General features: G+C 33.5%; 11 protein-coding genes across 24 annotated transcripts; 5 read left to right on the forward strand and 6 right to left on the reverse strand.

Moving 5' to 3' along the window:
* The first annotated feature begins 22,363 nt into the window (after positions 1 to 22,363).
* LOC135146468 (uncharacterized) lies at positions 22,364 to 26,231 on the forward strand. The gene is made up of 4 exons (XM_064078618.1): positions 22,364 to 22,720; positions 22,808 to 22,888; positions 22,949 to 23,092; positions 24,015 to 26,231. The coding sequence occupies exons 1-4, from the start codon at positions 22,653 to 22,655 to the stop codon at positions 26,062 to 26,064; spliced, it is 2,343 nt and encodes a 780-aa protein (XP_063934688.1). The 5' UTR covers positions 22,364 to 22,652; the 3' UTR covers positions 26,065 to 26,231.
* Positions 26,232 to 28,904: 2,673 nt separating this feature from the next.
* Positions 28,905 to 118,102, forward strand: LOC135122547 (protein eyes shut). 2 transcript variants are annotated; one of them, XM_064046792.1, is made up of 19 exons: positions 28,905 to 29,437; positions 44,223 to 44,774; positions 44,830 to 46,805; positions 46,920 to 47,137; positions 89,413 to 89,722; positions 99,924 to 100,154; positions 100,212 to 100,325; positions 100,380 to 100,548; positions 100,599 to 101,469; positions 101,527 to 101,837; positions 101,891 to 102,092; positions 102,149 to 102,300; positions 102,354 to 102,490; positions 102,540 to 102,959; positions 103,018 to 103,410; positions 116,138 to 116,344; positions 116,402 to 116,593; positions 116,648 to 117,174; positions 117,227 to 118,102. In XM_064046792.1, exons 5-19 carry the CDS (start codon positions 89,434 to 89,436, stop codon positions 117,638 to 117,640), a joined length of 4,629 nt encoding a protein of 1,542 aa, XP_063902862.1. In that variant the 5' UTR covers positions 28,905 to 29,437; positions 44,223 to 44,774; positions 44,830 to 46,805; positions 46,920 to 47,137; positions 89,413 to 89,433; the 3' UTR covers positions 117,641 to 118,102. The 2 variants fall into 2 exon arrangements, with proteins under 2 accessions (XP_063902862.1, XP_063902863.1); XM_064046793.1 differs by lacking the exons at positions 28,905 to 29,437; positions 44,223 to 44,774; positions 44,830 to 46,805; positions 46,920 to 47,137 and adding an exon at positions 85,006 to 85,109.
* LOC135122548 (protein ECT2) lies at positions 37,723 to 61,850 on the reverse strand. Of its 6 annotated transcripts, none has more exons than XM_064046795.1 (12): positions 61,722 to 61,849; positions 61,558 to 61,659; positions 61,024 to 61,370; positions 54,610 to 54,822; positions 54,411 to 54,554; positions 49,687 to 50,412; positions 49,144 to 49,278; positions 48,742 to 49,086; positions 42,542 to 42,935; positions 41,793 to 42,379; positions 41,485 to 41,742; positions 37,723 to 38,131 (listed from the first exon to the last, which is right to left on the reverse strand). In XM_064046795.1, the coding sequence occupies exons 2-12, from the start codon at positions 61,628 to 61,630 to the stop codon at positions 38,015 to 38,017; spliced, it is 3,339 nt and encodes a 1,112-aa protein (XP_063902865.1). In that variant the 5' UTR covers positions 61,631 to 61,659; positions 61,722 to 61,849; the 3' UTR covers positions 37,723 to 38,014. The 6 variants fall into 6 exon arrangements, 5 of the variants coding, with proteins under 5 accessions (XP_063902865.1, XP_063902864.1, XP_063902867.1 ...); XM_064046794.1 differs by having other exon boundaries at positions 61,558 to 61,671; XM_064046797.1 differs by having other exon boundaries at positions 48,742 to 48,893; positions 48,960 to 49,086; positions 61,558 to 61,849.
* On the reverse strand, positions 72,639 to 74,823 carry LOC135146482 (U2 small nuclear ribonucleoprotein auxiliary factor 35 kDa subunit-related protein 2-like). Its single transcript, XM_064078626.1, has 5 exons — positions 74,556 to 74,823; positions 74,359 to 74,450; positions 73,456 to 74,274; positions 73,286 to 73,403; positions 72,639 to 72,930 (listed from the first exon to the last, which is right to left on the reverse strand). Exons 1-5 carry the CDS (start codon positions 74,561 to 74,563, stop codon positions 72,699 to 72,701), a joined length of 1,269 nt encoding a protein of 422 aa, XP_063934696.1. The 5' UTR covers positions 74,564 to 74,823; the 3' UTR covers positions 72,639 to 72,698.
* On the reverse strand, positions 76,492 to 85,563 carry LOC135122553 (MKRN2 opposite strand protein). Of its 3 annotated transcripts, none has more exons than XM_064046808.1 (4): positions 85,478 to 85,563; positions 78,701 to 78,857; positions 78,544 to 78,621; positions 76,492 to 78,489 (listed from the first exon to the last, which is right to left on the reverse strand). In XM_064046808.1, the coding sequence occupies exons 2-4, from the start codon at positions 78,823 to 78,825 to the stop codon at positions 78,063 to 78,065; spliced, it is 630 nt and encodes a 209-aa protein (XP_063902878.1). In that variant the 5' UTR covers positions 78,826 to 78,857; positions 85,478 to 85,563; the 3' UTR covers positions 76,492 to 78,062. The 3 variants fall into 3 exon arrangements, with proteins under 3 accessions (XP_063902878.1, XP_063902876.1, XP_063902877.1); XM_064046806.1 differs by lacking the exon at positions 85,478 to 85,563 and adding an exon at positions 84,708 to 84,856; XM_064046807.1 differs by lacking the exon at positions 85,478 to 85,563 and adding an exon at positions 84,802 to 84,846.
* Positions 118,103 to 118,249: 147 nt separating the features above from the next.
* On the reverse strand, positions 118,250 to 120,287 carry LOC135122552 (ubiquitin-like modifier-activating enzyme 5). The gene is made up of 5 exons (XM_064046805.1): positions 120,198 to 120,287; positions 120,000 to 120,142; positions 119,614 to 119,946; positions 119,378 to 119,564; positions 118,250 to 119,328 (listed from the first exon to the last, which is right to left on the reverse strand). Exons 2-5 carry the CDS (start codon positions 120,128 to 120,130, stop codon positions 118,822 to 118,824), a joined length of 1,158 nt encoding a protein of 385 aa, XP_063902875.1. The 5' UTR covers positions 120,131 to 120,142; positions 120,198 to 120,287; the 3' UTR covers positions 118,250 to 118,821.
* A 152-nt stretch (positions 120,288 to 120,439) lies between these two features.
* Positions 120,440 to 121,324, forward strand: LOC135122554 (COP9 signalosome complex subunit 9). Its single transcript, XM_064046809.1, has 4 exons — positions 120,440 to 120,528; positions 120,590 to 120,682; positions 120,745 to 120,817; positions 121,182 to 121,324. The coding sequence occupies exons 2-4, from the start codon at positions 120,614 to 120,616 to the stop codon at positions 121,217 to 121,219; spliced, it is 180 nt and encodes a 59-aa protein (XP_063902879.1). The 5' UTR covers positions 120,440 to 120,528; positions 120,590 to 120,613; the 3' UTR covers positions 121,220 to 121,324.
* Positions 121,325 to 121,442: 118 nt separating this feature from the next.
* Positions 121,443 to 128,319, reverse strand: LOC135122551 (transcription factor Dp-1). 3 transcript variants are annotated; one of them, XM_064046803.1, is made up of 10 exons: positions 127,884 to 128,319; positions 127,545 to 127,666; positions 123,455 to 123,524; positions 123,326 to 123,393; positions 123,096 to 123,271; positions 122,873 to 123,038; positions 122,457 to 122,818; positions 122,322 to 122,404; positions 122,167 to 122,250; positions 121,443 to 122,114 (listed from the first exon to the last, which is right to left on the reverse strand). In XM_064046803.1, exons 1-10 carry the CDS (start codon positions 127,930 to 127,932, stop codon positions 121,900 to 121,902), a joined length of 1,395 nt encoding a protein of 464 aa, XP_063902873.1. In that variant the 5' UTR covers positions 127,933 to 128,319; the 3' UTR covers positions 121,443 to 121,899. The 3 variants fall into 3 exon arrangements, with proteins under 3 accessions (XP_063902873.1, XP_063902871.1, XP_063902872.1); XM_064046801.1 differs by having other exon boundaries at positions 123,326 to 123,396; positions 127,884 to 128,317; XM_064046802.1 differs by having other exon boundaries at positions 121,444 to 122,114; positions 122,457 to 122,815; positions 123,326 to 123,396; positions 127,884 to 128,311.
* LOC135122549 (uncharacterized) lies at positions 128,297 to 134,845 on the forward strand. 2 transcript variants are annotated; one of them, XM_064046799.1, is made up of 5 exons: positions 128,297 to 128,554; positions 130,966 to 131,050; positions 131,115 to 131,180; positions 131,843 to 131,908; positions 131,971 to 134,845. In XM_064046799.1, exons 1-5 carry the CDS (start codon positions 128,498 to 128,500, stop codon positions 133,698 to 133,700), a joined length of 2,004 nt encoding a protein of 667 aa, XP_063902869.1. In that variant the 5' UTR covers positions 128,297 to 128,497; the 3' UTR covers positions 133,701 to 134,845. The 2 variants fall into 2 exon arrangements, with proteins under 2 accessions (XP_063902869.1, XP_063902870.1); XM_064046800.1 differs by lacking the exon at positions 128,297 to 128,554 and adding an exon at positions 129,983 to 130,161.
* Positions 134,846 to 136,962: 2,117 nt separating this feature from the next.
* Positions 136,963 to 141,985, forward strand: LOC135122545 (F-box/SPRY domain-containing protein 1). 3 transcript variants are annotated; one of them, XR_010279408.1, is made up of 4 exons: positions 136,963 to 137,630; positions 137,688 to 137,778; positions 137,834 to 138,015; positions 139,185 to 141,985. XR_010279408.1 is itself a non-coding variant. In XM_064046789.1 (4 exons), coding segments are annotated over exons 1-4 (675 nt in total). In that variant the 5' UTR covers positions 137,046 to 137,092; the 3' UTR covers positions 137,929 to 141,985. The 3 variants fall into 3 exon arrangements, 2 of the variants coding, with proteins under 2 accessions (XP_063902858.1, XP_063902859.1); XM_064046789.1 differs by having other exon boundaries at positions 137,046 to 137,093; positions 137,143 to 137,630; positions 137,834 to 141,985; XM_064046788.1 differs by having other exon boundaries at positions 137,834 to 141,985.
* Positions 141,986 to 148,369: 6,384 nt separating this feature from the next.
* On the reverse strand, positions 148,370 to 168,479 carry LOC135122546 (transmembrane protein 164). The gene is made up of 6 exons (XM_064046790.1): positions 168,259 to 168,479; positions 167,691 to 168,010; positions 167,519 to 167,635; positions 157,516 to 157,594; positions 157,365 to 157,465; positions 148,370 to 151,717 (listed from the first exon to the last, which is right to left on the reverse strand). Exons 2-6 carry the CDS (start codon positions 168,003 to 168,005, stop codon positions 151,466 to 151,468), a joined length of 864 nt encoding a protein of 287 aa, XP_063902860.1. The 5' UTR covers positions 168,006 to 168,010; positions 168,259 to 168,479; the 3' UTR covers positions 148,370 to 151,465.
* Between the last annotated feature and the right edge of the window lie 41,432 nt (positions 168,480 to 209,911).

A 209,911-nucleotide genomic window follows, 5' to 3' on the forward strand; every position in this document is an offset into this window, starting at 1 on the left:
TTTTATTATGACACCTACAAGTTAATAAAAACATCAGGAATCATATTTTTTCAAAATTCACACATAAAAACTTAGGCGTCCCTCAGTAGAATATTCCAAAACTAAAACACCAGGGGTTCACCCAAATTTTTTCAAATTCTGTCAAAAATAAAAACAGCAGCGGTTCCCAAGACGTACTCAATCTTTAAAAAAATATATGTATTTTATTATTTAATGATAATTTCTGTAAGTTAAAATAAAGTAGGAGTGCTGCTCAACTTTTTAACAAGGACCAATATATTAGTTTGAATAGGTACACTGCAATACTAATAAAATTAATAATAGCACTACGTTTCCATAATTTCAGGAAACTGAGGTACGCTTTTCTTGATTTAATCAATAAAATAAATTTCTTCATTTATATATATATATTTTTTGAAATGACCTAACAATATAAATGTACCTACTGATAAATTACAAATATCGATCCATGATATTTTTCACATTTCACATAAGATTTACTCATCAAAATTTCGAGGAGACCTCAACAAGTTTTTGGAGGGGATAAACAAAAAAATTTGTTTTCGCGATTGACCATGTTTAGAACCTTATAACGTTTGCAAAATTCCGAGGCAATCGTTTTTATAGTTAAATAATAAACTCTTGCTTTATTATTATTATTTTTTTAATCTAGACGTTTACGGAAAAAATAAGAACATATTAATATACCACTTATATAGCAGCATGTTATTTTACAAAATTAAAGTACGATTTACTTTGCAAAATTTTGAAATAACGTGAAAAAAATGCTGGTGGATCAAACAAATTTGTCTAATCATCACCACCAATAATGTGATGACGTCACTGCAAAATTGTAGAAAGTAAATGGGTTTTAAATTGTATAAAATAACATAGTCCTACACATGCAGTTTTTACCCGATATGTCCAGATTTTTGGAAAAGAATCGAAATTATAAAACAACATTTTGTAATTTCATTTTGAATCTACCAAACTGAATGCTTTGAAATCTTGCAGATGTTTTAAATTTATGGTAAGCATAATAATTTTTTAATCAAAATATATTCGCTTATCCCCTCCAAAAAATTGATGAAGTCATCTCAAAATTTTTCCGGACAAATACTATCTAAAATATGCAAATTATGATCAGTCTATACCTACTTGTGATTCATATTTTTTATATTTGCTTAAACAGGGTGACTCAAAAAAATTAATGAATTATAAGTTGTTAAAAAATAAACATCCAATCAGATTTAGGAATTTAACTCGTTACTATGGAAATTTGCAACTTGACACCTTTTAAATTTAACAAGTTTAATTTACAACTTTAATAGGAGCAAAATCATAAAAGTAGTTGACCGCAAATGAATACCCCCTTTGTGTGGTTCGCACTAAGCTTACCGGTTTTCAACAAATCGTCTCCTAAACATTTCTTGCTCACATTTAACAGGGCCGGCTTTCAAAGCGATTGGTTATTTGGGAACCCTTTGTGGTTGCAGGTAGTAGTAGTAGGGAGTTAGATATTTAGTGAAAGCCACCCCTGAAGGAACCGACAGTAGTCGGTCGAGCTGCAGTAGACACGTTATTTACGACCTTAAAACCTTTTCTATTGTAAACAACTTAACTTCGACACAATGGGATAATTTTATGATGGCCATATAACCTTATGGCTTTTGGAGTACTTTACTAGCTACGCCCGTCACCCCTCTCTTTTCTCAGAGGATATATCATTTGCCAAAATAAGTTCCACCTTAGCAAGTACTTCACGGAGGGTGAGCCTACTTAGACCAAAAGGGTCGGTACTCCCGCCTACGGTAAAGTTTGTCTAGAATTATAAGAATTTTATGGACTCCTAAAGTTAATTCGTTTTACAGCCCTGTTGTCAATTTTATTGTACAGCTGAAGAGCGTGGCGAACTCGGGTACAGAAAACATTGGCTTTCTCGTGACAGGTTGTTACCTGAACAATAGAATTGACGATAAGGCTGTAAAACGAATTAACGTTGGGAGTCCATAAAATTCTTATAATTCTGGACAAACTTTACCTCCAGTTTCTATACCTACATTTACAATGTAGGTATATATTTATTTTAATATCCAGGACAGGAAAGTTAAAGTAAAGGAAGCGAGAATTGTAGTTCCTTCTTCTACAACTGTGAAGCGGGTGTTTAGCAGCGGAAGCCAACTTCTTACACCCTGAAATAGTAATTTACACAACTAGTTCGGGATAGCCTGCTTCCCGCATGAACGCTTGTTTGCGGCACGACCAAAGGGAGTGACGCATTTGCGTGAATGCGGGAAGCAGGCTCACGAACGTGTTGTGTACAATATTTTTTGCAACGAATAAACCTTTAAACTGAAGAGATTAACTGTGAGTTATTTACAACAGCGGCATTGACAGCGCCGTCAACACGTCACAATGTTGACACTACCCGAGTATTTTAAGGTTACCATGGCAACGGAAAGTTAAAATGCACGTGTGCGGGAAGTTCGAACTCCCGCACCCTGGTGAATGCGCGAAAGCCATCAAAAAAGGTCATGAGTGCAAAAAAATTATTTAGGCGACAACATATTTGAAATACTTATTATTAATTTTAAAAGATTTATTAAAAAATATAAAAAAAAACTTGTTATCAGTTGTTTTACTGGCCAAAGTTTCAAAAAGTATCTGGTTTTTGTATCTATTATCTAGATACATTTCGAAAAACATGAAAACAATCTGGATCAAGATGATTTTATTTTCCATATATCTATATTTCTATATCTAGATAATTTTAAAAGTATCTGTCTCCAAGACGCTTCCTTACATTATTTTTGTGAAGGTCAAAATGACCAATTGTCATTACAAATCTCAGACGGGTAAGTTTATGGTTGCACTTTTTAATTTATTTATATGATGCTTGTACTATTTATTTTCAGAATCGCTCTTTTCGAAAAGTTATTTCTTTTTTAAATTCTCAATTCCTTTATTTTAAGGCAGAACCAAAAGTTCGGATGTGGTGGTTTCCACAACCACCCTGGTGTTAATCCGCGAAGCATTATAATCAGGCGGTCGCTTTGTACTATTTTACTGCATTGCCCCGACGCTATTATGTAAACCACATGAAAAATTTCTACAGTGGAAAACAAAATTGAGCTGCTAAAGCGTTTTATTCAAATAGGTATCACTTCTGATTTTTTTCATCATTTGCTTCTAATCATTTTTAAAAATACGATTAATAAAGTTCGCTTCCTTATTAAACAAAAAGTGATCGACGTTATAACTACGGCATTATGAGCTCAAAAATATTTAAACTATATACTGTACCCAAATTTCGCCGATTACCTATCTTATTCATAGTTATTTCCAAAAAATTTCGATCAGACATTTTCTGACATTTTAAAAACCCCAATATAGTCTATGCTTTATTGTCAATATCTGGTTGACCGAGCTTCACTCGGCTCGTTTGGTAGTATTAGATCAGATTAGGACAGATAAATATGCGTATAATATGCATTTTGAAGTACACGCGCTACTTACAAATACACATTAAAAAAGAAATTCCATAAGCAGTCTTTGTTTTAAATACTGATGAGTGACATGTAGAGATTAAAGAATAGAAAACTGGAATTATTGTTTGACATTTATTAAAATCTCATTTGTTACCCAAGTTCTCTCTCTGTCGTTCTTTTCTTTTTCCTAGTTCTCTCTCTCGACTCTAGAAAAAGGTCACAACGACATTCTTACTACCAGAAGAGTTTCGCCTCTGGTGTGGTTAACATACTGAGTTACCGTGCTCTTTTGCGCTATTCCTAATTTCTCAATCTCAACCCTGCTCCCGAAAATGCCATTTACGAAAGTGTGCGAAACGTTGAGCCCAAAAACTCAAATAACACGGTCCCATCCCGGAAAACAATCACATTTTGACTCCGACCGTGGAACCTCTGAAATGAATGCTTGACAATAACCTCAATTCAACGCTCTTTCGTGTGCCTTTTATCCGCTTACTGTTTAGTTTTCCGTAAATTTTCTCATCTCAGAAGGTGAATTTTAACGTCCTCTATACAGTGGAGCATGTTTCGGTACGTACAATTGAAGATAAAAAGGTACGTCAAACGTACTGTCAGACTGTCACCCAAACTTCTCTTATAAAACAGTCTCGTGTTCGTGTAGTGTCATCTGATGTTGCCTAGCAACAAATATAATTCACTGCCTGAAAATTGCTGAAAATGTATGAAGCTGTAATTTTCAGAAGTTAAAACTACGGTCAATCGATTTCTTGACCCAAAAAACCCCCAACCTGTAAATTTCATCGAAATCGTTAGAGCCGTTTTCGAGAAACCCATTATATATATAGATATATATTTATATATATATATACAAACTTTGCTCGTTTAATAGTATAAGATTATAATGACAAATATGCCTGGTTATTTATGAATAAATAAAACCTATTTTAGAGAATATCACAGGACCATCCGAAATTTTTTAGAAACAACTGTATCTGTAACAAACGAATCAATTCTCGATTGTTTTACTTTAACTTTCCTGTCCTGGATATTAAAATATATACATTGTGAATGTAGGTAGAAACTGGAGGTATAGTTTGGCTACTGATATTTGGAGGTGACTTCACTGCGGGTAATGCGCTTAGGAGGATTTATTGTTTAGCCCTACTGTAAATGTGCCCATCAAGACTTTGTTTAAAGAAGTTTACAAATTTTTCGAGTACGGCGCCGATTCCCTCGCAGGTAAAGGAACGTTCATATATCCGACCGTTTATTGCAGTGGGCGGTTATACGGACTGGTAAACGCCCTTAAGACGGTTAGAGAATAGTGAAGTCACCTCCAAACATCGGTAGCCAAACTTTACCGTAGGCAGAAAGTACCGACCCTTTTGGTCTAAGTAGGCTCACCCGCTGTGAAGTACTTGCTAAGGTAAAACTTATTTTGGCAAATGATATATCCTCTGAGAAAAGAGAGGGCTGGTGGGCGTAGCTAGTACTTGCTAGGATAAGACTGATTTTGCCCCTATTAAACTTGTAAATTAAACTTGTTAAATTTAAAAGGTGTCAAATTGCAAATTTTCATAGTAACGAGTTAAATTCCTAAATCTGATTGGATGTTTATTTTTTAACAACTTATAAGTCATTAATTTTTTTGAGTCACCCTGTTTAAGCAAATCTAAAAAATATGAATGCAGTAATAAATCACAAGTAGGTACTTAGGTATAGACTGATCATAATTTACATATTTTAGATAGTTTTTGGCCGGAAAAATTTTGAAATGACTTCATCAATTTTTTGGAGGGGATAAGCGAATATATTTTGATTAAAAAATTATTATGCTTGCCATAAATTTAAAACATCTGCAAGATTTCAAAGCATTCAGTTTGGCAGATTCAAAATTAAATTACAAAATGTTGTTTTATAATTTAATAACAAGTGTTAATCTTGTAAAAACTTGTGAAATTTAAAGGTGTTAAATTGCAAATTTCCGTCGTAACGAGTTAAATTCCTAAATCTACCAGAAATGTGCAAAATATCATGAGTTTTTAGTGAGTTAACATTGCGTTCATATTTTTTAGAATTGCTTATACAAGTGACTGAAAAAAGTTAATGAATGTATCAATTTATTTTATTGATTAAATCAGGAACGGTTCGCTCCATTTTCCGAGAAAATTTTGGGAATACAATACTGTTATGTTTGGTATTACAGTGCACCAATCCAAGTTGATATACGTGTCCTTGCAAAAATGTTGATGACGCCATCACAAAATTCTGTAAAGTAAAAACTCAACTCAAAAATGCTGGATATGTTTCACTGTAAAGTTTGTCCAGAATTATAAGAATTTTATGGACTCCCAACGTTAATCTGTTTCACAGCCCAGGCGTCAATTGTATTGTACAGCTGAAGAGCGGGGCGAACTCAGGTACAGAAAACATCGGCTTTCCCCTGACAGGCTCTTTACCTATACAATAGAATTGACGCCTGAGCTGTAAAACGGATTAACGTTGGGAGTCCATAAAATTCTTATAATTCTGGACAAACTTTACAATACTTTAGGTGCGAGGGAATTTCTGTCGAAACAGCTTTCAATCATTTTTTTTAATGGTGAACACACTGTTCCCGTAAAATAACTTATTCCTAAAGACAAAGAGGATTAATATGTACAATCGTTTACATATAGCTAATAATAATAATCTACATATAGAAATGTTTCTTGCATTTACTGGAAGTAATACAGAACTCCATTTTCCCCGTAGGTTCCATTTATGATTAGTGTACTTTTAGTTGCCATGAATATATTTTTTCTCAAAATGTACTTTGCCAACAAATAAATTAAACCTAGTTGCAAAAGTTAGGTTACATGGTTTATAAACAAGATATATACAAGAAAAGATTGCAATAAAGGAAAAAAAAAAGTGAATTTCCACTGGTACCATGTTAATTAATTATTAATAATTAATCTAACGAATTGTATTAGGCAATAAGTAGTTAAATTTTAAATTTTCACAAATGACGGACTATTAGTCAAGTTGATAGAAGTGGTACTCGTAGCAACAATACATATTTCCACTACTGACCATGAGTTGTGTATATGTAGGTCACGTTTATCATCCGTCCCACCTTTACGATAAAATTTGTAAAGGAAGTCACTCTAATTAAAATTTAACATGAACGATATTACACCACAGCGATAATAGTAACGCCAGTTTGCGCAGGTAATAAGGCAAACGTTTTACGACACTGAGTTGTTATTTAAATAGGTCAATATTTTTTGTGTTCCTTTACGTCAGTGTTTTAAGGTAGGTAATATAGACATTTACGGGTTTGCTTACAAGAAAGATGTAAAAATTTAACTCTACAAAATAGGAAATTTCAAACATTTTTTAATAGTAGTTTTTGCACTTAAAAGTGCAAAACTAGACACAATAAACTTCTTGTTTCCACATTTACCATTGCACGGTTTTAGTGTGCAAACTTCTAACATACCGTAAATTTAAAGATATGCTAATTCCCACATTCATTATTTAATTCATGGTAGGTGTTAACTATAACTCATGTTAACTTTAAAACTCGTTACACTGCAGTATTACTAGTCAAAATTTTAAAATGGCGGTCAGTCACCATTTACTTTTCTTTAATTTTAAGACATTTTACACTTTTGTAACGCTCTTTTTGTTAACATTATAGGGTATCTGAAAGAAAAAGACGACTGATCTGTCGCCAACTGGATTATACTATGAAGGCAAAAATGTTTGTAATGGTTTTTAAGATTAATATATAATCTTGTACACGAATACAAAAGAAAGTGCACACACCATGGCATAACGAACTATAACAGTTAAAAAAATTGGTCTAAAGAGTTTAGACAGTATTTCCCTCGCTGTCGGAAACATGACGACTGCGTGCCTATTATGTTTTTTTTTCTTATTACATTTTATTTTATTACATGGAGTATAATACTAATAATAACAGTGTTGTATCTCCAAATTTTCAGGAAAATGGAGTGAACGATTCCTGATTTAATCAATTAAATAAATTGATTCATTCCTTAATTTTTTTGAGTCACTCTATATATGCAAATCTAAAAAATATGAATGGAATGATAAATCACAAGTACAGACTCATCATATTATGTACATTTTAGATTGGACATAAGCAAAATTTTGGGGTGACGTCATCAATTTTTTAGGGGGGGGGGAATGAGGAAATGTATTTTGACTAAAAATTTGCGATGCCTATGATAACTGTGAAACATCTCCAAGATTTCAAAGCATTCGGTTTTGCAGTTCCTGAGTAAATCAATAAAATAAATTTTGCGCATTCATTAAATTTTTTGAGTCACCCTGTGTATGGAAATCCCAAAAATATGAATGAAATGATAAATCACAAGTACAGACTCATCGTACATTTTAGTTAGGATTTATTCGGCAAAGTTTTGAGGTGACGTCATCAATTTTTTGGAGGGGACAAGTAGGTAAATATATTTTGAATAAAAATTTATCATGCTTATCATAACTGTAAATCACCTGCAAGATTTCAAAACATTTAGTTTTACAGATTCCAAATTAAATTGCAAAATGTTGTTTCATAATTTTGATTTTTTTTTCAAAAAATCTGGACGTTTCGGGTAAAAACTGAATTCGGAGTAATAAACTACATGTGTAGGACTATGTTATTTTATACAATTTAAGACCTCTTTACTATGTACAATTTTGAAGTGACGTCATCACATTATTGGTGGGGATAATTAGGCAAATTTTGGTTAGCGTTTTACCATCTACATGATATTCCTAATATAAATGCAAAATTTCATAACAATCGGTCCAGTACTTTCGGAGATTATCTGACAGACAGACGGAAACGGGAAACCTATTTTTTCGTCTTCTAGGGGTCATGAAAGATCGAGAAAATGTAAAAGTAGAGAGTCTGCCGACGGACTCGATTACAATAAGTGGGCGCACATTAACTCCCGTCAGGTCCGACCATAAACTTAATCTCTAACCCGAATTCCCGTCAACGCTATATGTTACCTGCGTATAGGGTCGCATGAATTCCCGTCAGCATTCAGATCTTACGTACATAGATTTGTATATAATGAACACACAGAAAGAAGCAGTACCTTTTACCTTAGTGACAAATTCGAAAGTTTTACCAAAATTGTAACGTTAATTTAATATTGTTATTAATTAAATTTTTTAAATACTTATGTGTAATTATATCTTTATTATATAGTAGCTGTCACAATAAGCTGAACGGCTCAAGCGCTCAATAAACCCCTAACCACAGCTTATAGATGCCATAAACCTGAAGTTAGTACTTAAATAAGGGATATGCTGTGGCCAAACAGTGGAGTGTAATAAAAATTACAACCATCCTAATCACTTCAATGAGTAGCAGCACGACCGCGCCCCAGGCAGCATTCGATCTAATTTGACAGCGACTTTACATATGTATATTATACATACATTTAATGAATTCTAAAGATAAATGCTAAAATTAATAAATTTACAAATATTAGTAAGATTGCAGAACGTCAATATTTTGAAAATTATTATTATCACACAAGCATTGACTTTTGTTTTACCTACATAGGTACCTGTAAGAAAAAAAGTGACTTCATATAGAGGGTGATTCATGGGGGTTTTGCCCCATTCGATTTTTTATTTGTTTTTTTGATTTTTGGACACTACCAGGGTGGGGGATGCCGTGGTTAAAATTATTGCATGTATTTCGCAGTCACCCTGTATAATACAGCCGCTAACCGGATGGGAATTCCGGTGACGGATTAGGACCAATTTTATGGCTAGAAAGCTTCACTTGACCGCGACGGGAGTTTAGGTGCTCCGCTTCCTTTGGTTACGCTCGGGAAGTAAAAATCTGGCTGCATTAATAGCAATTAACTTTTAATTGAGGTCCGTTGCTATGCAACGTGCATGTTTTAACCAATCACGGGCTCATATTCTACATTTTAATCCTCTGTTAAATTTTATTAGTGTTGTAAATGTGCATATTATCTGAATTCTTTAAATTATTACTAGGGATGTACCGACTGGTGGCCGACCGGTCGGATAAGCCGACTATTCGGCCGTTTTTCATCGTCGGCTGCAGTCAGCGACTAGTCGGCTAAAGAGCCGATCGGTCGGCTTTTTTTATTAAAATTAAAATAGTATATAAAACAATTAAACCCCGTTTACAGAACCTCAATTAAATATTTAATTGCGATTTAATTTTTAACCCCGCGTTAAAGTATCATGTGACCGACTCTACGCCAATCAGACGTCGCTAATGGCCTTGTTAAATGCGCGATCAACTTAAACTCAGTTAAAATATTGTATAAACTGGCCCTAAATTGTGTTATTCTTTATTTTTGTACTGAGTTACTAAAAAAAATTAAATGTTAAAATTATCCAAACAAATTTAACACATTTTTTGGAAAACAAAGGAACTTTAGTTATTCCTTTTATTAAAATAGAACAAACCTTTAAGGTAGCCGGAGAAATAGAAAAAAAAACACACTGTTTGTCGCATTTATAAACCGGTTTTAGCAAAGCCGAACAGTCGGCCGACTAGTCGGTTTTACTGGCCGAACAATCGGCTAGTCGGTTAGTCGGCCAGACCTACAGTCGGTACATCTCTAATTATCAAGGATTTTAAATAAGTAGACAGGATTGCTCGATCCGTCGAATTATTCTGCCTCAGCGGCGTGACTGGATGACGTCACATGCCGACCTAATGCCGACCGGCTCGCTAGCGGAGCATTAATTTTATTCGTCTACCATTTAATGTAGAGGTGAGAATAAGACTAAAAAATGTGATTTTTTTTAACTATTGAACGGGTAACAATATCTACTTCAATATTACCATACGAGGATACAAAAAATGATTTAATTACTAGCTTCTAAATATGGTAATCTTTTACGACAATTCAGAGAATTATTATTGACGAACAATATCGAACTGAAGCAGCATGTAAACAGTAGATATAACAGTATTACGTAGTGGGGTAAAAAAAAAGTACTAAATAAGTGCCTATGAAAAGTATAACTTTAAACAATTCAGTTTCATAATCTGATTCTCCACTAGTCGTGAATAACCGAGTGAATAACGCTATAAAAAGTCCATTTTTTTTATCCAAGGTATGTAGTTTATAGATTTGTAAAATGCGTTTATTTGGGGGCTAAAACTAATAGTGTAATAGTAAAGTAAAGCAACATTACCTAGGTAAAATGGAACAGAGTTGTAAATCTCACTCTAAAATACGTATATTTATATTAGTTTTGTTTTGTATGAGTAACTGTGATTAATCTTTGAAACCTGAATACCTTGGCAAATAAAGTACTCATATTATTTTGTAAGTTTATTTAGTTTCCTGCGTTTTTTTCGTTCTGTATCCGTATTTTGAGCAGATTGACTTGATTGACTTGCTCTTTTGCGACTCCTTTTCTCAATAAGTTTAATGTTCATATAGTTCATTCGTATTATCGTTCTTAATTTGCAAAATGCCCTAATGATATCCCTGGTAATCGTCGTTTCCCTTCGGTTTATTTTTGTGGTTAATTTTTCAATTATTCCTGAACACTTTTTTAATGCATCACCATGGTGCTGCTCAAAATAAATGTTCCACTTTTTAATCTTAGTATGCCATTCTCTTGTAGGCTGTATAAGACCACCATATGATAACTGTTGGACCCAAGACGGTAACTGATAACTCTCTTGCTTTTTCTTATAAGTGAAATCACCGAGTGTAGGATTCGTGTTTCTAAATTTTTTTGCAAGATAGCCCGCGATATATTCCAAAGCATCGTTAGTTACTTCAGGACAACTTCTACTAACGTCAGTTGTATTCAGTTCCGATGAAGACGATGCATTTGAAGAAAATGAACTGGGGGTCGATTCTCGAACTCGTTCGAATAAGTTCCGCATACGCAAGTGACCAATTTCCGAACGGTTTTGAAGATTCGGTATTCTCGAAGCGCGCGCACACGTTGGTATACGCAAATGTTCGAGCGTATACGAACGTCAAGTTACGAGTGGGTAGATGCGATCGCATTTTGGTTTGCGAGTGGTGAAAGCTAACCTAAAACTCTGTTTGGTTTTGGTCGTTCTGTGTTAATGTCAATATAATATCTTTAATCTGCTGTATCTGTTAATATACATTAATAGAAAGGGTTACCATTCCAAAAATACACAAATTGTAATGTATCATTTTGATTGTGGGAATTTTATAATTTCATTTACAATTTTGACATTTGTGACGCAAATTTAAAAATTTTAAATTGAAACGGCCGATTTCTGTGTAGTACACATAATAGCTACATATGTATGAAGAAACAACGCACTATTACGATATTTTGGGTAATTTCTACTAATACATTAACACGTTCTTATTATGGTTGTAACAATAATTTTTAGGTGACTCTGGCTAGCCACTGCCAACATTTCAAATACGTATACGTGCAGTTGTTTCAAAAATAAAAACTAAAATGAATTCTCAAAGATCATTTACTGTACAAAACGGTTGTAATGGTATGCATAAGTATACCTGAATAAATATCGGGTAACCAAACCCTAAGAATTTTCTATAAATTAGGAGAGTACACGCAGTAATAAAGGTATTAATATGCAAATACCTGCTGGCTGTGGTGGTCCCACTCAAAAATAAACATTAAGTTTGTATCTGCATCATTGTAAAAAAATCACAATAATTTGTATTAAATACGTAGGGTTGCATAAAATCGTAAAATCAACAATTTTTTTTAATTACGATTTTTTTTTATGTTTTTTTAGTCTGTCAATTATTTGGAATTAAAATCCTAATTAAAATAGTAAGTATCCGACTTAATGTTATCCTTGAGTCGTACTTCTTAGTTTTGAACAATAAAGAGAATTTATTGTAATTTATATTGCAAAAAAGGAATTGATAGTGTTATTAATATAATATTCACTCCTATAATCTTTAAAATACAATTTAAAAAAATTATCGTTCCATTTTGTTGGAAATATTGTGTTCTAGTTAAAGTTCAACTTATTTTGATATAAATTTGCATTAAAAGGGCCGTAATATGCATTTCATATTCCAAACTGTAAGGAAAACTTAAAAAAAAAACAATAATACTTTAAAGCAATAATTTAAATCGAGCCAATCCTGCTAATACGTGTTTTGCTGCTTAATAAATTTGAAGGTAACAAATTAAAATAGTCCTTCTTAGATTCAAACCGACACCGCGTGAGTTCTGCCAACCATTGCATTTAAATTTCCTCTGCATTTTACCGCTGTTGCCATATCGCCACTCGAACAGAGGCGTTCGTATGCGCATCGGGTTGCTATTCGCATTGAATCTCGTTCAAGAAGACGGATTTTCGTTTCGAATAGCATCTTGGCATGCGCATCTATTCGTACTCGCATCTTTGCGAACGAGTTCGAGAATCGACCCCCTGCTGCTATTCTGGGTCGATTCGTTTTGTAATTCTTCGACTAATGCATCGGATATATCGATATTGGCATTTTTTAGAACACTAGCCGATATATATTCCTCTGGAACTACATCGTGTGTGTTTACTTGACTGTCCAAAATGCCTGGATTTTTGCCCAAAATTATTAACCGCATCCTTTGAATGGCAGCGTTGGGTGTTGGATGTTCGTCTGGTCCTCGACTTCTTATTTGAAAAAAAAAGTTTTCTAGACAATCTTGGTTTAGTTTGTGTGTGCAAATATATTTTAAACTGCCATAGGTAGATTTCAGTTCCAAAAAAAGTTGCTTAAGTGACTTTATAGACATCAAAATTCCTTTTTGAAAAGTTTGCAGGGTGTTCTTTCCAAGTGCACGCATATTTTTTGTTGTGTTGTACATTTTATCAAGACTTTCATCTTGTTCTTGTAAATGGGTTCCATATGCCGATTTTGTGGGAATATTAGCCGTTGACGTATAACTGTTAAATATGTCAAACCATAGGTTGACAATTTTTATAAATTCCGCTGTATTTTCGGCCAATTCTGGATCTTCTCCTGGCCTGTATCTTTTTAAAGCTTCTGCCACGGTATTAGATAATAACTGTGCTGCTAGACGAACTTTTTGTCTCTCGGTTTTTTCAGCTCTTACATGTTTCGCAGTAAGTTTATAACAAACATTAACTTCTTTGTCTGTATACTCCACTAAGCTCTCTAACGGTTTCTTATTGATGATAATATTTTCATCTAACTTGAAACCTGTGTCTAATAACCAGTTGCGGATCAATTTTAACAAATGCGGTGCATCTGCAAACATATAAATATTTTTATTTGTTTGAGGATGCTTAAATGACGTATTATTAATATCGACGCCCAACTGCTTCCAAAGCCCCACACTACTGCTGCCACAGTCGCTAACACATCCCACAACGTTGTAGTGTATTTTATAAAGTTCTGTAACTATATTTAAAAGTATCTCTTTAGTAATTCGTTGATCAAAACCAATAAACACAGGCTGCTTCCATTTGGAAAATAATCCGCGAGCCATAACGACTTGTAATTGGCTATGTGGACCAATTATTTTATCTGAAGCGACGTTGTATTCATATAAAGATTTAATTTTGACTTCATCAAATGCCAGCACAACCGTTTTCTCAAAATCAGACATCTTTTCACCAGCTAAAGATAAAAACCGTAAAATTTCTTTTAATATTCCTTCATCCAAACTTATTTTTAAAGCCCATCTTCTTAATGTTGATAAACCAGGTAGGGGATAGTTTAATGTATTTTTTACGTATACGTATGCTTTCTTGCTATAATACCTTAGGGTAAAAGCAGCTGAAATTTCATTGGATGTCCAATTAACTCGTTTTTTCTTGTTTGACAATAGAGCAACTTGATTCTGCGTTAATATTTTCTTCAAAACATCTTCTGCTTCGGATTTTTTGGCCTTTATATGATGGTTACCGCAACTGCTTAAGGAGATTTTTAAACTTTTTTTCTTATAGTACTGCACTTGCGAGTTCAATAGTTTTATTTTTTGTTTATATTTTTCTTCCATGCGTTCATATTTAACTTTTAGGTTGTTATATTGATGCAATAACTTATCGTCTTCTTTGTTGTGTGATGTGGAAGGCTGAGAAAAAAATTCCGTGGGAAAAGTTCGGTCCGGGATTGCAGTTTCTTCAATGTCAGTTTTTGATTCTTGTATTTTGTGTTCCGCTAAAATATTTTCAACCTCTTCCTTTTTTTCTCTCTTTTTATATCTGTTTGCACGGTCAGAGGAAAAACTAGGGTCTCCATGTTCTTGTGTACCTTTATGCAGACTTGGTAAATTTAAAACTGGAACAGCAGTTTGTTTCAAGATTTTCTTCTGTGGCAAACCTTAAAAAGAGCATTATGTTTACGATTATTTTCTGCAGATAAACTTGGTTTAAAACCTAGTAATTCATTTTGCAGATCTCGTTCATAGTCTTGCTGCGTAAAATGAGTAGAACAAATTACGCTAGTGTTAGGATTCATCTTGTCGGCCCTTTTACATCGTCGAATCCACTCATTTCTAATTGTAGAAGAAGTCAAATTGTTTCCCTGAGGAAATCTGTGATATATAACTTTTAGGCCTTTTTTTTTCGTCTCAATCAAACTATTATTGCAACCGAATACGGCGCATCGCATTCCCGGCATTTTGAAATTATCCTTAAGTTGAGTAGGGACCCTATTAAAACAAACTACGTATTTTTTAATCATATCATAAAATATAAACTGAATTTTGTAGATTCATTTTCAAACAGATTTCAAATCAATAATATTGTGTCTGTTGTTTCAAACAAATAAAAATTGGTCTAAAGAGTTTAGACAGTACTTCCCTCGCTGTCGGGAACTTGACGACTGCATGCCTATTGTGTTTTTTTTCTCATTACATTTTTGTAGTGGGAATTTAAAAAAAAATTGCGATGACGTCATCAACATTTTTGCAAGGACACGTATATCAGTTGGGATAGATGTAGTGTAATACTAAGAATAAAATTATTATATTCTCAAATTTTCGGGAAAATGAATTGGGTCGTTTGAATATTGATTTGTAATAATCAATAAAATAACGAAACAATTTACTCACGTATACCTACGTATCAGAGGCAACTGAAAATCGTGTATGTATAAACATTGTTAATTTAAGATGACAGGCGTAACAGCATACGTGAGAGCCAAACACAGAAACTGTAAACAAAACGACCGTCGGTTTTATTGCTTCGACTTCCGCTTATTATATAAAACATTGGGTTTTATTTTAATTCTTGACGGTGAAATTCACAATTGGTTGATTATAAACATGTCTATTTCACATTCGCGGAATCAAGTGAACGCATAAAACAAATGCAGGTCTGTAACGTTAAAGTCGATGTAAATAAGCGTGCTACCCTTATGTTTCAACCGAGTTTTTCCTTTAACAAATTTTGTGTCTACCAAATTGGGTTGGTTGGGGTGTAATACTAATAATAAGTGTTGCCTTTAATTTAATCAATAAAATAAATTGACTTCATTAACTTTTTTGAACCACCTCTTAAGAAAATCTAAAAAATATGAATGGAATGATAAATCACAAGTACAAACTCATCATATTTTTTGCATTTTAGATAGGATTTATTCAGCAAAATTTAAGGGTGACGTCATCAATTTTTTTAGGAGGGATGAACAAATACATTTTGAACAAAAGTTTACCATGCTTATAATAACTTTAAAATATTCCCAAGATTTCAAAGCATTCGGTTTTGTAATTCCTGATTAAATCGATAAAATAAATTCACGCCTTCATTAATTTTTTTGAGTCACCCTGCATATGCAAATCCAAAAATATAAATGGAATGATAAATCACAAGTACAGACTCATCATATTTTGTACATTTTAGATACGATTTATTCGGCAAACTTTTGAGCTGACGTCATCAGTTTTTTGTAGAAGATAACCAAATATATTTTGACTAAAAATTTATTATGCTCTTTATAACCTTAAAACATCTGCAAGATTTCAAAGCATTCGGTTTTGTATGATTAAATCAATAAAATAAATTTACGCATTCATTATTTTTTTTGAGTCACTCTGTATATGCAAATCCAAAAAATATGAATGGAGTGATAAATGACAAGTACAGGCTCATCATATTTTGTACATTTTAGATATGATTTATTCGGCAAACTTTCGAGCTGACGTCATCAAGTTTTTGGAGGGGATAAGCAAATATATTTTGACTAAACATTTATTATGCTCTTTATGACCTTAAAACATCTGCAAGATTTCAGAGCATTCGGTTTTGTAGTTCCTGATTAAATCAATAAAATATATTTACGCATTCATTAATTTTTTTGAGTCACCCTGTATATGCAAATCCAAAAAATATTAATGGAGTGATAGTTCACAAGTACAGACTCATCATATTTTGTACATTTTAGATATGATTTATTCCACAAACTTTTGAGCTGACGTCATCAAGTTTTTGGAGGGGATAAGCAAATATTTTTTGACTAAAGATTTATGATGCTCTTTATAGCCTTAAAACATCTGCAACATTTCAAAGCATTCTGGTTAGCAGATTAAAAATTAAATTTCAAAATGTTGTTTTATAATTTTGATTTTTTTTCCAAAAATCTGGACGTTTCGGGTGAAAAGTCGATTCAGAGTTGTAAACTACATGTGTAGGACTATGTTATTTTATACAATTGAAAACCCATTTACTATGTACAATTTTGAAGTGACGTCATCGCTTTAGTGGTGGGGATGATTCGACAAATTTTGGTTAGCGTTTTACCATCTACATGATATTCTTAATATAAGTACAAAATTTCACAACAATCGGTCGAGTACTTTCGGAGATTATCTGTCTAATAAAAATCCGTGACAACAGACGGACAGACGGACAGACGGACAGACGGACAGACGGACAGACGGACAGACGGACGGACAGACGAACAGACGGACAGACGGACAGACGGACAGACGGACAGACGGACAGACAGACGGAAATGGGAGACCTATTTCTTCGTCTTCTAGGGGTCATGAAAGATCGAGAAAACGTAAAAGTAGAGAGTCGGCCGACGGACTCGATTACAATACTTCCTTTGCTTACGCTCGGGAAGTAAAAATGAATAAAAATCACGATTTACCTAATAAAGAATTTTTTCTAACCAGCAAAATGTACAACCAAATGATTGCACAAAGAAAATACGAATTAAAACAATTGTAGTTAAGTATTAATTAAAGTAATGCAGTGAAATATCATAGCAGTACTCGTTTAAACGCGTTTAAACACTGTTGTCGAGCGACAAACTTCCGACTCAGAGGTCTGCCTGCTACGTCACTACGGACGATTAGGTAGGAGTGGGGCGACATATACACAAGGTATAGCGATCGAGCAATCCTGTCTACTTATTTAAAATCCTTGTCTAATTATTACATAAATAAAACACTGTACAGAGGTGTATGCAAACCTCTCGGCTCTCAATCTGGTAAGGACCTATCTATACTTTGACGCAGTAAGTACACATTATAACCACAAACACCGAACAACACAAAAATTGTCGACGCTCTCCTTAAACTAATCAGTTCAATTTTGTCTAGATAATTCCAGCTGGGCGGCGAAATGCGTCAACAATTTTTTTTGATGTTCGGTGTTTGTGGAGTATAGTGTGATCATCTATCTTGCACTGAGTGATCAAAGATTATTTATTGCAGCAGGTATTGCCATTGGTATTGTTACGTTTGGCGGGCGAATAAAGTCCGGCTTAGGTAAAACTCAACAATTTATTTTTTAATAACTCGAATATACACGAATAACTACTACAGCGATTATGTACAAAATAACTTCGGCGTATACTTGCTTCCAAAATAAGAGAGTAAAACTACCTGCAAAACTGATTTAACATTTAGGGTATCATAATAAGGCCATAAGCTTAATCCATTGTACTTGGTACAAGCTGTCAATCATTCCTATTGGCCCACCTACCGCTTAGGGTTGGAAAACCCTAAAAGTCCAGTCAGTTTCTCAAGTAGTTTTACTCTCTTATTTTGAAAGCAAGTATAACTTGTCTGGTCACTCGCTAGACTCGACGTGATCACTTCATAAATAATCCCTGTTCCCGACGGCGGCCATAGGCGTCGTACCGGGGCGGCGTAAGGGTGTATTTCGTAACAGTATTATTTTAGCTGTTATAGCTTGGCTACTGATATTTGGAAGTGACTTCACTGCGGGTAATACGCTTAGGAGGGTTTATTGTTTAGCCCCGCTGTGAATGTGTTCATCAAGACTGTGTTTAAAGAAGTTTACAAAATTTTCGTGTACGGCACCGATTCTCTCGCAGGTAAAGAAACATTCATGTATCCGACCGTTTATTACAGTGAGCGGTTATCCGGGCTGGTAAACGCCCTTAAGACGATTAGAGATTAGTGAAGTCAGCTCCAAACATCGGTAGCCAAACTTTACCTGATGGACATCCATCTACAAATAAATCATACTGAGTCCAGGCTATTAGTAAACAGTTTATACCTACTGTACAATCCCATTTTAAACGTTTCTCGAAGTGAGACAGTGTGTTTGGTGTTGTTCTCGGTATGAGGTTCTTGTTTTTGTGGTTCCTGGGTAAAATGTTTGGAGTTTTTGAACATCTTGTTTTCAGTTTAGAAGGTTTGACGACTACGAGGGGTCGGTAAGTTGTTTTATGACAATGTAGTGGTTAGAAAATGGCATCGTTCTTTAGAATTTCATTGATGGAAACAGTTATACGTGGCTTATTCATGACTGATATCATTGTGTTCCACCTTAATAATAATTAACAATTGCTTATATATATTTTAATATATATGTAATAATAATATTGGTTAAATATAGCAAATGTGCTTGTTTTTCGGGCATACTGATATACATCGTGTAAGTCAATGGTGTAAGTAATGTAAACATAATTACTATTTAATATATGCTGGTTTAACTAATTAAATATTTGAGAGTATGAATGATAATGTTGTACTTTCTGTAAATTTAAAACTGAATCTAATATTAATATCGACAATCTTGAAAGTGCTCTCAAAATTCTTAATTCTGAAGATGATCAAAACTCTGTTTCAATCTAGTGCCTCTGAACTTATCACAATCACTTTTCATATAAATGTGAAAGCAATCTACCACTCACAGCAAACTCTCATCTTAAAACCAAAGGAAAAAAATTGGTAGAAAGTTGTTTCCACAGAACTTCCCTCGCAGCTAAAGTACAATGAAACATATCCAGCATTTTCGAGTTGAGTTTTTACTTTACACGATTTTGTAATAACGTCATCAACATTTTTGCAAGGACACGTATATCAACTTGGATTGGTGCAGTGATATCCTAAAAACAACAGTATTGTATTCTCAAAATTTTCTGGAAAACAGGAGTGAACCGTTCTTGATTTAATCATTACAATAAATTGACTCATTCATTAATGTTTTTGAGCCACCTGTTTAAGCAAATCTAAAAAATATTAATGCAATGATAAATCACGGTAAAATCTCATCATATTTTATTTTGAGATGACGTCATCAATTTTTTAGGGGGGATAAACAGATATATTTTGATTACCAATTTACCATACAATAATTTTAAAATGTTTGCAAGATTTCAAAGTATTCAGTTCTGCAATTCTTACTTTATTCAATGAACTAAATTGACTGATCGACTGATTTTTTTTGAGTCACCATGAATGCCCTGTATAAGCAAATCTAAAAAATATGAATGCAATGATAAATTACAAATTACCGATCATATGTTGTACATTTTAGAAAGGATTTATTTGGAAAAATTTTGAGATGATTTCATCAATTTTTTTGGGGTTGATAAACAGACATTTTGATTAACAAGTTACCATGCTTAATAATAACTTCAAAACGTCTGCAAGATTTCAAAGTATTCCGTTTTGTAATTCTTGATTTAATCAATAAAATAAATTGACTCAGTCATTGATTTTATTTGAAACACCCTGCATAAGCAAATCTAAAAAATATTAGATAATGCAGTGATAAATCACAAATATGGACTCATCATTTTTGCACATTTAAGATAGGATTTATTTAGCAAAATTTTGAGGTGACGTCATCAATTTTTTAGGGGGAATGAGCAAATACATTTTGCTCAAAAATTTATCGTCGTTATGATAACTTCAAAATATATCTAAGATTTCAAGGCATTCGGTTTTGTGGTTTCTGATTAAATCAATAAAATAAATTCACGCATTCATTAATTTTTTTTAGTCACCCTGTATAAACATATTCAAATAATATGAATGAAATGATAAATCACAAGTATAGACTCATCATATTTTGTGCATTTTAGATAGTTATTTATTCGGCAAATTTTTGAGCCGACGTCATCAATTTTTAGTAGAAGTAATTTCAGCACGAAAGGGTACAGGGGCGGGGCTTAAGTTGCCTGACTTGTAGTCGGGCTAGCAGTGGCGTAACTCGATGCATTGAGAAGGGAGGCTTGGCTGAGTTATATTTCTTTCAAAAACAATTAAAAAAGAGCAATTTCTACAAAAGAATACAAACAACCATTTAATAAAAATAAACTAATTTGTTTCATAAAAAAATAGACTTACGTAACAATAAATTATTATAATCCATCACACAAAATTTGGTATTTTTAATTACACAGTAGAACAGTGTTTTTGTTACATATATTTTCTAAACATGGTCGGAAAGGTAATTTTGTGCTGAACAACTCTTCATAGAGATAATATACACATGTCGTCAAAAAAAAATTATTCAAATTTTTATTATCGTCCGGTGAACAATTAGAAAAAAATGAAGTGAATTCTAATGTTACATAGAAAAACGCACAAGAAGCACTAAAAAAATATTCCACAGATTTCTTTCTGTCGACAGATATTTAATTACGTCTACGAATATTTAACCTGCATAGAATATGTAGAAGGATCTAACTCTTTATAAAAGCCTCATGTATTTGGAAAGAATGGATACTTGGGTCTTTCTCCTAAATCTTTTTTCGACTTTCTTGATTTCTTGATGAAAAGATTATCAGCAAATAAATTTAAATGAGACATAATTTGTTGAACGTTTGTTTCCTAAAAATTCACTGATCACTAAGCTAGTTGATTCTCAAGTAAATTTTTCCGTATCGTTCATATAGACGTAGAACATTTGATCCTTCATTCGAATTTCAGGCCCAGTGAAAATTCCTAAATATAGAAAACGTACATAATATGAAAACTGAAATTCACTGAAATATTTTAGTTTTTACCATGGTTTATTTTTGCAGCAGAAAGTTTAGGAAGTATTGTTTTCAGATGTTGAAATGCTTTCTCTGTTGTATTTCAATTGCATAAGAAGCACATATGCTTGGTATATCCAGATTGGAAGCCAGTTACTATAAAGCTACAATTTTTAAATCGCCTATCAAATTGCACTCAAACTTTTACAGTTTAACAAGTGTTGAATATGCTCATATGTTTCTGCAATTCCGATGAAGTATGCAATCGATACTAGATATTTATTCCCATTATGCAATAGTACACCCTTAACTATGAACAACCTCCAAAAAAAATTTTTTTTTGACGACGTAGGCATAATGTCTTATTAGATAGTTATTCAGCACAAAATAACATTTCAGAATGCTTGTAACAATGTAAGATTTACAGACGAAAATGGACAATTTTTCGCACAGAATTACGAAGACGTGGATTAAAATATTTACTTAAAAAATATTTATTATAATACCTTAGTGTATAAGTTAAACTTCTTGCTAATTATTATTTTTGAAAAAAACAAGTTGGTTATCTGATAAAAAATAGTTCAAGTACAAGTAAATTTTGCGTTTTCAATCTTAAAATATACCTAGTTATTAACACAAAACCAAAAAAATAAATAGCAAAGGGTGTTCATCGAACATTTAACAATAAATCTTAGCAAAAATAAATTACACATATTGCCTATTAATCCCGTATTTTTATCTGGAAAAATGCGTTACGCATTCATTTTCAACCTCCGGACCATGCAACGGTGATATTCTGTTTCTCTCTTCGTTTTCGGTTGCACCGTTCGGATTGTTTTACTTTGACTACATGATCACATCTGGCAATGTTTTTCAAAGAAGGTGCCGAGGATGGCTGGAAACACCCTGATAACGTAAGGGGACAGTGGACAGTGTACATTTTTCTCTCTTGAAGAGTGTTTGTATCATGGGTAACAAAAGCAGATTACGTTTATCACGTGCAAGAAAAAGTAAAAGAGTAATTGGTAGGCGAAAGTAAGTACAATTTACTGTTACGATTATACATTCATTGTAAATCAAAAATAGAGATGTAACCAAATTTCGTAAATTTTAAATTTTTAGCTTCCTCGCCAAATATAAAACTCAACCTGAAAAAATATCATCAGAAATCAAAATTAAAAATTTTGACGAATCTTTTGAAATGTAAGTTATATTTAAAAAAATAGGAAAATATAAATAAATAAAATTCTAATTTGGATGCAGTAGTGATCAATGTATTCCTTCAACGTCTGGAGAAGCCAAAGATAATGTTGGTGTTTTGGATTTTGCAATTGATGATGATTCTAATAAAGATACGGCAAATGTCATTAGTCAAAAAGAGGTAGAAGAAAACATTCTGAGTACCAGGTAAACACACTTTTATCACTTATTATATTCCTGTTGCATTGTTGTATTATATCCCTAGTGCATTGATTATTTCCGGAAATTTTTTCGAATGCATTCCAAAAACGTATTAATTAGCCCGAGTGGAACACGAGTGCTAATTACGTTTTTGAAATGCATGAGAATAAAATGTCAGGATATTAATCAATGCACGAGGGCGTATTCAGTAAGAAAATCGTACAAGACACAAACAGTCCTAATTTGAGTCATTTTATTCAAATCCATATGCCTAACCGAACTAGACACAATATATAATAATCTTAATAACTACAATAGTTGTGTATTTTATCAACAATAAATTTTATCCCAATTGGGATTATGTCAAAAAATTTCCACTTATTAATTTCTGTTACGTTAGTAAGGCGACAAAAATTTCCAGGAAATTTTTTGGTTGCTGCCGTAACAGCAGTCCTAAATTCTATTCTCTTATTGGTCTGTATTCGTGTCGTACGATTTTTATAAGTAATACCACAAGTGGTCCTGCAATTGCTGACAATTTTTTCGAACTGTCAAAACGAATGGTTTTTGTAACAACAATCACGAGGGGTGCGCTTGCTCGAGTCGTTATTGGAATTCTAAAAACCATGAGTGAAGAGCAGTGAGAAAAAATTATCAGGGAGTCACAGAGCTGCGAGCGGTACTTGGCATGAAAATTCAAACGAACGTGCAATGAAATCTAGTGCAAAATCAAAGTAGTTACTTTCATATTGCCACAGTAATCACGCATTTTTTGTAAACACCTACTGAAAAAAATTTTCCGCTGTAATTTTCACCAAAATAATGATTTCATTGGTTGTTGTGAGGAAAATGATTTTTGATTGGATAAAAAATAGTGAGTGGAATTTTCAGCATAAGTACATTTTTCATCGGTTTAATTTATTTTTAGATTTGCACTCAAGAATCAACATGAAGCAAAAATTCTGGAAGGTAACAGAATTGTGGATTTACAATATGTATTAGACCAAATTTCGGCTTTCCCTCATTGTGAACTCTTTTCTTGTTCAATGAAAGAAGTGAAGGTGGTTAAAGAAATCCGAAAAGGATTTATTTCCGAAATTATATTGGAATGTAGATTATGTCAAATTCAACACAAAGTGAAAACATCCGGGAATGATGGAAATTTGAATGTGAACGGGGCAAGCGTTCTAGGAACCCTAAGTATTGGATGTGGTTACTCCCAGTTATGTGAATTCGCGAGTACACTCAACATACCCACCATGTCGTATACTTTATTTAGGTCTATCGAAGATGATCTAACTGAAGTAATAAAAGAAAGTTGTTGGGAAAGTATGCTTAAAGCTGGAAAAATGGAAGCAAAATTGACTCGCGAAAGTGGTGATATAGATGAAAATAATATCCCTTTTATTACCGTTATTGCCGATGGAGCTTGGTGCAAACGGTCATACCGTACTGCGTACAATGCGCGTTCTGGTGCGGCTTGTATCGTAGGCCAAAAAACAGGAAAACTTCTGTTTTTAGGCATTAGAAATAAATATTGTACCATGTGTAATTTAGAAAAAGGCGATCACCTATGTTTTAAAAACTGGACTGGCTCCTCTACATCGATGGAGACAGATATTATCGTTGAAGGGTTTACGCGCAGCATAGAAATCCATGGCATTAGGTACACTTCGCTTGTTGAAGATGGAGACAGCAGTGTCACTAAAAAACTGCAAACAGTGAAACCATATGGCAATGTTCCCATCCAAAAGATTGAGTGCTCCAATCACCTTTTGAGGAACTACTCCAATAACTTAAAACAATTGCCTTCAAAAAGATATAGTTCAAAAGGTCTTGAAGTTCCGATTTTCCTAAGACAACTTTTGAAGAATAATTTGCAAAGACTAAGAGTGGCTGTCGAATGTGCAGTAAAGCATAGAAGACAAGAAAATGTTCCATTTCAAAACCAGTCTGAAAGCCTCAAAAAAGATATTGAAAATAGCATTTGTCATGTTTTTGGAGAGCATTCGAGATGCGACACTTACTTTTGCCACGGTACGAAAGACAATGAAAAAAACTTTATTCCAGAAATGAAGACCTGCGGTTTATATAATGATATACTGTCTTTTGCCAATCGATTAATATATAACAGCAGAAGTTTATTGAAAAACATGACAAATAATATGGCAGAATGCTATAACAGCGTAGTGGCAAAATTTATAGGTGGCAAGAGGGTAGATTATTCTAAAAGAGGAAGCTATTTTACAAGGTGTCATGCCGCTGGAATATCTTTCAATGAAGGACCGAAATATCATTCTATTTTACAGAAGGCAATTACTGGTAAGAGTCCTGGTAAATATACAAAATCATTTGTCCAAAAAAAAGAAAGAAAGCTCATCTCATGCAGAAAAAGGCTCACTTATTTAAAAATTAATCGACGCAAGAAGAATGCTGAAAAATCCCAAGAAGCTGACGAGGATTATGGAGACGTCCAACCCTTGATAGACGAGGAGGAAATAACCAGACGAAAAGCTATATTTTTACATGATATAAAAAAGAGTAAAAAAGATATATTAGAATTGACAGAAAAAACCAAAAATCAAGCGGATTCTGCATTATGGTTTGAAGAGCGAAAGAAAAGGATAACTGCTTCAAATTTTGGAAAAATATGCCATTTAAAAGAAACAACTGATCGTGTTAAGGTAGTACACCAAATTTTTCAAACTTTCACTTCAGCAGCCACGAATTACGGGATTCAACATGAACCAATCGCTCTAAAAGAATTCAGCGAACATATAGGAAAACCCATTGACGCTTGTGGTTTGTATGTTGATGAAGAGGAATATTATTTGGGAGCATCACCGGATGGACTCATAGATCGAGATGGGATTGTGGAAATCAAATGTCCTTATAACAGCAGACAGTTGACGGTAAATGAAGCAGTAAAGACAGGAAAAATTAAATTTCTTGAATGTATTTCGGGCGAATTACATTAAAAAAAAAAGCCATAACTGTTATTTTCAAATACAAGGACAGCTTCGTATTACCGGCAAAATGTATTGTTATTTTGTAGTTTGGACGCCGAAAGGATTCATATATAATAAAATTAAACAGGACCATGATTTTTTTGAAACACGTATGAAAGATAGGCTTAAAACTTTCTACTTTTCGTTTTATCTTCCCGAGATTTTAAAAACATTGTAACTGTTCTATTGTTTATCTTTATGCTATTTATTTCTTATTTTTATGAATTACTGAAATTAATATTGTTTTTATTAAATTTAGTTTATATTTTATTATTATTTTCTTATTGTTCGTAATTGTTTTAATAAATTGTTTCTTTATAAAATATACAATTAAAATACTTATCAGTGATTTTCAGATTTTTTTTTAAATTTAGCTTTAAAAATTAATTATTTTTATTTTACAAAGAAATTCAGATATTTACTTATAATATCCAAAATAGTCAAACCCCATCGTTAAATACAACACGAGTGCAAGCCATAACTGTCATCTCCGAACATAATTTATGTATTTCCTCTGCTCCACTTTAAGCCTACCGCACGACAGCGTTTGCTACTGACGTTGCGAAAACACTACATCTGAGGGGCTCTAGATTTAAAAAAGTGGAGTAGCCTTATTAGTAGTTATTAGATAGTTATTCAACACAAAATGACCTTTCAGAATACATTTTCAGAATGCTTGTAAATAGAAATTTTTCTAAAATTGTTCGACTGTGTAATCAATAACAAGTTTTTTTTCCAGTTGGGTACATTTGAAAGCAATTCGTACCTCAAGCAACGCATAAATACCGCATCTCATTTAATGTGCCGCAACAGAGACATCGCCCGAATTAAAAAATTGTTAGTTCAAAGACAAAGATCGTTGTCAAAATACAACTTTTGTTGAAATAACAAAGAAATTAAGAACAGTTATTTATTCGGTTATACAGGGTTTTCATAAATGATTCTAAGGGCGTAGTTGGCCATGAATTTCAATTATTTCAAATATCCCGCTTCGTTGCAAATATTCATCATTTAAAGTAATCGCTTTTATTGTTTTAACGTTTTTCAAGTGGAAATTACAGTAATTCTCATTGAACCAAGCTCACAGCAATAAAAGCAGTCGTTTTCAGAACTCTTAGTGGTGGCGTATGAAAATTTTGTGTTTGTGTTAGGAAGCAAAGACCGTGAAAATGGTTTACTTTGTTGAACAAGACACTTTCATTGTTGTCTTTATTATCGCAATGGGACATTCGTAAACGTTGAGTGGGTGTATTTTGTAACCGCTTGTGAGCAAGAATATCTGGTCAAATACCGTGATTTAATGCTTCAAGAAACATCGTTGGAGGCTCACATGAGAGATGTAATTAACAGATTTGTTCGAACTGGCAGTCTCAACAAAGAGAAGTCCCGTGGAAGACTTTCAGTGTCTGAGCAAGTTGTTGATGAGTTGAGACGACTTGACCAGAATCCGCAAACATATATGATAAGATTATCTCAGCTGTCAGGAGTTCCTGTTGCAACATCAAATTGAACAATGGGTCCAAAGCATTGACGAAAGGATGTTGCAGAACATTTTTGAAATTACAAAGAGAATGAACATGTGCCTTGAACAAAACGGTGAAAATTTTCAGCATTTATTGTGATGTTTAACCACAATAAATTTGTTTCTTTTTATCTTTTTATTCTAATGAATTATTTTTTAATAAGATATGAAGCATTTAGGCAACTAGTTATACAGATGCGTGTGGTATTTTTCGTGAGTCCTTGGACATTTAGTAAAGTTCATATAAAGTGATAGGCGGCACCTTTGCTTGACCTACTTTGATCCTGTAATCACTTATAGAAACCCTATATTACAGATGAAAAACTAAGACTAAATATTGTATAGTTTCTGTGATACAAAATCAAAAAACACATTTTTAATAAATATTATGAAAATTCAAGCAATAATTCGATTTACTATGAAATTTTCATTTATAAAAATCAAATTTTAACACGACTAAAAGCGGAATAACAAAAACTTTATAACGATTTGTGTAAGATTCATGTACGTAACTAATAACTTGGTAAAGTGGTGTTTCTGGTTTAGCAAGAGCAACATTGCTATTGAGTTTACAGACAAATAAAAATTACATTGCTAAATTACTGTAGGTAACCTCCAGGAACTTTGATACTGCTTTTATACACTCCTTATCACCTTATTTCCAAGTTATTAGATCAGATAGTAACTTCGAAAAAATCGGTCTGAAGTTATTTACTTCCCTCGCACCAGAAGTCAAACATTCAAACAAGCTCAGTGCGTCAGAAAACAGTAGATGCGGATATGAGTCGAACTCATGCACGCTACTACAAGCTCAATGCGAAGATGCAGATAAAACCACGTGGCCACCAAGAGTTCATTTTCCGCCCAACCCTAGGTCTAGGTGACATTTGTGATAAATGTTGCACAAAAATGTTTGTAAAATAATTGTAGTAAAAACCAAGACGGATTCATAAACGACAAGTACAGCAGTACAGTTCTATTCATTGAAAAAGCGTACAGCGTATTTAGAGTATTGTAAACGTTCTTGTCAATGAGAATTTAGTCACACGATTTGTCAAAAAAATCCGTCTAATATTAATTAGTCGATGATAGGGGCCATTTTGTAAAAACTTGTTAAATTTAAAGGGTGTTAAATTGCAAATTTCCATAGTAACGAGTTAAATTTTAACAGGTTTGATTCAGATTTACCCATGATATCATCACAATCAACTACAGTTTGCATATATGTCTCAGCATTTGATTCTCCTTATTCGCATTACAACGCGAATTAATACGCGTTATTATCAATTTTTTCGTGGCTGAAAATGTTTTACCACCTCAAATTTATGTGCTGCTAATTAATTTTGGGATAGAGAGCAGTCTCATAAATGCAACGAAAGTGATGAAGGATAATATTCAAAGAACGTCGAAAACAAATCGAGAATGAGTAGCATCAACATCCACAAACTCGTATTACTGAGGACAGTACCTACTGAACACGTCAAAAATATGATTTTAGGAGACAGGCAAGTTATTATTCAAGAAATAATTAAGAAAATAGGTACATGGACCTATTAGGTGTGGAAGTCAGATCTGCGTAGGTCACAATGAAATGATGTTCAGGACCGAAGCGGAATGCTCCTCAAAAACAACGCTAGACCAGGTATTGTGCAGTTGACGAGGGACGAACTTCACAATGTGGGCTGGGAAATCCCTGAAAATTCACCTTATAGACCACAGTTACCGCCATAGACCAAACACCCATCCGACCGAGCAAAGGGGCAAACCGTCAGTGCAATGGTGCACGTGAATCCATCCCCTATCGGAATAGTTAGTCTTCAGGTAGCTAACTGTACGTAGGTAATATACAAAAAGGGTTTTTGCTTCAAATTCACGCATAATCCGTAGCGTCTGTATTGTACATAGATATAATCCGTTTAATGAAGGAATATTTTTTGAGAACTAACAATATTTGTTAAGGTATAGCACTTAAGTCAGGCTTAGTTACTTACACTGTAATCTAACCCTCACTAGGGCGCGAGCCTATGGACAACTTGAAAGTTACTCGCACTAGTTTGGTCTCTGTACCGCTATGAGAGTTTCGTTTTTTATTCTCTTCATGGAAGCTCTGTCAGTAGTTTTACCATAATTATATAGCAGAAACATTTGTGCACAACTTCCTTACAGGGTAACGACAATTTTTTTTACAGAATGGGAACCCCAAGGCTTATATTTAGTGAGTTGACCAATGCATATAAGCATACGTAACACGAGAATATCTGCAAAGAAGATAGATGGCTGGTGTTTTGTTTTTTGTTTTAATACAATTGAATATCAAACTTAAGTGGAGTTTACTTCAGAATTTTAGTTCCATATGAAATTAACAAGGAAATAAAAGTAGCTAGTATTAACTACATATTATCTACTACGAAGGGAGCAGTACGGCTCAGATAGCCCCTAGCGCAGCGCAGCGATAATGCTCATGAAGCAACGCTGTCCGCAGTCACTTTGTGGATGGGTGGCCAAGATCGCCATACCTATCTGAGCGGCTCGGTGCGTCTCCCCCCTCGACACCCAATGGGTAAAAGAGGGTAACAGATTATATATATATATATATATCTACTACGAAATCTAAAATCAAGTCTCAATCTCGCGTTATTAATCTAAAAAGTTCCAGTGGCATTCCTTCGCCGATGACTTACTATGATAATAGTAATAAGGATTTATTTCTAACAGACTACATGTCTATGGTGGAAACTTAATACACTAACGTTATTAAAATTGTTTCTAAAATAACCTAACAAAATAGAAAAATATAAATGAAATGGGAAAGCAAATTAGATCACAGCAAACCTTAAAAGTTATAACAAATATCAGCTAGTTTTGCTTTATATTTTACGTTACTAAAATTATCATAAAATATGTCTACGTTATGATTTATTAAGCAATTACACAGTCTCAAACATCTCATAAGCGGACCATTGAAATGATATGTACTAGGCACCTGATAATAAAATGTTGTAGGCGTACGACAGTTTACACGGGGGCAGATAAACTGAATATTTTATAATATTGATGGACAGAAAATTTTGCCACTTATTAGTTTTTGCATAAAGGTTACACACGCTACATTTCTCCACGCATAGAGGAAACATTCGTCAACTATATTATATAACGCTTCTGATGCAGTGTTGAGGCGGATATATCTTAAAATAAATAAATTTACAAAATTTTCGCAACACATTTTCAATAAGATTAATATCAGTTTTATAATGTGGTGCCCAAACTACAAAACAATACTCAAGCTTACTTTGAACTAACGTATAAAACAAAAGTTTAAAACTAAATATAAGGTATCTTTAAAATCCGCTCCATTTCTAAATATAAAACCTAAATTTTTAAAAGAACTGTTCACGATATGTTCGATGTGCGGTACAAAAGACAACGTGGAATCAAATATTACACCTAGATCCTTAAATTCATTACACACTTGTAGCGGCAAGCCATTTGTGTTATTATAAAAATTCAGTTTTAACATCAAATTTATTATTAAGACACCAAGTAATGAAACTATCTAAACTCGATTGCAACTTCAGACAATCATGAACAGACTTTATTATATTTACTATCTTTAGATCATCTGCATAGATAAAACTTTTTGTTTGATCGACATCACTAAAAAATATGGTAAAAAGCAGAGGACCTAAATTGGAGCCTTGAGCCACCCCACTACTTACATCTATTTCAAAAGACTTACATCCACCATACTCAACATATTGTTTTCTCCCTATAATCATTGACCTCAATAATAACAACAAATCATTACAAAATCCAAACATTTCAAGTTTTTTTAAAAGCACGCAATGATTCACCCTATCAAACGCTTTTGTAAAATCGGTATATATCACATCTACTTGGAAGTAATTACCTAAAGCTGAAGACACAAATTGCGTAAATTCATATAAATTAGTGGTGGTTGACTTTCCTTTGACAAAACCATGTTGTTGTGGGACAATGTAATTTATAACATGTGAATATGTTACATTGGATAATATAGTTTCAAATAATTTGGAAAAGTTTGACAAAAGCGCTATGGGTTTATAATTTTTAACACTTGATTTATCGCCGGACTTAAAAATTCGACACACTTTTGACAATTTCTACTTGTACGGATATGTGAATGATTTTAACACTAAATTAAAGGTATATTTAAGGGGTATTAACAAACATCTAACACAATCAACTACAAAAAACGCAGGTGTACCATCAGGGCCAGATACTAAATTAGGTTTAAGTTTTTTTGCTGCTTTCAGAATGTCATCGTCATTAACAGAAAATAAATGCAAAACAGAGCTAATATTACAAACTTTTTGAAGCGAGATAGAGACACAGTTGTTATCATCACAAACATCACAGATGTTAGTATTCGTATCACAAATATTATCATATCCAGGAACGTTATTATCACAGAAAACGGTGGAAAATTGTAAGCGAAAGCGTTGACAATCTCTTGTGGAGAGGACACAACATTGTCACCGAATGCCATTTCGTTTAAAATCACGTGAGATTTTGTTTTAGTTTTCACAAACGACCAAAATTTTTTTGAATCATATTTGATGGAATTTTCACTATTGTTTAAAAATCGCAAATATTCATTGCGACTTTCACTACGGATGTCACGTCTAAGATTTTTTACTTTATTAATATAATACAAGCCTCTGTTTTTCCTATACAAACTCCAGTGTTTCTTCTTTTCATTTATTTTATTAATGATGGATTTAGTGAACCACGCAAGGTATTTGGCACATTTGGTATTATTATTAACACTACATTTGGGTACATGTTGATCGAATAAATCAAAGATTATTTTGTAAAGATAATCACAGGCAACATCCACATCCTCGATGTTTTCAATAAATGACCATTCAACTGACGATACAGCCGCATATAGATCTTGCAAGTTGGCTTTATAGAAGTTAAATTTGATGAGTTCTGATTTTTACTTGACAGAAATATTTTCTTGATTACTAAGTGAAACAGACGAATTTAATGCAGGAATGATGTGGATCCTCTGGTACTAAAGGAAACTGATTTTGCTGGCAAACAACATTGAAATGATCAGTTGACAAAAAATGGTCTAATATCCTTGTATGTGTAGGTATTAGTAATTCTATTGTGTTGTCTAATACTACTTAAGAAATAAAATTACTATAAAGGTTGAATAAATTAGATGTCTTCATTTCTCTCACACATTCAGCGTATCAGAGATATTGAAATCGCCCAAAATAATTAACGGGTTCGAGAAATCCAAGTGATTCTCAAGGTGTTCAAAAATTTGTATGTAGTTTCCAGTTTGCTGTGATGGCGGAATATAAATTGCGACCACCGTTACATTTCATTTTTGGATTGAAATTTTGGCTGCCACTATTTCAATTTGTGGAATAGGTGATATAACATCTAGGTTCTTAATAGCAAATTTGTCGTTTACTGCAATCAAAACCCCGCCACCTCTTCCACCTAATCTGTCATCGCGAACTACATTAAAATAACTTGGAAATAGTTCACTAAACAACACGCTACTGGTTAACCATGAAACCATGTCTTTGTTAAGACTACAATTTCTTCATCAATGGTACATAGATTAGTATAGAAGTTACTTATTTTAGTATTTAGACCCCTAACATTTTGATAAAAAATATTGAATATATGCATAACTTGATTTTTGCAGAGGTGTCATAAAAGTCTGTTGGGATGATAAAAATAACTAAACCTACTGATATTGCCCCTGCCTTTACAAAACATTTTTATAGCAACTAAGGAATGTTCATTTTATAAAGCGGACACTGAAAAATTGCTACTAATTCGAGTACTTTGGGCTAATTTAATTTTTTTTGTTATCAAAATATTTAACAATGTTAAATGAAATAATTATTCTTATTCTCTAATCAATTATATTCAGAAACTATAAAATTTTCTAACTATTGCGCGAATACCGCGAATCACTGTTTGCACAGGTTTGTTTGTGAATTTCTTCATAGCAGGAGGCCACATTTTTTTAAATTCTCCAACTCATGATGTTGTTCGGCCATCTTTTCTTAACACTGATTTCATATTTGCCCATTATCGCTCAAGTGGACGAAGCTCAGGACAGTTGGGTGGTTTATCTTCCTTTTTTAAAAACTGTACATTATTGGCATTAAGAAGCTCCTGAGTGGCACCAGCGTAGTGAACCCAAGCCAAATCTGGCCAAAACAATGGAGGGTTATGATGTTTGCAATAAACAAGCGATAATCGCGTTTTTATACATTCTTTCCTGTAATCATCGCCCCGAATTGTTCCAATCGTAAAAAAAAAAACTAAAATTTTTTAGTCCACAAGAACAAATGGCTTGTCACACTAAGACTTTTTTCCCAAACTTTTCAATTTTTTTTGTTTTCATGTCATCGAGGACATCTTCCCCTACGACTGCATTATAGGTATTTCCCACACAGACATACATTTCGTTAATTTTAGCAGTTTAATGATGTTTTCCTCAATATTTTCGTTAAGCGGGCCTTTTCTCGGTCTGGATTTGAGCAAATCTTCTAAAGTATGAAACTCCCCAAACTTTTTGATTATTTGGAACACTGCTGATTTTGAACATTTAGTTATTTTAGGCAGTCCCCCCAACGGAAATTTTTCGTAGCTTCACTTTTGCAAAGATAATTTTCTTGCCCCAATGGCGATTCGCTTCATTTTAAAAAGAAATAACATTATTTTGAAAACAAAAATGGCATTTAATAGATACAACTTAAAGCTTTCATATATAAAAACTAGAAAAATTTAGATTAAAAATTAGAAAAGTGGCGTTACTTTAAAGGTGTCCGTTTAATAAAATGAACACTCCTTAAGTACAACTTAATTTTGGTAATGTCGCTAAATTTTTTGATCAATTTTCAAACAAAATTTACAACTACTCGACATTGATTTCTGAATCCGAGGTCTTATGTGGTCTTGAGAAAATTAAAGCTAATTATAGATCGGGTTACGACAACGTCTCTGTTTTCTTGCTGTCAGATTGTGCATCTGTCTGTACCTAATCTGTATTAGCATATCCTTTTATCCTTATCCCATAGTACGAATTATGAAGCAAGACAATTGTCCAAATTTCCTCTGGTTTTTACATGTGGAAAAAGAAATATTATTGAAAATTATAGGTCTCTCACATCAAATTTTGCCGAGGTTTTTGAAATGGTGTGATATAAATCTTTCCGGTTTAACATTTTCAATGTAACTAGTGAATCTCAGCATCGATTTGTCAACTGTTGTTCCAATACTACAAATCTATGTACATTTTTTCAGGGGTGACTGGTGCCGGGGGGCACAAGGGCACATGCCCCCCCAAAATTACAACGTCTACAAACACACTGGACATTGTAAAATAGTAATTTTCAGTATTTAAAAAATTATCCAGAAATTTGTGTCATAATTACCAAAACTATTTCTTTCTCTCTCCACTTCTATAAAATGTATCAAAACTTACATCCACATACATCTAAAGACGTGTCTTGGATATATGATATGTTATTTCTGATGAAATGCTGATAAAAGACGGGCGTAGAGACCGAGAATCATGGCTGATTTAGATGTTTTGTTTCCACCGCTGCCATGGAAAACACACTTCCTCACAACTGGACTGCAGACCCATTCCAACCGTGCTCTGCAGGATTGAGTTACTATCGCGGGTTTTAATTTTCATTCTGCGCGGACAGACATTCGGAAACAATTACACACCACCTATATTAATAATATTCGGGCACATAACGCAAGGGTCGACAAAAATCGCCATATATTACGCCGATTGATAATGTGTATAAAATTTTGTGAGTTTTTATGATTTTTTGAACTTGCTTTACGTGGACATGACGAAAGTACACAAAATCCAGGTATATTTCGAGGTCTGATTGATTTTACCGCTGAATTGGACTCTGCTTTATCAGTCATTTGAAAGAAGCAACGGTTTTTAAAGAAACGTCTAAACCAGTTCAAAATGAACTTTTAAATGTCATGAACGTAAAATTTTAACCGAAGGCAAAAAGGTATGTGGAGAAATCCTTTTTTACTTTTATTGAATGTATTTTTGTATTTATTTCTGTCACACGATGTCGTCTACTAATTGGTAATAACAACCTGTTTTATATCTTCATATTAACTCATCAATCAAATTGTGTCCCCCCCCATTTCAAAAGGTCACGAGCCGCCACTGCATTTTTTCAGTTCGCAAGTGATAAACTTGAAGTTGATGTGTACACTGAGTACTCCAAAGTCTTTGACAAATCGAGTCATAATATTCTACTAGCGAATTTGTGTAACTCTGGTTTTTCTAATCCTCTGATAAATTGATAAATCATGAGTTAATAACTGCTGTACCCTCTGGTATGAATGGCATCCTTCAAGGTTCAGTTCTAAGATCTCTGTTATTTGTTATGTTCGTTAATGGTATTATGAAGAACGTCAAATCCAATGTATGTCTTAATATGAAGACGAAGTAAAAATCTACAGAGATATTTCATCCATGGAAGACTGTGTGATTCTTCAGAGTGACCCTAAAACGTTTTTGAGATATATACCGACCTACCGAGTACTTCCCTCCTGCTTTTTGTAATTTACAGTAATTGCAAAATCATATCTACCACCAACTAAAGAGTCACATTTGACTCTATGCTAACTTTTGCGAATCATATTAATGTTTCATGACTCTAAAGTCACTGGGCTTTATTCTGAGATGCATGATAGTGCTCCTAAGAGTTCACCGCTTCCACCTTTCAGTCTAGATTATCATTCTTAACTATGGGGGTAGTGCACAGCTTCAATGTGGGCACGCCAGAGGACGTAGACGACTACCTCATGTAGGTATATCAAAAAAGCAACTCGATGGGATGCCAATCCCATTACTGCTGAGTTACTCAATTTAGAAAACATCATACTACCCGATTCGTTCCGCGCATAGCAGGTGTTCCAGTTTTGAGTGAAAATGGCCTGGAAAAACGGTACAATCCGTTGTGGACCTGGCCAGTGCTTCATTTAGAGATTTAGCATACCCTGCGGTCTATGGCCTGTTGAATCAGATAAATTTGTTGATCTATAAGCTATGAGAGGCTGTGTTTTCGCATCAACCATCCCGTAAAGTGCCGCCGCCTGGTCGGACGTCTTCGAGTCTGTTAGCGGTGGTTCGATATGAAGACATAAGAGACTGCAGTATGATTCTATCCAGTACAGCCATGAGTAACCCATAGCGTACAAGGGTAAGAGGCAATGGGAAAGATTTACCAATATTTACTTCTTCGAGGTGTCGCTTCGGACAAGTGCCGTCCTCCGCTGTTAATCAACTCGTTAGATTCGAGTGGGTAGTGAAAACTTTCTTGATGGTGGTATCTCCCTTAGTGTGCCGAAAGAGCTTCCAAAAGGGTCACCATGTCCTCTCGCCTCTCTTTAGGGTAAGGCTAACTCAGAATCTTCCAAGGCGAAGCTTTTCCAGTTTGAAAGTCCAGACGTTTAACACGTCTCGGTCCGACGCCCACTTCATGGGAGTCCGTGTCAACTCACACTTGGCATTGAGCCTATTAATTCCACAGTAGACGGAATACAGATATCTCCTTGCTGGTGTTTACCACCTCGGTGTGTTCCTCGTACCCGTTCTCGTCCTCGCGCCTATCACTTACAACAGAAATATGTGGTACTGGATTGTTTACGAATTGAAGGCGTCAGTCTGTTTCCGCCAGAGTCTCATTTGTCGCTGCGGCCTCCTCTGCTAGAATCTGAGGTAGACATAGAGCAATAGAGGCTATATTATCGCAGTCATTGTTCCTAGAGATGTATCTATATCGGGTAGGTTCATAGAATAAAAAACCTGTCTAATATTAAAATGCAGGTTTATTTGAAAAGTTTGTAAAATTCCAAGTGTGTCAGAGACTCCTATAGTATCATTAAATGTTTTAGGCATTTGTTTATTTGTTAAGTTACGTCACATACATTTGAAATCATCAATACAACAGCTACGCCAGTACTGCTACTCGTACTTTCCGCGTACGTTGCCATCTTTGTGGTTTTTAATCTTGGATTAAGGTTCACACAAAGGTAAACGCAAATACAGTAAAATATTTTTATTTTTTAACAGTATCACTTACAAAGTGGATTACCACTTCTTACAATCATACATTACAAACTTGTTTCAATAAATATAATACAAATACTCCTGAATGAGATGTACATAATGCAAATTTATAAAATTTAGAATTGATAAAACTACGTAAATAAAAGTGTAATCACATATCTTGGGATACTGAAATAAAACATTTCGACATGTTGATCATTATATTAAACTTATGTACAAATATATCTGACTGAATAAAATATATTAAAAAAGTAAAACGTTTAACATTACATTCGCTTCATAGCATTTACAGTTAAAGAGGCTGTCTTCATTTTTCGAGTTGGCTGTACTGACATTGGAGCGGTAGGAGGAGATTCGGAAGCATTTTCGGCATTTCCTAATTCCTGGAAAGCAAAAGTAGCGTTAACGATTCATTAACTTCTCTATTTTCAAAACATACGTACACCAAATATACAAAATATTAAGTACTACGTTTCTTAGATTTTTTTTTATCTACAATTACGAACTTATTTACATTCATAAATTGATGATACGATTTTCACTCATCTTTCTAACGCTTTTGCTCAAGTAGTGTAACACCCCAATCATTTAAAAATTGCAGATCTATTAGTTCATTATTTTAATCGTACTCGTATCTAGGCAATAGACAATTTTGTTGCATGTCAAAGTTTTAAATCATTACATTTGTCTTCTGTAAGTGGGGTACCCCTGGTTCGACTTTGGGCCTTTTTCTTTTGTCAAAATTTATTAATGATGTTGTTAATAGAGTATCTTCTCAATATTGTACCCTATGTAGACGATCTCAAAATATTTAGAAAAATAGCTATGCTTGAGAACTGTTCAATTCTTGAAGAAGATACAGTTTGGGACACGGAATTTCAAACGACCTGTCAATCATAATGACAATAAGGTATAAGACTACAATGTTTTGAAATGTCAGAAAGTTGGTTGTCGTTTGAAATTCCGTGTCCCTAATCGTATATTAATTAATATCTTCTGATATTATAGATAGGTACATTAGAGAAGATATTAATATACTCTCTATAGTTGGAGTAATTCGTATCACACGCATCCCAATACAAATATGTAAATGCAAATCCACGTTTTCTGAATAGATAGAATTAGTGTCCCTAGATAGAACCAATTCATTTTATACACTAAATACCGAATGAACCCCTAGAAATATATATGTACCGTCAAAATTTTTTTTTTCTCTAAACATAGGATAATTAATGTTAAGTTGGTTGCATACCTGCTTGTAATGGATTGACTTGAATTTTTAAAAACTGAACATAAAATCTGATCGAAATTTAGGTTATGTCAAATATATCGCCATTGATATTTGGCACTGTTTTCATGTTAAGGTATTACAATAAGTGGTAACAAGTTTAAAGAACAGAAAATTTACGTTGACCTTTTTAAAATAATTTCGTCAAAAATTTTAACGCAAATGTCATCGTTGATATGGCCTACTCCTACAATTATTACGAATCTTATGTTCAGTCAATCCATTGGAGGATGAATATGCAGCCCAACATCCACGAATTATCCTATGTTCAGAGAAAAAAAAACCTCACGGTATATATCTACCTATGATCTACGGGTCCATCTAAATTCTAATCTCACGTTTAACATTCATGTAAGTGAAATCTGTGCAGTTTTTAAGCTGCTTGTTTTTTAATAAAAAATACTAAACAATTCCATGGAAATTTACCACTCATACTTTTTTTAACGCTTTTATTCGCTTTTGACTTGAATATTGTTTTGTGGTTTGGTATCCAACTTATTATTAATACATATATGTAGTGATATACTCGAACACATCCCAACTTAATTTCTTAAAAGTTTTCTATTTTCGTAAACATGCACTCTTTCTACGCAACAGTTGTATAAAGACATGTTTATAGAATTTGACTTTTCAGGATAATTGTCGAAAAATTATTCATTTAAAATAAATAAAATAAATAAATCCTCACATATTGGAGGGCTCCCCCACTCAATTTTCATATTTCATGATTTAAGTTTAGGTGTTACTTACAGAGTTAACTGGGTAAGTCTCTGTATAGTACAAGTTGTTTATTCTGCCTATAAGTAAAAACGTAAATTGTTATGGTAATAATTTTGATCTTTTTTTTCTACCACCGTGATTTTGTATTAGTTTCGGTGCAGTAAAAGAAGTTTGTGGTCCATTTTTACATGGACAAGCTTTTGTTTACTTCTTTTATTAAAAAAAAGCATTTTTGTATGGTATTTTAAGTAGGCATTACTAAACAAGACTGTGATAGAAACTATAAAGACATTTAAGTTTGTACAATCTCCGAAAGCATACAAAAAATTTCTAGGATTTCCAAAGTTGTTTTGTTAATCTAACCAATGCATATAATTGCTTTGTCTTAGTACCCACAATTATCGAAGTCTTGCCTGGAAATTTCCGCTTCTAAAATAATACATATGGGTTATTCCGCTTAAATTTGCGCTCGTTTAAAAAGTACATAAATAAAATACCAAAATATACAATTGTAAGTTCTTAAAACACCAAGTAATTGTAAGATTACTCTGTCGTGTATACCGTATGTTTGAACCGTACCGTTTTATTTTTTGTAGTGTAGCATTGTATGACACGTCCAGTTAAATCGTTTTAAATAGACCATGATTTGAAAAATTAATGTTTAACACTCATTTGTTTTCGAACACCCGTCCTGGTATACCGCTAAAATGTTAACAGATTTCTGTTAAAAATTATCCAGTACCTAGTTATAAGAATACTTGCTGCTGGATAATAGTAATTATTATCATTATTACTTGATACGAGGACGACGAAATCTCGCATGTAGTAATTTGACCAAAAACGGCACTCTTTAATTACCTCGAAAATATTAATTTGCTTTACTTTGCATTGTTTTTTTTTTTGTGAGGTTTGCTTAATTTAAACATGAAATTAATCGATGACGAATTCATCCAGTCAAATTTCCAGATTGTGGTAAACACATCTTAATGTTTACTTCGAATAATACAAAATGCAAGTGGCTAGAATTACAAATTATATAAAAATAATTGATACCACATTGGTGAAACAAATAAAAAAATATTTACAATTCATTTCAAAGCGAAACTTCAACATAGGAAGTTTCACAACTTTTGGGTTTTTGAATTTTTTTATTACTTTAGAAACAACAGATATCTAAATAAACATTTTTGTGCAAAAATCGTCATTTAAAATTCGGTCAAAACGAGTCGTATTTTTTAATGCCGCTGGCAAATATATGGGAAGTCGGGTTTTTTATAGTGAGCAGTATATCTTACATTTTTAAGATACACCACCTTTTGCTTATTTTCTACATAATTTTGCAATGTTAATTATCACCATCATTTACTAATATGGGTAAGAAAATAACAACATACCTTTAAAAAATGCCGAGTAAATTATTATCCTCTCTTAAATTTTCTTAACTGAACAAAATTAGAACTTTAAACCTAGAAACTAAAAAATACACAAATATTACCGTAAATATAATTCTATAATCACGTGCAGCAAAGAAAAAGTGCACCACGTGCTGTTCCGAAATACTAAGCGCACAAAGCATCCTTTAAGTTATTTGCTAAAACGGTTAATTTTGAAACTTACAACAATGCAAAATTACACGAAAATGCCATTAAATACTACAGAATAGGACAAAAGAACTACAGACAAGACCATAACCTGTGTTGCATTAGCAATTTGACATTTTATACTTACACTTATATTATTATAACTAGCTAGCCTCATTTGAGCTAGCTCTGACGACGGGGTAAGATTATTTGAGCTACCAAATGGGGACATCATGGAGGAAACTGCACGTTTCAACTTGGAAGGTGTTTTATTAAAAGAGAAAGCACGACCCACTTTTAACTTTGTGCGAGTAGCAAACTTAAATGCTTTTGTTAAAGTGCCTTTGTTCATATCTGACAAATCGATGTCCAACTGGTGAGATTCTAGAGAAGCTAAGAACTTATCCTACAAACAATATGTTAATTTGATAAAAAAAAATAACTAAAACGACTTACAGCATCCGGTGTACATGCATTATTCGCCATCTGTTTAGTTAAGGTTCGTAAGAACCCTGTTTTGTCAGATTCTTCATCAGGCATCGCAAACGAATAAACCCGTTCTTTTAGTTCGTCGTTATTTCGACAAACTAAACAAAATACCTTTTGGCACTGTTCCGTTTCTTTGATGTCTATTACTTTTTTAATAGTATTTAACGGTAGTAATTTGACGTGTTTGTAAAATTTTGGCCTCTGCAGCGTGTTCACGCCACTGGGGCTTTTTGGATTATTAAAAGCCTTCGACTTCTTTTTACACACTTCCACCAGATCAGAGAAGAGGAAGAGAATCAAAGAGTTTCCTTTGCTTGACAGTCCTTCCGTTGTTGATACCTGAATTACTTCCGCCTTCGCTATAAACTTGCGATGTGAACAAACAATATCAGGCGGACAATTATCAATGTCATTAAACATGTTAAACAGTGCAACTTGTGCTTCTGCCTTCCTCTTGTCTTCATTAATCGAATCCATGCCCTCCTTTAAAGCATCTAGGGCTCGTGACAGTTCTATATGATCTGGATTCGACTTTGGTGTGTTTTTCAAAAGATCTGAAAAGCATAAATAACAGTAAACATTGTGTCAATTTGATATTAATTTGTAACACGACACAACACTCACAACTTACATTCTATCCATCTGTTCGTTAATTAAAAAAGAAAGAAAGAAACTAGCAAGGATTAAGTAATACATTTAAATCACTAAAAACTTACTTGCTAACAGCAGACAAATACTTCCTAACCGTTGCACAGGACGTATCATTAATTCCTGCAAACTTTGTCGGCCGCATTCTGGTTTTGTTTGACATGCCTTCAAGAATGCGTGAAATCTTGGTTTGTTGTTGTCACATTTGGTCAATACTTCCTTTACCTCTTCAAAGTAATTGATATAGGGTGGATATGCTTTCAGTAAATCTTTCGAGTATTTTTGAATTATACTGCCTATGGTGTAATCTTCTGACCAAGACGAAGCCAAACACCGAAACTCATCGCGCATTCGCACATGTGTTTCATATATGGCGGGAACTTTGCCAAATATTAAATTAAGTTCCGTGTTGTTAATCAACGCTTCCTCTTCTGGCATTTCTTCTAAATGCTTTTTAAACATCTGTGGATAATGTGGGCGTTAGTAGTGTTAGTACAACACAATATCAAAGCATCATGAATTATCAAAATATAATTATTGTGATTATTCGTGATATTTTAAACTGAATTGAGATGAAATAAATTAATTAGTGCACTCATGAATTGCTAAGAAAGCTGCTAAAACCGAAGCCCGCCCAAATTTTATTACAAAAACGCCAGGTAAGTCAGTTTTTTTAATAGTTTTGATGTATGACACCGTGAGTTTTTTTTTTAATGGTGGTACAGGTTTTTATAAACAATGCAATCAAAATTTTTCAAAAATAAAAAATACAATGCGTACAACTCCAAAGCTACGAATTACATTATACAAAAGTTGGAAAGTTAAAAATGTTTTTTGTCAAAATAAGAAATCGAAGAGTATTAATGTTACAAAAAGTCGCCTAGTACTTTTAGAATGTGTTATTTTTGTAACTAGAGTTGGGTAAAAACAGATGAAAATATTAACAATATTAGGTAATCTTAATGATAATGAAACACATTTACGAACATAAAGATCTGTGAATATTAATATGAACTGAATTAAAACAAAAAGCTGTTTTTAGAGATAGCATCGAATTGTACAAAGTGGTTATAAAAGTGAACATGCAAATTTTGTTCGTTTACCGTATGCAAATTTTCCAGTGTTAAAGTGGTTTTAAAATGTCATACACCGTAACTTTGAGCTGCGCACAAACTCAAATTCGTTCAAACCCTTTCCAGAACAAGTAGAGCCTGTACTTTAGACAGTCTTGAAAACGCTCGCATACCGTATTTTGCTTTTCGACATTTAGCGTTGCTTCCGTGTATTTGCAAAAGCGTCTGTCTTGCTTTATTCTCAACTCAATATGTAAACAAATAGTAAAATAATTAGTAACCACTGTCGGTTTCTCTCTAAAACAATGTTTGCGGGATAGAATTATATCAGAAACATGTTTTAAAAAATATACCCGAACTCTACGCCTACGTGCCGATCGCGGTTCATGAAGTTTTGTAACCACTCTATTGAAACTTCAGAATAAGACTTCTACCTTTCAATCATAACAATACTAATAAGTTTAAAAAGATGTCTGAAAACTCTATCTTAATGCTGATCTAAATACCATTTTGTGATTGAGAGAAAAAGCTACTCTAGTATGCCATAAAATTTATAAAACAATGTTCTTGGCATTTCATGGCTTACGACAGAATTTTTTTTTCGATCATATGCTTGCACAGTGGTAAAGTATTTGGTAATTATTTCATTTGACAGTTTAGATTTTTTAAATTTCAGAATGATGCCCTGAAATTTCAATAAAGTGCTCTTTCACAACTACTACAAACAGCTACTTGTCTCAACAATGTGCCAAAAAAAGAAATAATAGTTAATTTTCGAGACCCCATTACTGACTACACAGGAGGATCACTGCGAATGTATGGAAGGAAAGTGGTCGAAGTGGTGGCGGGAGAAGAAAGGCCTCAATCAAGGTCCCTAAGTTTAGTAAGGTCTGCGCATAGTAGTAAACTGGTGATACCATCTCTGATAGCGTCAGAGTCGGACTCGACGTGACGTATGACGGAGTTTTTTGTGTTTGTGTATTATTTTTTGACTGCTTTTTTACCTGCCAAGGGTTTTATATTAATAAAATTCCGGGTGAAGTGTAGTGTGAAACGTGCCATAACAATTCGACAAAAAATTACAAACAGCCAGTTTGATGGCGTCACGATAGGGCTAACGTCCTAAAAAATGGCGGCCGGCCGGAGAGGACATATGCGGACCTTACTAATCTATGGACCTTAGGCATTATTTGGCTATCGTGAATGCGAATTTCTGTAACATTGAAAGGTATGTAGTTCGGGTGTCACTTAAGTTGTCGCCATTATTGGGAATATTTTGCTAGAGATCATTCAACTCAGAATGAAGGTTCTCAAATTTAAATTGACAACGCTGCGAAGCAGAGAATTTATGACAGAAAACGTTTGGGTCGGATAGTGGTAAGTATCAACATGAAGATAATTTATATGTGTCGCTTTTCGATAAACAGAATTAAACAGATGACCTTTGGGTAAACTACTAACTATTAACACATCAGACCCATTGTTTTTGATTTCCATGACGAATTTGGTTTTAGGGTTTTAACTGTTAAAGATGATTCAAGCAAATCCAACTTTATTCTTGCCATGAGGTCATTTGAAAAAATAATGCAAATTGTTCAAGCGATTCCATGACATGATTTGCAACGACTGAGAAAAGAGGGGAGCCTTAACTGTATCTGATACTTGTTAATAGAAACTGACTGATCAGTGGTCACTATGTGGGCATTTTTCTACTACTTAAATCAGCCATAATGTTAGGTTTACAACCGAGATACAATTTGATGAATATGGGTACAAATCAGTAACAGGAATTTTGACAAATAAAGAGGTGACATCGAAGCCGACCAGGGTAAATTTGGGATCCATTGACAAATTCTATGCACAAACATTGGACAAAGCGATTGAAGTCGATAGCACTGAAGAAGTTTTGTCGGTATATCAGGTATTTAGTAGTAGCATAGGTGGGGGCATCAGTGACCCCGATGAGGGGTTTTAGAAGAACATTCTGTTTGTGGCTTTTTAGAAAACTATGTAGACGAAAAAGTTTGGAGTTTTTCTAAACTAGTTATTTATAAACATTTTCAGGAGCGAGCTGTGGATTTCAAACTTTCGATTTTATTGGGACCATTCTCTTCATGATTACTGACTTTGTTTTGGACAGAAAGTTAGTCATAGTGAGGTGTAATGAGAAATCGACCAATGTTTTAAAAATTTTTAGAGGTGGTGTGCTAATTTTAGCGGAAGTAGTAATTGAAAACACATCTAAAAATTCCAATCAATGAACATTGCCTAGGGAGATTTTTGCTGCTGTCAAAAAAATTGGGGTTGGGATGATCATGGTTTTTATTTATATATTTTATTTTGACATTTTTGTCATGAAATTTCAAATTTGATGTTTTCTGTACTAGCTAAGGAGTTTTATTTGGTACCAACTAATTCAACAGGTGGTGGTTTTTGAATAAACAGTAGGACATGTGAAGGAGGCCAGGTGCATTTTAGTGTTTATTTATTTACATAATACTTGTATGTACTAAAAATGGAACAAGGATCAACATGTATATTTTCTACACACCATTTGAAACATAGTATTTTTGAAATTATTTTATCTAATATTAGAACAATAAACACCTTTCTAGTGAACGAAATTAGTTTCATTGAGAACTAATGTGGTAAGTTACTTTGACGAACGTCTAATTATGAAAACGAATAAGCAGGTTTCCTCATCCCGTTTGTCTGTCGTCTCCCGTTTTCTATCGTACGATTTTAATATACATATTTTCAAAATTAGCATAAATTTTGCCGTCATTTTTTCTGAAACAAGATATGGGAATCTAATTTTTTTAACTCATGTTTTTACGTCACCATTGAACTCAACTCAAATTTTCAAGTTCAGCTAAACATTATTTACAAAATTGCTGTAAAACACAGCTGTAGAATGTAAAGCTGGCACACTAGGGGAAAACAGCAATGCCAAACCCAAAAACGACCCACCAGTTAGAAACCACTGATAGATGTCTCTCAATTCACAGAGTTCCACGGATTCGTCGAAGCGCCCCCGGCCCCAGTAACTTCCGTACGACGCCGAAGCCGACCGCGGAAAACTTAAGTATAGGTCCCATAGCGAGATGCTTCAATGGTTCTAAGGGGGAGGTTGTAGCGTACGCGCTCTATTAACTGGAGCGCTCGCTAGTACCCTTTAGTCACCTCTAAAAGAACCACCCTCAAGCACCTATTGGCTGTCGCCCCTACCACGGTTCAGAGAAGAAGAGATCCCCGCTAGGTAAGGGCCATCTCCCGCAGAAAAACGGCAGTGTTGCGCTTAGCTGGTTTGACACAACCTTTTGACTTGGGAGTTCCGCTAGGCTAGAGCTGACAACTCCAAATCGCTCTCTAGATTGTGCCTGACAGGGCCAACGTATTCCACGCCGCTTCACCCGATTAAGTTCAATAGGGCTACCCCGAATTGGTCACTAACGCATTTGCGCCGAATCACGCAATTCCAACCCACGCCACGAGACGACTGCATTAGGTGACGCAGCCCCATTTGCTTTGAACGAATCACGCAGAGAACCGCGATTCCCGACCGACCCCTCATCGAGAAGTTTGCCACAGGTAACACAGCCCCAACCCCGGAATGACAGACAAATTTTGATTAGCGTTTTACCGCCCACATGACATTTTAAACTCACCTAAACTGTCTAATATAATCGCGAACAGACGACAGAAAAACGGAAATAGGAAACCTACTTTTTCATACCGTAATGCCCGTTTGTATTTTTAATCTTGATTAGCTAACCGTGATTAACTGGTAACCATGATTAAATTTCGTCTAGTTTGCGTCGTACTTCAGTTAAACAGTCTTTATGTAATAATTTGTGATAAATTAGGTTGGTAGCATTAGTGAATCAGTGTACACTTAGTAATATCTTGTCCTTGTCTTATTTACTCAACTCAAATATCGCCTGCAAATACCACAAAAGATCACCATGAAATAAATAAATCAGTTGATGGAGCTGATCCACAGTTCGTTTTGCGTACTGTGTACTGCGCATCTAATTGTTAACCCTCACCACACAGACCGTAGCCGGCCTGATTAACTTCACCTTTATTAGAGCGCCAGTGCAAGACAATTACAAGCTTAATCACGGTTATAGTATTTTATTTGTTCCTCACTTGTAAACATCAATTTACCAAGTCACTGTGAAACCCAAAAACGACCCACCAGTTAGAAACCACTGTTAGATGTCTCCCAATTCACCGAGTTCCACGAATTCGTCGAAGCGTCACCGGCCCCAGTAACTCCCGTACGACGCCGAAGCCGACTACGACACATGAATATGAATATGTCATTTATTGTATTGAACAATACACGCAAGGTAAGTATTTAACATTGCTAGCATGGTAAAAGGGTTTTTACTGGCGGACAGAAGGATACGATTGGTGAGCCGAAGGCACCTTCTGGAGCCAGTAAAAACCCCTTACCTTGCGTGTATTGTTCAATATTTTATTTGTTTCTTACTTGAATATAACTATTATAAACCATTAAAAACTCTAGAAGGTCCAATGTTTGAAGAAACATCGTATGAGCTTTACACGTATTGCCTTGGAAATGCACATCAGCATGGCATTTATCATAGCACTTATTGTGTTGTCTAGTTCTGTCATTTAGATTTTTCGATTTATCGTTTTAGATGTATTGAAATGAGTGTGGCGCAAGCTATATTACTGAGGAAGCAACAATTGTGAGTGAAAATTTGCCTGCATCAACTTTGGATGTCATTTCAACTTATAACAGTTTAAAATACATGGCTGTTTGATCACGAGCAGGGCTGTAAAAATTTTACTGGCTAGCCAGTTAAGTGACATTTTCATGTTGAATACATTATTGACTTGGTAAATTGATATTTACAAGTGAGGAACAAATAAAAAATTTAACCGTGTTTGGTGCAAACGGGCGTAATAGTTAAGAAACCGCTTGCAGGCAGAAATTAAGCTGCAGAAACTTTGAAAGTTAATAAAAAAATGTGACCTCGTTGGTTGCCTATAAAACCAAACGATTAATTCTAGACAAACACCACAACACAATCAAGTTGTGACATGTTTACTACTATACTACACAGAAGCGTATTGGCATCAACCTCTATCGTGAATAACCCTCATATTTGTTAAAATTGCAAAAAGATTAGTTAAAAACAAAACTACAAAAAAAAACTTACGGTCATGATAGTATGCAAAATGTGCACATAGTTGCACTCAGTCTGAAGCAACTCCAGGAAGACCTGCTGCCTGGCAGTCGACCCTTTCCTCGGCGTATCGATAGCAGGCTCGGTGCCATCTACTAACGCCTTGTCAGGACTTGCGGTGCAGTCTAGGAAAGAACCAGACACTGACAACAATCCTGCATCACTCACCGAAGATCTTCTTTTATGCAAACCTGGTGACTGCTGATGTGTCAACGACAAAACAGCCTCGTGCAGACGTTTTCGTTTCCGCCTACTAGCACTAGTGGGTGTAGCTGCATGCGATTCTCTTCGTGTAGGAGAAAACGTTTGTTCGACGTACTAAACAGAATATTCTCTTTAATGAAGCAAACCGGGCTAATTTCGAAAGTAGCTTACGTCGTCGTAGAGATACTCTTTTTCCTCCAGACATGTTTCTTTTTGAACTGAGGTCCAAAACCACTCAGCTTTGACGACGAAAATTTTTGCAGAACTCGTTTCTGGTCGTTCTGAGACGGACGATTCATCAACAACCTAAATTGTATACATAGATTAACTACAGAAGTAATATTTGGGCTGCATGCTGGGTTGTAGATGATGGATTCAGGCCAAGTTGAACTTGAAACTGTGATTGAAAGAGCGGATGAAAGTTACTTTTGACGGCAAATCGTGCACTTCCATGTTCTCTTCCAAGTGAAGGAAATGATAATATAGAAAATGTAAATTTTTAATGGTGTGCAGTGTAGTTAGTCAAATCATTTAACAATTTGGAAAGAAAATTAGAATATGACTAGTGAGACCAACTACACTATAGAATTTTGCTACACAATAGTTAAATAAAATCTACAATTCCTATAGTTTGCATTTAAAATTTTCGTATCATGCGTGAACTGAAAATTTTAAATACAAACAAATTAATACAGAGTGTGATGAAGTTAGTACCGATAGAGTAGGCACAGAAGGTCCACGAGCATCCTTGGTGCAATCACTGCGAAGCTCACTATGAGATACAGGATTCAGGGAAATATTAGGAAAACAACTGGCATTCAACGGTTCATTTCCATCCTGGTCAGAATGTTCGTCAAACGATAAACGCGTAGCATTCAAATTAGATTTCTTCAATTTTGTTCGTGTAAATTTTGATGAGCTGAACGTTCTCACAAACAGATTTTTCTTCTGCTTTTTAGTCGACTTTGGGGTATTAAACGTACTGTCACTTAAAATGCTCAAATTTTCAATAGCCTCTACATTAAACACACCCGAACTGGAAATGACACTCTGGTTTAGAGTTTCACTGAAACTAGAAGCATCGATTGTGCGGCGACGATTTGAAAAATAGTTCAAAGGCGTTTTAAAAATGCCCGACACTTTACTTTTTTTCTCACTCGCACATTTATCTTTCCTGCGTTTGCTTTTAACGGAAGATTGATCAGCTGACGAATTTTTCCTCTTACGAGTACTTGAAGAATATTCGGACGGGCTTAAATTAAGCGATTTTTCCACATCATCGATGCAATTGTCACGAGACTTTTCGTGTAAGGTTTCCAGAAAACCGTTGTAATTTAAATTATCGTCAGGGGGATCAGGTAAAGAAGGAGCTTGAGGTTCGGTGGGAGAAAGCTGTGCACTAGCGGCTTCTAGTGTGTAGACTTCTGCATGTTCCATTACCTAGAACCCATGACCATGCTTTATGCACTTTTTTGTTTTTATTAAACACAAGTCAAAGCGTGGAACAAATTTGTGATGCGTTTCTTAAATTTTAAGTTGTTTTGAAGTACAAAAAGATACGATGAGAATCGACACAATGCGGTTTCAATTTATAAGCGAAAACTTGACTTAATCTTTAAAATTCCATTTTTTCGCAAACAAGGTATTCTTTCGACTAATTTACACAAACTGTCGGAACACATTTTGATTTAAACTCTAGTTCTTGAATTTATGTACCATATCAGAAAAATCCGGGGAGTCTTTATACATGTTGAATCAAAACCGAAATTACGAGTATATTACGTATTTACTTTTTAACATTTTTGTTGGTTTAAGAAAATCGACACTATCTTGCGTACAAACAAGCATGCTATATAAATAGCTATTATTAATAGGAAACCGGAACTACAAATAAATAAATAAATAGATAAATAGATAGATGAGTCACTCGACAAATGGTAGTTATGTACATGTAATATTAGAATTATAATAATCTTAGCAATACAGGTTGAATTGTTTGAAAAAAAATAAAAAATGGCACTGCCTTTAAAACTTGACTGACAATTGAATACATAAATAAATTCGTTTAAAAATGAGTTACGATTATTGCCATTGCTGCAGGAAATAAAAAAATAGATAGGTATTGGATGTGCAATGTGTTAAAATGTGAAGTGTTTTTACAAATGAAAAAACCCTAAAGTGGATGGTATACAGGTGCCTTAAATTTAAGTTACTTACTTAGTATTCTCAAACTCAACCATGTTTCAATGGAACAGAATTTAAATTATCGGTGTTAATTTTGAAGAAAATACTCGGTTAATTACCACAAAGAAATCTATAAAGTGAATATAAGTGTAGTATTCGCATTGTTTTTTTCGGAAATAGCACCAAATTTTCTTTTCAAATAAAATAGAGCATATTGTTAAATGATCTAATATAGCTCATCCAAGAAAATCGTAGTTTTACTATTTTCACATGCACGTTCCACTTGACAATGAACAATGAACATCTTAAACTAATACCCCTAAACCGATAAACTGGACCGTCCTAAGTACTGTTCAAAAATATAGTTCAGTTGCAAGAACGAATTTTATTTATTTTTTTTTTTATTTTATTAATTACGTCCCCCAACAGGCACTGAGGCCCAATTACAGGGGAACGGGACATACACGTTACACCCAGAGCCATGGCGGGAATCGAACCCACGACCCAAGGTGTAGCGGGCAAGCATGATGCTAACTAGCCCACCCCGGGTCCTCAAATTGGACAAGTACGTCAGTCCATTGGTCCCGAAACGAACGCGTGAGATGTTTTTTATGAACAGAATTGAAGCTTTGAACAGCTTGTGTGTTTTTGGAAAATAATAACCAATGATTTAAAATCTCTTGTGTTTATGTGACAGTGAGTGACGTTTCAAAAAAGAAAAGCAAACCAGTATTGAAGGCATTTTGTAAATTTTTAATGAAGAAGTATGCAGATAATGTATGTCGGGGTGCCTATAAGAAAGAGGTAAGTAAGTTATTTAAGCTGAATTACCCTGTATAAGTGATTAGCCAAACATAACATAGAATAAGAGTAGTTGATAAATCTTAAACAGTCGTTAAGAATTAATTAATACTCAGTCGATCATTAGCCATGTTTAAGATGAACATAGATATACATATAAATACACAATTTTATTTCACATTTAGAACTCTTGTTACTTTATATCTACAGTGCTTAACATAGTAAGTGATAGTGATATTTTGAAATTTTGAAGACGAACCTGAAAATATTTTATTATCATAAGATCCAGTCGACGTACAAAAGGTAAACAAATGGTCACGTTTTAAACGTCTGCGCAATTTCTCACTTATTTTACCATCAAAATTTATTTTTCTTAGTAGTAATTTTCGCAGTAATTCTGTGAAATGTAAAAACAGCTCTTAGGGTACTCCGGTCCTGTTGAAGAGAAGCGTGCCAGGACAATACAACAAAGAGCTTCTATCGAAGTTTGAGATTTTGTGTCTACTAAATCTGTGTTATTCGTTGACATGAAGGACATTGATGTAGAAGTCGTAAAATCACTATTTTCGCAGATGAGCTATACCTCATAGTAGTAACCTCGTTTGAATTAATGCGCAAAATAATTTTACATGGGGTGGTCGCAATTGACTTATTGTTCTCATATATCTGAAATTTGAAGTGGTACACTCAGTATGTGGTATGAAATTAGTTTAATTTTAGTATTATGTATTTCTGGCTTTTTCGGAAATGATAAAAACTTTTTTAAATAAAATGTGATATGTTTTAGGTCGGTTCAACAGAGAACATTTTTATTTTTCCAGTAAACAAAATTTTGAAATTCGATAGCTTACAATTACGTAAAGAAAAACTATAAAGTGACCACATTGCAAATCTAGATGGAGTATGTTTTTTAAACGTTTCAAACAATATATTTTCCTTTTTATTTAGTGACATAATACTTAAGTAATATTTTATTTGATGGAGAACAATACACGATTTTTTAAATTTCATGTATTTTACATTTACTATTTCTAAAACTGCTAGCGTAAAATAATGGAAAATCAAATCATTTTCAATAAATGGAAGAAGACCGCCGCAAATTAGAAACAAAGTGTTGCTCATTTGTATTACATAATTATTTTTGATATGCCGATTGAGAAGGTTTAACGTAAAAATATACGTCAAAATTAATAACTTGGTGTAAATTTGCCAGCTGAGTTTGCGTGAATTTGGAAAATAATTTAAAGCATTTTTGTTAAACAAACTACATATCACAAGTTGTTAATTCACTGATAAAAAAAATTGCAATACTGGAAAAACATACCGCGTTTCATTTGAAATAAAAAAATTGTCATTTGCGGTAAAACCGGCACCCATGGTACAGTCACTTTGTTTTTTTTTTTTATATATACCCTCTTTTTATCTAAGAAATTACGTCACTGAAACACATTTAAGCGGTTTAAAACCCATCATTATAAACGCAAACGGATTCAACTGAATCGGCTTAAACACGCTAGTCCAAGTGGCTTAAACTCTTGGATACACATGCGCAAATAATATTTAAACTTTCGTCTAACTTCATGTTATATACTTGTTTATTTATACGATTTGCCAGACAAAAAATACACTTGCGGCTTCCGACTTTTCAAATTTTTGTAAGTTGATACGATTACATCTTATGGCATGTTGTCTTTTACTGATTTACATTCCATTAATCAGCAGTATGACAGATAATAACATGGAGGAAGTTAGAGCAGTAGAACTGACAAAGAAAGCATAACTTTCTATTCTTCTTTTATTTATCTGTGACTTTCAGTCCAACTAAATTAGACAGATTTATTCTGTCAATCCCCTTACATGTAAACCACTTGAACTAGTACCATATAAACGTATTCATATGTATACATTAATCTCTCCAAATTTTAAATAACTGTGTATTGTAGTAGAGAAACAGGGAGGCCGTTCTTTAGAATTTTTGTACAGCATTAAACCAAATGAGTTACAAAAAGTAGATTCATTTTGGGAATCACCAAAGGCCAAATAAGTAGTAGTATAACTAGTATAATTATGTATATATTTTTTGTGTTAATTAACCGTCCTAAGGTTCTTGCTAGTATTTTTAAATAATATTAACGAAGACTGATTCGGCTGACGAAAATAAAATGAATACAAATTAAACAATGGTGTGATGCACATATTGACTACCGAAAAACGATACAAAACATGGTACCATGAAGGAACTTCAACAAAGCAAAACTAGTCATTTTTGTTTTATTCATCCACTTGATTAGACTTTTATTAACATGTATCCATACCTTTCCAAAAAAAATTAAACCAGAATATGAACAACAGCAAAAATTGCAAGATGCAGTAATGCGTCTTAAAATTAACCAACGTGCATTTTGGAATTTTAAAGATTTGTCAAAATATAAAAGAATAAAAAACTAACTTACCACGTGAGTACATTGTGGATCATCTAATGAGGAAACGGTACCACCATTAGATAATAAAATATCAGTCATGTGTTTCTTCTCATCCTCTGCGAATCCTATAAAACAAACTTTTGCTCCATGGAACGGTTTCAGCTTGAACTCCGCCTAAGAATCAATCCTTTTTTATACACTATAATAAAAAAAAAATCGTAAAATTTACCACAAATACATCTAAAGTAGCACTGAAATTCATTTCGTTTCTTTTCTGCCAACTGGCGTAAACCCATTGCGGGTCCATAACAGGCACCCTAAAAATGGCTGCATAACGATATTTTTCACCACCGCACACATTCGCAATAAGATGTGTGACTTTCTGTGAAATATTTTTTCTAATGGATCCACCCATGTTGTGGATTAATGGCACTAATGAAGCCTGTACAGAATTAAAATAAGATTAAAAATTGTACAAAATACGAAAAACCTAGTTAAATTGATTGTATGATTATTCATATTCTAAACCAAAACGTGACACCAGCAGTTATTAGTGAATGTGACGTCATTTTAAATTGTATCAATAGTATAATCGCCTCTTGAAGATTTCCAACACTATTACCTTGAAGTATGACGTGTTTTGTCGAGATTTATCTAATTTTATTAAGAGTTGTGTCACATTAACATTACAGAATGTATAAACAGCTGTTAAAAAGTAAAGCAAACAGTTAATTTTGTAAATGGGAATTTATAGTATTTATGTTTAAAGTGAAACGCAACTGTAGCGGTACATTACAAAATTCAATTCGGTTAAAAATGTATTGCAGAGGAGAGCCAAAATAACTCATCAAACAAAAGCTTTATACAACAACACTTTTACGTATCAAATTAAAAGATTTATATACTACGGGCAGGCTGAATATACCTGTCGACGATACGACAGTATCATACATTTTTTATAGAAATTATTATGCATTTTCAATTAACTTTAGAATTTGTAATTTAACAACAAATTTGTTAGTTAGTTTAAGTCTCAACTACTAAACACCAAATATAACTGCATTAGTTTTATTTTTCATAACTCTGCAAAATGTGTATCCAAAAACTAACAAAGTTTAATAAATATTCAACATCACCAGTGTTATGGTCAGAATATCCACCATTAACACAAACAAACATATTGTGCCAATAACAGTAATTCTGAAGCCCTAACAATGAAATGTGTCCCTTTTAAATAAAGAAAAATCGTGCTTATAACTTTTCGTTTAAAGCAAATTAGTGCTTGTAAATACATATAAACAGAGTAAATACAATCGAAGAGAAGAAAAACAGAAATGTCATAACAGCGCACACGTTTACAATTTTTTTAGGGTGTTGGACCACACTTAAAAGTCTAACTAACCGCGACTACAATAATAACAATACATGATATGTAATAATAATATTTACTAAAGATTTTAGACAACTCCTTGAAAATTGTAGACTGTAGTTTCGACCTCCTTAGGTCTCATCAGTACAGCTTATTCCAATGCTTGTCTAGTATTCGAATATTTAACCTTATAAAGTTATAAGCTGAAAGCAAACAGAAGTAACATTCTTTGACCAATAAATATTATAACAATAGTGGATGTAACGGTGTTAATGGAAATAGATTTAAAGAAAAATTCCAGGTACTACACATATACTGTGTATTAAACTAAAAAGGTAACAGTGTAGAAGATATTATTGCCCACCGGGGAGTAATCTTTATTTTTTGTTAAACTATCAACTTTTTAGTAACAGCCTATTTCGTCATTTATGCTTTTGATTTATTAGAGGGAGGTCCACTATTGACAGATTAGACGGATTTTAAAGCCGTTGCCGAGAAAGTATGCAAATGATCTGGCACTTGTTATCGACAAAAAGTGTTTACCTGCAGATTGTGGAATCGTAAAATTATGTATATTAATCCGATTAATCCGCATACTGTGCTCAGTGGGAAGAAATTTATCGTAAAGAAATTCCTGGGGAGTAATTTATCGGTAAAGATAAATAAGAATATGTTCGTAAAGACGAAAAAATAAAGAAAATTCAACCTCAGAAATAAAATACCATATGGGAATCATATCGTCAGAATATCGTCCCGACGACAAATAATTTGCTTCAAAAACTCCGTGAAAAAGGTTTTGGCATAAATTATTCAGATGAACATTTTAGAAGATATTTAAGAATTTTCGTCATGAATTTGTCTCACAAACCAAGAAACTTGCACCATAAAATCGTAACATAATACACTTTAGATGAAACTTGGAACGACAGCCATGACGTAATTAGAAGAGAATTCATGGACGGGTCTTCAAAATGTTCTTTAAATGTGTCATGTCTCGTGGAAAAATTATTATTTTGCTTTCAGCGAAAAATATGTGCAAATCTTCGACAGGCTACCATAATATTATGTGAAAGTTGGTTTCCAAATTTGGATCCAAATTCTGTTATAGCTACCGACAAAGCTAGGTAGAATTCTTGAAATACGGAAGGATATGTTAATTTTTATGAGTAAAAATAACATAAAAAATCTAAGACAAACGCTACGAAAAGAGAATTAATAAAGGTTATTAATGACCTGGACTTGCTAAATTCGAATGTGGTCGATGAAATTGTCAAGGAAAAGCCTAAAAAAGACAATATATGCTTTTCTAAAAATGAGTTCACGGGTTGTATTTAATTACAGAGAAAGTAAATAAGTTTGGTACAGAACTTTGGCAAAACTGCTTTCAATTATATCCAGCCATACCTGAGCGTATTAACCACGAGTCACTTGATGATGAATATCATTTAAGAGGAATCCTCATTTTTGGTGCTCATGGATTGTCAATATATATTGTCAGAATATATTAACAAACTTATTGTTATGAAATTTTAAATATAACATGTCCACATCTTTCATAATATAATTTTAAAAACAGTTTACTATCATCTTTTTTTATTGTGGTGAAATTTTTACATCACGTATAATTTAAAATCAAAATCTCAATTATTAATGGAAATGTTGGAACTCAGTTTTCACCACTCTTTTCAGCTTACAAACCTCTACAATTTTATGAAAAACATTGTCGACTTTTTTTGTCGGGAATGAGATGATAGTTGAGAGGGAATCTAGACGGTTCTTCCGCAGAAACTCTTTTCATTATATCTTATTTCCGACAAAAAAATATATCAACAATGTTTATAAAATTTATTGGTCCATATTCTTTTCCTTTAATTAACATTTAGAGACGTTTGTTAATTTTTGTCTGTTTGTCTAACAAAGAAAGGATACGTCCCATTGAGTTTTGTAGGCTGAAAACAGTGGTGAAAACCCCGTTCCAAAATTTCAATTAATAATTGAGATTTTTATTTTTAAAATACAAATTTCGCCAAATAAAAAAAAAAGTAAACTGTTTTTTAACCGCCCCTGCGTTATATAGTAAAAGGTGTGGAGATGTGATATTTAAAATTTCAGGACAATAAGTCTGTTACTAACAGAGATATTACATTCTGAAAATGTATTAACAATCCACAAGCCTCAAACGTGAGGTTGAAAATGTGTCAAAATACGGCAAAACGCTACTGTACTTGAAGACTTTCGCAACATATGTACATACTTGTTTTATTAAAGGTTTTCGTTTAAATAATAATAATAAAAATAATAAAAAAAAGAAAAACCAATTTTTCTTCCCGAAAATATTCTTTTCTTTTTGTTAAACTATCTACTTTTGAATTATTGAAAAGCCAAACTTAAATAGGGCATTTTTGTATATAAATGTAGGCAAAGTAACTTCGTCAATAATCCTTTTGATTTATGGGGGGAGGTAAATTAGTAAAAGAACAGACCCATTTTAAGTCACTGCTATAAAGTAAGCAGATGGAGGGGGGTGTGATCTACACATAGTGTATACCTGGAGTTTTTTTACGATACTACCCAACTTCTTTCAACAGCTATAGCTACTGCTGATCCCAAATATGTATTACGTTAGACACTTTCCATAGAAATTTTATAATGATAAAGCAAACTCGTATTTTTTATTTTTAAATCTTTTTTTCATATAATACGAAGCTGCTCATTTCGACTCCACCGACAAGCAATAACTCCTGGGAGTGTTCAGTCCAACCACGGAAAACCCAGATCCAACAGTCCAATTCAGATAATAGTATCAAAACTTCTGCATAGGGAGCATAACTTTTAAATAGGAGTACAATTTTTCCAAATATATTTCCATATCTTTCTTGCAAAGATCATCATTCCTTTAATTAATTAAGCGAAAAGCAAAAAAATAACACCATTTTCTTTGTGTTAAGTGAAGTTCGCACTGACTTAATACATAAAATCGCGCCTATATTTTAATATGATCGTGTCATCTGCTTTATTGAAGACACACAATTTAATGGTACCAGCTTCACATGATTAACACTTAGATAACAAATAAAATCTTCCAATATTTCTAATATATTTTTGAAGAATCACAAAGTAGAGATATTAAACTGCAAGACTTCAATAAAGATTTTATTTTTATATGGCTATGCATAAAGACTTTTGCATTGCCAACAAATAAATGTGTCGCGTAAGTCTACAAGTGCTACCGTAAGGATGAAGTTTCATCATTAGGTCTGGAAATTTATAGTAATACATAAATTACTAATATCGTGTGCTAAAAGGAAATACCACTGACACTGACGTTTCTATACACTTATAAGCAAACTTTGATACAATTCAGTTTTGAAACATTTTTTGTAATCCAGGCTCAAGTGGAATCGGTATTATGGGTTGCCTATTTTAAAAACACAAATGGGTCATCTTAGCTGAATAATCCTGTATATACCGCGTGTCTGGAAAATGGCGGATTAACTCTTCACTACGTTATATACGGGGGTTTCGAAAGTCTCAAAAAAATTCTTTATGATGTAGATTACGAAAAAAACGTAATTTTATAAAAGTAAAATTGGCAACATTGCACACACCTAATGCGTGAATAGCTCCGACTTACTTTCTGGTTTCCTAGAAACGATGGTGACTGAAATCCACCTTCGCTTTATATCAGGTAAACATTGTTGTCCAATGGAATTTTATCAAATTATTACAAAAACAACACAGCCATATCTTTGTGTATTCTAACTGAAATGGGAATTAAACATGGTCATGGGCGAGAGAAATACTAACTAAAAGTGTTATTACTAGTTATTGTGATAATGAATGTGTTGTTTATTTATTAACCATAGCAAAAGAACCAATTTTCAAGTCATTATAACTCCACCAAAAAGGTGAGGAGGAATTTTTTTACTATTTTTCCCAGACTCACCAGTTGATTGTTAAGAGCGTAGCGGAGAGTTAATCCGCCATTTTTCAGACAGCCGGTATATGAATTTCAACATCTATATATTAATCAAAATACGTCTGTTACTTGTCTATTGTATACATGGGCATAGACCAGGTGCGTGCCACGGTGGGTCAGAAAAATCTGCAGGAGGTTCTAATCCCACCGGACAGTTGCGCGCAAACTACCTGAAGGTGGGTCCTGAACTGAACATTTTAGTCCGAACGAGCCAAACGCGCAATCAAAAATTAGTGAATTAACTGAATAGAATAGAAAGAAATGTTTAGAATTAATCGATCAGTATGAGAAATATCCCATATTATGGAATCCTAAACATGGTTTATATTACATTTCAAAATCTTCTGCTGCCATGCGAGAGGTACGGGTCAGTTGCGCGCAACGGTCAGAAAAAAATAAATAGGTTCTCAGAGAAATAATTTAACTTTCACACAATTACGCATGTACTTATTTATTTATTAATCAGCGAGTATGCAATAAGAGCTGAAAATATTTTTATTGCTCTTAAATTTTCTACCATCTCACAAAAAATAAAACAGTAGAGAAACTTTTAAAATGCAGATCTGCTGATCTTTTTATCCCTGTACTGCTAGACTTATGGAACGAAGTAAGAGACTTCTTATCGGTGTGATTAATCACTTTGCAAAAATTTAGAGAAATGCGGCCGTTATCCCCGAAAGTGGCGACACCAGTGCAGACAGGTGTAATTCCGCGTCCGGCGGGGCTTTTGTTCGGAAAGTAGCTGTTTCTATCCACTGGTTGGTTCCCCCAAATAGCACGAAAGTACGATCTTTCGGCAACACATAGGTCGCCACACTACTAACATCTTACTAAGACTTCTTATCCGCGATACCTGTAGGTAATGACAACCCTCATAATCCCCTATTTGCGTGCAAGTATTATATGACCTTTTTGAAGACTAAATCTGGCACATGGGTTAAACTAACCGCGGCGCGCAAGTGACTAACATACGAATAGTAACTCACATTAAATGTGAAAAAAAAAAATGAAAAAAGTAATATTGCATTTAGGAGAAAATAAAAATATAAATTACCACAACTTGAAAATGGAAAAAATGTACCTGTATTTTTTAATTGGGAATTTAGACGAAAATTCAGGTGAATGTTATTAGTTCAATTATTAATATGCCACGAAATTTTATTTTCCTCGTTGTTCACTGTTTTGGTGAAAGTTGTAATCTCCAGAGTCACAAGTCATAACAAATGCATTATAAATGGGACAGAAACAACAATTAAAAGATCATCACAGACACTAAATAAAAACCTACTGCTTACCAGATCATTTTTGTCCCGGAATCCGGTAAAACACACCACAACACCCGTCATGGATAGATTAAAAAGTGGTCTAGTATTGTCAGGAAGTGATTCATTTTTATTGGCCAACTGCTGAAGAGCCACGGGACCCAAAAGGGACTGTTTTTGTTTACATAAACAACTATATACATCTCCGTCAAATTGTTCTAACACAAAAATTGTGCCATAACAATCTTCTTGGATACAGTCTTTTCCATCTCCTGAACTCACAACCGGCACACGAAATGATTCTGCTACAGTTCGAAGTGCAACATTTTCTGCCAGATTTCCCACCAAACATATTCTTCGATTGCTTGTTACTGAGGCAGCTATATACAAATAGAATAATGTTACTTACTGGTAAACTGATGTCTTACATCAGCACTCGTGTTTATTTGAAAGAAAGGTTGTGTTATTTAACCTTGCTTAAAGTCAACATAACCTAACAAATTCCAAAGAGAAATTTTGTTTTTGAATGTACAGGTAGCACGGCTAAATGGTCTTCGGAAGCCTTACCATCATTTCCCGAATTTTCCTCCCCATTCGAATCACTACAAATTGAGCTTTGGGGCTGAATGCGTGCGTCCATTTTGAAGCGACTTTTTGGTTACAACATCACTACAAAAGACACTAAAATATTCACAATAAAACAATAATTTAGCACTAAATCACGTTCGCACTTTTTAAAATAGCCACACTTTTAAACTTTGAACTACCTCATGCACATTTTTGGGCGGTTTTACTTTGTTTGGAACGAAAAATCCACCATCCATTCCGTAGCAAAACTTCAAAGTCAAATGAAGCTTTCTGATTGGTTGCTGCCGTTCGTCAGAATTCGTCAGGTACAAAATTACTATCAAATTCTACCACAAGTTTAACAGTCTTCACGATCGTTTTACGTCATTTTTATATCTTTTCAATGTGTGATAATTAAACAAAACGGGTTCATGTGAAGAATAATACAGACATATCGGCGGTCATTCAAATTTACGTACAACCGTTCACAGAAGTGAGTCATCGTACGCGGCAAAAAACCGTCATCCAAATAAATTTACCCAGTTGTTGGAAGTTCAGAGGAAAATAGCCACAGAGTTTATTTTTATGGCTACGGTTCCTATTATTAGAGACGTAGTTCCATTTTTTGATAGGTCAGGTTCAGAGAAAATGTGAATATATTGTGTATTTCGTTTTTTCGCAGAGATAAGTGGCATTTAGAGCAAATTTTTACGGGATGATTTGCAACAGTGTGTTCCTGATTGTTAAAAGCGTATGTTATTTTCTGCCTTCCTTTCACTATCGAAGTACAGAATGCTAACAAATTTTAGCAAAATGAAATGTGCAATAAAAGTGAAAAAAAATACTCCATGAAATTCATTCGAATTCGAATAGCCAGATTTTCACCTATTGTTGCCTTTTTTGGTGTGTTTCTTAAAAGTATTTACTACGCAACCTGATCACACCGGTGCTTTGCTTATTGCCGCTATTACAACCGGCCTATTAAAATTGTTGGTTGCCGAACTCTAAAGGCAACGGACATTGAGTCTTCTAAAAAATTAAAGGCTAAAAAATCCGCTTCATTCATTTGCTAAATATGTACTAATCAAACCATCACATGCATTCGTTGTTTTAAACTGAAAAAATCCCTTGTGTTGTAACGCTGTGCATTATGTGTAGGTAATTGATTATTATTATCGTTTCTTGGCCTTATAATTTTTATAACATGTTTTAAAAATGTGTATGCGTTTTTTTTTTCAAATGGTCATTTTATTGACCTATCACAAATTGTCCAATATTTATTGTGTATCCCTGATTTTTTTATTTTGTTTCGTTTTATTCAAAAAATTGAAGCAACATTTGAAGATGTTATAGTTTGTACGGTAGAATATCTTACTCTACGCACGGTCTGCTATTATAGCAATCATCGCTCTTCCATTTTCACTGATATCACCACATTCTATTGCTAATTGAGCCTCTTCCCTCCCAGCTTCTACCCTGCTTCCCAAGAGTTTTCCCCTAGGAGATATTGTTTGATGATGCTTCTAGAAAGTGTCAGGAACCATGAATCGTACGTCCATAGAAAAGAAAAGCTCATTTATTCGTGCATAACCATTGCCAATAAAAACGCAAACGGAAACTGCAAGCAGATTGAAATGTTTTTTTTCCAAGTCACTAGAAATTGTCTCAATTATTCCGCAAACTTCACATTAAAGACATACCCCTTGGCTTTCTAGTGCGACGTGATTCTTTTTAGTAGGCGTATCACACAAATGATGATCTACTTCATTTCACCATTGAGGCGGAATTTCTTGGGACTTCACAAGAAATGCAGTCTTCATTCTAAGCAAAACAGAACAATATTAGAATTAAATATGGATATTAGAAATAACCAAAATTTGGCTACTCTTCCCCACCAACAATTTGATGACGTCATTTCAATGAATGCTATTTTAAAATGATTTGAATGTTACGCCAAAAAATATACTCATATACTTGTAGTTGTACGAATCCACTTTCAGTTTTTTCGCTAAACGTTCAAATTTTCCCAAAAACATTTGCAAGGTATAATAACGTTTCATTCCCAACACGGTTTGTACGTCTCCGTGGTGCAGTGGGTGCAGTGGTTGGAAGTAATTCAATTACAATTCCATAAGTAATGTATTATTTTTCAATTTGAATAATGAGTAATTGCAACGAATTATTTTTTGAGTAATTTAGTCACTTTTACAATTACTTTTAACCCAAATACTCAAAAATATTGTTTTATTTTTCTCTACGAATCGTTTACCTGACCTGCTGGAATTATTATACCTGGTTCGTCCCCACAAAGAAAAAGATTAATCAAGTAGGGAGTTAAAATCTAAAACGAGTTTACCACAGAATTTGTTAAGAAACCAGGTAAATACTATGTGGAGTGATCAGGTGATTGAAACAGTACTTGCGTTTTGGCGTGTTTATTTTGATGTTGTCGGTACGGCAGTTTAGGGAAGAGTCTTAGAGTTTGTGAAATTGAAATGAAAAGAAAGGTCGGTAGAAAGCGGTGGAAACAGTTGTGTCTAAAGGGTTCTCGGAAGGTATTTGAAATCTTGGAAAGGATAAGGATTATTGAGAAGGGTGAACAAAAAATGGGTTTTACGACATGCAGGTGGACGAAGAGAAAGTTTCGGGGTGATACTGCCCATTCACAATGGACATAAGACATAAGAACGAGCGCATAACATATTTTACGTTTTTGGTTTGTGTCTGGCTTATGCTTATCTACGTTCACAGTGGACAAAGTGAACTCTGTAAGAATTGTTAAACTGCGCAAACGCAGAACGGAATAACTCCCGGATAAACATAGAAACGGCTAACCTCAAACTGCATCAATCAAAATATCTAACATACAATTTCGTAGGATATTCGAACTTGAGAACTCGCAGTACAGAACAGACTCGCAATGTGAAGATTTGATTATAATATATATAATATAATCGAAGGTGTGAAATGCCAAGTGCCAACTGTCAAAGGGAATTCAATAGCAGCATTCAAAAGTCCCTAGATTTTAACATAATTTTGACATAATTCGTGCACAAAGTTGAACTTATTTCAACTTTGTGTACGCACAGAAGGATTACATAAAACGTTCATAAGCATAAGAATTACGTTCGTCCACTGTGAACAGGGGTACACGTTTTCCATTGTTTCAACTTTATGTATTTATGTAAGCTTTATGTACTTGTTATGCCTTATGTCCATTGTGAATGGGCAGATACTGGTTGGAAGCAATTAAATGCAGATTATATACAAATATTATACAATTTTGTGGGACTTGCCAACCCCCACACCTATAAGCTCTTCATCATTTTAAGGGTAAGCTAAAGCAAATTCCAGCATAGGAAAATACATATTGTGGTGACCGAATTTGAATCAAAATTTCGCGCTGAAATTAATTAACAGCAGAGGAAGCCTTTGTTTAACGACAATTAAATCGTAATAACGACGACGCCACAGTTTCCCCAACACGCGCAACTAATTCTTGCGGTTTTTTTTTTATCGGAAAAATGCGAATTTCCGACCGACGCTAAAACGTTCTGTAAATTTGATTGATTGTTTGTGAATTCACAGTTCGCCTTAGGATTTTAATCGTTAACTGGTGCTAACACAATTTAACAGACATTAGATTTATTTAGATTAACACTCACACTCACTATGAGATTTCATGAAATTCACTTAGTCAGGATTCAGTCTTTTGTTTAACAAAAATTACGAATAACGTTTCTGGATGCTAATACTTAAGTGTTACATTATAATACTTCTTAGTTCCTCACACAAGATTGGTAATCGTTCATTTACGGCAGTTAAATTAACAAAATTCATAATATCATGGACTGACGGGGGATTAAAGATTTCTCACCTTAGACAGTTATCGAACGTAATATCTCGAGTGCAAGATATTTTTCCAAAAATTTGCAACAAAATGTCAAGTTGACAAGTGCTTTTTGAATCGAAAACTGACAGAGTGCGGGTCGCGCATGATCCAAAAAGAATGCGTTCTTGACATTGAGGGCAAATTTTCGAAAAAATACCGATCAGGAAGGTTATTCGGCTAGAAAATCGCCTGAACATTATTCATTTTAGTGCAATTTCCGGAAATCGCCCGTTACCCTTGACGATATGCAATTTTCAGTGAAATCAAATTCTAATTGGTTGTTAAGGCAAAATCCTAATAATGTCATTGGTCGATTTTAGGTGAAGGCGATTTTTATCGTTATTATCATCGTTATCACCGAGACGCATTTTCTTCGCAACGTGGATAATTACATCACCGAGGAGTTTGAGGAATTGAACATTTAAATGGAATTGAGGTTAAATAACACAGAAACACTTGGCAGAAGTGGAGGGCGCGGTTCCTAGTCGAACTGGCGGGATTTATCACGCCATCTGCACAAAAGGTGCAGGTTAGAATAGAATTCAGCGGCGGTCGAGATGACATAACGCTGTCGAGTTGGCCCAATAGTCGAGACCCAACTGCGAGTTTGCGACCGTTACGGCCTGTTCGTCTAGGCACTCTTGGGGTGCTGGGCGACAGTGCTTGCGATAGATAGAATCACCGTCGTGGGTAGGAGAACAGGCCCGACCGGGAGCCCCAAACTCCGCTCGTGCTACAACGTCCCCTATGGGTATTTTTATTGTGCTCTAGCTAGAATGAAATCGACTTAGTCGATCGCCACACTCTTACAGCGCTCTGATGCCGCTGCCGCTGCATAGTTTGTTTATTAAAATTTTGTGCTCTTGTTGACTGCTATAATTTAAATTTGTGGTCACACGCCTGTAATAACTTGTGTATTTGCATCCAGTTATTTTCCTTCAGATTTTGCTTGTTTTTATTAAATTTGTGATTTTCCAATATTTGCATTGATTCCGAACGTTTAATTCGATTTCATTTAAATTTCATCCAAAGTTCAATAAGTTTTTTTTTGGAGCTGAGAAGCGATTACGATTCGGCCCCCACTGGGCAGCCTGAGGGCAAGTCACGACTCACCCTCGCACGCACCTTTTTTTTTTCTTCTTTTGTCAGTGGAGGAATAAATAATTTTGTGTCCTCCACATATTTGGTGTTTTATTTAGCGGTACTTTTCCAACCTTGGGGTACACCATTTACATCTGAACGCATCCCCTACTTTTTTCAAAAACACAACGTAGAGTTCCATTTTGTTAGACGATCACAGCCAAGCCCAAATTTTGAATTTTTTCGCGGGCCTTTTCAAACTAAGACATGTTAATTTTTAGTTTTTGACGATCTATAGTAATTTCAAGTTGTATCCACCCAAAATTCAAATTGTTTATTGGCCAAATTAAGAATGAGTCACCCCATTTTCTTGAAAACGTGAAGAATACGCTTTATATTTATAATAATGATAAAATAAGAATTATAATATTCAAAACATTTTGTGCGATTGTGGTTTAATTAATAATTTTAGTCCTGTTTTGAGAAGACAAACTCATTCAAATCAAACTAACTTCTGCGTGACATTTTTTCGATGTATAAACATAAATAAACGCTTGAGCTTCAGATTGCGCCCATTCTTATGATTCTTGTGTCCATTTCTTTGTTCCTTGCGTCCATTTTTCCGTCCATTTCTTCTTTCCTTACGTCCATTTTCTTGTCCATTTCTTTGTTTCTTGCGTCCATTTTTGCGTTCATTTCCTTGTTTGTTGCGTCCGTCTGTGCGAGCATAGCCACAATCTGTTTTATTTGTTCTTCCATCGTCACTGAAGTTTAAGTTCTCGTTTCGGCAGGCATAAATTCTTCCGAATTCTTGTCCACTCTGCCCGTAGATTTTCGTAAAACCAATTATGAATCTTGAATCCCACTTCTGACACCAGTGTTACGATGATCGGTGATTAAAATCGGCGTGGATTAAACTCAACAATTTATTTCTTAGGAACTCGAATTGACACGACTTATTACACAGCGATTATGTTCAAAATAATTCCGACTGGAATGGATTTAGTAGACTCTACTTTTCTCATTGTCATGATCACCGTACATACTAGAACCCATAGGCGTCCTACCGGGGCGGCGTATGGGTTTATTTCGTAACAATACATTTCATATTGTGTGTATACCTATCTACGGACGGCACCTCCTTGGAATTTACACCCTTGCGGTGCAGTGAGTTCGAGGTTGAAAACTTCGACCAATTTTTACGTGTGCAGCGTTTGCTTTGTAATAACTTTGTATCAATTGTACAACATTTATTGAAAAATAGTTTTGTCTAATTTGTTAAGAAAGGTCTACTGTATGTCCCTGTTTTGATAACTTTGTCCATAACACAGTGTGAAAGTTGTAAGCGCAATCTAAATGTGGTAAATTTTTGCATGTTTCCAATTTTTTTTCACAAAAAATGGCACTTAAAATTAAATTTTAATAAAACAGGGACAAAATATGTCTAATAAGCATTGCGCGGAAACTTATCGTACGGCTGCAATCCCCCAGTTGAAGTAAGGTGTGTTTTACGGCGAGTGGCGGGGACGCTTTGATCTGGTCCACAAGGTCGTAGCCAGTGCGTCTCTAGGAGTGTTTACAGCTAGTAAAAAAACTATTGCTATATTACTATATTACTTCAAATAATAATACTCGGTGCCCTTATTAATTTTTCAACTACAAGACCACAGATCTGTGATCTTGAAATGTTCTATTATGTTAATATAGTCCAAAAGAAAAATATATTTGTAATTAAAGTACTGACGTGGCAGCACTGGCTGGAGCGTCTGAGATATTATTCCGCCCGTTGCTAATAAGGATTCTTAAGAAAAAAAAACTATCACTCTCAGTCAATTTCCCTCACTTTTAAGCCAGAACAAAATTGGGAAGAAAATTGTCCCAAGCCAACCGGAGTGATACCGCCTTAACATTACCACGAAGTGCTCTACGAACAGCTTATTTTGCGCTCTCAAAATAAATTTTTAATTTTTACAGATACTGTTCTGTGATAACCCAAACTTCCCGCCTTAAAAATTTGACCTTGAAACAGTTTGAAGGGCCCGCGAAAAATTTAAAAATTCAAAGTTTGGCCTTGGCTGTGATCGTCTAACAAATGAGAACCTACGTTGTGTGTTTTTTTTTTGTTTTTGAAAAATGGCGGGAAGACGTTCTTTCATACAAGTGCATACACTGTCGAGAGCGCAAGAAATAATAGACAAAAATTGGTTTGGAGGGGGAGTACGGCACCCCTCACAGGGGGAAAGACGCTTCGAAGATTTACTCCTCAGCGCAAAAACCCCCTTTGGTTTTTATTCCCGGACGACATATTACATTTCAAACACCTTAAGATATATGAAAGAAAAACACTCGCGAATTGACAGACATACACATATGAAAAACGAACAAACGGAAATTCTGTACATCTGTTTGGAATCAATGCAATTATTTGAATATCACAAATTTAATAAAACAAAGCAAAAGCTGAATCAAGTAACTGGATGCAAAAACACAAGTTATTACGGGCGTGTGGCGGCCGATCTCTTTTTCCTTTTTTTTTTTAAGTTACGGCAGTTAACAGGAGCACAACAAAATACCCAGAGGGGGCGTCGTAGCGTGAGCGAAGTTTGGGGCTCTCGGTCTGGGCTGGTTTCCCCCGCGACGGTGATTCTATCTACACCAAAGCCTGCCGCACAGCACCCCTCCATGACGAACATGCCGTCCAAGTAAAACTAGAGGTGAAGTCTGGTCAACTACTACCCCGTCGTCAAGACCGTTCCCACTGAAATCTGATTCAAAGCCTGCACATCTTGTACAGACAGCGCGATACATTCCGCTACCTCAACTAGGAACCGCGCCCATCGCAGACACTACGTGATATTGTGTTATTTACCTTCAATTCTATTTAAATGTTCAAACTCTATGACTCTAATATTAAATGACAACCGAACAAGTGTTAAAGTTTCAAAAACAAGAGCAATACACAACATTTAAATTCGCCATACAATCTTGTGAAATTTTAAACAAGAAATAATTCTTATGTGAGATTAAAGTCGGACATCAAATAATTTATATGATAGAAACATTCATCAACAAAGTATTTACAAAACAAAACTTAGCAAGGATTTATGCAACAAAAGATCTGGTGTGAAATAAACTTGTACAAATAGAAACATTATGAGAGGTTAAAACTGTAGAACATGAAATTTACGTTCAATTAAAATTATACAATAAATAAAATTACTGAGGTTAAAATTGTGAGATTAAGAAATATAGTACGAGGTGAAAATTTCAGAGTTAACAAAATTTACATGAGATTAATATTTGCCACACTTTATCAACGGTTCAAACAAAGAGTTTACATTATACCAAATTATATCATGATCTAAATGATTGGTTACTTCAAAAAAATAATTTACTTTGAGAGTTTAAAATACTACGAACTGGTTACCCCAACAAAACACATAATAAACAAATACAAAAATATCCAATCATCGCTCCGAGGAAAAAGCGTCTCGGTGATGTAAATTCCAAAATCGTTGCGAGGAAAAAGCGTCTCGGTAACGTAAATTTTCTGTAGCGTTGGGGGCATGCATTGATTAATTAATCAATCTGGCGTCGTGAAGCATGCCCCGATGAATTAATCGTGATAACCATGATAACCACCTAAGGGGAGAAAATATCATAACCCCCCGCCAGTTCGCAGTATAATGAACTTGTTTAACTGCCGTAAATGAACTATTAGCAATCTTGTGTGAAGAATTTAGAAGTGTTATAATGTAACACTTACGTATAAGGAATTCACGTTCGGTAGATGTAACTAGATTTGGTAACTTTTTTTTTAAGCTGTGTAACTGCTGACATAATTGTTCTAGTGTATTACTGGAATGTCAGAAAGTAGGTATCAAAAATGTGATATGTAAGTAAGTAAAGGTCAAATATCGAAAATGTGATGGTTTTGTGGTAATCTGGTGAGTCTATTTTTGAACCAAGGAGAAAATCGCATCCCTCTAAAAGCCCAAAGAGCAACCCGCATGTAAAATTTTGAATCTTTTCCCTTCACTAGTTTTTTTAGGAGGACAAGCTTTGTTGTCATCATCATGGGTCCACAATTTCACCATGGATCCGTTCTGGTATATCCATGTCTCATCCAAGAAAATGAAAAGTAAATCTTCACCACAATCACGCAATTGGAGATAGGTACCGCCTTAGAAATTTGATTCTGGCAGCTATAACGTGTTTAAAATGTGAAAAACTTCGCCTTCGGAAACCTAAATTTATACGTGTATTACGTACAATTATTTACAAAGCCGAGTGTTTTACCTCTTACAAAACAATAACGATTATATAAAACTTAAAAACCAATTGTAGAACGGAACCAACAAAGCATGTAGGTATATAAATCTGCGCAGTCGTCTTTCTGATCCTGATTATAATATTAACGGCACAAGCGACGCTGTATCTGTATTATTTTAAAATTCGAAAAACACTCGACAACACTAGCGAACTTTACGGAGAATATTTCTGCCACCAGTTTAACTGTTTCCGTTTTACCCAATTTTTTGAAAACCACGAAATATTTCTTGTTTCTTTTCCTTTAAAATGAGCTTTCTCGTGATGACTTTTATGGAAATTGTTTCCATGCTGTATTTAAGGATTTTCTTGAAACGAAGCGTGTTGAAATTAGAAAAACTTCGTTTTTTTTCCACACAATTCAGATTTGACATTTGAATTAGAAAATTAGACAGTTGATGCCAATCTTAAATTTTTAGTGATCTTAAGATTGCAACTTAACCACAGAAAAGTTTCTGTCAGTTACTTCTACCGAACGTGAATGCTTATTATATGCATCCAGAGACCTATTCGTAATTAAACATAAGGTGTTTTTCCTGACTAAGTGAATTTCATGAAATCTTCTAGCAAATGGTTAATTTAAATAATCCTGATTGTTAAATTGTGTTTGCACTAGCTGACTATTAAGAAAAACTAGCTTGATTGGTGAATTTACAAACAAAGAAACAGATTCACAACACGTGTTCGCGTCCGACCGGAAGTCTGCAATTTTCGATTAAAAGGGCGCAAGAATTTACCGCGCGGGTTGGGAACAACTGTATCATTATGAAAAATACGTTTGATCGTCGTTAAACAAAGGCTTCCTCCCGTTTTAATAACTACCAAACCAACTAATTTAAACCTAGCCATCCCGTTTTTTTTTTTTTTTAAATTCAAATTATTCAAATGTGATTTCGCGCCGCTGTCAATTAATTTCAGCGCGAAAACTTTGATTTAAATTCGGTCACCACAGTTCTTTGAGCCTTATTTACTTTCGATATGATTAATATGGGAGGACCAATGAAGGCCCACATACTTGTATGTATCATTTCGTTGTTAGCCTTCGATTATTTCGTTATTCTATTTGTAAAGATTTTAAATTCTCAGCTAAAATATTTGGTACTACACCTATATTATTATTATTATTATTATTAATTAATGTAACATAATAACTAGCTACCATACAAACATTTTCCCTTCAGGACAAAACCAGTTTGAATAAACGCATACGGTTTTTATGTTGGAAAGTGAAATGCAGTAATCTAATTTACCTTAGTTATTTGAATGAGATAAAATAAAATGGGTGTGGTAATATTACCTACGTAAGTCAAATGAGTAGTCTAAGTTAAATGTGTATCTATAGACACAACTGCAGAGAAAATTATATTGTGCAGACATTAACGCATTCTCTAACGTGCACTGTAATTTATACTTTCCACACTATTTTTTGTAGAAAAATAAAAGGAAATTAAAGAGGAAGTAAAAAAATAAGCATAATAAAATATCATGCAGCCAAATGCTAGTTCCCATAAACTCACGAAACTTAGATTTGTTTTGGGCTTAAACCAGTTGTAGAACTTTATAAAAACTTAAATATTATACATACATGGGTATGTTGGATATATTAAATGCAGCATTCGGTAGGAAATTTAAGAAATTTGGTTTGTATTTTGTATGTTATGTGAATCATTTGACGTTCGTTGTTTTTTTAATCAAATTGTTCGTGTCATTACTTATTTCCTATATATACTACTACAAACAACTGAAAAACGTAAAACTTTTGAAAATTAAAAATCTGAAATCTATTTCACAATCTATCTTATTAACAGGAGTTTAAAACAGTACATTATAATCTCATTTATTAACTTTTCTTACAACTTCTACTTTTTCTACTTTCTCTTCTACTACTGCTACTTCTGCTTTTAGAATATCTTCGGCCTGGTGATCGAGTCCTTGACCGTCTTCTGGGCCTTGTACCATTTCGAGCATACTTTTCATACTTCGATTTCTCCTTTTTATCATCTGTAGTTGTAAATCGTTCAGGCGATTCGGACCACCTCCAGTTACGTTCTTCTGATTCTAACCTGTTTGTACTGAAATTTTTTAAATATTTTTTAGTATGAGAGATTTGTATCTGTTGTAGTATTTTAGGTAAAACTGAGATTTTACGGATTTAGGGAAGCTCAGTTAAATATTTGATTGCGATTAATTTTTTTATACATTAAAGTACCACGTGACCGATTTTACGCCAATCAGGTATCGCTAAACGTCTGATTATATGCGTGATTAACATAATATCAATTAAAACATTCTATAAACTGTCTGAAATAATAAAATTTTGTAGATAAAAAGTAAAAATTTGTTTTTTAATTAAGGAGAAACAACTGTAAACTATATCTGTTTTTAATAAACTTATTAGATGGACAGTGAAATAAAAAAATTCGTTACCTTCTAGGACTCCGATGCTCATCATGGTCAGCTTGATGAAACAAATTATGTGGATTGGGAAACACATGCAAAAAATTGCAAGAACTCCCCTTGGGACATCTCTTTCTACTGTGCAACCCTAAAAAGATCTAATATATTTGCAGGAATTGATTATTTGTATTTCTAGTAACCACAAATTGCTGATTTCCATGAATCAATATTACAAAATTCAACATTCAATTGTTTACCGCCGTACCAACGTCCATTAAATGTTCGAAAACCTTTTACTGCCTCTCTCGTTGAACTATACTCAACATAAACATTACCACGTAAGTGAGACTCACGATTACAACATACTTTGAACTGTCTAATTTTTCCACATTTCTCCAGTTCTGGTAAAACATCAAAAAAGAATTCCTTAAAATGCGTATATGTCTCATAATTTTCAAATTCCAAGGAAGAATCGCCGTGTTCTGTTTCTACTTGTTCAAGACTATAGTGTGAATAAAAATTCGGTATAAGAAGTATTCGACTGACACATGGTTTAATGTGATTACGAGAACATGAATCTCGAAAACGACAAGCAGCCGTTTTCTGAAAGAATGGACACGTTGGTTTATTTGGATTCATTTGAATTATCTGCTTTAAATGTTCTGGGGTTGATCCTCCATGAGCGATGAAGTTTTCAATTTCTTGTTCAAGCAATTGCTGCTTTCTTTCATTTTCTTCCCTTTCCCTTTCTTTGGCCTCTTTTATCTTTTTTAATCTTTGCTGCTCTCTTTCCCACTCCAATTTAATAAGCAGATTTTGTCGTATTCGCTCTTCACGCGCCTCTTCAAGCTTCTTTTGCAATTCACGCCACTGCTTTTGAGCTTCTTCTTCAATTTTCAACCAACGCTGTTCAGCTTTAAGTCTCAACCTGGCTTCCTCTTCTTTTTGAAACGCTTCTTCCTGTTCGTGTTTCTGAAGGAGCTGTATGTACGTTGGAGACTGTTCACGTTGTTGTCGTTCTAATATCAAAACAATTCGTTTGTTATAATCTTTACAATTTTTTTCGTAATATTAAAATTTCAGGAAATTAATTTATGACAAACCTTTTTCTTCCAGATCATGTTTATTTTTAGCTATGGACTGTCGAATTCGTTTCCTTCTAGCTTTTTTTGCATCTTTTCTCCACTCTGCATGTCTATACAAAATGATTAAGAAAACATAACGATTTTTTAGAAAAGTGCCAGTATTTCAAACAGCATTCATTATAATGGGTTTTTGCTACTTTAAAAAGGATACCTACTTCCCCATTATTTCGTTGATAGATATTACAAAAATGCAGGAAACGCTGCTAGAATGAATGTGAATTCAATTCGGTAAAGTCGTAAAATCATAAACACAGAAATAAACGCTGCACATACACAAAAAACTGCATAAACATCAAATTTATACCACAATCACAAAAATTCAACTGTAATTTATATAAATTTACTGAATTTTGAGTTATAAATAAAAACAAAATTTTTCAACCATAACCTCAAATAAGTAATTTTGACATCCGTTTGACATTTGTCGCAATGCTTAATACCAACGAGGTTTAAAAGTATAGAGAGTACAGAACAGATAGAGAGGGAGAGAGTATTGGGCTCATTGTTTTGTATCACAAACCCTCTCTTCTGTTCGTATCGTGTTCGTACACATTCGTGAATTGACGAATAAGCGCGAGTCAGTGGCGGAACTACATTTTACTGTTGTCTATTAGTTTTAATACATTTGTCATTATTCTAGATTTTAGTGGATGTTTACAAAAACCAGATACGCAAACGTGTGAGAAGTGTATTAACCACACATTTTGTTTAAAAACCAATATTTTTTGTTTTTCGTCAGCCACTGTACTGCGGTGCAATAAACCTCTCGCGCCTCACTCCTCTCACCCGGGAGATGTTGGTCACACTTTGATATATGGAAGCTATAAGGCATACTCTATGTATACTTCTCTTCAATATTTTTGCTTAATACCAACATGCAGTGTTGCCTGAGTTAAATGATAAAATTCCGGTACAGGCAAAAATCACGTCGTCACGGGGGGGAGCATGTTGATGGGTTGGATGGTTAACAAACACCCGCCATTCAAAATAACATTTTGTATAAATACACCGCCTTTTAAAAAAAATGCAACACTTAGAAAACGTTTCTTTTTTAATGACTTATATGCACCCATCGAAGCACCATGTTCTCCGGAAAAGATGGTGGTAAACAACGCACGGTTTGGAATATTTTTCTTGTTTTTCTTGGTGAAGAAGTTAAAAATTTTATAATTTTTTTTGCAGTTAGGCTTCTCCCCACGAGATTAAGCCCCACCCATACCTGCCTCGACCTCAATAGTGAGGCAGTTTTTATTTGTTGTCAGACCAAGGGGCGGAGCGTAATTGCAAAATCCATATTTCTCTACAAAAATTTAGCACTTCAAACATGTTTTAAGTTTCTTGTTGTGAAAAGCTGACTACGTATATTAAGAGAAAAGGGCAAAATATTAGCCCCGTCCACCCGCCCTATCTCAATCTTGCTGATTTTTTTTATTCGTCGTAAGCCGGGGGGCGGAGCCTAATTGCAAAATGCTTATTTTTCTACTAGAAATTCCTACTTGAAACATATTCTTGCGTAATCGTGGTATTGTGAAGTCGACAATGGAGTGGTTAGTGAGGCAAACCACAATTGTAAATCTTTTCGACTGTACCTGCTCTCGTCCGTAATCCATTACAGAGGCGGATTCAGGAGAATTCGATACTCGTCCAAAATACTCGATTATAGATAATAAAACCTTAACTGTGATTGCAAAATGGTTGCTTTTTTTTTAATTACATGAAGGCCCGCTGTATAATATAGTTTAGATAAATGAGTGAGCTATTTTCTATTATAGATTTACAAAAAAATATAGGTAGTAGTATAGCAATTTTAATAATAAAATTTGAAAAGAAAATGTAGATAGGTACAAATACAGAATATAGCTGAAGCCGGATCTACACTGGGTGAGAAGAGATTGAGACACATTCTTGATTTATGATGCTAGGCTTGACCCGATAACCAGCCGCACTAAAGGAATTATAAGATCCCATTCTTAAGTTTAGTGGGGCCATGTAACCTTGTAGTATGTGACTGACCATACTTTTGGCGACTTTACTACATTACGTCCTTTGAGAACAACGTAAGCTTTTTAAAAGAAACAGTTATAAAATAAATAGCAATATTTCTGGCTTTTATTCAGACAAACTGTACATTTGCATTACATTTTGCAAAACTACATGACTACACCCCCAATAAGAGGTTTAGCACACCAACGAGAATAGTGTTGTACGAGTTTGAGTCCTCCACCACCTTTGTCAATGCATCTTATTAGGCGTACATTTAGGACACCATCCCAAACTTAAATATTGGCTCTTTGTTGTATTGGCTAGGATGCTTTTGCTAAATAGGACTGATTGACCCTTGCGGTAATAGCTTAAAATGCCCTTGGTTCGCAAACGAGAAAAGTCAAAATCATAAAATGACTATTTTCGTGATTTTTCTACTGTGGTCACTAATTTCATGTCCATGGTTATGATATTGGTGCATTTCTATTGTTGTTCTTTCATATTCTTCTGCTGCTGAAAAGCTATTTAAAATTAAACGTCGTGCGGTTCTAATTCTTTCTAATCTTCAATACCAAAAAGATTGCAAAGAATACTTTTCCAAATCAACATTGGTTCTTACTTTACCTTCTTGCTTTATTTTAGGCACTCTGATTTATGTAAAAATTCACTTGCATAATTATAAAACACGTGGAGAGATGCACTTTTGTTACTACCTAAGTACCTAACGTCTTTTTACCATCGAATTTCATAATAGACTAGCGTAGCCAGACGTAATGCTACATACTGGGGTCAAAAATTTTACAATAAACTGCCAATTCTCATGTAAAAACGCTTAATTTAAATTTATTTAAAAACATTATCGAAAAGATTCTGCTCACAAAAAGTGATTATTTAAGCATCTGTACTGTATATGTCTGTAAGAAATGACGTGTGCAAGAATCGAGAAAAGGTTCTAAACATTAAATTTATTCTAAGTTGATGTCATCAGTTTTTTAAAAGAGTGCATAGATATAAGACAAACAGACAGACAGACCAACGGAAAAGGAAACGCGTATTTTTTTTTATGTTTAGCAATCGAAAAACAAAAACTGAAATTTGGCACTGTCAAGATCGACATAACACGAAAGAAATTTTAGAAATTTAGCGAATGAAAGTCATAATATAGTAGAATAGAAGTTTTTAAAAGTACCTCAGTCACGATAGTATTTTTTACAACTGAAACAGAAAAATGTCGAAACTGTTATCTAAGAAATTCCGTTCGAGAAATTATAATAAGTGGTCACCCATCTTAACACGGAATGCAATCCAGAATGATAGTTCTTGTTTTTGCACAAATCCAAAAGTTTTTATAAATATGAAAAAAATATACACTGTTGCATGCGATCTTCGATGTAGAAAACTAGCTGTAAAACTTTCTGGGCATAAAATTAATTATTACTACAAAAGGTGAGGCAAGTTAGTCCAACGTTAGTAACACTTCTGTACAAGATCTTTTATACACAAACATAAGTTTTCATATACAACACATTATATATATAAAAAAAAATAAATAAATATATTGCTGCACATTATAAATTTAAGTACCTACTTAGTCGGAATGTACACTGTTGAAGATGTTACATTAGAACAAGTATTAATTTAATAATTGTTAATTGTCTTTAATATAACCATTTAAATTATCACGTGTTAGTTTTCTGAGATGTTCTGTGCACATAAAACCCACTTTCTTTGAGTTTTCGATAAAGAGAAATATACTTTCCAGCTGAAGTCGTTCGCGGCACTATAAACTTTTCACAAAAAACTGTTCTGTTGCTGGCGGCTTTGCTTAAATTTCCATAATTTAAAGTCATTAAAAATGTTAACACAAAAGTATAACAGTTATGTTTGTTTTCGCTGTATGATCTTGCGGACCAGCAATTTTGCCGACACACTTGAAGGAGAGTGTTATCCCAATGCTCCGTCCACGATCCTGGGGCTTGGTCTAAAAGTAAACACTGATCCCACTGATCATTACAATGTCTTCTTAAACCATGTTTGTCAAATTCTACGATAATTCCCGTCGACGTTGTAACACCTATGTGTAAATCCATTGAATTGTAATAATCACTAAAGCAAATGCATATAGGTAATTAGACCATGAAAATTTCAATGCCGACTCACTTTAAAAAGTCACCAGATGTTGGTTTTATAATCACGGCACAAGGATATTGGGATGCGCGAATAAATGGGTATGGAACTCTGAAAATGATTCAGAATTCATTAATAAAATATCTGCAAAGAGGGTTGAGAAAAATATTACGAAAACAAAATTACCTACCTAAAAGGCAATAGTGAAAAGTTAGTTTGGGCAAGGTCGGCATCACAAACAGGACATACTTCTGGCAAGAAAAAGCAAAATATTTTGGGGCCACAATGTTGAAAACATACAATGCCCGGATCCATTACTTTTGTTGTCTCATTTGCTATCACTGGTTCTGCAACAATAAATTCATATAATGGGACTGAAGATAAACGGAGTGTTTGTTTTATTATTTCGTAAGCGGAATACATAATAGCAATGCATAATTTGAACATTATGTTTGGTATTTTGTGCTTTCTTAATCTCTAAAACACGGCATCAATCGAATATGCAATAAAAATTTAATTAACTTTTTTTTGTTAGGACAAAAATATTAGTTTTAATATTCACACAGATAGTAATGGTATTTTTTAAAATTTATTAAGTCATAAAATATTGACATAAGCCATAAAATAAACCAGTTCAGACAATAAGCTTCATTTAAGAGCGTAATTTACGACTATAAGAATTATTACTACTCTTTTTGATGACGTCAAGCGAAAACGGAAACTATAAGTATATTAATATTTTGTGAGCTGTGAAACGTTGAGAAAACATGAAATTAAATATTGGTCAAGATTATTCATTTACTATATTTTCTTTCCACTGTAGCAAAGAATTCAAAGAATGAAAAATAGAGCTTCTAATTTATCCCACACCACAGCTTTTTTGTCTTTTTTTTTAATTTCTATGGCAAGTGTAAATGCATCCGCATTAGCTTAACAATACTGAAAGTGTCTCTATTAAAATTAACTTATCTTTCTTATATTACCGATTAAAATCGTAACTCGAGAGGGGTTTCATTTTGATGAAAATAGCCTTTATTTAATACCAGAAAATTTAGGATAAAGTGGCTAGACATAAGTGAAAAAGTCTGGAATATTCGGCAGTTAATGTTTAGGGTTATTTATTTAAGTTGTAAGTTGTCTAGGTATAATTACAAAAAGATAAACAATACAGAGCTCTTTTAAGTGTGCTTAAACAATTTTTCAAATTTTGATCTTTCCGTAGAGAAAAGGATATCGCAGTCACATTCACTGACTTCTAGCCGACGATAATGTAAACAATATTGTCACAATATTGTTGTAAATTTTTAGGTTTTTATGCTTATATAAAAAATAACGATCATCTTGTAGTTTGATTATCAAAAAGTCATGACCATATAAATAAATAGTATTTAAAATTTGTTTCTGTCTACATTTTTGCCACGAAAATTGGCTATCGAGGTGAACTTTTAAATCAAATTTCTTACATTTGTTAAATTCGTTATTCTTGCTAAATTAATTTTGCAAGTTTCAAAATAAAATAAGGAAAATAGAACAATTCTTATGAACAAAAAATGTTTATGACGTGATATCGTCGTCGTAGGGACGGATTAGACTCAAGCGCAAGTCTTTAAAAACTGTTAATCATAATACTTACTAGTAATTTTAACGTTTCGTTGTCAAAATTAAAAGTTGGTTGCAGACAGTAATTAAAACAACTACAGAAGAAAACTGAACTGTGTGATAATGGTGGGACAAAAGAGAAATTACTGTTCCTAAAATTTAAAAAATAACAGTATAATGAACTGAATAAGAACGAGAATGTTAAATTGTTTTATCATCTGTGAATGTAGCTCACTCTTTAATAAATTACCTCAATATAAATTAAATTTTGTGTAAAAGAATTCAAACCATACCGGAGATGGAGAAAGCTGAGCGAGAGCAACAGCACTTCGATGCACCATTTTGCATTGTAAATAAGCTGAGATAAGATTCGGTCCTGTTACAGATGTAGGAATGAAATGTTCTTTTCGAATTAAATTAAAAAAAAAAACGATTAAACCTTCTTCTGTACAACGAAATAATAAACAGATACCTATGCTTTGCATTCAAACAATGTGCTTTATAAACACTTTGTCTAATAAGACCGTCACTGGCTCGCAGCGCCAAGGAGTAATAATAACTAATGACAGTGAGTAATAAATAATGACAGAGCATTAACAAACTCCGGTATTATATGCACTTTTATCGTATTTAATGACCTCAATTGGTTGTAACTATTAATAATAATCCATTAGCATGCTTCGCATATGTTGCGGATTCTACACAATGAATATTGATTACATTGAGACCACTATTTTTGTATACTAATAAAATTTAAAAAAAAAAACCTAAAACTTGAAAAATTCGAACGTCTAGTTCGCAAAACCATAAATTACAGACTGCAAGCAGTGTTTTATCCCATAATAAATGTAACTGAGATGTCTATAAAGATCGCATGTATGCAATATACTCAGAACGTTATTATTGTATTCACTATAGTTTTATTCCAGTATGAATGAGTAGACAGTATAGTTTTGGAAATTTAATTGTACCCTATAAAATTTTATTGGCAATAACGAGATGGGCAGTAGTATAATAGCAAGACATATTTCGCGTGCCGGTAATCTCCAGGTGTTAGAGAACAGAATAATCCAGGTCCGGACAGGGACTCATGAACGGAAATGACCATTATTTTATGAGTACAACTACCTGCTAAATGTTCTCAGACAAATTCGAGTGAACTGGTGTGAGCCATAAATATTTCTTACCATTGGCACTACTGTCCGTCTCGTTATCGTCAATAAAATTGTATAGGATAGAATGAAATTTCCAAAACTATAATAACTGTATAAACAGACCTTAAACAACCCCGATTCAGAGACATTTCATGAGTATATTGCGTTTTCTTAGAAGCTTTCAATACAAACCCTACTATAAAAATAGTAATAATAAAATTGTACTTGATACAAAGTAACGCTCTAAATAGAATATTAACATATTGTTTGTAAATATTTGTAGGTCGCGATGTACTCGGCTTTCAACATCATGTAATTAATTTGTCTGAGTATTGTTTTAGCCGAGTGAATTATTTTTCTACACTAATAACACGGCTATGCAATCTTAAAATTGTACTAATATAAGCTTTGTGTTTAAACTACCAACACATATGATCGTGAAAAATTTTTAAATGCAATAGAATTCTAGAAGAAAAAACATGGAAAAGTAACTTTGCTTAAAATGATGTCTATATTTAGTAAAGTTCGGCGAAATATATAGGCGGCGGCTATCACTTATTTAACTACTCCTAAACTTGGTCTAATTTTTACAAGTTCGTCACAGTGGGGATTTTATGGGGATCCGCTGTTCAGTGCTTATGAAGTCGTAAACGCACAATATCTTTCCTTCAAAACTTTAATATCGAATTTATTTTGTTGTTAAGGGTCAGTCGAATTAAAGAACTACAGTTGCACAGTTTTTTGAGAAGCATACACTAAAATTATTTTCAACTATACAGTGTTCTATTTTTTTTTTATAGGACAGCCTATGTATTTTTACTTTCTTCAATTGTCCTCTTCTTAAGGTTTTCTAACGACAGCTTATTTTTGGAACTGCGATGCGACGTTGCTACATTATTCCGATTGCGTTGAATTTTTCAATTCAAGGGTTCAAGAACAAATTCGCATTAGGGTTTTTTTAACCCCTGTGTTACTGTAACCTCATTTGACAATGACATACACCTGTTAAAACTTTTATGACTTAAGCGGCTTAAGCCAAAGCACCCTTATAAGTCAAACTGGCTATTGTAAGCTTTGTGGATCCGAACCGCAAGATTATTACTGTCCATTGTTGGCATAATGTAGCTGTGAACTGAGTTAAGTAATACAATAGCCAGTTTGACTTATAAGGGTGGTTTGCCTTAAGCCGCTTAAGTAATAAAAGTTTTAACAGGTGTATGTCAAATGAGGTTACTTTACAATATTTTATAGAGACACAAACAAAGGTACGCGTTTTCTCATGATATTCATAAAATTGAGTTTTACCTTATAGTGTTTGAAAAAATATATATCATTTTCAAACCTTATTATTATTTCATCATATTCCGTTTTTTTCTCTTTCTTTCAATATATTGAGTGTGTCCATTAAAAACTGAAAAATTCTAAAATATACATATAACTATAGACTTTAGATTTAAACAATTCTTAACAAAGAAGAAAGAAAAAAATAAAAAATGCATATGAATATGGTGCAGTATTAAAATACAGGTTGTTCTATTTGAAAAAAATTTAAATATCGGTATTTAAAAATTGTTATATATTTTACACGTTTTATAAACATCTTGTATACTAAATTTTAATTTAATTGATACCACAACAAAGTGCGTAATCCTTGCAAAAAATGCAAGAAAAACGAAATAATGTGGTATACTGGACGCAAGCATTTAGTGCGTTTATGACTTCGCATCAATTTAACTCCCATTATAATTCAGTAGGTCCTCACAGCCGGATGTCGTAAGCCCGCTTACTGATAGTGATAACCTACCTGAAAAGACCTTTTCTGGTAAAAACACAGGGCAGTACTGTCTCAGCCGGCCCTGATACGTGACATGGTTTGCATTTGCTAAGTTTTATGAAGGGTCGGTACTTTAAACGTCAAAGCCATAAACGTACTAAATGTTTGCGTCTAGTATAACATCGCATCGAAATTTCAAAAATAAACCGCGGTTATAAAGAAGAATATGTACAAATTTATAAAATATCCTATAAAAAACTAGGTTTTTAGTGTATGCTACACAAAGAATCATACAACTTTTTTTTTTAACTTTTTTTGTGTATTTTAAAATTAATGAGAAATCGAGGACTGCACACGCTTGTATATAGGGTGAGTCATAAAGCGCCCCTTCGTCGATATTTCATTAATTATTGAAAACAAAAAAGTCGCGGCCTAAATTGTAGGGACCTTTAAAAATATTTTCGACTAGTATTTTGTTTTTGGGGCATAATACACAATTTAATTTTTGTTAAATAGATCATCCTCTATATGTTTACATATTCTCATTAGCCTCATTCTAGGCTTTACAACCAGTTTAATTTAAAAATTCTCAAGCGACTTTATGTTATTCCAATTTTCTTGAATTTTTTTAGCAATGCAAAGGTTAGTAAATAAAGTTGCTATAGACTTATTTTTTAAATTTATGTTACAATATTTTATGGGGAGATAAACAAAAGTACGCGCTTTTTTGTGGTGTAAATTAATTGAGTCTTAATGTACAGAGTGTTTTAAAACGTTACAATTTTTTTAAGAGACACCCTGACATATCGAAAGAAAGTGAACAAAAAATTGAGTAACATGTGTTAAAAAATACAGAGTGTCCTATTTGAAAAAACTGCAATATCGACATTTGAAAATGATAATGTTTTATATTTTTTAGAACACTCTGTATAGTACCATTTAATTTAATTGTGCGTATCTCTATCTACCTCTGCGTAAAATATTGTAACAAAGATTTTATCAGAATAACCTTCTTGTGTTTTTTTTGTATAAAGGAAAAAAATCTTCAAAAGCTTTTGCATAGAGCTTCCCTTGTCTCGGAAACCCAACAACCACTAATGCAAACTAAGACACATTTGTAGCAAAGATTTGTTCAATAATTTTTTGAAAAAATGTAATGAATCTTTGGTTTAAAAAAACGACATGACATTGCCCATCTTGCCCCATTTTTTTTTGTTTTTCACACAAATAATTGTAAGTAATAATAGTCACAATATGTCTATATTCCCAAATAATCAGTTTTGTTTTCTTCGGAATAAATTAAATAATAAAATTGCCAACAGATTACAAATGGAATGGGAGACTTGAAACATTTTTAGAAAAGCATTTATTAAGGTTCAGGAAAGATTTATAAAAATGTACTCACTCCTGTTATTTATGGATATGTTAGCCGGTATCTGCATAATTTAAAATAAATATTTTGGACAAACAGGACTGGACTATTGAATTGTCACTTAAAACAACCACAATTAAAATACGATGTTATTTAACTGTTTCAGAACCAGCGAAATCAATCCATGTTATTATAACCCCAAGGTAACGTAACATTGTTAAAATACTGGTTATCTAACAACAATAACTATTCAATAATAGCATTAGTCAAATAGTAGACGCTACACATTAGACATTACCTTGACAATATAAACAACAAGGTTTTTCCAACAATTTTGTTGTTCGGCATATTGTTAATCAACAATGGTTAACTTTACTTGATATAAAACACACTTTTGTGGAAGTACGAAGAAATCTAGTAGAGAACATCCTACCCACACTAGCAACGGTAAACAACTGACTCGAGAATACTGAATCATCGACACCGTTCCCCAAGACCGCAGTAGGCCGTGCGGTCATAAAACTTTTACCTTTGCGTACCTGTCGTTTCTTGACTCACCTGTGTTGTTTATACGTTACCACGGTAACCGTATGCGGTGTGGAAGTATATCGCCTTTCCGGCGCGCATACAAAATTTTTATATCCGGAAAAGTGTATCAGGTGGTGGTCAATTGTAACGGAATTGTTCGATTACTCCCTATGTAAGTAAAACGAGTTAATGCTTTTTCAAAAATGCGAGAAAATTTGTATTATTGAATTCTTCAAAATTCTGCGGTTTCTGTGTCAATCTGGCTAAAATAATCGATAGTTAGAGAACACCGTGTTAGTGTTGCTCCTGTGATAATAGCACAAGATTGATGTTTCTTTTAAGTATCTAGTTTTCATTTCGTTGGCTCGTTCATTGTTGAAATTTTAATGTGCTACATTTTTTAAAATTCTACATATGTATATTTTAAGTATGCATATATATTTATTTACATAAAATCACATCTGAAACACATAAGTTACAACATAAATATCGTCATATTAATAAATAATAACGATGTAATGAATAGTAGGTTCTACTTACATGTACAAAGAAGAAAACGCCCCAGTTAGAGCAACCACCGTATTTTTTTTACTTTCTAGCTATAATTTCTTCTTCCCCAACGATAGCTGACGAAAGTACTTTAATAAGGTCATCTTGACAATTCTTTTCTTGGCGTTTTTATCTTATAAAATATGAAAACGTCGTTTTCCTGTTGCTGTTTCAGTGTCGTTTACTTACACAAGAATATTCTTGCCTCTGAAATATAATAATGAAATAAATTAATTAAATAAGCATGCTATGCGTATATTCCCAGTGAGCTTTTTCATGACAAAATTTTATAGCAAAGATATGTACAGGGTGACTGCATAGAGTGTTTGGTTTTTGAGACATAACACACAACTTAGTTTTTTTTTTACATAGAACACCTAATATATATTTTCATATTTACATTCTCATTAGTCTCTTCATAAGCTTTATAACCATTGTTTATTTTTGAAATTCCTATGCGACGTTGCTAGCTTATTCCAACTTCTTGAAAAAAATAGCAAAATGTTAATTTTAAGATCTGTGTCACAATATTTTAAGAAAAGATAAACATAAAAAATATAGAAAATACTTACCAAAAAAGAAAGAGAATAACCAAAATTGAAGAAGTTTCAGTAATAAAATACAGGGTGTTTTATTTGAAAAAATTGAAATACCGATGTTTGAAAATGGTAATAATCTAATAATTTATTTTATTTATACCCCCACAGAGTGCGTATCTTTATTTATCTCTCCACAAAATATTGTCATATAAATTCTAAAAATAACAATAGACTAAAGTATATGTAAGTATAATTTGTAGGTAGTAGGTATAATTATAAGTGAATGTAAACGAAGGGTTAGACAGGATTTAGCCATGAAAATATTGAGATAACGTCATAGTTTTTAGAGGGGATGAACAGATATATTTTAATTAACGATTTACAATGTATACGATAAAACGTGCAAGATTTTGGAGCATTCGATTTTACAATTTCTAAGCTGCGTTGTAAAATGTTATACAATTTTGATTGTTTTTCAAAAATCTGGATGTCTAAGGTAAAAAATTAGGGCGGATTCATAAACTACAAGTATAAAACAGTGAGTTATTTTGTAAAATTATCAAATAGCATTTACTATGTAAAATTTTAAAATGACGTCATTAAATTGCTGATGGGGATGATCAGTTAAATTTTGATTAGCGTTTGATTATATAGGAGTCATGAAACGTCAAGACAAAATTAATTTAGGCGTTCGCCGGATGGAATAGATTACAATACTTCGCTACCTTACGCTTGGGAAGTAAAAAAAATACGACGGAAAATATAGTGCGGTTATGGCTTAATTGCTATTCAACTTGGGGTAAATTTTACGAATTTTTCAAAATTTGTAATGTAAATCTGATTGAAAATGTTTATCCCGATATTTTAGCTATAGTTATAAAATATACCCTTATTTTTCACTTAATACATAAGGTTATCTTATCAAATAAAAGGTTATACTGTCAAATTTTATAGTGTATATAGATAATCAATTAAAAATGTTTTAAAATTTTGGCCATTTTTGTGAACATGCAATATTATTTAAATTTTATTTATTCATCCTCTCCATAAACTTGATGCCGTTATCAAAAAAGATACTCCTATCAAATAAACTTTTATTAAAAATATGACTCGCAAGAAAATATTACTTTTGCTTTATAAATAAGTATAGTCTTATTTTTCACACGATGTACACAAAATGAATGTATAAATCGATTGATTTTATTGATGACTTCAAGGATGTTTCGTATTTTCATTTCCTTGAAATTCTGGCAACATAGAAACAATATAATTGGGTTACGGTAAACATTGCAACATTTAATTTTTATACCTACGAAAAAGTCGATATATTTGATAAGTTGTTGAAACTTACCTAGTTAACCTTATTTGAAATCTATAGTCTCAAGCGCCGCTGCAATTGAAATTCCAGTCAGTCTATCTTTTTCTTTAATGGTCCCAGTTAAATATGTGTCAAAATACGATATATCGGACACATTTTTTTATAATAAAGAGTTTTATTAATAAAAAAAATACATAGTGATGACGTAATTTTATTTATAAACAACAACTTAGTATTGGGTATATGATACCGAATGGACTTCCATTATTCAAAATTATTTTTGAATATCATGTCTTTGTTCTGTCGAAACAACTTTCGACCAATTTTTTGATGTAAATATGATATGATTTTGACATATGTACTTATATCTCAAAAAATAATTAAAATGTCGGGAAACCACTCATATGTTAAATATTGATTTACCAACATGTTTCAACATATGGTTAAAAATAAATATAATGTTAATTTTAATTTAAATTGATGATTCAGTCACTTCTGAATCCATAACGTTAACAAAAAGCAAATTTTGGTTAAAATTCGCACAAGTGTAGGTACAATTTTTTAACAAGAAGCTAAGTTTTCCTGGAGGGAATTGTTGTGATAAATTAGATATATATTTCTATAAATGTTAAAAAATAACTTAAAATCATGTCAACAAATCTAAACAATATAAACTAACTTAATACATACATACATTATACACAAAATCTTTTTTTTATTGTCCGTTATTAGTTATTAATGTGACTTAAAAACTTTATAGAGTATTCTGTGCAAAGAAGGAGAGAAAGTAGGGATATAGGCGCGTATACGGAAGACATATTATTTGTAACGGAAGTGAATGGAATGAAAATTGAGCTAAGATGTATGAAGAAATATTTATTATTGATTTGCGAAAAAGGAATTGGTAGCAAATGTAAAACATCGAAATAGGTGTTCAGCTAATTAATAAAAACAGCGAAAACTCTCAGAAATGGGGTATTTTTAACAAATAACAAAAATTTCTTGTAATTTCGTTTCTTTATATTTTTTTATTTGCTACACTTTATAAACAAGCATTTTGTTAATTTTCTGCAATTTCTTTATGTGTAACATTCTTTCGTCAAATGTGGACTTTGTGAGTGTTCGCTGGGTTATGTGATTTTAATTTTCAATGCCTTTTTCAAAAAATATTAAAAAATAAACGGAGGAACATTTACATTTGGCCCATTCAAAATGTCTTCGATTTTGCAATAAAAATGTACACGGACTTTAGTTTAAAGCAGACTTATAAGTAAAATACATAATATAAAATAATAACTTTAGATTAACAAATCTCATTCGAATTAGAAGCGATTACGTACTCGTCTTCGTATTTAATTAAGTTTGAAATATTTTAGGAAAATGTATTATCGCACAAACTCCAAGATGATATCGGTATAACTGCGAAAAATTGAGACTTGTCGATTTGGACACAAATTTTTAATTACTTGGGAGAGAACAATAAACTGTATCAAAGCCTCATAACTTTCCCGAAGAGAAACTTCCTTCCATTGTCTTTAGGTGATGTTAAATTAAGATCTAAGTACTTTTATGGGTCGTACCTGCGGATGTCCGACCTAAAACCTCCATACCAAATTGAAACATGCGAAGTGTTTGTAGACCATTGTTATATGAAAAAATAATATAAACTCGTAACTCGCAATGGTGTCATCGCAGGCAAACATGTTTATTTAAGTTTACTAATTAATAAATACTGTCTTGAAACATGGAACTAAATTTGTAAATATTACAAAACTAAAATTTATTCGGTTACTCTTCCGAAAATGTTGATGACATTATTATAAAAACTAGATATTATTAAATATTTTTTTATTGAAAAGTACACCTGTAATGTAATATTTATTGTGCTTTAGATGTGAGGTAAACATTTTTTTTTTTTTTTTAAATCAGTATGTGTCAACATTGGTCCGCAAATTATATTTGAGTTTTAGTTTTTTTTTTAAATATTAATACTCCTGTTAGTCTTACATAGTCTCTAGTAACCTAGTTAGTTTTAAAATAACATTTTGAGGTAACAGATATGTATTTAGTATTTCAGCTAATAATGCGTTATGCTGTCGTTCGGTAGCGACGGGAGAAGCCTGTTCCTGTTCTTATCCCTGATATTTATGTTGACGGCAGAAGTCTGGAGTGGTATTGCTTGCCTCAGTAACCCCTGTATACATGGAGTTTGCTTAGACGATTTAAATTCAACTTATTTTTGTTACTGCGTCGATGGATATACTGGCATTCAGTGTCAGACTAACTGGAATGAATGTTGGTCTTCACCTTGTCAAAATGGAGGAATTTGCATTGACGGGGTTGCTTCCTTTAACTGTTCCTGTCCTCCTGGATTTGTAGGTAAGTATAAGAAAGGTGATGTTTACATTCGTTTTTTTTCTTAAATGAACGTGCCTCATGTAATGATGCATTACTAGTATTGGGTACTTCATTTTTTGTGATTGTGTAACAGAAAGGATCTCAACTAAGTACTATAAGAACAATATCAACCACTAGGTGAAGCAAAAAGATCCAATAAAGCTATTTAATTTTTCCTTTCCCAATGTTGTGCTTACTTATACCACAAAATAACAAACTAGCTCTCCTGAATATTAACAGAACTGAGAAAATAAAATACGGAAGTTAGGGAGTGAAACCAAATTCCGTTAGTGAAATTTCGAGATAGGTACAATGTACGAACACCATACGTTGTTTCTTTTCACAAATATCGCTACATTTTTTTAAAGAGGGAAAGTTCAGTGCAGATTAACCTATTGAAATTAACTTCACTTTGAAACCATCTATTTGCATTAGCATTTACATTCATATAGTTTTTCGTTTATTGATAATAATTTTAAGGTTTCTTAAATGGATAAAAACTTTTTGATGTTGAAATCTAAAGTAAAGTCTGTAAATGAAATTACTAAAATAAATACTCTTGCGATGAATATTTATCGTTTTAGATTATTATCTTACAGGTTTTTGAACGTATCTAAGTGTAATATTTTGACGCTATTTTACTAGGTACCTACTTTCCGCAAATTAAAATATTGTGAACTATTATGCATTAGCCTTAATTTAAATGCGTATCCTAATTTTGATAAATTGCCTTAATTATGTATATTATGTTCTGATTACTTACTTTACGTATTATTTAGATCTAAAAATGAATATTAATAACTTTATAATGAACACTTTTAAAAATAATAGATCTTACTCTTCATTATCTTTATCGTCCTGGATATAAATTTCAGTAATTTGCGCAGAATTGGATTTTTTGGAGTATTCTAATAACTGGTAATGTGTGTCTGTATGTGCTACGGCAGGATTGGGTATACCTAATATGTATAATACCGAGAGAGCAATAAAAAATACGATCAGACAGTCATGGATTTTTGAAAATTTGTTTTGATAGTTAGTTGCATTTTCAACCCAAACTTTTAAACTGACGGTAATAATGTAACGAAAATTCTATCAAAGACATTTGAAAACTTGTATGCAAATGACGTTTCTTTGTCTGCAACATTATGATACTTTTTTAAATATCACGTAATACATCTAAAATACATGCACAGGTGCCTCAAAAAATTGTTGAACGAAACGACCAATGTTATTGATTAATTTAGAAACTCTTTATCTTATTTTATTTAGTGTTATTTTTAATGTTGTATTATATTATTGGATATTTAAAAATTAGTAGAAGTATATTTGTTCTTACAAAAAAAAAACATGATGCCACCTCATAACTTTGTTGTCTAATTATCACTTGAAACTTAAACACATATTACTTCTTTGTATATGCAGTAATTTCAATCACAAAGTGCTTATGTTAAATTCATAAATGGTAGTATACATTTGGAGATAATGAAGTCTAATTTCTTGAAAAAGTGAAATACCGTACTGAAATTTTAACTAAATTCTTGTGCAACTTTGGGAGTCATTCGAAAAATTTTGTCAGCCTTTGAACCTGGTATCGGGAGTTCTTTGGAGATTTATCGAGCATTTTTGGACGACTTTCAAAGAGGTACAAGGAAGTTTTATTTTTCCCAGGATGTTTAATAGTAGGTTATTCATTGTTAAGAAGTTTAAGTTTTCCAAAAATTTTAATGCGGTTGCTCACTGTCTCTGATTAGAACTCTTCACGTATCTAAAGATTTATTTATTAAATTATTCGTTCTGCTTGACTTTATTCAGACGAAAATTTAGTTCGATGTTAATAAATAAAAAAAAATCTCAAAAAGCAAAGATAAAAAGTGGAAAACGAAAGAATATTAGAGGTTTTATTCTTTTGAGGGGGGAGGGAACTGATGTTATACTACACACAGAGGTCTTTTAGTCGATTGTGTGCTACACCTTATGTTGTGTCCAGTCCTCTGCTAGAAGCCCAAGGTACAATTTATAGGCGCATCTCGAATATAATATGATTCCAGAATTGAAAATCCATGTGTCAGCAAGTGCCGTTCAGGAATATAGAATTTGCTCATTCAGCATGTGCTATGGGAAGCCCCACTACAATTCTGAATTTGGAGATATATTTTATAGAGCCTCAGAAGCTCTTGGCTAGGTTTCTTATCAGGCTCTTCTACGACTGACGCAGGTTTGAGGTCCGCCATTCTTGATGATGAGTAGAGTCCGGATTTTATGTAGAACTTTTTTGGTTTTGTCGTTGATTAAAGATAATCCAGAACTAATTTATAGTGACGAAACAATTTTGTACAAAGCATGCGGTAAGATAATAAATTCCAAAGTTAATTAACAATCTATAAATTAAAACTTTTTTGCATCAAATTTATTAAAAAAAATATGTTTTTGCATTTTAATAAAAGAAGACACTTTTTTCATAACTTATAATACTTTTTTTCCACTAAAAATCGCAATGAGTGCATATTTTGTAAAAGTGTATGGATATTTCAGCTCTTTTGGGTCGATATATACGTATGAGCATATTTCAGAAAAATTGTGTGCATATAAATCCGGACTCTAATGATGACCTAATTTCGTGCATTCTTTGAGTGTTTCCTTTTGGGTGTTTTTAGAAATTGGTAGAGCCGACTTCGTACCTTAGAGTCGTGTCTTGCCAGAGGCTTGGCCTTTTCATTTCCTTTATGGCCCATGTGTCCACAATTTTTTCGTTATGCTTCGTGAACTTCTGTATTCGATTGTGATATTCCTAGACATGCTTCTGTAATGTACTAGCTTAAAAAAAGAGATAGAGAATGAGAGTTGACAGAATATATAAGTTAGAAAAATGAGCTCGTGTAATTTGAGAAACTAACAATATTACCTACCCCAAACAAGACATCACATTTTGGCGACGAGTATTAAAAGAACTCAGAAGAAGACCAACGAAGCGAAAAACAACGAACACTCAGAACATCAAAACAGACAACAGGAGAAAAACATAACCTCAACACAACACGTGGTTCGCAACAAACGAATCGAGAAAAAGATAACAGAACATGGACACACACTCAACACCAGTACCTCCATTTCATATAGCAGAAGACCCCAATAACGTTGGCTCAAGGTGGGAAAAGTGGATCAACCGTTTTGACAACTATCTCATAGCAGCAGGCATCGATAATGAAGACCGAAAGAAAGCCATGCTTCTCCACTACGCAGGCGAAGAAGTTCATGATTTATATTTGTCACTTCCTGAACTACCAGCAAACACAGCACAGCCCAATGAATCACCTTATTTAACAGCTAAACGAAAGCTCAAACAATATTTCACCCCTAGAGTCAACAAAGAATTTGAAATGTTTAATTTTAGGCAAGCCAGACAGAGCGAGAATGAAACAATTGATCAGTTTTACGCAAAGTTACTGAAACTATCCAAGACTTGCACGTTTGAGAACCCAAATGAAGAAATCAAACTTCAAATCATCATGAACACGAAGTACACAGAACTACGTAGATATGGACTCACTGAACAACCCAATCTCGATGATCTATTGAGCAGAGCACGTACAATTGAGTGCACAGCTAATCAACTGAAGGTCATTGAAGACAAGATTGTCATGAACACAAGCACAGAAGAATGTAGCTACCTAAACAAACAAACGCAACACAGAACCGCACCAGCCAACAGTGGTACGAGCAAGAACAATTGCAAAAATTGTGGAGGCAAATGGCATCCAAATGGGAGGAGAGCTTGTCCTGCTCTAAATGTAATTTGTCGAAGTTGTGGCAAGAAGGGACACTACGCCCGAGTCTGCATGTCCACTACATCAACACAACAGCAACAAGCACAATCACGAGCAAACCCCCAACACAACAACCATGGCACAAATACTAGCATAAACAAGAAACATAATGGAGAGAGGAAGAACAGAGCACAAATTCGCTTTAATGAGCTTAATATGGAGCCAGAGTCAACTAATTCTGAGACATCTTTCAAAACAACAATTCGTCCAAACGACAGAACAGCCATGAAATGCCCTCAGGTACATGTTAAGTTGAATGGGAAAGTAATCAATTTCATTGTAGATACTGGTTCATCTGTTAATCTGATAAGCTCAAACACATTTAAAGAATTTCATCAGCAGTCGCTACAACCAGATTCCTCATCGATTCTCCCGTACAACTGTCAACAACAGTTAGAAGTAGTTGGAAAATTCAAAGGTTTGTTCCATTATAACAACCACCAAACGCGAGCAGATGTATTTGTGATAAAAGGCAACAGTGAATCATTATTGAGCTATGATACAGCAAACAAATTGCAGCTGATACAACTATCTATGATGATATATCAACCTATGGACATGAACTATATCAAAAACAAGCATCCTAATTTATGTAATGGCATAGGTTGTCTCAAGAACAAAACTGTCAAGCTACATATTGATGAGTCAATTCCTCCAGTAGCAAATAAACACAGGAGAATTCCAATAAATCTTCGTGGAGCAGTTGAACAAGAGATAACAAGACTGATGAAACAAAACATCATTGAAAAAGCAACAGGACCAACTCCCTGGGTTTCACCAATAGTTGTAGTTCCCAAACATCACGATCCTAACTCTATCAGAATTTGTGTAGACATGAGAGAGGCTAACAAAGCCATACTTAGAGAAAGGCATCCAACACCAACTATTGAAGAAATATTTGCCCAGTTAAATGGCGCAACAGTCTTCTCAAAGGTTGATTTGAAAGATGGCTACCACCAACTAACATTAGAAGAATCTTCACGGTATATAACAGTTTTCTCAACACATATTGGTTTGTATCAATATAAACGACTGAGTTTTGGGATAAATTCCGCTGCAGAGATTTTTCAAAACACAATAAGACAACTGTTAAACCAAATAGATGGTGTGTTAAACATCAGCGATGATATACTAATCTTTGGAACAACTCAACAAGACCATGATAAGACTCTCAAGCAAGTAATAGAACGTTTGGATAACCATAATTTGACAATCAACACAAAGAAATGCATTTTTAACACAAACAAAATCGATTTCTTTGGATATGTATTCTCTAGCAAAGGCATTTACCCTGATCCAGACAAAGTCAAGTCTGTCTCTAACCTAGAACCGCCCAGAAACGTACATGAACTAAGAAGCTTCCTAGGAACGTTAAATTATGTTGGAAAGTTCCTACCTCACTTAGCAACAAATACTGCAATATTACGTGAGCTGATTACAAAAGATGCTCAATGGGACTGGACTGAAAAGCATCACAGCGCTTTTAATGATCTTAAGAAACAACTAGAATCAGCACGAAACCTCGCCTATTTTGACCAACAGAAAAAGACGCACCTCTATGTAGACGCTGGTCCCATAGGACTTGGAGCGATCCTTTCGCAAGAACTTAACAACAAAACAGAAGTTATTTCATACGCTAGCAGAACATTAACTTTGACCGAACAGAAATACAGTCAAATAGAGAAAGAAACCTTAGCAGCAACATGGGCCATACATCACTTCAGAATATACCTGTTAGGAGGTCACTTTGTGTTACACACAGACCACAAACCCTTGGTCTCAATCCTACAGAACCCTCGATCAGCTCCAAACGCACGCATTGAACGACTTTGTTTGAAACTTCAGCCTTATAAATTTACAGTTCAATACCAAAGAGGCATAACAAATCCGTCTGATTATTTATCTCGTCATCCAACACACAGCCCACCAGAAGCATATGATAAAAGTGAAGAATACGTAGCTTTTGTAACCAATCATTCACTACCAAACACAATTTCACTTGAAGAAATCGAAAATGCAATGAAAGATGATTTTCAGTTGCAGCTACTGAAAAAGGCCTTGTTAGAAGATGATTCCTTGTTTTGGAAGAAACGAGAACTGCAAACATTCAAGCAAATCAAACAAGAGCTCACTGTATATGGTAATATTATTCTCAAAGGCAGTCAAATCGTAATTCCCAGCAAACTGCAGAAAAACATTATCAGATTGGCACATAAAGGTCATCAAGGTCTCGTTAAAACCAAACAACTGGTAAGAACTAAGGTATGGTTTCCCAACATCAACAAAATGGTAGAAGAAGTAGTGAAGTCATGCACAGCATGTCAAGCAGTGACACCCTACAACCAGCGAAATCCGATTCAAACATACCCGACATCCACTTACCCGCTTGAATGTCTAGATGTAGATTACGCCGGACCATTTCCAGATGGAAAATATTATTTCATAATGGTAGATGATTTCTCAAAGTTCCCATTCGTCAAAAAAGTACCATCGACCAATTTCAAACAGCTGAAGCCCGTACTTGACGAGACATTTGCACTATTTGGCCTACCAAAAGAACTTAAATCCGATAATGGACCACCCTTTAATGGATACGAGTTGAAAGAATATCTTTCAAGCCTTAACATCAAGCATCATTTGATAACACCACGTTGGCCAGAAGCAAATGGCAGAACTGAGAGATTCGTGAAAACGTTCAAGAAAGCCCTCTTGTGCGCAACAATCAACAGCAATAATCCAGACGCAGAAATTCAAGAATTTTTAATCAATTACCGAAGCACCCCTCATTCAACAACAAACTGCCCACCATATCAAATTATGTTCAACAGAGAAATCAACAACTTCTTACCCACTCTCAAAAACAAGACGTTTCATGAATACAATCCCCAAACGGACATCGACAACAGAAGAAAACAAAACGAACGCGCCAATCGTAAAAGAAGGACATTTGAACATCGCTTACAACTTGGACAAAAAGTTCTTTGCAAACAACAAAAGAAGAATTCGCTGACTCCACTCTTTGATCCAGATCCATACACGATCACTAGAATCACCGGTTCTCAAATTGAAGCTCGACGAAGAGAAAAGGTGATTGTCAGAAATTCATCATTCTTCAAGCCACACCACTCAGCACAGAGTCCAACGCCAGAGTATCACCCCTCAACAAGTCTGGCACCCAGTCGATCTTCCCAATCTGAACAAACGCGAGCACCGTTCCCCACAACACCTCCAAGGTCGACAGCTCCAGCCACGACACCCCTTAGACAAGACAACACGGAGGACAAAGTAAACAGTCCCCCAAATCAACGAGTCGAGACGCCCACTGGACGACGCCCCCAGCGAAACAGAAAACCACCGTCGAAGCTCCGGGACTATCTTGTAGAACTCTAATGGCATGTGCGTCATATGAGTTATTGAGTTTAACTTTATTTTGTATTTGGTATGTGTTCTTTAATTTTCAGTAAGGGAGGAAATGTAATGTACTAGCTTAAAAAAAGAGATAGAGAATGAGAGTTGACAGAATATATAAGTTAGAAAAATGAGCTCGTGTAATTTGAGAAACTAACAATATTACCTACCCCAAACAAGACATCACAGCTTCAATATGTGTCTGCTCCATTGCAGTGAAGCTTGGCAGTCTGTGAAATGGGGATTCGCCTTCCAGAGAGAATCCTCTGCACACATTCTGTTACACATTCAATCAAAGTAAAAATTGCTACATAAAAGTCACTGGTATGCTTACCCATTGGTACAATTGAGACATTAGGATTTGCTTCATTTGAGCCTGATCGCTTACTGGAGACCGAACCGTCCGCCTAGCAGGTGATTCAGCCCCCTTCACTCATATTTCTTCTACTCTTCTCGTGGAGATATCAGTACTTCGTATGACAAATTTCTTACTGCAAAGGGAATTTTGCTAACATTCTTCATCATGAAGATGGAGTCAGTTTCCGGCAATGGTCTCATGGTCTGTTCTTGTTGTCATGTTGTTCCATTGACCAGAGCCAGCGCATTCTCAGGAATCCCGACTTAGCCGAAGGTGAAGAGGAGGTAGCCCGACCAGAATTTCCATGGCAGGTGTTTGTGTGGTTCTCATTGCTCCCGTTATCATCAAGCAGGAAAGACATTGTTTTCGGGTCAAAAGGGTGTTAGCTCAGACCTTCATCGCCGAGCCGCATCAAATAACAGCACCATAAAGGATCATCAAAGTGTAGTCTTAATTTTCTTCATCTGATTTGTTACGTGGGTCCTTCAGGAAAGCTTATGGTCCAGACAAATGCCTACGCATTTGACTTCCTTGTGTTCACGCAGTATTTTTCTAAAAAATGTAGGGTTCACATAGTGGTCCCAATGCCTCCTTGTAAACATGGCATGGCTAGTTTTCTCAATGAGTGCGAGTTCCCTCACACAAGCGGGGATACAACTCCTGCAGATAACCGTATATAGCCAGTATCCGTTGTAAATCTAGACTCACATTGATCGCGGATCCGCCTGACAAGTATCGGATCCCTGCCGCGCTTGATCAAAGATATATTCAAATGTTGCATTGTCAAGCGCCCCCGCTATATTCAGAAATGTTCCACATTAGACGACGTTAGAATGATGGGTCTAAAACTCTTAGACTTAGCATACGTACTAAGCCCAGTTTTAGGATAAAAACAGCTATTAAATACTTCCCTCCACCTACTAGGTATGTAGCCTAGAATGATCCAAGCCTTGAAAAGTTGCAACAGTGGTTTAGTAAAAGATTCTAGTCAATTTTGTAACTGGTCTGGAAAAATCTCATTCATGCCCGCTGATTTAAATGGGACAAAAGAGTTAATTGCTCATTTCAACTTCTCTGCTGACGACTTGAGACGTAAATTGCTATGTTTTCCGAGAAGCGGTATGAGTTGGTGCTTCCTACACCTCCTGTTACACTTTAGTGAGTTCAGGATAGAGGATATGCCTCAAAGTATCTTTTTAGGACACTGAAATTTCCCGAAGACATACGCAGCGATCCTAGCGTACGGGTCTTTAGTGCGGACCTTCTGAAGTCTTGCTGCTTGTGGAAGCTGTCTATTTTTCTACGTTGAATTGTAGATTTCAATACCTTTTGAGCCCTCTTTAGAGAGAGCTCTTAAGAATTGTGTCAGTTGTTAAGTTGGGCTCTATTCCAGAGTTTCCTTGCAGTCTGCCTCAACCTACTGAAGTTCCGCCATGGGACACAGTCGATCCTTTTACATATCGGACTCTATTTGGCAACTTCAACATCTTTTTCGCGAGAGCGTCTTTAAAGGAGTCTCGGTTTGTCACTCTTGGATCTCCATGCTCTTGTTCCGACTCTCCGTTCTTTTGAATTTTAAATCGGATGTATCGATGAACCGATAAACTCAGCTCTATCGATACATGCTAATCTTTGATTTCATGAGTCAATCCTATTGAGCACAGGATGATGTCAATAACCTTTACGTTAGTAACGAAAATAGGTTCGTTTCCACGGTTCAGAATTACCAAACGAGTTGTAACAAGGTAATTCAGAAAGCCTCCCCTGTGGAATTGACATCTGAACTCTCCCACACGGTGTGGTGTGAATACGCATCGCACACTACGACCCAAGGCTATCCCTTTGTCTTACCAAAATCTATTACCGCCATCAACTCAGTTGAGGGTGACAGCAAAGATGAGTTATAAAGCATATAGCCCAACTATATCAGTGTTCTCGGTGTTCCATCGCATAACATCCCTAGGCAAAAGTTTTCAAAAGAAGGAATCCTTATTCACTAGGCTAGTGACTATCATTTTTTGCATTTCCGTCTTCCTATCTACCCAGCGGCCTTAGAGTCGCAGGGTTGAAGATGTAGAGAACCCTGCTTCTTGCGCTCAGGGCTGCTATCGATGTTTCCCATTTTCCAACGAGCCGAGTTGCGTTAAGTCCGACACATTCTGTTCCACTGATGACTCAAATAGGGATCCCTAGGCCAGGATGCTGGTCTTCTATAAGAGCCTCAGAGTTATTGTGGTTCCTGGACAAGTATCAAGGCTTTTCTTGGTAGTGGAAGTTCCGCGTTTGGTGCATATCGTAGGGTAAGACTGTCCAAGTGTCATAGGGTCCTCGTTGGCGTTTTTTTTTCGTAATTACAAGTTGTTGAACATCTAGGCCTCAGGTAGCTGTGTATTTTGTGTGTCTGTAAACCCGATTTTAGACTTTAGAAAAAATATTTTTGTCAGAAAACTTTTTTTGAAAAAAAAAAGAAAGAGAAAACCATCCATAAAATATGAAACCAATGCAATTGCTAGAATATTCGTACAGTCTGGAAAAAAATTAAATTAACTCTAGTTCGTTTAACAACAAAGTACTTTATGAAATTATTTAGGTGAACTGTGTGAAGAAGATTTTAATGAATGTGAAAGCAATCCGTGCCTCAATAATGGGACTTGCTTGGATGCAGCAAATGGATATGTTTGTAACTGCTTGCCTGGATATTCAGGAGTTCATTGTGAACTCGATGTTGCGGTTTGTAACGCTACCAACGAAACAAGATGCGCTAATGGAGGAATTTGTGTTGAAGGTCCCGGAGATACATTTTCTTGCAATTGCCAACCAGGTACTGTATTTATTTATTGTTTTTAAACTTCTTGGATTAGAACATGAACACTTTTAGGCTGGGAAAGCATATTGTGTGAGACTGAAGTCGACGAATGTATGTCTGCACCTTGTAAAAATGGAGGAATTTGTCTTGACCTGATGGCCGACTACTCATGCGCTTGTTTGTTTGGTAAGGGTTTTTTTAAATTTTTACTAGTTACTTTAGAATAGTGTTCTTTTTTAGGTTTTGCAGGAAGAAACTGCGAAGAAAATGTTGAAATATGTGATGTGAATCCTTGTGTGAATGGTGCCTTGTGCCTTATGGAAGACCAACATCCTATATGTTATTGTGTTCCCGATTTTCATGGAGATTTGTGCCAGTTTCAATATGATGAGTGTCAGTTGGGTCCCAAGTAAGAATGTATTGTTTTTTTTTCGGTTAAAACTCAAATTAATACTTTAGATGTATGAATGGTGGAACCTGTGTGGATGGAATTGATAACTCAACGTGTTCTTGTCCGCCAAATCTTACAGGTGTTCGATGTGAGTGCCTTATCCTAGATGAAAATGAATTAGATTGTACTTACACGAGCCCAGAAACAACACCACACGTTGTCACTTTACCATTTTCTCAAAGTACGATAAGCACTGTTACTGTGCCTTCTGTAACAATCACAAGTACGGAAACCGAAGTGCCAAATACCACTGCAGTAGAACCATATTCTACCACTGTAAGTTGGACAACGACAACATTTACACCGACAACGACAGATATTTCTACGAAAAGTACCACTGAGCGAACCGAGACAATCTTGACGTATTCAACTACGCCGAAAATGACGGAAATTACTACTCTGGAGATCACAACTGAAGCGACGGCTACTCCTACCACCGAATCCACGCAAAAAACAGAAGAAACTACGTTAAAGACGTTTTCTCCGTTTACTACGGAAGAACCTATCCCAACGTCTACCACTACAGAAACTTGGACAGAAGTTCCTTACTATAATACTACTGGTAAAACCATAAGCACGGCTACATCAACTGATACTTCTGTTTATTTAACTGGTAGTACTTTATTTTCCACAATATCGACTACTCCGTTGGAAGAACTTACGACCTCTTCATTCTCCGAAGAAAGCACGATTTTTTCGTCAACAATTACTACTTTTTTTACCAAAGAACCAGAAGTAACTACTGGTCAAGTCACCTTGTACACTGCGTCTTCTACTGAACAAACGACTGATAGTACCGTGATACCTTCTTTTGATTGTACTAAAACTTTTTGTCAAAATGGAGGAACGTGTATGTATACGTTGGAAGCAGGTTATCAAGTAAGCATTCAGAAATATATACCTATACTATATCTATTTTGATGCAACCTATTTCAGTGTGTTTGTTCTTTTGATACTGAAGGTACTTTATGTGAAACCAAGTTAGGAGTAAACAATGCCGCATTCACTGGAGATTCGTATCTTAAACATCGACTATCTGATAGCACAAATATAACAATTGAACTGGAAGCAAAAACGTTATCAACAAAAGGCTTACTGTTCTATGTGAATACTGATTCGACATACATGGTACTTTACATTGAAAATGGTCACTTAAAATTTAAATTTTCTTGTGGATATCAAACCATGCTCTTAAGTGAACTTAAGGTACCTGTTAGTAACGGTGATTTAATGAAAATCAAAGCGAAGTATGTTATAGAATCTTCCATCTTAAATTTTATTTTTACTAACACTTTTTTAGATTAGATTTTAGCGCAAATTTGAAACGATGTGACGCTTCCATTAAAGTCAATGATACTCTTTCAATGACAGGGGACCAAATAGCATTTAAAAGAACATTTTCTAAACCGACAGGTTGGCTCTATTTAGGTGGAGTACCACTAGAGGTGTTCAATATCAATCTTCCCGATAGGGGGTTTGTTGGATGCATGTTCAAACTTAAAGTACTGTCAATAAGCAAAATGCTATTCTGTTTGTTTAAACGAAATATATCTTTTAGATATCGGGAAAATATGTAGACATTTTTAAAGAGGCTGAAGATGGTTACGGTGTTACAGAATGTTCATCTTTAGCATGCTTATCCAGTCCTTGTAAAAATGGAGCCACCTGCTTTTCTCACGGCGAAGAATGGAATTGCAATTGCAAAAATGGGTAATAAGATTGATCAACAATCAAGTTCACTATTATTAACGAAACTGTACCAGATTTCTAGGGCGAATGTGTGAAATATCAGTTTGCGATGACAATCCATGCCTCTTTGGAGGAACATGTATTCCATTTTCAGGAAGTGGTTACATTTGCTTGTGTCCTTTCGGAAAACATGGTCATTTCTGCGAGAATGGTATGACTAACATTTTTCTCCAACTGTAATCAAGCACGTTCTTTTCTAGATCTAAAGATAACCGAACCTAATTTTTCGTCAACTATACGTGGTTTGTCATCATATGTCGCGTATCCGATTCCAAATGGTATTTCAGAGAACATGGAGCTCCGCTTTAGGTTTACTCCATCTATGATGGATCAAATATCACTGTTAATGTTCATGGGTCAAAAAGGCCACCACGACTATTATTCTGATCACATGGCTGTAAGTTTTGTTAAGGGTTACATAATGTTAACATGGAATTTGGGATCAGGTCCTAGAAGAATATTTACATCTCAACCAATAGAAGAAGGTTCTGGAGCCTATTTGGTTCAAGTTGGACGTTCTGCAAGACGCGCCTGGTTGAACGTGGATAACATAGGGAATGTTACCGGACGATCACCTGGAAATTTGGTGCAACTAGATGTTTCTCCGACTTTGTATCTTGGTACGTGTGATCAATCATTTTTGAAAAAAAAAAACGTTCAATCGTTATGCAATTACAGGTGGTCACGATTCACTGAATTTTTCTACGCTTCCACATGATCTACCTCTTCATAGCGGGTTTTCTGGATGTATATTTGATGTTGAGTTAGTATCTGGTAGTATAGTGATTCCGCTTCAAGGATCTAGACAAACTGTTGGAAGAGGTGTTGGACAATGCGGAACAACAGAATGTTATGAGCAAAGCTGTCAAAATGGCGGAATTTGTCTTCATCATGCTAGTACGTTTATGTGTCTGTGTCAAGATGGATGGTTTGGTCCTTTGTGCACATTTAAACAAAATCCTTGCGATTCGACTAACCATAAATGCTCAGCTGGAGCTACCTGTGTACCAGTGATGTCTGATTATGAATGCGATTGTCCTATTGGAAAATCTGGAAAGTACTGTGAAAATGGTGAGTACTTATTTAAACTGAATGTATTATAGGTGCGGTAATGTGACATTAAATTTGAAATAATCAGGAGAAATTCAGCTCTATGTTTGCAATTTTCATGCAGTCATAATTACTTAAATGTAAGAATAAGTTACGAAAAGTAGCTTTTTTCACTAGATTTTGTTAATTACTTTTTAAACAATCGATTAACATTTTCTTTTCCATAAAAACGATTCTTTTTCCCTTTTGTGGTAACCCAAAGATCCCGCCTTAAATTGACATGTGACAATCCAACTCGAAAATTCTTAACCAATAAAATGGCAGAATTGTTTGAAATTTGTCCAATGGCATTCACCGAAAAATTTTTTCAGTGAAAAAACATTCTTCTGTCAGGCAACAACACTGTTTTTCAGCGAAAAAAATTATGTCAAATTAATTTGTCAAACTTGTCAAATGAACTTTAATAAAAAAAATGATAATGTAACATACAAATTACTTTTCTGTTGGCGTTAAAGGCATAATCTTCCAAAATACTGGCCACCTCGTTCATTTCGACTGCTTTATTTAGAGGAAACTTGCGTATTTCACAAAATTCTGTAAACTGCTTCCAAATTGAATTTTGCGTTCTTGCGGTCTTTCGGCACTGATTTTCTTTCACTGGGTTTCGAATTTCATACACAGTCTTGTTACCAAATCTTGCTCCCATAATTAAGAAAATCAACCAGCAGCACACACAAAATTTGATGTTTAGAAATTTATTTACGTTTTGCCTTGTTTTGTTACTATTTAGTCTAGGTAGGTATGGTTACTCAACGACTACGCTAACTATAAATTATGTGAATTATTGTCCGTAAAAAGTAAATAAAAATTTTCTCTTTGGATTGTCAAGCCGAATACAACTCGTGATCTGGTTTTTTCTGCAAAATTTGTGTGAAAATTAACTCGTAGCTGTTGCTTTTGGAAAATCACACTCGTCTCCTTCGTCGACTCGTGTGATTTTCGTCGCAACAGCTACTCGGTAATTTGTGTCACAAATTTTGTCGGAAAAAATCAGACCACTTGTTATATTATATTTGAAAAAAAATTGAAAACCCGCGAAAAAATTCAAAAATTTGGTCTTGGTTGTGATCGTCTAATAAAATGGAACCTATGTTGTGCGTGTGTTTTTTTTTGTGACGGAATGCGTTCAAATGCAAGTGGTGGACCCCAAGATTAGAAAAGTACCGCTAAATAAAACACAAAATATATGGAGGACACAAAATGTTTTTTCCAAACTTTGAATGAAATCAAATTAAACGTTCTGAGTCAATGCAAATATTTGAATATCACAAATTTAATAAAAACAAAGCAAAATTTGAAATAAAGTAATTGGATGCAAATACACAAGTTATTACGGACGTGTGCCCAAGCAGCAGACTGTCGTCTAATTCACGTCAATTTTTGGTCATAACTCGTCGGTGACGTCATTCGCCCAAAAAATCACGTGATAATGACGAGATTTTTATGACTTACTTCTGACGTCAATTAATGACGTCAAAAGGCCGTCCTTTCTTGGTCATTTTTTTATAGATTATATGATCAATTAGATGTGGATCGTCGTATTCTTTAAAAAGTGGCCTTCATAATGCTTAATTATCTTTAGAGCAAAAAAAAAAAACAACGGCTTTATTAGAAATACACCAAAGACAAGTTTTTTCATCTAATAATTTCTAATCAAATAATTATTTCTGAAAACTTGTTTATACTCTGGAAGTGTTATTTTGTAAGTACCTGCTTGGCAAATTATAAATAGAACATCCGGGGTTGAGCGTATAATAGTGAAAAGACCCCAGGATACAAACAAAGTCATAAAAATTCTTTGTCCATTGTCCTTAAAACGGGACAAGGTTTTGAAGAATTGCTTCGTCGAATTTTGATTTTATAAAGACGTTTATAAAGTGATGATGGTTACCAAAAAAATTAGAGAGTGATTTAATATTTAGTTTTATTAAATTTATTTCATCTAATGAAAAAATAATGCTCAACTTCCGTATTTACCATACAATACATCAGATGTTTGAGGCGTGCATTCGGACTTTCCCTTTTTTCGGTATTTATGTTTATTGCACTTCACAGTGAAGCATCCCAATATTTCCAGTTGGTTCTCAACTGCCGAAACTTTCTCGTGTATCCGTTACTCACTTCATTTTTAACGCAGTTTTGTGAAAATTTCTGTACAGTGTGGGTTATACTTATTTACACTAGGTAAGTTAATATCTAATAAAGTAATAATTTTAATTTTTACATGTTTCTGTAATTCTGTTATTTTTGATAACAGTACGTAGATAACAAAAGCAGTTTTTTTAAGAAAGACCACCATTAATCACTGAAGATACTCCCACTGATTATGAAGAACTTACGGTGATTGTTTTTGAAAATGAGGCGCCATAAAAAAAAGGTATATTACTGCAATTATTTATGTACTAATGCTAATGAACATAGTTTTATTCTAGATTTGAAACAAATACAAAACACATGTGCGAAACGAAAGAAATGCTAAGGGAAACGAGTGAAAAAATCTCCAACATGGAAACATCATCAAGTCTGACAACTGAAAAAGAAAACAAAAATAGAAGTTATGCCGCCAAGACCACACCTAAACAAATTTTGACGAATTAGGACCGGTTTATCAATGCGCAGTTAAGTTAAAGTAACTGGCAGTTAAAGCTTGTCTGTCAGTTAACCTGTTTATCATTACCCGCTAGCTCAAAACTGGTGGTCAAAGTGCCTGATAAATTAACTGACAGTTCAAACTGTCAGTTAAAACGTTATCCGCCAGTTAGTGACAACATAACCTAACAAATCCAAATAAATCTGTTATGAATTTAACAATATTTTGATGAGGACTTATGTTGTGCAACAAATTGACAGAGAAAAGATGAGAAAAACACTTATTATTAGCTGATTATTTTCCAGGTCTAATGTGGGTACCAAAAATTAAAAACCTATCTAATAATACCGCGAGATCGAAAAATAAATTAATCGAAGTAGGCCATGCACGACAAGCCGTTTGTCGTAATCACGGTGGTAGGGTAATTTAATTTTTTTTTATTAAATGTCAAATTGACAGTTTAGAGATTAGAATTATGACGCCTACTTTTAAAACACATAAGAATGAATTAAAATCACCGTTTTCCAATTTTGTCTAAAATTTATCCGATTTCTGAAGATTCTAATAACAAAAAAGCTTTAATTTCGTTTGATAACAGTGCAAATTACTTTTGTCAACGTGACGATTAATCAAAAATTATTTTAAACTAAGACAAACGCCTTTTCGTGCATGGCCAACTTTGACTAATTTCTTTTTCGATCTCTCTGTATTTATTTATAGGTGTACCTACTTGTTTCATTTTTAATTTCCAATACTTTTTTTCTAATGCTAAATTTTGCTTTTTCGTGATTGATCACGTGAAACGCGATATACAATCGTTGAATACCGAATGCGGATCAAATCTGACGGAACTTTCAAGGTCGGGGTAGTTTTGAACTGACCAATCACAACTCATTTCCAGTGGGGTGAGCGTTACCAACTTAAGAGAGTAACAGCTAAACTTCGAGCTACGAAACTGGAAGAAACATCGTGCATTGATAAACACTTTACCTCCGTTAACTGCTAGTTACCCTTATCTGACAGTTACTTAACAGACACTTTTAACTGAGCATTGATAAACCGGCCCTTACAAGATTATCTTTGCCTATTAGAATAAGCAGATTTCTTTGTAAGTTAAAAAAATACAATGAATTCATATATACATATAACATAATTGTTCCGGCTTGAAGTGCCAATGTTTCGTACAATCCGAATCGTAGTACCAACGTTTTTTGTAATCCGGTTGATACGACCATGTATGGTGTTCCGAATTGTACCTTGATATTGCTCGAAGGACCTTTGTTTGTTATAATTGAAATAATGGACAGCGTTCGGTTTTGATGTTTAGTGTAGGACGGTTACAGAAGTATAGTGAACCAAGAGTTATAAGGTTATATGGCCATCATAAAATCATCCCATTGTGTCGAAGTTAAGTTGTTTACAATAGAAAAGGTTTTAGGGTCATAAATAACGTGTCCACTGCAGCTCGACCGGCTCTTGTGGTTTCGTTCAGGGGCGGCTTTCACTAAATATGAAAATCCACCACTCCACTATTTCTTTACTACCTGCAGCCGCTGAGGGTTCCGAAATAACCACTCGCTTTGAAAGCCGGCCCTGTTAAATATGAGCAAGAAATGTTTAGAAGATGATTTATTGCCAACCGGTAAGCTTAGTGCGAACCACACAAAGGGGGTATTTATTTGCGGTCAACTACTTTTATGATGGCCATATAACCTTATAGGTCTTGGTTCACTATACTAAAATTACAGTGCTATTTACCAAATCAGGTAATGATACCCAAAAGGGTCAGTGGCCGCTTCCGGAAATGCAACACATAATAGGTATTGGATATTACATACAGGTAGATGCCTGTAATACTACGATATTTTTGATAACTTACTATACATGGCACATTTCGCTTCATTGTAAAAAGTATTGACAACGAGATTTTCCTGATAGGCTATACGTTTTTGTCAATGCAACCATTTTACGATTATCCGTTAGATTCAAGTAAATTTAGCATTTTTAAAATGCAGAATTTGTCTTCTGCTTTAAGCTGTAATCCCTTAAATTTAATAATTTGGCTATTATTGCCCATAGACGAAAAAATGATTGCATTTCCATTAATCCATGCACTCTAATGGGTTTTTCTTTTCAGTGCAATAAATTAAGGCAAACTTAAAAAAGTTAGGTTATTAATATGATTGTTAAAACAGACAGTGGCGGCTGGTGCAGGAAGGGCAAACGGGCAATGCCCCACCAAAATGAAAGCACATTTTTAAATCTGAGAATTTCGCGCTATTAATTATCAAAATGCATTTAATTACGAAACCTACAAGTTGCCTATGTTCAGAACCACGGTTGTAGAATAGATAGGTTGATACACTAGCATACATTTGCATATCCCTGGTCAGCGACGCCAATTGCCGATCGCGTCGCCTGGTTTTTGACGTTTTAGGGACACAGAACTCTATAGGCATCTGTCTATAACCGATGTAATTAATAAAAGAAATCGTACTTATCGACTCCGATCAAATGTCATTTACAAATTTTGTATTGTTCATAAAGCAATGTAAACGAAAATCCCCAAAATAACTAGAACGATTTCCGCTCGACAAGATAGAGGCGCTAGCTGTCTGTGTCCTTTCCATGGATATAGGGATCGAAAAGAAGCGTCGCCATCCCAAGCCATTAGTGTACAAACCTATCTATTCTACAACCGTGTTCAGAACACAATCTGACATCATCTCGGCAGGGTATCATACACCTTTGCCCGTCCTGCATGTTGCCAAATTGTGAATATTTTCATTGACCCGTACTTGGCACTCTTCGCGATTATATGCACAAATGCACGATATTGCAACATCTTGGCAGGGCATAGTAATCGCTTCGTCTTAATTATGTACTGCAACTTAAGTACTTAAATGCATATACGATTGCATACACTTTTATCGATTTATTAGTCATCGATTTTGAAACAAAACGGTCGAGTGAAATTTGCTAACTTTGTTAGTTTTCTGTGCGTTTGCAGTGATTTTAAGAAACTTAAAAAACTGTGTTGCAGAGTTGTCAATAATATCAATATGAATTCAATTGCGAGAATTTTGCGGCTACAATCTGAAAATAAATTAAGTCATGATGAAAAACTATTAATAAAAAACGTTGGACCGCCAAGACCCGATTTGGACATTGCTATGTCGTCTAAAGTTAAAGACAAACTCGTGCATCGAAAATCTAATAAGACTATGTATCAAAGTGAGTGGTGGTTATGTGGTTGCAACGCGAAAAACGCCCTTTTCTGTTTTGTATGTACCCTTATGAATAACGGAGAAGTTGATAAAGCTTGGACTGAAACCGGAATCACGGATTTAAAACATTTTGGGGAAAACGTAAAAAAGCATCGCTCGAGTAAAAAACACTTAAATCTCAACGTATCGTTCGCAGTCTTAGGTAAAGTAGACATAAGAAATCAGTTAAATAGTGCTTATAGAGAGAACGTCGAGAAACATAATGATCAGGTAAAACAGAATAGATACATTTCAAGTAAACTGATTGACGGTATAAAATTTTTGTGGAATCTTTGAGTTGGCTTTAAGGGGGCATGATGAAACGCATGATTCTACAAATCCGGGAATTTTCAGAGGTTTAATTAATTTAATGGCAGAGCTTGACACTACATTAAACTCTCATGTAGAAAAAACGAACAATCGCGTTTTTATGGGTCTTTCAAAAACCATACAAAACGAACTACTTGATTCAATTTATGCTGTTTGTATTAATTTAATCAAAGACGAAATTTTGGAAGCGGACTATATATCTATTTTAGCTGATGAAACTACAGATGTAGCTTCACAGTCGCAGCTGGTTTTTGTCGTTAGATATGAATTGAAAGGTAAAATATTTGAAAGATTTTTAGGATTCATTAATCCAACAGATCACACAGCTGATTGTATTTCTAGTATTATTTTAAATGAGCTCGAAAAACTTGAAATCAATCAAAATTCAAAAAAACTTATATCTCAGTCTTATGATGGTGCTTCGGTTATGAGTGGAAGACAAAATGGGGTACAAGCAAAAATCAAGGAACATTACTCTAAAGCTCAGTTTATTCACTGCTATGCTCACCAGTTGAATTTAATTATAGAAAAGGCGGCATCAGCACACGGCCAAGTAAGACTTTTTTTTTCAAATTTAGAATCATTTTCCTCGTTTTTTTCAAGATCTCCTAAACGTATAAAAATACTTGATGATATCGTTTCTAAAAGATTACCAAGAAATTGTCCGACTAGATGGAACTTTAAGTCACGAATAGTCAATACTGTACATAGTTTTAAAAATGATTTGATTAACTGCTTTCAAATTATAATGGAAGATAAAAATAGTGACAAATTAACAATTGCCAAGGCAAGTAGTTTACGGAAAACATTAGAAGATTACGATTTTAATTTTTGGTAATAGTTCTTTCACAGAATCATGCCTAGTACCGAGATACTTTTCAACCAACTTCAAATTCCCGAAATGGACCTAATTAAACTTCAAAAAAACATTACTTCTTTTAAACTTGCCATACAACATGTAACAGATTCTATCGACTACGACTATTACCGAGAAGAAAACGAAGAGGGTGAATCTTCAAAAAAGCGGTCTCATTTTAATGATAATAAAATTGCAATTGCTAAAGAAATTTGTGATAATATTAAATTTAGTATAAATGATCGATTTTTAGAAGCAGATTATATTACAGCAGCAAATTTGTTTCAGACTAGCTTATTTTCATATTTTCAACTAAATTTTCCATCAAAAGAAGCTGAATTATGTACTACAAAATATGATTTAAATCTTAATGTGTTAAAAAATGAGTTAAACGTTATTTATAATCATCCCGATTTTTCAACAGCAAATGGTGCCTTAACATTCTTGAAGTTTATGTATGAAAACAATTTATTAGACGTATTTTCAGAAACATAAAAATTATTGAAAATTATTTGCACATTACCGATGGTGACAAGTGAATGCGAACGATGTTTTTCGACGTTAAAACGTATAAAGACATTTTTACGAAATACAATGTGTCAAGAAAGATTGTGTGCCTTGGCAATGTGTTCAATAGAAAAAAAACTAGCGCAAGAAAGCACGAATTTCAATGAACTAGTTATAGAACATTTTGTTCGTAACAAAGAAAGACGTATGGATTTTATATATAGAAATATTAATTAAAAAAATTGAAAAGAATTTAAAGTGGGGGATAACTATTGCATCTACTGGACACGCGATTAACAAAATTTTATTTATATTTCTTATGTCAACAAATTTAAAAGGAACTTTGAGTTAGCCCCATCACTGTTGGGGAAGTATGGAATTAGGTCCACCTCCTCGTGGTTCCAGATGGTAAACAGAAATTATCGATTTTCAATTATCAATTTTCAATCGATAATTTCTGGCTAACGGACCTCTAACTTGACATTTTTCTAAATGAAGAAACACTAATTTTTACCTAGCATAAATTTTAAATTTAGCATAATACTGTGTATTAATTTTGCCCCCCCAACAGAAAAAGTCACGAGCCGCCACTGAAAACAGAATTAATTCTTAACGGCACTTTTTTGTGTGTTGGGGACAGTCAAGTCGTCGTGAATTAGAAAGTTTTACAGTGTATTTTCAAAGCAAGTAACTTCAACAATGCGATTCAACTGTCTTTTCCCTTTATTCTAGTTTTTTTTTATATATATTTTTTGTAAATAGATTTGTTTGTGTTTTTAAGACTGATTTATAGTTTATTATAGTTTTCTTTTAATATTTTTTGTAACTAAATAGATTTCTTTGTGTTTTTAAAACTGATTTTTCTTTAAATAGCATATTTTATTGCAACGTTTATTTTTGATTATATATTGTATATTATCCTTTTTTTTTTGTTTATAGTAATTTGACTCGTAATTACCTGTATGTAGATTTGTTTGTGTTCGTAAAAGTAGTTTATCATTAATTTGTTTAATTGACATATATTTTTTTATTTGTTTATTGAAGTTCATTGTTGGTTGTACAGAATTGTAGTAAATTTAATTTTTTTACATTAATTTGTTTTAACTTTAATAAATATATATTTTGTTTTGGGGTTTACCTGGTGATTATAACGAATTATAATATTTTATTTAAGGTAAATAACATAAAAATATAAAAGTATTTCAGCGTTTTATTTATTGCATATTTTTTTCTAAAAATCAAAATATAAGAAACGTCTTAAAATGGACAATAAATGCCGTCTATAAGACGTCAGTACATCACGTCAATATTTCGTTACAAAATGACGACTCTAAGACGTCAGTACATCACGTCAATAGTTCGTCAGAAAATGACGTCATCTGGACGAGACATTTGACCGTCATTGGTACGTCAATATCACGTAAAATCTTTGGTCACTATGACGTAATTGATGACCATTTATTCACGTGAAAAAGACGATATCATGTTGCTTGGGTGGTGGCAAATTTAAAATTATGGCAGTCAACAAAAGAACAACATTTTAATAAAAAACTATACAGCGACAACGGCACTAAGCACTATAAGAGTGTGACGATCGAACTATCTCAATGTCATTCTAGAGTATAGCAGAATTACTCATTGGGGGCGTGGAAACACGAGCGGAGTTTGGGGCTCCCGGTCGTGGCTGTTCTTCCACCGCGACAGTGATTCTATTCTATCGCAAGCACTGCCGCCCAGCACCCCTCTATCACGAAGAGACGCGCCTAGACGAGCAGGCCGTTACGGTCGCAAACTCGTGGTTATCACGAAGCCGACAGCGTCAGGCCATCCCGACCTCCCCTGACTTATATACAAAGCCTACATCCTTTGTACAGATGGTGCGATCGCCAGCTCGACAAGGAACGGCGCACTCCGCTTCCCCCACGTGTTATTGTGCTATTTACCTCAATTCCATTTTGAATGTTTAATTTCTATAACTTTGATATTAAACGACGACTGAACAAGTGTTAAAGTTTCAAAAAAAAGTAATAAACAACATGTGACTTCGCCATACACTCTCGTGAAATTTGAAACAACAAAGAATTCTTATCGGAGATTAAGATTGGACAGCAGACAATTTATATGATGGAAACATTAATCAACAAAATATTTACGTAGTAAAAAAACTAAATAGCAAAGATTTATAAAAATAAAAAAAGATCTAGTGTGAAGTAAAACTTGTGCAGGCAAAAAAATAACATAAGGTGAGAAACTGCAGAGCATGAAAGTTGACGTTCAATTTAAATTAAACAAAGAAAATTGCTGAAGTTAAAAACCGTGAGATAGAGAAAAATTGTATCAGGTGAAAAATTGCAAAGTTATTGATTAATTTTTAAATGTGAAGTTATTTAGCTGCATTGTGGGCCATCGTTTTACATTCCCCCCAAACAAATTAAAAAAAAAAAACATAACAGGCAATCTGGACGTTCAAAATGCCATCGGACGAATGCGTTGTTCCAAAAAAATATGCGTCAAAAATATGTCTTGTTCAACGAGATTTTGCAGTTCAAACATGTGCTCGTTCTGAAAATACCCTTTCAGCCTTAGATCATATAATAATTTTATTATATGATCTAAGCTTTCAACATGGCCGCTGCCAGAACAAAGAATTTACCTGATGTTAAATTATGCCACACTTTATCAACGATTCAAACAAAGAATTTACATGTTACATTATGCCATTATCCAAGTGATTAGTTACTTAAAACAATTAGCTTTGAGTGCTTATACTGTGGAGTGTCCCCAGCGTATCCCAAACAAAACACATGATAAATAAACAACACAAAATGTAATTTTCCACGTTGCGAGATAATATGTCTCGCGTGATGTAGCTTTCCACGTTGCGAGAAAAATATCTCGGTGATGTAATGACATATGATTATCATAACTGCCTAAGGGGAGAATTTCACGGTCTTTTCCCAGAGTGGGATAACGCTGGATTGATTTAACTGCCGTAAATGAACTATTAGCAATCTTGTGTGAGGAATTAAGAACTCTAATAATGTAACACTTAAGTATAATAAGCATCCAGAAACCTTATTCATAATTTGGTAAACAAAGAATAATGTCTCCTCACCAAGTGAATTTCATGAAATCTCCTAACAAGCGCCATATCTAAACAAACTCCTGACTGTTAAATTGTGTTAGAACCGGTTAACGATTAAAATCCTAACAGGAACTGTGAATTTACAAACAATGAATCAACATTACACCATAGTTTTTCTTGATTGAATTTTTTTTAAATTCAAATTATTCAAATGCAATTTCGCGCCGCTGTTAATTTTTTTTCAGCGCGAAATTTTAATTCAAATTCGGTCACCACACTTCATTTAGTTTCAGCAGTTCATGATTACATATATCTTATTCTGTAGCCATCTTATTTTGACGGGGCTGTTAATTCTTTTGTCATTGAGTGGTTGGTAGGGATAATCAGACAAATTCTGGTTAGCGTTTTAGCGTCCACACGATGTTGCTAACATACTTATAGACTTACGTATAAAATTTCACGAGAATTAGTCCGGTAGTTTCGGAGATTATCTATCCAATAAAATACCCACACAGAGGCCAGACAGATGGAAACGGGAGATGTATTTTTCCATACTCTAGGAGTATGGAACGTTTAGAAACCACGAAAGTGGTCATTCGCCCGACGAATCTTATTAACTACGATACTTTCTTAACTTACGCTTGAAGACTACAGATGATGTACTCTTCACTTTTTTACTTCAATCTTTTTTTTTTTTTTGTTTTTAAGTCCAGATTATCTTTTACGAACTTCTTTAAGGGCAATTTTGTCTAAATATATCTAATTATTTTGCTGTCATTAATTTTTTAATTTTTTCCATTCTCGTTACGCTTAGAATCTTGTAAGTGAACGAAAAATAATGTTGAGGTTTAAATATTTTAATACATACAAGCTATAATATAAAATATGCCATTTTAAGACACGTTCTCAAAATGTACCATGTACCATTGGGGACACGGAAAATTCGGCAGAGGTGTCACACAATTGTCAAAATTTCTAAACCAGGCCTTAGCTATTCATAACCACGCCTTTTAATGTTTGGCGTATTTCTCATTTTGACACTGACAAAGTCGAAGTTTTATTAAATTTGTTTCAATTATATTAACATGCAGCTACTGCTCGAGATTTGGTAAAAATTGATACAGCTGGCATGTCGAACAATTGATACATTTCAAAGTTAATTTGACAGTTTTTTCGAAAATATCAATCATATTGACGCTAAAGGTGCATTTACATTGACATTTTTTGAAATGACAAGAACAGACTGCCCAGAATTCCATGTCCCTCATAGTACCTTACGTTTTGTTTTTTAAGAATGCGTTCAAATGCAAAGTGCAGGATATGGAAGGCAAATTGTTTATTCCTTCGTTCAGATTCGAGAATAAATGTTCAGATTCAAGTTGTAAGAACATTACAACCCTTCCGTCTTATAGATCACGAAACTGTTAATTTAACATGTAATCTTTCTCCCAAAGTGGATCCACGTTTAAGAATAGTTTAAATGATCACAAATGAACTGTTTGAATTTCTGAGCGAGAACTTATTATGAAGTGTGGATAATATAAGAATTTAAATAAAAACATTGAGAACTTTAGATATATAGTTATTAAAAGTAAGTTGAGCCCTGAATAAGTGTTTTTTTTTATTATGTATTTTATGAGAACATTTTCATTATTGTAGCTAAATTCTATTAGAACCATGAACAGTTAAAAATCTTAACATGGAATTTACAAACAATGAAACAAAAGTAACATGTGTTCACGAATTCGCTACATTTCACAACTCTCCGATTAGAAAATCGTTAGTTAGCTAGTTTAGACTAATTACCTTCAGTCAATTTCTGTAACGCCGTAACCATGCGTTAGTGACTGACTACGTTATTGAATGATGTCTTATTTTTCAAAGGCGGTTTTGCGACGTTTTTTATATTCAGCGCGAAATTTAACTTTTCAAATTGGGGCACCACAGCATATATGTATATTGTACCGAATAAATCATCTTTTCTTCACTTGTCACACAAAAAAATATTGCACTTCATTTCTCAAACGGTTTTAAAATTATTTAAACACTTTTAGAAGAGGATATCACTGACGTCAGCTTTACTGGACTTAGATCATATCTTTCCCTACCACCTTCAGAACTAACAGAAAATCGTTTCAATGTTGAAATGGAAATTCGTCCTTTAGACGACAATGGTCTTATATTTTTTGTGGAACGGGTTGGTACAAGTTTCGTTTCCCTAACGTTATACAGTGGAAGTCTGGAACTAAAAATATTGTCCAGTAAGAAATATAAAAATCAAAATACTAGATTTTTATTTAAAAATTCCATTTTTTTAGATAAACATAAAATATCCGTAAACGAACCCACCACCATCACAAGCACAAAAATATTAGTTAAAGGCATCTGGTACAAAGTACAATTTGGAATTTACGGCAAAAAAGCGTATCTCTCGGTTGACAATGTAATAAATTCGGGTATTTTGAATACCGAAAGTGGAATAAATATCTCCAAAGAAAACATCTTCTTGGGTAAGTAAATGTACAAACAACCAATCGGGTAAAATTTTAATCTGTAACTTTTAGGTGGTCTTCCCGATATTTCATCATTGCCTCTTTTATCAATATCAAAGCTTCCTGTACCATATAAAGGCTGCGTGCGACACTTTTCAGTTAATTCTGTGCAAATCCCTTTAAATGAAGCAACAATTTCACATGGACGAAATATTGGAGACTGCGATGGTACCCCATGTGGGAAAGACGCTTGTTTAAACGGTGGTACTTGTTGGTTAGATTCCTTCATGAAACCACACTGTTCCTGTCCTCCTGCTTTCTATGGAATTCACTGCGAAAATGTTTCGGATTGTAACGACACTAAGTGCAAAGACACAGGTCAATGTGTTGGAGGAAAATGTTCGTGTCACGTTGGTTGGGAAGGAGTTTACTGTGAAACTCAAATTCAGGTCACCAAACCTGAATTTACAGGTCGCAGCTACCTTATCGTGAAGAAAAATAATGAAAAGAAACGTGACATTTCAGCAGTTGAAGTGAAAAATTTGTATCTGAACTTCACAACAATTAAAAAAGACGGGCTCGTCCTTTGGAGCAAAAAGGTAGTATTTGCTTTCCTTTTTTCGATATTAAAAATTGTTTTTTTTTTTTCAGGAAAATACTTTCGTTGGAGTTGGGCTCGAAAAAGGTTTTTTGAAAATCGCGTATTCGCTCGACAACAAAACCGGTAATACAATAGTGAGTTTACCATTTTACTACAAGATCTCGGATGGTTTGTGGCATAGTATTGAAATAACGTTTGCTCCCTTTATGATAAAGTTGGATCAAAATAAAATCATTTATAAAGGAAAACATCGAAAAATGCTGGAGAATACTACAGTGTCAACTGATGGTTTATTTTACATTGGTGGAATTCCAACTAAATCGACTATTAGAAAAGAAACGAATGGCACATTTATGGATACGTTTGAAGGATGCATTGAAGGTTTTGCCACGAACGGAGAAAACGTGATTCGAGATTTTACAAATTTCGAAGGAAGAGAAATTAATGTTTGCAAAATTTTATGAACAACAGAGTGATCAATGAAGGAAGACGAAGAGGTCAAAAGGTTCAGAAGATAAAGATTAGAGAACCCAGATTTATTATTTATTAGAACATTCTAATAAATTAGATATTATAGATATTCTCGTGTTCTGTGAGTAGAGAAAGATCAAAACAGGAAGCGCCCATGGTAATGCAGTACATATATATGTGTTTATCTTTTTTAATCACCTTTGTAAGTCACTGCCAGATTTCAACAAATGCAATAGATAAACACTGATTTTTTTTCATCTTAGTTTGCACATGTGTATTAAAAACGTCTTTTTATAATAAATAGAAGTGTGCATTTGGAAATAAAGATCCGTTGTTACTGTACACGTTCATATCATTTATTGTAATAGTATACGTAATGTCAAGATTAAACATTTTCTTAAGACCATTAACGTTACCAATCCACCCGTTACGCAAGATGGACAAATTTCCGAAAAGGAAAAACTAGTTATCGGCATAAAAGGTATTTATTGTTAATAAGTAACTATGGATTCCATTGCCTCTCAATATTTTCTGCGGATCACCATTTTACATGAGAAGCTATATACCAAAATATATTAACAATTGAATTAAGTAGCTAAATAAACAATTTGATATTTTATTTTAGAAAATTTTAAAATAAGTTAACAATAAACAAATAAAAATGGAATGAAAACAAATTTCAAACTTAATTAAGATAATACCATTCGATCGAAAATAAAATGAGTTAGAGTTGGCGGTGCCGGTCTAGTTTTGGGTGGTAGTTTTATTCTAAATATGGTCATTACCAATTAACCACAATATTAACACAGTATAGATATATAACTAACCTATATACGTTATATCTATACTGTGATATGTCATCGGGCGTAGACATGAATAGATTTCTGTTGCGCGTGGTTAATTTTTAAAACTAACAGGTGGCAAAACTGACAGCTGTCAGAACTTGTGTGACGTAACAACACTACCTATACAACTTGTCTCATAGCCAACTCTAATTTCCTTTATTTTTTCGATGACAGAGTAGAACAAATTCATCGCAATAGACGTTTTTACCACAGACGTAATTTGTAAGTATGTAAAAAATATATTTTTCAATTGATGAATACTGTACTAAGTAATTATCAAAAATGTATATTAAATCAATTTGCTGCATAAAAAACACTGATCTTAAAATCTAAATGGATTTCATTTGAGCCATAAGTTCTTCTAAACTAGTATCATCAGATTTTGAATTTTCACCATCACCTACTCCCCTTCCAGGAAGTGTATATGCCAAGTTTATACCTGACCCAACATTCTGGTTTTCTTTATCATTTTCAACACTTTCATCAACTAATGAAATACCCCATTCATTGTCTTCATGAATGGGTTTATCATCTTCCACAACATTTTTCACAATTTCAACTTTAGGTTTAGCAGCAAATTCTTTTTGTCTCAGAACACAATTTCTATCATCACAATTTGGATTAGGTTTTAAATTCATGGTAGGGAAAAAGTCAGTTAATGCACTGTAGCCTAAATAATTCGAAACATTACCAAATTTAAGAAGATATTTTAATGTATTCTGAACCAAAAAACCAGCTATCACTCCCATTGTAGTTGGAAGACTGGCCGCACATACACCATCTCTTTTTAAAGTTTTTTCATCAATATTTGAAGCAACAACTAGAGGTGGAGCACACTGTAAAAAACATTATACCTTGCGTACATGAAGTAAAATAATCTCTTACTGCAAAACATGCTGTTTCTCCAGGAACAATAAACTGGATGTGTCCAGAGACAGCATTCTCTGATACTCCAGATTCGAACCAGGTCAAGTTGAATTCGTTGCATACGGCATTTATAGTAAATCGCGCTTCAAAATTGTCCACACAACTTAGAACTAGATCAACGGGACCATTATTTAAGCTGTTATGTCTACAATAATACTCATGAAAAAAAAAATCCCAAAAATAATGATTCTTACGTCAGAATTCTTGAAAAATCATCAAAATATTCCACAGAAGTAATATTATAATTGTAAGTTAAAATGTCAACGTCTGGGTTGATGTTTCTTAAAGTTTCAGCAGCAGCTTCAACTTTACTTAGTCCTGATTGATGAGGTTGAAAGAATAATCTGTTCATATTGGCTAATTCTACTTTATCGTAATCAAATAATATAAGGCGTCCGATTCCACACCTTGTTAACATTTCTGCTGTTACACTTCCCACTCCACCAATACCCACAATTGCTACCGTAAAATTTCTAATATCTTCATAATTGTTTACAATTCCCATTCTTTTTAAGGCCATCAAACGACTACAAAGTAAAAAAATGATACAATTTTATTTTAATTACTTTAACAGACGTACCTGTAAGGGTTTGAATCGACGACTTCAGAAGACATGACTTCGATTTTTTCTCTAACATTTTTTGATGCGAGTGATTTTAACTTATGTTCTAGTTCGGCAATTTTTAACTTGAGAGCTTCAACGTTGTCCATTTTAAAACACTTCTGAAATTAATTATTGTTACGAATGTCGAGCATATGGAAAACATTCACTACTTACTTCCCCGTGGTTGTCAGGTTGTCAGAGTAGGACAGTACAACTACTGTCAATGTCATTCGTTTCAGCTACATTTGTTATTTTGGTACGTATAAGCGACGTGTTACATAACCTACTAACAATAATTTTTAATATAAACAATATTATTATTTATTAGTATATTTTTCATTATTTTGGTTGATAAAATTGAAGAGTTTCAATTTATAATTTGATATGTATAACTAATTCAATTCAACCTATTAAAAATGTATTTATTTTAAAGTTTGTCGGTACAGTTGGCAATGATGCTTGAGATTTGACACATTTGATACTTGACAGACGAAAAACAAATACGGTAAGTTTGCAGGTTATTTTTCATAATTTTTTTTATTTTATTATAACGTATTTTTTATTAGATACAAATCTAAGAGAGTACTAATATGAAACCTGCTATTGTTGCTGATGAAATGTTTCCTGAAGGTGCTGGTCCGTACATGGATTTAGAAGAGGTATGTCAAAATTGAAATTAAATAAAAATATTAGTGACTGATTGTTAAAATTTATTCTATAGGCAGGGGGTTCTAGTGGCCTGCTGATGGATCTAGCTGCTAACGAAAAAGCAGTTCATGCGGATTTTTTTAATGGTAAGTGTTGAAGAAACATTTGTGAGGTCATCATGATTTGCCTTAAAACATATAATTACATTTGTTAATGTAATGTAGATTTTACTTTTCTTCCCGAGGTTTCAAATGAAATCCATGAAACCAAAAATAAATTACAGTAACGTTTTCACCTCCTATTAATATCCGTGCATGTTTTTTAAAATTGTGTTCTGGGAAACTTCTGTAGACACAAGAAGTTGTAGAAAAATGTTCTAATAAACTACAAATAAACACATGATTTCTGAAGGTAATCTTTGTTATTGATTAGAAGTTTAAATATTGTTGACCAAAGAATTTTTTTTACATAATAATGCTCATTCTTTTAATTTTGCTGTTTTTCTTTCAGATTTTGAAGACCTCTATGATGATGAAGATTTGAATTGAATTTGTATTTTTCATAAAACTAGTTGTGAGTGATTTCCCACTCGTTTTACAGAATTTTATTATTAAAAAATGTAAAATGAATTAAAATCTTTTTATTTTTACAAACTTGATTCTATCATAAAATGAAGAAAAACTTACATTTTAATAAACATTAACAACTAAACTTAATTTTTATAAATAACAATAAAAAAGAGTACATAATTCTTATTATATACAAAAGAAAAAAATTTAATTGGCCTTCAGTACTTCAACATTTACAAAACCTTAAAAAAAAATTAAATATTAAAACATAACTTCAAAGAATAGTAAACTTCTTAATCTTTTTTGGAATACTCTAATCAAAAAATATTGGTCCACTACAAAAATTTGACCATTCCTTTTAAACACATTTAAATTACAAGCACTTGTTATCACAGGTGCAAATTTATTTGCAAACAAAAAGCAAAAATTTATACAAAGTTGATACTTATATACAGATATTTTTAAAATGTGTGAAAATCTTTGAACCAATATACAAAACGTCTTGTAAAATTGACTCACCTATTTAATAGAAGAAATAAGCTTTCAAGTAAATTTTAGTACTTAAAATGTAAATGTACATCACTAAAAATAAAGAAATCCAACCGTCTTTTACTGCAATCACATGGACAGACATTGATACACAGTAGAAAAAAAAAACACTAGTTCAACTCAATATCACTTGACATATCAGAATCTCCTTCTTCGTCACTAAAATCTGGAGCGCCGGGCGACAGAGGATCACTCGAAGATTGATGTGAATTTTCTTCATCCAAAGTGGTTTCTACAAAATCTTCAGTTGTCAACATGCTACTTGTACAAGGAGTATCAGTTTCCAATAATTTGTCTGTTTCATCTGATGCACCAAATGCCAGTTCTGAAATGAACACCTATGGTTTCAAGCTCCTTTATATTTCATTGTTACTTACGATCTACGTAATTCTCTAGCGATTTGGGCACCATTTTTTTTATTTTTTCCAAATTTTCTGGCGTACACTTTCCGTTATCTAGACCTAAAATTTATCCATATGAAGCAACTTAATAATGATAATAATATTTAAAAAAACAGGATATTATAACATACCCATCAACATTCCAATTGATTTCAATATTTCAACGTCATCTTTGATTTCAAATTTGTCATTGAATTTAAAAATATATTCTTTTCTGTAAAGTAAAATACAGGTTTTCACGAACTGAAACAATTAATACAACTCACTTATCATTTGAGATACTACAGTCGATCTCAGTCTTTTTATTTGTGCTTATAATAAGAAAAGGCAACTGAATATACGAACTGGGAGCTGGTGGTCCGTTTATTTCTTCCAACTCTCTGTTTCTCTGAGCCAAATTTTTAAATGAGATCTGATTTAAAATTAATTCTTGCAATTGCTTCTTCTTTTCTTTTATGGTGGCAATTTTTTTGAGTTTTTCTCTCTCCAACTGCATGCACTCTTGGAGCGAATTTGTTGGCAAACCAATCCACCGAATTTCTTTTTTTTCTTTCGAAATTATATTCATAGCCATTAATACATTTAAGGCATCATAAACCCGTCTTCTGATATTTTTTTGGTCATACTGCTATCAAATGAGTATTAGGTTTCTAATGATAATTTTAGAAACAGTGGGAAATACCTGATCTGCTAAAGAGTTATTGCTGGACGCACTCGTGAACTCGCCCACTAGTTCATCAGCTACTTCATTGTAAGTGGTTTTACCTTTTTTCCGCACTTTCTCACACACTTTCATTGAAAAGTGGCGAAGCCCTTTACCAACTTTCTCGGATTTTCTGCTACGTTTCCTGCATAATAAAATTTCGTAAGTCCTTCATAAAGCAATTTCTACAAATTCCACTTACGAATCTTGTACAAAATCCACCTCTATTGGATCGGCTCTCTTTCTCTGAAGAATTGGAGGTGAATTATTTTTATTTTGGTTCTGTACTGTATGAGTTTGTTGTACGATAGGTATTGCCGTTGTATTTTGGTTAATTTGCACTTTCTGATTATTTTGCGTTACAAATTTTATATTTTGCTGAAAACATCACTTTGTAAAAACGAGAACCACTACGGATCAGTAACTTCATACCACTTGGGTCGGAGTCAAACGAATAGTCTTTGCACCTTTTGGTATTCCGCTGACCTGAAGTGCACTACCTTCTGAAATTATTAAAAAACGAACAAAAGAATTGTCAAATTTTAATTATAGTATACTTACTTGTCGTTACGAATTTTGGAGTCGTTGCTATTGTCCTTATTATTTGTGATGAGCCTGTTGTACCATACACCTGAGAAAAACACATCTTGTTATCATGCTCCATAACCAATAATATTTACATAACCACAAACAGAAATAAATCAAATTCTACTTAAAGTAGAAACAGTAAATTTGGACTGTTCACTTAATAGGTGAAACTCGTTACAAATAGGTAAGTAACAAAACTTAATACTTTTTTTTTACCACAGAAACTACAAAAGTTTAAGAAGACGTCATCAGATTTTTGGTGGAGATGATCAGACAAATTCTGACAAGCGTTTTACCGTCTACACATTATTTGTAAAATTTCACAATTCGTTCAATAGACCTACTTTTTCGTACTCTACAGGTTATGAACTACGGAGAAAACATGAAAATCGCCATTCGTCAAATAGATTTTATTACAATCCTTTCCTAACTTATGATTGAGAACTAAAAAAATAGGCAAATGCTTCTAGTTCAGATGGATTTAACGTAATACAACTACAAAACACAATTTGTTTTTTAAACAAGGAAGTTTTCCGTCAATATTGTTATAAAATAGGAGTATATATTTTTTATTAATCTGTAAACACAACAAAATTGTTTTATTTATTTAAACAAACAATTTTTCAAAATCATTTTTATCTAAATATGTTACCCAAGATGACAATTTTGATACTTGGTAATTGAAACCTAGTGCTAGAACACAATTCGTATTTCAGAGAGTTAATAAATTTTTAAAGTTCAGGATATATTAAAAAAATAAACGTTGAACTGAAGCCTCCAGAAATCGAAGAACCTATACTATATGGATCAAAAGTATAAAAACTGATACAATTCTTCAGTTTTGATTTCTGGATATAGTCTGCAACCCTTTCTGTACGATTTTAAAACAACCAAGATGACAATATTTAAATATACATAAATTTATGTTTCTTAATCATTGCTAAATAAGGGTGGCAAAAAATGAACATTCACATTTATTATTTTTTAATTAAATTTTAATATACAACTAAAATTTAAAAGTAATCAGAGAATAAACAGACGAAAAGGGAAACATTTCATTTTATTATTCTCTGAACTATGAAATGCCAACGCGAGACGAAGTTAAACATTCGGCAAAATGATCTAATATAAAACTTCTCCTGGTTATAGCCTAGGAAATAATCTGTAAATATTTTTAATCAAACAGCTCAATAAAACAGACCGGAATAACGTCTTGAGAAAAACTTTTCACAGTTGCATTACCAGTTATTTTTTAAACTTAAGAAGATTGTTTGATTTAATGTGTTTCTTGACGTTCCACAGCTTGTAAAATACGACAATTTCGGTCTCCCCTTTCCATCTGTTTGTGGCCGATTTAATTAGACATATAACTTCGAAACCACTGGTCTGGTCATTGTGAAATTTTAGATTTACTTCAAGCATATTATGTAAATTCCCACAAAAAAATATGATCTCCAAAATTTTGTCAAGTAAACCTCGTTCTTTATATCGTAACACGCTAATAAATCTGTGGTTTAATAGTTTACCGGATCTTCTAAACCTTACGGATACATGACGAAATTTTACAATGTCTTAGAATAGACGAACATTGATTTAATAAGTATTTTATTGCACATTTGACAGCAATGTGAGTCGGGCGTGCATCCCATAGATCAGTAACAGAACGTGTCGCCTTGATATGAGAAAAGGTCCTTGGTTCAATCCTCAACTTTATCATTCTTTTTTTCAATTGTTCCAAAAAACGGCAATTATAAATTACAAAAATTACCAAATAAATTTTTATTTAAAAATACACTCAAACATACATAGATTGGCTGTGCTTAAGACGCAAGGGAAGTTCTTTAAACAACTTTAAATCACTTTTTGTTGTTTGATTAACTGTGGTATGCCCAACTGTTCTAATTAGTAACAACATTTGTTATTTCATTATAATCAAAGTGGTCATGCTTCACAGGAATTTGTAAGTATTAATATTAACTACTACTATATTAACTACTCTTGTGTTATAGTTGTAGTACCGAACGAAAGTTGATTCGGTTGTTTAGTATACGTATTTTTTTTTTCATAGTAAGAAACTGAAAACAAGTTCAAAATGGTAAATTTTCGTAGACGAATATATATATTAAAAAAAAAAATTGTTCATTCCTTGTCAGACCGAGGGGCGAAGCGTAATTGCAAAACCCAGATTTGATAAAGTTTTAAGTTTTTGGTTGTGAAGAGAAGACTACATACAGTAAGAACAAAGCAACATGCAAGCCCCGCCCACCCGCCCTATCTCAACTGTGATGATTTTTTTTGTATTCATTGTGAGCCGGGGGCGGAGCTTAACTGCAAATTCCTTATTTTTTTTTACAAGAAATTACCATACGAAACAAGTTCTTAAGTATATAATTGTGGTGTCCAAAGAAAACTATAACGTATTATGTAAAAAACAAAGCCAAAGATTAAGCTCCACCTACACCTGCCCTAATCTAAATTGTGATGAATTTTTCATTCGTTGCCAGACCGACGGGCGGGGCATAATTGCAAAATCCGTATTTTCCTGCAAAAATTTACCATTTTAAACATATTTTAGGTTTCATGTTGTGAAAATAAAGTACTATTAATAGTAGTTTACTAGTTGAAATCAACAACAAAATTTAAGACGTCAAAATATACAAGTTTATTCGTTTTTTTTTGTTAAACGCAATTTTTGGTGCGAAATATATTTCATAAAAATTAATTACAATGACATATCTATTTTATCGTCTTTGGGAAAGTTTCGCTGCACCAATTTAGAAAGCTTTGTGAAAAAAGCGCCATGAATGCCTCAAAAAACGTACACAAAAATTAAAATTCCCAAATTCAATAGAAATAAGAAATCTGAAATCTTTTAAATACCCTAAAAACAGTCAAACAAATTGTTACAAATCTAAAAAACTGAATAATGTAATGCGTTTTCTGGGTGTCAGTACAGCGTATTGATGTCTTACTACCAATATAAAATGCATTTTCAATAGCTTATTAAATTAACGCTTAATATTGTTATAGTATCTGTCAAATTCCAAGTCTTAAGTATAAATTTCAGAATACCAAATTAAAAATACTGTCACCTGCTTGTTTTAACGACGCTAATAAAAATGATAAAACTGATCACAGCAACATATACTGCGACAAATATGTAGTAACTACCACTTTACATTATTTGTGAAGTTGAGAAATTCAAAAATTGTGTAATCATTAGCTTGTGGATGAAAAAAAGGAACATGAAAATAAATAACTTCCATTCTCTTTTTCCTAAAAAGAAAATTATTTTTTGTTAACTGATTATACTGGAAACAATGAATAATGAAAAAAAAAAATTATGAAACAATTCACACTATAAAAAACCTGTTATCACACTGTAAAAAACCTGTTATCACACTGGCAGCACCCAGCTTCAACTTTTTTTATTGAATTGAATTTCCAAGGATGAAGGGAATGAAGAGTTAAATTTTTATGAAAATTAAGTTTTCTTAGTGAGTGAAGGTCTTATTGATGTAATGTTCTTTCATGTAGCAATCTGTTTCACCTTGTTCTGTTACAGAGACAAGAAACAACAGAGATTTAAAAAGGATGTTACTAGAAAAAGTGAGTGACCATCTCTTGGATTTATGTGTTTGGAATAACAGCTGATTTTGTACCTAATAACCGAGTTTTTTTACATTCACATAATTTTTTTAAGCAGGAAAAGTAGTAATCTATGGAAGACACTTTTTCAAGACGTGTGGTAAATTAGAGGGAAGTGCACTTAAAAAATAACTCCAATATATTAAAATAAGAAAAGAAAAACTGTAATAAGAATAACTTTGTTTACTGCGATTTTAATAAATTTACAATTTTTGTATTTCTAATGTACATCTTCACCTTTTGAAACATCCAATTGTTGATATTATTCTTGTAAACAACATGAGTGTTATTTTTAATTTTGATATCACAACCAAATAAGTTAAAGATTGCACAATTTATCATAACCAAACTATAACAATATTTACCTATGTCATCATCAATTCATTAATTTACTGGTGTAACTATGAATAACTACCTGAACAGAATCCTGGCTGTTCGGTGACTTGAAAATCTTTACCGGCTGTCCAGCTACTGATGTGACGATGCCACTTATGGGTTTTCCACTTGGTTGGACAACCTTTATCATCTGTGGTTGTCCTGTTACATAAAAAAAGAGGAGGCATTAAAAACAACCCAGGCAAAGTAAAACATGTTTGTAAAACCGTCATTCAACGTGGTCGCCAAAAATGGGCGTAAAAATCCATCATGTGTTTATTAAAGTTGGCAACAATAAAAATGACGGTTCCTGGCAACTACAGCTTTGTTAACATCCAAAATCTATAGCAAACAGTAGATCAGAATCCAGTAAAATTACCATTTGATCCTTGAATCACCCAGTTGGTTGTACTGTTTTGTTGGGTCATTTTCACACCTAAGAATCACAAAACGAAAGTAAAACAATCGCGGATGTTTCTTTTAAAGCATTATTTCGAAAATCGTTGAACACTGAAAATTACCCGGGCTAAAATTAATTTACTGTGGTATACTACTTCATCGAAGTCCAACAAAAATGGCGACTGTAACTAGGCGATATTTCAGATTCAAAATACGAGAACCCGGTGCACAATAAATTTGGTTAAAATAACGCTCGAAGTTCCCTCGAATATCGCGTTTTGTTTTTTACTATTTGTGAATTGTTTATAACTACCACAACACTTGGGGGTGTTTTTGAAGATGAGCTATTTCGTGCAGGTAAAGCCACTACGAGCTTGGCGGCGGGCACAAAAGCATAGTTCTCATTGGTTGAAATTCTTCACGTGGGACACGCTGCCAGTAGTTCCAAGAAACGCCACGCGTTGTTCAAAATATTTTGGCGCCTTTTTGGATGGAATTCTTAACAATATTTAGGGTGGACGTGATTGCTGAATAACCATAAAAAAGCACATTTATTTTCTGTTTTCGTTCATGATAACTTAACGAGCTGCAAAAATGTGTAGTTGGTATGTTTCAACTGGGATTAGGCTTATCGTCGAGAATTTATATTACGTAAGTTACAATAATTTATTAGAGTTTTATATTTATAACTATAAAATTATCACATATATTGTCGTTGAATTATTTAGTTATGTTATGTGAGATATCTACACCTCTGGAATCAAACAAAGTAATTAATAAAATTAATAGAAATCGACATTCGGCAATTCTATCGGGTCAGGTACCTCTACTAAACATTGAGCACGTTCAAAATGGTGACATTTAGTTATTAAAAAAAAATCCCTAGGTTTGGTTTTTGAGTCGTCAAACAACTGTCAGAATGATTTATTCAAATTCGTTTATTCAAAAACTTTTAAAATAAAGTTTAAACAGTCAGCATCCCATTTTATGTGATGGTGATTTTTAGCTCAAATCTCATGTGTGGTAAATTTGTATGAAATAGTTTATTGTCAAATTTAAATATTGCCAACCATAAAATGCACATGTGTGTATAAAACGAAAGAGCGCCTGCTCAAGCTACATATTTTTAACATTTAACTACGAACGAATGAAAGGGCGAACTGTGATGGACGATAAATAAGCACAAAAACTATAATCTTATATTTTTAAAACGAAAACAGCAGAACCTGAAATTCGGCGAATTCATGATGGAGGTATATAAAATAGAATGAAGACGACGAATGATTTGAAAAAGTGACTGGTACCACATTTTAGATTAGGTCATAAATGGTTTTTCCTAGCGAGGTTAATAATAAAGAACACTTCTTAGTTTTTCCGAGAAACTGATTGTTTCAGTGGTACCAATCAAGCGAAAAGAAATATTTGATCTCTGGTCCATACTCAAATTTAAGATCGCAACAATGAATCTTTTACATTCTATTGGTAGATTTCGTGGCACTAAATTTAAAATTTGGGAAAATTAGTTCAAATAACTCATTGTCGCCAACCTAAATTTGGGTACGGACAAATGTTACCATGTTTTATATTCATTAATGAATTTAGTTAAAAGTCAAATAAAGCGGTACAGTATGAATTTCATAGCCCAGTACATATGTAAATCATCTACTAACAGCCTTTATGTTCCCTTCTCCATGTTGATGATGTACAAAATTTTTAGATGACATTTGATCAAAGTCGATAAGTTCAATTACTACACATTCTTATATTAATTATATCGGTTAGGAAGAGATGTCGATAGGACCGGTGTTCAAAAAATGCGATCGGTAAATAATGTCTCTGATCAGGGATATACGGATGTTTGGTAGTGTATTGACCTCATATTACGTAATCGAGTACTCTGTTAGGTATATGATTGATCTATCTATTCTACGTTCCTTTCATTGCTTAGTTCTCCGAGGTGTCGTACATCTGTAAATGCTGATTCGCGGGGATTTTTAAAATTTAAAAATTTGTTTATGTCTCCTCCCCCTTTACCCTTCCCTCTATGCTCCGTCGCCATGACTCCGTCCACAGAACGGACGCACCGGCACAACGGCACAATCTGTTTTCACATTTCACTGCCTTGAGCGTTGTTCTGTGTTCACTGTGTACCATTTTACCTCTTCTTGTGTTGTTTTTGTGTTCACGTGGTTTAGAAATCGAAACTAATTAGAATTTTTCATTTTATTCCCTTCTTTAGCAGAGTGTAATTGACGAATGTAAGTATATATTTTATTAAATAAATAGGTTTTTTTTTGTTATAAACATTTAACAGTTTAATTAAATGACCAGTTAAAAGATACTTTTTCCGTAAACTTACAATAATAATATAATTCAAAAGTGTCGTCACGCTGTAGGCATGATTGACCGACACACGTGTTTCTGACAAAACAAGTGAAATGTCAACAAAGAATTTTATAATTTCAAAATTACTATACTTGATGTACTGCCAACTTTATTTCGAATTTTCACAGCCATCTGCGTCCACAACCATTTTGAATTTTTGAAATAAATAATGTTTGTTAGTACACGCCTTTCGATCATTATTAAAACAAAAAAATGGTGTATTTTAAACAAAAAAACCTGTTTTAGAACAATTGAAACAAACCGTCTTTTATTCACTAGAATCTCGATATACAGGGTGTTAATAAATTATTACCTACAGTGGGCTCTTCATTTGAATTTTTGCTAAATTAATTAATACATCAATCTGTTGTCAAACTTTCATTCAAATTTTAACGTTTATTATTTCTTTAAGTCTTAAAGGATACGAAAAAATGTGGACTTCACAAGATAAATATTTATTGTCGAAGCTATTTTCGGTTTGACCAAGAGATTGTTGGAAAATAGCAATATTCAACTTTTATCGGCAAAAAAAGTGTATTTTTCGAAAACGGCAGTTTTTTTTGTCGTGTGCAATGGTCCTTTGGATGTAAGTAATCAATTAACACCCTGTATAAGTTTGTCTTTAGTTTGCTATATGTATTCATTGCTTATAACATTATTATATTAAATTGTTGCAGATAAAAATGCAGAGCTACAAAACATATGCTGCAAGAATTAAGCCCAGTAGCAGCATTCAAGGGCGACAGATAAATGTTGGAGCAGGTACATGATAAAAAAATAAAATAGAAAGAGAAGAAACAGCTAATATTATTTGCATAATTTACAGAGCAGGATGGGATCACTAAATTCCTTTGCGCTGGGCCTTCAGCGCTAGAAAGTGTTCCAAAAATAGGTAAGAGACTGTAATGTTTGACACTATATTTTCGGAATTCTAAAAAACAATATTTACAAACGATAAATACATATAAAAATATCGTGGATTGTTCACTCTTTATCACACGTTTATAAAACAATGATCTGTACAGTATAGCGTCGTTGCATGTTTATTATTTATTATGTACTACATGTCAAATGCAGAGAGCGGATTCTGGTGGGTATGGTGGCAAATCGCCAGTACAATGACACACCTGATCCTCCTTCAGGAGGCCAACTGTATGATACAAAAAAAGGGTAGTTTTTTTTCTAATTCACGCATATCTAGCGACGTTCATCTCGTACATATAGATACGAGTATTAGAAATAAAAAGCTAAGTTCATTGGATTACAAACTCACCATTATGGAGGGAAATATTGAGAAAACATTAATTATCAACGTACATAGTGTTCATTTAGGCTTAGTTATTTAAACTCCAAATTAACCCTCACTAATAAATGCATGAGGACGCGAGTCTATGGGCCACTTGAAGGTTACCTGCACGTGTCCGGCTCCATATGTTACAAAGCACGTACCGCAATTCTCTTATTTCGGCCTGTTACTTGCGTGATTTTGTCACAACGTACATTAATAAAAATAAAATATTTTAGGTCTTTATAACAAATATTGCCTATTTTTAGATTCCGTCGGAAGCAATGCAAGTGTTAGACAGCCCTTCGATATTTCCGTCACAAACACAACCTCACGTATGTATTTAAATGTATAAGGTAAAAATGATGAAATTAATTCATACTCGTGGATATTACAGGAAAAATATTGAATCGACGCGGAGTGAAGCAACGAACAACCCTAAACTTCACGCCGAAGGAGAAAAAACTGTACAATGAGGCGAAACGTCTGCAAAAAGAAGTGGGTCGTTTACAGAACCAGGCACGAAAACGCAGGGACGCCTTGTACTCCATAAAGAAGATTTTGCGGAATCAAGGGTTTGTTGATTTCGTGGAAGGGCTGTCTCCCCGTCAACGACGTTTTTTTGAAAATCACATTAGAAACGTAAATCGTAAGCCGAAAGGCAGAAGTTTTACGTTGAAGCAGAAGGCAGATGCCACTGCCATTTGGAAGCGTGTTCCAAACACGTACAAACTTCTGTCAACAATGTTTACGCTGCCGACTATTGACACTCTGAGGGCAACCCTAAATAGAATTCCAATTGAACCGGGCATCAACAAACCCATATTCGAAGTTCTCAGAAAGCAAGTAGTTAGGAAAATGGGGCGGAGGTACCGTTTATGTACTCTCATCTTCGGTGAATTGCCCATTGAGCCTCACCTCGACTGCTTGCCTTCTGAGGACAGAGTTGTGGGTTTGGAAGATGACGGTGCAGCAATAAGGACGGAAAAAATTGCTGACCATGTTTGCGTATTTATGCTCAGAGGAATTTTCGGAAGGTGGAAGCAACCAGTTGCTTTTGCGTTTTGTAAGAACTCTATGCTAGCTGCAAACATTGTCCGTTTTTATACAGATATTGTGAAAGAAGCAACAGCGATAGGTTTAAACATCATTGCTTCCGTTTGTGATCAAGACGCTACAAATTACAGTGATGCAATTGATATGCTTTTACAAGACACCAAACGACTTGCTATTTTGGAAAATGGAAAGGAAATTAAAGAGAATGTGATAAGAATTGGTGATCACGAAGTTATCCCTCTCTTTGATCCTCCTCATCTTCTAAAAAGCTTGCGGAACAATCTTCTCACCAAAGATCTGCTCTATCTAGATAAAGCAGGTGTTGAGAGAAGAGTTTCTTGGAGTTTTTTTGAAAAGGTATATGAATTAGATCAGACGCATCCTGACAAATTTAAAGGGATGCCACAGATCACCGTAGACCATGTGAAGCCTAACTTAAGAGGCCACAAAATGAAAGTTCGTTACGCTTCACAGGTCCTTAGCCGTCATGTTGCTGCTTTCATAAATGCTTATTCCGTCGGGGGACCCTTACCACGTGATGCTCGTTACACTTCCGATTTTTTTCTCTTCATGAATTTTGTCTTTGACAGCGTTAATGGAGGATTTGGATATGATGGTGGTAAGGTTTCACGTAAATTGTTACGACTTAAACATTCCCATCACACTTGGTGGGTGAAAGGGAAACATATGTTTGGCAATATGAGATTTGAACCACGTAATGCTGGAGATCAAGCAAACCCCCCAGTTTTACAGGGGTGGTGTCGTACTTTAAATGGTTTTATGATTATCGATGAAACTCTAAAGAAACTTGGTTATAGGTTTTTCCCAGAAAAAGCTTTTCACCAAGATCCTTTGGAAAATTTTTTTGATCAATTAAAACGATATCGAGTACGATATATAAATCCCAGTTGTCGAGCATTTGTGTCTTTTTACAAAGCCCTGATGATGAAGAATTTTTGGTCTTATCGATGTCGTGGCTCTAATTGTGAACAAGATGAGGACTCATTTGTGGTCACAATTAGAGACTTTCTTGGTCCTAAAATTAATCGGAAGTGCATCGAAGATCCGTGAAAGCCGCCACAGTTCCTGGTATCTAAGAATAATCTTCAAGGCCATAATGTTATAGGCTTTATTGACGGATTTTCAGTCGATCACACCATAAAACCGCCATTAGACTGTGAAATCTGTCAATTTAACTTAAATCATGATGGCGTTCCATATGTTTAATACCATGACCTGGTGGAAAAGAAAGAGTAGGTGAAAAAGAATGGTTAAAATACTTGAATGTCGATTTAGAGTCATCTTCGCATTCTTGTTCCATCTGAAATTCATTCTTCCCTTTTTAAAACGATAATAAGCCGCCTGAGAAATATAATTGATTTTGATTTTCGGGATTTTGTATGCTGAAGAACTAAAAATTAAACTTTTTCATTTATTTGTAAGTATGTATCTTTGTATATGTACCTGCAAGAAAAAGTTAGCAATATAGTATTTGGTAGGCAAAAACCTGACAGATCAATTTCATTGGAAACGGAAATACAACAATTATATTTACGTTTTAAGGGAAATAGAACGTTTGTATAATTTTGCATTTCGCAGGTTATTCATCACCTTTGTTTTGTGCATACCAGAAGAAAGTAGAGCGATGTTTTTCATTAAGTTTATGCTTCTATAACGAAGTGCACTTTCTGTTACCCTTTTTGTATATTTCATGATGTTTAAAAACCTGTTGATACATTATGAAAGTGATTTTATTGTCGCATTTCTTTTGGTATGAATGAAAAGTGCAAAGGCAGTTTGCGTTTCTACTGGTGATTAACGAAAATTTAAATTAGTTTTATAAAGTCGCAGACAATTATTGTCACTTATATGAGTATCTTCAGGAGGTTTGTGTATTATCAATTTTTTAATCTATAACTCACACTCAAGGTGGTGTAGCCACAACTCACTGTGGAAACAAATTAGGTTAACAGCATCAATATTTTCAAAAAATTAAGTGTAGACTATTGTTAAGAATCCGATATGTCTGCGGCTTTAAATGTTTAATCTGTCATCGAAAGTGGAATTTATTTTGTGACAGTTTTTACTTCCGCGTAATGATCACGAAATTCTGTTAAGAAAACTTCACTTGAAACAAACGCAATTTTATAAAATTCTGTACGGACTTTATTTGGAAGTTAGGGAAAATCAGTTTAATCTGATTTCCATTCTAGAACAATTGTAATCGGTTTTAAACATTTAAAATATTTCAAATGTTAATTTATTTTGGACTGTTTTCTTTGATTTTTGCTTACTTTTCTAATTTTCTTGTAAGATAGTTTTAGGGTATTACTGTACAGTCTAAAAAAATATTAAATATACCATGTGTAACATTTTATAAATTTTTTTAAATATTTTTTTGAGTGTTACTAAAATTTAAAAAGTAATATAAATATGTACTTACTCGTTTGTACATTTTAAAAGATATATCGGTTACTTTACGGTCTGTGGCGCTGCCCCCCGCATTGCGGCGGCTGCGGTGGTGCTATTTACGCCACTGGTTACTATATGTTTCAAAACATATTTAGGCGTTTTGAAACTGGCATATTATAAAAATACAAAATTCATTTTCAAATTTGGCGCTGGTTCTAGTTCCAGATCACAATGTCCAAACTGCCACTAGACGCGGGCATGATGCCTAAATATTGTCATGCCTATTATAATATAAAATATAAGTCATACATACATTTTTAATAGATATTTATTTTATTAGGAGTTTAAGTGATACTTTATGTGACGGAGTATGAACGATTAAACGCCGAGCAATAGCGAGGCGAATTAAGTCCATACGAGTCACATAAGTCACTTAAACTCCGAATGAAATACAATATTTTATTTTCAAACGATTAATCTTCTTTTGAAATGATTATTTCCCATCTTCTTGCTTCATTAAGGAATTGCCTTGATTTCACTTACTAGGTATACTATGGTTGACAACCACTATGATTTTCACATATTTATACTCCGGCGGAGTATAAAAATGTTTTATTTATACGCCGGCGGAGTATAAGTAGTACTTATGCGCCGCTCAAACACGGTGTCATAGAAATGACACTTAAACCCCGGTAAGACCGTCATATAAGTGTCAGTTATATGACGTTTGAAAATAAAAGAGTATTTTATGGCATTATTGGTGGTGGTCTACTCCTGTCGTTCATATAGAACGTTAACAAGTTATAACATTTTATTAGTACAATACATGGTACAATATATGTATAAAAAAATAGGGCTGTACGAATACCAGAATTGGCTTAAAATATTTGTCATGATGAAACAGGGACCCATTTGTATGATTGTATATAATTTTATTATGCCAAAACAAGTAGCGACGTCTAGTTGGCGTACAATCGGTCACATGGTACGTACCTATGTGATATGAAATAGGTACGCCCAAGTATATAGAATACATACATGGAGCAATGCATAGTAAAGAACACAGGTAGATTAACATAAGTTTTGTTTAAAATTTTCTGAGCTGTATTGCGTATATGTGGTGATCGGGTATATACCTATACTTGATTGACTTTCTCAAGTTGATATATGTGAATATATTGTATCTCTTCTCGCCTGAACATCTCATTCTTCTTGTCCTTCATTTCCTGAAGATGACTTACGAAAGTGGGAGAAACGTTGAAACCCTCTTTAAAGTTGACAGGGTTCAAATCGGAAAACGTATTCACTTTTAGAACCGGAAAGGTTTAGCGAAAAAAGTTTTTGGTATCCTTGAATCATTTGCGGCCTATACCTACTGTGCCTATACTGCTGATTTGGTTGAGTACTTCTGTTTTTATTTATGCAATACTAGTTATTATTTAGTTACTTTTTTATGTTACAGATTACAGGGGAGGGCAATATCACGCAATATACTCTCCCCTCCCTGGTGATCAAAAAATAAAGATGTCATGTTTAGCATAGGTAGTATTTCCCGCACATCTGACGTTCTAGGTATTTTTAATTATTGTGTATATATATTGGCAGCACTGATTGTCAAATACAAAATCTGTTATCAGTTGCGGCATTGCAAGATTTATAGTAATTCTTGGAATCTAGGAATATTTCAAAACGAATAGGTAAATTATGAATATTTGTAGTTTACATTATATCCGAAGTTTTGCAATATTATCCAAATTTTAAAAGTTTAGCGATAACTTTATGAAAATGCTATAGTTCAAAAAATAACCTTATTAAAACTTAACTGACTTTGAAGAATTTATATATAACTACATGCTCAAATTAAGTCTTTGTTATCCATGTTCAGAACTGCTTAAGAATCACTTTGATTGTTTATTGTTTTACCTAACTTTTTTGTTCAACGGCAAAGTTAGTAATGTTTCTGTTCTTTGTGTACACGATTTGGCAACGTTGTTCTGTCACTCAAAAATGGATGCCGCTGTAGCATCAACAGTGCCCGATAATGTGTTGGAAGTAATATTTTCATATTTATCTCTTCATGATTTGAGAAACTGTTCTTTAGTGTGTAAAAGATGGTATAGTTTTTTAAATGATGAAAATAATGACGTGTGGAGGTTACACTGTATTCGCAAACTTGCTGAGGAAGCATTAAAATCAGACTTATTGTCTTCAGTTCCTACTTATAAGGCGAAGTTAAGGGCCTTTTATCATGCATGGAATCCGAATGATTGTTCTAGAAATATATATATTAAGCCTAATGGGTTTACACTACACAGAAATCCCGTAGCTCAAAGTACTGACGCATCAAGGGGTAAAATAGGTTTTCGACATGGGAGACATGCATGGGAAGTTATTTGGGAAGGTCCGCTGGGGACGGTGGCAGTAATAGGCATAGCAACAAAGGACGCACCGCTACAGTGCCACGGTTATGTTGCTCTGTTAGGTTCGGACGATCAAAGTTGGGGCTGGAACCTGGTAGATAATCATTTGTTGCACAATGGAGATGCTCAAGGGAATTATCCCTTACTTAATAATGCTCCAAAATATCAGGTATGAAGATTTTATCAATTTTTTTTAATATGAAAGGTAATTATTTATTTATGGTAGGTTGGTGAGAGAATTAGAGTAATTTTAGACTGTGACGACAACACGCTGTCATTTGAAAAAAACTACGAGTTTTTAGGAGTCGCGTTTAGAGGTAAGTTGCTTCAAATTCAGGTAAAATGTAATAAAAATTTATTAATGTATTACAGGATTGCCAGATAAGAAGTTGTATCCTACAGTCTCAGCAGTGTATGGAAATACGGAGGTCTCTATGGTTTATCTCGGACCACCATTAGATGGCTAACACAGCTAGAAACGCAAGTTAGCTTACCATTAAAAATAACTGAAAAAGGGGAATGAATGTTTCAAGTTGGTCATTCAGGATAGTAAGGTTTGCCCATGTGATACTTACATTTTACTTCAGTCATACTTCCATTAAAGAACATGTAGGACAAATTTAACAATGGTAGAATTAGACTTTTTATAAAAGTAAAGTAGAGTAAGAGTGGTGCATTTGAAGTATGTGTTATCACAACCTAAGAATAAGAGTCCATCAAAAGGAATTGAATTACTTTCTCACTTTTAATGCAGTGAATGTATATTTACTCATTTTTAGTACTGATTTGTTTTGAACTGTACTTACATCAAATGCACTATATCATTTTGCCATATTTCGTGACCTGATTCTTAAAGTTAGTTTTTTTTTTCAAACAATGCTTGATGACTTAAATAACAAAAGAGAGCGTTTTTTGTTTGAAACTACTCAAAAATGAATATTAATGCGGGTTTTTTAAATCCATTGTGTTCAGAGTTTGAAATAGGTGCTTTTGTTGTGACATTATTACCATACCAATATCCCTTATAATGTTAGAGGACTTGTTTTTGCAACATTTGTTATTATAATTGATGTAGAACTGTCTTCATTTGAATTAGCATTTTTATCACAACAAACATTGTTGAATTTCTTTTTAATAAACAAACTACGTATTTCATGTAAAAGTGAAATTAATAATTCAAGGAAGTATGGACACACGTTATTCGTGGTTTAAGAGAGACACTAAAATTTGCTTAATAAATTTGTCAGAATTGTTAAAACAGTTCTAAATATATTGTGCCTTAATAAGATTTTACTTTTTCTCATGTTACACAAAGTAGTATTTTTTATTGTGTAAATTCTAATTGATGCCGTAAGCTAACAGTATCATATTTAGCTACTCATATTAAAAATATCAACTGTAACATGACTAAATATGAAGAATATTGTTCACTACACTACTCCTGTTAGTACTACTACTATTTTTGTTTCAGAATTTTTGAAAGTATTTTTGGTACAGTATTTTGCTAGAAAATGCATTTTTTTATAAGCATTGAGTTTCAGTAATTGAAGTAGTACTTTAAGGGTACATTTTTCTTGCAAATGTTGTTAAACATCATATTTTCGATTTCGCGTTGACATTCATATTCAGACAATTGTGAAAAAGACGGTTATTTTCACATATAGTGGGGAATAATAATGCCACGCTTATTATAAAGGTTGACATTACTTACTGATTTTTGCAGAGTCTTCAGGGTCAAGAAAACAGACTTTGGAATCACGTATGGTGTATGTACTTGAACAAACGGATGTAATCGACGTAATTAAAGATAATTAACCTGAACTGCACTATCTGGTACATTTTTTGTCATAAAATATTAAGGGATGATCGTTTTTTCTGAGACACATGAAGTCGCATTAATTCAACAATTTCTGTAACTTTGATTCATTAACAAAGAAAAAAAAATGTTACAGGTCAGGTAACTTGCTTCCACCTAAACGTTGCTCTGATCAAATTTATTCATATTTTTTAAAATTTCGACACTTGCTTCATTTTTGACAATTCTCTGTATGTGAAAGGCAGTTCTATGACTTTTGTAATAACTTCGAATGCATTTACTATAGCAGTGATGAACAAAATTCATTAATTGATTAAAGTGACATGTGATTAAATTTATTGCAGTAAGACTACACATGGTTTCCATATGCTTGAGTCCACAGTCAGTGTAGTCTCCTAAAGTTAATTTAAAAAAATAAGCCACTGTTGCCTTGTAGTTTTGGCAAAGAATCAAGTATCCTTTACGTTAAATTATTAATATTCTTTTCTGTGATATTTTGAAAATATTATTTACAATTCGTTTTGTAAGCATAAGACTTAACCAGCTCTCATTTGGTTTTAGTTTTGATATTGAAGTTGATTATTGTTTATTATTGTTATTTACTCATTTTTAGTGATCTGAAGCATTTTATTAATATATTCTACTTTAATGTAGTTTTGTTAATGACAGCTAATGCAATTTTATAATTTTGAAAGTCAGTGACACTTGTCCTCACCTTTTTTTTATTTATTATTGGCGTAAGACAATGCGGTTTTCAAAGAAATTCTTAAAAACCAAATTGAGTTTTGTGAATAGAAACTTGAGAGTTTTTAAAATTTTGGGTTTTAGTAGATTTCAGTAATAAGTTAATTAGTAAAAATGTACAAGTTTTTTTACAAGGTCAGTAAGAAAATGCATACTTGAAAATACTAACTAATGTATTCATTGTACTGAAACGTTATGTTAAGAATTAATTTAATTTGTTAACTGTATTTTTAGGTTGTACTCCTGTAAATATGTATGTATGTACGTTTACATTTTTTTAAAAGTAATTAATACTTCTAGTATTAAAATTAACTCTAGTCATTTTATTACGAATGCAGTTATTCAATAATAGAATCAGTAAATGCGTATCTCGACTAGGTATGTTATAAATACTAACTACATCAGGAATTTATTGTCTTCTTACTTTTTGTTTCTTATGTTTATTTTTATAGTGCTAATTGGTTTAACAACATTCCACGAAAACATTTTTTGGTAAACATACCAGTTTAAACACTAACTCCACAGGTTTAATTTTTGCTATTGAAGTAGAGATTACAATTTCCGTTAAGATGGTATCACCTAGTGAATCTTGTATCAAAGTTAAAACTGCGTGATTGCAAAAATGAATCTTCGATTTAATTTTTTTTAACAGACCTTGTTATTTTTATTTGTTTAGCGTTTCTGTGATTTTCATGTTAGCAAGCTCAGTTAATCTTCCATAGAGCTAACAGAATGCAGTGTGAAATATTTCCAAAAACTTAATTCTCAGGGAATAAATATCTACATTAACGGAACACTAGTATTGTCAAACTTTGGCAATGCGTTATTTTACAGTGTATCTATAGAACACCGTAATATCAAATTATAGTCTTTGCCATTTCTATTGAAACACTATCTGTTTATCGTAAATTTGGCAACGTTCATATTCAGACAATTTTCGAATTAAAAGCCGTTGTCAATCAACCAAAAGCTGTTACCATTTGCTAAATTTTAAGCAACATCAACAAGTGGTGTTTCAATAGAAATGGCAAAGACAATACCAATGTAGAATTTAAGTTTCAAATTCAAGTTCGACAATTAGACTAAATTACTGTTTGAACTGTGTGAAATTTACACAATAGTATTACATTTAGTTTGTGCCAAAAATTAGTTTTCACACCCTGTAGGACATGGGATCGACATATTCAATCTTTTTTGATAGGGTGCAATCACAAATTTAATACTATCACAATAATATAATATTAATAATGATAATGAAAGATTTATTATCCAAGGGAAGACATGGTTCATGCTGAATATGTAAATAGTAATGTAATAATGTAATTCATGTGACACGCCAAAAATTGAAAAATCGAAAAATTTAAATACACAAATCCCAAAACAGAAACTTTGAAAAACTAGAAAATCGAAAAATCGATTATCGAAAAACTGATTAAATCGAGAAATCGAAATCGAAAAATTGAAAAATCGCGAAATCGAAACATTAAAAGATCGAGACGTCGAAATATCGAAAAATTGAGAAGTGGAAGTGGCAAAAAATCGAAAAATGGGAACATTCAAAATTGAAAAATTTGAACTTAAAAAACCGATAAACCGAAAAAGTGAGAAGTCGAAACATCGAAGAACTGAAAAATTAATTCCGAAAAATTGAAAAACCGGAAAATCTAAAACGTAAAAGCGGAAAATCGAAAGAAAACCGTTAAATCGAAAATTGAAAAAATTGGCATACCGAAAAACTGAAAAGTTAATTCCGAAAAATTGAAAAATCGAAAAATCTAACCACGAGAAGGCAAAAAATCGAAAGATTAGAAATCGAAACAACAAAAAAGTGAAAAACCTAAAGTTTAAAAATTCGAAAAATCAAAAAACTGAAAAATCGAAAAATCTAAGATTTAAAAAATCGCGTTATTTTAAAAAATCGAATAAGTAAAAAACCAAAAAAAAAAAAACAGAAAGGCGAAAAATCTAATAATCGAAATACATATTGAAAAATCCCAAAATTGAAAAATTCCAGAACTTAAATATTGCAAATTGAGAAATCGAAAAGTCGAAAAATAAAAAAAATCGATTAATCTGGAAATTGAGAAATCGACAAATCCAAAAATTTAGAAACGCCAAAAATCGATTATCGAAAAAATATTTTGACATTGTTGCTTACATTTTTTACTATTCTTTACAATGTATTGTATGTAGGATTAAACATACTGTATTTAGTATTAAAGATTTGTTATTGCACTCTATTTTGTGACTAAATTAAATTTCTATTGTACAAAGCGATTTTTCCAGAATTAATTCGAATCAGAAACCACTTTTTCATTTATATCTTTTTTATTAAGATTTTCAGGTGATACCACCCTATATACCCAAAAAAGAAAATTGTAATCGGTTAACAATTAACACTACAAATAGTATTTCTTTCTATGAACCCTCTTGCTTTTTAATTACCTCGTCATTACTTTAGAATAGACTTAACACGTGGTACAGTAATGTTTTAAATTTGTGTGACTTAATATTCATTTCATTTCATTACAAAATGAGGCAAACCGCACATTGTGTTCGTTCCTGTCATTTTGTCTTATAAACTTACTGCTTGGTGTGGCATTAGTCGGGTTTAGGTATTGATTTTTTTATTGTAAGATTTGAAATATTGGGCGAAATGGTACTTAAGTCAATATTTCAGATTTACTCGAATGGGATTTGATGTGGTTGTATCTTTTTTTAGAGGCGGGATACGCTTTAATGCAATAAAGTCGAATACATGAACAAAATATTGTAGTTTTTGTAAAAACGGTTCCTCGTAGTGTAGGTGATAAATGATTGTGGTGTAGAAATACGTGTGGTTAGAGCAGTATAGGTAATAGGGCAGTCCAGTGATTATAAAATCGAAATAATCGTAATTAAGTTGTGATTTTGTTTTGTTCATGTACTTCGAATTTATCAAGCGGCATTATTTTTTTGTTTAAATATATTTATTTTTACAATAGTTACCATTTTATTACAAGACATGTGCAAGTATAGTAGGTATTCATGGTTTGTACAATACGAAAATTGTTTTTAAATATAAAGATAAAATGTTGGTGGTTAGTTAATTTTGTGTATTGTTATTGTGTTTTCTAGGAAGAAGAATAGTGGTGAAAAATTGACTGACCGTGAGAAAAAAAAATTCAGCCGTGTTATATTGTTAACGATAATTTCGATCCATGTTTATTTTAGATTATGATTGCATTGCTTTAGGGAAAAAAAAATTACGTCAACCCACAATCGAGGGACATACTGCAATGAGCTACGTTTGATCAATGTGTAATTTCTGTTTTTTTACTTCCCGGGTGTAAACCAAGGAAGTATTGTAATCGAGTCCGTCGGCCGACTCTCTACTTTTACGTTTTCTCGACCTTTCATAACCCCTAGAGTGCGAAGAAATAAGTCTCCCGTCTCCGCTTGTCTGTTTGTCTATCTGAATTTTTATTATACAGATAATTTCTGAAAGTACTGGGCCAGTTGTTGTCAGATTTTGTATTTATATTAGGAATATGTAGATGGTAAAACGCTAACCAAATTTGTCTAATCATCCGTATCATGTGATGTCGTCAGTTCAAAATTGTACATAGTAAATGGGTTTTAAATTGTATAAAATAACATAGTCCTACACATGTAGTTTATGACTCCGTGTTGAGTCTTTACCCGAAACGTCCAGGTTTTTGGAAAAAAAAATAAAAAATTATAAAACATTTTGCAATTTAATGACGTCATCACAAAATTATGTAATGAAAAAACTCAGCTCGAAAATGTTGGGTATGTTTCATTGCACTTTAGGTGCGGGGGAAGTTCTGTCGAAAGAACTTTCCACCAATTTTTACTTCCCGAGCGTAAGCAAAGGAAGTATTGTAATCGAGTCCGTCGGCCGACTCTCTACTTTTACGTTTTCTCGATCTTTCATGACCCCTAGAAGACGAAGAAATAGGTCTCCCATTTCCGTCTGTCTGTCCGTCTGTCCGTCTGTCCGTCCGTCTGTCCGTCTGTCCGTCCGTCTGTCCGTCTGTCCGTCTGTCCGTCTGTCCGTCTGTTGTCCCGGATTTTTATTAGACAGATAATCTCCGAAAGTACTCGACCGATTGTTGTGAAATTTTGTACTTATATTAAGAATATCATGTAGATGGTAAAACGCTAACCAAAATTTGTCTAATCATCCCCACCACTAAAGCGATGACGTCACTTCAAAATTGTACATAGTAAATGGGTTTTCAATTGTATAAAATAACATAGTCCTACACATGTAGTTTACAACTCTGAATCGACTTTTCACCCGAAACGTCCAGATTTTTGGAAAAAAAATCAAAATTATAAAACAACATTTTGAAATTTAATTTTTAATCTGCTAACCAGAATGCTTTGAAATGTTGCAGATGTTTTAAGGCTATAAAGAGCATCATAAATCTTTAGTCAAAAAATATTTGCTTATCCCCTCCAAAAACTTGATGACGTCAGCTCAAAAGTTTGTGGAATAAATCATATCTAAAATGTACAAAATATGATGAGTCTGTACTTGTGATCTATCACTCCATTCATATTTTTTGGATTTGCATATACAGGGTGACTCAAAAAAATTAATGAATGCGTAAATATATTTTATTGATTTAATCAGGAACTACAAAACCGAATGCTCTGAAATCTTGCAGATGTTTTAAGGTCATAAAGAGCATAATAAATGTTTAGTCAAAATATATTTGCTTATCCCCTCCAAAAACTTGATGACGTCAGCTCGAAAGTTTGCCGAATAAATCATATCTAAAATGTACAAAATATGATGAGCCTGTACTTGTCATTTATCACTCCATTCATATTTTTTGGATTTGCATATACAGAGTGACTCAAAAAAATTAATGAATGCGCAAATATATTTTATTGATTTAATCAGGAACTACAAAACGGAATGCTCTGACATCTTGCAGATGTTTTAAGGTTATAAAGAGCATAATAAATGTTTAGTCAAAATATATTTGCTTATCCCCTCCAAAAACTTGATGACGTCAGCTCGAAAGTTTGCCGAATAAATCATATCTAAAATGTACAAAATATGATGAGCCTGTACTTGTCATTTATCACTCCATTCATATTTTTTGGATTTGCATATACAGAGTGACTCAAAAAAATTAATGAATGCGTAAATATATTTTATTGATTTAATCAGGAACTACACAACCGAATTCTTTGAAATCCACTGCGAAAAAAAACATAATAGGCATGCAGTCGTCACATTTCCGACAGCGAGGGAAGTACTGTGTAAACTCTTTAGACCAATTTTTTTTTGACGTTTCACAGCTTTTAGAGTAGGAAAATGCCGAGTTACTACGTATGTTGGTATTGTCAAAATGAAATTTAGGGCACCAAGTCATCTCATCACGCTTGTTAGGCACGATCCTGTCAAAGTTGACAAATATGAACTGACATGTTAACATTGCTGTCAATAATTCAGAATTGCCAACACAAAAATTTCTTTCAATCATCAAGTCGCGCGATATTTTCTTCACATTTTGGGATATGTATTTGGCAGTTAAGCTGTGAAACTGACTTTTACTTATATTATAAGCGTCAGAACTGACGTGACGATTTACATACACCTGTGTGCACCCAGGAGACTCAGTTTGCACAGAAGGCGAGACTACAAGGCTCAACTACCGAAATCAACGAAAAGAAAAAAAACAGTTTCGAGCTTAAAGTCGGACATTTTCTTGGTGTTACAGAATCTACCGGGAATTTCTGAAATTCTTACCAGTCTACGTTCAAATTTTAGATATCAAAATGTTGACCCAAATTGTTTTCTTTCTGGAGAGACGATTTAAGTACACCAGAGTGTGAATTTGAGCGTTTTCCGAAAAAAGTTGCCACGAAACTGAAATCAACAGACTTTGTTAACAAAAAGTGCTGCAATCACGCTTTTTCTTCGGTAGGAGGTTAAGCAAAGCCTGATATGTATACATACGCACGAAAATATCAGCTATACTTTGAGAATATGCCGATTCTGAATATAATTGCCTTAAAATTAAAACTTACCGATCCTTTAAGGGATCAAAAGGCAGCGTTGAAAGAGAAACCAATCCAGATGAGATTCTTAATAAAAATAAGTCTTTAAAAAACCATGAAAACGTAAACTGTTATTATGACAAGAGTTCTTTGTTAACTAAAATTCAAAGTCGGTAGGCAAAACTACTGTGATAACACTAATAACTGACACTAGTAGATCGAAGAAATACATCCAAAAAACATTAATAAATCGCCAGCTCCCAGAATATGTGCACACATCACGAACGTGAGGAACAGTTCTATTATTGTAAGCAGAACTTATCTGTTTATCCCCCCAAAAAACTGGTGACGTCATTTGAAAATTTTGCAGGATTCTATCTGCAAAATGTTCGTCTACATTTTGTAACTGATGAAGTGATGAGTCAATATTTGTAATCTTGCATATGCAGATTTTTGGAAAAAAATTCAAAACAGGACCATAAAATTTTACATTTTATTGTGGAAACTACTAAAAGTTAAGCTGTTGATGGTGTCATCAGTCTGATAGATTGTTAAGCACAATGGTGGTGCGTCGGAGTAGGCAAGACGTACCAATTTCTTGCCGTCTGCTTCAAATTCTTGCAGAGATTTCCCCGTTTTTAGTATTCTTGTTTTGACTTGGGCGGCAAAATCTTTTTTCAGATGTTCATCCCCAAATCGAAGTTCTAGGGCAGCACTGTATTTGTTTCTATCTTCTTCAGATAGAGTTCGTGGTATCTCCAGCGCTCTGCCTCGCAAAGCTATTACCAAAGCTGTCGCTTTTTGCTCTTCTTCCCAGAGATTCGCTGTGTCTGCTGCTTCGAACTGCTTCTTGTATGATGAAGGCGTCTGACCATCATAGGTGGTGGTTGAATTGTTCTGTGGGGCGTCATCACATTACATGGACTAGTTGTTGCATTTCTCATTATCTTTTCGAATTTTTTCATTTTATTCTCCATCCTACCTTCTATAGTTTTCACTCTATCTTCCATACATTTCTGTACTGATTTCTCGAACTCTTTAGTTGATGTTCCACTTCATCTTTTGTTTTCGATCCATTAAGACCACATTTTCTCCGACGAGATTTTGCATAACCTTCAAATTTATTTCTATGTCGCATCCATTGTTGAGGTCTTTCTGGATTGCCAATCGCGACTTCCGCTTCCAGGCTTTTCTTTACAGAACGCTGCCGTCATGGACGATGAGTCATCATCGCCGCACATACTAGAACCCATAGGCGTCGTACCGGGGCGGTGTATGGATTTCTTTCCTAACAATATATTATATTATCGAATATACATTATGTAATAATATTACGCCGACATACGAGTACAAACTGAAAAAAGGTACCTAACTAAGGTACCTGCGGCAAATAAGGACCGCCCAATTTGGGATCGCTGTAAATCTGATATTAGTTCTGCAGTAATAAAACAAACATTTATAATGAGTACTTTTAATAAACTTTAGAAATAAACACAAAATTAAAACTTTTTGAAGTCTTAGGGCCAGTTTATAGAATATTTTAACTGAGATTAAGTTGATCACGTATTTAACAAGCCCATTAGCGACGTCTGATTGGCGTAAAGTCGGTCACATGGTACTTTAACGCCGTGTTTAAAATTAAATCGCAATTAAATATTTAATTGAGGTTCTGTAAACCGGGTTTTAAAATTGCAAAAACTGATGTTTTTTAAACACTTACTCTAGGATGTCTAGGCTTTGTTTATTAGCCCTTATCGTGTAATTAAGCATGAATAATCGTCATGCGCCCGTAGTTAAGAATTACGTATTCGACGAGTTGTCTTATCGTGTCTTGTACAACGTGTATTAATGACGTATTAATAGACCACATGGAGTGAAATCCCCTGTGTTCAAATTTAATCCTTCAGCTTCCCGAAACGGTCGTCCACAGGTTGGGGATCTAAGGAGCCATTTTTGCTGCGGCCACCAACAAAAACTCGGGCACTACGTACTTAAGCAAAATTTAGAAGAGGTGGCATCACACCGTCTTGAATTGTTTGGATCAAAACTTGATGATTTTATGGGATGGCGAAAAATTGGCGTAAACATCTAGAGAAACTCGAGTAACTTTAACCAGTCGATCAGCGTTTCATGTGTTGAGTGTATGACGTATAATTAATTACTTACCTAAAGTCATATCTTTTGTACAAAATTCGTGTGAAGAAGAAAATTTGAAGTGGAGTCATTTTTGAACGTAAAATATTGACTTGACAGTTCAGTTCAAATTTTCTTAATCCGTACGATAGAAAGAAAGGAGTTGAAAAAAAAAGTTCGTTTTGTAACGATATTTGCATTTATTGTGAGTCATTGACTAGATTCAATAGTTTAAAATTACACTTTTTTTGATAAAAAATGTTTTCATTTACAAAATTTAAAAAGTAGCAAATAAATTTAAATGTACACTCTGTGTGACATATCTACTAAATTTCAACATTTTGTTAATGAGTATGTTTTTTTTTAATAATCTGCTTGTCGAGTGGTACTTTAGTTTTGGGTTAAATATTAGGTATATTAACTGTAGTAGATATGTCTACGTAAAAAATTACATACACAACATAACATGTAGATGGTTAATCACATATCATAATATATAATATAGCCGTTATGTAAGTTATATACCACATAATTATTAATAAACATACATATCGTTATTAAGCAGAAACAAAGATAAAGAAACTAACATCGGATGATATTTTTTTAGCATGATAACAACTTGGTAATGCACTATTGAACATTAATTTAATAAATTATATTAATCGCAAACCAGAGATTAACCTATTTGTAATGGCTATGAATAATATGTTTACGTAGGTATGTGAGCGTAGTGCATAGAATTTTGCAAGCGATATTTCAGTAACTGGAACTATTTGTCTACGTTTACAATTTACAGTTGGTAGTAACATCTTCGATTTGCTTACTTTAAACTATGTCCATTGGTTAGACAATACACAAAAGTTACATTAATAATTTTTGTTAATTAGGTATAGTAATATAATTATATTATAGAGTATGTTTGCAGTTCTTTCTAAATTGTTCAGTACCTACTTCTTTTTATATTATCAGTCTGAACTGAGATCTCCAGGAAAGCTCATTCCGTAAACATGAGGATTGATCTTACAAAAGTATAATAGTTTTATAATGTTTCTTCTTCATGTTGTCAGTGGATCATTTGAAATAACTCAGAATTCCAGGATATAGATGATTTTTATAAATAAAAAATATATAAATGGTGAGAGACCAATAAATTCAGAAGGAGTGGCATATGAAATTGATTTCTATTTAATTAAGTATGGGTATTATGTTAGAGCTAAAGCTTAAACTCCAATGACAGTGATTATTATTTCTTCATTATGTATTTACTACTAAAAATTACCTAAACAAAATGAAAATATCTGACATTTTGAGCTTCTTTATTTTCGTTTTTATACATAGAAGGCATTTAATGCCGTAAAGTAATTTACTTTAAAATCAGTGAAGTGTTGAGTAGAACAAAATTTTGATGTCACGTTTTTCGACAGGTTTCATTTTTTGAGTAGATATCGAAGATAAATTTATATTTATACCCAACTGTCTGATAAAAGCTCAGCGATATATTTCAAAGTATTTTGGACGGAAGTGGCAGATATTCCAACTATAATTAGATTGGAAATAAAAAGCTACCTACCTAATTAACAGAAGACAAAATTTTGGAATTTTTGCGAAATTCTTCATTTATTTTTGTATTCTGCATAATTAACTGTTATCTGAAATTTCGCTTGCAAACATTATTTTGATGCATCTGCGAGTATATGACGACCAATATATTTTTTTTGGTCGGAAACAGTTTTATACAGGTACAAAACTGATATAATTTTAAGGTGTAGATCACCTTAAGAACGTATGTACCCACCGCCGTTAGAAATGATTGCATATATCATTCGTTTTCTTTGAAAACATAACTGAATGTGTGTGTGTTTTTGTTATTATACCACACTTTCACGTTTGCTTTGTTACGGCTTAGGTACTTCTGCTTGACTTTGAAAATAAATTTTGTGTTGTTAAACGTATACTCACAAGTTTTACTTCTAACAACATCATAAATTTTCTTTCCAAGTTTTATGTTACAAGTTTTTAGAAGTTTTTTAAAAATCTTAGGTGGTACCGTTGCGATCAAATTTGCTTGTCACATAATAAACACTACAAATGTTTGTACAAGCTTTTAAAGCATGTGTCTAAAAATCGACAACTGAAAACATTTACGACTTGGATGCAGATAGGCTGACAAACTTGGAAGAAAACTTATACGTGTACAGTAGGCTTTAGAAGCAATCACTAAATTACGATCATCAGATTTCAAAATACAAATGCTAGTTAACTAAGTAACAGCCGCAACTTATATGTTTGTTGAAAATATAAATTCTGTTCATGTTTAAATGAAGAAATTAAAAATGAGATTTTTTCTTAAGTTTTGGGTATTAGAAACGACTGGTGTTTTTCCATGGAATTTGCTTCTAATTTTACAAACATTTTAACATTATAGAGACTTATAGGTGTTTATAAAAGAAAACTAAGGCGGGCCAGATAGTGTTACATCTTGATATACAGATTCCTAAAGTAACATACGCGGGTAGTTTAAAAAAGAATATTTGGCCTGTCGTTGTCTAGTTTAGGATAAATAGTATCACCAGGTTTGTGACTTTCCTGTTGTATGGCCAAATTAATTGAAAAATATCTACAATGTAGGAACAATGTCAACTTTTACTTAAATTTCAAATATCTACACTTTGTTTTTGCCATAAAACTGACTTTCGTAAATATTTCCATAATTCCTAATTAAAAACAGTAATTAAAAAGTATACTTAGACCGCGAAGAAAACCAAGTAGTACGAGAAGTTATAGGCGATTTATGGCACTTAATAATTTTTATTTCACAGCTTGAAGGCAAGTAATAATTCTAATAATGATACTCACTCATAAAGGTTTTATTACTTATCTCATTCAACAATACATACGTCTTAGAGCAAAGTGTGTATTTAGGTATTCTTATTAATAAGTTGCTATAATAAAATTTTAAAACATGGTTTACTTTTTAACTTTTGTAATTTAATTAGATATAATTATGTAACTTTTATTACTGTCGACTAGTTGTATATGGGACGATTGATCCTAGATCAAAAGCTGCTATTTCAGTGTCTATTATTAAAATTTATTAGAAGTTGATAAAAAAAAAATGTTTCTACACACGATTGAGGTCTAGTTTTCAGTGTGTCCTACATTCTAATAAAAAATCCTTCTTATAAAGTTTAAAAAGTTGTTGATACTGATATACTCTTACACTATTTTATGTATGGTTTCCAACTGCAGGTAGTACGTTGTATTCTCTACTTATTTATTTCTACCTAAATTTAGTGACGATGTTGATGATTTCCAGTGTCTGTTGCACCACCGTTTGCATCCATGACTTCATAATACAACGTTGTTTTTACTTTAGTCATCCAAAATTTAGTTAAAAAGAAATTAGCTATTAGGCAAAACAATTTGTTCAGTACTGGACAGAGTATTGCTTGATGCACTACTGCACATATTCTATACAGTTGACCTTCGAAAGGATCCAATATGGCCGGACATAACATGTGGTTCAAATTCACTTCAGTTGGCTAAAAAATTACAGATTGTTAGTATATTCGATATCACAGTGAAATTATATTGAAATGTTAACGAGCAAATGTTTTTCTACTAACATATTTTTTTTCTACTTTCTGATCTTTTGGTATCAGTTTCTCCACTGTATCTAGCGATTTGTTCATATGAAATCGCATTATATCTGTATAAAAGATTGTAGAAAAACTAATACTCTTCTAGATATGGAAAAAACATGCTTTCAGCAAGGGCGATAATTTTTATGTAGGGGTTCTATAATAGAACTACACTTATCTAAAAACGAAAGCTACAGTTACTATATTTCTATGAAAATTCTAAAGTTTTGGTAAAAAAAACCTTAAAACCTGTTAGAATGGTTTTGTAAAAGACATCCAACATGAAGATTGCTTTGTTAAAAAAAGCTTTGTTAAATATTTCAGACTCGTATAGTGTAACATGTGATGGAATTATATGGGTCCAGATAGTCAATAATTGCTGTTTTGATGTTAATTAAATTAATTCACTATTGGTTAATGAAACAGAATAATGTTATACCTATTAATCACAGTATGTAAGTATGAATAGAGATAAATCTCACAGCAGTAATAATGTTTCACCATTCAGTAAATTTAATTATTTGCCATTCAACCAAAAAAATACTTTTATTATGTAAATTAATGTAAAATCTATTTACCTCATTACCTTTCGAGTTATTAACATGGAATATAATTGAATATTGATGATGGATTATTGATCAAACCCTTTATGAACTAAATATTTATATTTTGTTTTTAAGAACTCTTCAAATTCGAATTTAGGTTTCCATTCATCTCTTCTCTGTGATGTTAGAGCTTAAAATATGAAGAACAAGGAAATATAAAGTCTGGTAAAAAGCGTAGTATTTAGCAGTCAGAAAACTTATCTAGAACCGTTTTGCTAACCGATTGAACAAAATATGTCAGTGATAACCCGACCCTAAAAAAGAGAGAAATACAGGTACGGATAAAGAAGCACAAAGGAACCATGCAAGATCTCAACAGAGGTTTTTGTATGTTAGAAACAAGTACACGGGGAATTTGGAAATAGAATTTCCATTTGCAGAAATTGGCAAAAATCAAGTCGGGTAAAAAATATGACTCCGGCAGGTGACAAAAGGAAAACGGAAACACCAAAGGGAGAGGAAAATGAAGCCACTAACGAAGAACATGGAATGTAGAAAGTAAACGTTTGTTTCTTCTTTTATTTCTTCTTCGTTGATACTACAATCTTAGTGGGTCCTGACCTCCTCAGTTGTCTCGTTCCTTTAGCCATTTTCTTCCTAGTTTCGAGTCCAGGCTTTTAATATCCATTCTAATACAGTTCATCCATCTCGTCTGCGAGACATAAAGATTAACGTTTTTTTATATAGATTTGATTTTTTGTCTCTTGAGTAAAAATATTTCTTGGTCTTAAGCTTTATTTGCAAGCAGTATTCTTCTCTTAATTTCGTCGTTTGGCGTACTTTCGCTGATTATTATTAATGAATCTAAAAATATAATTGTAAATATACAAAGTCCTCAATTTTCGGCCGCTTTTTAACCCCCGATTGCAAAAGACGGGTGTTATAACTTTGTTTGTCAGTGTGTCTGTCTGTGGCACCGTAGTTTCCAAGCGGATGAACCGATTTCAATGCGGTTTTTTTTTGTTTGAAAGCTGTAGGAACAGAACACGGTATATCGGCCAAAGCCATTTTAATAAGCTGCATCAACCTTTTTGGGGTCTTCATTTCTCTCGTAGCTTCATAAAGTTGGTTTCTTTTGGAAACCGAATTAAAGTGAACAAATGTGTTAAATGCATCTATCCCAAATTTCGTTATTTTTTATTTGGTCTATAATGGATTTGTCAGTCCGGACTCCAATAAATTTAATACGTTTCTGTTAGTGTCTCAACAGGCGTGTTTTAGTCGCTTCAATACCCTCTTTATGAATTGGACATGAATTGGACATATTAGGCCAATCTTCCAGTTCTCGGGTATAGTACAAGTTGTCCATATTCTTACAATCAATGTATGTAGGAATTTTACTAGTGCCGTACCTCCAAATTTGATTAGCTCTGCTGGTATATTATCATTTCCTGCAGTCTTGCAGCTTCTTGATTGCTTTCCCTCGTGTTCTTCTTCCTAGTTGCAATCGTTTTGTCCTTCTTTTTCTTATTTTACTTTACTTAGTTTTAGCTGATAAGTTGCATTTTTTTCTCCTAATAGCTTCATGATATTCTTGGTCGAACTAGTCACATCTTTTCACCTTTGACTGACCTAGAACCTTTCCAGCCACCGACTTAATTACCTTTTTACCAAGATTACATAACCCATTAACCGACTGACTGTTCGTCAGTTCTAGTTAATTTACGGTATTCCTCTTTTTAAATTGCTCTGTGATGGTTTCATTATTTAGCAATTCTGTATAGGACGTTGTACGAGGGCTACAACCTTCCTTCCTCACATTTCCAATCCGGACACTTAACTTTGCGTCCAAAAGGTACTGGTTGTAGCCCATCTTTGCACCTCGAAATGCCAGCAGGTGTAGTAGATCAGATCCGTGTCTTAGGTCTATGATGAAATGATCTATTTGGATAGTTGTTTTATCGTTCGGGGACCTTCTGACGAGATGATTTATTTGGGTAGTCGTTTTATCGTTCGGGGACCTCAACGTAACCTTATGAATTTTTTTGCGGTTAAATCTGTCAATATATTCCTTTCAAACAGCAAATTTTATTATGTATATGGTCCTCTTTGCGCATTGCCACTAGTTATATCATGAACTTCTTGTTTTCCTACGTATAAGTTTTCTTTTTTCTCGATTTTCGCGTTGAGGTACATGAAATAACGAGAAGAACACCAAAAACATGTGACAAAACGAAAGAAGTTATTAGAAAATGAAGAAAGGTATGGGAAAAACGGATTAAAAATTTTTTGTCAAGACACCAAGCGAAATAAACTATCGCTTTAGTTTTGGAAAACTAAGGCGAAATGTATGGTAAGGACTATAAAAAGCGAAGATGAACAAATTGAAAAGCATCTGGATGAAAGCGAAAATGAAACAGATGACAATGTACGAAACATCAAGTATGTAAAAACTAATACTGAAGATTTGGGAAGGCGAGAGAATGCCAAAGAGTGGAGCAGTGTTTAGACTATTCCATACTTCCACAACCAAAAGGGCGACTAAACGGTTCCAGTTTTATCTACGAAGTGTTGGTGAGAATTCTTAAGAACCGTTTAAATAAACAAAGGAGATCGACATTAGGTCAAATTTTTATCATTACAAGCTCCACCATTATGCACCGAGGAAGAACGAATACCTAGCTGAAAAAGGTATTTAGTTTATTAGAAGACAGAAAGACCAGTGGACAACTACGGCATAAAGGCTACAATTAGAGAGTGTGTGCCGGGGAAATAAGAAAAAGGTACACCAAGAACGAGTTGGAATTTTTTGACCAAACTTCGTATATAAGTTAGATATTAGTATTTGTATAAGAAATAATAATAATATGGGTCGCATTGAGAGGACAGTTTTTCTGTACTCTAATCTTTTTTGTTCAAAGCATGGAAGAAAAGATCAGGTCGTATGTGGCTATTATTGTCACTGTCATCGAATTTGGTGTATGCAGGTTCTGTATTACTCTTACAAAATGCCTCCTGTACGTAGACGTCGTAATTTCAGTCAACTTAGCGAGTTTAATAGATGAAGAATTGTGGGCTTGAGAGAAGCTGGAAAATCGTTCCGGGAAATGGGGGCAATAATACTGAGGAGCGCAAGCACCGTTTCAGAATGTTGGATAGAGGAAGGTCGATAATGAAGATCGAGAAACACAAGTGTTCGACAGTAAACAACACATCGTCAAGACCATTATCTTCGACTTTTAGCTTTAGGAGACCGTTTTGCAACTCGCCGATCAATTCGAGATCAATAGTTGACTGAGACAGGGCGCCTAGTCACAATACGAACGATTCCCAGGTGAATACGGTCCTTTGGACTTCTCGTATTGTCCTCATTATGTGCTTCCGCTCACGGCTGCACACCGCTGTGACCGGCTACTCTGGTGCACAGAACGACAACTTTGGGATGCTGAATCTAACAACATCATCTAAGTGATGAATCCCGGTTTTGTTTGGCAATGCATGACTGTCGGGTAAGGCTGAGAAAACGAAGAGTAGGACGGGGCAATTTGCAGTTTGCAATGGAAAAACATGTGCATCGCACTGTGGAGATAATGGTATGGGGTGCTATAGTGCATGGAAGCAGGTCGCCTCTAGTCTTTCTTAGAGGCAACATTGCCATATCTTCAGACGCTTCCCGACCCCCTTTTTCAACAGGATAACGCCCGTCCTCATGTTGCACGTTTTAGTTTAAATCAATTTGAAGCTGTTGGAGTCAATCTTTTGCCATGGTCACCCCGTTCACCTGACTTTTCACCCATTGAACATGTATGAGATGTAATGGGTAGAAGGCTCACAACGAATGGATCCTCCACAGACCCTAGAAGCTTTACGACATGAGGCGCAGCTCGCATGGGATGCGGTACCTCAGCCGGATATTGATCATTTTATCAGATCTATGCCAAGACGAGTCAGTGAGTGCATACATCTTAGAGGTGGTCAAACCCATTATTAATAAAAACTTCTTTCATGTTTTAACTTGAAATTTTTATCGATTGGTCACCGACCCTCTGTAAATATGTGGTGTTAAAATCATTATAAAATTCTAACTCGTTCTTGGCGTTCGGTTTTCCATGCCGGTTAGTTAGACAAGGCATTTAGAATAAGTTGAACATAAGTAGCTACTTATGTTTATTCTAACGGTTTTTTGCTGCTTCCTGTAATTCCCTTTTTTTTTCAATTGTGCACTGTATAAAATTTCAAGAATACAGACTGGTAATTGATGATATTTAAAAGTTTTTTTTATACAACATATGTTCAATCAATGGTCGTTATGGACTCGATTATAAACTGATTCAACACATGTGACATTTATAATAATCTAAACGATTTTGTCTTGTGTTTGTATAACACACTGTGAATTCTGTTTCTTATTTTGGGTATACTAAAACTTATATATTATGTCTTATTTCGTTTAGAAGAATAGCGTCCTATGATTTACGAGTCTCGGTTTTATTAAAAGTCAAAAATTTATTTTTATGAAACGTTAATTTCCATCACTGTTCCATTTTTTCAATATTTATTAATTTTTACGTTTCTAAAAGTTCATGAAGGTGAGATCTTAATATACTTTTCCGTGATTGTGTGCAGCTTACTGATAAAGAGTGCATGAGCAAAACTTATTGTTATTTTGTGTATAGTTGTTCAGAGAGTTGTTAGCTATTTTACAAGAAATTAAACAATAGAACCATAAATGTATCAACATTGTTACATTTTCAAAATGTACACCTGTTAAATTTTCAAAATGTGTACAGATCATGAATATGACTAAATATGTTAGAGAATAGACGAAAATGCGATGCATTTTAATAATAATTTTCTTAACAAATCACAGATGATGCAGATCAATTAAAACTTGTGAGGTATATGGGGGCGTGGAGGCGCCTTAGTTGAATTTAATAGTAAGTGGTTTTTCATTTTCCTTAAAATGCTATAAACTTTCTGAACAACAGTTCTAATATACGTACAATTGCGATCGTTTGTAAAAATGCAAAATGATAGATAACGTTAATGCTGTAGCTGAAAGCATTCCAACTGACGTCGGAAAACTTCTCAACATTGTAAACCCCTGAGAAAATTGATTGTCAGTTAAAGTGAAACCTTATAAGATACTTTTACCTCCTAATCTAAGCAGGTAATAAGGCACGACAAACATCATTCCATGTTGTATCCAATATATCGCAGATTCTAATGGCAACTGTAAATCAGAACAACAAACAAGTTACAAAAAGAATGAGGAAGGCGGAAAGATTTGTGTTTGAGTGACATTAATGTTGATAACAAGAAATGATTTTCAGTAAAATACTTAGTTCATGTGTTTCAAAGCTGTAAAAATATTTTCTCTTTTGTGATGAATGTGAAAATGTGTAGATCGTAAATTAACGCTGTTTGACTTGCACTGTCATCGATTTTCTAGACTCATTTTACTTACTAAGGACTCCGTTTCAATTACACGACCATTTAAACCAGTCCGGTCAGGAACATTATCCACCTACTAATTTTACGAAGTTCCTGGTTACATAGCTTACTGTTAATACTAATTAATCACGTTTAGTTAGGATTTGCATAAAATTGTTTTAATTTAAACTTTTAAATTTTGATATGTACTTAGGTATTGAAACTGTACATGTGGACGCTTTCAGGAACACGCTTTCTCTGTTCTGGACAAAACGTAACTTGTGAATGGTCGCTCATTTTCGTTTTTTTTTTTGTTGATTAGATTAATGATAAAAAGTAGAAAATCAATTTCAAAGTAGGTTAACTATAATAGCTATATTCTGAATAATTTCTATACCTGAATAGATGTGAAATCAATAAGAGCTATAATGGACAAGTTTTCCCATTCTTTACCGGTACATATGTAATAAGTAGCTACCAATATGTTTGAAGGAAAAACAGAGTAATAGTAATGATAATGTAAACACCGTTCTAATATGAGTCATTGTATTTTGTGTAGTAATAAAGTTAGCACATACTAAAAAAGAAATTATTCATTCATATGACTAACATTTACGGGCAGTAATCAAAATTATCACGCAAATCATTATTGATTAGGTTCCTGAATGAATAAAAACTTTTTCTTTGTAGCTACAATATGCCTCGTGCGTCATTGTAATAAAACATTGACGAGCTCCTGATTTTTTTATTGAATTTTCTGTACAAGCATGTAAGCCGTACAAACTTAACATTTATTTATGGCATGTTTTTGGAGGTTTAAATTCCACAGTTTTCAAAAACGTAATACTTTAAGGTGTTTATTGTTTAATTCAATAAATACCTAATGTATATAAAAATCGTCGGTGAAGTTTAGAACATACTTTTACTTTTGAAGTTTCGTAATTGTTATTTTTTTTTTACTTTTTAACTTACTTATATTATTTTGCTGTGCTAGCAGGGCAAGATATTTTGTCGCAAATTTCTACTAACTCTTTGTGTGATTATTTATGTTGTAATATATCACTTGAATATCTTGAATTAACAACATTAATGTAAACAAGTAGACACGGAAGTTATTGTGCATAATAATGCAGCAGTAAAGATAACAAGAATAATAATATTAAAATTGTTGTAGTTGTTATCAAAAGATTATAAAAAAATAAAACGTCTCTGTGTATCCTTTGACCGATAAGGTGAATATTATATGAATACAGTATTCAATTTCTGGATTTATAATTTGCAAGAGAAAAAAGTTTCGAAGGAGTAAAGTATTATTACGCTTATAATTCTGCAATTAAAACTGCAGAAAAAGAAACGTGTTTAAACAAACAATAGAATTGAAGACTTTTTAAATTAAATGATGTGGAGATAAAAATTGAAATATTTTAAAAATCTGCATCATTTAAAAGTTATTGTAGGTGAAATAATTGTTTTAAGTCATGGCAAAATTTGTATTTTTTTTTATAAAATAACAAATAAAAAAGAAACCTGCTGTCAGTGCTGATAAATTCAGTGGTACATTAGTAAGTTCGCAAGTAGTCCAGTAAATTCGGCGTTAAAAAAAGGGCATTTTGGGTACGCAGCGACTTTTTTGTGGATGTCGTAGGGTAGTAGGTCGTGAGTATGAAACTGAGTTTTCTGAGCCTCTCAAATAGAAAGAGATAAAACTTTATGATTGGAATTACAAAAAGTTTTCATCCCTTAGTTTTTTATATTTTTTGTTAGCAGCTTTTTAAATATTAACGTTACGCCGAAAATGTATTAATAAAAAATTGTTATTTGGGACCCAGGACCGGAAAAAGTCGAGCGGAGCAACACGAGTACTCGAAAAACTTTAAGAACATGTCTGCCTAAGATTTTGTGGGCCGACATTTATTTAAATTTATTTAGAACATGAAAAATTAAGAAATTATTTTAATAGAAATGAATGAAACACCGGGATAGAAGAAAAATGTTGACATTAAAATTCACGTAAATAACGTTAAATAATTAGATAGTTCCTCTTACTAAAAAAAAGCAGTACAATGACCACATTCGTAGTTCCTTCACATATTGAAAGTGTTCTTGAGAAAATAATAAATGTCTTAATGCCCCAAAAATCAAGTACTTATTGGAGAAAATATAAGAATAAAATTTATGCAGTCGTACCGTCCGCCAATAATAAAAAATTGGTCGAAGATTATTTCGACAGAACTTCCCTCGTCCCTGAAGTACAATAAAACATATCCAGCTTTTTCGATATAATGATAAAATTTGACATTACGAATTTTTTATGAGAACCCTTATAGGCTAAAATAAAGATATGTGCCTAATGTTAAAGCAAATGTAAAGAAGCGTGTTGCGCATACGTTTCAAATGAGTTTTCCCTTAGACTCATCACATTTTTCACATTTTGGATAGGATTTATTTATGAAGATTATAATAAGTTTAAAACGCCTACAAAATTTGAAAGCATTCGGTTTTACAGTTCCTGATTTAATCAATAAAATAATTTAACTCTTTCGTTAATTTTTTGAGCCACCCTGCGTAAGTAATTCTAAAAACTATGAGTACATTGATAAACTAACTACAAGTGTATAATCATAATATTTTGCATATTTCTGAGAGGATTTATTCAGCATAATTTTGAGATGACATCAATTTTTTTGGGAGGCGGTAAAGGAATAAATTTTGTTTAACGTTTTACCATGATTACGATAATCTTAAAATATTTACAAGGTTTCAGAGCATTCGATTTTACAATTTCAAAGTTAAATTACAAAATATTGTTATATAGCTTTGAATTTTTTCCCAAAAGTCTGTATGTCTAGGGTGAAAATTTGAAACGGATTTATACACCACAAGTGCAGGAGTATCTTATTTTCTAAAATTTAACAAATTTAATGTTATACATTTTGGAGATAACGTCAACCCATTGATGGTGGGGATGATTAGCCAAATTTTAGTTCGCGTTTTACCATCTACATGATATTTCTAATTTATTTTTTATCTTACTTTTATTAAAACTTAATTCTCAGCAAAAAAATGTGCCTATTTTCTAATCGTTCAGTACGTGGTACTACCCAATAGCATATGATAACATTCATATTTTCGTTTTGGGAATTTTAAAGGTCTGACTATTTGCATTTACCGAATTTTGTAATTTACTTTTCTTTGAAAATAATGGAGCATCATAATGCTAAAAAGTTTGCCATTTGACATATAACAAAATATGCAGTTCATTGTATTTATCTACATCTACATACTAAAGACTGTATTAATGTTATCAGTACTCAAATAATAAGTCTAGAGTTTTTCGAATTGATTTTCTTCATTTTATTATGTGAATAATTAAATAAAATTGAAAATGTTCATGATAAGATTTATAAGAATAAAAAGTTGCTACAACGTATTTCACTTTTATGTAGATAATTATATTATCCAAAAAAATTTTCTTCAAAAAATTTTGTCAGAATCACCGTTACGGAGATTTATAAAAAAACTAGTTGCACCCTTCTTTTCAAGATGGCGGCCGAACGAGAACTCAGTTTTAGACTCATAGTCAACCCCCTTACGAAACCCCCCGAAAGAACTCGCTGCCTACCCAAAATGCACAGTCTCATGCCGAATTGTCAGTATTAAATCTAAGTTCGAGAAAAGTATTAAGAAATTCTTGACGTCAATTGAACACTTACAAAAGCAAAATATCGATTTAAATAGATACGTCAAAATAGGTGGAAAATTAGCCACTGTTGTCAAGTACATTACGAACAACTTGTAAGTTTTTTGTGATATTATAAAGTGGAGTTCAATCGATTTCACGTATCCTGCACTAAGTAGTGAATTAAAATATGGTGAAATATCTAAAAGAAAAAATTAAACTTTGAAGGACTATGTCTTCAATATTTGGGTCCAAGGTGGCAGAGAGTTAGTGTGCTATTTTTGAGTACTTTTTATTTATTATGTACTTAATATTAATCATAAAATAAAGTGACTCATTCCTATATAATTTATTAAGTGAAATGTTGTTTAAGACTTATTGTGTAAGTAGTGCTTAAAATTAAAAACATGCTAGTAAAGCACAAATAATAGTAGGGCATGTGAGGGTTGATTAAAAAAAAAATGTTTTCGGATTAATGTGTTATAGTTAAAATTTTGTACAAAGTTTATGTCCCTATGATTTTTACACTTGTTGGTGGTGATTTGATCAGATATGATACAAACGTTACTAGTCTATGGCAAATATTTACAAAATAAAAATATTCGTTCTTTGTCAGTTTAGTTCAATAAAAATAGCATCAAAACACGAAGAGTTATGTCTCCGTATTGTAAAGATTTACCGACAATATGAATTTCATGGCAAAATATTTGCAGTGAAGTATTTTGCACTAAAAGGTGTACTAAAGCGAACATTTGACAATATACTGATAAAGACCAGAAAATATCACATTATCGAAAGGTCAATTTGAAAAAAAAGTCAAAATGATGCTATGAGAAAATTAGGTACACTCAACCGTACATTTGCAAAGTACTTAAGAAGGTACGTATCATAGCTAGAAGAAACTTGAAGTTATCTGCATATACAGCAGGGCAATAAAAACATTCAATTTAATCGCCGCTGGATTTTGATAAATGATCTAAAAAAAAGTTTTTTGTTAGAAAATGTTAGTCATTAAATCCCAATTTATCACAATGTCCAATAGAAGATTCTTTCTGCAAATTAAGTTCCTTAGTGCATCAAAATGGATGTACAGCAAAAAACGTCTAAATTAAAGCAACCCACGAGGTACAACGAGCTTGTGAACAGATTACTACAAAGTTGTGCGACAGTTTTGAAAAAATCAGTAATGTACCTACTAAGATCATTGAAAAAAGATGCCGGAAACTTATTTTTATATAGGAGAACATATTTACAATTTAAAAGTAATTGGCTGGGTAGAAAATTATCTTACAATAAATAGACGACTCACAGATGAAACGACAGACTAGAATTTCTGGTATTTTATGTTAGGAAACGCCAAGAAAATGTGGAAAGTAAATTTGGAAATTTGGCAAGGAACTAGAAACTACAGCTAACGAAAAAGTGTTTAACTAAAACGGGTAGTGCCAGGGGGCACAAAGGCACGTACCCTTCAAAATTACAACGTCTACAAACACACTGGACATAACAAAATAGTAATTTTCAATACTTAAAAAATTATCCGGAAGTTTGTGTCATAATTATTATCAAAACTATTTTTTTTATCTCGCTCTATTTGTTGACTCATTTAGACTTTTTGTTTACATCGTTGTCATGTAAACCGCGCCTCTAGTCGCTGTATTTGGCTGGAATCGGGTTACATTTGAAACAGTTACCACTAGGAGTAGTTCAACTACGGGCGTTAATTTTCGTTCTGCGCGAGTGAAATTTTTTGATAAAAAAAAAGAATTCAGTTGAATATTTAATAAAAAAGTGTTCTCTGTTTTACGACGATAAAATTGTAGTGAAAAATTTAGGGAGAGCCATCCCCAATTTATTAATAAAAAAAGTGTTCATGGCAAAATGGGAGACTTTCATAGATATTTTAATAGACAGATACATTTTTGTGAAAAAAATAAATTGTTTTGTTTTGTGTGTCACCTGAGTAATGAGTTAATAAAGGTATGTGGAGAAATACTTTTTTACTTTTATTGAATGTATTTTTGTATTTATTTCCGCCACACAATTTCGTCTATTAATTGGTATAAATAACAGTCTGTTTCAGTGGCGGCTCGTGACTGGCTGATGTGGTGAGGCGATGATAGAATAAGTATGACAATAATAATATCAATAATAAATTTAATTAAATTAATATGAATAATGCATATTACTTGGTCTTAGTAGTTAGTAATGATAGAAGTCTTGCCCGAATACCGGTCATTTCCAAGTTAGTAATGGGTCCTAATAATAATAATAACACCCATAACACATTTAATCAACAATGTTTTTACAAGTCAAAATTTTGTTTAAACTAGCACTTTTAATGTGTACTTTGGAACTTTCAAGTAACTTTGCACTTCGGATGAAATTCTTTAAATCGTTACATCCCGAAGACGTCGTCCATGTGTTTTTTACATTGCCTAAGAGTAGACACGGCCAACAATATAGACTTTCAGCATAAATATTACGGCTACGGCAGAGCCGTTTATATGTTTCGTACCAGGCTGATTTAAAAAACCTGGAGTACTGACGATTTTATTGCTTATCAATGGGAGTTAAATGAATTAACGGTTTTGACTGCTCGATATTTAGCAAAATTTACGTTCTAACTCGGTTCGCCGTGAAAACGGCGTTTCAAGAAGCAACATGACAATATCGCAATATCGTACTCGGGATTCATTAACTCACCTGTACCCTGTACCTATGAAAGAGACAAAAACACGAAAAACCAACACGTGGGCTTTTATTCACGTTTATGCTAATTACCCATGCACCCTGCACCCCTACCATTCTGTAAAATAAATGGGAAAATGGTTTAATTAGTACGCCGAAATTGGCCGAGAAGCATCGAAGATATCGCCTCAGTTCCGAGCGAATTCATGTATAGGAGCATAGCAGCTGAGTCATGGAAATCCGTGTCTGTGATTGGCCTTCGTTGGTTCAAGTGAACCGCTGCTCTGGCCGGTTCAGTTAAAGAACTCGGGGCATAAATCGTACAGTATTCAACGGAAAATGTCCGCAGAAAGCGTAAAAAATAAAAAATCATCTACAGATTTCCCATTTCAACATATTTTTGTAACTAAAAATGCATTGAAAGCTCTTTTTTAATTTTAAATTAAGTCAATCTGTTCTTAAGATATATGCTGTGAGGCGCCGCCTCACTTGCCTCATATGACGAGCTGCCACTGGTCTGTTTTATATCTTCATATTTAATTCATCAATCAAATTGTGTCCCCCTATTTCAAAAGGTCATGAGTCGCTACTGCTCATTATATAAAGTGTTTTATCAACTGAAAACAGAAAATGTTGTATCCACTTGGAGATAAAAATATGCTAAGGCATGCACGGACAAGGGGAAATCTAGCTTTTTACACTGGATGTACCTTTGAATGGTGTTTTCGTGTTCAGTCGGTTTTTGTTATCTAGAAACTTTGCTATCTAAAAAAAAAAAAATCGTACCTATAGTGGAATTCTACGTGTTGCTGTAATCAGTTATGTTGTGCCGAAGTTTGTTATTTGAAATCCGGCAAACCCGAAACATACCCTGAATTTTCTGAGCGAGGCTGCATACAGCATAAAGATAAATCTTGTCTCAATTTTGCACCCGACCTGACCTGACTTTATCCGTTTTCCACAATTTTGGAAGCGATAATTTTTATATTTGTAATAAAGACGTTATTACGTGACGTATTTAACAAGCGCACTAATTTCAAGACCTATTAAATTTCAAAATAAGGTATATCAACCTGTCCTTGTTACAAATATGTATTTTTCATTTCCCAACCGCCGGATAAAGGAAATAGGGTCGACAGATTGGGAGCAGCCCGTCCTTTTGCACATAAACTGTGGAACTGATTACTTTGTAATTTTAAATTTGCTTTAAGATTGTCTTAGATATAATATAACGTTAACCAAAAATTTTCTAATCTTCAGTCCAAAAAAGTGATAACGTCAAATTAAAATTGTTTTGAACATGAAAACAAATATATGTTACTTTAAATTTATAGTGTGACATGCCTCTCTACTTACGATTTAATAATTAATCCATCTAGCCCCATTTTGACGTGCAGAGGTTATCCTAAGAAAGTGAAGTTCACAGAATCAAATTTATAATTTATTTAAGAAGCTTCACTATGGATTTTTTTAAACATATTGATTTAGTTATTTAACTAATGGTAATATAAAATTTTATTTGTTTATCACTTTTAAAAAATTATCTAGAAAAATTAAAAAAAATAAACAAAATAAATGCCCTAAAATTATAATAATTTCTGTAAAACCCTGGTAAGACAGTAATGTAACGTTATATTTTACGCAGATACATGTCCTGCCGAAAGAACAATTTAATATGGACAAAGATATTCCTTTTATTTCAATAATGTAATAATGATTAAGGACATGTTGTAAGAACATCATCATAATGTAGATATGTTTAATTTAATGTTGACATTCACAGTTGAATAAAAAATGTCTCGCTTCTGATTATGTTTACATGTCATCTGTCTATTTTCTTAGAATAGAATAAAATTATGGTGTTGCATGATTAAAATTTATATATTTATATCTAACTCTAGAACCATTTACATACCTTTGAAAGAAAAAAGTTTTTTTGATTTCACAAAATAAAAGAATGTTAAGAAAAAAAAGAAAAATTAAACCAGTAGATATCCCTGCTTCCAGTGCATGGATTCAGCGTGCTTTATGTGAATTTCCTTTAGTGATCTAATACTAGCACGCGACGGCGTCTGTTTCCCCACTACCAAGCATCGGTCAGAACAATTAATATGGTATCATTAAATGTATGTTGACACACCCAAAAATAGTCAAATTTTGTTTATAGGAGATTAAAGAAAAACGTTGATTATTATTAATTAGAATCTAGCTTATATCTTGTTTGTTAATAGGGGGAAAACAGTTTGTTGTTTATTTCATATAATGTAAATTTTTATTGTTATAAGCCACCAGTCTAAAGTGTGGGATTATTGTACACCGTGTATATTACTAATCAAGTGTAGCATACTTTTTATTTGTGAAAGATGTTAGCTTTTAAAGTTAACATCACTTTAGTCCTTTCTATTCGGTCCACATGATGATTTCAAAAGAATATTACATCAGCGATAAATTTAAGAAAGTTGATTTGTATCAATCTGGTAACTATAGTTACATGCTTCTGTATTACGTCATATGTATTAACTTTCTGTGAACTTTATTGATTTAAAAATACCAGAAATATTTAATACATTTTGGAATAACTTGGTAGCGTGTTAATTGTATTTTTTTTAATTCATAAACATTTTTTTAATGTAACTCTTGGCCATGAGAACTGAAAAAGAAAATAAGTTATGATTTGACATTTTGCTAGTGATTATTACCTGTGTAGTGTTGCGAGTTGTATTTTTTATTTGAAGCGTTCGTGTTTTTTAATTATAATGAGGGTGTAAAATTGAAATTTCTGAATATGTAACACAATTATGTGTTTTCGGTCAGCAAAGGGAAAATTGTCCATAGATTTTAAGATTCATTATTGCAAATTTATTTTGATTCAGAGTCCGAACAACATTTATCTGGGGTTATTTCGTTGTTGCGTCATATCGGATAAACATCCATAATAAAATTGAAACATCGAATAAAGAAGTTAATTCTGTTAATATAGAATCAAGCAAAAAAATCTTTCACTACCTGTTACATTTTTGCAAATGACGAGTACTCAAGCTGCTAACATTAATCACTGTCATAATTTACTTTGATGTTAGGGGATTTTTTTATGATAGCAATTTCCTCTCAACTCCCGATCCATATTGTTATTATATTTTTAAATTTAATATGAGTAAGAGCTGAAAGAAATTCCTTCGGGAAATCTGTTCTGATGGATAAAAAATCATCGGTCGACATGTAAATGCAAACGTTATTTCGGGCGTTAAGAATGAACTGTGATTAACTGTGACATTTAGCATTTGAGCTTGATTATTGATTTAAGGCGCACCAAAAGTGTAATTACTGTTCGTAGTAAACTCGTGACATACTCACTATTCTAGTGTCGGTTTCGGGAAACAAAAATGCCAACAATGGTCCATTTAAAAGATTTAAATGTACTCGAAATACTGCCGTAATAATTTTGCTGGGGGAAGCCGCTAACAAATATATCTGGAAAGGAAAGATATTTTCGTCAATTTCTCTTCATGGATTGCTTTATTATCACCTGTATAGCCGTTGTTACGTGACAGGGGTTTAACAAATATATCACAGTACGCGATGAGAACTTATAGCCTATTTCCATACCCCATATCAATGACATCATCACCAACAGTGTTCTGCGACCCCTTCGGTCCCTGCGGACATATACCACTGTGGGTAGGCTTATTCTGGAGTAACTCCATTTGAATAAAGTCACAGCAAATGCGAGGACAAAAACCGTCTCGATGCGTCGCCATATGGGGTTCATGAATTCGGCGCATTCCGGACCTGCATTTCTGGGCACTGTTTTATTTACTCCGCTGTATGCCCACTCCATCATTTTACCTAAAAGAAAACATCGTTGAAAATATTACGACCGAAAAACAACTTGCCGAATTAAAAAAAAAATGTTCCAAAATCGTTTTTTTATGAGCTGTAATATTTGAAAAACTTTGGGTACTGGGAATCAGGAAAAAAAGTTGCGACCTCTGGGCCGTGCCCAAAAATTGCAGACCATTACTTTAATTTCGGATTTTGTATAATTTCGTTTATTATTTGTGAATCTGAAGTAACTGTGTCAGTGGAGTTCTCACCTTGTTTTCCATTATATTTTTCTTTCGTTTCGTATGTCTTCAGTCCATGAGTGCCTATGCTAAAATGGATGAATGAAGGCTTTCTTAGAAAAGCCAGACGTCAGGGTTAGTCCTATTAACATCCTGACGTAGTTCACAGGTGATAGGTAATTGTCAGAATGCAGTCGGATTGATTAAAGTAGAAAGCACGCATTGCTGAGACGACGTAAAGCTACACTAGCTATGCGCTATCGAGCTTGGAGCTTTACCTGAACGATTCGCCGTAGCGCCATCTACATGTTTCAGCTAGCGTTACGACACCATCGTGAAACCTGCTGATACAGTTTGTTTTCAGGAGAGCCTGTTCGCTTACGAAACCCTTAATAATAAAGTATGGAGGGCGGTAGTTTATGAAATTTTCAGCAAACGTTTCATGAAAAGAAGCAGGCTGATTTATTCGTTTAATTTAAAATCTCGGAGAATGATCTAATTGAAACGATGATGTAGGAAAATATCAGCGATGACAATAAAGAAAATGTCAAGTTTGTGGTCGATGGCTCAATTTAATATTTGTGGAGTGGATCGAATATCAGCAATATTTTTTGTGAGAGCTTGGGTTGGAGGCACCAATATCTGACCTTTCATCAAGTTTGTGTTAGAAATTCTTTTTTCTTCGACTGTAGTATAGAAGTTTCTCTTTCTTTCGCTCCTTCGCTCTTATCTCCATTTACACTCGTCCTTTGTGCTACGACTTTATCCCAAATACTCGTCATTTCATTTGTCAACTACAAAAAGAAACAATTTAGAAAACGTGCTCTATTTGCAATTATACAGAGGGAAAAAAAGAAATGGAATCTGAATGAATTAAATTTATATCGTGTTCTTTTCTTTGCTCGGAAAAAAGATTGAGATGACGACGTCGGTTTTTTTACTTTACGTCATCAGTTTTTGTGATGTGTCGTTTAATTATTGTGATATTTTACTTCTTCCATTTGCGATTGAATTAAATCAAATATGCAAGCTTCTGACCAAGTTTGCGATCGTCTTTTATGGTTTCACGACTACACAAAGTAGCAACGCAAGTCCAATCTCCTTAGGGAATCAGAATCTACCACCTAAGCACACAAAAACAGCATAAATGAACTTACAACTTTTATCGCCACGAACCAGCAGTGGACAAATCTCTAGAGATGTGCATAAACGTGGATTCAACAGCGTTAATAGACACATAAAGTGACGCTTTTGAACTTTTAAAGCTATTCGATTTTTGTTGTGGGTTTTATACTGGTTATACCTATAAGTTTTGTCTACACGATGTTAATTATTCAACTAGTTTCTAATTAAAAAACCAATAATACTTTGCAGTATTCATAAACAAATAACAAGTGAGTTTCATATAGTCGCGAATTTAAATGTCGTCACAAAAAACGATTTGGTTGTTGCAATTATCGTGGCAATAATTGCTCGGTTTGAAACCGTCCTCGTTCTGCGGAGTCAGGTAGTTGTCACGCAAACAAACATGAGTTTATTATGTCAAAATTAATTATCACCGGCAACAGTGAAAAGTACTCGTGAAATTACTGTTACTAATTCGTGATATCAATGAGTGATTATAACTTCGTGCAAAAATACAGAGATGAAAAGATGTGAGGGTGTCTACCTACTCGTGTTTTATCCTGCCAGAATGCGAGCTAATCTTCTTAAATGTGCTTTTTTTGATGTTGTTTGTGAAGTTATTAATTTTGGGGTTGTATATATGCATTTCTGTAATGGAATGAATTAATCTTTTCTCCAGTTTACCTGTTCTACTTTCATATCTCAGTTATTTGAAGAGCCAGAAATTTGAAATTTAGAAAAGTTAACTAATACAAAGGAATTTAGAAAATGAATGTACAATTAGTATTATATAGTTCTTAGTTTTTTTGGTAATGACATCAACTTCTTCTTTTCAGATAAAATAAAGTATATTTTTACGAGTAGGCAACTCGTTTGGTCCAATGTGTTTAAAAATTTTAATTACACCATTTCTGTTTAATTGTTCAACTTTTAGTATCTCATTTCTATCTCTATCTCCATTTGAAAAGAGAGAACATAGAAGGTTAATTGATTGATACTAAAAAACTGTACAGTCACTATATCGTTGTTTTCATGTCTGTATTGATTTTTTCTTAAATGTCACCAACTTTTTATTTCAATGGAGTAAACTAAGTGATGCATTTTTTTTCAGTAATGATTTAAGATGCTTTTTAAATGTAAAGAATAACAAAATGACTGCATACAGTAGGTACATACACTGACTTTTGCTTTAATTTTTCCAAATTCAGTTGGAAAATTTACGTAGATAGTAGTTTTCCATTTTTGACAGCAATGTTTCTTAAAACATCAACAGTTTGTTTCTTATTTTTTATATGTGCATTCCATTCAGTTTTTTTAAAAACCCTGATTTTTTCATGAATATTTTGCGAAGCATAAGAAAGACATGTACATACCTAGTTTGTTTTGCTGGAAAATTTTCTTTTTATTCTCGTTTCTCTTCTATTTTTTCGATATTTGGCGTATGAGAATCATATCCATTTTCTCTAATCGGTTTGACATTAGTTTGTGCTATTTATTAGCAGTTTTACAAATTTATGTCAAAATTACAAAAGATATCCGAAATACTCTGATCTAGTCTATCTGGTACTAAAAGTTATTCTAATCAATATAAACTCATCGAGAGAGTGACTAACGATATGACTTATTCCTAAAACATGCTTTTTGAATGTTGATAACTGCCGATTCTTTCACTAAAAACAAAGGTTCTCGATTCAATGACACCTACATCTGAGACAGCTTAAACAAAAAGTAGAATTTTGTGTGTTTTTGGAAATTGCAAGGAGTAAATAAGAAAAAGTTAATGGTACAGCAAAAAGGAGCGGTAGAAGAGGAAGGCATGGTGAAAAGAAAGCTGATAGTAAATAAAAAAATTGGTCAAAGGTTACTTAGACAGTCCAACAAATTCCGCTTCTTTGAAAAATTATAAAAAAATTTTGTTTTTTGATAACCTCTATACTTATATTAAAAACCAGTGGTGTAAATGACACCTCGAACCACCAGCTCCGCGGGGGTGCAAATTCCAAGGTGATGCCGTGCGCAGACATACGATTGTTTAAGTCGAAAGAATGTCACGTAGAAATTTGTTTAATTTTAATGAGTTGTTTCCTCAAAACAGAGGACTAAAATTATTAATTAAGCTACAGTGGAACAAAATGTTTTGAATATGATTATTATTATTCTTATTTGATCATAATTAAATAAAGACGTGGGTGTTCTAACATTTTCTAGAAATGGTTGTTCTTAATTTGATTAATAAAAAATTGGTCGCAAGTTATAAATCCGACATATCCAGCTCTTTAAAGAAATTATAAAATTTAATTTTACGATTTTCGTTTTGTGATAACCACTGTAAAGTAAAAACTAGCGACATAAATAACATCCCCGCAGCGTTTGCACCGTATGGACAATGTAGAATATATTTAAAGCGCATAACTAACGTGATAAAATGTCCTTCAGCATAGGTAAAAGCAATTTGAAGCTCAAGTGTTTATTTATGTTTATACATCGAAAAAATGTCAGGTAGAAATTAGTTTTACTTGAATGAGTTTGCCGTCTCAAAACAGAGGACTAAATTATTAATTAAACCACAAACGAACCAAACAAAAAAAATTGGTCTAAAGAGTTTAGACAGTACTTCCCTCGCTGTCGGAAACTTGACGACTGTATGCCTATTGTGTTTTTTTTTCATTACATTTTTTGTAGTGGGAATTTAAAAAAAAATTGCGATGACGTCATCAACATTTTTGCAAGGACACGTATATCAGTTGGGATAGATGTAGTGTAATACTAAGAATAAAATTATTATATTCTCAAATTTTCGGGAAAATGAATTGGGTCGTTTTGAATATTGATTTGTAATAACCAATAAAATAACGAAACAATTTACTCACGTATACGTATCAGAGGCAACTGAAAATCGTGTATGTATAAACATTCTTAATTTAAGATGACAGGCGTAACAACATACGTGAGAGTCAAACAGAGAAACTGTAAACAAAACGACCATCGGTTTTATTGCTTCGACTTCCGCTTATTATATAAAACATTGGGTTTTATTTTAATTCTTGACGGTGAAATTCACAATTGGTTGATTATAAACATGTCTATTTCACATTCGCGGAACCAAGTGAGCGCATAAAACAAATGCAGGTCTGTAATGTTAAAGTCGATGTAAATAAGCGTGCTACCCTTATGTTTCAACCGAGTTTTTCCTTTAACAAATTTTGTGTCTACCAAATTGGGTTGGTTGGGGTGTAATACTAATAATAAGTGTTGCCTTTAATTTAATCAATAAAATAAATTGACTTCATTAATTTTTTTGAACCACCTCTTAAGAAAATCTAAAAAATATGAATGGAATGATAAATCACAAGTACAAACTCATCATATTTTTTGCATTTTAGATAGGATTTATTCAGCAAAATTTAAGGGTGACGTCATCAATTTTTTTAGTAGGGATGAACAAATACATTTTGAACAAAAGTTTACCATGCTTATAATAACTTTAAAATATTCCCAAGATTTCAAAGCATTCGGTTTTGTAATTCCTGATTAAATCGATAAAATAAATTCACGCATTCATTAATTTTTTTGAGTCACCCTGCATATGCAATTCCAAAAATATGAATGGAATGATAAATCACAAGTACAGACTCATCATATTTTGTACATTTTAGATATGATTTATTCGGCAAATTTTCGAGCTGACGTCATCAAGTTTTTGGAGGGGATAAGCAAATATATTTTGACTAAACATTTATTATGCTCTTTATGACCTTAAAACATCTGCAAGATTTCAGAGCATTCGGTTTTGTAGTTCCTGATTAAATCAATAAAATATATTTACGCATTCATTAATTTTTTTGAGTCACCCTGTATATGCAAATCCAAAAAATATGAATGGAGTGATAGATCACAAGTACAGACTCATCATATTTTGTACATTTTAGATATGATTTATTCAACAAACTTTTGAGCTGACGTCATCAAGTTTTTGGAGGGGATAAGCAAATATTTTTTGACTAAAGATTTATGATGCTCTTTATAGCCTTAAAACATCTGCAACATTTCAAAGCATTCTGGTTAGCAGATTAAAAATTAAATTTCAAAATGTTTTATAATTTTGATTTTTTTTCCAAAAATCTGGACGTTTCGGGTGAAAAGTCGATTCAGAGTTGTAAACTACATGTGTAGGACTATGTTATTTTATACAATTGAAAACCCATTTACTATGTACAATTTTGAAGTGACGTCATCGCATTAGTGGTGGGGATGATTAGACAAATTTTGGTTAGCGTTTTACCATCTACATGATATTCTTAATATAAGTACAAAATTTCACAACAATCGGTTGAGTACTTTCGGAGATTATCTGTCTAATAAAAATCCGGGGGCAGACGGACAGACGGACAGACGGACGGACAGACGGACGGACAGACGGACGGACAGACGGACGGACAGACGGACAGACAGACGGAAATGGGAGACCTATTTATTCGTCTTCTATGGGTCATGAAAGATCGAGAAAACGTAAAAGTAGAGAGTCGGCCGACGGACTCGATTACAATACTTCCTTTGCTTACGCTCGGGAAGTAAAAATGTTCTGAATATTATATGTAATTCTTATTTTATAATAATTATTATTATAAAGACGTGTTTTTCACATTTTCGAGAAAATGGGGTGACTGGTTTTTAATTTGATCAATAAAAAATTTTGTTATGAAGTCATCAACATGGATAATGCTAGTCACAGCACAAAAGAAAAGTAGTCGCAGCGTATTACCAATGCAAGAAAAATAAAAGTAAACGGACAAATTCGGCATCGACCCCACTACCGCATGTTGGACGGCTTCGCCGCAGGTGTTTTTGTTTCCGACTTAGCCACTGCGCCACGGGGACTTCTGTCCGGTGTTGGTAATATAACGTTATTATACCTTGCAAATGTTTTTGCCAAAATTTAAACCAAGCGAAAAAACTGAAAGCGGATTCGTTTACTCTAAGTATAGGAGTATATTTTTGTATAACATTCAACTCATTTAAAAATACGGTTCATTGAGATGACGTCATCAAATTGTTGGTTGGGATGATTATCCAAATTTTGGCTAGCATTTAACACCTACATGATATTTCTAATATAAGTACATTTGACAACAGTCGGTCCAGCAGTTTCGGAGATTACGTGATTACGTGTCTAATACAAATTGATACAGACACCAGACAGACAGACAGACGAACGGAAACGGGAGACCATTTTTTTCATACTGTAGGAGTCACGAAACGTCGAGAAAACATAAAAGTGGCATTTCGTATGATGGACTCGATTACTAGCTTCCACTCGGGAAATAAAAAAGGAGATTTTGTGCAATGTATACCAGAGGAATGAAAAATATGAAGCAAGAAATTCAAGAAAAAATTGAAGAGTCCAACGAAGAATTTCGTGAATTTCGTCTGATAGGAGAGGATTTTAACCCCCGAATAGACCACAAAAGCAAGGAATAGACGCAGAAACAGATAAAGTAGACAATAAAGACGAAAAATTACTGTGGGAATTATTATAAGAAAGAAGTTGGGAAGACTTGATCGGGGTGAAGGAGGGCTGAAGGAGGGAGAATTTACCTAGATAGTTAAAATAGGGGAATCAATATCGACTATCGACTAACAGATGAAGACGTAGAAACATTTAAAATAGGAGAATGAATTGACTGCGATCAGATGCCATTAGAAGTAAAATTGAGGAGTACAAGTAAAATGGTCAGAGTCACAAGTAAGGAAGGAGACAAAAAGAAGAAGATTTGGGAATGGAGTGAAAAAGGAATTGATGGAATATATAAAAAAATGGTAGTTAAATTAAAAGAAAAAGTAACCGAAAAGAAAATAGAAGAATTTAAAACCTCAACTGAAAAAACAGCGAGAAGAAAAAAATTATAAGGAAGAAATTAGAAAAGAGAAATAAACGGTGGGATAGCAGATTTAAAAACAGAAGCACATACTGTTTAATAAGGTGGAAAAAGGGGAAGTGCACAAAAGAACAGCACTGTCAAACAAAGAATAATTAAAGAAAACGGTGTAAAGAAAGGAAAGGAGAGATATGGAGAGAAGAAAAAAAAGCCATAAGATCAGGACAAGAGACATGGCTTTCCATAAATAAGAAAGAAAGACGAAAAACACGATTGGTGAAAATGTACCAAATAAGGAGGGGAATAATCATTTCATGAAACTGCTGAATGTAAATAGAGAATTGTAACGCAAAAGAGTCAAATCAAGAATGGCTATAGAGAAAGAGGCCGATATTGCAGTAGATGAAATATGGGAACAAGTTGGAAGTCTGAGAAGAGGAGGAATCGCTTGATAAACGAAGTTTGAATGTCTAGCACGGATGGTTTGATTGAAAGAGTTTGTGAAAGAAAATGAATGAAGGTGTGGACAAGTATAGGTTTTCCCCGAGAGTGGCGAGGTCAAATATGTCTAATTTATAAAAAGGGTAATAAGAAAAAAGGAGAATTATCGGGAAATAACTCTACTAAATACAGCATGTACGCAATGGTTTTAAATGAAAGGTTGGGGAAAGAGATGAATGAAAAGAGTATATTACCGGAAAGTCAAGTGGAAGAAGGGGCAAAGGGGAGATAAACATCATCTAGTAGAAAAAGAGTTACGCAAGAAAGGGGGGCGGATTGTTTGTCGACTTTAAACCGGGGTTTGATACGGTAAACAGAGAGTGTTTGTGTGAATGCCTGGAGAGGAGAGGTCTGAGTAAAAAGCTAATTGCAGCGGTAAGAGAGATCTATAGAGAAACAGTAAATAGTGTGAGGGTGGAAGGAGTAGAGAGCGAGGAAAGGATTGAGACAGGGGTGCTCATTAAATCCCAGTCTTTTTGCGTGTTACATAAGCGATATATAACTAGACCAAATATTTAGAGGAGTACAAGCGGGCGAAATTATGGTGGGGGAAGAAAAGTGTGGTGTTTTGCAGATGATTGGCGAAGGATGAATGTGGAATGAACGAAATGAAAAAAAAATGCAAAGCTATTTTAAAAGAAAGAAACTGGAGGTAGGTAAATGTGGAAAAAATAAGTGATGTTCACTGGGCGGAAAAATATCTTACGGATGCAATTCCCCAGTTGAAGCAAGGTGTGTTTTACGGCGAGTAGCGGGGACGCTTTGATCTGGTCCACAAGGTCGTAGCCAGTGCGTCGCTTGGAGTGTTTACAGCTTGTTAAAAAACTACTTCTATATTACTATATTACTTCAAATAAAAATACTCGATGCCCTTTTTAATTTTTCAAACACAGGACCACAGATTTGTGATCTTGAAATGTTATATTATGTTGATATAGTCCAAAAGAAAAATATATTTGTAATCAAACTATCGCCGCGACAGCACTGGATCGAGCGTATGAAACACAATTCCGCGCGTTGGTGATGTTATTTCGAGAAAAGGGTAGAAAAGTAAGAAAAAAAATTGGCGTTAGGAAGCTCAAAAAATAGACATGAATTTAAAATATTTGGGATTTAAATTTACAGTAGTAACACGGTTAAAGCACATTTAAGAGAAATAAGGGTAAAAGCAATAATGGGAAAGATGTGGAGTATAGGTGAGTGAATGTTTGGTCATGACGTACGAAGAAGGACAAAAATGTTTGATAGTTTAATTAGAAGTGTATTAATGTATGGTGTGGAGATATGGGAATGCAGAAAGTGAGGCAGCACAGGAAAAATATTTGCGGTGGATGCTAACATTTTAGCCCTAAGACTTGGGAAAGAGGAAAGTAAAGAGAGAAATTAAGAGTATACACCGGGAAGAGAGGGAAAGGACATTATAAGGACAGGCAAGACTATTATGAAACATTGGGATACGCATGGATGGAAATAGAGATAAATAAGGGTGAGTATGAAAGAAGAGTTGTGTATGCGGGACAGAGATGTAGATAAAGACGAGAGAAGGGCTAATATAAGGGACCCTAAGTACAATGGGGGTTATGTAAGGATAGTAACAGACACAGTGCCAAAGTATCTAGATAGAGAAAGCATGAACAAGAAAAAAAAATTGTCAGATTTAGGTGTGGAAATGAAGAAAGAGAAAATATTTTTCATATCTTTCGTAACACTTTGTACTAAAAATTATTAAACGTTGGTAATAGTTTTAAAGCTAAACCGACGGCTTTAAGCTGTACGCAGTGTACGTGCTTCTCCCTCAATTGGAAGAATAATAATAATGAATAAGAAATCGTTAAAAGTAATACCGTCTAGTTCCAAAGAAGTAAGTATGTTGTACAGATCCGTAGTAACTTACTTTCAGAAAAGCTATTTACGCTATAAAAACGTTAGATTAAAATTCGAATAGGCGTCAATGGTGGTTTTTATGCGTCTTCAAACTTGAGTACTTAAAGAAGTTTAAATAAAAAATATTAGTTGATTTTGCCATTCAAAGTAATCGCAGTTATTTCAAAGCGAAGTCAGAACTAACTTCAAGTCTAAATTCTGTTGGTTAACAATTGCGTAATTATTCGAAGAGAGAGAACATTTTTAGAGCTCTGCGAATCTGTTTAGCGTAATAATAATAAAGACATTCCCTGTTCCTTTAATACCCACCGCTATATTGTTAAAACAGACTCAATGATAACGTTGAAAGGGTGCCACAGATAAGTAGATAATTCTCTAAAATGTTAAGATTCTTACAATTAATGACACTAATCTGGTTTGTTTCAGCTGTTTTATTACTACAATGTTATTAGTGAATAATGATGAAGATTTAATAATTATTTCCACGTTGATATACATCCAGAATCATAGATTTTAGTTATGTACTAAAAATTTTATAACAGGATGCAAAATGTGATTACTACCTACGTTTTTAACCGACAAATGCAAAAATTTATTTTTCGTAGACACAGACAAGACAAACGATCACCTACTAATATATATGTGAGTTACTTGCATGCAAGAAATTTAAACTATTCGCGTTAAGTGCCATTTAGGAAAATGTACTGTAGGGAAACTTTAGATTAAGTTTTTAAAACTTTGTTAGTTTTAGTACCAATGAATTGAAGCCACTTTTTCTAAAGTAGAATTTATTAGAGGGTGCTTTGTTTATTAAAACAAAGGTCCAAACTTTAAGTGCAGAAGAAAACTGTTATTTAAGTAATTGAACTTGGTTAAATAAGCTTAATTTCCAGAGTCGGTAAGATTTTATCCCTGGAAACTAATGTTGATGTGCAGATTTAGTTTGTAAGAGTAATCTGCATTAACAATATATTTTTATGTGGTAACAAAATCGTTAATTTTAAAGAAGTGAAGATGACTGTTATTTCTTAACAAATTGCCTCATTTTGCTCTCCGTGGCTTGAATACGAACTACAAAAGTTCTTCGGCGATACAGTTACTGTTGCGGTATTTATATGCATCATGTATTTTTCGCATTAGACATAAATGAAAAACATGAATAAAAGAAATAGATTCTATAACATATTCCTAAAAATCACAATTTTGGAAAGCAATAAAAAAAGTCTAAGGCTAAAGTTACACAGGATCATATATCAAAATTATTTTCAACTATATGGTGTTCCGTTTTTGTTATTATTTATTGATTTTTTCTTAGGCTTTATAACCATAGTTTGTTTTTGAAATTCCGTTTCGACGTTGCCAAATTATTCCAATTTTCTTGAAATTTTTTAGCAATGGAAGGGATCACAAAAAAAAATCACAGTAGGGTTATTTTTAAAATCTGGGTTACAATATTTTGTGTAATATTCAATATAGTTACGTACGTGCTTTATTCTGGTATAAATTAAATTGGATTATACAGAGTGTTTATAAAAAATTAAGGTATAACAATTTTCAAACATCGATATTTCAGTTTTTTCAAATACAACCCCCTGTATTTTATGACTGCATCTTATTCTGTTTCTTATTGTTTTGCGTTTTTGTTAAGTACATATTTTCTACATTTAAAGTTGATAATTATTGAGATTTTTTATTTTTTTAAGACACATACCGATATATTGATACAAAAAAATAAAAAGTAGAGGAAGATGCAGTAATAAAAATAGTCTTGAAAAAACTGGAATATCAATATTTGAAAATAGTAAGGTTTAATTTTTTTATAAAGACTGTACATTAAAATTTTATGTAATTGATACCATGACAAAGCACATGCCTCTGTTTATCTCTTTATCAAATATTGCAACACAGATATTTAAAATAACGTTATTGCGATTATTTTTGGCTACCGTTAAAAAAAAAAACTCTGGATGTCTGCCGTAGAAAATCAACAGAAACTACATGTGTAGGAGTATGTTATTTTATTAAATTAAATTCACTACACAAATTTCTGAGGTGGCGTTATCACGTTGTTAGTGGGCACGATCAGATAAATTTTGGTTAGCGTTTTACTATTTACATGATCTTTATAACATATGTATGTATATTCGACAACAATGGGTACGGTAATTTCCGACTTATCTGTCTACAAAAATTGGTGTAAGGTTTTGTAGACAGACTTTCCTCCTCTCTGAAATACAGTGTAATAAATGCAATTTATTCAAAAATTATAAACTTTAATTTACGAATTGAATTTTTTTATAATAACTGTTATAAGTTATACACACTAAAGCTATTGTGTTATGTCATCAACAATTTAGGGAGGACATTTAATCAGTCTGAATAGGTACAGTGTAATACTATGATAACAGTATTGTATTTTTAATTTTTCGGGAATAATATGAACTGTTCTTTATTTGATCAATAAAAAAAAATTTGCGGCCCACCAGTATCGATCCACCGACCTCTTATCTTCGAAACGAGCGCGCTACCACTAGAGCACGGTTCTGCTTATGCAGGTTCATATTGTGTCTAAAGAACAAGACGGATTCAAAAATAAAAAATAATAATAACTAAATCAAGGTAGATTCATAAACCACAAGTACAGGAGTATGTTATTTTATAAAATTTAAATAGCCTTTACTAAAAACATTTTGCGAGGACGTCATCAAATTGTTGGTGAGAATAATAACACAAAGTTTGGTTTGCGTTTTACAATCTACACAATACTCCTACAATACATAGTATAAAATTTGACGACAATCAGTGCAGTAGTTTTGGAGATTATCTGTCTAATAAAAATCGACACAGATGATAGACGTGTGTAATGACGTGATCAATTTTTGAAGAAAATGAATAAATAAAATTCTGTTCTGTAGTCACTACACGCAATGCCATTTATTAAAAAAGTCGTCAGGTCTAATATATAAAAGTTTCTACTAATTTGATTTTTTTGAATAATACCTTTACATTAAGTTAAAATAGAGATTGATCAATAAATTGTAGGCAGAGTAGGATGTCATGCTGCATGTTTAAAGTTAACAGAATTTCTGGAGGGGATAAATATGTACATTTTCGGCGATGTTCAAGATCAAGATTATTGTCTTATACAGAAGGGAAAGGGGTCCATTATGTAGGTTCTAGCAAGGAAAGGTCACGAGTTGTAACCCTCCTTTTTTCCAAAAGTATGAACAGTCGATTGCAGCAAGTGGAAAAAACTACTTAAGGCTATAACGAGCTGCCAGTTTCGCGTCGTGGAAAAAAGGACAGAAAAAGCCCTTCCTAACGGGATAAGTTTGATTGCTCTGAAAATCGTGTGTTTAAACTAAATTATTGACAGTTTTAGGTTAAATAAATAAAGTACGATAATAACGATTAATATAGATATTTAAACAGCACTCGAAATAGCAAAACCGAAGTTAATATGATTTTGTTCTTTGAAGTGCAATTTTAATAAAAAACGGAAATTAAGTTTTTAATATCTTTGTTAAACAAAACATGAATGTAAGTAAATCCTTGATGTTTGGGTCCAGATATAATAAAAACATCAACAACTTGGACTAAATTTGCTATTTTCGGAGGTGCAAAACCGATTTCGTTAGCAGGGTTATAATAAACAGAGAAACTTTGGTTAGGGTTTTAGCATTTACATGATAATCTTAAAGTACATCTAAAATTTTACACTAATAAATCTACTAGTTTGCCGAGATTATCTCTTTAATAAAATCTTTCCAGGCAGGTGCTAAAACGGCAAACTTTTATAACAGACGGACGACGGACAGAAAGATACAGAAGATCGATATTTTTATGTTTTACAATTTGTCAAAAGTCTAGAAAGCATTAAATTAGTTCTTCCTGAAAATGATAAAACTTCACACTACGCACTTGGGAAGTAAAAAAGCCATCATTAAGAAAAGAGGTGTATTTTTCAATTAAATGTTATGAAAATCTTACGATGTCAATCTCACAAGAAATATTAAAGCTAATTTATATTTCACGTTAGTCTGGTTACCCAAGTATACTGTAAACAGTAAACTGACGATAAGCGTGTTTTTTGCTTCAATCTAGCCATAAGGTCTAATCCGCACATTTGCTTGAAAAGTAGGGTGACCCACTGTAGATGCGTTTAAGCTGAATTTTGAAATATGTTGATCCCGCCCTTTTGTTAGCTGCAGAAAGATGGATAGAGGGGCGGTGATTCGACTTTAGGAAATTTACATTACGTTCGTTACACACAAATATGTTGACACTGTTGATATTTCGAGGTTTTGTTTGAACATCTGAACCGAAAGAGGATACCTCTTAGAAACCTTTTTTAAAACTTTTAAATATGTTGGCGATGTGTTGAAGAATACTTCTTAGTTTTATTGATACAAATTTGTTTACATTTTACAAAATTATCTGATTCATTAATGATAATCATGCTTTATTTTTTATGGCAGAATCTATCTAAACAGGAGAAAAAAACAACGTTGAAATTCAAAATATCGTTCGACTAATTTAAAATTTTAAATGAAGTTAAGTTTTTCATGAGAAAAGCAGCATAAAATTATCATATAAAATTTATTTGGGTGATCTAATATAGTTATGCTGAACTATGATGGGTATATTTAAAACACAAAATAGTGCGGAAAGTCCCTTTGCTCTGCACTCTGATAAAATACACTTTTTCCTCTTGGTTATCTACTTTAAATATATTTGATTTTGTCCGTAGATGTGGGACCCCCTTGGAATTTGCGTCCCCGTGACGCGGAACTGGGGGCGTCATTTGCGCCACTGGTTTTTATTTTATAAAAGCAAATTTGATATTTTAAAGAAACGGGATTTGTTGGACTGTACTTTAAAAGCGAAGGAACAAAATAACCTTCGGCCAATTTTTTATACCAGTTCAACATACTCTTTTCTTTCCAGACGCTGCTTTTAACAAATTTTGGGGCTCCCAGCTTCATTGTCATTGTTTTATCTTTGTAGCTGTTAGTCTTCAGGCCTCATCAAGGCAGTTAAATTTGTCCCAGCATTAACTAATAACGTGGATGAAATTTGTCACAGACAGTTTTCAGTGACTGAACCAGCAAATTTATTTCAATTGCATCTACTTTCTGCAGTTTATGTTAATTTATGAATTCCTTCAACTCGTCTATGACATTTTTCATTTTGCGACTTAATGAAAAGATATTGCTAACAGCGAAACGGAGAGGAATGCATTTTGTATAAAGCTTCAAGTAATCATCGTCTGTAAGTGTGAATAATCTAGTTTTTACATTTACATATCGAGAATTTTGATTAACAAAGCAGACTGTGAATAATAATTTGAAGTTTTATTTTTGAAAGTTCATCCTGTCACACTGTTCATCTTTAATTAACATGCATGCAAACACGATTTCTTCCCTTTATCTATAAAAATTCCTTACTAAATGTTTAAGAAAAAATGCATATGGACTTCCTTTATATGTAACGCTTTCGATTTTTTTTCAAACTTGTAATTAATTTGGGATAGTTTTTTGTGTTTATCCATGCCGGGTTTTCCGTTTAAAATTGACTTGTGACACTGAATTGCATCCTCTCAAAGTAGACGATTTAACATTTTCAGAAAACGATGAACTTTTATAGATCTTTGGCATCCCATGAATATTGGATGGTAAGAATTTCAAAGTGGCTGACGATGGCTGGTTTTAATTATAAGGTACTTGAAACGATCAGTGTCAATTTCAATTTTTGGTGTTGTTAAATATCTGGTGAACAATATTAATATATTGTAATCGAGTCATCCTTGAAAGTGGAGACGTATGTCCTTACCTTAAATGCTAAAGATCATTAGAGTGCCTAAAGTAACGGCACATTTTATGTGTTGTGGATAAAAGTTTATATAAAAAATTATAGTAATATTTATCCTGATTTATTAATGTTTACACGTAAAAAGTCTACTGCACTTTTGATGATTAATTATAAAAAAGTGCTATAGCTACCGCTGTAGTTCAACTTAAGCTCAAATTCTCACATTTGATTTTCCGCTTTGTTTTTGTTTTGTTTCGTCGTTTGTGATTGAGTTGTAAAAATTAAAGGTAACTCCTTTTAAGAACTTTCGTTTTATTATTGTTGAAAAATGGCATTTTCTTTGTTTCGTTGGAAGTTAAAAGTTTTTTGTTCAGGCCTGCTGAAATATTCTTTTGGAAATTCGAACTTTCTTTTTTACACTATCTTCTACATATTCTTCGCTAGTGCTACGTCTTCATTCGTGTCTTTTCAACATAATTATTGTTACGTTGAACGTGTTTTTATAAATCGGCGTGGGTAAAACTCAACAACTTATCTCTCAGTAACTCAAATTTACACAACTAATTGCACAGCAATTATGTACAAAATAACTCCGGCGCAACTTGACTCAATTCTCTCTGCACTGAATTGACTGAATAATCCGTTCCCGAAGGTGACCTCTATTTAAACCCATACTCTTCTAGAGATTCCGTGATCGAGATCTTTCTGGAATACCCGTCGCTACTTTCGTTTCCAGGCTTTTCTTTAGTGAACGCCGCTCAGCCACCCTCACCGACGATGAGTCACCCATCATCGCCACAGATACTAGAAAACTCATTGGCGTCGTACCGGGGCGGCGTAACATTGTAAACATATGCCTCATTGTTGGCCGACGTTCTTTTCAAACAGTAGCCTGTGTAGCTAGCAGTGCCTGAAAGATGCAGCAATTTTACAAAGGTGTTTAGACTTACTGATAGTTGGGCCTGAATTTGCTAATTTTAGGATATAAGAAAAACCTTCTGTGGTTAACGTTTGCTGACCTTACACCAACGTATTTTTTATATATTTTATACCCACTGAGGTCGTCACTCACAGTACATATACGTTTTTTCATCGTCTTGGTGTAATTCAAAGTAACAACTATAATATGGATCCGTAATCTTGAATGGCATTAATTTCTGAATTACATAATTTTTGACCCCAACAATAAGTACTTACCACTTTCATTAAAAGATACTTGTTTCTCGTTAATCTGAAACGTACTTTTCACAACATCGACAGATTTGAAGGTATCAAGGTTTTTATCTAAAACAATAAGGAACACATGTAAAAACTGCTTATTGCACGACTTTGTTTTAAATATCTAAATTATATTAATAGATATTTACGATATGTGTATCGTAATGTGGAATTTTACGATACGCGATGGAAAAGTTGTCCAACGAGCCGAAGGCGAGTTGGATAATCCATCAAGTATCGTAAAGAAACATTACGATACAAATATTGTACAACGTTTTATCTACTTTCAATAATTTTCATAATAATTAACACAGATATTTTTGTAATTTTTTAAATTGTGTTTATTGGGAAAAAATAAGGCCGCTAAATTAGTAACCCTAGTTACTGATTTGCTTACGTTTTTCACAAGCGTTCAGTGAAAGCAATTTATGTGCAAAAATTAGTGATTCAGAGGATAATTTGCCGTCTGATATTGAAATGGCTGCTCAATTAGATACGTTAGTTCCTGTAAATCTAAAGAACGTTACGAGATAGCGGACAAATATTTTGATGAATGGATGGAAGTTAAGAAAATTGGTGACGTTTCTGAACAAGGTGATGCATTCCTATTTTGCTGAACAAGCAGAGAAGTTAAAACCATCCTCCTTATGGTGCCGATATTCCATAACAATCTCAAATTTATATAGTTTCAGGTTGTTTTGATAGTCGGAGTGTTTGGTGCTTGTCGACGCGAGGAGATCACAAATTTGACGACACGAGACGTTAGAGCCGAAAAAGAATTTATCAAGATCACCTTACTGAATTCAAAAACTAAAATTATGTGGAATTTGCTATAATAACGAGAGGAAATTTTCAGGGAATAATTAACATGTTGCTTGGTCATAGAGGCTGGAAGTCGGATAGCATGGCAGAAGGATATGTTGAAACATCTGTCGAAAATGAGAAAATAATTGCTACGAAAATAATGGGTTCTTCAGTTACTGTGGGTTCAACAAATTAGGTCACGGTGGAAAAGCCCAGCTTCAACATGGGAACAGCGTCTGGAGTTAACTTTTTTAAATGTTTCAAACTGTGTAATTTATGTTAATAAATGGTTTTGCAACTATCTTTTCTAAAAGTCACTCTTTACCGCACTAGTCCGGTAATTGTTCCTTTACCGCACTTAGTGCGGTAAAAACTACCATTACAATATCAAAGAAAAACCTGTAATCTGGCACATTACATAATGAAAGTAGATAAAATTACGTTAACTTACTTTTCGTAGAAAAAGGCCAGCATTACACTGCGTTTCAAATAAAATGCAGCACCTAGGAGTAGGCGTAGAATGTTGAAATTTGGTGGAGAAGACTGTCGCATATAGACAAACATTTGATTAAAATTTGAATTAAAAACACTACAACTTGTTTAGATAATATACCGGATGTTATTCGATTTTTATTAATTTTTTGATTATGTTTTAAAGACACTTGAGTAAAATTCTTTTGCAATTTGACTTGACATTTGTAATGATTGTGCTTGCAAAAAGGCTACGAGTTCGCACACGAAGTAATTTTCAACAGATAACACCTATTGAAAGAGGGCGAATTATTGGGTTGCATGAAGCTGGTTTACCATTTCGGGAAATCACCAGAAGACTAGGCCCAACGCATTCTACGATATTAAGAACAAATCGAGAATGGAACAACGAAGAGCTACAAATGCGTCACAGGGGTACCGACCGTTTCAAAGTCACCCAAGAACGCGAAGATCATTTGCTAAGAAGAAGTGTTATTCAAAACCCTTGGTAACCATAACGATCAGTTGAGATGGACTGGATGACAGCAATTGGGCACAGAATCCGAGGAGTACCATCTACCGCTAAATTCGTTCCTTTGGCTTGAGATCTTATGGTCCAAACTGTAAACTTCCCTTACCACAAGAACACAAAACTACCAGGCTTCACTGGTGCCAAGACAGGCAGCAATGGCTGTAATAGTGGAATGTCATAATGTTTAGAAACGAGTCTAGGTTTTGTTTGTGGCACTCTGATGGACGCATACGTGTTTGAAGGCCTCGAGGCCCAAGGTAAAATCTGGAATTTGTACAGACACGTCATACCCCTCTAACACCTGGAGTAATGATATGGGGTGGTATACACATCTGTTGAAGTACCCCCTTAGTGTTCATTCCAGGCACGCTAAATGCCCGGCGTTACATCGATAACGTGTTAAATCAAATTCTTTTTCCTTACCTCTAGGACCGTCGAAGAACATCTTTTCAGTTATAATATAACAAGTGATATGATTATTATCGATAATATTTCGAGTGAAACCGAGCTGCAGATTCAACGAGTGCGAAGCACGAGTTGAATGTGCTGCTTCGTTTTCACGAGCCATATCTTCGATTATTAATCATATCACGAGTTATATTCAACATGAGAATATAATAAATGAACACATTTTTTGATAATAGAATTGATTTCGTCGTTTTGAGCTTGCCCCCAACGTTGGCAAGGCATAAAAGACAAAAAAATTTACGAAATTTTAAAATTTGTCAATTTGACAGTTTTTAAATTTAGGTAGCAACGGACCACAATAAGGCAATAAAATTATTATCGCTGTGATAGACATGTAACTAAGGGCATGAACAAATTCTATTGGAAGAAATGGGGTCATGTGATTCATGAATTATATTCTCAACAAGATAATGCGTGGCCTCATGTGGCCATATTAACTTAAAGAGTGTTTGAAGAAAATAACGTCAACTTCTTACTCTGGCCTGCCCGGTTATCAGATTTATCAACAATAAAACATGTTTAGGATGTAATGCATAGAAGGTTGCGCAATTTACCACATCCTCCAAAGACTTTGGAAGAATTGCTACAACAAATTCAAAATGCCTAGAATGAGATACCCCGACAGGCAATAGATCATCTCATTTTAAGCATGCCTAGAAGAATACAGTCTTGTATGCGCCTACGTGGAATTTTAACACATTATTAACATTTCTTGTGTTAGACATTTTATTTTTCTTTGAAATTTTAATCAAATGTTTGTCTATATGCAATAGTCTTCTCCACCAAATTTCAACATTCTACGCCTCCTACTCCTTCTAGGTGGTGCATTTTACTTATTTGAAACGCAGTGTATATAGTTCCGTCGGCTGCTATTACATTTTTGGTTAATTTTTACTTACTTACTGTGCTTACTTACAAAATTGTCCGTAGACCTTCTTATGTCATTTTTTCGGTTTCATAAGGAGTAAGCTTGAAAAAGCTTCAACTGCATTGCTTAGAATTGCGGACATGTTTTCTGTCTGATTTTCTTGAGTGTTGAAATTAATTGTTCACTTTTTGAGGATAGTTACCTATTTGTCGTATTAAGGCCACAAAGAAGAACTTTTTTGGCTGGTCTGAAGATGAAGCTAAAAAAGTTCTTTTTGGCCGAGGTACATACAACGTTTTTTACGTGACCACACAGAAAAATAATTGGTTGGGTAAGTGGTTTTGAGGTTAGAAATTTTTTTTTCGTTGTTGGAACAAAAATCCTGCAGATTCAATAAAAACCAAAGTGCTTGTTTGTTCCTCCATTGTAAGTAAAATTTTATATTAGTTAAATCCATCTTAGGAAACATTAAAATATTATTATTATTTGATAATTGACGCATGATGTTTCAACATTTGATAATACTTCTAGTATTGTTAATGTGTTTGTCAACTATTTCACTAGTGTGTATTCTTCTTCTACCACTTTATAAATATCAGATGTTGACGAGCAAAATCAGTGCATAAATCTCCGACTTACTGAGGGGGATATCTTGAACGCAGTAAGAAAATTGAAAAATAATAATCAACTCTCAATTAAGACTTCATTTTTTTCGGATATGTGGAAACTTACTAAGGTATTTCCCATTTTTAAGAAGGGTAATAGGTTGGAAGTATTCAATTATAGACCTATAATAATCCTCTCAAATTTGTCAAAAGTTTTGAGTCAGTGATTCAAACTCAATTATTTTTTTTTTTAATGTAATATATCCATCACCCAACATGGCTTCTGAAGAAATCGTTTGACCGTAACTATTCTAACTTATACGAGCATGACCCAGACAATCACTCATGTATTGGATCAAAGAGGACAAATTGACGTCATATATACTGACATGTCTAAGGCCTTTGATAAAGTAAATCAAGAGTTGCTGTTGGTAAAACTATCGGAAATGGGAATGTCAGTCATTAGTGCAACTATTTAGCTCAGGAAACAACTTGTCTGTATAAATGGTCATAGATCCGATTCTTATGTTGCTGTTTCTGGGGTGCCCCAAGGTTCATCTTGGCTCCTTTACTATTTAATGTTTATGTGAATGATATTGTACAGGTATTGGAATGTGACTTACTTGTGTATGCTGATGATCTGAAGATTTTTAACGTAATTAATTCTTGGGACGATTGTTACATGTTACAGAATTCTTTAGATAACCTATATCAGTGGTGTGTAAGTAATGATCTTCAACTAAACATCGCCAAATGTAATGTTGTAACTTATTATCGCTTGCAGAATCCCATTATCTTTAACTACAAAGTTGATACTGAGGCGATTACTATGAAAACATGCGTTGATGATTTGGGTATAACTTTTGATTCCAGGCTTGAATTTAATTCTCATAGTATGGTAACTTGGTTGTTAAGTCATCCGGAATGCTTGTTTTTGTGTTTCGAACTTGCGGTAGCATTACTGATATAAAAACTCTAAAGATTTTGTATTTCTCTTTTATTCGTTAGTGTTTAGAGTACTGCTCTTTAGTATGGTTTCCCTACTACATACATCAAAAACTAACCACTGAAAAAATTCTATGCAAGTTCTTAAAATGCTTTTTAAGATCTACCATAGATGGCCACTAGGGAATTGTTCTCAACGCGAGTTGCTGGACGGGTTTGACATAGAATCTATTGAATGCTGCTATATTCTGCCACAATTTGCTAACCAATAAGATCTGTTCTGCATTGTTAGATCTCTTGAGATTTCGCGTTCCGCATAGCAGCTCCAGACAACAAATAGTCTTGTGTACTACGGTGTCTAGTGCTAATGTTGGCTTGAAGTCTCCACTTTCACTTGTAGCAAAATATGAAAATGCTTGACTAGTTGTGACATTTGGAAATCTGGTATCAAGGATTTAAAAACTGCAGTTAAGAACAAGTTTAATGATATTTTTTAATTTTTATCTATGGTCAATCCATTTGTATAAACTGTTTAATGTAGTTGAATAATTTTGTTTTGGGTTTTGATCTTTTGTTTATTGTATGGGTCTAAATAAATTAGGTTATTGCTAAATTTTGTAATTAGTGCATTATTTAAATTGAGCTTAGCTTATATTATATCTTTTTCTTAATGTACATATGTATATATAAGATAACTTCTACCATATAATATAGATCATAATGAAGCACTTTCTGCTGCCACTCATCTGATTCCAGTGCTCATAGATTGTCCTGTAAATGGAAAGCATTTTCTGTTGGGCAATAAAATTATTATTATTATACTACATGTGAGGCTCTTTATAAAATTCATTCTGGTACAAAGTATCTTTGAGATATTCGTTTTTACATCTTAATTCTGACATTCACGAATTTTGATATTTACTTAACAAACTTTGTTTTTAAAAAAATCCGTTGCGACTGACAAAATGTGCGCATTTCGTAAAAATATAAATTAGAAATAACTGAAATGATAACTTAACTAATTTGTATGACGCTTTTGAATAAAGATTCAGTATATTGTTGTGGAAATTAGCGGCGGGTTTTCGATCTGTGCATTAACAATTCTCTTTCAACTAATTTCATACTGTTAAAATAATTAACTATGCTTTGAGTTAATTCAAATAAATAATTGCAATCACTAAAACAAAAAAACAAAAAACAATTTTATTTGACAACAACAGGTGGTAAAGTTAATGTAAGTTTTATCAAAAACCTAACGAACTGCATAACGAAAAGTCCTATGAAAATATATGTTCAGGTTTTTTGTCATAACGTTTTCTTTTACAGACAATCTTTCTGAAAAAACTATGCCTTGACGTGAACGAGGTGTGATTACGCTTCAAAGGGTGAGGAAGATGCTGTACAAACTCTTTAGATCAAATTGTTGCCTGTAAATGGAAGGAACTCGTCATCCAATTACCGGTAGTCTGTTTTTAACTCTTAACGAAACAAAATTAAATTTGATAAATTATGATACAAAAAAGTTTTACTTATCATTTTTCCTATGCTGTCAGTAATAAATTATAATCCTTAAAAGACCTGTTTTGATGCAAAATAATATGAAATTATGAAGTCTCTGGAATTAAATGAAATTTATTGAATTATGTTTTTTATGAATTTGTAGGCTTTTGAAATTTTCTATGTAGAAACCAGCAAAACTTTAGTATTTATTAATGTAATAAATACAAAAGTTTTGCTGGTGAACTATATATCTTTGAAACAAATGTATGCATTTTTTGATGGAACATATCAATTAATTTTTGTCTGCGTTTCGTCGAGTTAATGGGAGCGGTTTTTATGTTGCTTTTAGTCGCAGTCCTTTCTCGTCTTGTTTTTCTAATTTCAACAACAACGGGGAATATTTAAGTTCCGTGGAAGTTAGGACAAAGATAAATATCTTAAAAGTCAGTATTCCAGTTAGGTACTTGAAGCAGGAAATGAACAAAATAGTTTTTCCAAGTGGGGAACCGACTAAACCAAAGCAGGAAACAGCACAGTGAATTCTTGTTGCGTCCTGCGAGTGAAGTGCTGTATATCCTGCTACTTTTGTATTTCCTGTTTCTAGGCAAAGCACAACTCCCTTTTGGTGTTTCTTTTACGATTTTCGGTTTTTAACTGCGCAGGTATATAATGGTCTGTATTCCTGCACGTTTGCAAATTATATGGGCTCGTAAGTATGAAATATCACCACGAAATCGAATCGGATGCAGATGTGGGTTGGGTGGTGGCAATAAAAATAAACTGTGCTTTGTCATCCTTTGGCATTAAAACGGTAATTACCCACAGGTTACTGTTAAGAGCGGCTAATTGGGAGTGTCTGTGTTTGGTTTATGGATGTATGAAATTTCCGCCTTTTAATGAGATTACCAATCGATTAATTAAAACAGAATTTGCTTTAATCCCTCCTTGTGTAAACGCTGTAATTTCCGATAACTTCTGACGACAATAATATACACAATGGAACGAATCTATTCGGATTTTTATGAGGCCCATTGCTCATGCGAGTTGGTTGTATGCAACGTCCGGTTGTCAACAAGATTGGGATCACCAGTTTGATTGATGTTGGATATAGTGTCCTGTTACAGCGTGCCAGCCGCAACGGAAATCAATTGAGTGTAGTTACATGACAGCACGTTTGTTTACTGCTCGTGGTTGGTACGATTGGGATTTATCGAAGTACCCCATTTGTCCTGTTTACCATTGTTGGTAGTAGCTTTTGATCTATTTGCATCCACTTGTTAAGTTAATCCCGTTCACAAATATTCCAAAAATTCCACGGTTCTGGACTAATCACCTGTTATTTATAGCTCTTGTTTATATCGAAACATTGCTGAAACAAGTCCAATTCGATCATGTTAACGGCCGCGCAATTTATATCAGCCAGGTTGTTTGCAAGTTCCCTGTCGTCATTCTTTAAATGTGTATTCGTACATGCATAACATATCAGGAAAACTTGTTAAAGTGTTGTTAACAAGATTAAATCAATAAAATTCTCGATCTGCTATCTGCATAATACGATTCTGGAATAAATCTCCCCTTATTTTGAATGCTAAGAAGTTTTAAACGTCACTAAACTGCACGTAGAATGACTACAGTGCATTTGGATAATACAACATGTCGCAACTCTCGGCAACTATGGATTTAATAACCTTCATTAAAACACTTAAAAACGGGTTCAAGTTTGACACATTCGGTGTTACTCCGACTTTCTAACTGCTGCATGCAAACACATTAAATTTGAATTAATTAATTTTGCAGAACTGGTTACTCATTATAAGATCATAAGAAATTCATGTTTGAGTCTTACTTCCGTAACAACCAGCAAGTGGATGGGTGTGTGAAACCCTGTTTTCAGGAATTTCGTAAAAAAATCCCTACGGCTACTGTTCTTGAAGCTGATTTTTTAAAGACATTCAGTTATGTCATAAAATTATTTCCTGAGACTGGTAGAGGAAATCAAGTTGCACGTTAATGAAACTAACTCTCGAGGAATTTGAAAATGTCCGACAGCTTATGGATGACAATTAAAGCTCGGAATTATATGCAGAAAAAAAACGTGTAAACATGCACATATACATATATGCAGAGAAATTTGGCATTATATGCAAAAAATTGTTAAAATATGCAAGAAAAAATACTTTTTTTACACATTAATCTTTTATTTCTATAATTTCTTACAACACTTTTAACTTAGATAATACTTGCATATTTGGATTTAAATAACACATTTACAAATTAAAGCAAACTATGTCGGTGTATTCTATTACTCTATTAACTAGTTATTTTATTGACTAACTAGTTACTCTCTTGAAAAATATTATTATTTACGTTTATTATAATACGTTTTTCTAGATTTTCCATTTTAAATGAATGTCTTCGATCATTTAAAATATATTTATACATTGAAAAACTACGTTCTACATCGACAGATGTTCCCAATATTTAAGGCACGACACAATTTGAGGGTCTATATTTACCTCATTTGAAAACTATTCATCTGTTGCCACATTAGTTACTCTAGTAAAACCCCATTTTTTACTAAGGACTTCGTCTAGTTTTGAGCAATAGGATCTTGTGCTTTATTGATATACACTGCGTTTCAAATAAAATGCACCACCTAGAAGGAGTAGTCGCAGAATGTTGAAATTTGGTGGAGAAGACTGTTGCATATAGACAAACATTTGATTAAAATTTGAAAGAAAAACTACAACTTGTTTAGATAATATACCGGGTGTTATTCGATTTTTATTAATTTTTTGATTATGTTTTAAAGCCAGTTGAGTAAGATTCTTTCGCAATTTTACTTGACATTTGTCATTATTGTGCTTGCAAAAATGCTACGAGTTCGCACACGAGGTAATTTTCAACAGATAACACCTATTGAAAGAGGGCGAATTATGTTGATGCATGAGGCTAGTTTACCATTTCGGGAAATCACCAGAAGACTAGGCCCAACGCATTCTACGATATTAAGAACACGTCGAGAATGGAACAACGAAGAGCTACAAATGCGTCGCAGGGGTACCGACCGTTTCAAAGTCACCCAAGAACGGGAAGATCATTTGCTAAGAAGAAGTGTTATTCAATACCCTTGGTAACCATAACGATCAGTCGGGATGGACTGGATGACAGCAATTGGGCACAGAATCCGAGGAGTACCATCAACCGCCAAATTCGTTCCTTTGGCTTGAGATCTTATCGTCCAAACTGCAAACTTCACTTACCACAAGAACACAAAACTCCCAGGCTTCACTGGTACCAAGACAGGCAGCAATGGCTGTAATCGTGGAATGTCATAATGTTTAGGAACAAGTCTAGGTCTTGTTTGTGGCACTCTGATGGACGCATACGTGTTCGAAGGCCTTGAGGCCAAAGGTAAAATCTGGAATTTGTACAGAGATGTCATATCGCTCAAAGACCTGGAGTAATGATATGGGATGGTATACACATCTGTTGAAGTACCTCCTTAGTGTTCATTCCAGGCACGCTAAATGCCCGGCGTTACATCGTTAACGTATTAAATTAATTTCTTTTTCCTTACCTCTAGAACCGTCGAAGAACATCTTTTGAACAAGATAATGCGTGGCCTCATGTGGCCATATTAATTTAAAGAGTGTTTGACGAAAATAACGTCAACTTCTTACCCTGGTCTGCCCAATCACCAGATTTATCAACAATCGAAAATGTTTAGGATTTAATGCATAGAAGGCTGCGCAATTTACCACATCCTCCAAAGACTTTGGAAGAATGTCTACAACAAATTCAAAATGCCTGGAATGAGATACCCCAGCAGGCAATAGATCATCTCATTTTAAGCATGCCTAGACGAATATAGTCTTGTATTCGTGCACGTGGAATTTTAACACATTATTAACATTTCTTGTGTTAGACATTTTATTTTTTCTTTGAAATTTTAATCAAATGTTTGTCTACGTGCAATAGTCTTCTCCACCAAATTTCAACATTCTACGCCTACTCCTTCTAGGTGGTGCATTTTATTTGATTCTAAAACAAATTCTTCCCAATTTTGACGCCGAAAATTTGATAATTCATCGCCTTGGCCGACGTTCGCCCATAGAGTCAGACCAATCAAAATCTCATTACGAGATGGCAAGGAAGTCCACAGTTTCATCAAAAACGCAAAAAATTTGAAAAATTGTGCACAGTATACTAACGTCTCAATATCTTATGATCAAACGCCAAGACAAATGGAATTCTTCAAAAACGTCAAAAAGGAATTTAACACACGTATCAGCAATGCTTAATTCCTTTAGTTCTATAGATTTAGATCTATCTTCCATTGGCAACGTGGTTCCAAATATTGATATAATCGGTGTTAAGGCTACTGACGAAAGTAATTACCGTAAACTTCTTATACTTATTTGTTTTATACATTCCCCCAAAAACTTCAGTTACAGAATATGAATTGTTTTTCGATGCTTTTAACTCACTTGAAATTTTCACCTATAACCACAACATTTTAGTCGTAGGAGATTTCAATATCCCTACTTACACATCACATACTAAAGAAAAGATCTGTGTAATGTTAAACTTTTTCAAAGAATTTCATGGATTATGTCAATATAATAATGCTTTGAACAAAAATAACCACATTTTAGATCTTGCGTTTTCTAATTTTAGTGTCCTAGTAGAAAAATCAAGCAATCCTCTAGTTACCGAGAATTTGCACCATCCAGCTCTTTCCATTAGCTTTAATGTCTCGTCTTTCCAAGTGCCACGTCGTTTCCAAATAAATAATTTTACGAACAACTATAATTTCAAAAAAGCAAATTACTCTCTGCTATATGATTTCTTCGTTAATATTGACTGGTCATTTCTAGATTCTATCGACGACGTAGAAGAGGCATGCTCACAAATGTATAAAAAGCTTTACGAATTATTCGATATGGCAATACCTAAATTCTCCTCCTCACGTAGCCACCGTTAATATCATCCTCCATGGTTTTCTAGTGATATTCTAAACTATCTTCGTGAAAAATCTAGGGCTTCAAAGAAGTACAAAAAAACTCATAATTCACACAATAGTGTGAATTATGAGTTTTAGAGAGAGAACGATAATAGCAGAATACATCATAATAATGATGTATTCTGCTATTATCGTTCTCTCTCTAAAACTCTTATTAATAAATCATATAAAAACTACGTTACCAGTATAGAGCAAACATTGTATAAAAATCCTATCAAATGTTGGGATTTTATTGGTGTTAAAAAAGGTTCTTCCGGGACTAATGGAATTTAACGGCGTTGAACTTTTAAATCCGTTGGACATTGTTAACGCATTCGGAGAGTATTTGTGTGTCTTAATTAAGTCCAGTCAAGTTGATTTATCGTTATCGTCAAATACCAACGTAAGTTCTCAAATTGTTGCTTCTAAAATCACGGCTGACACTGCTGCAAAGGCATTAAAAAGATCGAAAGATTCTTTTACAATGGGAGTTGATGGCATTCCTTCGTTTATACTCCGGGACTGTGCTGCAGTTCTTGCACATCCTTTGTGTATAATTTTTAACCTTATTTTAAAAAACGCAATATTTCCAACTTTATTTAAAAAGGCTTACGTTAGTCCCACTTTTAAAAACGGTCGGCAAAACGGTCTAATTACAGCGGAATTTCCTTGCCATGTAATTTTGCAAAGATTTTTGAAACAATATTGTACTCTGATATTTACAACTCGACTAAATACTTAATTTTCCCCGTCCAACATGGGTTCATGCTGAAAAAATCAACGGTTACAAACTTAGCTGTATTCGCTCAATATGGAGGTATCGGAAATTATTGACTGCAATGGACAATGCGATGTAGTATATACCGACTTCACCAAAGCTTTTGATCAGATTGATCATGGGTTACTCCTTGAGAAATTAAGCAACTTGGGCTTTTCGAACTCATTAATTAAATTGTTCTTCTCTTACTTAGACAATAGAATGTTTATGGTTAAATATCAAAACTTTTACTCTAACTCTTTCATTCAATCCTCAGGAGTTCCACAGGACTCTAACTTGGGCCCGTTATTGTTTCTATATTTTGTCAATGTTCTTGCAGCTGTGCTCCCGTGTAGAAAATTAATGTTTGCAGATGATCTAAAATTATATGCGGAAGTCAATTCTGTGGACCATTGCATATCATTACAATTGTGTATTGACTTCCTGTATTCTTGGTGCATACGTCATCATTTATTACTTAACATTCGGAAATATAAAGTGTTGTCCTTTTCACGCAAACATTTCCTATTCACATACGACTACAACATCAACGGTTCACTCATCGATAGAGTAGATAACTTCAAGGATCTAGGGATAATTTTTGACAGTAAGCTAACTTTTATTGACCATATAACTGATGTCATTGCGAAAGCTCACAGAACATATGGATTCATCTATCGTAACTGTAGGGATTTCTCCAATCAACATACCATGAAAATATTATTCTGTTCTCTTGTTCGTTCCAAATTTGAATATGGTGCTGTGGTTTGGTACCCGATCTATGAAGTACATCGCAAAAATCTAGAAAGTATTCAGAGCAAATTTCTCAAATTCCTGGTTTTTATCTAAGATGGTTTTTATCCACCCCAAGGACTTGACCATAGTGAATTGTTATCCAGATTTAACTTCACGTCTCTTAACGTCCGGCATAACATCTTAATGATACGATTTCTATATAATCTGTTGAATAACAACATCGACTGCCCTGAATTACTATGTAAATTGAATTTACTCGTTCCAAGGTGTTGTAATATTCGTCAGCATTTGCTATTTTATACACCTCAATCACGAACTAACGTTTTAACTAAGTCACCAATTGCTGTAATGTGCACTTTATTCAATAAAGTAGCAAATGACTGTGACATTTTTCACGATCCTGTTAAGAGAATATCTTCTTTTATTAGGGATTTATCTTAGTTTTTATAAATTCACATTTAGATCTAGTGTTTGTTTTAGTTGGTTATTCTTTGAATTGTATTTTTTATTGTTTGTTTGCTCAAGTATTGATTATATTATGTTATTAGAATAAGGATTCCTGTAATTGGGTTCTTTACCTATTGGAATCAAAAATTTTTTATTATTATTATTCGCCTTTTCCAACTCTTTGACAGCCATTAAATAAGAATCTGACACAAAGTACCAACTAATAAATTTGCTATATATCTGCCGCATACATCTGTTGTTTCGTCAACAATAAAGTAAATAAAGTTGTTTTGCAAACGTGTCTGAATTCTAGCAACAGTTTCGGTATAACATTTATGTACAGTTGTTTTCCTGAGAGTGCTTTCGTCTGGAATGGTCCTTTTACAGTATTTTTCCAAAAGTGAATTAAATGTATGATTACTTATAGACTTATTCGAGGCAAACATGGGCTGGCATAAATTGAACTTGAATGTTTCCTCTTCCTTTTTGGCAGTATTAGCAGATAAAGTGTCTTGTATTGATGTTTGAGTTACACTGGTTGAGTTTCTTTTTTCACAATTTCTTTTGTGAAAAGGCGTTCTGCAGTGTTGGTCTATAAGATGTTTCTGTGCTCGAAATCTATAAAAAAAAATTGAAACGAAATAATTATTTGTGTAAGAGATACATACCTATTACTGACATTGAATAACATGCAAAACATGTTTTTTTATTTGGTTGACTTTGACTTTAGTCTAAGGACTGAAAATATGAGTATTTTAAAAAACTTATTTCTTGGCCGCAAGGTTTGTAAAATACACCATCTCCATCTAGAACCAACTCTGAGTAAGGACGAATCCACGATGATAGCTTGGAAGACATGTTTTTAATTATTTCTAATATCACTGCTCTGTCCCCAAGTTCGTAGACGAATGAATTTGGAAATCGAAGAATTAAATATGTACCTACAAATCCATTATAGGTTTTCCATCTCTTCCAACCTCTCGTTAAATACATTGGCAGAACTATCTATATTTACAAAATCCGGCTTAGAGGTCGAAGTAAAGAATTTCAGTAATACGCCTAAATGGGAGGGCCCATAAATGAAGTCTTGGAAAAACCCGTCCGCATTACTAGAAAAGGTCGGTACTTATTTACCTGCATACTGCCAATAACTAATTAAAATTGTATTAAAATTAAGATTTTCACCAATTATCACGAAAAATGCAGCAAAAATTAATCACTTACAGCTGCGAGATACTAAAACATGCTGTAGGAATTTATTCAGCAACTTAATCCTGACGAATCGCAGAATGGCTTTCTATGGGAATTTTATGATAACCCTTTAATAAGCTCCCATCTCGCCCACCTGTTTCGACACGTTTAGATTATTTCTTATTAAAAATAATATGTTGCATTTTGATTAGACTTTTATTAACCGTTTCTGAATCAATAGACAAAATAACGATTTATTTTATTTATTAATTAATTTAGATTTTAACATTCTAAAGTACACATTTCCATGATATTAAATCTGCCTCATCCCCGTTATATCTTTTTCTAATTTAATCAAGAACGGTTCACTCCATTTACGTTATATGCATTACTGCAATTAATAATATTATTCATTGAAATTATCGCTATTGTTTTGAAAACTTTTTTGTATTTGAGACATACTCATCTACATCTAAACTAACAGCAAAATATTTCAGCCACTCATTTCAATTGAAAACAGTCATAAGATCAAGCTTTGTATCTTACCAAGATGTCAATGGAGTGACTAGGTCCTGAGACAAACCGTAAAACTTAATTTTACGATTTTTATTTTGTACAACAACCTGTTTGCGTCATAAAATTTTAATTAAACAAATAAATTTGGTTAGTTAAAATAATCGCGAAGTATGCAAAAATTTCACTGTATTAAGTCCGAGTAAATCGCGAACTATTGGGAAGAAATGAAATTAGATAGTTGTCCAAATGAACTAGGGAAGTAAAAACGCAACGACTTTTTGGTTTCGTCTACGATTGAATGCTGGTGTAGGAAAATGGATGAAAAACTGCCTCATATTTTATTTTAATATTTTTCTAAAGATGGTGGAAGAAAGTCAGCCTCGATAAAATTTTATAACTGAAAATAGGAATGGATTGTTAAAAGAAAAAACCTGGACGTGGTTATTAATTATAATACTTCATTTCTTACACTTGACTCACGATTGTTACGGCAGGTTAAAACATGTCTTAGGGAAGAATACGGTCTGTGCCTTTTTGTAATTAAAGTATAGAGTTTTAATTATACCCTTTAGGTAACTTACATATGAACTGTTTCAGAGTTATTTTCAATACTCTTTTCACAAATATTTTACCTCTGAGCGTTATATGTACACAACGCATAACAAAAGAACGCATCTAACGAAGTTTTTCCTATGGAAAATATGAATAACAATGTGCTGGACCATTACCATATTTTTTAAAGAATCTAAAATCGATATTTTAAGGTTTGCTACATGTATCCAATTACTTTCTATTTACAAAACATGTAATTGACATTATGGCTCAAAATAATCAATAAGTAAAGAGCGCATTGTAGGCTAAAGAAAGGCCAAAATAGGCCCAAAAATAGGCGATAAAAATGGCGGATTTAGGCCCGAAAAATCGTAAATTTTAGGAAATAGTATATTATTAGCCAAGGTTGCAAAGCCAAGCATTCTAGACCGAGCGCAAATTAGAACCCGAGACGCGCAGCGTCGAGGGCTCTGAAGCGCGAGGTCTAGAAGTGGCTTTACAACCGTGGTTAATATACTATTTTTTTCACTAGTAGAAACCATAAAACAATAAATTGAAAAAATAAACGTTCAATTTTTTGACGCAACATGATTTTGTTTTGATTTCTAATCAAACTTAATCTAAATCTTCGACACAAAGAAAACCGTTTACACTTGTCGCTGAATTAATCATTTTATCTTCTACCGTCTACAACTACCATGCGTACACTCAAGTAATGTTAGTAGCACACATTTATTCATTTTTTAAGAAATAATCACATCAAGTATTGCGTACATAACCTCAATTCGTCTTTTTGAACCCGTGGTCGCAAAAGTTGAATTTGCTACCTCTAAATGAGTCGACATTTGCATGCTTCATGGCTGCTAGTGAAAAAAATCAATTTTACGCAACGTTTGGTTTTCTTTGACGTCTACATTTATTTTATTAGTTTACATAATCAGCGATTCTAATCATTGTTAAAATTTGCATAACGAATTAGATATTTTTCTAAACTTTAGGGATTTTTGTAATTAAAGAAAGATCTCTCAACATCATACGATGTTAAAGGAGAATATTTAAAATTAGAAATTTCAGTGGGTTTAATTTTTAAATCTTTTTCTACATTTTCGCTTTGTAATACTTTCCTGACAAGTTTAAGCTCTTGGTTTATGGCATTTTTTTGTAAAATATATTGCGGCTTTTTGAATGCCATTTCACCTACTTTATGGTATGAAATAAGGAAATTAAACTTTGCCTGTTATCTTCAGTAAGATTTGTTTGTGTATGTCAGTATTTCCATGTTGAAGAGCAGGGCACTTCTCTTGGTATGAAATCTACAATAATACATTTTATTAAAAATAGATATATTGTGCGAATTTATGGAATTTGTTTCACAACTAGTTTTTCCATTTGAATTGTGAAACATTAATAACGAAATACATCCTTACGCCGCCTCGGTACGACGCCTATGGCCGTCGAGAACTCTCTGGTCTTACGCCGGTAATGATTCATCCTCAATGCGACTGAGCGACGGAGTGCTAAAGAAACGCCTGGAAACGGAAGTCGCGAATGGAGATTCCGAAGAAGTCTAGAAGCGGTGACGTAGGGTTTCGAGAAGGACCGCGTACTGTTTAAATAGAGTCCACCTTTGGGGAACGGATGATTCAGCTAGTTGAGTCAAGAGCGTCCAGTGAAATTCGCCGGAATAATTTTTGTACATAATTGCTGCAATAGCGTGGTGTGAGTATAATGGTGTGGCGGTGCGCATGACTAGCTCTGTCTTTCTCGGCCGTGTGACGTCAGATTCGGAGCAACCCTGCAGAAACAATCATAAGCAACCACGGTGCGTACCTGTTTAAAATATGAAAAAGAACGTATATCAATATTTTACTGCAAATCCTTTATTTTATAACTTTAATAGACTACAATATGTACTGTTTTTTGTCATTTGCTGATCACAAGATACAAAAGACCTGCTTGAAACGACCGTGTTAATCCATTGCAAACTGAGCAGTCGCAATTAGATGGATATGTAAATTTGACAACTTACATAAAAGCGAATAAAACTGTGTGAAGTAGAATGACTGTAACTACTAAATGTAAAATTTATTGTTTTTCTATTTTATATTAATATATGGTTACATTATAAGATACCCATAAAAATATATACATTAAAACAAAGTAAGGTACAAATTAAAAATTCTGGCAACTATTATGTAAAAATGTTCTTATTAAAATGTTAAACATAAAGTCATTTTACATTATTTTTTTGCGTTTGTAAATTTAGACATTTTTCGGTTTAATTTTCGCTGATTATTTATAAAATGGACTTTTCTGTTTAACTCTTTCAGTCGTATGTACGTTCTAGTTCGAGCTAGACAGAGAATGACTTCATATGGAATATTTATATCTGGTATTTTTTCAATTGTTTTGTTGGCTAATTTGTTAAATATTAAAGTTTCGTTATTCAGGGAATCTCCATGGAAAATATGAAATTCAGTTTCCATCGTTGTTGCTGCTTTAAGAAGATCAGAACTTGGATACATTAAATGCCCTTTTGAAATAAATTGCAGCCAATCCGGTGCAGTGTGATCAAAGAATAAATGTTGAGTTTGAACTCCCAAATTCTGATATTTATCCCTAAACCTATGTGCAATATAACCTGCTACATATTTTAAGCCTTCATAGCTAATAATGTTATTAGAAGACAAAATTTTTGAATTAGAGTCATTTCTCTGATCAACAGAAGTCACATCTATTTGAGAGTTGTCAAATGCACGTAAAATTGTATTTTCTTCTTCACACGTTTCATTAACATCTGGTATGTTTTTCAAAAAAGTTCTTAACACAGACTGAGAAAAGCAAACGTCATTATCCGCACTCATTGGTTTAATCAGGCAGCTTTCACGAGTATTTTCTTCGACATTTCTGTCCTGTTATGCTCCTAGCGTGACGTCATGCGCGCACAGATGTGCATTTCCGACAACTATCCGCCACACCATTATTCTCCCACCACGTGCAATAGTTAGTCGTGTAAATTCGAGTTATTAAGAAATAAGTTGTTGAGTTTTACCTACGTCGATTTTATTCGCCCGTACAACGTAACAATAATTTATACTTACAATTTTCCGACGGGCTTTACAGAACTATTTTCCGTTTTCTATTTGAAAAACGTCTTCATTTTTCGTCCATTCCCTTAGCTTGTCCTTTAAAAACGGTTTGATTTTGTGCATTTTTAAAAATAGTATAAAATATAGATCATAAACAATTTTTAAAACACTTTTAAACTTCACTTTTTAAACTTTTGAACTTCACTTTACGAAAATTCAACACGAACTATTGATACAGAAAGAGAATCTGACCAAAAAGGTGTAGAAAGGCTTGGTTTATTTAACACATCAAAGCTCTTCCTAGAAAAGCAAGAGACAACTTGTGTCGAGGTCTGTAAATGGGTGTTTTAAGTGTTTTATTCTATTTTAGAATCATAATCTTATTCATAAACACCCAAATGCGGGCATAAATTGGCCTATATGGCAAAAATCACTCAAAAATTGCAACGATTGATTATTCATTTACATTGATTAATTATTATTTAAACAAGCTTCGATATTCAACATTTTTATTAAAGTTGGGAAAATAATATTTCATCAAATCATTTCTTGGCTGTCTTTTTAAATTCTTCTAAAATTTCTTTTGAGAAAACGTTTTCCGCTTCTTCAGTTTGCATATTGAAAATCAAATTATTTAACAAATAAACAACGTGGTATCCATAACAACATCAAAATAATAGCCACATATGTATTAAAGTTCGCATCGGCACACATAATCTTACTGGAAATACTCAATATTTCGTTAAAAATATTATAGAAACTAAAATAGAATAAAATGTTGTAATTACCACGGGCATAATTGTCAGTTGTGGCCCTCGGGAAATTAAAAGCCCTCCTTAGTCGGGTTTTAAACACTCCCTCGTGCCATAACATCCCTAATTATGCCCTTAATACATAAATAACTATTAAAACTTATCTACGTACCTAGTTGTGCCATAAAATTTGTTCTTTGATGGTTTACATAGGTTATTATAAATTTTGTTATTATAAAAAAATTAAATTCATAAACTGAAATTTCATAATTTTTCGAAGAAGCAAGCTGGATTCGTTGGACTACTTCAGGCGCGAGGGAAGTTCTGTTTAATATCTTAGGCCAATTTTTATTCTTAATTCTGCGATAAAAGCTATTGTAATTGTGTAATCATATTTTGACAAATGGTTTTCAAAATCTGTGTGCAACTCTCCTTTAAAACAACTGTCCAGTTTATTTGCGAAGGAAACAATTACTAGTTAAATTGTTTTCTTAACAAATAAATGTTATTGGGAGTTAGTACTCTGCTTAAAAATGTCGCATATAAAAAAAATATAAGTCGTCAGACACGTTTATAGGGTGTTATTTAGTTTCTTACTTATAAATATATTTTTTTAATATATAGAGGTCATCACAAACAAAAGTTCTCAAAATCAAATTCTATAATTTTTCAAAGAAGCAGGATTTGTTGAACTGTACTTCAGAGTCCTGTCGAAATAACCTTCGACAAATTTTTTTATACTTTTTTCTTCCCGAGCGTAAACTAATGTAGTATTGTAATCGAGTCCAACGGGCGATTGATTACCTTCATGTTTTCTCGACGTTTCATGACACCTCGTGTATGAAAAAATACGTCTGTCGTTTCCGTCTGTCATCTGTCGTCTGCCGTCTGTCCGCGTCTGTGTCGATTTTTATTAGACATTTAATCTCCGGAACTACCGGACCGGTTGTTGTCAAATTTTGTATGTATATTATTAGGAATATGGTATAGATGGTAAAACGCTGACCAAAATTGCGGAATAATATTTTGCAATTTGACATTTTGTTGATTGTAGTTTTATTAATAATTTTAGTCCTGTGTTTTGAGAAGACAAACTCATTCAAATCAAACTAATTTCTACGTGACATTCTTTCGATGTATAAACATAAATAAACACCTGAGCGTCAGATGGCTATTAGCTAGTATCGACGGACAAGGGTTGTTATAGATGGATTATTTTAAGTTCAACATGGTGAGTCATCAGAATCTGACAACGGACTGTCAGTCAGTAGCGTAACATGCACACTTCAAAATGGGGTGGTTTTTAAATTAATTTTTTTAAACCGCAAACAATAACACGCGGAAACATAAACTTAAGTGAACTGGTCAACACGCTAACACGAATGCGAATGAATCTATTAGGCACTAATCTAATCAGGTACAGGTACCCATCCCAGGTAGAAAAGTTCACTATGACAGAGAAACGATGACGAACGCCTCTGAGGGTGCGCCCATTCGAAAATGCTGGATATGTTTTATGGTACTTCAGCAGCGAGGGAAGTTCTGTCAAAACAACTTTCGACCAATTTTTTGAAGCTGCATTTGTTCGGCTGTACTGTAGGGGCGAGGGAAGCTTAATAAATGTTAAAGGAAAAACTCTTTTTTTGTGAAATATGTAAATAGCTGTTTATGTATTTGGAGGGAACAAATCGGGTACTAACTAGAAACTTTTAGGCTGTGATACATGAAAAATTTCGAATGAGTGTCTAATATAATTTTTGTTCCTGTTACACACCAATTTTTCCTACGGCTGTACAATTAAAAAACAGGGTTCGAAGAAAGTATAAATAAAACCTGAGGAAATAAATTATTAATAAAGTTAACGTTTTTTGAATTACGTTAACTAAGCGATTCCTTACAAGTTTCCTCACAAAACTCCTTGAACTTTTTGTGGAGTAAATTTAACATACTGGCAGGGAGCTCGTCTGCCTGTGTCTTACAATTGCGTCATAAAAATTAACTTCTGAATCTAGCATCTTCTTTTTAATTTTCTTTGTAAAAGAAATTAATTTACTGTTGTGGACGGTAGATATATTTTAACTTTAAACAACTTTTCTTAATGATATTTTGCTGCATCTTATAGTGATACAAAAACCCTAAAATAATTCTTTGTTCAAAACTAGGCCACACTGTACAATTCAATTCAATCATTAAATGTGATTATGTACAAAGATTGTTTCTAATTGTAAACTTACTCTATCAAAAATAATTACAGAACGCAGTCTCGACAAATGTTATAATTTGCGGTTTCTATAAGTTTTTTAAATAAGTAAGATGAATACTAGTAGATGTCCTGTTAGAGTATTCTACTTGTGTCACGGCGATTATTTATTCGGATGATTTACCGCACTCGCTTGCGACTCGTTTGGCAAACTTCATCGTATTACACGGTCGTGGAATAATATACCATTATCTACCTGTTGCCACAATTCTGTTTACATTTTATATGGTAATTCAATATTTAGAAAAAAAATTCTCAACGAATTATGATGCTCAAATATAATACATCAAAATGTTCGGTGGGTACATACATTTTAGTATAAATCTAATAAAAAAACATCTCGTGTAAACTCCATTCCTTTTTTTGCATATTTTCGTTCTTAATGCCACTTCCATATAGTCTCGGCAATAAAACAAAAATAATCTGACTCGAAAATCTTCAATGCGGAGACGGTGGGCGAAATAGCGCAATTTTTATTCTTTTGATGAAGTGAGACAATATATTTCAATAATAATTTGAAATTCACATTAATATAGCATTTTTGCACAAGAAAGATTTTCATATAAATTCGGATAAAATCCAGAATACCTTAATCCCTTTATTATTAAAATGAACCACTTAAAAAAGTTTCCTGATTAATTTTGGAAGTCTTAATTTATTTTTACACAACCTTGATGGTTTATTACAAGAACCCTCAGGGATTTTAGTTACGATACTTTCATGTAATACGCTGGTTTTAAAGCAGCTTTTATTGTTTTATTTCGCTAAATAAAACCGTTATTTCTGGCACGAAATTCATAAAACTTCTGACTCCTCATTTGGATTTTACATACGTGTTACATGTTGGCTGGCTCAACACTTTACTTAAGCTTTTATTATTTCTTATAAGGGTAATTAAAAACACTGTTTAATGAGCTTTTCCTGGAAACTTTTTTCTGCTATTTAATTAAACTTCCTGTTTACTTGATTAGACATAAAAAATTCCAGTAAAAAAAAGCAATTTAATTTTTAAATTTCCTTTGACGTTAGATAAATTAGCTTCTATTGATTTTTTCCGATACAGTGTGGTTTTAAACAAATTTGATCACAGTTACAAATGATTGTTCATTTATAAGCGCTAAGTTTGCTTAATATATTTTTTTCCAATAAACGATCCAGACCAACTTTTCTTCTCGAGCCAGTTCAAATGGTGCACTGCAATCGGAAACTTGTTTTCAGATAAAAACAGATTGGCTGCGCGTAAAAAGAAACTCAGTTAGTGAGAAAAAAGTGAAAAAGACTGATGAAACATAGACCAGGTGCTTTCCATTACAGAACCTGATTTGCTGATTTAGGGTCATGGCAAATCTTCTGTCGCCCTCATGAATGAAATTGCGTTATTCTCTGCAACTTACTCAATTCACGTATTCATTTTTAGAGATTGCTTTTGTTCTTCGCTTCTCATGTCATTTCTAATTTTATGAACACACCGGCTCTACCTACACTCCATTTCCGAGGCTTATTCCTTTTTTTATTTAAAAACGAATATTTGCTGGGAGCGAATTCTACATATTACGCTACCTTTAGAAATTTAAAATATTTTGGATTTTACGTTTAGTTTAATATTGCTACGACCTCGGTAATAACTCGGGCAAAGAGGCTTTTAATTTTAATGGCAACGTCGGTCTGTAAGGGATTTGCAGCAAAACCTGTCCACGGTGTGCCACACATGACAATTAATTTCTTATTAGGTGGTTGAAGATAAATTCTTCACCAGCAGTAATTGCACTGACTTTGCATGCGTGTTTTGGATGATGGTTTGCTTTTTAATATTGATTTCACAATTTAGTAGGTAATTGTTATAATTATGTATATTATTTTTGAAACGTAGGTAAATATCATCGGAAAAAAAAACACACAAACTGCTTGATGCATGCGTTATTTTGTTGAGAATGACAGTCTGTGTGCCTAGTAAGGAGAGAGTAGGTTCTTTAATGTTTGAGAATAAAATCATTTTGAGGGGGACCAGCTAAATGAATAAATTGTTGAAGAATGTCGTTTTCATGAATTTTTTTAGTCATTTAAAGCAAGCAAATTACTATATCTACTTTATCTACTTACATGCAGAAACGAAAGATCAATAATATGATTACACAATAGTTCACAAATACTATTGTTCGTAAGTTTTTCGAACAGTCTGATCATGTCAGTCAGATTAGATTAGCACCAGTAGGTCAGAGTAGTGTAGGTCACTTTCCAAGTGATGCGCGGATAAATGATCGGTAGTTACGCTAGACTTTTGGGGATGGGGTGAGATTAGAGAATAATAGCAGACTAATTTGTATGCTGTAGTTCTAGAATCTCGAAAGTTGTTTTGTTAATCTAATCAATGCATATCATTACTTGGTCTTAATACCCGTAATGATAGAAGTCTTGCCTGAATGCCGGTCATTTCCGGGTCAGTGGTGGGTCTTAATAATAATAGCATATTGCGAAACAGAAAATAATTTCCAAATCAGAAAGAAACCGAATCAAAGAAGTCAGAGTAAAAACAACTACTGGAAACAACAATTTACCGAAAAAACAATAACGCAGAAATTAAAATAACAAAAGAAATAGACAAAGAGAGAATAAAAATATACAAATTAAGGAGAGACGAAAAAAGATGAAAGTATATAAGAAATACAGAGTAATTTCGAAGTATAGGCAGTAATTGTAGTCACGGCATCACGTACCGTAGTAATGTGAAAATATAGAAAACACAAATTAAAAGTCGAATGGGGCAAAATTCTCATGAACCATTCTCGATACGATGCCACTGATCCATCTTTTAAACCGTAAGTGGAAAAACGTTCGAATAAATCTATATATACAGGGTTTTTATAAATGATTCGAAGGGCGTAGTTGGCCATGGATTTCGAAAATCCCGCTTCGCTGAAATTATGCCTCATTATTACAGTTCTCACTGGTCATTAATGACATTTGTAACCTGTCATTTAAAGTCGTCGTCGTTTTTATTGTTTTAACGTTTTTCAAGTGTGATTTACAGTAATTCTCGTTGATCGAAGCTCAAAATAACAAAACAGTCGTTTTCAAAACTCTTGGTGGTTGCGTACGAAAATTTTGTTTTGCTGCCAGGAAGCGAACACCGTGAAAATGGTTTATTCCTTTGATTAAGACATTTTCATTGTTATGTCTTGTTAACGCAATGGGACTTCGTAAACGAAAAGTGTATGTATTCTGTAACCGCTTGTAAGCAAGAATATCTGGCCAAATACCGTGATTTAATAATTCAAGAAACGCGTTAAAGGCTCACATTAAAGATGTAATCAACAGATTTGTTCGAAGTGGCAGTGTCAACAAAGAAAAATCTCATGTAAGACCTTCAGTATCTGAGTTGTTGATGATTTGAGACAACTTGAGCAGAGTGAAATGTGGAGGCTAAGTTTGTATGGGATTCTGGATTCTGGATTCTTAATTTATGGGGGCTGACCGTGGCCAGCCGGCACTTAGGCCTCGCCTTTGGGCCCATTGTACCTTCCCCAAGTCCATATCAGGGTGTTTTCCGCTCCTCTACTCGTCAAGCCACCCGACTGCTTGAATGTACTTGAGTAATGCAGAGGGTGGAAACTCCCTGATATTTGCCATACTAGGCCAGATGTCCCCTAGTATGGATTCCCTGTAGGAGGCTAGGGCTGGACACTCACGAAGAATGTGCTCAGCTGTTTCCTCTTCTTCATTGCATCCACGACAGATTGGGTCTGTTACCAC

Source organism: Zophobas morio, unplaced genomic scaffold (genome assembly GCF_036711695.1).
Source record: "Zophobas morio isolate AGI-343-1 ecotype UQ-CSIRO unplaced genomic scaffold, CSIRO_AGI_Zmor_V1 ptg000005l, whole genome shotgun sequence".
Classification (NCBI taxonomy): domain Eukaryota; kingdom Metazoa; phylum Arthropoda; class Insecta; order Coleoptera; family Tenebrionidae; genus Zophobas; species Zophobas morio.

Bases quoted from the DNA above. Each gene is read 5' to 3' on its own strand.
- LOC135146482 (XM_064078626.1), bottom strand. The intron at 74,275-74,358 runs GTTTGTCATAAA...TTTTGATATTAG, and splicing joins ACATGATCTGGAAGAAAAAG to AACGACAACAACGTGAACAG. The intron at 73,404-73,455 runs GTTACTAGAAAT...AGATCTTTTTAG, and splicing joins ATGGAAATCAGCAATTTGTG to GGTTGCACAGTAGAAAGAGA.
- LOC135146468 (XM_064078618.1), top strand. From the start codon at position 22,653: ATGGGTAACAAAAGCAGATTACGTTTATCACGTGCAAGAAAAAGTAAA. The intron at 22,721-22,807 runs GTAAGTACAATT...TTAAATTTTTAG, and splicing joins AGAGTAATTGGTAGGCGAAA to CTTCCTCGCCAAATATAAAA. The intron at 23,093-24,014 runs GTAAACACACTT...ATTTATTTTTAG, and splicing joins GAAAACATTCTGAGTACCAG to ATTTGCACTCAAGAATCAAC.
- LOC135122553 (XM_064046808.1), bottom strand. From the start codon at position 78,825: ATGGATCCGGGCATTGTATGTTTTCAACATTGTGGCCCCAAAATATTT. The intron at 78,622-78,700 runs GTAGGTAATTTT...AATCATTTTCAG, and splicing joins TTTTCACTATTGCCTTTTAG to AGTTCCATACCCATTTATTC. The intron at 78,490-78,543 runs GTGAGTCGGCAT...CATTTGCTTTAG, and splicing joins ACATCTGGTGACTTTTTAAA to TGATTATTACAATTCAATGG.
- LOC135122546 (XM_064046790.1), bottom strand. From the start codon at position 168,005: ATGATGGAGTGGGCATACAGCGGAGTAAATAAAACAGTGCCCAGAAAT. The intron at 157,466-157,515 runs GTAAAAGTATCT...CAATTTTCTCAG, and splicing joins TTACCTGCTTAGATTAGGAG to GGGTTTACAATGTTGAGAAG. The intron at 151,718-157,364 runs GTACGTATATTA...GTAATTTTTTAG, and splicing joins TTTTACAAACGATCGCAATT to CCAACTGAAGTGAATTTGAA.
- LOC135122551 (XM_064046801.1), bottom strand. From the start codon at position 127,932: ATGACCCAACAAAACAGTACAACCAACTGGGTGATTCAAGGATCAAAT. The intron at 123,272-123,325 runs GTATGAAGTTAC...TGATGTTTTCAG, and splicing joins GTTTGACTCCGACCCAAGTG to CAAAATATAAAATTTGTAAC. The intron at 122,405-122,456 runs GTGAGTTGTATT...TTTACTTTACAG, and splicing joins TGTAGTATCTCAAATGATAA to AAAAGAATATATTTTTAAAT.
- LOC135122552 (XM_064046805.1), bottom strand. From the start codon at position 120,130: ATGGACAACGTTGAAGCTCTCAAGTTAAAAATTGCCGAACTAGAACAT. The intron at 119,565-119,613 runs GTAAGAATCATT...GTATTATTGTAG, and splicing joins GATTTTTCAAGAATTCTGAC to ACATAACAGCTTAAATAATG. The intron at 119,329-119,377 runs GTAAGAGATTAT...TGTTTTTTACAG, and splicing joins GAGAAACAGCATGTTTTGCA to TGTGCTCCACCTCTAGTTGT.
- LOC135122554 (XM_064046809.1), top strand. From the start codon at position 120,614: ATGAAACCTGCTATTGTTGCTGATGAAATGTTTCCTGAAGGTGCTGGT. The intron at 120,683-120,744 runs GTATGTCAAAAT...TTTATTCTATAG, and splicing joins CGTACATGGATTTAGAAGAG to GCAGGGGGTTCTAGTGGCCT. The intron at 120,818-121,181 runs GTAAGTGTTGAA...TTTTTCTTTCAG, and splicing joins TCATGCGGATTTTTTTAATG to ATTTTGAAGACCTCTATGAT.
- LOC135122549 (XM_064046799.1), top strand. From the start codon at position 128,498: ATGTGTAGTTGGTATGTTTCAACTGGGATTAGGCTTATCGTCGAGAAT. The intron at 128,555-130,965 runs GTAAGTTACAAT...AAATTGTTGCAG, and splicing joins TCGTCGAGAATTTATATTAC to ATAAAAATGCAGAGCTACAA. The intron at 131,181-131,842 runs GTAAGAGACTGT...GCCTATTTTTAG, and splicing joins AGAAAGTGTTCCAAAAATAG to ATTCCGTCGGAAGCAATGCA.
- LOC135122545 (XM_064046788.1), top strand. From the start codon at position 137,049: ATGGATGCCGCTGTAGCATCAACAGTGCCCGATAATGTGTTGGAAGTA. The intron at 137,631-137,687 runs GTATGAAGATTT...TATTTATGGTAG, and splicing joins ATAATGCTCCAAAATATCAG to GTTGGTGAGAGAATTAGAGT. The intron at 137,779-137,833 runs GTAAGTTGCTTC...AATGTATTACAG, and splicing joins TTTAGGAGTCGCGTTTAGAG to GATTGCCAGATAAGAAGTTG.
- LOC135122548 (XM_064046795.1), bottom strand. From the start codon at position 61,630: ATGGACGCACGCATTCAGCCCCAAAGCTCAATTTGTAGTGATTCGAAT. The intron at 49,087-49,143 runs GTAAGCTACTTT...TATTCTGTTTAG, and splicing joins AAGAGTATCTCTACGACGAC to TACGTCGAACAAACGTTTTC. The intron at 38,132-41,484 runs GTAAGTATAAAA...TTTGCTTTCCAG, and splicing joins CTAGTTATAATAATATAAGT to GAATTAGGAAATGCCGAAAA.
- LOC135122547 (XM_064046792.1), top strand. From the start codon at position 89,434: ATGCTGTCGTTCGGTAGCGACGGGAGAAGCCTGTTCCTGTTCTTATCC. The intron at 102,093-102,148 runs GTACTGTCAATA...TATATCTTTTAG, and splicing joins GATGCATGTTCAAACTTAAA to ATATCGGGAAAATATGTAGA. The intron at 103,411-116,137 runs GTGAGTACTTAT...AAACACTTTTAG, and splicing joins TGGAAAGTACTGTGAAAATG to AAGAGGATATCACTGACGTC.